The sequence below is a fragment of the Gouania willdenowi genome, chromosome 21 (assembly GCF_900634775.1).
Source record: "Gouania willdenowi chromosome 21, fGouWil2.1, whole genome shotgun sequence".
Taxonomy (NCBI): domain Eukaryota; kingdom Metazoa; phylum Chordata; class Actinopteri; order Blenniiformes; family Gobiesocidae; genus Gouania; species Gouania willdenowi.
Window position 1 is genome coordinate 30,987,707 of NC_041064.1, and position 279,754 is coordinate 31,267,460.

At 38.3% G+C, this 279,754-nt stretch overlaps 2 protein-coding genes across 8 annotated transcripts; one reads left to right on the forward strand and one right to left on the reverse strand.

Moving 5' to 3' along the window:
* The first annotated feature begins 7,043 nt into the window (after positions 1-7,043).
* On the forward strand, positions 7,044-53,944 carry LOC114454681 (collagen alpha-2(V) chain-like). The gene is made up of 54 exons (XM_028435303.1): positions 7,044-7,313; positions 31,744-31,965; positions 32,640-32,659; positions 32,748-32,780; positions 32,869-32,901; positions 33,024-33,077; positions 35,591-35,683; positions 35,854-35,925; positions 37,867-37,911; positions 38,008-38,061; positions 38,228-38,281; positions 39,111-39,164; positions 39,255-39,308; positions 40,193-40,246; positions 40,635-40,679; positions 40,858-40,911; positions 41,868-41,912; positions 42,038-42,091; positions 42,177-42,275; positions 42,405-42,449; positions 42,539-42,637; positions 42,717-42,770; positions 42,853-42,960; positions 43,155-43,208; positions 43,298-43,396; positions 43,492-43,545; positions 43,641-43,739; positions 43,833-43,886; positions 44,023-44,076; positions 44,158-44,211; positions 44,291-44,344; positions 44,559-44,603; positions 45,172-45,270; positions 45,371-45,478; positions 45,583-45,636; positions 45,870-45,923; positions 46,012-46,065; positions 46,156-46,209; positions 46,419-46,526; positions 46,599-46,652; positions 46,775-46,828; positions 47,075-47,236; positions 47,331-47,438; positions 47,555-47,662; positions 47,741-47,794; positions 47,873-47,980; positions 48,137-48,190; positions 48,323-48,430; positions 48,591-48,644; positions 48,782-48,889; positions 49,063-49,372; positions 49,453-49,634; positions 49,721-49,963; positions 52,935-53,944. The coding sequence occupies exons 1-54, from the start codon at positions 7,193-7,195 to the stop codon at positions 53,079-53,081; spliced, it is 4,518 nt and encodes a 1,505-aa protein (XP_028291104.1). The 5' UTR covers positions 7,044-7,192; the 3' UTR covers positions 53,082-53,944.
* A 10,449-nt stretch (positions 53,945-64,393) lies between these two features.
* Positions 64,394-242,795, reverse strand: LOC114455628 (PTB domain-containing engulfment adapter protein 1). Of its 7 annotated transcripts, XM_028436978.1 has the most exons (14): positions 242,636-242,795; positions 178,583-178,662; positions 138,490-138,575; positions 113,221-113,282; positions 90,523-90,594; positions 79,026-79,124; positions 78,810-78,947; positions 78,606-78,722; positions 76,047-76,133; positions 74,110-74,340; positions 73,826-73,964; positions 67,415-67,509; positions 65,500-65,510; positions 64,394-65,074 (listed from the first exon to the last, which is right to left on the reverse strand). In XM_028436978.1, the coding sequence occupies exons 3-14, from the start codon at positions 138,515-138,517 to the stop codon at positions 65,053-65,055; spliced, it is 1,101 nt and encodes a 366-aa protein (XP_028292779.1). In that variant the 5' UTR covers positions 138,518-138,575; positions 178,583-178,662; positions 242,636-242,795; the 3' UTR covers positions 64,394-65,052. The 7 variants fall into 7 exon arrangements, with proteins under 7 accessions (XP_028292779.1, XP_028292781.1, XP_028292774.1 ...); XM_028436980.1 differs by lacking the exon at positions 74,110-74,340; XM_028436973.1 differs by lacking the exon at positions 65,500-65,510.
* Between the last annotated feature and the right edge of the window lie 36,959 nt (positions 242,796-279,754).

Genomic DNA, 279,754 nt, shown 5'->3' on the forward strand with positions numbered 1-279,754 from the left:
ATGGACACCGGTCTGTTCACCCATTCAACCATGGAGAAGAAGCTGTGTGTGACCATCTGGAGCTGTATGACACGGCCTTTGTAACCGGGACTGGACTAGGAAGGATTTGACGTGGAGGAGAATTCGCGAGGAGGTGGTAGTAGCAGGTAAAAGTTCTCTCTGTAGCGCTGAGCTAGGATAGCATTAGCTGCTTATCACACCGGCTTTTTTCACTGGTGGATTATGTTTGTGGGAGGAGAAAAAGGAGCACAGCTCATCGCTTCAGCAGACAGTGAAACTCACCGAGTTGGATGTGTCGCTAGTGGGCGGTGCTTTGCTTCAAACGCACATATGAAGAAAATGGGGACATTTTTTGATCCTGCGACACATGTGGAACGCTTTGTGCGGCAGATGCGTCCGGTGTCGCAGAAGAAGCATTTGGTGTGAACGCAGCATTAGACAATCAGGACACAGAACAAAATGCGCTTTCAAACGCTGTAAAAAAAAAATGCATGCAAAATCGCACTGTAAAAAAAACACAGAGGCCGTGAAAGGTGAACCGCAATATAGTGAGGGACAACTATAATTAGCTAATACTGAAAATGAAAAGTGAGGCTGGTTCAGTGTGTGTTGCTCACATTAGGAAAAAATCACTTGGGGTTATAAAGCTGACTTCATGTTCGGACAGTGTTAAATTTGACAGCAAATTTTGATTGAGTTTTAGTTATAGTCTTTGGACTAAAATACAACTCAGCTTTAGTAAATGTTGGTCATCAGGACTATTTCAGTTGTAGTCTAGTTTTAGTCAACTAAATGACATTAAGATTTTAGAAGACCACATGATCATCTAAGTTCTGATTGGATTTTGTCCCATGTGATGAAATTATAATTTGGTTTTTATGAAAATATAAATGTAGTAAAAAATTGTAGTCTACAAAAACCATGAATTTTAGCCTTTTTATGACTTTTGATTTTTAGTCAACAAATGAACACGAGTTTCAGGAAATGCCTAAAAACCTAAAGTGGATGTTACTTGTTCGTATTTCCAAGTCTTGACATTAACACAATTCCAATGCTGAAACATGCAGCTATACTGCAACTCATGATAAATAATAAAAATAAAGAGCTGAATAAAGTTTTATGCTTGCATATTCTCAAACTTTATTTATGTTTTGTCTCTTAACATAGTTGAGAAGTAACTTTAATAAGAAGAATAGTTTCATTAATTCCAATGTGACCTTTAAAAATCCAATGCAGAAGCAATGTTAGTCTAAGATTACAGAGAGCTTTCTTTTGTCTCAGGAATGGCGAGAGGTCTAAATCCTGTTTATTGCAATATTCAGCCAATGGTGACCTTGGAAATTCTGAAACTATGCACTAATTATTTTTAATTCCAACTTTAGTCCAAACTAAACTATCAAAGAATGCAGCACCCTGACACAGAGGACTCACACAGACACTTTAGAATACCACCTAACATACAGTACTTCTGTTCTATGTCACTTCTTCTTTAAAACTATTTTTCATTAATACATGTCATTTTTCTAAAATCTGACATAAGTGATTAATTTAATTACCATTGGTTGGTGTGTGTTTAACCTACATTCTGTTCTATAGTATTAGAAAGTTCATCCAAGAGAAATATGTTGGTCTCACTAGTGAGAAATTAAAAGGGTTTTGGATTACAGTCTAATCCATCCCTGCACCCAACCTTCCATGTGTCCATCTATCATACCATCCATTCATGCATCCATCCATCAGATCCATCTATCTATACATGCATGCATCCATCCATCCCTGCACCCAACCATCCATGCATCCATGCATGCATACGTCCATCTATCCTTCCATCAAGCCAACAATCTAGTGATCCATCCATCCCTGCAACTACCCATCCATGGGTCCATTCATCATTCCATCCATCCATCTATCCATGCAAGCATGCATCCATCCATCAAGACAACAATCTAGTATTCTATCTATCCCTACACCCACCCATCCATGCGTTCATCCATCATTCCATCCAACCATCCATCTATCCATGCATGCATGCATGCATCCATCCATCCAGCTAGTATGCCATCCATCCAAGCATCCAACCATACATCTATCCATGCATGCATGCATCCATCCATCCATCCTTCCATCAAGCCAACAATCTAGTATTCCATCCATCCTTGCACCCACCCATCCATATGTCTATCCATCCATCCATCCATCCATCATCCATCTAGTATTCCATCCATCCCTGTGTCCATCCATCCATGCATCTATCCATGCATCCATCTATCCATCCATCTATGCATGCATCCAACCATCCTTCTATCCATCCATCCAGCCATTGGCACTTTCTCTAATCTACAGTCATCATATTTTAAGGGTATTTTCCGTACCCTTAAAATAGCTAAAATCTATGAAATAATTCATATTGACAAAAAATGTATTCAATTTAATTGAATTTTTAACCTTTATTGTTGAATTGTATTATTTGTATAGCAATATGGCTCATATATTGTCTCTTATTTATTTATTTACTGTCTTTTATTTACTTATTCATTTGTTGTCTTTGAAATAATAACTATATAAGAATTGGGCCTCGTCTCGTGCAATGACTACAGAACATTGGTTTTCTTCAGAACAGTAATTCTGTCCGCTCAGTCGTACATGAAGCAATGGGAGGCCGACCAACATTTCCATAAACTGATTCCCAGATTACCTTCACTCCCTTTGGCTATACAGCACATTCCATGTAATGACAGAAACTTTGGAAAACAGGCAGAGACTTGCAGTCTTCCACTACCTTGATGCTTCCTTTATTTCTGGATTTACACAAAAAAGTGCCAAAGTCCAATGAATGCTGAAGCTCTAAAGGAGGGGGTTGGCCAACACTGTTTGGTGGGCAGGGTCAACAAGAAAACAGCTGTCCTCCTCATTAGCCCAACCCCTCCTCATCCCCAACCCTTTCTGTGTTATAGCTCACTCACTCCCATTCTGATGGAAATAAGTAGTGCAAAAATAAGCTTTTTTTTCAATCTATTTATTTTATTTAATTTCTGGATCTGTTTATTTGACAATCTTCCAAATTCCAGATAAATACAAGTATTTCTCATGTTAATGTTTTGGTATCTCTGAACTTAGGGGCGGATTCACTAAGATTTGAAATAAAGGGTGGTAAACCAGTTGCGTCCCTAAATCCTTTGGTGACAGTTTCCTCATCTACTGCGAGGAATTCACAAAGATTTAAGCATGAGCTTAAATGAGCGTTTTGCTTGTTCAATGTGGAGATGTCAGTGCACAGAAGCACACGATGACATTTGAGAAAGTTAAATTGGAAACAGATGAACTTCTCTGTCTGCTGCACAAATATTTAATAATGTAGAAAGCTAATGTAGAAAACTATTTTTTTTTAAACAAAAAAACAATAACTTTAAAACCTAATTTAATGTGGGTGCTCCGTCAGATCCTCTAACTTTGCTCTGATCAGTCCATGAAAAATAGGTAGATTTAGACAGAAACCGTCCTATTGATCTGTTTGTCTGCACCATTTGAAGATGATCTACTGACCATTATTCAGAAGGTCTGACCTCCTGAGTAGCGCTGTGTCACCCCACTCTCATATGTGAACATTGTGCCATCATTGCGTAAATTATGCATCTATTCAGCTGATTCTGGCCTGATGCTCCTTCCATCAATGCAACATCAGAGTTTGACGGTCAAAACATCACTGAAGCGTTGCGTCCATAGCGCACACAGCATCCTCTCTCCACTGCAGCATCACCATACTCTACACACGCACCTCAGTTGGTGTGAAGACTGTTTTCTTCCTCACACACACTTTACTCACGGTTTATTTTCTCATTCAGTGGCTGTTAATATTGACTATGGTTTTATTTTAATCATTTTTTATTCTTATACTAGAAAGGTTAATTGGAGCCTTGTTTTCCATCTCCTCTGTGTTTTGTGTAAACATTTACTGCAGTGGATCTCTGCGTGTGTGTTTGCAACTGCTTGTCAGTGGTACTATTTTCCTGTGCTAAAACAATCACCGCAAACATTTCCAGATTTGATGAATTGCATTGCGCCCACTGCATTAATTTATGTGCATGTCCTCCTCCCATTTTTTTGCTCCCCTTGTGAGCCCCGCCTACTATACATATTCATCAAAGGGAAACACGCTCAATGGATTGAGGGCGCATTGCGACGTGCAGCAGCCGTGCACTCCTGATTCCCTCAGGTTTGTACGACTTATTAGCGCGTGGAGTGACGTTTGCACACGTTTTAATACCCCTAAATCTTTAGTGAATCCAGCCCTGAGTGCCATCTGTTACTAAAACTCACTGTAGTCTAAAGAGAAAATAACATATTATATTTCTATTTATGAAATGGACCATTTAAATGGGTTAAAGCACCATTTAATGCTAATGATGACCAAGGTCTATTAATCACTCTTCTAAAGAAAAGTTCCCAAGATCTTTCTTTTAGACTTGGCTCCCCTGATTGGGTTTGTTGAGTCATCTGTGTGAAATCTTGGCATGTTGACGAATAACAATTTTAAACTGGACAAACAGAGTTATCTTCTTTCATTTAAAGATTTTATTAAAAGTCAAGTCATTTCAACTGTTTGGTAACTTTAAAAGAGTTTTACATGAAGGTTACACCATCCTGGCCACTCTTCACTGTCTCCCCACTCTTACTCTCTGACATTAAATTCATTCTAAAGGCTTGATTTACTATGATCTTAAATAAAAAGCACAACATAGCTTGTGTGCCTAAAAATGCATTTCCTCACCTGCTACAGCTCATTTACCAAGATTGCAGTGCAGATCAGTGTAGACACCCACAAACTTGAACTATATGGCAAAGAAACTGCTGAAAAAGAAGAAATATATAAAGGCTTAAAAATGAATATAAAAGAAAGTGCTGTTACTTGAGGCCACTGTCGCACTCCTCAAATGGCCAGCTGCAAAGTGTATGAGCGCTCCAGCTGGACACTTGGACCCTCGCTGTGCACATCTGGCTGCTGATCAGCACTGATTCTGTGTTGACACTTGCCATCAATGCTCTGGCAAGAGAGGCTGACTTTACTCTAAACCTCATATGTGCAGCTGGGACATGGAGAGGATGGGCAAAGTGCAGGAGAAGGCTACTGGGCAACAGGTGCACAGTGCAGCCTCAGATAAAGGGAAATAACCATTACTAAATGTCACTTAAAGAAAGGGGTAGAGCCACACAGGCTACTTAATTTTTCATTATACCTCACATGCAACTTATGGTTGTTGATTGGTTTTGTTTGTTGGTTAACATCCATCCATCCATTCATCTTCTTTGGCTTGTTGAGTTGGCAGCATCCTAACCAGGGAAGCTCAGACATCCCTCTCCTCAGCTACTTTTTCCAGCTCTTCAGCGTGTCCTGGATCTTCCTCGGGGTCTCCTGCCAGAGGGACTTGCCCTGAACACCTCACCAAGGAGGCATCCGGGAGGCGTCCTAATCAGGTGCCCGAGCCAAGTCATCTGGCTCTTCTCAATGCAGAGGGGCATTTTGGCCGCTTGTACTCGCAATCCTCTTCTTTCAGTCATGACCCAAAGCTAATGACCATAGGTTAGGTAAGGAACGTAGATTGACCGGTAAATTGAGAGCTTTGTCTTTTGGCTCAGCTCCATCTTCACCATGACGGATCGGCGCAGACTCCATCACTGCAGATGCCTTAAAATCCACCTGTTAATCCCATGCTTCATCCTTCTCTCACTCATGAACAAGACCCCAAGGTACTTCAACTCCTCCACTTGCCCAGTATTTCATCCCCAACCCGCAGAACGCACTCCACCCTTTTACGGTTGTGGATCGCTGACACTGATTGGAGGTGCTGGTTCTCTGTGTGCATGTGACAGCTAAAGGTCACGGTCTGATGGAGCCAACAGTACCGCATCATCTGCAAAAAGCAGTGACCCAATCCTGAAGTCATCAAACTGGACCCCCTCAACGCCCTAGCTGCACTTAGAAATTCTGAACAGAATCGGTGACAAAGGGCAAGGCCAGCCTGCATTGGAAATGAGTCAGACTTACTGCCGGCATTGCGGACCTCTGACACCTGTCGTGCAGGGAATTGACGGCCCATATCAGGGTGTCCAATGCTCCATACTCCCGGAAAAACCCTGGCAGGAATCCCCAAAGGACATGGTTCAATGCCTTCTCCAAGTCCACAAAGCACACGTAGACTGGTTGGGTAAATTCCCATCAACCCTCAAGGACCCTCCCAAGGGTCCTTGCACGGCTCAAAGCTGCCAGGCTGAATCAAAGCCAAAAGAGTCACTTAGGTGTATGTCTTTTTTTTTTTTAACCATCTTAGATTTCTAATGCATTTTTTATATATTTGGTAGCATTAAAAGCTTTTTGAGGCGTTTTACCGCAATTGGCTGACTGGGATGTAAACACCACCCCCATCCCCCCACCTACCCTTCATTGACTCCCACAACCCTGAAAAGGATGAATGAATGAATGTGCCATTCCTTTTTGAGAATATTATATCCCAACTGCAGTTAAATTTGATGTTCCCAAATCTAAAGTTCTCTAAATTTGTACTATGACCTAACTTCATGACGACCACATTGACGATCACACTTATCCGACGCATTCATTTTTTGCTCAGAATAATCTAACTAAAGATGCCAAGCATCATCTGAATTGTAATCAAATAAAGCTTTTGATTTTGATTTTTAACTGCAGGTTCTTTTTCCAAACAATAGCTATAAAGTATTTTTACTGTTAACTGCCCTATAAAAAGGGATTTTTGTGCTCTCTTTAACGCTTGTTTGTGCCCCAAAGACTGCTATAAAACACTTCTTTATGATGTTGTGTAGCAACCACTTTTAAAGACAGCATTGAAAAAATCCAAATCCTGTCTCCTTATCTTTAGTCTGGCATCTCCTACTATGTGTCTGAAGACAATTACTTTAGAGACAGAAAGGATCAGTGGAAAATTTGACTTGTGAACATGGGTGTAGTTCTCCCACAAGCACAAAAGCCTGTGAGAGGATGGCTATAGGAGAGGGCTGACAAAAGGGGGAGGAAAATTAGGCTGGCCAGCATTCTTCACACAGTCTGGGCTGGGTCTGCTTGCTGCTCACAGGGACGGCCTCTCTTGTATTCATGGTGGGGCAGTGATAACCAGTGCCTTTTTTTTCCTTTTCATCCCTTTTCCCCTTTTCTTTGCACATGAGGAAGGCTCATGTCTGTCTGAAAGACATGATGGGCTTTGTGCATTTAAGGACTTTCCTTTTTTTGGTGGTCTCCGTGGCTCAAGTTTTGATTGTTACAAGTCAAGACGCGACGAGCGGTAAGTAAGGACTTTTTATTTTACCGTCTAATTGCTTGTGGCTGTGACATGTGATGGTGGTTGACCTTCAAACATCAATGCGGGCCTTTAAGTTCTGAGAAAGTACTCGTACAGTTGTAGCAAGTCACATTGCCAAAATTAGTAAAACATGTAGAGAAAGAGAATAAAAGATGCATCTTCAGAGGTTGACGTTTAGATAAATTAATGGAACTTATTGGCTGATTGTTGGTTAGTTACGTTTTGGATGGACTTTATTTCAAAGAGTCTTCATGAAAAAAGGTCAACACAGTTACTCTTATCTGCAAATGAAACAAAGGTTCTGGATGTTGAAATAGTCCAATAGACATGTGCAAGTAATTGCCAGTGATGTCATGTCAAGGTGCTTAAAATAAACACATTTGACCACCTGTGTGGTTTGTGTTCGAAGTTTTCCACCACCTTGCCAGCTTGGAACATTAATTTGGAGACACCTCCGATACTTACACCCCCCCGAGGACTGCGTTGTACATCTGTAAAAAGAATTTGAGCACCACAGCGTGCGTCCCCAGAGAGAACACGGGCTGCTTGTTAATTCGCGGCAGATGTGAGGACACATGAGAAGTGGAGGGGCTGCAGATGTGTTCAGCTGGCTCTGGCTGACACCTGAGATGCTCTTGTTTTTGGGCTTCCACCTCTCGGCTTTTTTTCAGAAATTGATGTCTGGCATCATCACCTGGACCACTTTGTTTCTCTGTGTTATGTCACTGGCCGCACTGAAAAGTTAGCAATATTGTCTCATAACAGAGTGTGGGAAAAAAATACAGCAGTCTAGGCTGTTTTGGTTCAATATACCTTTCCTTAAAGACAATGCCAGATTTTTACACTATGATACTTTCCATACCCAATATAATTTAGATTGTGTTACACAAAAGCTAAGCTAAATATAGGCTAATGGCGTAATACTGGTTAGAGCTCCACCTAGTGGTCTGGTAGACATTAACTGCCTAATTTGGACACAGCTTGCTTAGTTGAAAATATGACTTCAAATCCCTTGGGGTGTTGGTTTTTCAGTGCATCATGGGTTTACTCCCACAGTTCAAAAACATTATGTTAGGGTAATCAGATGTTCTGAAATGACCGTGGGAATAAAGTGAGTGTAACGGGAATAATGGGAAACAGGCAAAAAGAAAAAGAAATGGTGGAATGAATTAAGTGGAAAAATTTCTAGTTTAAACTGTATTAACACTGGACATGTCAACACATTTTGTCACATTGCACAAAGCTGTGATTGTGTTACTGATTAAGGGTAGAATGAGGTAAAATGTTCTTGACCTCTACCTGGAGAAAATGGCTTCTTGTGTCTGAGTTTTAAAATAGTTTGGATGCAACATTAATGTTTGCATGAATTCCAAATAGATTAATGTCCAACTGTAGTAGAATTTGACTGCATTCAAAAGATTAAAAAAAAACCTGTCCCATATTAAAGTTGTCTGACGTGGCCCAGTCAGAGATGAAGCATATGCTAATGCTATGTAGCATCGCTACACCATGTAATCTGATACTTACATACTGTACATAAGTAATTTGTTGGTTTTTCTTGCCTTTTTTTTTGGGCTAAATACTCAAATTCATTAACTTTAATTAATTTAATATACATCTTTTTTAGCGTAAAAGAATAAATTCTAGGTTTTTAAGGACTTGGTTTTCAGAATTTCAGAAAGTCACAATGTGTTTTTTAAAGGATAACAACTGTTTAATCCACTTTTTAAAATTTCTAGTGAATCCATCATAATACTTTTGATGAAAAGCACATGCCCCCAAATATTTAGAGAGATTTCTCGCTGGAAAATAGAAGTTGACAAGTGAGATCAAAGAGTCAACTTTACAGTCACAGTTAGAGATGGATCGACCCATAGTAGGACACCCTTCTTACTAAAGCAACAGAGAGTTTTAACAGTATTTGGAGCAGCGTTGAACAATGTGAACATGGAAAAATAGCATTAGGCTTGTGATTCCAAAAACAGAAAACCTCAGCCTGTGCCTAGAGTTTCAGACAGACAGAGGAGTCATACGTGTGTTTTTGAACTTCTCCCTCACACTTACATGGTTGTAAAACATCTATAAAGATGCTTTTTTGCACAACACATCAATGACTGTTAAATACACAGTAACAGACTCTCACCTTTTTTTTTTACGTAACGTTTTTTTAATCTCAGCAAACATTTTTCGCTCTTTGGGGGAAAATCAACAACGTTCACAAATCAACATACCAACATGAGGTCACCCCATCCCAAATGAATCCCAGTTGTTCATTGCTGACATTGCAACAAATGTGCTGCTTACTACCAACGTAGAAACGTCCAAACCTGTGACTACAAGCAGGTCCACGGATGGCTTCGATTAAAACCACATGCTGCATTTTCAAGCTATGACTTAATTACATGCCTCCTTTCTTCCACAGTTATGAGGATTGATTGTTCACTGTGGTGAGGTGCAGGTTGGACCGAGGTTTATCGGTTGTGTGACTTAAATGTGTGGTCATGAACCCATGATGTTCCAAAGCAGCAGAGTGTGGAGATGATAGATTTTAAATAAAGCTTGAGTCTGTGAGTATCACTCCTTAGGAACTATGTACAAACCCAACTGTTGCAGTCAGCAAATGGAGGACTGGGGTGAGAGATGATTTCCAGATGTGAGAGGGGGGGGAAAACTTTTTTGGCAGTGTTTGAAAAAATAGAAAAAAAGAAACGCTTTAGACTTTTCTGGAAGGGAAAGGATGGTAAATGGCCAATGTAAAACCCAAAGTGTCAATATTACCTTTCGCAAAGACAAATGACAAACTAACGAGCTTTTGGTTTCCATAAAAGTCTAATGAGGTGCCTTATCTTTTGTATCTTTACAGGTTTAGGTTGAAGCCACTGTTTGTTCAAAGCATGTGCAATTATGCCTCCCCCTGACATGTTTCCTGGTGCTTGATTGGTACTTAGACCGCCATCTGCTCTGTGATCCTCTCAGCTGTTTGTGTGGGACGATGACAGACAACACACTAAAAACAGAACAGGAGGAGTTTTTTAAGGCGCTGTAATTGTCTTAATCTCATTATAATTAACAATGTGCCACCTTAGCCCACTGTATAACCACTAAAAAAAGAACAGGGATGCAAAACCCAGATGTGACACAACATAAATGAGAGTCTTGAGTCTATTTAGAACTGAGGAGTCAGGAGGGAGGATTCACAAGTAATTGGATATTGGCATTTTAGTCAAAAGACTAAACTAGACTGAATAAAAATCTAATCTCTTAAACATCTTGTATACAAAATGTTTATTATTGAACATCAAGGTGTTTTAACAAAGAAAATAAAGCTTATACAGTTGAGTCTTTCTCCAAGATTTATTTTCTGTGAACAATTGAAAAGCAAACGAAACATTGAACTCCAGCTAAACACATGTATAAGTGACTGGAGTGTCAGAGTGGCAATGCAGTGACTTCATGGATATACATTTGTCACACTAAGTCACAATAAATTGCAACTTTCTTGTTCAGTAATGAAATGTTGCTAAAAACCTTAAGAGTTATAGCAGTGGATAATTGGATTTGCCAATCTGACCACAATCTGATGGGTGTGACTAATTCAGGTGAGAGTGTTTTAACAGGAACAATGAGCCAACAATCGGTAAATCTTGCAATTTTCTTCACATTTGTTGAGGTTTGAAGAGGTTTGTTCCATTGTAAGACTTGAAATGTTGCATTTAAATTTACTTCTTATCTTTATGTAGAAAATATTTTCGCAACATGAGCATTAAATAGCTCAATCTTCAGCATCAATTAAATCTGAGTCACTTAAATCGTATTAACTCTGACTAACTCTTTGGTAGATATGTGCCAAACCAACAGTTCTCTTTAGTTGGTCTTTCTTAAGTGTCCTCTTGAGAGTTCTGCTGTACCTCTTTACAGAAATAGGGACTGTTAGCGTTTAGGCTAAAGTTATCTCTACTGACAATTAAAAACTAACACAGGCCATCCTAAAACCAACATAACCTCAGTGTTGATGCTTTTACAAAGGGCAGCAATTGGCATCTCTTCCAGTGCCATTACCCTGATGTATGATTGTTGACACAGCTGGTTACAGTTTTTTTAATAAGATCTTGAGGCCTTGTTTTCCTGGTATCGAAGGTCTGTAGGTGCAATGTAGTACTTTTGCTCAGAATATTCTTCCCGTTCCCCCCATGATTTCTTCAAAGGCTGCTGTGAGCATTTTCTGTAATTACAAGTAAAATGTGTGTCTCATGAGGGAGTTGTTTTTGCTCTGTAGTGTTATGGAGAAAAATTGGGACTCAGCACAATCTGATATTAGCTGCTGTTGCTAATTAGTTAGCATATACAGTTCATTTGTAAACTGAAGTGACCCCAAAGCCCCTCGGTGCTCGATACTTAGAATCAACTACGGTAGTTGATTTTGACCTAAAAGTGGAAAAGTTGTTCAATGACAGCAATGTCTATAATATTCACAAGTATTTCGCTCACTTGTTTCAATGCCGCAAAACATTGACCGTCGGCCATAATTGCAGGTTGTGGGTCAACCTAAATTCTAAGTTGTAGCTGAGTTTGTGCACATTACATGTGCTGAGGGTGAACAAGTGGAGCTTAGAAGGGTTTTGGTGGGTGACAAAGGGGTTAGCGATGTGGTTCAAGTTATGTTTAGGCTTCTAACAACTTGTTGGACAGCTGATTGACTTTATGGGCAAATTCCTCATATATGTTCATATGTTCTTTGCAATCCAGGTGGTCCTTCAGGGGCTGTGCAGCAGATTCCTTCATGAGGGTTAACTGTCAAAATGTGAAAATACTGCTTTGCATAAGACTAGCCTCCAAGGAACTACAGGTCATAGCAAAGAATGTACAGTTGACATCATGAGGTCAAGTGAGGGGATTCTCTGAGTAGTTTATGAGCTGAAGGAAAAAGGAAAAAGTGTAGAACAGTTGCAACAAACGTTCTATTGTTGGGTTTTTTGCTAGTGTTTCAGCACTAAATCAGCAGAAGCCATATTAACCATTGTGGTGTATGTGGAGGAATTTATGGCTTTATGGTTTTATGTAAAACTCTGAAAACACATCTAATAGGAAAGAAAGACAGTCAGTGAAAAGAAGAAGCTATTCTTCTTATACAATTTGAGTCTGTACTGGCCGTTGGCGGCTGGCGGTCCAGTCATCGTTCCCCACCACAAGCGTCTCTCTTTAAGCCAGACCCATGACATGTGGAAATGTCTGCTTGAGAGCTGGTGACTCACATCCGGCCTTTAACCTCTAGGCTGCTGCGAAGAAGTGCAAAAGAGTTAGCGCTTACAAACGTGGCCTAAATTAGAGAAAAAAACATAGGTTGGAGGAAAACAACGTTCACACAGCAGCCACTCTGGCCTCCAGCTGTTTACGACACCAGGAAAAAATGATGTGTATACAGCAACAGCTCTGATTACCAGCTATGGTTATTGCCAGTCGGCTAGATTTAGAATTTTAGACATATGGGTGACATTAAACCAGCATTTTGTGCTTTAGTCAAGAATCTAAATCAGTGTTTCTCAAATGGGGGTATGTGTACCATTAAAGATTACGCAATGGCACTACAGGGGGAACTTGAGAGAGAGATAGTGGAAAATGAACAAATAAAGTGTCAGTCTTGGTCCCGCCCCAGGCGTAAGATGACCAGAAATGATAAAAACTCTAAAAATAAGTCTTTCAGGAGCCACTAAATCAGTGTTTTTCAACTTTGAGGTCGCCTGAAATTTCTGAAAAATTTAAAATGATTTCTATACTTTCACTTTGTGAAACATAAATCGAGTTAAACTAAAATGCAGAAATAGAAGGAAAAAAAAATTAATTAATAAAAATCTGAGCTCAAACATGACCAAAAACTAATTCTAGAAAAAAATGTCTTTGGATTTTAAAAATTCTTGATATCAAAATTGGATCACGATGCAAAAAAAGTTGAGAAACACTGCACTAAATACTGTTTCATTCCACTTATTTACAAAATGAGAATCTTTAAATTACTGTATCACTCATTCATTCCAGTGGGTGTGCACTGTAGCTGTTCTTACTCAACGTTCTTGAAGCCAAAAGCTTGGGGAGCTTCCATCTTGCAAATTTGACGTCATTTGGAGCCAAAGTCTGCGCAGTAGGGTCCGGCGGGAGGAGCCCTGGTACCATGCCCCGCCCATTTAGCGTACTGCCCTGATGACTTCCGCAGCCCAGCTATACCAAGAACACGAGTATATTTCCCGCTGGAAATTCTACCAAAAGCTTAGAACAGTTTAGTGCAGAACAACTCATTTTGACAATTAAAAAAAGATGAAAAAAACTGAATGGGAAAGTGAAATTGCCTCTCGGCTTTCCTTCACGACGTAACTGTTATTCACAAAGAGAGCTACGCAAGATCTGCGGCTGTCAATCATTGTCATATATGACACAAAATCCTGTTCTTCAACCTCAAATAACGTATTTAAAATAAACTTCACAGAAAAATGAGTCACAGCAGAGTTTATGTTTGGAAAAATATGATGTGACAGGTTTTTTTAACTTTACAGTTTGACCCACCTGTTATCAATGAGGAGGTGGGGTTTATGACCTATACTACAGCCAGTCAGCAGGGGGAGCTCTAAAAATAAAAGCTTCACTCCACCGTGGAGCTTGTCCCGTCCCTTCTTTTTACAGTCCGTGGTTCATTCCATTATTATGCTCTATAGTTGATTTTAAATACTTTTCTAAGCAAAATAAAAAATGATAAAAGTAAAAAATAATGTATCCCTTATCCTGATCCTCTATCTATCCTTTATTTATCCCTTATCCTTTATACCTATCATTATTATTACTGTTGCTGGCTTGCGTTTTGTTTTGTTTTTGTTCTGCACACCGACTACCGAGTCAAATTCCCTGTGCTGTTTTTTAAAACTGTACTTGGCAAAATAAACTTTTCTGATTCTGAAAATGTTGTAGTCGGACACAGATTCAGAAATAAGAGAAAGGGGTTACTTTTAAAAGGTTTGACACCCACTGAAAGGATATTTTCTTCAATCCTTCCTCCATTAAGTCCATCAATTCATTGTTCAAACCTTATAGAATCAACAAGTCAAAGACTCACCATAACAAATCTGTTAAGTTTACACAATCCAAACAACGTTGCACCTCACGTCAGTCTTTAGACCTTTGTTTACCTTTACAAAGTAAGGCCTCTATGGTTTCTGAGATAAAGCACAGTAAACTTTTAATCCTTTCATCATAATGTGGGAAGAGCATAGAGTAGAAAACACTACGCACCCAGCTGTTGGCCAGAGGGAGCAAAAAAAAACTCTAGGCAGAGAAAGAGAAATTGGATCAAGGGGCGATCCTGAAAAGTTAGATCTTCAGAATGAAAAACAGGCCAGCGAGTTTCCTGAGAAAAGATTAAGGACAGGTTTTCACTTCTTTTCTTTTCTTAATGTCTTTCGTCTTCTGAGAACTCTATGTACATTTTAACAAAGTTGGTCTCACTCCAACTGAGGAAGTCAGGAATTTCCTTTCTCTCATTGAGATACACATTTGACATCTAACAACAACTTTAATTAAACATTGGGATTTAAAACGGCATCACATCAGTCTGATCCTGTCTTAAAAAAATAATTAATAATGCAGGCTAGTCTATTGATAATACAGGTGCTTTTTTTGTTTTGTCATCATGTAGCAAAGAATGCTCTGTAAATATGTATTTATATTGTTCTCAAGAAGGAGCTTATTGTAAATGGTAAAGGGGATTTGAGTATAATTTGCATATTATTTATTCAATTCCTTTTACTTCTATGTAAATGGCTTAAAATGTTTAAATATAGCCAAATACATATGGTAAACTTTGAATTTTACGTTTATATATCATATTTAGAACCATATTTACTGGTATATAAGTTGACAGCATTATTTTTTATTAAATGGTGAAAGTGACTTGTGGACTGCATGTGTGTACAGATTGCTTTCTCACTTAGTTTTAAGTGGAGCTTAAATAAAAATGAAAAGCCATTTTTGGATGAAATATCTAAAAAAAAAAAAAAAAAATACAAGAAAAGGACAGTTTTGTATGCATGCACCAGTATACTAAAAATAATAACTAACACAATATAGGAAATGCGTTGATGTCTAATAGAGTAACTGTCTCTGACCAGGACTAAGAACCACTTTCTACCCAGTAAAGATGATGGACAGATAGTGGAGCTGAAGCCCAAATACAGTTATTTAAACAAAAAGTAGATGAATACAATAAATAGATAAATACCGTAGATTCTAAAACACAACATCAACTTATAAATGAATAAGCACGAGCCACCAGACACACTCTGATTGGCTAAATTGTTGGATAGGCATCTTCTCTAACCAATAGCATCCAATAGGGTATCTCATAAGAAAAGAATGCAAACCAAACAGTTTAATGCATCTTAAGAACTGGGCATGAAACTTGTAGCCCAGAGTGACTTAACTCTGGATTTGTTTTCACAAAATTGATACATTTCATAGATAAATACTGTATTATTGTTTCTGTAACTGTTCACTAATAATCTCACCTACTTTTCAATTTGACATTAGTGTGTTTCACATACTTCCTTCTGCTCAGTCTTGTGACTAAACATATTGTGCTTAATTTAAAATGATCTTCTCAACATAGTTTATGCCAAATGAAAATACAGCTCATTAATATGGATGATCGCTTAGTTGTAAGCCACTGATCACCACTTAAATCAACAACTTGTTTCTGATAGAATTGAATTATGTATTTTCTACTTTGCGGACATGTCATCCTCTGGTTCTGTTGTTAAACCTCTTTGTAACATTACTTTATATTGAATAGAATTTTAAGATTCATAGTTTTCTAAGTGTGACCCTGACAAAATGTCAGTCTTCTTTCTAAACTCTTGTGTTACATTTCATGTGACATTTCTTGGTGTGGAATTCTACAGTTTGCTTTTAAATGATGTATTGTAACCTTCAGTCAGTCTTTGATTGTTGTAACTAATAATCCTGTTATTCTGCCCTCACTGAACGGCCCCAGGGCACTGTCCTAACCTCATGGCCTCTCTTTGTCTCAGTACGTCTCCACTGTTTACCAGAAAAAATGGAGGGACTGCAGTAAACTTCAAGGGTTTCAATTACCAATGAAGAGAAAGTGATAAATCGTCCCTTCAGGGGCTTCGACAAAGATGACGTAACCACCTCGGCCCTGACCTTCCTCCTTTCACACATAACTCTCCACTCATCACTTATTTCTCCATCACCTCTGACAACCTGAGCCAAAGTGGTATTTCCTCCGTTTAGCACAGGTCTGATGCTGTTTAGTGTGAGTAACAGGGAAATGTGGAGTTCACCATAAAAACCAATTTCAAATGTTGCAACATTAATCAATGAATGACTATGGCTGAATCTAAAGCTACATTTCTGTTCCTTTTCACATTCATTCTTTTCTTTTTGCCTCTTTGTTGGATTTAGTGTTTTCTTTTCATATATTGTGCTTTGATGCTCCACATTGTCTTCCTCCATGACACACAACTGAACTTTTCTCCAACTTTTGTAATACGGTTTAATTTTTTTCCTGTTTCGCCAAATTAGTGCAATAATTTCTGATGCTTGAACTAAGAGGACAGAACCAATTGTTTTTAACCCTTTAGCACTTACCGTGTCGCCGGCGACACATCCTGGTATGCGCACATTAAAATTACCTTAACAAAAATGAAGGTAATCACGTTCTCCCCTCAGTAGAAAAGCCCACGAAGAAGTAGAGTGTAATAGTTGCCATAAAATGACCTGATTTTGCACATTTAGAAACAAGGAAACATTTATTTTTTTTACATTCTAAATTGTGTACAAAAATTTGTTATTCATTTGAGCTTTTATTGTTTTCTTCCTACTAAATCTCAAAAAATCTATTTTGTTTTTGTGTTTTTCTTCATTTTAAACTGATATTACACTGGCAGAACATGTAATGAATTGTAAAAAACTGTAAAAAAGTGTTATGGAGAAAAGAGTCAAATCACTTCCTCATATGACATTTACTGACCATTTTATCTCAAGATAAGCAAAAGAAAAACCAGGCGGAGATGTTGATATTACAGGTGTTAAAGGGTTAACACAGTTTTATCTATAAAGGAGAAAGTATGAAAATGAATGAGGGATAATTATTTAACCTAACTAACTTTATGTGCGTGTAATTCTCTGTACAGTCTCACTCCCTCTTTAACTCTTAATTTGTATGTTGTCTTTAAACATGAGGCGTGATGTCCCCAAGACAAGTATCTGTCAAACCTTTGACTCTTTCTGTAATCTTTGTTTTTTCAGTTCATTTCAGTTTGTTTTCCGTGTTTTGTGTTGTTTAAATGATCACCAGATTGTGAAAGTTGTCTTTGCAGTCAGCTCTAAAATGTAAATATTTGTGGGAAGGCGTTCGAGGCCAAGTTGGATTTGACATTTTAAGTCAAGTTAATGCCAGAAGCAGCTGCGTGTCTCCAAAAGCTTGTAGAGCAACAAAATGGAGACGCACTGGAATGGAAAACAGAGAATTTTGACAGAAAACAGGAGCGTGCAGAAGAAGCCTATTTGGACACAGTGTGCTTTGATAGGGATAGGGAGAAAGTCGAGGAGATTGGACCTAGGCTCGAATAGGATATGAGAGAAAACAGGCTAAGGCAGGAGAAAAATCAGGGATTTGAAAGAGAAAATGTTGCCTCTGGCAGCCATTTGGTCTGAGAAGAGGAAACGGATTCTAAAACGACTGCTGGAGAGCTGAGGTCAGACGATATGTGGAGGCAATAAATCTCTCCTGCTTTGTGGTTGTTTATTGGTTACTGTACAGTGTACTCTTATCCAAACTCTACTGAATAATGATATTGTTTCTGAACAGGGACAATTCTTGGCATGAACTCTTCTCTGATGTCCTCGTATGCTTGTTTCTTCTGATTTTTTATAATGCAAAGACAAGGCAGAGTAAGGAAGGTCATTTTGGATCACGGTCTGCAAAATGAAACCACACCACATGTTGAGCAGACATCGTGTTTTAGACTTAACTGTAAGGAAAAAACTTCTGCTTAAACAGTGAATCACATTTGGAAATCTGCAACTTGCTTTTTTTTGTCAATAAAGTACCCAGGTGTTTACTTGTTTAAAATTTATAATAGTCAATAGTGCTTTAATGTTACTTAAGATTTGGATTAAATCTATAATTTGTTCATTCTGAAGTGTAAGAAATGTTCAGATATGCTCTATATGAGCATTATCATAGTTTGATGTTATTGTTGTTCCATGTCTTTTATTCCCCATTGATTGAGAAAATTATGATTAGCTGTATGAATTTTATTCCAAGTCATGCAAATATTCTGAATGCATTGAAAGTGTTATTTAAAGTCTCCTTTGCCCTTCACATTAGCATTGTTTATCTCGCTGTTTTTGGCTGTGAGCTATTCTCCCCCAGTCCAATACAGAATTGATTTGAAAAAAGACACTCATGTTCTCTTTGGTGTTTAACCAGTGGTGAAGGTGACTTTTACTGTTCCAATTGTACTCTGTGATGCCACTGTACCGTTGTATTTATAATTGTATTTTTATTGCCCTATTGTACAGCACTTTGGTCAACTGAGTAGTTTTTAATAGTGCTTTATACATAAATTGGACTGGATTGTATTTAAATCCTTCATCCCAGTTACACACTTTGGGTGGAGTAGCCCTGAAATGTGGGCGTTCCCATTCAAATCTGGTCTTGCACGTATTGTCCCGTCTGCTTAAATTCTTTTCCTTTTACGTGCTTCTGAACCTGGAATAAGTGCAGCGCCCTGATATGGTGAAACATTATATTGCACTCAAAATATGGACTTAGTTATAATTGAAGCCACACTGACTCATAATATTGCAGCAGAGACTCCCAGAAAGAATGTATTTCAACCTGACCCTATCACTGTGGTGACATCACACAAGCACGCCAAAGAATTGATCACCAGCTTTTCTAATACGTTCACATTTATCAGTTCTAAATGGGACAAAATGTCTTACATTTCATTATATTTTATCCGTGCTGTTCACTCCTTGTCCTGGAAGGGGGTGACAGCAGTGTCGCGGAGCTGATCAGCTGTGTGCTGCGGTGCGCGCGTCAGCTGCTGCAGCTTGGTAAATGAAATTTTTTCACACTGTGTATAACGTAAAGCCACAGTTTGCTCACAGTACAGAGTAAATAAGAGAAACATTGATGATGATGATGATGATGCGAGCTGATCATTTCTGAATGCAGGAATGTAAGAAGTCAATAAAATCAGGCTTTCCACACAAACAAACGTTAATCTGGCGTTAATATGAGGTCAAAAAGAGAGATTTTAACTGTGGCCCAGACAGAAAATTGAGTCCGATCTTCACCCTACAGTAATCTGGTCAAATCAACCTGTTACATTGTTTATCAACGAAGGCGTTTCAAATGAAAAGTGCACTTTATCATTTACAAGCATTAGGAAAACGCCATGTTCCGTGATTTCTAGACAGCCCCAAAAAAATGACATCATGAGCCAATCTGCCTCCTTTACTTCAGACCGCCTTGATTATCAGACTACGGGCTTTTGTTTGATTTAGGTGTGGTGGGCGTGTCGCGAACCTGGACTGGAGAATACGTGCAGGAGAGAAGCGTTTTTACTGCAGGCGTGTAAAATCCAGATGGTAGAATAGAGGCCATAGTAACTGGTGAAACTAAGGGTTCACAATAAGCAAGGCTCCAAAGTGTTTTTAGTCATAATTATGCAATATAATCAACATGCATATTGGTCACAAATTTAAATTAAAATGAAAACAAATTTAAAACAAAAATAAAGTGTTGTAAAAGTGAACTATTATAAATTACTTGGTGTGCACACAAATAAATATAATGGAAAATATCTAAAAAACGATAATCCATGTTGAAACTACCATTGATTTATTTTATTATATATATATATATATCCTCTCCCCTAAATATTTGTCTATTATTAACTTGTCGTTGTCTCCTCTCCTCATCCATAGCACAATACCATTATTATAATTATTATATCACACGCGCGCGCGTGCGTGCACACACACACACACACACACACACACACACACACACACACACACACACACACACACACACACACACACACACACACACACACACACACACACACACACACACACACACACAGTATTATAATGTATATGATTTGTAAAAACAGTCTATGATCAATAGCCTTTTTTTCTGTCAAAAAAAATTATCGAGTGTTGTTGTTCTAAGTATAGTACATTTAATGAATTAATATATGATAAGTTAGTTTTTTGTGTTCATTAAAAAGTCCTGTGTAGCCCATAATGTAAACGATTTAAACAATTGTTGACTTTTTGTCTTATCTGTTCCACTCACTAACAGATGCTGTGGTCAAGAAACTATTTGTTTCAATTGTCTCAAATTTATGGCAGATTTTCAAAGCAACAAACAACTGTCAAGCTATCAGATAATGTGGTTGTGGTTTGGTAATGGAGAATGAAAGTTTCTGACATTTCTACATTTTTATAACCTGCACTAATAATTCAACCAAGAATTGCAAAAACATGGGAGATTTAAAGTTTATTGAAGCCAAACACAAAAGTAAAGAACAGGGTAGAACAGAAACATCCAAAGCTACCAGTACTCACGTTATTTATTTTATTTTATTTTTTTATACTGATTTTCTAGTGTTTGTTTTGTAAAGGGGACAGGTCTCCAAGCTATGACATATCTTTCATCAATAGTGTCCCCAAAGGAAGCAATAAAGCCGAATACCAGCTCTTGTTGATACAAGCAAGCACGTTACTGGTCCATATGATTCAGCTCAGCAAAGGCTTTACCAGGTGGTTCAACTCATTGCTGGACTTTCTGTTTGCAGTTTGACAAGGTGTTTAGGTCACGTGATCAATGTGCATCTGGAATCATCCTCAGGGCATTTAGAAATCCTGTATTTGACATGAGTTTGGGTCAGATTTGTGTTTACACTACGAAGCAACAATTTAAGTGCTTAGGTGCCAATGAGCACTGTCGTGTCGTCGTTTTAATTTGCAGGATTGAGTTCAAGTAATCAATCTCTTTATTTTTTTTGTTTAACTTTTAATTCATTTGTTCAAAATGGAAGAAACGACTAAAGACCGATGGGTCTTGAAGGTGAATCAGCTCTTAAGTTCTTAGTGTTTGACTAACTGTAAATGATATGTTATGCCCTAAACATCCAAGAAGTGAGTAAAGTGTATCATCAACGAGTGAGTGGCAGCGTAGTCCATCACCGTAGTCATCAGTGCAGGAACTTATAGATGAAGTTGAGAAGATAATAGAAAAGTTGGACCGCCCTTGTTTTGAACTTTGGCCTGACCTCAGGACCTTAGGTATGGTCAAAGATTTTGCCAGTTTCCAGAGAGTAAGGCTACATTCACACTGCAGGTCTTAATGCACAATTCAGATTTTTTTTTTAAAATCTGATTTATTTTATTTTTTTTGTGTGTGTGTGATTGTTCATATTCCATATTAAATGCACCTTCAATCAGTTGGGAGTATGAAGGTAATGCGACCCTGAAGTAACCCGTATGCACAGACAAGGTCCTAATGTGACACATGACTTCACAGGCACGAACGATGTTTGCGGAAATAAATATAGAGACGTCCAGCGTAGGACTGTGTGTCATGCTGAGAAAGCTTCTTTCCAACAGAAGTCAGAACTCATACCTTTAAAGACCATGTAAAGCTAATTCAGCCATTTTCTTCTAAACACATTAAATGGGTCATAAATGTTTTCCTTAAAACATGTACAAAGCCATTCAAGCATTTATAATTTAACTGTAGAGCGAGATATCAAAAACTTTCCAATTTCTGTGTTCAGGATTTAATGGGCGGGTCAAAAACCATGGCCGCGTTACGTAACTGAGCCATCATTAGCATAAACCCGACCCTGCTGCTGAAGCACACCAAATTTCCGCGGCCTCCAGCGGGCGCAATTCGGCCCCTAGCCGAAAACAAACAAGCCACAAATTCAGACTCGGTGTATAAAACATTTTCCGCTGGTGCCACATTTTCCATGACACATTTTTTGCACAGCGATTGTGTGTTTTGCCTCTAGCGGGCGCATTTCTGACTCTACCTGGGAGACAGACACATATTCTGAGCACTTTTGGAAGCACTATCAACGCTGTCTATGGGAGACAATGCTCTCTCCCATAAACACAGTACACAAAGGCTGTGACCTCCCCGCGCGCAGACGTGGTTCCAGCGCCTCTAACTGACACACCCCCAGCATTTCAGAGCAGAGAGAAGAACTTGTTTTTTCATAATTTTGAGACCTATTTTTATATGCTTCATCTTACAAACTTGGCTCAATGACACGTTTCTGTGGCGTGACAAACACAACAATTTCTGCTTTACATGGACTTTAAGGAGGGTGAAAAATAAGAGAGCCAGGTTCACTGTTGCCGTTTGCTGCTACATCTTTACAACGGACTGTTTGGATGGCGATGACGTAGGAGTCGGATAGAAAGCGGCTAGGCCGTCCAGACTACAATCGCATTGAAAAAAACCTGATATGTATCAGATTTAGGACCACATATGAAAGTGACTTGGGTCGGATTGGAAAAAATCATATTTGTGCTTTTCAGACTGTCTTTAACGGATTGGATACAAGTCGCATATGGGCAAAAAGATTGGATTTGGTCCCATTTGCCTGCAGTGTGAACACAGCCTAATTTATTTAATAGCTACATTAAACTTGTCCATTTAGGATTACTATCTCTAAAGCCAGATTATGAATTTCTCATCAATACATCTTATTTGTTTAAATGGTAATACATAGTATTCCAGGAAATACTGAGAGGAAAGTAGCTTGTAGCTAAAAGTCCAGTGAAACTACTCTAGAAGCAGAGGCCTCTCCGTAAAGACACTACGGGAGGAGGGGAGAGAGTGGAAGAGCGTGACCACAGTCCTCTATGGATCGAACATGGAACAGGAACAGATCATAACTGCGGTTGCATTGCTCAGTAAAGGATATGTTGGGGGTGGGGGTTTGTTTAGGGAAAAGCCTAGACCTGTAATCAGTACGGCACTTACTCATTTCAACTTTCCTGGCACGAGCATCTTTACCCCTCCCCTCGGCTCTTAGTGCTTTGTTGGTGCTCAGGAAGAGAGCATGTTCAAACTAGATCATTCATTTTGGGTTCAAGCCTCGTCGACGTCGCGCCACTGCTCCGCTCAACTCCTCCCAATCTGTGTGTGTGTGTGTGTGTGTGTGTGTGTGTGTGTGTGTGTGTGTGTGCAAATGAATAAAGGTCCTGCTGCAAGTTTTTATTAAACGCAGATAGGATGAGGTTTGATCTCATTGAGGTTACATTTGTCCTGACGTGGTGTGTTGACGGGTGGAAGATCTGGTATTTGATTCGGTAGAATAGGGAAAAAAATGAAAAAGTTCAAGGTTTCATGCTTTCCAGCTGAGGTTGGGGGTGGGGTTTGATGTCCACAGCACAGGGGGTTGGACGCAGAAATCTAGCCCCACTGCAGCTGTAATTCATCTGGCTCCAGACAAAGATCAGCCCATTCTCCACTGGGTATTAACAGAGCGTTTCTGTTTATACCAGTTTGATTCCATATACTATTGGATTTCTGCTAACGATGAATGTTTGACATGGACAGCTCTGCACTTTCATTGGATTAAACAATTAGTGATGCAATGACAGTAAAGATGATATTATCTTGTGTTAGCCTAACGGTTGGGTTTCTTACTTTAGGATGAGATGACAGACTTTCTATCAGTTAGGGGCATACTTTATATTATAGAGTGACTCATGGTTTCCATGAGGTCATTTTCTAACCTTTTGCCTTTTGTGCTGCTCCAACTGCACAGCCGAAAGAACTCTTGAAACCATCCATATCTTTCTTTTTTTTATTTTTTTTTGGGGGGGGGGGGGGGGGGGTGGCTAACCACAGCTGCCAGGTCCATTTCCCAAGATCTCCCTCCTCCCGGTTTTTTTTTTTTTTTTTTTGCTTTTCCCACAGATGTGCGCCATGAGTTTAGAGAAAAGATGTTGAGTTCTCTCTCAGGTGAGCAAACAGCGTAACACGATACCTGCACAGTTTGACACATGAGTCATGTTGAAGAGCCCCAGACTCCATGTTTAAAAACCAGAAGAGGAAACTGTTGTCGCCTCTGAGCCGACTGTTGGAAAAATCGACATCAGTGGGCAGGAAAGGGAGCGTGCCTTTCCAGGATCGTCATGATCAAACTTTTACAGCCGAAAAAAAAGAAAAAAGGCTGCATCGAATTAGCTGAGAGGAGGGGAAAAAAGTCCCCCTCCTCCTTCTCCTCCTCCTCTTCATCCACTCACTCCAGGCTTGTGGTAGGCTTTATGACGACTTCAAAAACCATGTCTTTCTTCCATTTCGTTTCGACGTCTACTGACACACACTGTTTAAAATCTTGCAAACCTCAAGTGGAAAACTGTTCTCCAGACCTTAGACCATACTGTCCTGCTGGGAATCTGAGTACTGATGGATGACACACACAGACACATGAACAGTCTATCCCTAAGCTAAACACCGTAAATTGTACCAAAAAAAGACCTAATAATGCAGTCCTTTTGGTAAAATGACAAAAAAAATTGAGTCTGAAGTTTTTCCTTTCTGATAAGTTGGCTCCCGTTACATAAAACGTTTCACGGTAATAAAAACCTGGTATTATTTCATATTATATGTAAAGATTCCGAGCTCTGCTTTTTTCCAAGAAAAAGAAATGTGCACCCATTCGCTGAAGGCTGTTGCTTTTCCTCTTAATAGGCCATAAATGAGAGTGCGAAGGGCTGCGCTTCAAAATACTTTCTGGTTAATGGAACGAGTGCTGAGAAAACATAACTTCAGGTTGGATATGCGATGGCAGTGTTGATTCTGAGAAGCACACACAGCTGGATGATTTAAAACATCAGGACAAAAGGTTCAGAGTGAGGCTGGTTTGCGGGGTCTTAGTTTCAGCTGTAGTGTTTAGAAGACATTTCAGCTGTCCTCTGATTTAGACCCACAACAGTTGTCGTGCATTGATGAGGTCCACGCTGAGACTGGAATATATAAAAAAAAACATATTCAATAAAGAAAAGAACAAAGGATAAATACAGTGACCCTCCTCCGCAGGAAGTGACGCGCTGAACCCTGAAAGAGTAAAGCAATATATTTTATAGCATGATGAAGAGGAGGGGGGGGGGGGGGGGGGGTTGGGGGGGGGGGTGAAGGGAGGAATGGTTATGATGGAAAATTACTGCTTCTTCAGAGCTCTGCTTATCAGAGCTTTGTTGAGACCTTGAGTAGAGACTGGTTTTTGCTGACACTGTGAATACAGCACAATCTGTCTGTATTGCGAGTAATCTAATCAAACATGACTCAGCAAACAAATAATGCAGTCATCGTGTACAAACTCATGAAAAATTGTACACATGAACACACATTTGATGATATGATGATAAATATAACAATGGCCGTAACAACAGACTTAGTCTTAAAACAAAAACTGCATTCTCGTCCCACATGTCCTGATTCCATTTTTTTCTTTTGTAGGGTCAACTGATTTTCCCCAATTCCATTTCAGGGTAAATCCACTAACGTTACACTTTCATCATCTTTTCCTGTTTCATTAACTTACTGGCTATTAAACTTCCTGAAATCTTACCAAACATGCTAAATAGGGTTAATAGAGTCAACTAAGTTTACATATATGCTTCACAAGATTTACAAAAACACTGAAATAATGCAAGATTACGTCACAAAAACGATGTTAGCCACACTGCTAGACCCGCACCACAAGTTTAATGGGAAAATTACCATGGAAGTGAGTGAAATGCTCACAAAACATTATTTGTGAAACCTTTAACTTAAACTAACACCCTTGTGTTTAGCTATATGCTTCTTCTATGATGTGTTATCAGGTAAAATGGCCTGTCTTTGTACCAGAGCCTTCAGAACAAATAATAAATGGACTTGATTTTTAAAGTGCTCTGATCACCAAATAGTTCCAAAGTGCTTTACAATATCAACTCATTCTTGCACCAATAGGACAGAGCCTCCATGCAAGGCGCTAGTTAACCAGTTTAGGGTTCAAGGACAATTTGACACGGATATATTGAACCTACAACCTCTCAATCAGGAGACGACGCCTCGACCACCTGAGCCAAGGTCGCCCACGGCTTATGCTGCCTGGCCCCCTAATAATCTGAACCACTTGTTCATCTCAACACATTAAAAACAATCACAGGATAACATGGTCACTAGATGAAGCATTACACGTAGCGGAATTGGACATACTGTATTTGTCTGTTTATCATACTTTCTAAACATTCACCTGTTTTTCAGTGAAAAATAGCATTTAAATGTGTGATATTGTCCAAAAACATGCATGTTAAGCATTTCCATGTCATGTTGGGGACTAATTTTAAATAAAACCAAGGAAAGGAAAAAACACGTCAATTGATTTTTCTGTTTCAGACTGTTTTTTATATCATGGGCTCTACTTTAGTGATTTTCCTCTACATGTAGTTAATATTGTTTTTCTATATTAATTAAGCAAAAATCCATCATAGTGTCATACTTTAGAGTCCTGGCTTTGTGCTTTTCAATGATATGAGGAGGTACATTTACTGCTATGTACGCTTGAAAAATGAGCTGTAATCCATCCTAACAGTCTGATTACAAACTCTACAAGCATAAACTCAGCCTCCAATTTTCCCAACATAGGATGACTTTCCACATTCCCACTACAATCCTGTTGGGGCAAGTTAGCATACAATACAACCTGAGTGTTCTCAGTGTTTCTGTGCGTGAGGATATTTGATCTACTCATGAGTCTCAATACCTTACGTACCATCACCTTAAAAGTCAGTAGAGATGAAATCAGGTTATTTTGTGGATCACTTTACCTGCTCAGAGTGCACAATCATAACTGCACAAATACCTAGAATTACCCAGAACAGGGATGGTGTTAAACCCATAATCAAAGGGTCACGTGGCATATTTGTGAGTAGACTAGTTTATAAAAAATAAAACAACCTTGCAGTCACTTTGCACTACCACTACTTACATTAATGAGCTTCCCCTTTAAGAATTGTAATTAAAATTCAATTGACGTGCATAATTTTCAATCACAAATATTAGAGACTTAAAGCTGCAGTATGCATTTTTTTTTTTTTGTAATTTAGTCTAAAAGCCTCATTAACTTTTGAGCATATTGTAATTCAGAGTGTTCTGAGAAGACACTGGACCTCCTTTTATTGGCTCTGTATTCAAGCTTTCAAGCTTCAGCCAATCAGAGATCTTTTTATAAAACATTGGCAAAAGTCAATGCGTGTCAAAGTCCTATCAGTAGTGAAAGTGCAATGGCATATGGGGCACTGATTGTAAAGTTGCGCATGCTAAAATAAACAGCAACTTTTTGCAACATTCAGCAACAAACCACGTTTAAAAAACGTAGGCTTATGTCAATTGCTACTTTTGACCAGACTTACAGCAATATTTGTGAAATTTGAGGTGTTTTTTTCTCATAAAAATATGTAAAATATTAAATCTAAATGTTATATATAAATCTAAATGTTAAATATTAAATCTAAATGTTAAATCTAAATTCAAATAGGCCTATGTCATGTTTTGTGTTACTTTTGACCAGATTTGTAAAATTTGTGATGTTTTTTCTTGTAAAAATATAATGCTAAATATTAAATCTAAATGTTAAATTTAAATGTCAAATCTAAATTTTAAATGTTAAATATTTAGCTAACATGCAAATTCAACATTTAGATTTCGTATTTAAGATAAAGATTACATTTTATACACACTTATTTAATGAGCCGAATGAATACAAATTTTAGCTTGTATTTTTAGTAGTGGCCAAAGAGGCTTAATCAATTTAGCATTAGCATTCTTTACACAGTTCAAGCCACACCTGCATCAGTTAAACTTGAGCATGATATATTATAAGTTGTGTATTATCAATTCTAATTATTTGTATTATTAGCTCTAATAGACAGAAGTGCACATATCCTTTTTGATCTGGTGCCCGGGGGAGCACCTCGGGTTGTGTGTGTGTGTGTGTGTGTGTGTGTGTGTGTTGTTATACTCATTATAGTCACGTGACTTATCTATTAGTAATGGGAAAGCCAGAGTGGCTCTTACATTAATTAATTCTAAATGATCTGAAAATAAAACTATTAAAATACTATTAGTATTTATATTATTTATTTTGTTTTATTTGTATACTTCACTTACTGTCACTCACTGCTGTAACAGTCACTTTTGAGTGTATAACGCCACAAGGTGGCGCCTCTTTTATTATGTATGGTTAATAGGTCACTCTTTTTCACTTACTTCCTCTTTTACTTTTATGTCGTGGACATCGGCCGTGTGTACTTGCACTGATGTGCTATCTAATTGTTACGAGTGGTGAAGCCGGCATATTTTTGTTATATACTAAATAAGACTGTGTAGAAATCTATGAATCTTGCTCATTTCGCTCTCTCGCGGCACACGTCCATGGCAAGATACATCACCGCCAACACCACCACACGTGACACTGCTCGCATGTGTCTGAAGGTTGTTGTAGAGCCTGTGTGATACAAAATGGTTGATTTTTTTTTTGGAACAGATATTACTAAATGGAATTGTAAGTATAATGTATAATGTTTAGTTTGTCACTTGAACTGTTCATGACATAAAGTGTACACACCCATTTTCTTTCACTAGTTTCCCTCACCCTCACTGTGTAGTCCTTGTGTGAACATCTGACAGACAGAATCACACACACAAATATTAAGTATGGAAATGTACATTTCAACATTTGACCTGGTGCACATTGTATAGTTTGGTTGCACAAGCGCACGTACACGACCACTAGTGTTCACCCCTGCTAATGGATCATACATTTTATAGAATCCATATCAGCAGAAGAGAACATATTTAGGAACAATAATTAATATTAATTAATATTTGGTTTGGTTGAAGGTATTTAGTGTTGTCTAGCATTGAAAGTGTGTGTGAGACTGTGTGTGTGTGTGTGTGTGTGTGTGTGTGTGTGTGTGTACCGTACTGCTCTGTTGTTGTTGTTGTTGTTTTTAATATGAAAATGTTACAATGTTTTTAGTAATACAGAGCATTTCTGCTTTTGCATGCAGCATAGTTGTGTTGCTAGTAATCATGTAATTCTGGGAGCATTGAAGGAATGCATGTTAACCTGCATTTACCTGTTGTTTGAGGCTCCGAGCTGCCACCTGCTGTTTACTTTAGGAACAGGTGAAGATATGAAAGCTACAGTGGAAGGGGTCAGAGGTCACACAAAGAGACCTGCATGTATAAGAACAACAATTAAAAACCAAACTATAGAGTAGTAATAGAGCAACTTCATGGTGCATGACTGGAGCAATAAGACACACAAACAAAGAAAATAATAATAATAAATTAAGAATTATTTAAATATATAGTCAGAATACTTAAAAACACACATGGCTCTTTCAAAGCCTTATGTTTTATGTCTAATTTGTTGCGGCTGGTGCGTCTGATGTCTCACGTCATGCCTAACGTCTCAGCTTTCTCAGCATCAGCAGCTCACAGTTTCCAGACATTTCTCACTCCCACAGTCAGAGCAGGAGGTGATGGAAACTCTTATTTAATGCTAATTAGCATTAGCATTCGTGTGTGTTTGTGTGTGCGTGCTTGCTTGCTTGTGTGTGTGCATGCATGCATGCGTGTGTCGGTTGGGTGCAATAATAACACCTGACTTTTAAGTTATGGGGAGTCAATGATTGTGCGCTGTAGGGGTTCTCAACTTATGGTTCTTAACCCAGAAATTGGTTGTGAAAAATACTTTATTTTGAACAGGATTTGTGTTGGGTGTCAAATGTCAACTATCCCACTTTTATCAAAAGGTATTAGTAATGTGTTCATTTTTCACATTTCATGTAAAGTAAGTTTAGTTTGTCTGAAAAAAAAAAAAATCTGGTGGAAAAAAGACATTTTTTTTGTTGTTTTTTTTAAACAAACATCAGTCTATCACTGCTATATGTGAAAAAAACAAAAAAAACAACAGTACATGTATTGGTAATTATCATTTTTTTCACAAACTACGTCCAGTTTAAGAATGTTTTACCTGAGTTAGGTCGCTGCTTGTGTTAGAGGAGTACTGGTGGGTCCTGAAGCCAGACCAGTTGAGAACCACTGGTTGAGTGAAGGGGCGGGGCTTCAAGCTGTGGAGGCATGTCGGTAAAAGGTCAAGAACAACTGAACTGTCTTTTGAAAAAAAGAGTTTGATTTACTACACAACACAAAAAGAATGTTAACAAAAAAAAAAACTGGATTTGAATGAAAGTTAACTTCCAAAAAATAAACAAATAATTAGCCTGAATCAATTAAAAACCACATGTTCACTTCACCAGAAACCATGGGAACTACATACCCGAATACGTGTTATGGTGCACTTCATACCATGTTGTGATCATTGTGTTTTAGGACAGTGGTAATTTGAGTTTTGAAGGCACAGATTGTTGGGTTTGAATGATTCTTTGACCTTTGAGTCAAGTTCCGTGAAGTTTTGCGGTTAATGCGTTTGATCAAATGATTCTATTTTGGTAAAATACATTTTGAGTTTGTACTTGTTTGTTCATGTGCAAAACTCAAAGCCTGTAGATATTCTGGATTTATCTGAGTCAGTTTGTGTTAAACTAAAACATGCTTTAGCTCTGTGACCAAGGACAGGAAAACAGCTTTAACCAGGCTTCACCGTACTGTGCACATGCTTTTAACTTTTATTAAAACTGGTTTGAAAATCTCACTTTTGGAACATGGATTTTCTAATTCAGGGATGTTAAACTCATTTTAGTTCAGGGGCCAATTACAGAGCAGTTTTATCTCAAGTAAGCCAAAGATTTTATGCAGGAACATTGACTAACTTCAACATTATTGTGCCCTAGTTTACACTTCTACGTATACATAAAATACTAAATATGTAAGAAACCGACCATAGTAAAGCAATAAGTGACAAATATCAGTTCCAACAGATTCTTCACTTTACATTTCCTAGATTTTGTGACCAATTTCTATTTAATTTAAGAAAATATTATGTCATAATTTGAGGAAAAATGTGTAAGAATTTTTTTTCGGCTGTTTAACTTTAAAAATGACTGCAATCATGGGATATAAGCACCGGGAAAACTGTGACCCTGTGAAATTATTGTTGAGTTTCATTTACACAATGATTATTGTTTTCTCTGTCAGTTTTATTTTGTTCTTTGGGCCAAATTGGAGGCTCCTAAGGGCCGGATTTGGCCCCTGGGCCATGAGTTTGACACTATTGCTTTAATTCAAAGTTTTAAGCAATTCAGTGGTAACTGAGAGTGTGTGTGCGTGCGTGTGTGTGTGTGACAGGGGATGAAAAGAGCTGCACAGCAGACGGTCAGGTGTACACAAACAGGGACATCTGGAAGCCTGAACCATGTCGGATCTGCGTGTGTGACAATGGACTGGTGCTCTGTGATGAGATCCAGTGTGATGAGCTGACCAACTGTGAAAAGATGGTGGTCCCAGATGGAGAATGCTGCCCTGTGTGTCAGGGAGACACTCCCAGCAGTGGGGGCACTGGGAGCTTTGGTAAGGACATAAGACCATTGAGCAACTTATTCCCTTTAGTGTATGGACATGTCAATAAAAATAGATTCATTTTAAAGACTCTTTAATACTTTTTCTATTTGGTTCTATTTATCTATTTTTTTATTTTTTTGCTTTAAGGAGGTAAAATAATGTTCCAGCCAGTTATTTATTTATTTGACAAATATATTTATTGAGTTTTATATATTTGAACAGAAGCAACACAAGTACAGATCAAAATCAAACAATCAATCAAAAGTTAAATTGTCAAATATACAGAAAAGAGGACAGAAATTTAAATAATAATTTAATAATGAATAATTGTATTCAAATTAATATGTATTTATTTATATTTGCTTTATATATGTCATCAAAGTGAATTTACATTTTTTTGTTTTGTATATAGAACCATCTCACTAACATTAGTTTAAGTATACTTTTCAAATATCCTGCACTTAAACTAAACTAATTAAAACATAGATTTAATCAACATCAGAAGACTTTTATAAATGAATGTCATCACATAAATGGTGTGTTGCCTTCATTCAGATCGTTAAAAATAGAGTCAAGGAATATTTCTGTACGCCTTTGGTTTCATCAGCTTTATATTTTTATAATTTTCTTAAATAATTTGTTTTTGACTGATTTACATTTTGTTTTTTCACATTCTTTCACAGGTGGGGGCAGGATCTATAAGGTAGGGGGTTGTTTTGTGTTGTAGCTTGTTAGTGAACACTTATCTCCCAGTAAATGGGTCTAAATGGTGTTTCTGTTGGTTTGTACAGGGTCAAAAAGGAGAACCTGGAGATGTTCCACTGGTGTGTATTTCCTCTGCCACACACTAACCTCTAACTGTAAAACAGTGCACGATTTAACTGGTGCATGTGTCGGATGCTTCTTCTACAGGTGACTGGCATCCGAGGGCGTCCTGGTCCTATGGTGAGTAATATAGGCTATCTTACTGGTAATATACCATCAGTTTGACACTAGATGGCACAATGAGACAGGTTGTCCACAACATCTGTCTGATTTATGATTAACTCTATTATTCCTCCCCACAGGGACCCCCAGGCTCAGCCGGTGATCGAGGTTTACGTGGAAACAAAGGACGACCTGTACGTATTGATGCTCTATTGGTGGTTAATGTGGTTGTGCACAGAGGCAGTTAAAAATCACATGATGTGGTAGATAAGAGGGTTCTAGAGGTCATTCAAACCTGATACTTTTTGCATTAAAGGCCTTTGAAGGTAATTTACAGATGCATAGAAACCAAAAATAGTTGCAAGGGAAGATGGCGTAACTGTATGAATCAATATTAAAAGACATGAAAACAAAATAAAGTAATAATACTTGGAACTAACAGGCATAAATTTGAACAATGTATCATGCGTTTCCACTGGCAGTATCTGCCCAGCTCTACTCTCTCTTTGCGCGTTTCCACTGGGTTTCAGTACCTCGTCCGTGGTACCTGGTGCTGCTTTTTGTAGTACTTCCTCTGTTGAGGTTCCAAAAAAGCAGCCCTGGTCTGAAAATGTGACGTAGGCACAAAGCAGACACTGATTGGTTCTGAGGATCATCACAGCATAGAGCCATCAACTCACGCACAGAGAGGAAGCATTTGGCCACCATTTTGTTGGTGATCTTGTGACGATGGCAGCAAAAAAGTGCAATCCACGGAGTCTGGCCGTTTCATGTTCACGCTCCGGAAAAATAGTGTCGGAGCCGCGTAGAGCCGATACCGCCAGTTATGCATATTCAAAGGGCTGGGTAGACGTTTGAATAAAATGTGTGAGGCCCTGATTCTAATGAACGGACAATTCGAGCTGTCCTCAAATACTCTGGATGTTTGGAGCCCAGATGTTTAAAACTGCTTCAGCTGTCTTGGGTCAGATCCTGGAACGCATTGCAAACCTCTTCCAGATGACCGGAGGGATCTAGTCACGGCTTCCATCTCAATCAGAAACGTATTTAGGCCAGATATTATTTAGGCTCTCAGACTCTAGTAGTGGGACACACAGGGACCAAGCTTAGTGATTCAAGTACTGCTTTCCCTATGGAGATGGTTAAAAAGGTAGAGGATCAACTCAAAGCCTGTGCTGGACTTGACTCAACTTCTGAGTAAAAGTTAATGACTGCATTAATTGATGAAGATCATCATTTAAAGGTCCCGTGTCATGCTCTTTTTCACCCATCTCCATTTGTTCTACAAACCCCAAAAACATAGTATTTGACTTTGAGATTTATTTTCCCAAACTCGCCTGTTTTCCAGAGTTTTAGCCTCTGAAAAGTCACTTTCTGATCAACTCTACACAAACGAGCGGATTTGCGGCCTACTTATGCATATTCATGAGTGGGCGTGTCTATATATGGGACACTGACTTCCTCCTCCCCGCACGGTGACGTAGGGCCAGAGGACGGCCCGCCCTCCTCCCACCCACTCCGTAGCCGAGCTCATGCTGCTTTATAAACACAAGCTAGAGCTTGGAGGCGGGGCGTTCACGGGTACAGACATAGACTGTAGAAAATACACACATAGCACTGCGTGAAGGACGCTGAAATCCTCACCTTCGTGGGCGTGTCTGTTTACATGTCAATCATTGCAGAGAGCTTCCTGGAGGCACGGCTTCTCCAGCTCAGTGCTGCGTCAAATTCGTCATCAAAGTGAGAAAGCGTCATCAAATTGGAGCGAGGTGTTTGGGCTCACCCTGCAGTAAGAAAGGAGCAAATCACCCTCTAACTAATGATTGAGGGGATCAATGAAAAAAAATACTTTGGGCATGTGTATGAAGCACATATAGTACTTTATGATGTTTAAAGCACAGAAAAGTAAATTTAGCGTAACATGGGCCCTTTAAGATATTGGGTTAAATATGATAAAACATTACCAAAAACCATCAGCAACTTGACAATAGTTGTATTAAATTGATGGAAAAGTAGATTTTGGTTACACAATTATCATCAAAAACACCCAATATTGAATAGAGTTCCAAAAACATATTGCTCCTGGAGCATTGATTAACTAGACTTCTGGAGCAGATAACTTCTGTTCACTGCTAAAAACTCATAAACAATAAAATGTGTAAAGCAGACATAAAGGGCAGGTCACGTCTCTTCAGCCAGGACAGAGATCTCCAAAGTCTGCTGTTGGTGTTTGTGTTGCGTTCATACGTTACTCAAACTTCAGTGGAAGTACGACAATGTGAGTTTAAAAGCAGACCAAAGTCTTTTTGTTTTGTATCGTATCAAGGCGGTACTAGGAATAAAAGAGATTCATTAATAATGCATGTTTAAATACATGTCGACAAATGTATTTAAACAGAACAAACTACATTTCCAGCGTAAAATTAACACTCAAAACTAAAACAAATTAAAAAAAATCGAGAGAAAAGTTGCCTAATTTTGTTTTTGTTTTTTTCACCACTCCCTCTTGTATCATTGTTGCTATTTGGCAGTGATGACTAATATCACTGATGGTGGTTCATAACCATCTGGTTGGTTAGAAAATGAGCTAATGTGGTTTTATTCATAATTGATGATGTATTCCTTCTACTATCAGGGTAGAAGAGTTATTTTGCATTTCTGTCATTTTCTATTTCCAATATTGTTATTTTTTTTGCAAACCTTTTAGGGAATGCGAGGCCCACCGGGTTATGATGGAGAACCAGGTATTCCAGGCCAACCTGGTGAGCCAGGACCTCCAGGACATCCTACGCACCCAGGAGTGAGTCGTGTCACCACTGTTTTTATCACAAAAAGAAATCATATTACAGAAATAGTTTGAACACAACACAAATAAAGGGCATAAAAACTGTTCACATTTCATTCCAATCCTTCTCATTGTTTGCTTAATATAAAAATGCTGTATCACTGATGTACTTTTTCTACCTGCAGGGCCTTGGTACGCAGATGGCTCAGGGTTTTGATGGAAAAATGGGACCTCAGGCCATGTTAAACACTGCAAGGGTAAGAGCCACTCAGCCAAATCCTCTAGCTTGGTCTTTTTATGATACTACGGGCCTCATACAACATCAAACTTTTAGCTGTGAGCAAAATCATAATGCAAACTTCTAGTTTTCTTTATATGTATTTGCTTCAGTTCCAGAATAAACACATTCATGAACAACAGTCATTTTAAATATTTAGATTCATTGAGTCTTTAGCACAAGCGAGCAAGGTCAGGGTTCAGACATTGGCATCAGTCTATCCTCTTTACATGGAATTTACATAAGTCAATGATCTATAACATCTCAAATATTCAGAGGACTATCATCTAATTCAGTGTTTCTCAAATGGGGGTATGTACCCCTAGGGGTATGCAATGGCACTACAGGGGGTACTTGAGAGAGTGAGAGAGTGAGTGGAGAATGAACAAATAGTGTCAGCCTTGGTCCCACCCCAGACAACTATAGAAATAAATCTATTGAGGAGCCACTAAATCAGTGTTTTTTAACCTTGGGGTCACCTGAAATTTCAGAAAAATTAAAAAAGATTTTCGAAATTCGAAAAACACACAATCTTAAAGAACTGTATTTCTATGCTTTCACTTTGTGAAATATAGGCAAGTCAAGGCAAGGCAATTTAATTTGTATAGTGCATTTCATACACAAGGCAACTCACCGTGCTTTACATGATCAAAAAGTGCAACAAAAAATATTCAACAGCTTAAAAATCAATAAGAACATTGAAATCAGCAGTCAATCATACGCAATCATGCCTTTAACTTTGATTTCATTCACAGATTTATACACCAGCAGCAGAACTTTAAAGCCTATTCTAAGGCTGACTAGGAGTCAGTGTAAATACTTTAAAACTGAACTAATTGTTCTGGTTAAGCCTGAGCTGCAGCGTTCTGAACCAGCTGTAGATGTTTAATGCTCTTTTGGGGGATTCCAGTCAGAAGACCATTACAATAGTCCAGTCTGCTGGAGATAAAAGCATGGACCAGTTTCTCCTGATCTTTCTGAGTCATTAAACCTTTCACTCTGGAGATGTTCTTTAGGTGGTAGAAGATGTTTTAGTGATAGATTTGATCTGACTGCTGAATGTAAGATCTGAGTCAATCAGAACGCCAAGGTTTTTGACTTGGTCTTTAGCTTTTAAAGATCAATATCAATATAAATGCAGTAAAACATTCTGAGCTCAGACTTGATCAAGAGCTAATCCTAGTAAAAAAAAAATGTCTTGGGGTCGCCAGAATTCTTGATATCATAATGGGGTCACGATCCAAAAAAGGTTGGGAACCATTGCACTAAATACTGTTTCTTTCCACTTATTTACAAAATGAGATTCTTTAAAATGTGTGTTATCACTCATTAATTCCATCATTATGGTCTATGGTTGTTTTTAAATAGTTTTCAAAGCAAAACGTTGTCCTCAGACAAAGGGGGAACTTGGATTCAGAAACAAGAGACGGGGGGTACTTGAGCCAAAAAAGTTGAGAACCACTGAACCAATCTCTCAAACAAGAGTAAAGACTCTTATTCTTGTGTGTACTCAGTTTGAAGATGTTGAAGTAGGACCAAGGTAACCAACGTAAAAGGGAATCACAACAGTTTATTCATCGTTGTCCATTAGCCTTCAACTAAATTATTTGAGTTGTTTTTGTCATTAGTTTAGTATGAATGGTTTATTCATCTAAATTTCTTAGAAGTGACTACCGGTATGTATGAGCCCATGATCTGGTACCTTACAATGGACGATATCGGCTTTATGCTTCAATTATACAGGAATACACTCTAGTATGTAGCAATACTAAGAAAGGTCTAGAAGACTGATGGGTTCTCCATTTAAACAGAGTTATCCCTGGGCTGAATAGCGAAAAAGAAGGAACCAGTGATCAACGAATTCAGAGCTTTTCAGTTTTTGAGACTTTTGAGTTTTAAAACGATATCGTTCTTGTTTCAGGGGGAGGCGGGTGGTCGTGGACCTCCTGGACCCTCAGGTTCACCTGTAAGTCTTCACCTCTTTACTGCAATGTACGTAGCCAAAAAAGTTTTAGCGTCAGTTCCCAGGTTTACTTTGAGTTGCTTTATTTCATCTTTATAGGGTCAAGCTGGACCACAAGGATCACATGGAGATGTTGGTGACCCAGGCCATATGGTATGACATTGTTCTTTTTTTTTTTTGCATGTCCAACAATATCTAATCAGATTTTATTTCTTTTGGCATGCTACACCTACTATTTTTACAATCTAGGACTGATGTGAATAAAAAAGACATTTAAGAATGATGAGAATTTGCTGCATTTCTAAAATGTGTTTTTCAGGGGTCTCCAGGGACAAGGGGACCGGAGGGCCCTGCAGGAAAACCGGGAGAAGATGTGAGTTTAACAAACTGTGTATTATTCATATAACTTTTACTCTGATATTTTGTACAAATACTGGTAATAACAGTGTATTATTTGTCATATAATAAAAACCCTTAAAAAACTGATTATGTTCTGATCAGATTTTGATATTGGTCCGTTATTAGCAATATTAGTATGGGATCATATCGGCCTGCATCTATATTCTCGGATACAAACACTCCAATACAATCTGTCCATTTCAGACTTTGCTCTGACACTTCTATCCAGCACAGCCCAAGTCCAACATGCAAAACCCACGTGATCAAGACAACAGCATGTGCTAAGTTGCTAACAAAGTAGCAAAGAATAGGATTGATGTTGGTCATGTGACAGTTTTTTAATTAAAACCCCAAAAAATACATTGCAGCTGAGTCTATTCATTTGTAGTTTATGGTTATGTTTAAGAAGTTAAACTATTGGTTATTTTGCACTTTAAGAATATCTATCTTTTAGTTTTTGTGAATTTACCGAGGTTATTTTTCAATCTAATTGCTTTTTTAGCAGTAGATGAGTTTTTCCTCATCTACTGCCTGCTGCTGACTATTGTTGAGTAATATTACTTGGTGAAGGCTTTTTTAAATGTTTCACACTACAAAAAAAACAACTAATTCAAGTATGTATGATTTGTGTGGATATCGTATCGGCCAATATTGAAGGCTGGTATTGTATCAGATGTAAAGTAATGTGATGTCATTTGTTGTTGTGTTAAAACGTTTCTAAAGGCCATGAAGTCATTGTCACAGCTAAGTTAGCTGTTAGCTGAGCTAACTAATAATATGTGATATTTGTAAATGTTTCCCAGGGAGAGTCGGGCACACCAGGAAACGCAGGAGAAGTCGGATTCCCGGGATCATCAGTAAACCTCCTTTAAATCTATACATGATAAACATAGACTCTCCACCTTCAGCTGACCCATTATAACTATGTCCCATGTCACTCATTTTAGGGTCCGAGAGGGTTTCCTGGTACACCGGGGCCACCTGGCCTCAAGGGTCATAGAGTACGTACAGATCCTATTTAAATAATTGATTTAAATGAACATCCTGTCTGTCTGCTCCCATGTTAATCCCCTTTTGTGTTTTAACTTCCTTTTTAAAGGCTCAGTATTGTACTTTATTCCACCCTGGTCATTGACAGAAATGTGATAAAGCCATTGTTCAATGTTTAATTTTAAAATTTCTGCAATCCTCACTTTTGCAATGACAAACTTTTAATGACAAAGATAAAACACGTTTCTAAAATCGATGTGTTATCAGTTAATTTCTGGTTTATTTATTTTGAATAAATGTATAAAAAATGGAAATAAATAATCAAATCTCAACGAAAATCTCTATGAAATTTAAAAAACTCAATTTCAATATAATACATTTGATTTGTTTGACAAGAGATGTCCTACCCCCATTCTTCACCACTAACAACTGCAAAATCAATGAAATAAACTAAATTGACAATACAAATAAATAGTCTAATTGAGCTCAGAACAAAAACAGAAGAAAAACAAACAAAATGCACAGATGCCATCATCTTTACAGATTTACATTCTCATTCTTCATTTCTGTACTTTTCAAAGATATGTTTTTTTTTAAAAAAAACTGCAATATGTTCATACTTATTTTAATTGTTTCATCAAGATCATTCCACTAAACCACTCCACAAATGACAATACACATACTTTTTAAATTAGTCTGAGCATACTGTTGTTTCAAGTTACATGTACCTGTTTATTTTTTACTTTATACATTATTTGCGTAGTCCTAAATTGCACCAGATCCCCAAACTTTAAAGTGTGTGATTTTAAAAATCTGTATATGGGTGTGTTCATATTATCCTACATTATGTATTAAATCATGAGTAAGCAACCGCTTTTGCTTTTCTTGGTGTCAGGGTCACAGTGGACCTCCAGGCCAGAAAGGAGAAACAGGATCAGTGGGATCAAAGGTTGGTACAAGAAAGTACAGTGACATCTGTACAACGTAATTTACCCAAAGCGATGTACAACTCCAGAAGTTAAGGGTTAAGGAATTTGCTCAACAACCAAGAGTGATGACCCAGTTTGGATTTGAACTAGTGACCCTCCTATTACAAGCTTTTCTCCTTAACTTCCTTTACATCATTATCAATATCATTATTAACACCAAGTTAGGTCTAATTATTAATATATACTGTGAAAATAATATGAAGTACACATTCATTATTCTCTGCCTATTTTATTTTGATTCTCAAATGGTTCAAGTACTGTAAAAAAACAACTTTATAATAATGTAATTGTAATTTTGCTATCATGTATTACATAAAAGCATTGAATGTGTTTTTTTTTTTTTTCCAGGGTGCTAATGGGCCCCGTGGTGTGATGGGAGCACCCGGTCCTATGGTAAGTTAAACACTGCTTTAAACACCACAAAGCCATGGCATGAGCATATTATACTGTAAACTTCCTGCTTTTATCTTCAACAAGCAAAGCCTGGGGCATAGAAAATAACTCTCAGATCTTCATAACTTACCCATTCATTGAAAGGCAGCAGGAACTTACCCTGGTCTTTGGTTTACAGGGTCCTGCTGGAATGGTAGGAGAGAGAGGACGCGTTGGACCAGGTGGTGTGGCGGTAAGTACTGGAACAGTAGAGCAAAAGCTACCAGCCTGTTTGATCTTTAAAAAAATGTTGAATGCATTAAATTATTGTGTTTACTATACCAGGGGTCTGCAACCTTGACTTTCAAAAGAACCATTTTCCCTCATCTCACCTGGATTAAAGTCCTCCCAGAGCCAAAAAATACCTTCTCAATAAAGACAATACAGTATATTCAATTCGATACAGTTAGAATTATATAAAATAATGTTTAATTTAATTTGATTTTGATTAATTATGTAAATGGCAACTTAAAAACATTTAAAAATAAAATCAAATAAATTGACATCAATAAATAAAACACTATCTTGCATCTTCAAATTCTTATGCATCTCAGTTTACATGAACACAATGTTATATAATTTATTTATTTTTTTTTTTTAGTTAGTGTATTTGAAAGGCTGCAAAAAGTCATTTGAATTTGATAACACATGATCATGTGGTCAACACATGCTAATTGCTAATTTCTTGCCACACATAATGCATGCATATTGAACTGGCACATTGGTGGTTAAATGAATCTGTTCCCACACATTTAAAATCTCTATTTTCTTCCAGAATAGTGTTTTTGTTGGTTTAATTATCTTACTCGGGATTTAAAACTTAAGGTTAGCCACAGGTGCAGGAAAGTTGATGGTCTGTAGATGTTGCAGGAGGTGAAGTAGGAAGGTGCTGAGTCATTGCATTGATTTATTTTTAGGTTAACAAATTGTTATATCTTAATTTTATTTGTCATTAATCATTAATAGCTTCTGTAAAAAAAAAAAAAAAAAAAACAATTTATTTCAATAGTTTTTTTTAAAGCTATAGGGAGCCATTGCATAAGAGTCAAAGAGCCACATCAGGCTCCAGAGCTGCAGGTTGCAGACCCCTGTATTATACTAACACTGTTTAAATATTGAAGTGATCTGTTTTTTTCATGCAACTAACAGGGAAAACGTGGTCCACCTGGTAACCTTGGGAAACCTGGTCCGATGGTAAGTCACCAATCCCTCAGTTTGAGCACACACTTCTGGTAGAACTATGATGTGATGCTACCTTTAGTGTTTGTAAATGTTGTCTATGGAGATACCAAAGTAACATCTGAGCTATTGGTTTACAGGGACCTTTGGGTCTCAGCGGCCCACCTGGATACCCAGGAACCCCAGGAATGAAGGTGAGTACATCACCTGACATGTGAATATTGGTATCTGAACCAAAGGGTACATTTCTTGAGATGTTTTAATAATTCTGTTCCACAGGGTCAGCCTGGCCCCACTGGTGTCAGGGGTCCAGAGGGACCACAGGGTCAGAGAGGAGAGACCGGTCATCAGGGTAGAGCTGGACCAGTTGGCATTGGGGTGATTTTCTTTTGTTACCTCTAAATGTACAATATTTTTTAGGGCATGCCGATTTAATTACATTTCTTTCCTAAAATATTATCATACAACTACATACAATGAACTAACAAGATTTTTATTTAATCAAAGGGACCCCCAGGTACAGATGGAGGACCGGGACCTAAAGGACCAGTGGTATGAACATGATTGATCAAAGCTTCTTAAAGCTATGACAATATTGTTACACTGAAGTCACACAACATACTGTATCTATGTTTTTACAGGGTAATCTTGGTCCACAAGGTCCCGGAGGTCATCTAGGACCATCTGGCCCTCCAGGACCTCAGGGAAGCACCGGTCCACCTGGTATCAAAGGACAATTGGTGAGCAAGCTGAACACTTTAAATTGTGTGCATTATTGTTCATTATGTGAAAACTTACATTTTTATTTTTCTCCTAAAGGGAGACGTTGGTGTTCCAGGATTTAAAGGAGAAGCTGGGCCTAAGGGAGAACTTGTAAGATCTCAATAGCATTAGCTCTCTGTGGAGTACTGTGGAGAAAAAGGTAAAGATCTGTGGCTTTTCATTGATTTTGTAGGGTCCACCAGGGTCCCAGGGTGTGATCGGACCCCAGGGTGAGGAGGGAAAGCGAGGACAACGTGGAGACCCTGGTTCTGTTGGCCCACCTGGTCCCGTTGGTGAGAGAGTAAGTTAGCATTCTGCCTTTTTTTTGTAAGAATTTCACTGTTAAAAGAGAGAATAACCATTATGACAAATTATTGCAAGAGTTTTTTTTGACTCCGCTGGTGTCCTTAAACCGTCTTTACTACGATGATGTTGATTTGTGTATTTCTATAAAATTAGTGGTGATGCAAGGTAGAATAATAATTTGCTTCTCAGGGAGCTCCTGGAAACAGAGGATTCCCTGGAGCTGATGGACTTCCAGGTCCTAAGGTAAATATGATACAACTAACATTTGTAAAATTGAATCTGTACCATAAAGAATGATTAGTCAGTAACATGCTTTATTTTTGTTTGGATAGGGTGCTCAAGGAGATCGTGGAATATCTGGTCCACCAGGACCAAAAGGCTCCCTGGGAGACCTAGGGCGGACCGGAGAACCTGGTCTACCAGGTGCAAGGGTAACACAGAACACTGAGTTTTTTCTGTTAAGTTTTAATAAATGTGGATGTGCAAGTTTGATCTTTGTATCTTTCCATGACCTACTTTTTCACAGGGACTGACTGGCACCCCTGGAGTCCAAGGGGCAGAAGGCAAGCCAGGTCCTTTGGTAGGTTCAGTGCTCTACAACACCATCTCAAGGCTTAATTTACCTAAAAAACAAGTCAGTAAATTAACACAATGAATGGTTTGCTTTCTATGAAGGGTGCCCCAGGAGAAGATGGACGCCCTGGCCCTGCAGGGTCCATTGGAAACAGAGGACCTGCAGGAACCATGGGGGTACCTGGCCCCAAGGGCTTTAATGTAAGTCTATAGTCACATATTGTGCTTATTTTAGACATGTTAATTATTTTCCTTTGAAAAAAATGTAATATCTGAAAAAAACATTCCTTACAGGGTGACCCAGGAAAGACTGGAGAACTAGGATCCCCAGGAGTAGCAGGTCAAAGAGTGAGTGTTGTCACCATATTGCTTGTTCAATGAGTTATCATTTCATAAAAATACAACAAAACATTTTAAGGATTGACTAGGTGCCCCAAGCAATTACAGTATGTAACTATTTTAATTTATTTCCCATTCTTTTTAGGGTCCTCCAGGAAAAGATGGTGAAGTTGGTCCTGCAGGGCCTCCTGGCCCCGCTGTAAGTGTTGGAGATTTATTGCATGGTTGACCATTGGAAAACAGTGCCAAAATTTACACTGAAATACATTTCTTCTCAAAGGGTGTTGCAGGGGACAGAGGAGAACAAGGGCCTCCTGGTGTTAATGGATTTCAGGTGCGTAAATCAATGAATGGCAGTAACTGTTGTTTATTTCAGATTTTAATGTTGTTTCATGATTCTGTTGGGTTTGTAGGGTTTGCCAGGAAACCAAGGACCCCCTGGAGAGTCTGGGAAACCTGGTGACCTTGTAAGTTTACCTCAAACTACGAATGCAGTGCTATCTCCTACCTTAAAGCAAACAATATTGAGGCTTGCAGGCCAAATATGAGTAGTAAAAGCACAGTTCAGCCCACTTTTGATCAAAGGATGTTCTATATGGTACCCAAACTATAAAGCAACACTGCTATAGGCTTCCATGTGCTCCTGTAACACATCTATCTGTTGTTTTTTTTTTTTCTCAGGGTATTCCTGGAGAACTCGGTGCTGTGGGTCAGATAGGACCAAGGGTAAGTGACTGCAATTGAGTGTCCGAGTTGGAAAATTAAATGACAGACTAAATTAAAAGCAGAGGTGGCAACAAAAATGTGCTTTCAGAAAAGTCTCAGTATTGACTCAAATACTAAAAAATGCACTTTTGACATAAATTGAATGATTTAACTGGTTTGATGATTATTACTGATAAAACTCAGCTTTCAGGAAATCTCCTATTTAGGACTTTTGATATAAAACAAACTTCCTTATAAGGAATCATTTTATTGTAAACCTTGCCAACAATTATATTCCCTTTCGATAATCCTCAAAAGTGGCTTATTTGCTTTAAACTGAGGCATGTATGATGATAAAAAGTACAACTAACATGTAATGGTTATATATCTATTATATATATGTTATATATATATGTCGTTTTCATTTAGTTACAGTCACGCCTTCATAGAGTTTAAGAAACCCCTCATAATTTTTTATACAGATATTGAATAAGTTAAAATAAATAAGTGGAGTAAGTTGCAAAAGATTAAAGTAGAGATACCTTGAGAGATATTTCAGTACATTAAGGAGAGATTTTGTACTTTGTAGGGAGAACGTGGAATTCCAGGAGAGAGAGGAGAACTGGGTCCAAATGGTCTCCAGGGTCCTAAAGGAATACCTGGTGCGCCCGGGCCAGATGGGCCGAAGGTATTATTTCAGTGATTCAGTTTTAATAATTACAAAACAATAAACAATTCAAGAAATAGGCTGTACTTGAGCTATTTAATACTATGTTTTGTCACTGAAGGGTAGCCCTGGTCCTCCTGGAGCTCTTGGTGATGTAGGTCCTCCTGGTCTCCAAGGAATGCCAGGAGAGAGAGGCATCTCTGGAGCCCCAGGGCCCAAAGGTGACAGGGTGAGTGTGTCACTGGAAATGAACAACAATTAAAGTCTGGAAGCCGATCTTTGCAGTTTTGTGGAAGTTAAAGAGAATTGTCCTTTTTTGGTTTGATTTTAAAGGGAGCGGTTGGTGAGAAAGGATCCGAGGGAACACCTGGAAATGACGGTGCAAGAGTGAGTCAATACTTCCCACTTTTTTGGACTTAATCAGGGCTTCAGCATGTTTAAAAACTCCACATTTACTCCAGTGGGACAAACATGAACTCCACCTGATGATGTATTCATGCAAACATTAGACATGCAAGAGCTTGTCCTAAAAATGTCTTTGAAGATGTAGCTGCACAGGCTGATCCATGAGCAGGATGATGAGTGGATATCCCAAAAACTCATTTTTCTGTTGTCAACAGGGAGCTCCTGGTCCCGTTGGCCCTCTAGGACCTGCTGGACCCAGTGGTGAAAAGGTACACCCTATTCATGTCTTAACAAAGGTGTGAAGTTTTAAGTTGCTGATTCATAGCTGTCCAACTGTAAATCTCTCTATTGTCTCAGGGAGAACCTGGACCCAAAGGACCACATGGACCTCCAGGATCCAGAGGGACACCTGTATGTTAAACTAGTTTTCAGTTTGTGCATTGATCTATTTCTGTTTTCCTTTAAAACTATATTCTAACAAATGACTGCTATGTATTCTAGGGAGCCAGAGGTGACCCAGGTCCTATTGGTTCTGTTGGCTTTGCTGGACCTCCTGTAAGTGGAACAGAAAACCACATTTTCTAGACATACCTTTGTGTGAGAATGGAGGGAAATAACGTTTTGGGGTTTGTTAGTTACCATTCTCAATATTTGTGTTAATGAAAATACCACGAGACTTGTTAGAGCTTGTTATCATGCAGTTTGATCCATCAATTCTGAATTGTCACTGGATAATATTTTCTCATGCTGCCTACACTTTACAGGGTATTGATGGCCAACCAGGTGTCAAGGGAGAGCCTGGAGAGCAAGGTCAGAAAGGAGATGCAGGCTCTCCGGGACCTCAGGGATTGGCTGGTGCTCACGGACCTCCTGTGAGTTACAGGATGTGATGAAACACAAATAGTGTACAAGTGTGCCTCTGATGCAGTTCGTTTTTGTTCCAGGGGCCGATTGGTGTTGCTGGACTAAAAGGAGGAAGAGGAACACAGGGAGCCCCAGTAAGACCTTTGCAGTACTAGAAACTAGAGAACGCTAAATACATAAAGATTTGCTCCATTTTGCCTACCTTAATGAACACAAAAATATATATATCTTATAATGACAACTTTTTTGTTTCAAGGGTCCCACTGGGTTCCCTGGATCAGCTGGAAGAGTAGGACCACCAGGCCCAACTGTGAGTACTGCCTGGATATAAATGCATGTGTCTTTGGATTCACAGAAAAGGGTTGATTAAAGGGCGACTCAGAGAATAGCAGCATTGTCTCTCTGCAAAGTTTTGAATTCAGGCCAAGAATACAGTAGTATCTCATCAAATACATTTTCATTATTCTCATGTTAAAGCGTATCCAGCACAGTCTCCATGAAGTAACTCAGTTTAAAAAACCTGTTGTGAAAATACTTTGCAACTGTAATCCAACAGGGTCCACTGGGAGAAGCCGGACCGCTTGGACCCCCAGGAAAAGAAGGTCCTCGTGGGCTTCGTGGGGATCATGGAGCCCCTGGAAGGATAGGAGAGCGAGGCCCTGCAGGACCACCAGGCAGTCCTGGAGACAAAGGGGACTCAGGAGAGGATGGCCCGACTGTGAGCAAACATTTTAATTCAACAGATTTTGACTTGAATGTAGCCACATATTTGTTGCATTGTAATTAATTGCGGGGGTGGGGGTTTGGTGCAGGGTCCCGATGGCCCTCCTGGTCCAGCTGGAACTACCGGACAAAGAGGCATTGTGGGTCTTCCTGGACAGAGAGGAGAGCGGGGAATGCCGGGACTTCCAGGACCAGGGGTGTGTATCACAACACAATATTTCACAACAGTGTAGCTGGGAGTTCTAAGTCATGTAGAACAATGTTAAAAGCTGACATTGGTGTTAACGTGTAGTAATATTTGTGTTCCCTCTAGGGTCCACCCGGAAAACAAGGATCCCCAGGCCAAGGTGGAGATAAAGGTCCACCAGGCCCTGTTGGTGTCCCTGGTGCTAATGGACCTCGTGGTGACCCTGGTCCTGATGTAGGTGTACTGTTTACCATGCTATTGTTCCAAGACTTTTTCTTAGCATTTTTTAAATGAGAAATACATCTTTCCCAGGGTCCTGCAGGATCTGATGGTCCACCGGGAAAGGATGGTATGCTTGGACAAAGGGTGAGACACAAAGTCACTCATAATAAGTCCATGTGCTTCTACATCTTTTTCATTTGACTGACAGCATCTTAATCTTAGGGAGCCAGAGGAGATCCAGGCTCAGAGGGCTTGGTTGGTCCTCAAGGACTACCTGGGCCCCCCGGTCCAGTTGGTTCACCAGGTGATGCCGGAAGGAGAGGAGAGCCTGTGAGTGACTTTTTGCTCTGATAATGGTTTCTGTCTAATTTGGTCCATCTTCCTGTCATGTCACATTTTCATATACATGGACTGAGTGCTCAGCATGATTTAAGGTCATATTAAAAAATCAAAGGAGGTTTTAAGATGACTGGTGTCTATTTACAGGGTTCCAGAGGACCTCAAGGTCCCCCTGGATCAGCCGGGAAGAGAGGATTAGTGGTAAGTCTCCATCCTAATGTTAAAATACCTCGAAAGCAGTTTGAATTCTAGAGTGAATAAATGTGTCATAACTGTGGATGTAAAACTTATTTTCCTTCATCAGCATGATTCAGTGTTTTATTTCTTTCTCAGGGACCTCAAGGACCAAGAGGAGATAAAGGCGACTTGGGTGATCATGGAGAGAGAGGACAGAAGGGACACAGAGGCTTTACTGGGTTGCAGGGTCTTCCTGGACCTCCAGTAGGTTCCAGTTCATTTCAGAAATTATCTCATTGTTGAGTTTTCTACCTTTGAGTACAGTCACTTGCAGTTACTTCAATTGGTTTTCAACTTGACATATACTGAATTAGCCGGCGTCATTAGTGAATCGAAATCAGTTATAAATATGTTGTGCTTTCAGGGTACAACTGGTGAGCAGGGAGCGCCAGGAATTGTTGGCCCCAGTGGTCCAAGGGTAAAACATAATTTCCTGTTTTTAAAAACCTATTCACATGAAACACACGATAAAACCTATTCGTATGTCTGGTAAAGCTTTCATACTCGATATACTTAACTTGTAGTCCAACAGCTCTTTATTTGAATTTTATTTAGGGACCACCTGGACCCATCGGCCCACAAGGAAAGGAAGGATACATGGGACAGCCCGGGCCAATGGGACCCCCAGGAACTCGAGGACTCAGTGGTGAAATAGGACCTGAGGTATTACATCTCGTCTTTTTGACACTGTGTGGAACTATTTATGAACTTTGATGAAAAAGTTTGAAATTGGGTCAACATTAAAGATTTCAACAGGGAAAGATGGAAAAAAAGTTGTATTTTGTTGTTAGGAAAACAAAACAAAGAAAAAACATACCACTTTTCCTCAACCCCAGGGTCCTCCGGGAGAAAGTGGACCTCCAGGTCCTCCAGGCCCTCCAGGTCCACCCATGGCAGCTATGGACGACCTTTTCGGCAGCCCTCAGGATTACGATTCTGGGCCTCCACCTCCTCCTGAGTTCAGTGAGGATGAGGCAATGCCCAACAGCAACTCCTCCACCATAGTACCCATCGACCCCGGAGTCCATGCCACCCTCAAGGCCCTCAGCAGCCAGATCGACAGCATGAAGAGTCCAGACGGCAGCAGGAAACATCCTGCCAGGACCTGTGCGGACCTGAAGACGTGCTACCCTATGAAGAAAAGTGGTGCGTGACCCTTAAAATGACCTAATACTGTTGCTGATGCTTCTGCTCTTTAACCAAATTGTTAACTTCATATTTTCCAGACGAGTACTGGGTAGATCCAAACCAAGGCAGTGCTGAGGACGCCATCAAGGTGCACTGCAATATGGACACCGGAGAGACATGCATCTCTGCCAACCCTTCCAGCATCCCTCGTAAAGTTTGGTGGAGCTCGGCCAGGAACAAACCTGTGTGGTTTGGAGCGGACATCAACAGTGGAACACATGTGAGCATATGGCTGTAGATGTGTCACTTTATTATAAATCTAAGGACAGTCAGAGCACGTTCTATTCATTCTATATCTGTTTTTAGTTCACCTATGGAAACAAAGATCAGTCGGCAAACTCTGTGACGGTGCAGATGACCTTCATCCGTCTGCTGTCCAAAGAAGCTTCCCAGTCCATCACTTACCACTGCAAGAACTCAGTGGGCTACAAGGACGGGAAGACAGGAAACCTGAAGAAAGCTGTGATCCTCAAAGGCTCCAATGACCTGGAGCTCAAAGCCGAGGGAAACAACCGCTTCAGATACACAGTGGTGGAGGACTCCTGCTCAGTAAGTTCAAAAAAGAGACAGTGACCTATTCTTGAACTCTTTTATTTCACTCATCATAACTTAATCTGCCAGGTAGGCTTAAACATAATTGTTTGACTTGTTCATCAGTATCCTTTATTAACTTAAAAATAGCAGTTGAACTCAATTCATATAATTAAATTAGATATAATTTTATGGTTTATTCACATAAGAAACTACCAAAACATAATATCAAGTATCTGTGTCTCATTATCTTAGATGTCTTGCCCTTTTAGCTTAATGTTAAAGAAAACAAAAACATAGATTAGGGGTGTGCATTGCCATTAATCTGACGATACGATACGGTTCATGATTGGGATGTCACATTATGATGTATTCCGATACTAAACAACACGATATACATCGCACTGTATCGCGAAATACTGTAGATAATTACAAATTTCACCTTTGCAAGTACAAAACGGCATGAAATACAATTTATTTTATTTATTTTTTACTTGCGAGAACAAGTAGTATCATTAAACATGTCACGTGATGTTAAACTGTCCTTTGTGCCAAAAGATGATTGTAACATGAGGTTTACCATTTGAGAGTTGCATGGGAGCTGTGTCTCATTATCAGCAGTGTTCCTTTGAATCAAAGGGTGTTTCGGCCTTTAGAACAAAATACATCCTCATCAAAGGTAGCCAGCTATAGGGTGATCAGCCTGAGCTTTAAGTTAAATAACATGATTTAAACAATCCATTTGGACATTTTCTGAATCAATACAATAATTTTGCGGTGAAATATTGCAGTGTATCGCAGAATCATTTTTTTCTTACACCTTAGTTCAGACCTGACAGTTAAAATTCTGTAAATGGTGATCATGAATAGCATTCATTGGTAGTTACTTACCAAGATTAAACATGTTAAATGTATAAATCATATTAAGCATATGAATCTCCGTCACTGACCACGATTCAATATACTGTCAGCGATACGATACATTAGCGATACATTGAATGCCTTGGATACGATTCACCCATGTTCCCGATTCGATGTGATCTGATATTGATTTGATGGCAATTTAACTCTACACAATGCGATTTTGTGCAATACGATGTGATTCAACATGATGCAAGGAAATTATACCAACATTTTTAATAGAAAATAAGAAGCTGCAATTCAGTATAGTACTAAAGACAGATCATTTTTTGTATTCCTTATAGGCCCTTTGATTGTTTGTAAACATTGTGACGTATTTTGTTGGGCGGGACTTAGCATGGAGGCAAAGCCACAATTGCCTTAATTTTTCTGAGTACGAGTGTCTGCTGGAATCCTATAAAACTTAAATTTGCATCCACTAACGTTATTCCTCTTATTCTGGCACCCAAACACACAACAATACGACATTCTCGAGCTGTAACATTATTAGCCTCCACAGTTTTTAGCCAGTGGCGTTTCCTGTTTTTGCCTCCAGCCACGTCACTCATGACATGGGCCATTAAGGGGTCTATAAGCAGCAAATTTCACAAAAAAGTGCACATTTAGCTAATAATCTCTACTAGAACTATCCATCACTTTATGCAATTTCTTTTTAGCCACTTAAAAAGCACAACAAAACAGGCCTTTTCACCAGTTGGGATTTGGAACCAGATGCAACATAAGGAACAGGAATGGGTTCCTTACATTTGGAACCTGTTTATCACACTGTCACAACTTTATCAGTAAACAGTGACTTAAAGTGACACTTTCAGTAGGACAATGTCCATATTCTTGTCAGCCACACAGATACTAATATGAACTCTTCAGCAGGTATTAGACGAATACTAATACTATTAATAGTAAGGAGCAGAAATCATTAACATTTATAATATGAATAAAACAAATAATAACCTTTCACAATTAGGTCTTTCACAACTGCGTGTGCAAATAAAAATGCAAACTATTACTAGGCACTAGTAACAGCTGCTGTAAACTTACTGAGTCATATTTATTGTCCATAAGATCAACAAAAGAATAAAATAAAATGAGACAAAAATACATTTTTGAAAACAGGTCTGGCGTCAGTTCTGGCTTTAGCACGGGTAGAGGGAGCTACTAACTCAAAGTTATTTGAGGTACTTTTCTCACCAAAAAAATCGATGCAACCATGGATTTTACCGATGAAGGCACGCAGTGATGATGCATCACAATTTCACCCGTTAATTCTATCGATGCACACTGAATGAATCAATACACTCGCATAGCGCATGTTTGTATCTAGATACCAATTCATATCGATTCATCTCCTCATGCTCACTATACATCAGAGGTTCTCAAACTCTTTTAGCTAAAGTACCCCCTTTCTCTTATTTCTGAATCCAAGTCCCCCCCTTTGTCCGACCAACATTTTGCTTAGAAAATTATTTAAAAACAACCATAGAGCAAAATGATGGAATTAACTAGTGACATTTTAAAGAATCTAATTTTGTAAATAAGTTGAATAAAACAGTATTTAGTGCAGTTGTACCCAATATTTTTGGGATCGTGACCCTATTTTGATATCAAGACCCCAAATAGATGTTTTTCTCTAGAATTAGTTTTTGATCTTTTTTTTTCTTTAACTGCATTTTAGTTGAACTACATTTATATTTTACAAAGTTAAAGTAAGTATAGATATACAATACAGTTGTTTAAGATTCTGTGTTGATTTAATTGAAAAAAAAAAAAAAGAAAGAAATAATAATTAAAACATTTCCAAAAACTATTTGGTTTTGCAGCAATTTCAGGAGACCCCACATCGGGTCCTGACCCCAAGGTTCAAAAACACTGAATAGATTTATTTCTATAATTTCCTAGACCTAGACTGATAATTCATTTGTACATTTTCCACTCTCTCAAGTCGTAGTGCCACAGCGTACCCCTATTTGAGAAACACTGCTTTAGTATACATGATCACAGACGTCTAAATCGGGTACCTGATTTGTGCTGATCTGTGTTATAACAACCTCCTTTTGTCCCTTTTCCACAGCATGCCAATGGAAACTGGGGCAAGACAGTGTTTGAGTACAGGACACAGAAAACAGCGCGACTCCCCATTGTAGATTTAGCTCCTGTGGACATTGGTGGCCCGGACCAAGAGTTTGGTGTGGAGATCGGGCCTGTGTGCTTCTTGTAACGAGCTCATCCACCCTGAGACTTTTTTTTGAACTGACAGCTGACGCGATCAGCCGCCTTGTACATACGAGTACTGAGGACTTTTCTGGCCCTGTGGCAAGATATTTATTGTGCCTTTCAACCCACTTCAATAAATCCAACATTTCTATTTTACTTTCAATGTTTATGGAGGGCTAAAAAAAAAAAAAAAAAAACAATTGGCAAAAAGTCTAAATCATTTCTTTGTTGTCTATGTTTCACAATCACTTTTAGGTCCAAAGACCAAACTGTTGAGTTTGACCAATTTAAGAAATGTTATACTGTAGATGCTGTTTATTGGCCAAAATCTAATTCTATGGAAGCTACACTAATCGTCTCATGTTTTGACACCTTTGTGTATCAGAAGTCTTGGTGGTGCTATGGAGGAACAGCCGCTCTGGTGTTGTGCTGAACTAATGACTCAGCATCGATGACACGTCACTTTCTCAGTGTTAGCTACCTCGTCACCTGGAACTGAGAGTGCACTACACTACATGCAAGTGTTCTTCAAAGGTGCTGTTCTGTAACATAGTGCACGTGTGTGTGTGTGTGTTTGTGCGCGTGTCAGAGCTGGGTTTGGAGATGCTAATAAAGACTTTTCTGTCAACAATGGAGGCATGAGTGACTTGTCGCGTGAGTGAGGATTTGTAACCGTTTACTTCTGAAAAAGAAGTAAAAGCAAGAAAAAAAAGCACACAATAGTCACGTTTTATGCATGTCGGGTTCCTTTCTGCAGTATCTTAGATTTCTGTGCTGGTGAAAGTTCTTTAGAATAACACGGCTTGAGGAGCCTGTTTGCTTTGTATTTCCTGCTTTGCAACCAATTAAACTAAATGCTTGTTTCTACCCACAACTCCTGTCAAATTAATTAAGGTATAATTCGTATTTTGAAGGAGTTATTTGCAGACAAACTTTTTTTTTTTTTTTTTTTAAATAGATGTTTTAAGGAAATAATTTAAATTGATCTTATGTTTTGTAGAGGCTTTCTTTGAAAACGTATTTCAGGATATCATTGTATTTTATTTTAGTTTTTTTGTGGCTTCAGTTTGCAGATATTTTCTTTTTTAGATTTGTAATATTTAAGGAGGCCTAACAACAAATTCAAGACAGAGATGATGAGGAGGAGGAAAAGTAAGTTATTTTGAAAAATAAAGATTGATAATATTTGTCTCTGCCTGCTGTTGTCCACTGTAGTCCTGTCACTTTCTGGGCAGTAACCCAGACGCGCGGCCATGTTGGAGGTACGCGGATGTTGACACTACATGCTGGAGTCTCACAAAGGTGCACTCTACGATGGATAAATCACAGAAACGCTCCTCAAAATGCATTATAGATGCAAAGGCACACAGGGAAGGGCTTGGTCCGCAGGAAAGGGCACGATATTTGGAAAAAATACGGTTTATTGGTGGTGCAGATCCATACGAGTCGGCTCCCTCGTCTTGGATCAATGACGACCCGGAGAGTCTTCCGCCTATTATGTATCCTGATATTGTCAACTACCTGGATTTCACCAAGCCCATACACAGCGGAAGACCTTAAATCTTATAGAAGTTTGGAGGTCGGTTGCGGCTGCAGAGGCTCACGTGAACAACAAATATACTGTATATCGGCAGATAACTCAGTCAGTTCTAGTAATTTCACAGTGAACTTGCAGCGTAGTTACTCTAAAATAGTATACGACCACCAGGCAATCTTAGATTTAGGTAAATCAAACAGTTATAGTCCGTTAGATGCAACTACACTGGACCTCGAGCCTCGGATTGCTATGCCGGCTACATCCAGCGACCTGCGGAGCCTCGTGCCAGAGGAGGTGACATAAGCGTGTGATCAGAAGCAGGAGTGGGGCTAGCAACCAAGCTAAAAGCTAATCCTGAGAGAACGCAGCTTTCTTCCATCCTGCATTCTAATGTCTGCTCCCTGGAAAACAAACTGGACTACCTGAAGCTGGATTTAAATTTAAGACAGGAGATGAGAGTGGCGTGTTTGCATATACACCAATAACAACGGTGAGCTAGTCTCATTTCACTGCTCTCCTGATGTAGAACTACTGACTATAAAATACAGACATTGTTCTTCTCTGATCTGTTATAACTTTTGGCAGTCTTTAAAACTCCACGTTTTTCACGTTCTGACCGATTAGTACAGCTAAACACCGCAATAGTTCATTTCTTCTCAAAATTTGGGATTTGCTCGTTTGTGTGCTGTTTGTAAACCTACTGCGACTTCCAGGTTAATGACGCGCCGTGAAAACCCGCCATGACTTCACCCATAAATATACAAAATAAGATGAAAGCTGCTGCCTATCAGCCAATGCAGAGCAGCGGGAGAACATCCTAATGTATAAGAACTGCAAGACAAAAAAATGAAGAAATACATTCTAGTCCAACCCCTTTTTAATGAGCAGCTTTTGAAAGTAACACATCAGCACAAGTTAGATTATTGGGTATTGATGAGAACAAAGATGATCATTTTAAAAGAGTGAAACAACAAAATTAGGGACAAAATATGTCGACCTGAGACGACCCTTTAAAGGAAATAATAATAATTCATTTGTCTGTATTTGACCTCATTGTTTTATTTAAATGTTGAGTGCCTCATTAGATCCTGATATGTAACAAGACCCAAATTGTTATACATCAAAAACTTTGTAAAACCCAGAATGTAATAACTGATCAATAATGTAACAAAAGTGCTGAACCCAAAATGTAATTAAAAAAATGTAATATGGGTATTATAAAAAAATAAAAACAAAAAATAACCAATAGGGTTTTGTTACATTTAGGGTCATTGTTACGTATCAAGCTCTAACAAGCCTTTGAAAGGAAAATATATTTTGAGAGGAAATTGTGTATTGGAACATAAATCTGTGTAATTTATTTCATTGGGACAAATAACTGTTACATTATTGATGCTATTTCATGTATTATTAAACTTCAGACCCTTTTAAATTGAGTTGAACATGGAGGTGGGAGCACCATGCTAGAAAAACTCAATTGAATAGAAAACCTGAAGAAATAAAAAAATAATTACACTACACAGTGAAGGTCACGTTCTGAGATCCAATAGAAGCCATGGTGTAGAGAGACATCACCTCTGGAGGAGCGCGGGACAATTTATTTATTTTATATTTTATAACAGTAGAGTTTAAAAGGCAGTTTTTATTAATAGCATTATTTTCATGGATGTGTAAAATGAAAATCTGGCCTCAAGAGGGCACCAAAGGCCAGGACATAACAGTCCTTTGTCTTTATTGAGGATGTGTCCAGGTTTGATCTTCCAGAAATCATAATGTAAACCACAATCAGAACCTTGCTTGGCTGAAATATCAAAGACGTACATTTTTTGCACATCGTGTAGGAAAAAAGGTTAGTGACGCCACAAGGTTTGAATGTAAATCAAAGGAAAAGAGGCTACCAGGCTTCGAGGAACAGAAATGAATCTAAATGAATGTCACATTGAGAATGGTTGCTCACAGAAATAAAAATGAATCCAAAATAAGTATGATTATATCAAATTGTTACATGAATGCTAGATATAGGCCTACATAACGTCGTAGGCATGCACATGTATAACCACACAAAGCATTCCTGGGTGAGTGAAATATGTTGAATAAACCATAATGTGGATAAAAATGTCTCAGATTCCTTTTTCGTGAACGACAGAGTGCTCAGTTTGATGTCAATTATAATTTGATAATTGCTGATAGTTGCTCAGACTTAAACAGGCTGCACACAAATAAATAACGAATGCTAACTGAGACTAGGCAGCACAAAAAGTATGTTTGTTTCATTACATCTTAGAATCAGCTTTATTTGTCATTGCACACGTTACAGAGCATTTAATCCCGTCCAAGAAAAACATGAAAAGACAATCACATATATAACACTTATAACGTGGGGAGACAGGAGCGGGAGAACTGAGTTGCTGCAAGAGCGCCGCCCCATATTTAAATGAAAAAGGGGTAACAACAGAAGGATAGGTGAGGCTGGTTTTAAACTGAATCCCCTATTGTGAAGGTCAGTGTAAAGCTTGGAAAAAAAACTAAAAACTTCATAGTTCGGATATGGGTTTTAGATTATTCATAGTTGTTGAAGGCATAATATTGCATTGAAACTTACATGATCTGCATCCCTTTTCAGTCACTGTGAGTTTCCGTGAACGCTCGGATGAGCGGGTCCCTTTAAGGCAAAGCAACACAGATGCATTTGTGATGGGGATTGAACGTGCTTTAGATGAAAAAAAATAAATTATGAAGTCACCCTCTCAGTCTTTTTATCTGGATTTTGAAATGTTCCTATTGGATGCTGACTTCAGCAGTTCAACACCATACTTCAAAAGTAGAAATATCACATTTATTTCACATCTTTCCATCTTGAAACAATCCACATACAGAATAATACAAATAAAGTGCAAAAATCTTGGCTTTGAATTCAAATTGATGACAGATATTTAGCAAAAATATCTCAGCAACTCTAAACGCAATTCTGTGTCATATTATAACAAACTGAGCATATTTGTGAGCAGACGACCGACCAAATGCAGCAATATTTGATTATGTAGGAGGTCATGTCTGACAGATTCCACAGCACACTTCTTGACCATTTGGTCAGGAAGAGTTTCCCACTTTTCCGCCTTACAAACAGAGACAAAGAGCTGAGAACAGGAATGTACGACGTTTGTCCTTCTCCCTGCTGTGAGCACATGGGAGAATCTTTGCTTTGTGCTATACTGTTCTCCAAGAATTAACAATGAAACATTCCAAAAGCGGACACAAATTTCTGATAAAAGTTTGGAATGTGTTTTTCGACACTGTCAATAACTGTTTTATTCACAGGAAGTCAAGGACAACCTTAGAAAAAGATCATATAATTGTTTTACAGTAAAAGTGTTCCTAAGGAATATCTCTCATTAACGTTGCATAAAGTATACCATGTTTGGTGCCACAATAACCAGGAAAATATGATCTCTGCTTTTATCTCGTTTGGAAAGTTATAATCTAACTGGTTTCTGAGTTATATTCATATTTCTTGTTCCAAAGGATTTCTCATGCATTCATTCCTTATCACACTTTCATGATTGCCACAACCCACAGAACATCCAAAGCAATCTAATTGGCTCCCGAAAACACGTCGACCAATAGAATCGTTTAGACCGCGACAAAACCAAAGTGCAAAATTCAAATCAATGGATTTTGGTGCTGGCCGCTAAGATGCCCACTGCATTTTTATGTACGTCTTCTTTAATCTTTTATTTTCTTTGTAACAAAGTGTTTTCTTTCATTAGACCTTTTAAACAAGCTTGCGCGTCCAGAGATAAAACCTCCTGTTCCAACTGAAGATGCTAAACCAAGAACCTAGCCTGAAGGAGCTGAACCAACACAAGAACCACGTCTGAAAGAGCTGAAAACTGAACAACAAGAACAAAGCCTGCACACACTGAACAAAGGCCAGACAGGCCTAACACAGGTCAGAACCAGTAGAAACCTGCTGACTGAACGAGCTGTGAAACGTGCTAAACAAGGAACAGAACCGACCAGCCTAACACAGGCCAGAACCAGGTCCAGGAAAGGACCCTTTTGAACACACTCCAGCGGTTCAGAGCCACGCTTTGCTGCTTTAGACTCCTCTCACCAGTCCACTCTGCCACAAGAGAAGGATCACCGACCACGGACCCATCAGAACCGAGGTACTCTGGATCTCAAATTCTAATCGGGCCTAAAATAATTGCCGCCACATTATTCTATACTGATCTTATTATAGCTCTCACACACACAAACACACACACACACACAAATAGAGTCAAGAGATAAATTTAGTATTAGCTATTACATAAGTTACATTCACAGTATAGTTACTCTATGTATCGTCCCTATTTAAATGAATTATATACCAACTCTTACCACGTTTATTGGGGAGGAGGTGAAGATTCACTCACATGTAGCAGGAAAACTTAATATGAAATATATTTTAATTGTTAACTACATATGTATTAGACATAGTAATTGTAATTGACATAAAACTGGGGAACCATGTTACAGCTCTAAGTCAATTATTAGAACTCAATTACAATTCAATAAAGATCACAACGGTCACAGAATTTAGCAATTACGTTATGTCATAATTGTAATTAATTATCAATAATGCATACTTATATTATCAATTATGCAATTACAATTATAAGTGAGCCTAACCCTGAAGAGAATATTACTGTTGCATGCCTAGTATTAACACACAGGCATAAAAGACAAGGAACATAAACAAATTATTAATTTAAAAAGTCTGACTCATTAATTCAGATTAAACGTAATGCATCAAATCATACCAATCAGATTAAACGTAATGTATCACATCAAAACCAACCAATCAGATTAAATGTAATGCATCACATCATAGCCAACCAATCAGATTAAATGTAATGCATCATATCATAGCCGATCAATCAGATTAAACGTAATGCATCACATCACAGCCGATCAATCAGATTAAATGTAATGCATCACATCACAGCCGATCAATCAGATTAAATGTAATGCATCGCATCATAGCCGATCAATCAGATTAAACGTAATGCATCACATCATAGCCGATCAATCAGAAAAAACGTCATGCATGACATCATAGCCGATCAATCAGATTAAACGTAATGCATCCCATCATAGCCGATCAATCAGATTAAACGTAATTCATCACATCATAGCCGATAAATCAGATTAAACGTAATGCATCACATCATAGCCGATCAATCATCTTAAACGTAATGCATCACATCATAGACAATCAATCAGATTAAACGTAATGCATCACATCATCGATGATCAATCAGATTAAACGTCATGCATGACATCATAGCCGACCAATCAAATTAACAAGGAAGCACATCAGTCTAGTGATTTTGATTTGTTTTTGAAGTAACACTCATGTTAATACAATCTTACCTGAAGCAGTTTTTTTTAACCCTTCTATTCCCACAGTTTTGGGATTTACACGGATTAATAACACATACAATTTGGTCAGAGAATGATTTCTATGTAACAATCGACACAAAACCTTCAAATCTACATTTAAAATGTGTACAGTTTTAATTTACTATATGATGAACCTCTACTAAATAAGACTAACCATGCCATCCTTTTTTAATGGACACACAAATACAATAATAACTCAAACGATATTTTTATATTTCCCAGGGTAAACTGTTTAACCGTTATTATAAAAACGCACTTGATTACAACTGTTATTACAATCTACTGGTATCAAAATTAACCCTTGCGACTAATTTCTATGGCATAACATAATAGAAAGCTTTAAAATTGTACCTATTTTAAAGAAAAATAGCCCACGCTAACTCAGCCTCATTTTATTAGCTTAACTGAATAGCATCCTGAGTAACAACACTACCAGTGTTGGGCGGTAACGCGTTACTGCCCCAACATCACTACTGACAGTAACTAGTACTGTAACGCAATATTTTTCTAAAGAAATAACGCCGTTACCGTTACAATATGGTGCGTTTGTTCGTTACTTTGCGAGCAGCAGTGTACTTCCTGTTTACAGTGGCGCTACATATTTGTGCGGGATGCCGTGCCAAACACAGTAAAACAGTAGAAGAAGAAGCATTGTCAGTGTGTTTCTGTTTACATCATGGCGAGTCAATGCGAGAGCAGGACAAGCTTCTCAGAGTGGAAATACGCGCATCATTTTTGTCTCCAAAAGATGTATCAGTGAAGCTAAGCTAACGCTGCGGCTGGATTTTAACGGACTATGACTGTTATCCAGGAACTGGTCAGCCAAACTATTGCACGGTATGTTGTTGTAAATATGCAGCCTGTCGCTACTGCTGAGTCACTGCTAACAGCAGCTCATTAGCCTATGTTTTGTTTTTCTTCTTTTTTTTTCTTTTCTTTTTTCTTTTTTCCTAATATGTTTAGCATTGTGTAGCTGAGAAAAATTCTGTGAATTAGTTTTTCCACATTTATTTTTATAAGCATTTTCAACAGCAGAATGTGCACCTGGAATATGCACAGCTTACTTTACATTACTGTGCTAAGGCTGAAAAATTACTGTTTTAATTTTGGAGCAGCTGTTTTGTGCTTTATATGCACATCATTTATGGTTGTTTTATAGCAGTTGATCAACAGTGGATTATTATATTATTACAGCACTGATATGAAGCTGTATGGACACAAATTACCCAAAATAAATAATACATTCTTTAATTCTAAGTAACTCAAAAGTTACTTTTTCCAGTAACGCATTACTTTTTTGTGTAAGTAATCAAAATAGTAACTGAGTTACTTTGTGAATGACGTAACTAGTAACGGTAACTAGTTACTTTTTTTCAGTAACTAGCACAACACTGAACACTACACACTGACCACTATGAATTACTGCTCAAACATGAACCATCCTAACACTACGTTACACGTGCATAAAGAAACATGCTTTTAACTAGACATGATGAATGTAGAACTGACATACTGAGTCAGGTGCTCTATCATTAACACACATACCGCAAGTTTTTTCTGTTTGACATGAATAAATAGAATGGTACGGTCCTCCTGAATCTCTTCTTTTATCCCCCTGTTCATGTGGAACATTTGGAACATTCTGTACTTTGAGTAATAAGAGTTCTAAAATATCAGAGCCTGCTCAGTGTGACTTTGATAATCGTTCTCAGAGACAGTCATTACAAGTTAAACTGCATTGAGTTTATATAAGCACATTGAGTGTATTTAGCGGAAAGGGAGAGATTCTTGTGGAAGGACACAGCAGCACACATTGAGTGTGTATTGAATTTTCTACTTGACTGCACGAAGGACTGCTAGAAGTCTTCTTAGAGAGGAAAGCTTGGAGAGTAGATCAGGATCATGGATGACGTGGTTGGAGATGGAGTTGGATGGCAGAGGGTCTACAGTCAGAGTGAAAAGAGGAACAACAGGTCTAGCGCCTCACTGAGAGAAATTCAATGTGAGTTCAACAGCATCTTGAATGATACTGTGTCTCAGATGAGAGCGTGGGAGAAAAAGATGAGCACTGAGCTCGTGAGAAAGGATGAGGAGATCGTCTCTTTAAAGAAAGCTGTCCAACAGGCAGAAAGTGGAGTGGAGAACATGGAGCATGAAGTGCATAGGCTCAACTGCCACCATCAGGACACTGTGTCTCAGATGGAAGCTGAATGGGAGAAGAAGATGAGCATTGAATTGGGGAAGAAAGATAAGGAGATCCTCTCTTTTAAGAAAGCTGTCCAACAGGCCGACAGTGGAATGGAACAGATAGAGATTACACTGTGTGAGGTCCAAATCATCTTGGATGCTGTTGTGTCTCAGATGAGTGTAGAATGGCAGAAGAAGATGACGAGCACTGAGCTGGAGAAGAAAATAGACGATCTCCAACAGGCCAAGAGTGAAGTGGAGAACATGAAGAGTGAAGTGTGTAGGCTCAACCAACATCTCACTCTGATTGAGGAAAAGGAGAAAGAAACACAAGAAATGGAGCTTCTGGTGAAGGAGAACGCTGAAATGAAGGTGCTCACTGCCACAAGCGGAAGGAGAAGAAACAGAAGGAGGAGGACAAAGAAGAAAGAGACATCAAGCACTGAGCTGGATAAGAAAGATGAGGAGACCCTCTCTTTAATGGACGATCTCCAACAGGCCAAGAGTGAAGTGGAGAACATGAAGAGCGAAGTGTGTGAGTTAAAAAGCGTCCGTGAAGATATGGTGTGTCGGATGGAAGCAGAATGGGAGAAGAAGACGAGAACTGTGCTTGAGAAGAAAGATGAGGAGATCGTCACTTTAAAGAAAGCTGTCCAACAGGCAGAAAGTGGAGTGAAGAACATGGAGCATGAAGTGCATAGGCTCAACTGCCACTATCAGGACACTGTGTCTCAGATGGAAGCTGAATGGGAGAAGAAGATGAGGATTGAATTGGGGAAGAAAGATGAGGAGACCCTCTCTTTAATGAACGATCTCCAACAGGCCAAGAGTGAAGTGGAGAACATGAAGAGCGAAGTGTGTGAGTTAAAAAGCATCCGTGATGAAATGGTATGTCAGATGGAAGCAGAATGGGAGAGGAAGACGAGAACTGAGCTTGAGAAGAAAGATGAGGCGATCGTCTCTTTAAAGAAAGCTGTCCAACAGGCAGAAAGTGGAGTGGAGAACATGGAGCATGAAGTGCATAGGCTCAACTGCCACCATCAGGACACTGTGTCTCAGATGGAAGCTGAATGGGAGAAGAAGATGAGCATTGAATTGGGGAAGAAAGATAAGGAGATCCTCTCTTTTAAGAAAGCTGTCCAACAGGCCGACAGTGGAATGGAACAGATAGAGATTACACTGTGTGAGGTCCAAATCATCTTGGATGCTGTTGTGTCTCAGATGAGCGTAGAATGGCAGAAGAAGATGACGAGCACTGAGCTGGAGAAGAAAATAGACGATCTCCAACAGGCCAAGAGTGAAGTGGAGAACATGAAGAGTGAAGTGTGTAGGCTCAACCAACATCTCACTCTGATTGAGGAAAAGGAGAAAGAAACAAGAAATTGAGCTTCTGGTGAAGGAGAACGCTGAAATGAAGGTGCTCGCCACCACAAGCGGAAGGAGAAGAAACAGAAGGAGGAGGACAACGAAAAAGAAGATGACGACATCAAGCACTGAGCTGGATAAGACAGATGAGGAGATCTTCTCTTTAATGGACGATCTTCAACAGGCCAAGAGTGAAGTGGAGAACATGAAGAGTAAAATAAAACTTTGTCCTTAAATGTTGTCGCCGCAAGGAATTGTGGGTCAGCGTTATTTGGTCTTCTTTGGTAAAGGACGCATCAGTGTTTCCTAGGCTAAAGGAGGTTATAAAGGAAGCATTGAGCCTCCTTTCCTTAGCTTAAAGAGAATTTGAACCCTCTTTTTAATGGCCGCCAATTAAACACTTCTGTGGGTGAAGGAACAGTGGATAGGAAAAGAGATATATAAAAGAGAATAGTCCCTCCTTTGTCTTTATTAAGGATGTGACCAGGAATGATCATAACGTAAATGCCACAATCAGAACCTTGCTCGGCTAAAATATCAAATATATAAATGTTTTGCACATCATGTAGGAAAAAATGACAAACAAACAAACTACAGTAATTACTTTAGTCTGGTTAAGTCTTGTCTCTTCAAAATGAGGGACATTCATTGACTGATTCGTGTTAAAAATCTACTATTGAAATCAATGAGGACACCAATTTAGGAAAACAGTTTTTAATAATTGCAACAGTGAAACAAAGATTACAGCAAAGCTGGACAAATAAGAACGTATGAGGAGGGAAGGTTTACAATGAGGACGAGGGTTAAGTTAAAAAAGGACAAATACAGAAGTAAAAATCTCAATTGTTTAATAAAAAGATCAGATAAAAAATAAAAGTATGAAACTAAACCATTGATCTACAGAAGTGTAAAAAAAGTCACATGGAACAAACAAACAATATTAGTGGAAGCTTTGTTTAAAGATACAGATTATCTTCTATTGTCTTTGTTGTCAGCTTAAAAACAGGAATGTGTCCACGATGCATGATTCAAACGGTGAAACACACACTGAAGAACATCTGCAAAGCGACTTTACCGCTGGACAAAATCCACTATTTACATCTGCTCTCCTGTGCAAGCGAAAAATACTGACAAGTCGACCGGCCTCTCCGGAGACTTCTCCGCCCTTTATTTCTCATCTTTTTTTTTTCCTTTTCTTACAAAAATACTTCTTTCATAGAACTGATCTGAATTTACCTTCAAATATCCAAACCCTATTTAAATGCAAATGCCTATAATAAACCCCTTCGCATGAAAAGTGTGACATCTTGACTGGACCGTGGAGTGGATCTGGGCACTTCTTCTTTCATCGCATTAAAAGTCCATCTCAGCGCACGGTGGTGGCGTCATCAGCAGCGGCTGTCTAATGGGTCCAGAGAGAAGACGGTGCCCTCTAAGGTTAGTCCCATTTTGAACCCCTCCTATGGAAGACAAGCCACATGTTCAGAGCGGGAGATTTAAGGGCCTCCATCAGGGTCAAGATTGCTGAGTCATGGAAAAAACAGGCCAGCTGGAAGCGTTGTGAGGAGTGATGCCATGGCCTGTAGATCACAAACTACAACGCATGCATCCCGAAGAGGGGGAAGCTGATGAAAAACGGTCTTTATAAGAGAAAATGTGCTCCACCAACGTCCATGATTTCATATAATGCCGAGTCAGCAAAATTATAATCAAACTGTGACTGTTAGGAGCAGAAAAATAATGTTTTCATACACAATGAAAAGCAACAAAAAACAAAATCAGATGATATATGCGGTGCTGAAAGATGAAGATGTGTTTGTCGCCAACATGCAGCACACAGAGTGGAGCGTGCACACGTCACAGAAGGAGAGAAAACACTACAAACCATCTCTGACGCTGCAAGTGAAAACAGACGGAGCCGTTAGTAAAAGCAGGAGGAAAAGTGTTAATAAGTTCAACAGAGCGACAGCACCTCCTGGTGGCTAAATGGTTAGTTGAAGAGATAGTTGCAATGGTTAATTTAAATATAATTCGTGACTCATTTAAAAAAAATAAATAAATCAAGGCAAGTTTATTTGTATAGCACATTTCATACACAAGGCAATTCACTGTGCTTTACATAATTAAAAAGTGCAACAGGAAACATTTAACAGCTTAAAAATCAATAAAGAAAAAATTAAAATCAGCAGTAAAAACATTAAATTAACAATAAAGTGATTAAAATTCTTCCTCTCCGTCATACGCAGTAGATAAAAAGAGAGCCTTCACACTGGATGCTGACTTCAGCTCTGCTGCAGTTTGTTCCGCTTCATCCACCAGCAGCAGAACTTTAAAGTCTATTCTGAGGCTGACTGGGAGCCAGTGTAAATACTTTATAACTGGAGAAATGTGTTCTGACCTCTTTGTTCTGGTTCAGACCTGAGCTGCAGCGTTCTGAACCAGCTGTAGATGTTTGATGCTCTTTTGGGGGATTCCTGTCAGAAGACCATTACAATAGTCCAGTCTGCTGGAGATAAAAGCATGGACCAGTTTCTCCTGATCTTTCTGAGTCATTAAACCTTTCACTCTGGAGAAATACAGAGTGAAAGGTTTTTGTGATTGATTTAATCTGACTACAGAGTTGAAACAGTTGTTATAAATGAGAGTAAAAGGCAACCAGAGGAAACTGTATTTATTAGTGTTTACTTACTGAAATATCTTGATAATCATAAACACCATAAACAGGTTCAGCTTTCACACAGAAGTGTGAAATACAGGACCACCAGACTTCCCTCTGCCATCAGACTCCTCAACAGCAAATAAAACTGTATATAATTCACTATGCACAATACACTTTATATTTGACTTTTCTATACTTTCTACCTTGTACATATATATCTTTATTACTTTTAAAATTATTATAATTATTGTTATTATACTTTATCTTTATTTGTTTGTGTTTTTTTTTGTTTTTGTGGCATTCAGTGTGGTGAGCAAAGCAGAAATTTAATTGTGCAGAGAAACATGATTTTTTTTCTGTGCAAATGACAATAACACTTTGAATCCTGAATCTTGAACAATGGACAGAGTGAATATTAATGTGGAACTCTCAGATCAAACGTACAGATGTGTTTTCATTTATTCTTGAGGAGAGTTTCAGAATATTAGGATTAAGTCTGCAGAATGGGATTTCATTCAAACTACATCAAATACTGAAACATTATGCTTGTTGTTATTCAGTTCCAGTTCTAAGGAAAGGCATTATATGTGCCTTCATAGATCATCTGTTATCAGTAAGCATTAATGTATCTGTAGAAATGTAAAATCCTGTTGACATTAGACAGATTTGCCTGAAGGATCATTTTAGGTTGAGTGAATTATGTGTTAAGGAAGAAAACTTTGGATGTTTTTACTGATAAAGGGTACAAAGCTACTACAGAATAATGCTTGTATTTCCCAAAGGAGAAACAAAGAGTGGACGCTCCTAATGGAACACAGTGATGACACTGAAGGTTTGGCCATTTCTGATGTCACATGTTTATAAGCAGTGGTGTGTAGTAGTGACCACTGGACCGGTGGGTATACCCTCAATTTTTGTCCTCACAGGAGGACTGCATTAATGAGTCAGTGGACGACTCCTTTTATAGTATATAAAACAATATTCTAGAGGCAATTAGAATATTTCATCGTGATATGCTTGCAAAGGTCACGCTGAAGGTTAAGGTCCTAAAGGAGATTTATTTATGTGTGGCTGAGCTGACGCGTCCCTCATGAGCCACAAAGCCTGTGTTGACGGGGATCAGCCATCGCCACCAGCTCACCTGCATCTCATCCAGCTTGGACTGAATGTCTGGAGGAAATTCTGCAGCTCCGCAGGTGAACGGGTCAAAGGGGTCTGCGCCAAACACGTCCTTCCCTGCAAAAACACCGGAGAAAAAAACAACTAAACAATAATGTGCAGACCGCGGAAGAATAATACATCAACTGCAATTACATTTTCTCTGCCAATAACATACTATTCATGGAACAACAAAACCTTATTCAGAAGCATTTCAGGGATTCCCTTAAATGAAACTTCATGATGCACTTTGCAATAGGCAACAGGTGGATGGCATTGAAAAAGTAGAGCATCACTGGTTTTTTAACCCTAAGACGTTTTTGCTGTTTTTTCATTGTGTTTGATTTTACCTTTATATTTCATATAAGGAAATCCATAAACCTTGCATGTTTGGTGGTATTTTTTTCAGGAGAACCTCCCAAATATGACTGTGAAGTATTTTCTTTAATATGGCATACTGTATTAACACAGTGGATCTAAAACCACTATGAAAACTAAAATTCGAGTGGGAAAAAGTTTTTTTTACTATAAAAGTCACAAACATTTTTAACGAATCATTTTTTTTTGCTTGTAAAGCAAATATACACTATATATTTAAAAAACCTATATACAGATGAATAAAACAGTTAAATATAGATATTTACAGTGAAATGCAAGCAATGTCTCAGGTGATTTTGTTCAACTATTTACAAAAAAGTATGAATCACAAATACAGGGAAAGGCAAATTATTTCTGCCTCATTGTGTTGATATAAAACAATAAACTAATATATTAGACACTACACTACACTCTAATCTCACTCACTACACACTAACTAAACAGTCAAATCACAGTAATAATCACTATTATCTCAAATCTCTCAACTCACCCTCTCTTTCTCCGTCTCTGTTTACCTGTCGCTTGAAAACAAAATTCCCGCTATATGTGGACAATATGATTGGACAATGGCCTTCTTCTTCTCAACCAATAGGAAACAGCTATAATGGGAGGTTTCAGCATGTTCTTTCTTGCTGCACAACACTTTTGCTTTCGTTTTAGATGCGCTCTGCAGCGTCTTCCTGCACGGATAGCTCAAGAATATGTCACATAAAAACACACGCACATTTTCCCTCATAACTGGTTTGTAGTTTGACATCCGCACTTTTGACACGGGTTGAAAAGGAAAAGGACGCTGCACTTTTGGCTCTTTAATACGATCATGTGATCAGGACGCGGCGGCGCGTCCGTCGGCCCCAGAGGGTTAATCAGAAGAGCGGAAACATGGACACCAACAAGTCTATGAGACAACATGTTCCTCAACTGGAATGACCAATCCTCCTTTTGAGGATGATTAAGTCTCAAAAGCCCAAACTTCTATCTGAATAATGTTTTCACACTTTCCTAATCCTAACTTTGAACCACACAATAGAATCACACGGTGCTTTCACACCAGTTTTGTCCTGGACGAGGTTAGCAGATCATTTTATAACGTTGGTTTAGCTCAGTTCATGTTCAGAGCGCAACTTCTGATCTGCTACAAACGGCCTCTGGTTCGGTTACATGAGCTGACCAGTTGAGGAGTAGTAGAGTCTTCTCTAGGCAGAAAAACAGAAACCTGAAGAAGAGGCTCTGATCTATGGGTCAAAGCGAGCGTTTAAGAGTGCTCAGAAACTTCAACTTTCTCCATTTGTTCTTTCACAACATTCAACAATGGAGCAAAGTTCTTCTACTTCTACTACTAATCGCTCTAGGCTGCGACTGGAAATGCTCTGAGACTGGCAGAAACAATTGCTCTAGAATTTGCCTGTTTAATCCGCTCTAGACTTTGTTTGCGTGTTAAACGCTCTAGGATCCATTGGTGTGAATGCACCCACAGTGTAGCAAGCTATCATGACCCCTAGCTAGCTCGGCATGGCAAGGCAAAAGAAAATTTACTTATTTGTAGCTCAACCAAAGCCTGGCCGCTGGGCCTGGTTCAATGGTTTAAAACCCATAATGTCCCTAAATCAAGTTTGAGGGGTATTTCATCAAAGTGTTCTCAGTAGAGCCAGGCTTATGGTTTAAACCTGGTTTAGCTAAGCCGTCTGTGACCATGCTGGCTTTTCCTATTTCATCAAACTCTTCTCAGCTTGAAGCTCCCCAGTTGAGCCGAGCCAGCTGACAGTGTTTAGCTTATGTGCTCGTCTTCATAAGACCCACAAGATCGATCACTGATGTAATGATTAGAGAGTGACAGCACATGCACTGCAGCTTTTACGATGAATGAGAAGCCAGTGCGGAGACCAACGGGATGTGACGTCATCTGTTACTGAGCAGTGAAAATAAATGATGGACACGTTAAAAAAAAAAGGACCTAATGTGGTTTGAACATTTTAAAAGTAGTAAAGGGTTAAATAAGGTGTTATTTAGTCAATTTATCATAGCAAACAACTGAAACGTGATCACACACTGATCGTATGCATTTGATAAGTTTTCAACACCTGTCAGCGTTTAATAAAAGAGATGATGTAACTCACTATTAAATAATATGTATTTTATGAGATTTGTGAGTGTTTGATGAATAGTTTGTTGAAGCACTAAATGAACAGTGGGAGCAGCAGTGGTGCTGTTGGATGTCACATCCAACACTGTGGATGTCGCAGGTGCAGGTGAGCTGTGCATGGGAGGTGCGTGCAATGCGCGCACCTCCCGAAAAGCGATTTTTGTCTTTGGGAGACTTAGTGCTCTGCCCTGTGACTGTCCCTGAAGCCCCTCCCCCTCTGTATATCCACAGCTTTCTCATTATCAATCTCTGATCAATGAATGGACACATTTATGTCGTGCGGTAAACGGAGGCGATGGATACACATGTATCCTTATATATTATTACTAATGGTTTAAACACATAGAGACTGTGATATTTCATTAAAAATACAGTACACACTAAACATGTAATAAAACAATGATTCCATCGTCATTTGTATGGATTTAAAATCATATTAAAACATGTACCATGATATTCTGTTTAATTTCCTTTTAAAATACCGTATTTAAGCGATATTTAAAATAAAAAAAAAAGTATAACAGAAACCTTTTTGACTCATTTTGTAGATCTTTATTGAGTGTTTTAAAGCATCACTAAATGACTTCTTTAATAATGATGACGTGGTTTCATGAGTGCGTCTGCAGCTTAAGCCAAGCCTGCTGCTTAAACCTGGTCAGGAGCAGGTTTGACCCACGGACTGTGTTACTATGGTAACCACAGTGTTTTCTCGTTAATGAAACCGCCATTCCAGTTAGAACTCTCAGGTTAAACCTGGACTTAACCTTGAGCTGGGTTTGATGAAATACCCTTCAGGTCTGTAATGCTGTGCTCGTTTACGTTACACATTAAATGCGACTTCTATCAGTTCAGATTCTGAACGGAATGCGATCCTTGAAGTGACCCGCAGGCACAAAGGACATCCTGAGGCAATACGTGACCACACAGGCATGCACTGTGTTTACTGAAGTAAATATGGAGGCATCTTGTGTCGGTGTGTGGGTTACACTGAGAGTTTCTTTACATCCAAAGTCAGACCCAAAAGAGTCTGCTAGCTTGGCTGTTCAGACAGCAGATGCATGTTAAAATATTTGATACATATAAGATTTAGGACTAAATATGAAAGTGATATGGGTTTAAACAAATCTGATTTGTGCTGTTCAAACTGTCTATAACAGATCGGATTCAGGACGCACATGGGCAAAATTATGTGATTTGGGACGCATTTGCCTGCCTGTCATAGGACATCAGATGTGCCACAATAAACCATCTAACTTAACTTGATTGGTCTAAAGATGTTTTATTCTAAGTATATTTGCAGTTGCTTTGCTAAGCAAAGCCTACACTAAATAAATATTCCTTCATGCTAGTAGGTGGCAGTAGGTTGCACAATAGACCTGCAATGGGTGGTTGTTGTTTCTTTGTGAGACTTGGGCTGTGTTGCAAATTCCATACTAATGTACTTCTCATACCAAGACTGACATCAAAATTAGTATATAGAGCAGGGGTCCCCAATCCTGGTCCTCAAGGGCCACTATCCAGCATGTTTTAGATGTTTCCCTCTTCCAACACACCTGATTGAAATGACCAGGATTGTTATCAGGCTTCTGCAGAGCTTGTTGATGAGTTAATCATTTGAATCAGGTGTGTTGGAAGAGGGAAACATCTAAAACATGCTGGATAGTGGCCCTTGATTGGGGACCCCTGATGTAGAGCGTTCCAATTAGATAGTATGAAAAGATTGAGTATGCGAGAAATACCATGATGTAAACTATATTGGGACATTTTCACAAGTATCCATGGTGGGCACGCTAATCATACTCAACCGCCCCATGATGCATTGTGAGTGGAAGGTAAAATTGTCCTGGGACCGGCTTCAAGCTAAAAATCAAACATCCCTTTTTCAAAATCAAAGCATCTCTCCTTGTCTTCCATTAGTTTTTGAAAGGTTTTGTGTATAGGGCTCTTATTTTGAAGTTTACCGGAAGTAGCACAATGGAGGTTCTCGAAAAATCTCTGAAAGGTCGGCATTAAATGAGTTTCTGTGAGTTTTATGGATCAAATGAGCACATGTTGATATTCTACTTGGTCACTTTCTCACTTAAAATGTTTTCAGAACTTTCAAAGAGATATTTAACCTCAGTGTGATTCAGGTTTTTGTCGTTGCATCTTGGGAAACTTGGAAGTATATTTCATTGGGAACAGTCACCATACCAATCATACTTTTCGTCTATAGTACACAGTACATACTCATTAAGGGTGTAGTGTATAATATGTTACTATGCGATTTCAAACACAGCCTTGATCCAAGATGATTGTTTTCAGACAGATCTGTCTTCATGTTGTTAAATCAACAACCAACATGTTACTAAGTACGCTACAGACTCAAGAAAAACAAGTTCCCTGAGGACACTTAACACAAAAAGCACCAAGACATTACGATCCAAGCTGAACTTGTCTTTTGAAAAGCACTGGTTCAAACAAATAAATGACAGACCAGTACATTTGAACAATGCTCAGAAAGCTTTCCTGGGTTTAGGAAAATGTCAGAATCAACAGTAGTTTTTAGTGGCTGACAATGAGCTCAATGTGAAACTAGTGACAGCAGCTTCCAGCTGTCAGAGGGACTGATCCCCTCTTATACATCAGTATCAGTGCCAGAGTCACTTTAATAAATGAGGCTCAGAGAACCTCCTGTGTAGTTCTACTACTAACTAATGAAGCCCTTTGAATAAACAAATCTATAAGAAAACACTAAAAAATAACACTAAAACCATACATATGCACATAAAACCTGATGTAAAGTGTGTAACTACTACATAAAAATTCTACGAGGGACATACAGTAAATCTAGACATTAGATGCATAGGCAGAGTTTGAGATTCTTGCCAGGGGGGGCAAAAGAAAAAAAAAAATAGAATTAAATATATAGACCGTCTCGAGATTTGCTGCAACTACAATGTGTGTAACATATACAATAATGCAAAAATGATTAGTAACATAATGTTGAGTCGATGCGTCGTTTAATGTTGTAACTTCATGATAAAATCGACCACTTTCTGCTTCATTTTTGCTGCAGTACCATACATAAACTGCTGGGTGCAGTGTCGCTTCATGGTTTGCATTGTGAAGAAGAATTGCGCAACAGAAGAAGAACCAACCTAAAGTCTCAAAAGTTTGAGACCATTTCACTGAAAATGTATATTACATACCTGACGTATAACTAACATCTGACATGAAACTAACAGTAATATGTTGGAATCAAAGCAGCAGAAAAATGATTTTATATATAAAAAACTGTCAAACTCCCCTTATGATTAGACGGCCAATGAGCTGTCCCGGTTTTCAGAGTTCCGAGTCCCAATGGTTTTTCCACAAAACCATTGATGTGTCTCGGTTTTTCACAAGCTCAGTCCTGTTTGTCCCATTTATTAAGAAACAAACGTCTGTTGCCGCTGACAGAAAGAAAAGACCCTGAAAGCAGCAGTGCATTTCACTAAACTCTGTGGAATGTGAGTTGTCAATCACAGCAGTTGCCATAGTAATGCTTGCAATATAAACCAATTGAAAAGCTAAAATGTTTTTGACGCGTTTGCAACTTGACGGTGATTGGTCAATGGCATTGACAATATCTATTGTTCACTTCCCCTCATGCTTTCTCCTTCAAACATTATTTTATGTTAACTTAAAATGATGTTTTTTTTGACTGATGGCCACTTTAAATTTGGTTCAGCCGTTGCAAAAATAATTATAATAATTAATTTATGTGACCTTTTTTCATTACAAATAAAAGCAAATGCAAATTGAAAATCTGTCATCCTCTTTGGTTAAAACACTGTCTGACATTGAGTTTTAACAATCTGGCCCCCTATGTTGAGAGAATCATGAACTCACTTATATCTGGTGGCAGTGTGGTTGGAGGTGGTGGGGGGCAGCCGTTGTTGGCCTGTAGGGGCACCAGCGGCGTCGCAGGAGAGAAGGGAACCATGTCAAACACATCTGTGGACTGTGGCTTTAGGGAGATACTCCCCACCTGGTGGAAGAACGTGGGAACCAGTTAGAGACGTGTCCCTTCAACGACTACTAATGCAGCAGAAAAAAAGAGGAAGAGAAGCCAGAAAGAAGGTAATAATGAGACTTCAGGGAAAGCAGAGAGAGAGGAAGCAGGAGGTAGTTACGCGAGGCCGAGGGATGCTGCAGCCCTCGGCAGGCTTAGAAGGAGTCAGAGCAGGTTTGGCAGGAGGAGGAGTTAGTAGCCCCGCAGACAAGTTGGACTCTGGCGAGCTCATGGGAGTGAGTGTGACAGAGGAGATTTCCAGACAGGAGAGCGACTGGAGGCTGTGACACCAGAAGAGAGAGGAGGGCCTCTGCAGCATGTAGGCTTCGTTATCTGCATCTATGTGCAGCAGCTGAGGGAAAGATCGCACACGGACACAGTGAGGAGGAGGAGATGGAAATTCACTTTTACTGTGGAGCTCATCACATTTTAATCAGACCAATCAGGTGTGGAATTACTGAGCTTGGACACAGATTCACCTCCCCATCATCAGGGAATACAAAACCTGTGTGTGTGTGTGTGTGTCACAAAATGTGATTATCTGATGGGACAACATTCATTTTGTGGTTGTTTTGTTAATGTTTGCTACAGTTTTGTGTTTTTCTAATTATTTTGTATGTTTTTTGGAGTATATTTGTATATTTTGGGGTTTTGTTTTGGTGCATTTTCCTGAGTCTTTTTTTTTGTATTTTTGTTTCAGTTCCAAATGTTTTTGTTGGCATTTTGTAAATTTCTATGCTATTTTTGTAGTAGGCTTGTGTATCTTTGGATTAAATTTAGCATTTTTGTTTACATTTTGTGTATTTTGTGTCATTTTTGTATTTGTATTGCAGTTTTGTGTTTTTCTAATAATTTTGTATGTTTTTTGGAGTAATTTTGTATATTTTTGTGTTTTTTTGGCATATTTTCCTGTATTTTTGTTTTTTGGAGTCCTTTTTTGTATTTTTGTTGCAGTTCCAAATCTATTGCTGTCGTTTTGTAGATTTCTATGCTATTTTTCTAGTCGTCTTGTCTGTCTTTAGAATAATTTTGTACATTTTTGTTTACATTTTGTGTATTTTTCTATAATTTTGTGTTATTTGGTGTTTTTTGTATTTTTGTTGCAGTTTTGTGTTTTTCTAATTATTTTATGTTTTATAAAGTCATTTTGTATATTTTGGGGTTTTGTTTTGGTGTATTTTCCTGTATTTTTGTATGTTTTTTGAAGTCCTTTTTTGTATTTTTGTTGCAGTTCCAAATGTTTTTGTTGTCGTTTTGTAGATTTCTGTTATTTTTATAGTCGTCTTGTCTTTCTTTGGATTACATTTGGACATTTTTCTTTCTTTAATTTTGAGAGTTATTTGGTGTCATTTTTTTGTATGTTCGCTGCAGATTTGAGTCATTTTAATTATTTTGCATGGTTTGTGGAGTAATTTTGTATATATTTGGGGGGGGGGTTTGAGTATTTTAGTTTTTGGGAGTCCTTTTTTTTATTTTTGTTGCAGTTTTGTGTGTTTTTGTTGTCGTTTTGTAGATTTCTGTTATTTTTGTAGTCGTCTTATGTGTCATTGTTCACATTTTGTGTATTTTTCAAATATTTTGTAATTGGCGTCCTTTTTTGTATTTTTGTTGCAGTTTTGTGTGCTTTTGTTGTCGTTTTTAGAATTTTGTGTTGTTCTCGTGTTATATTTGTGTATTTCTGTAGTCATCTTGTGTCTTTTTAGTAATTTTGTGCATTTTAGTTGACAGTTTGTGTATTTTCCTGTAATGTTGTGTGATTCTGAGGACATATGTGTATTTGCTTTGGGGCTGCACAAAATTAGACAGAGGGCCGCGTGTGACCCCTGGGCCACCAACTTCTTATCACTACTTTATGTGTTATTGTTTTAGTAAAGAGAATATAACCTTGATGACGTCAGTGCAAACTGCCACATTAGTCCATATATTGTTTATTTAAAAACGTTTTTTTTTTATATCCGTCCCAAAGTGCTGGTACAGTAAATGTGACTACAGACTCCATCAGGCTTCTCCCTGTTTGTTCAGTAGTTTTATGAGCATAAAGTAAAGTTTGTTCCTTACTGGTGGGACGTGAGACATCATCATCTGTTCTTCAAGTACTTGAAGTTGTCTCTTTAGCTCAGAGTTTTCTGTTTCCAGTTCCTGAATCTACAAACACAAGAATGTGATGTTTAGGGAAAAGATTGAGTCTGAATGAGCATTTAATGCATTTATTGACACTCGTACACTACTTGATGGGGTCAAACAGATAGTGTACCGGCAGTTTTCCAGATTAGAACTACACCTTGATTCCTTTTGAAATGTTTTGTGATGTGTCTCTTAGTTTTACAGCTTTGAGGGAGAAAGTGTGCATTAGTCGGAACTTCAAACACTGGAGAGCTGATCTGGCAGCTCTGGAAGTCACCACGTCCATGAATGTGCTACCATGTAGAGACGGAATATACATCTAGTGATGTAACTCGGGTCTATTGAATTTGGACCATCAAAGGATAATATTACCTACTTAGAGTTAACAAATATCATCAAATAAATTGTTTACAACCATAATAAATGCAGTACTGTGGGAAAAAAAAATGCTTGCAGAGGGACTAAACGTGTATTCAATTAAAGAGTAACTAATCCTTGAGGTTTTAGCTGACATGGGCAAGGCAAAAAAATCAAAAAAGGTCTTGATTATGGGCGGGGCACTTGAAGCAGTTAAGACACGCCCAGTCTGTCTGATAAACTCTCCAAATAACAATCTATGCGATGCTAACTACCAACTCAATACTCTATAGCTCTCTATTCACAATTCTCTCAATCCAACCTACTCACCACAGAGTGTAGAGTCAACAGATGCTAGTTTTTATAAAAGGGGCGGGGCCAACATTGGTAGCTCATGATGTAAGAAGCCACCATTATGTCACAAACCACCATTCTCAGCCAATAGCAACAATTGATTGTAATAGCAGGGTTTCAACCCATAGAGGGCAGTCACTCTTACATTTTTACAACAAAATAAAACAAACTGAAATACTTTCACTGAAACATCAATGTTGGTCTAGGATCATCAACAGCATTACATGATACTCAAATAAACTTAGAAAATAACTTATTAAAGTAGAAATTAGAGATTTAGTCACTCTCTAACATGGTGTGTGACGGACCCCCTAGTGGGGAATGGAGACATGACGGGTGGGGCGTGACAAACAGGAGGAAATCTTCTTAAATGCCTTTCGTCATTGACAATAAAGATCAATAACACTAAACAAAATGCCTACACACACAAATAAAGTAGTAATGAGAAACTTAAAAATGTAGCAGAAATTAAAAGAGCATTCAATTATTAGACTTCATAACAAATGGAACGGGAACAAAATGTAATTTGGAACTGTAGTGCAAATATGATGATTTACATCGGCATGTACTTTACATGGAGCATAACAATTAACTAAATATCCATACACAAAATAACTCCAGAATTACACTACAGTGGCAACAAAAAACAATAATTACACAAAAAAAGCACAAAAAGAAAACAGAAAGATACAAAAAAACACACGCTATTTTATTTTGCACCCGCAAATAAACCCCTTTATAACAATACAGAGTACAGAATATGTACACCTCTTTGTACATCCAACCTTCAAACACATACTCATTTGGCCATAATTAACTGTACTGAAGCCCCCACTATATGAATACACAATTCCGATGGGCACTGTACTAGTTAACTAAATTAAAAAATGTTTTCCTTTTTTGTTTTGTTAAGCTTTTTGACACAGGTTGCAAACAATATTTCGTTATTATGTCCTGTATCTTTGACTACTGCACTTTTACATTTGTTTTCTATGCAGGTGATTAGTTTAATTTTGTCTTTGATTGGTACTTTTGAAAACGTGTTATTTGTCAGGATTATTTGGGGGGAAATGGGTGCAGGTGGGTACTGAAAGTTGACCTTCGTTTAAAGTAGGGAATACTCAACAAAGTTTGTGAACGACTGCAGTAGGTAAACAACATACAGTAGAAGTCCAAACCAAATCATCATATAGAGAGATACTCCAGTGTGTGTTTACAGGCTTTAAATAAAGCTGTTTTAAATTCACACAGAATTGCTGTAAAAAAATATATATATATATTATTTGTCTTATTCACATTATGTATCGTTACCAGCAGCGGTCCAATTAACAGCAGGGGGCAGAAGCATTGATTACACTGGGAAAGCTGTGAGTTACCAATACACTGCTTTGTTCCACACAGTCATTCAGGAACTGTAGTAAATAAAATACAGTAGAATTCCTGCAGTGTGGTCTGTATACAACATTAAATAACCAGATTGATTTATTTATTTTTTTTTACTTTAAATGGGATTCTTAGTAAGAATGTGCAGTCAGAATGAAAAACATAATCTAAACACAAACAGTTCATTACGACATGGATTTAAACAATTCATTGGTTTAAACAACACAATGTTTGTTTCCAAAGCTGATCTGTAATTGAATCATAATACAGTGGTACACTATTTACAAATGTCTTTATCTATTCTGGATTATTTTCCTGCTCTGCATTATTTATCCTCAGGCTTGTTTAAATTAAAGTTGGACACTTTCGATGGGAGTGAGGAATCTGAACCAAACTTACTCTTTTCTGTAAACTTCCGATTTGTTTCCTGGTTTCCACATCTTTTCCCCCAGACTCTAAAAACTTCTTGTAGGCCAAGTCAAAGGCCTGCCCGATGGTCAGAGTGATTTCTTCTGCCTGAGGCGAGAGAGAAGCACAAACATGCTTAGCCATCTGTGCGTTGATGTTGCAGAGAATCCATCCAACCTGGAGGACAAAACGTACACATTTTTCACTGTCAAACACAAAACACAGGTGCTTGTTGGATTCAGAGTCTTTGCAGATGAAGGTGAATATCCTTTTATCAGTCTTATCATCTGCACAGAAGGAGATCCTGTGTAACTGACAGTTATGCTGCACATCCTGGAAAAACAAACACAATAAAATCATGGTGTATTACTAACACAAAGAGATAATTAAATCCTTAGAGTGTGGACTCACTTTTGTTTTGGGATCTAAGATCTTGACACCGTAGATGGAGATCTGCAGTTCCACTTTGGGGATTTTCTGTCCTTCTGACTTCTTGATGTGCCTTTGGAACTGCCATTTGGAGAAAAATATGGATGAAAGACCTGTTCAGCAGGTTTTTCAATTGCAATTACATTTTCAATTATCCATGTTCAATTACAATTCAATTATGATTACAGTGACTAGCATTTTTTCCAATTACAATTATTTTTTTTATCATCAGAAAGTCAGTAACAATTCCATTCTCAATTTCAATTACAATGAATCACAATTACTGAACCTGAAATAAATAACCAAATAAAAGTTAACATTCCTCTTATGATAGCTTTCTGTTAGCATCTCTTATGATAACAAGTCCTAAATCAACTGTAAAATACACTAAAAACTAATATCTATCATCTAATTTATTTCCTGTCTATTGGTTACCTTGTTAGGCTTCTCAATCAATGAAAATATAGGTTTAAATATTTGTAGTGTGGGCGTCCGAGCCTTTTTTGTGTCCGTATACCCCTCCATTTCATATTGTTAACTACTTATGTGTAGAACTGTACATAGAACTGTAACATGGATTCCCAGATTTGCGTTAAATTATAATTGACAATCTATCTAAACTGAATTCAAATGGATTTATGATCACGAAAGCAGCAGATTTTTTAAAATTACAATTACAATTACATCATGTTTGTCATTAATTAATACCCAACCCTGCTGTTTAGTGTACTATGTGAGTAAGAAGTGGTTGTCCACCATTCGTTGATGCAACTGCAAGTTATTAATGAATTTTCTGAAAAATTATTTACATTTTGAACCTTTGAAGGGAAAAGACCTTTGAGAGCCTCTGAGCTGGAGCATACTGTACCTCTCAAAGTCACAGAACGCCCATGGAAGTGTAATCATTAACACCACGTTTTACAGAGAAATCTTAAAGTGTGATCCATTAAGTGAGCGTTTTTTGAACTTGGCCCAAAGCTATTTAGATCCATCACAGTTTTGTTGCCAAGTGGCCCAAGTGTTAGAAGAACTTGGCAATGTGTTCAGGTCAAAAGTCTCTGTATTTGAAGAAGAAAGTGAAAGAACACTGTGAGGAGGACATCTCCATGTTTTAGAAATCACTGAGAAACATTAGATTTGGTGACGTGACACTAAATCATTCTGTACGTCAGATTGAATCACTTTCCTCAAAGAACATTGAGTCTCCCAAAGAGACTGAACAACCAGGGACCTCATGTACAAAAATGCTCAAAAATGTCCATATGCCAAATTCTGATGTTCAGAAACTAGAGTGGCAGTGGAAATGTGAGGTCTTTCACATCACGTTCACATCACGTACGTACGTTTCTACATAGTTGATGCTTTAGATTCTAAGGATTTATGAGGGACACTACCAAAATAATCAATACTTTCACACATGAACCTCTGAACTGCTGTTGACCAGTATCATTTACACATTTTTTGTGAGTGACAGTTTTTTATTTTTTTTTAATCTGTCTAATGTGAGTCAGACACATGTTGTTCACTACGTCAAAGCTCTGTGAGCTGGATCTACTAGAACTGATCAGACGTCCTCTGAGTAACACACACTTACGTCTGAACACTTTAACGCTTTCAGTCCACACACACACACACACACACACACACACTCCAGACTGATTACCGCGACCAACTGGTGCAGTGTGTGCGTGTGTTTGTGTCGCGTTCGGGTCGTATCAGGCAGAGGAGGGAGGCCGTGGGGTTGGTGATTGACGTACTGGTAAACTAACCTCACTTTCATTGATTGCTTTAAAGGTGCAGTCTGCAACTCTTATAAAAGTGACTTTTTGTCATATTTGCTAAAGCTGTCACTATGTAAGGACAGCTTTACATCAAACTAGTAGTTTGTGTGAAAAAAACAGACTCATTGAGTCCCGCCCCCTGCTGCTCCTGCAACCTTTGGCAGATTGCCAGAATGCACCGCGACCGAGCAAAAAGAACCAATCAGAGACAGGATTGTGTTTGATGGGATGTCTGACAGCTGTTGCTCACAGTCCCCGCCCCTTTCCCGGAGCTAGAGCACTGTCTTTTATTACAGTGTATGATCTGGAGGAGTAGAAGATGGAATTGGTGACTTTTCTGCTTGAAAGGTAATTACTGCTGTTTGATTTACATTATGTTTGATTTGTAATTGTTACACTAGAACTCTGTGGTGCATGTGTTGTTCATGTGCGCGCAGCAGCCTCCATGTGGCTGCTGTTAGTGACACTGTGTTGTTGCTGCTGCTGAGGTGTGTGCACATTGAGAGAGAGAGAAGCACTGCAGTAATATGCTTTTAACAGAGCATGTTATATTACTGTGATGTTGCTGTCGGACTAACGTTAGCTTGTTAGCTCCTCTGAGGGAGGGACTTTGGAAAGTTTGGAGGCAGGGCAAGAGAGCAGTGGGGAGGGAGGGGGAGAGAGGGATCTGAAAGTCGCAGACTGCACCTTTAATACCAAAGCGTTTTACACTGAGTCAAATTCATCTGTTACACATCCACAGCCTGTTTGATGCCCGGGAGATAAAGACACACATTAAGCCTGATGTGCGCAATCAGAACGTTCTTAATTTGTGATTACTATTATTATTATTATTATTAGTAGTAGTAGTAGTAGTAGTATTAGTATAGCATTTTACATGTCTTCCTTAATCCGCAATCCACTTCTTAACACACACAGAGTCAAGCATTCAGCAAACTGTGTGTGTCTATATTAATGTTCATAATAATTCCAGTATTTTCACTGTTGATTCATCTTCGTCTCACATGTTGCTGTTGATCTAAAATGTTTTAAAATCTCTTCCTTCTTGTGTTACCGGTGGTAAGAAGCACAGCTATTTCTGATGACACTGAGGGGAATCCCAGCGCCAATCTCATTTCAATATAATTTACTGAATGTGGGCGTGGATAGGGAGGGGACAAATGTGTGCTCACATTGAAACTGATTCAGATGTTCAAATGATAGGTGCGTGGATCCAGTCCTAAGCAAAGATTTAAACATCTGAATTTTTACAAGTGTACACCTGTCTCTGGATTGAGACGTACGCTTTTTTCACACCATTTTATACACTTTGTACATGAGGCCCCAGGGCTTTGCCCGTTTTACATTGGTAAGTTAAAGTTTTGGCGTGGCAAGTTATCATGACACCTAGCTAGCCTGGCATGGCAAGGCCAAAGAAAACTAACTTATTCAAAGCTTAACCAGAGCGTAGCCACTGGGTGTGGTTTAACCGAGCCATTGTTTCCTGATCCCTGGTTCTGAGGATGGGTTTTTGGACCGAGGAGTCTGCAGCAGTAGCTGTGTGGGAGGAGGTGCTTGTTTTTATTCTTCATGATTTTTGAATTTTATTTTATTTTCAAACAAACACCATACATTCCATTAGCACAGACAAATAAATAAAATAAATAATAGAATGAAAAATAATTACAAAATAATATTAATAATAGCTTTGAGATGCCTTTTATATTAAAACTTTGCACAGCATAAATCCAACAATACAAATACATTCAAACTCATAAGACATATACTTGAGTGGGAAACTTAATTAAATGCAGGTATAATAAATAAGGTGACCAATCACTATTGGTCACAGTGCAGTGAGGATGGGGGCGGGTCTTAATGCTTCATCTATGGCTATTGTTGTCTTTAAATGTGAATTGAACTGAATGAAATTTATAACCATTGTTGGTATTTTGCTTTGCATTCTTTTATATCTTAGTTACTGATTATTAGTCAGTTTTTGTATTTTCTCCTATTCTGTTTAGTATATTGTATATTTCTAGAAGCAATATGACAAAACTTTGTGATTAAGAAAAGGGGGTGGGGGATTATTATAAATAAATGTGTACATGGAACCTTGCACACAATCTGTCTTTTTGGTCTTTTTGGTCTTTTTGTTTTCTTATCCCTGCTCAAAAAAAAATTAAAAAAAATGAAAAAATGAATGAAATCCTTTTTTTTTATTTAACAACCTGTAGGATAGTCCTTCTAATGCTGCAAGTTGACTAAGAGAGGTTTGTCATTGAATAACAGAAGGGGCTGAAGGGGATTTCCATTCACTACCCAGTCATTTTCTCCCTACATAACAGCCGTTAGTGCACACTGTGAAAGAGACGAGGGTAAAATATTCAGCATCGAGAGATCCCAGAGAATGTAAAGCCTACTACAGAAAGGGACGTCAAAACCAACAACCTTCTCTACCACTGCATAGACAAATAACCAGAAATCTTGCGCTTTTCAGCATTTCCAGAGCATGTGAAGAAGTGTGCCAATGTTCTACTGGAGGAGCTTGTTTTACTGACTCGGCCAGTGAAGCCGTGTGGGAATCCAAAGAGCACCTGCATACTTGTAGAGTAAAACAATGACCTGATGTGGCACAGACCACTTTTATACCGCTCCCTTTTTGCTCGCAGACCGACGGAAGGATCTGAGTCGGTCAGGGCAAAGCGACGTAGATGCTGTAGCGGTGCCCCTCCCCTCCACAATACACCTGTGATTGATTAAACTTCCTACAGGTCATGTTTTTCTGTGTTTGGCAGGTGCATGGCCTGCTACAATATTGTCCAATAACTGACACTGATCCGGGCCCAGAGGTGGCGGATCCCGCACTCAGGCAGTTTGTTTTGTTTGATTTTGATCAATAAGTACAGTGATGATCTGCCTGCTGAATCATTTCTATGAATAACATAGATGACACAAACATAATAAATGGGTAAAAGGCATTATTTCTACAGCTCTTTGTTCTCAGATAGTAATATATTATACAGTATATCACTATCTATACAATTTACTAAATATATATATATATTTCAATTTCTTTCATTTTCATATATACTGTATATCTTGTCATTTCTCATAAAGATGATTTTTAGAATAGCATGATATCAAATTTGAAATTGGGGTACAAATTAGAATTTTGATTGAATCTTAGAAGTGAAACATAATGAATTATCTTTAGAAAAAAATCCTTGTGAAATTACCGTGTCATCACCTTCTTTATGTCATAAGCCAAAATATAAGGAAAAATGTTAATTCCTAGTCAATTTAGTGGACATCAGAATCATTTATAAAATAAATTTCCTTCATATTTAATGAACATATCAGGACAGTTGAGTTGAAATGAGTAAAGCATGAAATTAATAAAAGTAAATATTTGAATACTTTGGTAACTTTTGATGGTAAAACTTCCTCTTTAACAGAAACACAGACATGTGTTATGAACTTACTGATAACTGAATGGTTCACTATTTCCATCAGTAATCAGAACTCTTAACTTGTCATGTGGCCACTAGATTGGATGCTTACATACTCTACATCAGGGGTTCTCAACTGGTCTCACCCAGAGACCCACATCATTAAATCGCGACCCACTTTTTTTTTTTTTTTAGAATTTGACCAACCAAATTTAGTTTTTCAAAAATAGATGTTGGACACACATATACAGTACAATCTTTTAAAACATAAACCTATATATTTTCCTGTGCAACATGCATTTCACAGCATGCCTGTCAAAAGAAAAGTTTCTTTCAAAATAAAAGACAAGTCCAACATGAGAGACATTACGTATTTATTTGTTTTTGACCAGCTGTCCGTGACCCACCCATTACAGGTCTGCGACCCACTTTTGGGTCCCGATCCACCAGTTGAGAATCGCTCTACATGACCACCTATATTGGTTACTTTGTTGTTTGTTCTGCTTTTGAAGGAAGACAAAATAATGAGCCCATCTATTCTGTGGATATACTGTGTATATATATATATATTAAAAACATTCTGACATTCTGTCAGAAAGTTCTTCTATTCTAGTGCTTTTCAGATGAACCTGGTGTTCAGTGGACGTCTTCAGCAGCCATTAAAATAAAAAACAGCTTCTAACACTGTAGCAGTCGATTGATTTATTAAGTCAGGCCCTTGAAAGGACTCGAGTTCAGCGGGCGTAAAAATACAACTACAAAAACTCAGAGCCTGCACACACAGAGATAAGCAGCAGCAGATAGATAGGGATAAGTGTGTATTTAAATATATTTGACTTAGCTAAAGGAGAAAAAGACACATCACACACAGCTTTAGTCCTTCCCGCCCATGCTTCTGGGAAAGTAACCGTGGAGGCTTGGTCAAATGTAATGTAACAATGGAGGTAGGGGTTTGGGAAAACAAGCGTCCCCTTACTGAGGCCCCACAGTCTGAGCTGTTGGCAGGAGAAGAATGATGAGGCAGCATTCAGTGAGCAGCTACATTACCAAAGCCTGTGAGAAAGCAGGGCCTTAGTGCTGTAGCTGCTCCCAAAACCCCAGCTAAAGGTTATTTAAAGGTTGCGTTAAATGTCAATGCTGTGAGTAGGGAGGTCTTAGAAGGGAAAGATCTAACAGGAGCACCAAAAACATGTCAAGATCTCACGCAGTTGATTTCAATGAAACAACTTCTGCTGTTTAGAAATAAAGATTTAGAAAAGGTTAATGACGGGATTCTCAAATTTCCTGTCCAACAAAACATTTCCTTCAGTTAAAAAAGGTTTAAATGCATAGAAACATACCACATAAGTAGTACCTCTCCTATATTTATGCATTCAAAATTAATTTTCAAAAAAATATTACTTAACTGTAATTTTTCTGTTAGTTAAAGAGTAACTAAAGCCCAAAACCATTTTTTTCCCTGCTGAAAACAAATGTATATGGGTATGAAGTAGTGCTGTTGATTGATCCTGGTCCAACTCTCAACATTTTAGTCAAAGTATTTCATTCTTTGGTATTTTGTTGTAAAAGGTCAGAGTGACTGCCCTCTATGTGTTAAAACCTGGCTCTTACAATAGGATTTTGCTAATGGCTGAAAACAAGATTCTGTGACGTCATTGGACCATAATGCAACACAAACAAGCACTGTTGGCTCCGCCCCTCCTATAAGAACTAGCACCTGTGGACTCTGTAATCTGTGGTGAGTAGATTGGACTGAGAGAATTGTGAATAGAGAGCTATACTGAGTATTGAGTAGCTAGTTAGAATAGCATAGATTGTTCTTTGGATATGTTATAGCATAGACTGGGCATGTCTTAACCCCGCCCATAATTAAGGCATTTTCATAAATTCCCCGAAGTGGAAGGTCAGCCAACACCAGGGGCTTAGTTACTCTTTAAACATGTCATGTGGTGCGACAGCATTTTTATTTATTGCCATCTATCTATAAAGTCTGTCTGTCTGTCTGTCTGTCTGTGTTCCTCAAATATCTCTGCAGATCAGGCTCAGATTGACCTGAAACTTTCAACATGGCTGCTGCTTGGTTCAAGGGTGTCAAGATTTGTTTGGACTGCAATGATACCGTTAATACATTATTTCATAAACTGACCACCGGGGTGGAGCTACCACAGTCACGTCATCAGTCCTACCTCGACAGTGATGATGTCATCAGTCCTACCTCTCTACAGTGATGATGTCATCAGTCTTACCTCTATAAAAGCAAGGAATCTGTGTGTGTGTGTGTGGGTGTGTGTGTGTGTGTGTGTGTGTGTGTGTGCGCGTGTGCGTGTGCGCATGTGTGTTTGTCAAATATCTCTGCTGATCAGGATCAGATTGAGAGTTTCAACATGGCTGCTGCTTGGTTCAATGGTGTGCGACATCCGATTTGTTTGGACTGCAATGATACTGTTAATAAACTGTTTCATAAATGCTTTACAAATAATGTGTGGATCTAAATTGACTGTTGTGGATTAATGACACAAACCAAGTCTGGACCGAGTCTGTTCCGTCTGAGGAGATCTGGATCCGCGAGGACCAAAAACTTGAAATGGAATAGATGGGGTTCAACTCCCTACAGTGTCCTTGCTAAAAACCAAAATATATGAAAACACTATAGTTATCTCTCTACACGTGGTTATGGACTTCAACAACTATTTTGTAAATGTTGGACTGAATCTGGCAGTTAAAAATAATAATCCCGGTGCAGATGATGGGTGGAAAGACACATTAATTAATAGGAATCCAAACTCAATGTTTCTCACTACAGTGGAGGAGAGAGAAATAATAGATATTGTAAATAAATGTAAAAAAAAAAAACGTCACATGACTGTGATGGTATAGATATGATAATAGTCAAAAAGGTTATTGAATAAATTGTTCATCCTCTAACATACATATGAAATGTCATTTTAATCTGGTAAATTCCCAAAAGAAATGAAAACTGTGAAAGTCATCCCACTTAATAAAACAGGAGACAGACACCAAATCAATAACTACAGGCCTGTTTCTCTATGCCACAATTTTCCAAAATCCTAGAGAAGCTTTTCACTCATAGATTGGACAAATTTATTGATAAACACTAACCACTGTATGAAAGCCAAAATGGATTCAGATCACAAAGATCCACCTCAATAACATTAATCAAATCAATAGAAGATATCACCAGCTGCATAGACAAAAAGAACACAATATGTCATGAAATTTGAATCAATAAACTGGAGCGTTATGGTATCAGGGGTGTTGTTTGATAGCGGATGAAAAGTTATCTAAGCAACAGACAGCAGTTTGTGAATATGGAGGTTTTTCAGTCTTCATGCTTGGACATTGTTTGTGGTGTCCCCCAGGGGTCTGTGTTGGGACCTAAACTATTTATTCTCATTTTGTTTTGTTTTGCTGATGACACAAACATTTCTGTACAGGGGAGAACTTAAAACAGCTCAGCAATGAAAACACATCAGAATTAAACAAATTTAAAAAAGTGGTTTGACATGTATAAGCTATCGCTAAATGTACAGTAAATAAAACCAAATGTATAGTGTTTGGTAAGTACAAGGGGAAGACTGACATAAAAGTTATGATAAAGGGTATAAAAGTTGTAAGGGTTACAGAAATTAAGTTTCTGGGTGTGATTTGATGAAAACATCTGTTGGAAACCTCATATTAAACATATTCAAACTAAATTGTCCAAAAGTGTTTCAGTCCTCAGCAAAGCAAAATACTTCTTAAACAACAAAGCACTACATACAGTATTTCATACTGCTCACTAATACTGCCTTATTTGAATTACAGTGTGGAAGTGTGGGGGGCAACACCTATAAATCCTCACTCCAACCATCAGACTGATTCATAAGGCAGGATTCCTGGACCACACTAATGCCTTATTTATTCATTCAGGCTCCCACATCTGGTAGAATTCAAAACAGCTAAATTAATGCACAAAGCTAGAAACAGGCAACTACCAGACAACATAGAGAAACATTTTACTGATAGAGAGGGGGGTTATAACTACAGGGGGATTCTGGATTTCAGAACTAAGAGTGTTGGAACAACAATGAGGAGGATGTGCACCTCAGTTAGTGGAGCGGGGATTTGGAACAAACTCAGCCAAGACCTGAAACAATGTCCAAGCATGAGACTGTTTAAAAAAAGGCTCAAACTTAAAATATTAACCAAATACAAATATGAAGTCAGGATTATACACGGGTGATTGTAGATATCATTACATATATAGGTTTAGGGTGTTTACAGTCATATTGGAAAAGGGAGCACTGTGTGAATGAATGTATATGAATGCAAACTTGACATTTTGTGTTTATATATATCTGATATATATGTATATATAAGTCATCTATACTAGATAACAGTCTTACTGTTACATTTACATATATAATACTATTTTTAATAAAGAAAAAACTATTATAATATATAACTATTAAAAATGAAAGAAGGGGTAAGATTTGATAAATGTACTTCTTCCTACCCCTTTTCAGGCATGCTAATCAGATATGAGATATGTATGTATGTATGTTAATAAGTATGTGAGGGTCTAATTAAACATATATCTGATATGTATGTGATTGCACAAAATGTATTAAATGTCACTTGCCTGAAATAAATAAATAAATACAGAAATAATAAATAAATAAAATGTCCCTGACGTCCCACCTTCAAACACAACCTCATTTGTACATCCATGAAAAAGCTACTTAACCTCACACATTTCTATAGCAATACATACTTCCTACGGGCACTGCACTAGTTATTATAATAACAACTTTATTAAATATGATGCGGTGAAAACTAGTGATGGACCAAAAATTTGGCCAGTGAAATATTTTGCCGGAAAATAAATTAGAAATGCATTGTCGGTTTTTGTCCGAAAACACTGTTCTCACCAAAACAGGATGTTGTAAAGAGGCAAGAAAACACCGTAGTCAGTGCGAACGCTTTTCTGGAAACGGACCAACTTGTCTGCGGACTCACCGTATTTCAATATATCTGAGCACTAAAGCGTCCTCTAAGCAGTGTTTGAGACAAACAGTAAGTGTGATTTATGTTTCTGTGTCACGTCAACACTGTAGTTACGTGTAGCCCTCCGTCTACACGGACCGCTACACCACGACGTGTGGCTGCAAACCAGAAGCATGAATCCGGTTTTAGAGTCGGTCAGCTCACGCTATAAAGATCATTGTTTGGATGGGATTAAACCAGCGCACACAAGAAATGATGCACGCTGCAATGAAAGCAGAGGACCTGCTTGGAGACATGTACGCCGTGCATAGCAGAAAAAGAGAAGCTATATAGGCCTGTACAATATTATCTAATGTATGAGCGTTGTCACATTAAACGTTCTATTCTATTTTATACTGTGCATTAATATTAATTATATGACTGCAATTTTTTATTTTACCCATAAGTGCAATGATGCTAATGATTTGAATAATTAATTTATTTTGGTGTTTTGGTTTTCGGCCTTGGTATTTTCGGTTTCTGCTAAGAATTTTACTTTCGGTGCACCGCTATTAAAAATCCTTGGGCCAAAAACAAACAGACTTCTGGCTATTCATTATCAATAAAAGTCACTGCATTTTATTTCATTTGTAATGTGCTGCTGTTTCTTCCACTTGATGACAGGAACGCTATCATAGCTCTAACTGACTGCTCTCTCGAAAATTTGAAATTTCTCTAGATCAAATAAAAACATTTTCTGCCCTATGTGTTTTGTAGTTCTATATACAATTTCAAAGCAGTTGTTTTTTATTTCCTTTGTTATAATAACTTTTTCATGAAATATCATGTGGTGAAAACTAGTGATGCACCAAAAATTCGGCCACTGAATAACTGAATATCTGCTCTACATTACACAGGTGTAACAGTACCAGCAATGCAATGATTTAGAATTAAAATTCTAATCTTTGCACTATTTTTTTACACTGAAATTAATGGTGAAACACACACACACACACACACATATACAGTATATATACTGTATATATATATGTAACTCAGAGATTAATACATTGTTTACAAACTGATGTTTGATGTCTGTTGATATAGTCATCTACTATTTAGTGCTGGCAAACTCCAAGGGCACCTTACTGCTAATAAACGACAAAGGGGAGCAGAGCATTCATCACTCTCTCCTAGCACTAAGTCCCCGTCCAATCCAGTCACTCCATAATAATGTGCACGCCTTCAGGCTAAAGAAAATTCTCAAGACAGATTTTTTACCTTCAGCTTTCTGACGGCATCCTTCACGACTTCTGTCCCTTTCGGGGCTTCAACCTCTGTGTTTCCAAGGAACTGCAAAGAAGACAAAGGAGAGAACATTTAATGATGTGACAGGCTATTGCAAGCTGTCAAGGACATTCAGTTGGATCGTCAGGTAAAAGAGGAATATAGATGTATGCTTATCAACTGCTTGGTGGTATAGCTAATGTGTTGAGCTAAAAACAGATAAAGATTCAGACCTGAAGGTATAACAGTGATGTATGATCTATATAAATGCCTGCAGGAAACAGGCAACTGCTACAAATACTGTTGAACAGCACCAACATTACACATTTTACTTCTGCTTCAGATTATTACCCATCACACATATAAATACTGGTGTAGTTTCATGGATTTTCATATTTTATGACCATTTATTATTGGTTGGGTGATAGACAAAGATAATTCTAGGATACGATAATGGACTCACAATAACGATAAAATATTTTGGAAACGGAAAAAGAACAAAAAACTGCTGTTGGAAAAATGGAAAGGTCCATCCATCTGTCCATACAATACATCAGGCATAGGAAACATGCAGTTCACGGTCTAATCTTGTGCAGCCCCCAAAACAAAATTGGAAGTTACATGAAGCCCAACATAACACACAAAACTCCAGAAACACAGAAAACAACAGCAAAATGTACAGAATGTCAACAAAAGTACGCAACATGATAACAAAGACACACTAAACAGCCACTTAAAGGGACAGTATTATGAAAAATTCACTTTATAATGGTTTTGCTACAGTGATATACATCCCTTTAGCCTCATTCAGAGGGTCAAAGTTGAAAAAGTTCTGTTTCCTCCCTCCCTTGTTATTTCATAGTAACAACAGGAACAATGACTGCAGACGAGAACACATCACATAAAAAAGGACAAAAAAAAAAAAAAAAAAAAAAGGGAAGAAACGAGGTTGGATGTAAAATTATCTGTGTTCAAATCAGGGGACGGATCTGGATAAGCATAATGCTTTTTTCCCTCGCCCTTTCCGGAATGCAAAAGGACAAAAAAAAAAAAACAATGATGTGTTTTGCTCTGAATGTCAAATGAATTTCTGTGAATGCAACTATGTCGGAAATGAACTGAATAAATAAATAAATAAATAAATATTTTGTAAAAATCAGCTCCAAATGGGCAAGTTTTTCTTGCGTTGTGACTTCACAAAGCGGAAACTCCTCCTGCTGATAATCCTGGCTCCTCCTACCTGATAAGAATGTGAGAATGTGAGCGCCTCCCTCTCAGACTACCCCACAGGTAAAACAAACACTGCGGTTTAATATAGAATATATTATATTTTATTGTCATATTTGTAAATCTACAAACACAACATTAGTTTTCTGCATTTAACCCCTCACTGAGGAGCAGTGCAGCTGCAATGTAGCACCCGGAGGACAGGGGCGGGTCTAGGACATTTTTGTTAGGAGGCACTGTAGGGGCGCAAACTCGGATTAAGGTGGCAAAGTGAGATTCAAATAATAAAACAACCACTTAAAATTACAGTGAATAATTCTGTTTACCCTAAATGATATAGGGGTCTATTCTCTCATGCACGCAAGTCAAAAAATCAGTGCAGCAGCACTGTCTTTGGCTGCGCACTATGCTCCCCCTGTACTTAAGTCAGTCGCTGCGCACCTTCATTTCAGTTATGCACTATGGGCTGAGCGGCCCCGAAATGTGGGCGTTCCCATTCAAATCTGGTTTTACACGCATTCTCCCATCTGCTTAAGTTCTTTTCCTCTTACGCGATTCTGCATCTGGATCAGGTGCAGTGCCCCGATAAGGTGAAATATTATATTACACAAGAAGTATGGACTTAGTTACACTTGAAGCCACACAAACTCATAATATTGCAGAAGAAACAGTGGGAGGAGCTTAAGTAGAGTTGTCAATTATGGTCAGATGAGTATGTGTTTGAAGGTTGGATGTACAAAGATGTGTATATACTCTGTACTCTGTAGTGTTATAAAGGGGTATATTTGCGGGTGCAAAGTAAAATAGTGTGTGCAATTTCCCTGGTTTAATTCTATGGGACATGAACATGATAAATGTGTTTTTTTTTACATTTTTATATTTTTTTGTATGTTTTTTGGCAATATAAGTTTATTTTTGTATCTCTCTGTTGTCTTTTTTTGCTTTTTTGTATAATCAGTGTTTTTTGTTGCCATTGTCGTGTGATTCTGGAATCATTTTGTGTAGTTTTGTGTTTTTTGTCATTTTGATAATTTTGTTTTTTTGTTTGGTGTATTTTTCTGTAAAGTATGTTTTTTGTAATTATTTTGTGTGTTTTTAGAGCCTTTTTGTGTATATTTACAGTTATTTTGTCAGTTTTTGTTGTCATTTTGTGGGTTTCTGGAGTCATTTTGTATATTTTTGTGCATTTCTGTTGTTGTTTTGTGTACTTCCTGTATAAATATTGTTTAGTTTTTTTAAAATTTATTTAACTCATTTAATATATTTTTTTTAGAATTACCTTATACTGTATGTGGTGAGGGCGTGTTTTGAGATGTGTGTGTGTGTCTTTCTGAAGCGCCATGCGCATTTACCCTCGTGTGTGTGTGTTTGACAGATGTCAGGCTGATGTCCAATGTTTTTAACACTGTACAACGTAAAGCCACAGTTTGATCCACTACAAAGTAAATAACAAGTGAAACATTCATGACAGATGATGATGACAACGATTAATGTGAAGGCAGGAATTGAAGAAGTTAATAAAATCAGGCTTTCCACACACACACAAAATTTTTTTTTATCTGGCGTTAATATGAGGGGAAAAAGAGAGATTTTAACTGTGTCTGATCTTCACACCGCAGCAATCTAATCATAAACAATGTTTATCAACTAAGCGTTTCAAATTAAAAGTGCCCTTTATCATTTTCACGGATTTCAGTGACATTTACAAGCGTTGTGAAAACTCCATGCTCTGTGATTTCCCGACAATCCCAAAAAAACGACATCATGGCCCAGTCCGCCTCCTTTGATTCATTTATTTTTTCATTTCCGATAGCCTACAGTACCTATAAGTTTAAAAGTGTCAGCATTTTGTGCTTTTCATAGCCCAAATGACTAAACATCACTGGTACGGCAGAGACGCTGCACAGTCTCCCTCTGCTGTAAGGCAGGAGGAGGCCACACCCCCTCCCAAAAGCACGTTGCTGCTATGTTTCCATAGCCTGTTTTTATGCATTTGCGCATGCACAGTCAGTTCCCCAATATGAAAACCATTTATGTAAACAGACAGCTCTCCACACTGCCTTAGGACGTAACCGCACTATGCTAAATGATATCCGTACTTTCAGAGTGCATTAGTGAATTGATACAACGTGGCTGCTGCTGCTACGTTCTCTAGCTAGAAGCAGGATAAATGTTAACGTAACAGAGACAATAAAGAAAGTTTCTTTTGAGGAAAAACGACAGCTTTTAAAAGATGGGAGACCAACACCTGAGCTACCAGACCTTCAGCAAAGTGAATAGTAGGATTGACTTTGTGGATGCTCCTCACTGAAGCTGTTCTGAGTTGTTGTTGTTCAAACAATGGATGTGCTGCCGTGTCATGAGATATATCTTGTTGAGAGAGTATGGAGGATGCTATTGAACCATTGTTTATGTTTCTTTAATGGTGTTTTAGATTGTTGATTTTGTTAGATGGCTAAATGCTTGTTCATCTGAATCTTGTTGGGGTTTTTTTTCTTTTTTATTATGAGTTTTATATTTTGATAAGAGCATTGGGATGATTGTTGTAAATTGCGTTATACAAATTGAATTGTCAGCAGAAACATATGGAATTGTCATTGGTGGTCTCAATTTGCAACGCCCTGCCTACCCAACCCTAGTGCTCAGGGCTCGTCACTGATATTATTGCCTCATATCGCCTTTGACATGATCTGACGTGTTTGTGACACAATGCGACGCAGCGGTTGGTCAAAACAAATGATCGTAATCTTAAATGCACTATTCCTGTGGTTAGGAGAGACGAGGAGGAGAAAAAAGTGACTTAGCAGCTTAACACTCCGGTGAGTGTTTGAAACAGCTGACTGACTCTGCTACTGCTGATGTGATAAACACACCCCGAAGCAGCACTGAGACAGACTCACAATCACAATAGCTGCTTAAATAGCCATGTGTTTTACTGTAATCTGCAGTTTTTTGGCTGAAAACAATAACAAGTGTGTGCATAGCAAAAGATAATCACTATTGTGATCACCTATCACCCTCACAAGAGTGAGGCATGAAGTCTAGAGACACGCCCACTCATCCATATGCATGAAGGCCCCAAAACAGCCTGTTTATAGAAGCGTCATGACAGTGACTTCTCAGAGAATTAAAACGGCAGAAAACAGGCGAATTTGGGAAAAAAAATCCTTAAATACTATGTTGTTGGGATTCTTAGAACAAATGGAGATGAGTAAAAAATAGCATAAAACTAGACCTATAAGCATACACTGACTACAAAAACATATACAAAAAAATTGCTCAAAATGACAGGAAAATACACAAAATGACAAAAATAACATAAGAAATGCAACAAAAACACACATATTGACTGAAAAACCACACAAAAAGGCAACACAAATTTGCCATATTGATAAGACAAAATAAATTCAAAAACATGTGCTCACATGAATATTCATGTGGCCCTCGGATCAGAAAATCACATTTTTGTGGCCCCCGCTCTGCTGTATATGTTGACACTTTCACTAGAAGATTGTTGAGTTTATGTCTGTTTTAATGAACATGCATTTGAGATTATCATTATTATTATTTTTTAAATGGGACGCATTAGCAAAACATTTTCAGGTAAATATATGAGATTGTGGCCAGGGGGGTGATTTCATCTCCTGTCCCATTACCAGGTTGGTGTTTAAAAATCATCACTAATGGAATAAAACACAGAGCATAATAAAAAGACAGGTAACATACAGAAACCGTGAACAATCTACATGACATATACAGTGGTATGCAAAAGTTTGGGCACCCTTGTAAATGTTCATGATTTTCCTTAATAAATAATTGGTTGTTTGGATAACAAATTCCAGTTAAATTTATCATATAGGAGACAAACACAGTGATATTTGAGAAGTGAAATAAAGTTTATTCGATTTACAGAAAGTGTGCTAGAATTATTTAAACAGAATTAGGCATGTGCATAAGTTTAGGCACCCTTGCATCTTATTGATTTTAATACTCTTAGCACTAATTATTGGAACTCAAAATTGTTTTGGTAACCTCAGTGATCCTTGATCTCCATACACAGGTGAATCCAATCATGAGTCAGGGTATTTAAGTAGGAAAATTCTAGGTGTTTCCTCTTTGCATCTTCTCTGATTAGTGGCAACATGGGAGCCTCAAAACACCTCTCAAATGACCTGAAAACAAAGATAATTCAACATCATGGTTTAGGGGAGGGATACAAAAAGCTATCCCAGCGATTTAAGCTTTCAGTTTCAACTGTGAGGAACATTGTGAGGAATTGGAAGACCACAGGCACAGTTCTAGTTAAGGCCCGAAGTGGAAGACCAAGAAAGATCTCCGAAAGGCAGCGGCGCAGGATGGTGAGAACAGTCACAGTCAACCCGCAGACCAGCTCCAAAGACCTACAACATCAGCTTGCTGCAGATGGTGTCACTGTGCATCGTTCCACTATTCAGCGCACTTTACACAAGGAGATGCTGTATGGAAGAGTAATGCGGAAAAAGCCTTTTCTCTGCACACGCCACAAACGGGGTCGCTTGAGGTATGCTAAAGCACATTTGGACAAGCCAGCTTCATTTTGGAACAAGGTGCTGTGGACTGATGAAACTAAAATAGAGTTATTTGGGCATAACCAGGGGCGTTATGCATGGCGGAAAAAGAACACAGCATTCCAAGAAAAGCACTTGCTACCTACAGTAAAGTTTGGTGGTGGTTCCATCATGCTGTGGGGCTGTGTGTCCAGTGCAGGCACTGGGAATCTTGTTAAGTTGAGGGGCGCATGGATTCCTCTCAATATCAGCAGATTCTGGAGAACAATGTCCAGGAATCAGTGACAAAGTTGAAGTTGCGCCGGGGCTGGATCTTTCAACAAGACAATGATCCTAAACACTGCTCAAAATCTACTAAGGCATTCATGCAGAGGAACAAGTACAACATCCTGGAATGGCCGTCTCAGTCCCCAGACCTGAATATTATTGAAAATGTATGGTGTGCTTTAAAACGGGCGGTCCATGCTCGGAAACCATCAAACCTGACTGAACTAGAGATGATCTGCAGAGAAGAATGGTCCAAAATACCTCCCACCAGAATCCAGACCCTAAGATCAAGGATCACTGAGGTTACCAAAACAATTTTGAGTTCCAATAATTAGTGCTAAGAGTATTAGAATCAATAAGATGCAAGGGTGCCTAAACTTATGCACATGCCTAATTCTGTTTAAATAATTCTAGCACACTTTCTGTAAATCGAATAAACTTTATTTCACTTCTCAAATATCACTGTGTTTGTCTCCTATATGATAAATTTAACTGGAATTTGTTATCCAAACAACCAATTATTTATTAAGGAAAATCATGAACATTTACAAGGGTGCCCAAACTTTTGCATACCACTGTAGATAAACCTAGACATTTGGGGACCATGACGATTATACACCGTGGATTGTAAAGTGCTAGAGTGCTAATTAAAGTGCCATAATGCAAAAGTGCTAAAGTGCATGGTGCTAGCTGCCTGGAGGCTCAGGTCCTCATTATATTGCACATTGCCAGATTATTATACAGGAATACAAAGAGTAGTATATTACATTACACACTACCATACTTTCTTGATTTTTAAGTTGCAGTAATTTTTTATGTTAAACTGTTGAAAAAAACCCCAAATTCTTACAAAATCCAAATTATGACAATATTTCCCTTAATTAAATAGAAATTGGTCAAAATCTAGGAAATTTAAAATGAAGTCCTGTTGGGACTGATATCTGTCACTTATTGCTTGGATATTGTTGGTTTCTTATATATTTTGTATTTTATGTATACATACAAGTGTAAAATAGGGCAGAATAATGTTGAAATTACTCGTTTTCCTGGATAAAATCTTTTACCAACTTGAGATCAAACTGCTCCGTATTCGGCCCTTGAACTAAAATAAGTTTGACACCCCTGCAATAGACAAACCCTAATGTTGTTAACTGTCACTAGGCTTGACAGAAAAGATTGCACCCGTAGATCTTTGCAGGTTAATTTAAGTAAGAAATTATATAGTAAATGTGATGACTGCACATTTACAAAATGTTGCATTTCAGGCAAACGTCAAGAAAAGCTTCAGCTCTTTTTCAACAGATGGAGCCATTAACCTTGATGCCTAAACATGGAGCTCAGCATCTGGCAGCCTGAGGACTGATGGTTCCAGTCACAGATACTGATTCAATGGCAACCAGACCTAATGTATGGGGCCTGTTATGACTTCAAACTTCACGCTGATGTCAGCTTCTTCAAAGTTAAGAGAAAAAGTTCAAAGAAGTTGATTTTGACACAATTAAGTTAATACCTTGGTGATGGTGGAAGGAAAAACAAACCAAAATAGCACCTAGGTACGTGTGCCCCTAGAGGTACACAAATTGTCGGGTACATAAAAAAAAAAGCATGACAACATTGGGGATGCATGCTAAATTTCTGGTTACTACATCTGCCTCACAGCAAGAAGGTCATAGGTTCAAGCCCTGGGGTGGACACTTGGGCCCTTTCTGTATAGAGCTTGCATGTTCTCCCTGTGTTGCGTGGGTTTCCTCCGGGTACTCCGGCTTCCTCCCACAATCCAAAAACATGACTGTTAGGCTGATTGGAGTCTCTAAATTGCCCGTAAGAGTGTATATGAGTGTGAGTGGTTGTGTGTCTCTCTGTGTGTTGCCCTGCGATGGACTGGCACCCTGTCCAGGGTGTACCACAGCCCATTGAGAGCTGGACATAGGCACCAATAGACCCCAGTGAGTATAAAGCAGCAGTCAGGAGCCTCCATGCATTGCAAATTAGACATTGGTCTCTACCATATAGTGGGGACAGAAAAAGAAAAAGAAAGCACAAATATGAGCTACACTGCTTTGCACTAGCCAAACATGCTTGATGCCCTTTGCCACCACATATTTGTGTGAATGCGGATTTTCCATTTTGACAAACTTGGCAGACTCAGTAAAATTCATCCAAACATTGCAGAGTTCTGTGTATCCTCTCAACCTCACCCTTCTCATTAAGTTGTAGTGAGTTGTATTTCATAGTTTCAGGGTGATGAATATGTTTTATTACTGCTATATGTTCCATCAACAAATGTTTTGTAGATTTATTTTTCCAAAATGAAAGAGATGATTTCTCACTGAAAATGCCAGTAGGCGAATTAAAGCTGCAGTTTGTAGAATTGTGAGACACTCACCGCTCCCCTCTCCCCTCCTGAACAAAACTTACTGGTTTTCTTGTGAACGCTTACGCGAACGCACACACTGTGTTTCGGTATGTGGGGCAGATTGCGCACAGACTGAAGCGGATCCGCCGCATACCGAGTCAGAGGAACCTCCATGAGTCTGTTCTTCCTGAACACGTTTGTGCCTTTAAACTGTTGCTTCTCCACCTTGGTCTTCCTTTTTCCTCTGGCTTTGCCATGTAACCGCTGTGCCAAAAACAGCGTTAGAGACTTCTGCTGGAACATCTGACATTACTGTACATACTCTCCCTATTCTCAGATCGTGAACGTGCATAGACTTTTGACGAGAAGCTCGAGCAGCCAAGTCAATACAGCTTAAACAGCTCATGGATCGCCCTGTTGGTAGAAAGATCGCTGATTGGCTGAAGTCAGCGTCATGCTCCTGTATTTCTAAAGCTACTTTACAGAACCAGGAGAATACATTAATTGTCCACTCAGAACACTTTGGATTACAATATGCTCAAAGATAATTATGGACTTTTTGAACAACTGACGCCAAAAAAAAAAAACATACTGGAGCTTTAATGAAATAAATCGAGCAATAATTCTGAAGAAGACGTTTTATTGTGTGCTTACAGATTATTATAATTTTCTTATTACATATTATTCCTCAATATGAAATTCAGAGACAAATTCCAATGTAGGGCAGGGGTGCACTTCCATGTATACATGATAAAAAAATTATAAAGTATGAGATTTCCCTGATTTTGGGAATTTGGGGAATTGTCGTGGAATAGTTTGAGAAAAATTTGCCAGATTTTGAAAAAATTGAGAGTTCTTTCAACAATTTCAGATTAAAATAAATGCCATCATGTGATATAAGAATCGGTAAACTGAGCTCTGAGAGAGAGAGAGAGAGAGAGAGAGAGAGAGAGAGAGAGAGAGAGAGAGAGTTAACAAATGAAAGCATTAAAATTTTGGGGTTCAGTAATGTTTATTTTGTAGTTAAAAATGATAATCACACTGAATATTACCAGCATCTCACAAAACACAAAATAAGAGAAAAATACACTGAATAATAAAAAGAACAGAAAAACAACAACAAAATACAAAAAATGACACTAAGAGAGAAAAATACTTACTATTACCAGCAACACACAAAACGACAACAAAGACACACTAAGTGAGAAAAAAATACACAAGATTACAACAAAATACACAAAAAAAAAACAGAGAAACAATCAAACGACACCAAAAACACACACACTGGCCACGGTTACAAGATGTTTTTAATTTGGAATTAGTTATTCCACATGAAGTCATTCAGAATTAAAGTGTTCTGCTTCATGTTTACATGGTAATAGTCATTCCCGAACTGAGGTTTACATGAAAAACCGGTTTATTCGGCTTTAGTTTATTCCGCTTTAGGTCTCGGGGTTGGGAAGGCTCTGATTGGACAGGGGGTGAACATGACTTATCGCGTCTAACGGGAAAAACGCACAACTAACCTTTTATTGTTGGCTGTAACACAGAAAACAACACAAGAAATGTTTTCACCGTTATTTTGATTGTAGTTTTGAAGCAACACCTAAACAATAACACACTTTGGTGTACGGAGCAGAAGGGAGATAGGAACTCATCACTGGTAAATAAAGCCCAGTAAAACTCCAGAAAACAATAATTAAGAATAAATAGTTGTTCCCTGGTAAAGATAGTAGCTCTAACAATCATTACAATGATAAACTTGGTGATATTTCAGCCTGTGCAGCAGTACAGGGACACATTTACTCCGTCTCCGGGTGAAGAGGCCTCACCCGTCCGATGAAGCCTGTCCCGTTTGCTAATGTCCATGTGTGTGATAAGTCCATGTGTCCGTGTTAACGTCTGCATGTTTATGCCTCCATCATCCCCTTTTTTCACTATATCCATCTATTTTAAGGCTGTTATTAAATAGTTTCGGCTCTATTCCGGGCTACCATGTTAAATGATGTCGTCAATCAGCGCGTCAACGCCGCAAGTTGCACACGTGCAAAACGACTGGAATTAACTAAAAGCAGAATTAAGAGTTGTTAACTGTTAAATTATTTAATTCAGAATTAAAAATGGATTAACCCAGCCACCTAATTTGGACTTAAGTTTAATTCAGAATTAAAAAAGCATGAGGAATTAAATGTTTACAAGGTCAGGATAAATAGGAATTAACTTTTGTTCTGCTTCAAAGAGGAATTAAAGCTCCCATGTAAACGTGGCCATTGAGATAAAACAATTTAAATAATACCTACAACAAAAAATATACTGAATAAAAAAAAGAACAGACAAACAACAAAATACACAAAATGACACTTAAACACATAAAATGATGTTGGTTAGAACATGAACTGAAAATACAAGGATTAGTGTTGATCCGACACAAGGCTGGAAATGAACAGAAATGATAAAAACTCTAGAAATAAACCTATTCAGGAGGCAGTAAATCAGTGTTTTTCAACCTTGGGGTCATGACCCCAAGTAGGGTGGCCTGGAATATAAATAGGGTCACCTGAAATGTCTGGTAATTGATAAAAAATAATTACTGCTTAAAAATATATCCATTAAATTCAAAATAGCACACAATATTAACTTATACTTTCTCAAATATAAATCAATTTAAAATAAATATATCTGAGCTGGCACAACTTGTCACTAATCCTCTGTAACATTGTAACAACAAACAGTCAGGTTCTGTTTAGTTTTGTTGTTTTTTAGCCCATGTGGTGTCTTTGTTTATTCTGTTTGAGTCTGGCCTCCTGTGTTTAACTCTCGTCTTTGTGTTTCAGGTATTCCTGCTTGTGGCCCCACCCCCCAGTGATGTCTGTGTGTTTGGTTTGTGACTGCTTAGCTCTCTCATGTTTCCACCCAGGTGTGGCCCGTTCCCAATCAGGCCTCCTCCACTATTTAAATGATTGCTTTAACACCAAATGTTTGCTGGATCATTGTTAATGTTACGTGTGCTGCTGTGTGTTTTGTTCCCTGGTTTCTTCGTGCTGCCTGTTTTGTTTTGTTTTTTTAAATTTGGAATAAACATGAACTGGTTCCAAGGACGCTATGCATGCATTCTGCCACCATCTCTCTCTGCGTTTGGGTCCACACCTACATTTAACTGTGATTAGACTAGATTTTTTTATTTTTTTATATTGAAATTGCGTCATGATCCAAAAAAGGTTGGGAACGTTGTAGTTGTTTCATTCCACTTATTTACAAAATGATATTAAAAAATGTTATAATTTATTCATTCCATCATGACGCTATCATTGATTTTTCATAATATCCTGATCAAAATGTTGCAGTCAGACAAAAGGGGGTACTTGAGTCAAAAAAGTTTGAGGACCGCTGTACTAAGCTCTAGTCACAAATGTAATGTTTCCATATCTTTCGATCTCTACCATGAAGCTGTCAGAGAACAACAACACTAATCCGTTGTGTACAAAAAAGCTGGGAAATAAAAACGGCCTGTCAGCATTCTGCCACAGCATGACTCGACTAAACCAGCGGTCACGTCTGAGAGAGTTGCTGAGCGATGCTCGCGATAGAACGGAGACTCACTTGTTCCTGACCAGTGAATTCTGAGCAGCAGCTGGGGAGGTTTTAGCCTCATCTATCAAACGGTGCACGTGGGTGAAAAAACAAACCACCCGTTGGCCTCATAAACACACAGCGGAGAATTCAACCTTGTATCAGGTTTGAAAAGTTCATTGAGATGACATGACAAAGCACAAAACACACAGCACACACACTGCACTGGACAAAATAGATTGATCTCATGTTTAATTCTGGTGAATGTCAGTGGAGCGTTTTCAGGCATGCTGTTTCTAAGAAATGTCGGCAAAAGTCAAGAAGATGCCAACAACTGGGACATTGTTCTTTCAAGTGAACATGTGAACCTCAAGATAATAAAATACCAAGTATGACATGGCCCATGGGCCTGGCATGCTGTTGTGACCAATGAGAAGAAGAAAGTCTGATGTGTAGCCCGTCCATAAATATAGGAGCCTCAGAAATAATGACCGTGCTGCTTAGCTAGTGGGTAATAACCTTCAATAAATGGTTTCTGAATAAGGAGTGAAATAATATAATATATACTGCAATGTAATATATTACAATAAAATGGTAAATTAACAGACTGAGAAGAGACAAATATTTGATCATTAAATGTGTGCCAGACACAACTAAGCAAAGCATTATTTTTTTTTTTTAATTTTGCGAGTTAAAAAAAATTGCCAACTTATTCTAATGCTAATATATATATATATATATATATATATATTAGCTAATAACCAGAGGCTTACGTTATGTTACATTATGTTATGGTCAGTCATATACCAAAATCCAGAGGTGTAAAGATTACTGTTATATCCCACTCTAGTAGAAGTAGTTAACTGATTAAAATAGTCTTACATAAAATACTCAAGTACAAGTAAAAAGTACCTCAATTAAATAGTACTCAAAGTAAAAGTTACTAGTTACTTTCACCCACCACATTTATTTTTGGTAATGTAGCCCACCTTTACCCACTATACTAGGTAAGGGCCTCCTCAGTTCTTTCTATAGCAATAAAGATTAATAAAGATAAACCACTTTATTTTACTCTTTAAAGTGCTATATTAACTCTTTATCACACTCAATGATCAAATCACAGTCACACACACACACACACACACACACACCTGTAAATATGACCAAACTGTAAATTAAGAGTGAATTTATACTTTACTAAACATATTAACAAACAATATACACATCTCAGCAACAAGATCACCTCTGTCTGTAAGATTATGTACTATAATAGGTGTTGTGCGAGGGGCCCACTCACCAATCACACACACACACTCACACTAGCCGGCTTATTTAGCAAATAAAGCCTAGTAGTTGCAGGCCTGAGTGATGCTTGGGAGCGGTGAGGCCCAAAACTTAATGGCCGCTTCACTCTGTGAGCAAAACAAATAAAAAGAGTACCTGTTTCAGTAGTTCAGTGCGTGGCTCACATTCAGGTGTAAGTGAGAAGAAACTCTGCCCTAAGATGGCGGCGGAGGCAAACTCTCCTCCAAGATGGCGGCGGTATCCCCCGTCTGCTGGTCCAGGCCTAGTCTTCTGTGAGTGATGTCCGTAGAAAAGATAGACCCAAAGACACTCTTCTGGCAGTCTTTAAACACTTCAGTTATGACTAATCTTCACATCCAGGCCGGAATGATGAAAAGTAGTCCTCGTAGCAAGCTGAGTTAGCTAAACTACTGCTCGTGTGCAGCATCCACCTTGCCAGTGAATGCTAAAGTCCGTGCGCTTTCAAAGTCTCAGAAATACCTTACTGCAGGACGAATCTCGGGCTGACAAAGTCCATAGGTAATCCTCCAAGAAGCATGAAACAAGTGTCCATCACCGACCATTGGGTTTACGGTCCAGAAACTCAAGTATTCTTTCAAACAGCGGCACACATCTCAACTTTTTTCCTCTGGTACTCGCAGCCAAGCTAGTGCAACTCATTTGCATATAATTTCCAGTTTTTACTCACGTAAAGCTAATACAACAAATGACTGGCAGCAGTTGTATACACAGCACTTCCTTCTAGCTCTTCACAATAAAACAAAAATAAAATACACCAGAATCAGAAGAATCAGAATCAGAAGAGCTTTATTGACCAGGTACAGTTTAGAACAACACAAGGCATTTGACTTGGTAGTTGCAGTGAATGAAGACACATCAACACACCGGAGCAGCCATTTGCGGCGCCCACATATTTAGGTGAAAAAGGGATCAACAACAGGAGGAGAGGAGGGGTGAGGGGAAAAAAAAAACTGCCAGTTTGAAACTGATTTCCCTAAACAGAGAAAGGAGTGTGAAACCAGGAAAAAAAAAAACACCTCAGCAAACATAAATGTAAGCATGACACAGTCAAACAACTCGAGACAAGGCATGTGGGAAGGGTTGGGTGGGAGGTTGGCTGGAGGAGGGGGTCAGGTGGGAAGAACAGCAGCATTCCAGCCGTTTGGGGACATGGGCATGCTGCCAATGGGCGCCGCAACCACGCCTCCATGCAGCTGCGGATGGGAGGTGGGGAAAGATGGCCGACGAGGCATTTGAAGTTGAAGAACTTCTTTTCGTTCTTTTCGTCAAAAAAATCTGATCGATAGCACTGAGAGACCAACTAATTAGTTCCATTATTCCAGTTTTGGATGAGTTGCAGAGAGAGGCTCTTGTTAGGCTCACAAGACCAGACAAAGCAGCAGCAGGGAGAGAGATAAGAAAGGAAGGGAGGGAGAAACAGAGAGTGCAACTGTCCTCGTCGAGAGAAGCAAAAGCATCTTATACTTTATACGTTTTTAACTTATACTTGGGTACTTTTAATAGTTATGAAATATTTTTAAACATAAATGAAACACTATTTTTACCCATATTTACATAATATATCTAACTTATTTATTTTTATATATATATTTTAACAAACCTTATGAACTGTATCAATGCATTACATATTTCTCTGGGGTTACAGTAATAAATCTTCACACGGTTCCCTTGCATACAGTAAACATCTAATGTTTAACCTTAAAAAGAGATTAAATCTTGCACGATTAGAACTTAAATTATTTTGCACAAAGGCATCTGTATAAAATAAAAAGTTTGTCAAAATGTACAATTGTTTTTTTTTTAAATAATAAATCAAAAAAAATATTAGGTTCTAAGTATACATAAATGTATGAACTCTAAAACAGTGCCATGCCAAATGTGCCATGTGGTTAAAAACATAATAGGTAGAAACACAACCTGAACCATAGAAAGTGGCTGGGAGTTGATCAGAAATTATTTGATTATTGTCTGGTCATTTCATTTTTTTTGTCATTTCACAACGTCCGTTTGATCATTTTAAAACAAAATAATAATAATTTACTCAGTAACGGTTGGTTGTAGACATGTAACAAATTACTTCTTTTAAAACGTACTTGCGTACAATTAAAATGACTGATTTAGAAATGTACTCGAAAAAGCACAAATACCCATAAAAGCAACTCAATTACAGTATGGTGCAGTGGCGGCTGGTGCATTTTTTTACAACTCCAAAATAGACATACACCAAAAACAGGGAAAATTGCAGAACAAATGTAGTACCGGTATATACAATGGAGTGAGTGAACGTGTGTGAGGATTATTGTAGTCCAAATGACACCTCTGCCACCAGTGTGAGGTGGGCAATATGATACAAGATCATTCTGTGTGTGAGATTAAAACATCAAGCTCTCGTCCTAGGTTCCACGCAAATATCCAAATATCACACAAACAGAACAAGATTTATTTTAAAACAGAAAAACGCTGCTTGTTTATTTTTTGTTATTTCTGTTTTGGTTTTAAGTCAGAAAAACAAAATAACCACACTGTTTATTTGTTATTTTGATTTGGTTTTAAAACGGAAAAACCAAAGAACAAAGGGTACACGTATTAGGATTATCTATATAATATGTATTCTGATTATCTAAATATAGATATAAATTTGTTTTGTAGTATTTTTAATTATTTATTATCATTATTTTTAATGTCTTCCTCAAAGTAACGAGGTGAGTTGGTGGGGCGGCGCCCTAGAGCCCTCTATTGGTCAGCCGCCACTGGTAAGGTGAGTACTTGTAATACATTACTTTCACCTCTGCCAATAACTGATGTGAAGCTGTGAGCTCTATAAAGCAAACTATGTATCAAAGGCTTCTCCTTATTTTAGATGTTCAAATCCAACAACCCTCTTCAGAGCAGAAGGAGACACTCAGTTTTAGATATTCTGCAAAGTGCAGGCATAAAGACAGCATAAGCACAGCATAAGCGAAGTGCATAAAAAATGCAGTTGTTTAGAAGCAATGAGATGTCCAACATGTTTTACAGGGACATTACAGGAGCTGAGTGCAACATCCTTATTCTAATTCTCCTTTATCCATCACAGTTGGCTCAGGGCACAAAGAAAATACAGCCCTGGATTAGTCAGCAAAACAAACATAAACTATATTCTAAATCACATATTCATTCACATTAATCTAACTAGATTTTACTGGACTTATTTCGAGGAAGCCAAACTACCTGAAGAAATGTTGTGCACACAGGGGAGCACAACTCCTGTACCTCTGCAAAGACACAAACCTTCATCTAACCTCTGCATCTTTTAAATCAATCTTTCAAATTGATAAAATGGTTCAAAGGAACCTTTTACGCTCTAACTAGCCCTAAGTGTAGACTGTGAATTAGAGCAGGGGTTCTCAACTGGTCTCACTCTGGGACCCACAATTGCCTCAGTCATTAAATCGCAACCCACTTATTTTTTTTTAGAATTCAACCAACCAAATTTCATTTTTCATAAACAGCTGTTGAAAACACACATATATAATCTTTTTTAAAACATAATTCTATTTTACTGTGCAACATGCATTTCACAGCATGCCTGCCAAAAGAAAAGTTTCTTTCAAAATAAAAGACAAGTCCACCAAGTATTTATTTTTGACCAGCTGTCCATGACCCACCAAGTACAGGTCTGCAACCCACTTTTAGGTCCCGAACCACCAGTTGAGAATAACTGAATTAGAGCTCGACTGATTAATCTGTGCGGCTGAATAATCAGGTAGATTTTAGCTATCTCCAAATAGTCATCATCGGTCAATGGACTTTAATCATTACCCTGCCATATTACTGCCTTTTATTCTGCTGATTAATCAGTCAGGCTATAATTCTATAATATGTACAGTAACTGATGGATTCACTTTTTTGTTGGGAGGAAATTATGTGGCTCTGTGCTGTGCTTTTTGCATTATGAGCTTTGACTTTTAAATCAGCAGTAATGAATACAAAATGACAGTTTACCCTTATGTACTGTTTGCAATTTGAGCAACTTTATTTAGAAAGAAGTACAGTTTGAACAAGTTGCTTTACAGTTACGTTGACAGTGTTACAGAAAGTTACTCATTTTATTTTAAATGTATTAGTATCAACATTGGACCTAATAATCCCATATCGGTCGGGCTCTACTATGAATAGTAGGGGTGTGCATTGCCATGAGCCTGATGCTACGATACAATTCACGATTTACATGTCACAATACGACATATTCCAATAACTCCTAATATTAAGCATTACGATATACATTGTAAGTAAACTTTATTTATACAAGTACAATTTATTTATATAAGTAAACTTTATTTATATAGCGCTTTTCACAGACAGAGGTCACAAAGTGCTTTACAGTGAACACAATGAAGTTCAAAACAATAAAAAACCCAATCATAAAAGCAGCTCTATTGGCTCTGGAACGCCTGTTTAAAGTATTTAGCTGCTTTTTAAAAGTCTCCACAGAGTCAAGGGAGCGCAAGGACAGAAGAAGTTCATTCCAGAGTCGGGGTGTAACGGCTTTAAAAGACCTGTCTCCCCGGGTCTTGTGACAGGTTTGAGGAACCACTAGCAGGTTTTGGCCTGAAGACCTCAGACTCTGAGCTGAAGTGTAGGACTGGATTAGATCAATGATGTAAACTGTAGCCTGTTCGTGAAGATCCCTGAAAGTCAGGACCAGTATTTAAAAGTTTACATTGAAGGCAACAGGAAGCCAATAGAGAGACTTCAGGTGTAATATGATCACTCCTGTTGGTGCGGGTCAGGAGCCTTACTGCAGAGTTTTGTACATACTGTAGACGGGCAGCTCCTTCTTATTTAGGCAGATAAGACACATCACTGAACCTCTGAATTATCTGTCCAAGAGGAAGAAGGTACAATAAAAACAAAAGTGGGCCAAGGACTGAGCCCTGCGGAACACCCCAGGATAGTTCAGCTGACCTCGACATGATGTGATTGACTGACACACTGAAGCTCCTACCTGTCAGGTATGAGGTAAACCACTTTAGTACAGGACCTGACATTCTCAAGAGATCCTGCAGCCAATTTACCATGATGCTGTGGTCAACTGTGTCAAAGGCTGAGGACAGGTCTAGCAGAACCAGTACGGTACACCTTCCTGATTCAGCGGACATCAGGATGTCGCTGGACCCTTTCAGCAGGGCTTTTTCAGTGGAATGGTGCTTCCAAAACCCTGACAGAAATATGTCGTAGATGTTGTGATGTTAGTTGTTTTGCTACCACCATTTCCAGAGTTTTTGCCAAAATGGGAGCTTTGATATTGGCTGAAAGTTTGTGATATCAATAATTACAAATTTCACTTTACAAGTCCAAATTGGTATGAAATACAATTTCATTTTTTATAAACTTGTGAGAACAAGTAAATGATAACTAACTGTATTTCCAGTCTACAACAGATTCTTATTCTGTGTATATGTAAAAAAAAAAGTAACCACACAAATATTTCTATAAAAGTGCCCAGTATGTTGTATGAAAATAAAGTGTGTTGAGGAGTGAGGTAGTTTAACAAGATCTGTTGTGGTTCTCACACCTAGTGACTGGGCATTTACACGCTATGTATATGTTAGCACAATGACATGGTTTTTTGTTAAAGGGATCCTCCACTGTTTTACAAATGTGGCCTAAAAACCTGAGAAATGTACTTAGTAGAAGATCTATGACTAACTATATGGGACTACTTTACTGTTTTAAAACTTGTATTCCGCCATCTTGAAATCACACACACACACACCCGTTTGCCTATAAACATCCCATTGTTTTCTATTAGAGTGAAGCATTCAGCCTCTTTTTAGATCATTTAGCAGCTTTTTCAGTCAAAATGACAGTTTGTGCTGCTTTCGGGTGCTCTAAATAATCAGGAAAAGTTTAAGATGCTGATGTAACCCTTTTTTGTTTACCAAAAGAGGATAAAAACAGTTGTGACCTGAAAAAAAATCTATGACCACAAGGGGAGACAGTTCCAACTCTGCAGTTTGGTAGTAGACAATGAAGCAGAGAAGAAGAGCTCAGTGTGCAGCTGACACGCTCTGGTGGCTGATGTTAGCGAGTAAATCACGGAGTGTTGAAGATGCACAAACCGTGAGGATAGAAGACCTTTTGGGTGTGAGTCCTTCAACAGTCCCTGATTCACTCGCAAACTAACAAACCGCAGAGTTTAAACTGTCGCCCCTTGCAGTCATAGATTATTTTTTGGGAAATATCACGATTTTTCTTACACCCTTTAATGAAAAGTAAAGTTATTCATCAACAACTAATAATATGGTCCATGTCGCAGTACTCTCAGCTCTGAATGTCCATCTCATTGTAAACCCTTCAGTTATAAGTCGGTTCCTCAGATCTCAGCACATTTATCCATCCAACAACTCATCAGTAGCTGTGTTTAAAAAATAAAAGCAGTATTTCTAAATGTCGACAAAGCATAATTGCGCATTGAACATTGTAACATCATAAACTTCGCTGCTTAAGATGGATAGTCAGAACCTCCTTATAACACTGTGTATTCCTTTGTTGTTTCACGTCTAATGTGGCAGTAATAAGTATAATGCTAAGAAATGTCCTGGTTACACGTACCACGCCATGTTTTCTCTGAGAGAAGTGGTCACGTGACCACTTCTCACGTCATGTGACCATGTACATCACGTTCTGTGACGTGTATTTTCAGTAAGTGTTTCCATAGCGCATTTGCGACACATTTCAATATCAAAACGCCTGAAATTCCAAATCACGAAAGCGTAAAAACCTTTTAGCAATATTTGAGTGTATTTTTTATTTTTTTATTCAGGTGTTTCCATTACCAGTTTTTATTGAACTATTTAGATTTTGTGCATTTCCAAGGGAAATGGAAACACAGCTAGTGAAAGCTGACAATCCAAACAAAACTTAACAACTAATAATGAGTTCCTGTAGCTTCCCAGTACAGAAAAGCAGGTAAAGAAGCATGTGGAGGTTGGAGGACTTTTCAGACTTAACTTTTGCACACAACACAGTATGATTCCCTCACAGGAGAGCAACTCTTTGCTGTAATAAAGCAGAAACGCAGAGTGACGGGGAAATACACCCAAAGAGAGACACTCCTTAAAGACATGTTTGCTCCATGGATTCATGATTCAAGTCGAATCTAAAGAAACCATTTTTCAAGTCGAGTTATTCATGCACCACCATCAGCATCAAGAGGGAATTTTACATACATTAAATCAAGAGGCAGTTTACATACAGCCTCAAAAATAACCTAATCAAGACGTCTAAAAGACAGTTACTTTCAAATAGAATTTGTACCAGGACATCAGCGAAAAGCAGCTGCGCCGGAAGATAAACGAGAATATTCATGTTCTCAGTTAATTTAAGGTGATCTGATAAAAAATAAACTCAGACAAAAACAAACATTAGACATCATATATAATTTTCTATGTTCATGCCATTTCTTTACAATGGTAAATATGCGTTTTACCACCATTCTCACATTTCTGTCATATATCTGCCATTGAAGGTAAACATCGTGTATCTGGATCAACCTGAGGGCCGAGGTGTTCACTTCAAATAGGAAACAGTGTGACTGGGCAGAGCTGTCAGATCAAAGGACATCCCAGCAGGGTTAAAGAAACGAATCCTTCATTGAATTGACATTTCAGCCACGAGCGATTTTCTATCAAGTCAAAATAAAAAAAAAAACAACAAATAAATAAATAAAATGAAATACTGCATTTTAATGTGAAACAGTCACTGCTTAAAACCACTGCTAACATAGTCATTACATGTGATTAGGTCAGGATGAGATGTGTGAAGGGAAATAAACAACTTAGAGGGTGATTACATTGATGGTATAGCCCAGGGGCTCTGTCTTTGCTTTTTTACTACATTACTCCCATTTCCAAATTGTAATTCTTTTTCTGCACATTTTTATCACTTTCAAGACATTTTTGGTAATGAAAAACCCTTTCCACCTAATGTGGCATATGTTGACCCATTATTGTCACTTTTAACCTCTTTTCATCATATGTCATGCATATTTTTGCCAATTTAACCACATTCACGAGGTCATTATTTACCAGTTTAAACTACTTGTTCCTATTTTTTAAATATCACCCCCCCACCCACATACAACCTTATTTCTGTGATTTTCTGTACGTTTTCGGCCACTCTAATTTAAGTTTTAACCAATGTCTATGGTTTTTAAAATGCCGTTTCACCACCTTTACCACCATTTTTGGTCACTTTTAACCCATTTTAATTCTGATTTAAACAAGAATTTACATCTTAAAGATGACTATACACTATGGTGCAAATAATAGTAAACTTCCTGGATAACAGTAGATATTATTCAGATTAATAAATAAATGTGGTTATCACAGATTCATAGAACAATGGACCATCATTTACTGACTTTATGGATGGATCCCAGAAATCTCTCCCTTTTATTCCCCCTTATAGATGGTCCTGTCTCCACATGACTGTTCTTCAATGTTCATGTCTGTGTTCAACCACCTTCAGCTACAGTGGGGGCTCCCCAGTCTCTGGAACCTTCATTTTGGGGGTCATGGGCTGAAAAAGATCCACTGGTAGCTTATACCAGTGATTCTCAATTGGGGGTACTCAATGGCACTGCAGGATGTAGTCGAGAGTGTAAAATTAACATAATAGGGGGTTTTATAATATTTTTAGTAAAAATGATAATCATAATAAAGATGATGGAAATGATCTTGATTAAAACATCAATTGAAAATACAAAGGTCAGTCTTCATCCCACACTAGGTGGGAAATGACCAGAAATGATAAAAAAAAAAAAAAGTCCAGAAATCAATTTTAATCAAGAGGCACTAAATACTGTTTCAATACAAAGTCATATTTTTTAAAATGTGAGTTATTACTAATTCATTCCATCATTACGCTCTACAGCTGTATTTTTATAGTATTCTGCTCAAAATGGAGCTGGACAAAGGGGGTACTTGAGCCAAACAAGTTTGACAACCACTGGCCTATGCAATCAAACTTTATATTAATATTATTACTTCAATAAATGGTCAAAAAATTGAGGCGTGTTTTTTTTTTAATTTTAATTATGAAAGTGGCCCCACACTGTAACATTACTTTGTTTAAACACCATAAATCACATCATTTAATGTGCATTTGAGAATTGAGACTGTGCTGATTTTCTATGAAAACTGTCACTTAATACAATATTAGGGTGAAACAGTTACAATAGAGTTGCAATAGAATAGCACAAGGACATTACGCTCACTGAAGATCTCCATTCTAACTCTATTTGATAAAACACCTTTAACACCCTTTTCAGTCTATAATCTGGTCAGCCTTTTGTAGTTCTGACTTGAAAATCAAACTACTCAATCCATTTCTATTCCGTGGTGTAACACCTACCTTGGCATTGTACGGTATGTAGTGCTTGGCCAGAGCATCCGGTGTGTGCATCCAGGATTTATCTGAAGGCAAACAAACAGCAGTGTCAGTCCAACAAGTGTGATGGATGGTTTTAGTGAAACACAAAGGGCAGAAGGAGAGTGCTGAGCTGGTGATGAATGATATCAAAGTACAAGAAGCTTAAAATGTCCCAGGAAGAGCAAAAATAACAGGCTGAACTGGCTGCAGTGGTGTTCTATCAGTGGCGAGCCAGGAAACACACAATCTGCTCAGGACTAGTTAGCGTAGTTGCAGCAGCTCCATGGAAACAGGCTTTGGTTTAAGGTTCACTAATCATGACAATTTTTAAGAAGCTCATTTATCCTGCAGGTCCCTCCAACAGTCTGTGCTTTTTTTGTGTGAGTGAACCAAGAGGGAATTTAAACACATGGAGAACATTATGAAATGTAATATAACTGTTACAGTTTACATCAAATGTGGAAAAATAATGATTGATGTCATATTATTTACCAAAAAATACAAATAAAGCAGGTAATTCCAACATACACATACAGACCAACTATGTGCAGACCAATGTACAAATGTATGGGAGATGTTTAAGTGTTTTAGTTGAATTCAATCTTGTTTAATTCCATTACAACCAGACGCGGGCAAATGACGGTCCGGGGGCCATATGCGGCCCTCGGGCTAATTTTGTGAAGATCCCAAAATAAATTTCACAAATCGACACCAAAAACACACAAACGCCAACAAAAACAGACAAAATGAGAAAAAATTATACTAAATGACACTAAAAACACACAAAACAACAACAAAAACATGTAAAATAAGAGACAAATGTATCAAAAGATACCAGGGGGTATTACATCAAAGTGTTAATAGAGCCAGGGTTTAATGAAATACCCTCCAGCAACAGACAAAACCACAACCAAAATATAAAAGAAGACAACAAAAACAGAAAGAAATAGGAAAAAGTACAGAAAACAACATCAGAAACACACAAAATGAGAACAAAAAAAACTAAATAAAGCTCAGAACACACAAACAACAAAATAACACCAAAGACATACTCAAAATGAAAGCAAAAGCACACAAAACGAGAAGACAAAAATATACAAAAATCACAATAATACAGTTATATTGTAGATTCTGATGTGAATTCCTATAATCTTGGATCAGACAATCACTATTTTGTGGCCCCACTGTGCGCATCTCTGCATTAAACTATTTCAAATACTCACTTAGGGATTGTCACACTTCATATTTGTGAGCACTCACTTTTTTTTAGATGTGTAGGAGCTTCAAAAAATCATTATTATTATTATTTTTTTTTTTTATTTTTTTAACATCAAATCACCTACTTTACCCAAGTGTCACTTTAATAGCACAAACCGACACAGTTGGAAAAAGGAGGCAATGGCCTTAGTCTAAACGGTTATATTGCTATAAAAAAAAGTAAAATAAATCCCTCTATTGCTTGCTAAGACGGGCTTATTGCAGGAGTTGCCTGGGAGACGTGTTGTTTGAAGATTATGGAAAAAAAGACAAAGCAAGCCGTGGTGCAGGCATCATTGCAGGTCATTGACGACACAATGCTTAGAATCCCATTATATCGTTTTCCATTTCCTAAATATTGATTAGGAAACACGGAACTAAGGAGCAGCATGATTAAATGACCTTTTCATTCTTCATTTCCCATTCAGACACTTAGCTTAGCGTCTATACACTTAGCTTAGCACCTTGCTAATGAAAGTGGAGACGCAGGATAGTGACCTTGCAGTGTTCACCTGCTGTAGACTGTTTGTGATGATTAGGGTTTCACAAGGTGCAACAGATGTAAATCAACGTCAATGTGTCCTTCGCATATTTATTCTAATGACTGTGTTTTAATCAACGCTGCCAGCTGAGTGGCTTGATTAATTTAACGTCTGCTCTCATTAGCGTTCATTTTTCCCTACTTACTTAATTGTCATTGCCTATGGATGTGGATGTGTTCTTTTGTGATAGTGTTTTTCTCTATCTATTCTATCATTCTGACACTTACATTAAAGGTCCAGTATTATGTTATTTTTCACCCATCTCCATTTATTATAAGAACACCAAATACATTTAGTTTATTTTCACAAACTCACCTGTTTTTTTGGAGTTTTAGACTCTGAAAAGTCACTTTCATGACGCCTCTAAAAACAGGCTGTTTGGGGGCCTTTGAGCATATGCATGAGTGGGCGTGTCTGTAGACGCAGACTTCATGCCTCGCTCTAGGAGGCTGATCACCAGTGATTGTCTTTTGCTATCCACACACACTTGTTATTGTTTTCAGCCAAAAAACTGCATCTTACAGTAAAACACATGAACATTTAAGCAGCTATTGTGATTGTGAGTCTGCTTCAGGGTGTGTTTATCACATTAGCAACAGTGGAGTGAGTCAGCTGTTTCAGATGTTTCAAACACTCACCAGAGCTGCTACGTCGCTTTCTTGTCATCGGCACAAATTCTGACCACAGGTATAGACGATAGTCAACTGTTTAGTTCTACCGCTGCGTCGCATTGGGTCACAAACAAGTCAGATCATGTCAAAGGCGATACAAGGTGATATAACGGCTACTAAAAGTGGAACTGATTGTGAGCACTCACACTGCGCTTTGGATTATCTATATACTGAAAGTAAATATGATAACTGAGGCTAAAGGGACTCGTGGTCAAGGGAGCAAGCTTGTAATCGTAGACTCACTGGTTCTAATCTCCCTGGGGGGTATTTCATCAAACCCAGCTCAGGGTTAAGTCCAGGTTTAACCTGAGAGTCCGGCTCCGTTAAGCCGGGTTCTAACTGGAACAGCAGTTTCATCAACGAGAAAACACCTTTGTTACCATAGTAACACAGTCTGTGGGTCAAACCTGCTCCTGACCAGGTTTAAGCAGCAGGCTTGGCTTAAGCTACAGATGCACTCATGAAACCACGTCATCATTATTAAAGAAGTCATTTAGTGATGCTTTAAAACACTCAATAAAGATCTACAAAAGGAAAAATTCTAATTTTTTTTTAAATACCGCTTAAATACGGTATTTTAAAAGGAAATTAAACATAATATCATGGTAGATGTTTTAATATGACTTTAAAGCTATAAAAATTACGATAGAATCATTGCCTTATTACATGTTTAATGTGTATTGTATTTTTAACAAGATATCACAGTCTCCATGTCTATATAAAGATAGGTGCGAATCCATTGCCTCCAATAACCGCATGATATAAATGTCCATTCATTGATCAGAGATTAATAATGAGAACGCTATGGATATACAGAGAGGGAGGGGCTTCAGGGACAGTCACAGTAAGTAAGTAAGTAAGTAAGTAAGTAAGTAAGTAAGTAAAGTTTATTTATATAGCGCTTTTTTCAGACCAGGGTCACAAAGTGCTTCACAATTTACAGTTTAAAAAGGGCGCAATGCATATAAAAGTCCACTTCAATGATGCTACAATGTATAAAAGAGTCCATTCACAAACAGGAGTGTGTCAAGAAAGCCTCCATAAAAAAGTGAGTCTTTAGATGACTTTTAAAAACATCCACAGAGTCCAGCATCCGCAGAGTGTGTGGAAGAGCATTCCAGAGACGAGGAGCTACCGCCTTAAAAGAGTGATCACCTCGTGTTTTAAAGCGGGTGCGGGGGACCATCAGCAGGTTTTGAGAAGAAGACCTCAAGCTCCTGTTTGAAACATAGGGCTGGATCAGACCCTCAATGTATTCAGGCGCCTGGCCATGAAGGGCCCTGAAAGTCAGCACAAGGATTTTAAAATTCATCCTGTAGATGACAGGGAGCCAATGTAGAGTTTTTAAAATAGGAGTGATATGGGCTCTCCTACAGGTACGGGTCAGGGCAGAGCACTAAGGCTCCCAAGGCACCTGCAGCATCTACAGTGTTTGACCACTGTGCTGCTCCCTCCATTCATTTGAATTTAACGTTTAGTGCTGAGTTCAACAAACTATTCATCAAACACTTACAAGTCTCATAAGTTACATCATCTCTTTTATTAAACGCTGACAGGTGTTAAAAACTTATCAAACGCATACGATCAGTGTGTGATCACATGCTTAAGTTGTTTGCTATGATAAATTGTCGAAACAACAACTTATTTAAACCTTTACTACTTTTAAAATGTTCAAACCACAGTAGGTCCTTTGTTTTTAAACTAACGTGTCCGTCATTTATTTTCACTGCTCAGTAACAGATGACGTCATGTTCTGTTGGTCACAGCATTGGTTCCTATTGGCTTCTCATTCATCGTAAAAGCTGCAGCGCATGCGCGGTCAGTATCTAATCATTAAATCTGTGATCGATCTTGTGGGTCTTATGAGGACATGTATATTTAAGCTAAACACTGTCAGCTGGCTTGGCTCAGCTGGGGGCCTTCAAGCTGAGAAAAGTTTGATGAAATGGGAAAAGCCAGCATGGTCACAGACGGCTTAGCTGAACCAGGTTTAAACCGTAGGCCTGGCTCTATTAAGAACACTTTGATGAAATACCCCCAGGTCCATCACTGTGGGATGTTGATCAGTCCCTTATATAAACACTAATTGCTCCCTGGGTGCTACACCATGACTGCTCACTGCTCCTCAGGGAGGGGTTAAATGGAGATAACACATTTTGTTTATGTAGCTTTACTTATATAACAATAAAGTATAATGTATGTTCTATATTAAACCGCAGTGTTTGTTTTACCTGTAGGTAGTTTAAGACGGAGGAGCTCACATTCTTATATGGTAGGAGGAGCCAGGATTGTCCAAATCTCCCGTTTGTTGTTTTTCCACATTTTGTAAAAACTCCAGAGGGAGGAAACAAAGCATTCTGAACGTTGGTCCTCTGAATGAGGCTACTAAAGGAATGTATATCACTATTTATCACCATTATGATGTGATTTTTTTCATAATATTGCCCCTTTAAAAATGCTTTTGCGAAGAAAACACTTTTCTGGTTCAATGTCTGTTGAACTTTTCATGCATTGAAGCAACATTGATCTAATTTAAAAGTTGGCCTAATTTAACAGCTGTGCAAAAAAGATTAAACCCACTTGAACTTTACACCTGCTTCTAAAGAGCAATCAATTTCCAAGTGGCTGTCTTGAATCAGAATTGATGAAGGGAGGATTCCGCTGCCACTTTCTATTTGCTGCCACGGAGGTTAAAAAAACGTAAATTCCAAAGCGAGACAATGTGATGCGATGGAAGAATGTAGTGTGGGCTGACACAGCAACAAGGCAGGTTGGGTGACATTTTATTAAAGCGTCAGCACGCGGTTCAGATTAAATTAGGGACGAAGGGAGGTATATTTCCTCTCTCCGAAGAGCAGCATAAAATGTCAAGTATGAGACTAGTAGCAGTGTTGCAGAAGTGATAATAACCAGGTTATCTAAATGGGACGCTGACCACTGAGGCATTAAGGAAAGTCGTGGCATCTGAAGGTCATCCTGTGTGTTTGGCCTGTCACATGCTTTAAATGAAGATGACAGAAAACTAAGAACATGACAGAAACACAGTGGAGTGGGGTGGGGGCGCTTTACTTTGGAGACGCTGAAGACATGTAGCAGTGTAAAGGTCAAGAATACTTCCTGCATACTAAAGTACAAACTTTATAAAAACTATCGGTGGTCCTGCTGGGCTGTGGCCGGGTCCTGGGCGGGGGTGGGGGGTGCGTCCCGGGGGGCTTGGCCCGGGGACTTGCCCTTGGGGGGTCCTGGTCCCGGGGGGTGCTCCTGGGGCCCGGGGTGATTGGCTGGCTGGCCGGGCCGGTCCTGGCGGGGGTCTTTCGGGGCGGGTGCCGCGTGCCGCGCCCTTGCATACCTAATGGTACGGCCCCTGCTTGGGCAGTGCCCCGTGAGGCAGGGTGCTGGGGATGCACAAGGCGGTCTGGCTTGGCCCTTGGAGGGGGCCCTGGCTTTTAAAAAAATAAAATAAATAAATAAATAAAAAAACTAAAGCCCGTGGCGCGGGCGACATCAACAATAGGTGATTTGGGGCGCCATGGGGGGCTAGGTTGGGGTGCCTGGGGGCCGACGGGGAGACTCCCGGCGGCCCCCTGGTGCCTTATGCGGCTTGGGGTGTGGTCGTCCTCCCTGGGCGGGCTGCTCCTGGTGCTGCGTTCATTCCGGGTCCCTCTGGCCTGGGGTCGGGTCCCTGCTGGCTCTGGGCCCGGCGGCGGGTGCCCGCCGGCTGCCCGTTCGGCGTGGCTCTGGTCGTCTGCTGGGCGTGGGCTTTGGCTCCTCCGCTGGGGTCTCGGGCGGGGAGCTCTCTGGGCCCTCCCCTCGGGGGGTTGGGCGCGGGGGTGTGGGGGGGGTGGGGGGGGATGGGGTGGGGGGTCTGGGGGTTGGGGGTTGGATTGGTGGCGTGGTGCGCTGGGTCCTTGGCTCCTTGGGGCTTTCTCGGGTGTGTATGGGGGGGGCGATGGTTGCCTCTCGGTTTGGGATCTTGGGGGCGTTCGGGGGGCTGCTTGGCCGTGTGGTGGTCGCCGGGGGCCCCCGGGTTGCCCGCTCTTGCTGCTGGCCTGGCTGCTTCCGGGGCCCGGGGGCGGCTCGTGGGTTTTGCAGTGGCGGTTCTTGGAAATACATTTGTCATGGATGCACTGGCCTTGGGCTGTGGGATAACACTCATACTGGGCTCAACCACAGACACGTTGTTCCCAAATACCTGTTCTATGGAATTTCCACTCACTTCTTCCTCTGCTCACAGCCACCACCATTATTCCTAAGCCGCACACTGGTCACCAAACTGGCTTGATAACTCAACAATAAGCACAATATACACAACCACAATTTCACATCGCATCACTTGAAATCTATCGACTACTCCCCACCCATTCCATTTCCTATCTTGTATTCCTCTTCCCTGTTAACTTCCCCACCCCTCTCCAACCCCTCACCTTGGTGTAACACTGCCCTCTCTTTTTTTACATCCTCCCTTTAATAAAGTATTTCTTACCCTTCCCTAGGGAGGGCTGGTGATGGTCACAATTATGCAATGAAATAAATAAATTTATTTAATTGCAATAACAAAATATGCATTGCTGTTAAAAGATTGCACTTCTTGTAGTGTTAACCTTCGACAGAATGTGCAGACAAGAGAAAAAAAAAAAAAAAAAAAAAAAAAAAAAAAAAAAAACTATCGGTGTGACAATTAAAGACCATCAGTTGCTTTTTTCCATTAATATCACCAGAGGGGCAAGTCATTGAGTTGCTTTTATAGGTAAAAAACTAAAAAGTTTTACATTTCATTTTAATTTATTATTTTTTTTCTAATTAATGTCCGTCCCACAGTTATATATTTGCACTATTATCCGACGTTGGTATTTATTTTTGTTCTTAATGTTTACTTTTGCTATTCTATGGTATTGCGGCAACGTGTGAATTTCCCTTATGGGGATCAATAGGTTAATTCTATTATATTCTACTTTCGTGAGTATATTTCTAAATCAGTAATTTTACTTGTACTTCAGCATGTTTTAAAAGTAGTGAAGTAATTTGTTATTTCTATTTACATTTCTACACACAACCATTACTAAGTAAATTGTTATTTTTTGCTTTAAAATGATCAACAGATATTGTGAAACTACAAAAAATTAAATGACCAGACAACACTTGCATCACATCATAGCCGACCAATCAGATTAAATGGCCCAGAGACGAAATCTTTCCTGTGCGGCGATGCGGTGTGGTCCAATCCGCACGTCAAGAGCGTTCACCGTGCAAGCGTGCTCCAGATTTTTATATTTTTCATATTCGCAAGAGTTGAAAATATTGAAGTCCTGCGACTGTTTCGCATGATGAAAGCCAATCAGAATCTTTGTTGACGATGACGTCAGGCCGTCAACACGGACACCAGTCTGTTCACCCATTCAGCCATGGAGTAGAAGCTGTGTGTGACCACCTGGAGCTGTATGACACGGCCTTTATAACCGGGACCGGACTAGGAAGGATTGGGCGCGGAGGAGAATCAGCGAGAAGGTGGTAGTCTGTAGCACTGAGCTAACATAGCATTAGCTGCTAATCACACCGGCTTTTTTCAGTGGTGGTTTATGTTTATGAGAGGAGAAAAAGGGGCACAGCTCCTTGTTTCACCAGGAGTAGAGAAACTTCCAGGTTTCAGCTTTTGTCCATCTAAGTATAAACAAGTAGTGCAGCAATTACTTTAATACTCATGCACATACCCACACACAAAGGTACACTAACTTAATAAAATCAAATTAAGCATTAAGTAACACTAAGCATAAAACAAGGGTCTGGGTGCAGTAGCCAACCCCCCAAACCACTGCCAGCTCTGTCCCACATTTCCCTGGCCAGTTTACCCATGACACCCCTGATCTATTTCCGATTTAAATCAAACATCCCCAAAAAATGTATGCACACCTAATTACTGTAATTATTTAAGGTTTGAACTAAATGATTCTATTAGTGAGATCTACCAGTGATGGAGGTCATTGGTGCTGCAGAGAAACAAATAAACAAACCAAACATGATCATTTTTACTGTAAGTCTTCAAAATGTTCTTTTGTTCCTTTCTAAAACTCATAATGTAGAAATAATTAAACTGATGTGTTGGCAAGTCTGTGTGGAAGTGCCTATTAAAGTGCACTCATTACCACAGAAAATTAAACAGGGGAGACGGATGTACTGTAAATGCTTACCGTGTAATGGTTTTTATTCTGAGGACTAAAAGATAGTTTACTTCCAAATAAAGAATTGAAGAGGAATAGTATTTGGACTCACTCTATAATTTACATCACACAAGCAACCTGAAGCACAAAAATTGGTGAGCAATAATTTTCACACACCCAATAAAAAAAAAATAGAACCCAAAAGAGAAGGAAAATGATCCCTGCATGGGGATACAGTAAGTAGAGCACACAATAAGGGCCAAAAGGGGGGATCTCAACATTGGGGTCAGGACCCCATTTAGGGTTGCGAGACACTGGGAGGAGGTCACCAGATGCCTTCAGGAAATAAAAATATTTTTCTGAACAATTTAGGCCCATTTTTTTTACCATTTTTCTGCAACGACACCAAACTTGTCATATTTCAACCTTTTTTCCTCATTTTTTCTTCACCAGTTTAAACTAATTGTTCCTACTTTTTAAATTACATCAGCCCCACGATGGGGATAATGTCTATGTTTCCTTACATACCAAGTCCTCCATGATACGCTAACATGGTTTATTGAATAGACTTGTTGAATTCACACGTTACATTTAAAACAGATGATCGTTATGAGTGTGTGTTATTACTGTGAAGTGTAATGTCACCATCAGCACCTATAGACATATTTACAATAGTTCACCTTATTCTTCTCAATGATGGCTGCATTCCCACACTTAAAAAAACTAATTTAATGTGGAAGTAATCCAAGTAATCAGATTGCAATACTCAGATTCATTTTGATTGAGTAATGTATGAGATTATGTTACAAATTACATTTTTGGGTATGTACTCTGTAATCTGTAACTGATTCCATTTTCTAATATTGTCCCTGCCCCCTCCCCTTTTTCTGCAAGACAGTATTGACACTTTGAACCCTTTTTACCACTTTTTCTGTTTTGGTGACTGTAATTTGCAAATTTTAACCAATTTCTGTGGTTTATAAAATCACATTTCACCATCTTTTCGACCATTTTTGGTCACTATTAACACATTTTATTTCTGATTAAAACAAGGATTTACATCTTTAAGATGACTATATACTATGGCGTAAATAATAATAAACTTCCTGGATAACATATTCAGATGAATAAATAAATGTGGTTATCACAAATTCATAGAACAATGGACCATCATTTTGATGATTTTATGGATGGACTCCCTCTTTATTTTATCTGTTCAAAGGTTATCCAAACAATCTCTTCTTATCTGTTCCACTGAAAACGTCTCCTCATCCTTTTATACTTCAAGACCCGGGAGTGATAAAGATCTTCAAGATATTAACTACAGTTTTAGCCTTCATCACTATAACGCTCTTCATCAAACCAAAAACCATCATTTCAGTTCCAGGGCATCAAAGCTGCAGCCTGGCACAGAGACAATGGAGTTTCCCTCATAATCGAATCTTACTTCAGGTTCACTTGGGAAATTGCTTTCTCTGTGGTTATTTCAAGCCTTTACATCAGTGAACAAGTTGGATGAGTGCTAATATAATTGTTGCTCATATACACAGCAGCAGTAATATCAGCGCCGCTTCTAACCAACATCATCTCAAGATATTTTATCAAGTGCCCTCGTCGCAGAAGAAAAACCAAAAAAAAAAACAGAACAGTATTTTCAGTATTCTCTTGGGGCACTGCTCACCTTTTCCAGCGTAATTGCATATCTCTAAGAGAACATTTTTTCTACAGGGCCACATGTGGACCAGCAATAGGCTAATTTACCGCAGCACTCAATCAATGGCACAAGATGAATGTGCAGGGTTTGCACAGTTCTCCATCAAGCAGAAGACACTTTCCAATGGTGTCAAGCAGATACTGTATCTGTTAACCAGCAGGATAGTCTCACTTCTATATATATATAAAAACATATCCAGCACATATACATGGATACGCTAAATAAGATATGACATTTTCTGGTCTGCATTTAATAGGAGATACTTGAGAGAAAACTACATGGGGTTTTTTGTCTGTGGTTTTCAGAGAAAAAGCTCTGAAATGTAACACGCTGCTGCAATTTCATCCATCCAGCTTTTAGAAGTAATGATTGGAGAACTTCACACAGCTTATCATTGCAGTAAAAGACATTTTTATACTGAAAACAAATCAACAATGTGTAATGATTTGGTATATTCATGTGACACCACAAAATAATGCTACAAAAAAGTATTTTATTAAATATTACATGTGTTTTTAAAATGAAAACAAGTGATTCAAAGTTCACACGATTTATACTGAAAAACAAACTATGTGTAGAGCACGTGTCGAACTTAAGACCCGGGGGCCAAATCCGGCCCTTCAAAGCATTCAGCGTGGCCCGCAGGTGAATAGTAAAAATGACAGAGAAAACAGGACTCATTGTGTAAATTACCAATTAAGCCCCTCCAAATATAATTTTTAAACTGAAATTGTCTTAATATTTCTAAACTCCTGCAATTTTCCACAAATTACTTCACAAAATTTCCGAAATCATTTAGAAATTGGTCACAAAATAAGGGAAATTTGAGTGAAGATTCTGCAGGGACTGATACCTGTCACTTATTGTTTGGATATTGTCAAGGTCTTACATACATTACACATTATTTATATGTGTAAGTGCAAACTAGAAATTTCACGTTTTTCCGCCAAAAATCTACGGCCCACTTGAGATAAAACTGAACTAAAATGAGTTTGACCCCTCTGGAGTAGAGAGTATGTGCAGGTTTTTATTTTATAAATGAGGTCTATCCTTCACTGTCAGAATACACAATAAAGCAGTTCAGGCATTTCATATCAGTGCAGGAATCATTTGATCATATAAGTGACTCACCTACCAGTGAACTTGACAAGTTAATCACAACAGGAGATTTGTAGAACATAATACAAACACATTTCTATCCTTTTCTTGGTTCTTAAAGACATTTGCTCTAGGCCAGGTCAAGCTATTTTCCACCCAGGAATCAGTATGACTTAATTTTTTAAATAACAAATAAAAAACAAAAATAATCTGAACATTGTGACATCACAGTTCCAGTAGTATATAACAATGTTTTAATATAGATGGATATAGTTTTATAATATCATATACAAGGTCCTTAGTAGGAAACATTGAACAGTCAGCATTGTTCAACTGCTCAATAACACGAGCGTCTTATTAGCCAAAGACAATAAATAACTCAACTGCCTGTGTGTGTGTGTGTGTGTGACAATAAATTACTGAATGTTTTTTGGTTAATTAAAGCATTTTGGAAGTGGACGAGTAGTGAATGACCTGCTATATAGATTAAGTCCATCCACAGTTCAGACCTTATACTTATGAACAACGTTTAGTTGTAACTAGGGCTGGGAATTTATCGCGTTAATTAGAGAAAAATACAGCAGTAAAAATATCAAACTACAATTTTAATAATATAAACACCATTTTGTTGTTTAAAGCTGCGATCCGGAGTTTCTGAGAAACGTCTCGATGTCCCGCCCTAAACACTAAACCACTTCCTCCCACTGCCTCTGCAATCTGCCAGAAGCCACGCCTCTACTTTTCTGCACGCGCATCGCGGACCATAACATCTTGTGACGCGTGGTCTTATTTCCGTGCACAGTTCCGAATTTACTTTGATTGACAGTCTCAAAAACAGGAAGTCAAAGCTTGGGCGTACTCAGCGATTGCTTCCATTTGTATAGGGGTCTATAGGACGAAGGAGGGACTTATATACATGAATGTATATGAATGACCACCGACAGTAGACCATAGTAAAACACTAGTTAGGTAGGGTTAGGGTTCTCAGATTTAAGCTCATTTATTGTTTTCATTGAGTCAGTCATAAACCAAAATCCATCCAAATTGGAAAAAAACATTGATTATTGTGTTAAATATTTGTATTTAATTAATTTAGATTAATTAATTACAAAGTTTATAATTAATTAGATAAATGTGTTTAATCGAATCCCACCTGTAGTTTAACTAGAGCTGTTAATAGCAAAGCAGTATTTGTATTTATAAAAGGAATACACACAGATTCAAACTAAATGTTACTTTATTTAATCATCTATTATAGAGGTAGTCTCATTTAGACAAGGCCCTGTTTTCATCAATGAATGAACAATTTTAAACAATTAAAAGTTACAGACAAGTGCAGCAAAAATGTATACAAACTAAAGTCAAGTGCTTTTGATTTGACGACAAGTCATCACTTTAAGGCTGAGGAGAACTGTGCAAACTCTTAAATATGTTGGGGAAATTCTTTTTTTCTTTCTTTTTTACATGTGTCAGCAGTTTCTAGGTTTCAACTGACTCAGCGATATAAAATGAATTAAAACTCTACACTTGTTACAATGTAACTATTTTTAACCAGCTTTTTTGATGCCAGGCTAAAAATTAATTCCCTTTAACAGACAACAATTTCAGAAAAAAACTAAACAAAGCACATTATGAGACTGTAAACTTCTCTGCATTATTTGTGGCACTGTTTATCTAAGAAAAAAAAAAAAACACCTTCACCAGTCCTCAAATCACCTGCCTGGTGTCAAAGAGTCCAACTCCTCAGTGTAAGTGACATCAGGGCCACAGGGCAGTAAACATGGGAGATAAAAATGATCAATATCCCATTCAGGCCATACCTTCTGGCTGTGATCAAACTCACAAAACATGGCCAGACATGTAGATAATGGAGCAGGTAAATCATTGGTGTTGACCTCCTGTCCCTATCAGCTCCCCCATAGTCCCCCACAGTCTCCCATCACATGTTAAGAACAAACAAGTTAAAACACATGAAGATGCTGGATTTTATTATTTTCAATAAAAGCTACCTGTATTTATCACGCTCAGAACAGAAAACAATGTTTATGTATTACCAATAAACAAATGGTATGCACATCTTTCTATCGATCTATAAAGCAAGGAATCTCTGTCTGTGTGTGTGTGTAATTCAGAATTAAATTTACATTAGGAATGAAGTGCTTACAAGGTCAGTTTATCGAGAATTTAACTCTTATTTTGAATTAAAGAGGAATTAAAGGTGCAGTCCGCAACTCTCAGATCCCTCTCTCCCCCTCCCTCCCTCCCTGCTGCTCTCTCACCCTGCCTCCAAACTTTCCAAAGTCCCTCCCTCAGAGGAGCTAACAAGCTAACGTTAGTCCGACAGCAACATCACAGTAATATAACATGCGGCATCAAGGAAAGGCAATCTGGCGCGCTCTGGGGTGCCTGGTCGGTGCGCCTAAAATAAATCAATGTATTTTATTGCAATAACAAAATATGCATTGCTGTCTCATAATGATTGCACTTCCTGTGGTGTTGACCTTTGACAGCATGTGCAGACAAGTAAAAAAAACAAAAAAAAAGTATTATAACATGCTCTGTTAAAAGCATTTTACAGCAGCGCTTCTCTCTCTCAATGTGCACACACCTCAGCAGCAGCAGCAACAACTAGGTGTCTCTTACAGCAGCCACATGGAAGTTGCTGCTTGCACATGAACACATGCACTACAAAGTTCTAGTGTAACAATTACAAATCAAACATAATGTAAATCAAGCAGCAGTAATTACTTTTCAAGCAGAAAAGTCACCATTTCCATGTTCTAATCCTCCAGACCACACACTGTAAAAAAGACGGTGCTCTAGCTCTGAGTAGGGGGCGGGGCCTGTGAGCAACAGCTGTCAGACAGTCCATCAAACACAATCCTGGCTCTGATTGGTTCTTTTTGCTCAGTCGCGGTGCATTCTGGCAATCTGCCAAAGGTTGCAGGAGCAGCAGGGGGCGGGACTCAATGAGTCAGTTTTTTTCACACAAACTACTAGTTTGATGTAAAGCTGTCCTTACATAGTGACAGCTTTAGCAAATATGACAAAAAGTTACTTTTCTAAGAGTTGCAGACTGCACCTTTAAAGCTCCCATGTAAATGTGAGCGTCTCAAAGTGTTTCTCCAGACTTAACTTCATGGTGGTGCGTTGCTTTTTCCCAATTTTGCCAAACTCTTTTCTAGAGTTTTAGCCCTCTGAAAAGTCACTTTCAAACCGCTCCTGTCCTGTCTTGTACTGTCCTGCTAAGTTCAGAGAGTGTTTAAGAAGTGCAGTTTACAGGTTTCATGCCACGTGAAGTTAGTTAGATATGTTGAAGAGGTAAAGCCACAGATTTCTTTGCTTTATTGTTGTAATGTGTGCTTTAAAATTTACATATTATATTCATTTAAAGTTTAAATATATCTGAAATTGTTTATTGCTTGTGTTCAGTGAAAAATACATGGCAAGAGACCCTTGAAAATATAATCGCATATTAATACGAGTTACAGTTGCTCCTGCTCTTTTATACTTTTTTCAACTTTGTACTCCTTCTAAATTGTGTTTTTTCTTCAGTTACCTTCTTATTATGATTTTTTTTCCTACCTTTTCTAATAGTTTTTGTTATGCCGAGCACAACAACATGCTCACATTGTTTACAACAGAGATAAGCTTTTGAGGCAGATCGGAGAATATCCCCAAAGAGATCTGGAGAAGGACTCATAGAGGCTGCAGGGGAAGTAAAAAGCAGCCAACTAAGGAAGCCATGTTGAAACAGCGGAGGCTCAGGGCCAAAATAGTTTTAAATCGAGTATCCTCTCGGTTACCATGGGAAATGTGAGGTCGCTGGCAAAAAAGATGGAGGAGCTGTCGGCGCTAACACGGAGTCAAAGGGAGTACCGGGAGTGCAGTTTAATGTGCTTTACGTAGTCAGGGCTGCACCAGGATATTACGGACGCCAACAATTCCATCGAGGGCTTTCAGAAGGTGCGGGTGGACAGAGAGTGCTCCAAGAGCGGTAAGAAGAAAGGGGGGGGGAGTCCTGGCTGTGCTTGTAAACAACCAGTGTTATAAGCCAGCGCACATCACCATCAAAGAGAGCATCTGTTGCCATGACATTGAACTGCTGGCAGTTGGGCTCCGACCACAATATCTACTACGTGAGTTTTCTCATGTTTATATTCCTCCTGCTGCAAACCCAACATCAGCCTGTGAAATCATTCACTCAGCACCCGAGTGCTTTTATTGTTATATCGGGGGTATCATTTGAAACAATTTCTCACTGGGATAAATAACGCGTTTCTGATTCTGATATAACGGCTACTAAAAATGAAACTGATTGTGAGCGCTCACACTGTACTTCGGATTATCTATATACTGAATGTAAATATATTAACTGTGATATTAACTGTAATATCAACCTGCCTTCACTATGTTTGTTTTACCTATGAGCTAGTTTGAGAGGGATGAGCTCACATTTGTATAGGGTAGGAGGAGCCAGGATTGTCAGGAGGAGGAGTTTCCACCTTATGACTCATGAGGCAAGAAAAATCCAACTCACCTGTTTGGAGCTGACTTTTTACAAAATGTGGAATAAAAAGGGAGGGAGGAAACATAACTTTTTCGACTTTGGTCCTCTGAATGAGACTAAAGGAATGTATATTACTGTAGCAAAACCATTATAAAGTTTTCCATAATACTGCCCCTTTAAGATGTAACACCGCATTATGTCGTAAGCAACAACTTGTAATTATGTGTAAAGCAGCATTTTGCAACAACATGCTAAAATGTAATAGTTATAACTGGGCAGCTTTAATAATAAAAAGCCCATGCTAAATTATTCCTACAGGTGCAACTCAAATAAAAACATATTAATTAGAGAATTTGTCATTAATTAATCAACAACTGGGCTTTTGTTTTCCATCAGGTGTTAATATAAACTAAAATTAACAGCAACAAAACACAGCAACTGTTCCTTGTGTTGTGGTCTGTGCATCCCTATATTGGGTATACCGGAAACTCGTGCAATGAGAAAAGTTCCACGCTGTTTGGTGTGAAAAAATAAATAAATAAATAAAAATAACAATTAACTGCATTATTTTTTTTTTTATGCATAATTTTTCTAATGTGTTATTTTTCCATAATTAATTAATCGCAATTAACGCAATAAAGTCAGAGCACTAATTATTACAAATTGCAGGGGTTATTACAGAGAGAAACAACAAAATGACGACAACAAAAAAACACATTTTATAACATTTTCCATATATTGAAATAATAATGAATAAATAAATAAAAATTCAAACTTTAATAAAAAAATTACATACAGAATTTTTCTTCCAAAAGACACAACCTATCAACCATAATTGTCATTACGTAGTAGTGTGGTGAAGCAATCCCCACATCCATCGTTATAACCTGATAAAACTGTTCAGAATCACATGAGCTCATTAGTTTGATGGAGCAATCGTAACCTGTGGTCTTCTGAGAGTGAAAGTGTTCCTTTTTCCTTTTCCTATCATATAATTTATCATAACGACCAAAAAAAGCCTAATAACGATGTAATCCTCTTGGGTCGAGTCGTTATTCCTTTACATAAAAAAATGCGACACAAAAAAAAAGTTAATCATCAAAGATAAAAAGATGTTTCCTATTTCTTAGAGGGGAACGCCTTTATTGCGCTGTCGGTCACAAACCTATCAGAGCCTTTTCCCACACTCGACTAGAACAAGTGCGGCAGAAAATAAATTGAGGGAGACGCCTGAGGGTCAGGCGTGTTCACGCATCGATATGACACATGACACAGCCTGCGTGGAGATCAGAAGACTGCTGTCCTCCTCTAGTGAACAGAGTTTTTAAGTGTTGCTGTGACTGATGTTTCCATGCATGCGCTGCTTCCTGCTCCCAGCAGTCACAGAACTAATGGGCAGTGAGAGGCATTCTGTCTGTCTGTACGTCTCCACGAACACACTTTGCTATTTCACGGACACTCAGCAAGCGTTCCCACTGCTATTTAATGAATCAAGCTTCACATCTCACAACAAAACAAACATTAGCATAAAAGAAGACGACTGATGGATGAACAACCTTCTGTCTTACCTTCCTCAGCTTCAAACAAAGAAACACTCAAAGGACAAAAACTGATTAAAAGTTCATATTATAAATAGTGGTGGGACTCAATTAAAAAATACATCTAATTAATTAAAGACTTTGTAATGAATTAATCTGTTAATTTAAATTAAACGCCTAACAATATTTGAAACGAGAAGCAACGTTTTTTACTTTAAATGGATTTTGGCAGAGGTGAAAGTAACAGATTACAAGTACTCACGTTACTGTAATTGAGTTGCTTTCATGGTTACTTGTACTTCTTTGAGTATGTTTCTGAATCACTCATTTTACTTTAGTTTAAAAATAAGTAAAGTAATTCATTACATTTCTAAACCAAACTGTTAGTGAGTCATGTCTTATTTTTTTTATTTTAAAATGATCAACAGACATTGTGAAAGTACAAAAAATGAAATGAACAGACAGCAATCCAATGCATCACATTATAGCCGACCAACCCGATTAAACATAACGCACAGCACCAAAACAGTATTTAATGCTGGTTATTTTCTCAGTTTTGGAATTAATACATGAATTATACAAAGAGCCTGAGCATTTTTTTTTATTATTATGAATTGAATTCATTGATATTATTTTATCTAAAAAGAAATTGTACATTTTGACAAACCTTTTTTTTTATACAGATGCCTTTGTGGAAAACAAGTTCAGTTCCAATTGTGCAAGATTTCATCTCTTCCTTTCTAAGTTTATACATGAGATGTTTACTGTATTTACCAAAAAGCAGTGGGTGGGGGGGGCAGGGTATTATTATGATTGCATTGTTCACAAAGCACAAACTTAAATTTAATTAAGCCAAAACTTAAGCTTAAACTAAAAATACCAGCCACAGTGTTTTTCTTAATATCTCCTCCGTTTGGCATAGTTCATCAACTACTTCAATTTCCTGAGAGAAAAGTATCACAAACATAATCAAGAAACAGTTTCTTTATGAAAGAAGATTATTTTCTCAAGAGGATGACAACTAAACCAAAAACTGAGTACAAATTTGATTGTCGACATAATCACTATAAGAAGTGAAGAAAAAAGTAATTTAAACTTCAAAAGCCTTTTATGCATGGAGATATTTTAGTCCCCAAAGAACAAAAACATGTGAATAAAACCATTAACTGATGCCATGCACCCAGTGCACTGAGAAGCATTGTATCATTAGCTGTCACTGTTAAAGCTGATCTTTTATCTCATACTTCCTCTTTATTACAGCCCTTCAGTTGAATCTAACAACGTCAAAGTCTGGAACGTTCAGCCTGAGAAAACACAAACACCTTCAACTTTTTAAAGCAGTCTGAAGTTTGAATGTCACTGCCACAGTAGTTATTACTGTCTGTGCGAATGCAATGGCAGGAAATTGAGATTTTCTTTTGTTGTGTTTCCACCTGTCTGCCCCCACAATTTGAACTTTACAAAACTTAAAATGTCAAGCTTTTTTTTTTTACAATGCTCAAATGGATTTCTAATAACTTCCTTAAAAATAGTTTTTTTTTTTTGCCATATAAAATATTAGAAAGACACCTAAAATTCCCTTTCCTCCCAATAAAAGTTAAGAGCCTGATTTACTAAGTTCCCCAAAAATGGCACTAAATTGCCGTGTTTTTTGTTCACCTATAGCAAAATTACAAAATGCCAAAGTGGAGACGACCACCCTATGCAAACAAGAGTTTTGAGCTCAGGTGGGAAAACAGAGTGCCAAATGAAACTTTGGAGGTTTTAGAGGAAGAATAAATATATTTTTGAATTACAGCAAACACATTAGAATATAATGAGCAGAAACACTCTATGGGAGGCTATCTGTGAGAAATGTAAGCTGTTGGAAAAACAAGAAGAATAGAAGATTTTGCAACAGAAAGCTTAATAACCTTTATGAGTAAGATATAGAGAAAAAGCACTTAAAACACACGCTTATCGAGGTAAACATGTTTAGACAAAGTGTGACGTAGTGATGAAACATGAAATGCAAACAAACACTGAGTGGCTCAGATCTTCAAAAATGGTGATGCCCACATTTAAAGGGATACTACGCATATTTGTCTCCAAAGCCATTTCCGGCACAAATTAGCCACAAGGTTTTATTATTTAGCTTTAGACCGATCACCTACAGTTAATTCATGTGATGGGTTGCATATCTAAATAACATTGCGTGTGCAAAGTCAATCTCTTTACATCTCCATCGCCCAATATTTTGTGCGTTCTGGCAGAGACTGATTACATATTCATTAGACATGCTAAACAGATTGCTAGTGACTTTGCTTGTTTGACACACGCAATCCATGTTGCACCCAGTTAAGGTAGACATACACTGTGCAATTTTTGGGCCATTTTGAGTTGATTTTTCACCTGTGCTTTTATTTTTGGGATCGGGCCAATTCTTGGCTCAATCATCTGTTGTGCATTGTGTAGTATACATAGTGTAGTAAACATGGTGTACTATACCACAAATTGCATTTCCGGAAACAAGATCTCGACGTGTCGTGTAAGGACGTTCAGTGTGAGCAGTCAGGTGTCGGTCCGTATATTGTGAGAACATGAATCATGAGTTGCAAACATTCGGACTCTGTAATTGAGTCTCACAGTTTGAGCTTGATCTGAGTATAACAGTGTATACCTGCCTTTAGTAGACCAACTGCAACATGTATTTGCATGTGCTATCGAATTAGCATGCAAAACTAATGCTATTTAAGTTTTTGGGAGTGAATATTGGTTGTAAACTACAGAAAAATGCTATACTGCTCATAAATAAATAAATAAATGAAGAGAACACTCAGAGTCAGTGACACTTCTGAGCAATCAACCTGTCTAGTCACTCGACAACATTTATTGTGAATCAATTTCACCTGCTGATCTTCAAATGGAGCAGTCGACAGGTGGAAATGAGAGGGATTAACAAGACGACTCCATAAAGGAAATGGTTCTGCAGGTAGTAACCACAGACTGTTTCTCTGTCCTCATCTGTTCTTGCTGTTTCTTGGTCACGTTTGCATTTTGCCAGTGTCCTCGCCACCGCTAAAGTAGCATGAGGCGAGGTCTACAACCCATAGAAGTTGTTCTGGTAGTGCAGCTCATCAATGCATGTTGTGGTAAGAAGGTTTGCTGTCTGTCAGCACGTAGTGTCAAGAACCTTGAGGGGATACCAGTAGAGTAGACGGCACACCAGTAGATGTGGAGGAGGTCGTAGGTGGACAGCAACCCAGCAGCTGGATCTGCTCCTTTGTGCAATTTTGTTCTCGATGCATTCCGATATGTAGTATAGGTTTTCAACTGGAATATTTAATTCATTAAAGGGCCCATGTTACGCTAATTTGACTTTTCTGTGCTTTAAACATTATAAAGTGCTATTAGGGCTTCATACACATGCCTAAAGTGTTTTTTTCAGTGATCCCCTCAATCGTTAGTTAGAGGGTGATTTGCTCCTTTCTTACTGCAGGGTGAGCCCAAACACCTCGCTCCAATTTGATGATGCGTTCCCACTTTGATGACGAATTTGACGCAGCACTGAGCTGGGGAAGCCACGCCTCCAGGAAGCTCTCTAACATGATTGACATGTAAACAGACACGCCCACAAAGGTGAGCATTTCAGCGTCCTTCACGCAGTGCTATATATGTATTTTCTACAGTCTATGTATGTACCAGTGAACGCCCCGCCCCCACGAACTGTCTCATGTTTATAAAGCAGCATGAGCTTGGCTACGGAGTGGGAGGGAGGAGGGCGGGCCATCCTCTGGTCCTACGTCACCGTGCGGGGAGGAGGAAGTCAGTGTCCTATCTATAGACACGCCCACTCATGAATATGCATAAGTAGGCCACGAGTTTGGGAAAACAAACCTCAAATACTATGTTTTTGGGGTTCTTAGAACAGCTGGAGATGGGGGAAAAATAGCATGACATGGGACCTTTAAGACAGCGTTTTTCAATCACTGTGTGTGCCACAGCACAGTGGTTCGTCAGACGTGCCGTGGGAAATTATTTCATTTCACCAAATTGTTCGGTTGATGGTGTGCCTTGGGATTTTTTCCGATGAAAAGATGCACCTTGGCTAAAAAAAGGTTGAAAAACACTACATTAAGTTATAGGAGGTGTTATTTAAGTGTTCCCTTTATTTTTTAGCAGTTTTTTTAGCAACTTTGGCAAAAGTTTAGCATTTGTGAACAATTGTCTAAATTGTTTACTAATGCATGGGTTAATTTAGGTTTAGACATGAATGAATGAATGAATAGATCTTATACCATTTCCAATTTCTTTGAAGAGTTTTTATTGGATGATTCTGCTCTGATAAACAAACATCTAACCAGACAAGATGAGAAAACAAAAAACAAAAAAAACAAATTACAAGCCTTATTTTTGCCCAGTACACTAATATATAGTTGTGAACATGACTGAAATGCATTACAGCCTGACCAGCTGCTAGCACCTTTTTTCCAGATACTGGTGTTTCTTGATCTAATGGTGTGAATCCCCCCACCACAGTCTTTTTTCTCTCCCCCTGCTCTGGTGTGTTTGCCTCAGCAATCGTTCCATGTCAGAAATCTTTAACCTTGCTCAGGATGGTTGACGGTTACTTTGCTTCAACGAATCTGTGTGGTTATCGTCCGTTGACAAAAGGGAGTTGACAGTTGCCTTGACCTTCAAACTCTGACAATCTGATACAAACACAAACCAAATGAGTTTTCCACAGAATTTCTTAACCTTTGAGGTCTACAGCATTAACGTCTATCATCTAATAAATTAGTCACAATCAGTATTATGACAGAGAGCGAGTCATTTGGTTGACCTGATCGTCCAGGTGCCCACTATCAGGTGTAGAAATATATTTGCTCCCATGAAAGGTGCTAGTCAACCATTTGGAGCAACTTAGAGTTCAGTCGACGACACACAGACATGTAACAACATGGACTTTCAGGAAGAATAATAAATCATTTTAAAAGTGATATCCGGAGTTTCTGAGAAATCTATGTTTATGTATCATTCTTTTGAAATGCGAAAAACACACCTAACTAGTGTTTTACTATGGTCTACTGCCGGTGGTCTTTCATATACATTAATGTATATAAGTCCCGCCTTCGCCGATAGACCCCTATACAAATGCAAGAAAGCGCCGACTTTGCCCAGCCAATAGGCTTCGACTTCCTGAAGCAGGCCACTGTCAATCAAAGTGAATGTGCGTGCAGCGTCACAACAGCAAACAAACATCACTGAGCTGCAGTGCCATGGAGGAGCGCTCTGAAACTCCAGTTACCCATTCCACGATTGCAAACATATAAAGCTTCCAATAAAAGACAAAAGAAAAGTCCAGATACAAAGTTTGTGGATAAACGTCTTCGTGACCGCAACAGGATTTATCTCAGAACTGCTTTTCAAAAGGGGAGGGACTTGCTGCTTTTAAAAGGATTCCAAACGGACCAGGATTTGGCGACATTTCTCATGAACAGGTAATAAACATGTTTTATTCCAAACTTATTGCACTCTAACAATAAATGTGTAGTTTTTGTAGTTATGCGACTTTGTTGTGTTTTGCAAAGCGCATGCAGAAACATAGAGGCGTAGCTTCTGGTAGATTGGCAGAGGCAGGGGAGGAACTAGAGCTGTTGAGGGCGGGACATCGAGACGTTCTCTCAGAAACTCTGCATAGCAGCTTTAATGAAGCTTGAATTAAATTCAAACGTTTGGTTGTTTGTGTGTTTAGGTGCTGCTGCAATAACTTGTTGCTATTTGTACAGTTTCAGTTGATTACCAAATATGTTTCTTGTTGTTGCCTCCAAATTGTTGCATTCCATTACCAGGTTCCTGCTTTAGCAGTAAACCTTATTGACTTTTTTGATGAATTAGTTGCACTTGGTGATTCTTTGCACATGGGAAGTATGAAACAGAAGACAAGCTTGCAGGATAACAATAATTTCTAAGGCTGCAACGATTTGTCAACAAAATTGATGACAAAGTTAATCATAGACAAATGTGATTGTCGACAAAAGACTTCCTGCATTGTGTAAAAGCTGACATCACCTCACCACTGGAGCATGTTAAACATACGTGAGCATTTTGAGAGAAAGCTTGTTGGACTGCTGGACGCTGTAGACTTATCATTAGCTACCATTAGCATCTGGGCTACTTATTCTGACCATATAAGGGTGTTAAAGTCATTACACAGTACAACGTATTTATGCTGCTTAACCACAGAGTGTTTAGCACCCAGTCAAGACGTAAAGTTGGATACTTTGGTTAAAATAGTAGTTTAGTTATTTTATTATCTAACGTTTTTGAAGTAGTAGTAACAGTTTTCTTTGTTTGCTAGAAGGAGAAAAAAAATCCCTTTATAAATGAAGTTTTTTGTCTCTATTGTCGACTAATTGTTTCATTACCTGATGACTTGTCGACAAACAAAACGGTCGTTACTTGAAGCCCTAACGGTTGTGGACGATGTCACTGTTTACAATCTGCTCTCTAGCATGTCGGACGTAAATTTCCTCCTGGGAATCACTAGATTATTCTCTCTGTCTCCTTGGCCAGAACACCCAGTCTCTCTCATGCTGTTTCTGTCCTTACAGCGTGATCCATAGTGATCAATACAAATAATAATATAGAAATCGTGGAGAAAAGCACTACAAAAATGTCATGAAAAGGAATACAAAGAAAAAAGATGGGAGCTAGTGCAAAATACTGCCCCAGAATCAACACCTCTATGTCACATCGTTTTTTTGTTTTTTTTATTTAATAAATGTGCACATATTTTTATTTATTTTTTTAAATACATCTCACACAATAGACGTAAACATGACTAGTACGGATACATTTTAGGCGACAGCGTCTCTTTGACGGCCTAAAAGTACCTCAAAATGAATGAACTGCCGATTTTTCCAGAAAATTCAAAGCAGAAGCAAAATGTCCTTTTTCATAATAGATGAGCAGTGAGGACTAAATCCCATTATTGGAGAGAAGTTTGCCTCACAACAACCTTCTCCGATAGGTCTGTGGTTAGCAAAACAGTCTCTTAGAAAGACATGGGTTCAACGTTGTTCCTAAACAAGAAATACAGTGTAGAAACACAATATGGAAGGGTCTTTATTTAGTTCTAATGGCCAACAATACAATAGCACACTAAGTAGGACATGTGTCAAACACAAGGCCCAGGGGCCAAATTAAGAGCACCAAATCCGCTCGAAAATGTGAAGATGATAAAGAAAAACATGAAACATTTTGTAAATAACTAATTCAGCTGTAGATATACCCTCCAAATACTAATTATTATTAAAATACACAATATTTGCAGAGCTCATTCTTAACCTCAAAATGTTGAAAGAACTGTCAATTTTTTCAAAAATCTGGCAGATTTTCCTCAAATGATTCCACGAAACTCCCCTAATTCCCAAAATTAGGGAAATGTAAGTGAAGATCCTGCAGGGACTGATATACTCACATACTTTATCATTTATATATACAATAATTTATACATGGAAGTGCAAACCAGGGCACATTAATGTTGAATATGCCCTTTCTCTCACCTAAGATCTGTGGCTTAGTGAAGGTCAAACTGGTCCGTATTTGGCCCTAAACTAAAATGAGGATGTTCATGGTCGGATAGGACCTTTATTTTATGGTTAATTCTGATGTCTGTTATTCAATGCACCTTATTGCTTGTGTTTTTGGGATGTGGTAGCTCAGCAAAAAAAGAAAAAAAAATGCTTTGAAAACAACCATTTGTTTTTGTTATGTCTACTCACCTTTTTTCCTATTGAATGCGCGGTTCATAGTGGAAAATGTGCGTCTCCAGAGTCTCACCTAAGCAGAGCACTTGCCAATATTCCACCTGGAAAAGATGGCAGAGAGAAAAGCAAGTTTAAAAACAACTTTCAGCTCAAGTCTTAAGAACAAACAGGAAGTAGTTTTCTCTGAATGAGGCGAGCTTTTAGCTGTCAGAGGATTTACCATTCAACTCCTGATGCTTTAGCAAGGCTCGAGACTGTGACCAAATTGGTCGCATATGCGAGTATGTTTTCAGTGTGTGTGAGTGGAAATTTCAGCTGGTTGAATCTGTGCGTAAGTAGGGTGACCTTATTTTGAAAATCCAAAGGGAGGAAACGGGGACTTAAGCGCTGAGGTGTCCGAACATGCGTAGCAACAGAGCGCATGGGGGGCGCGCCTAGCGGACGTGGGGCGAGGGGGGCAGGGTAGACGCACTTATTGCACCTGGGACAGGGGGCGGGGAAGAACGCGGAAGCAAAAGCAAAGTAATAGAGCGTACACGCACAGCACATACACGATTCCACACCAAAGCGGACAAACTTCAGAAAAACAAGCGTTTCGTTATTTTAAAATGAAGTGGTCCATCACCGATATTTTAAAAGACAAAATGAGGAGAGAGAGGAGGCTGGTGGTTTGGGAGAGTCAGCAACGTAGAGCTGCTTCCTGTAGGACAGAGAGAGAGAGAGGAGGCAGTAAAACTACAAACGAGAGTCAAAGTACACATACACACAGAGAGAGAGAGAAAGAGGAAGTGAAGGAGGAGGAAGAGCAGAGATGATGTAAATCAGGGGTTCTCTAATGGTCTCACCCTGGGACTGATATTTTTTAGAATTCAACCAACCGAATTCAGTTTTTCAAAAATAGCTGTTAAAAACACACAGATATAAAACATTAAAACATTTTGCAAACATCATATCTCGAGTCACTGTCAATCTGTAAATCAACTATTCATCAGCATGCATGGCTGATGAATATGGCTGTACCTTCACTTTTTGTTCGAGAATGCTGATTTGTATGAAAACAAATTTTCATGCTGATTTGTATGAAAACAACAATGCTGCATAGTAAAAACCCAACATGGTTTAGTGTGATCCTCTTATAGTCGGTGCCAATAATGTTCTAATCTTCTAAGCCGAACTGGGCCAAATATTTCAATCCAATGCTGAAGCTTCACATACAGAGCACAAAATACACAACGGATATGAAAGCAAGGGATAACCGTGGTAAAAATGAAGATGAAATGTGGAAAAAACCTGTTTTATTTCTTGTAGAAACACAAGAAATACCTGATTCCTTTTGAATGGGGGCAGTTGTGGTATGCAAGCAACACTATAGCTCTTTAGCGATTTAAAAAACAAATATCACTCATATCTAGCAATTTCCATCAATTTCCTAAAAGTGCAGTGCAATCTTAAGAGAAGCAAGGACACACTGTCCAGCAGTGGGTGGCTGTCAGCAGCAGTCAACAATCAATATAACTGACTTCTAAGACGATACGCAAGCCCTGCTGCATAGCAACGGCTTTAATCTGTGCCTTTGAAATCCCTCTCAGGTCATTTAGAAAATGAAGTTTTCCACTGTTGCTGTTTTACTATTCAGTTCATTATGTGACATCTGTATTAGTGTATGGTAGTAATAATGAAAAGGCAGAAATGCCTTTACGTAAACACAGAAATAAAGGAAACTATTTTTAAGTTTTAATTATCCAACAGGTTTTGATAGAGTTCCATTCAGCAACCTTCATTTTTACGGATAAATATTTCTCTATTAAGTTTCCTCCAAAATTCTCAGACCTCAAAAACACAAACCTACAGAAACCAACAGCCAACAGAAAGAAAGAAAAGCTCATTCACAAGAGGCTTCTTAGCTAGAATACGCTGCTGAGCTCTGATTGGAACTAAAGTTGATGCAGAAGATTAAAGAGATCCTCCACTGTTTTTACAAGTTTGGCCTAAAACCTTTAAAATATACTTATTAACAACAGACATTATTATGTGTTTTATTAACCTTTAAATATGGGACTACTTTACAGTTTAAGGGGCATATTCACTAATATCTGAAATAAAGGATGGTAAACCAGTTGCTTGTCTAATCCTTTGGTGACGCTGTTTCTCACCTTTTGCGAGGAATTCATTATGGGCTCTATTGTCCCATGTGCGTAAGTCCAAAAATCCAAGCAGCGATGCCGTTTCTGGCTGTGAGCTATTCTCCCCCTGTACTTAAATCAGTCGCTGCATGCCTTAATCCCAGTTACGCACTGTGGGTGGAGCAGCAGTGAAATGTGGGTGTTGCTATTCAAATCTGCCCTTGCGCGTGTTCTTCTTTTCCTCATTAAGCGATTCTAACCCTGGAATAAGTGTAGCGCCCCGATAAGGAGAAACATTATATTGCACTAGAAATATGGACTTAGTTACATTTGAAGCCACGCGGACTCGTGCGTTGTGCAGCAGCAGCTGTGATGACTCAGCTGCTGCTGAGTGAATAATTAAAACTCTGCCCACGTTGATCACAGTGATATAACTATTTTCATACTATGTCCAACATAAAGTCACAGTTTGATCCAATACAGAGTGAAACAAGCTGTCATATGTGGATGAGAATGGACCACAAACTGTTCCCACACATATTTTAATGAGGCTCAGCTCAGATCACTTTAAACTATTTATACAGAATATAAAACTGTGTATTATAGAAGCCATTAGTTCTGTTTCACTGCAAACATCCCTCTTTATTAAAGCAGGACGCTCTGTGGCCGTGTTATTTCCTCATCTCCAGCTCATCTAACTCGGTCACGCTTTACAGCGATGATGATGATGATCATGATAATCAAGGAGAGAGATTTTAACTCTGACTCAGTCACACTACAATAATCAATGATCAATGATCTGATCAAATAAACCTGTTACATTATTTATCAACAAAGACGTTTCAAATTAAAAGTGAAATTTATCATTTTCACGGATTTCAATGACATTTACAAGCGTTGGGAAAACTCCATGTTCCGCGATTTCTAGACAGCCCAAAAAATTACATCACCGCCTCCTTTCTTTCAACCCGCCTTCATTCACACATACGTGCTTTTTGGCTCCTTAGCGCGGTGGGCTTGTCAGCAGCCTGGACCAGAGAATACGCGTACGAGAGAAGTGCGTAACTGCAGACGCGCAAAAAGCACTTAAGTCCAGACGTGAGAATAGACCCCTAAGATTGCAGCAATAATTAGTGCACGTGCAGAAATGGGGCAGACCGCCCTATAGCCTCATCTCCGTTTCAAGGCTTTGACATTTTTTGCCCGTTGTTTTCCCTTATTATAGCTTTACCTCCGTCTCAAGGCGTTAGAAACATTTTTGCCCGTTTTTATGCCTTACGCATTTACCTCTGTTTCGAGGCGTTTGAAACTTTTTTGCCCGTTTTGATGCCTTACTATTGTCTTACCTCCGTTTTAAAGCTTTTGAAAATGTATCACCCTTATTCATGCCGTGTTATGGCCAATAGTGGTTAAAGAAGTGGGCTTGTCGTCGGAGGGTCACTGGTTTAAATCTCACCCTAGTCATCACTGTTGGACAGTAAGTACCTGTATATTCCTTTTTAAGTTTTTTTGCCCTTTTTTATGCCTTGCTATAGCCTTAACTCCATTTCAAGGCGTTTGAAATTTTTTCGGCAAGGCATTAAAAATACAGCAGCCTAAAGTTTTCCTTAGTGCGTTAAAAACACAGTTAAAAGTTAGTCAAAGTATTTTCAAGAATTTTCGAGCAAAACAATTTTTCTGGGTACTGCGGTTTCGTCCCACCATCCAAGAAAATAAAAATAAAAAAGTGTATTTTGTAGAATGGATAAATCCATAAATAAAAAATAGTGGAGAGATTATTCATAAAATGCTGACTTACAATGGATATATTTTGAAGATAATTCATTTCGTAATTAATTTAAGCTAAATTAAGACAGTACTATACTACAATCATCCAAATGATGGATAAGAACTGGCAATATTTAAATAAATGTTACTTTTTTTTTTTTTTGAGGCAACACATTTTTTTTTAAAACCATTATTTAACCAGAAAGTCCAGTAGAAATTACCAATCTTTTTTCCAGAGGAGACCTAGGGAGGCCTAGATTGGCTGCAGCAAACACACAAGCATACAAACAATTATTTACAATAATGTACATATTACTATACACCACCGCTGTGTTTTTTTTACAATAAAAACAGCAATAATGTCACTTATATCAACAAGCATATGTTGTTTAACTAAAGACAAACACAAGATGAGGGTTAATAATCACTGTATATGTTAAAATTGTGGATTTATTAAGTACAACGTTCAATAAAATGTGTTTTTTGTCTTTTACTAAATCAGCAATACTATCAGTAAACAACATTCTTTAACATTAAACAAACTCAATATCAGGGTTAATATCCATGGGTGTTGTTAAAACAGTGTAATTATTAAATAAAATGTGCAATAAACTAGGATTCTTATGCTTAAAGGCAGCAACATCACCACTTATGTAAGTAAGAACATTCTGTAACATTAAAAAAACACAATGGATTTATAATGACTAAATGTTAAAAAAAAAAGTGCATTTATTCAGTACATGTTCCAATAAACTGTTATTTTTTAGACCTGAGGACAGCAATAATGTTGGAAAAAAACCAACATTTTAAAGTCAGTTATAATTTGTTAAGAGGGAGACTGTGAGACAGGAATTGAAATTCCATCACCATGGTGATGCTAAACAACAGTATGCTTGGCTTTCAAGTCAAGATGAAAGTTATTCAGTCACTGACTGTGATAGAGCATCATTTTGACTTTCATCTCTACAAACCTTGAGACATTTGAGCTCCTTATTGCTCAAAAGTGCAGATTTTTTACTTCATTGGATATCATGGATCTCCAAGCTGAGCAGATTTTAAGACGCGTACAGGCCATGATCACAGAGGAGAACCACAAGGGTTCCATCCAACGGATCCTCACCTGTCACCTCGCAGTGATTGTTACAGAGCGAGTTGGACCAAGTGGAGACCACCCTAAAATAGGTCCCCCCAGAGAGAAACATAGGAGCCATCCTGAGGCTAAGACCACCTATCAACCATTGGAGTGGCTCTCCCTGCACCAGGACTCCACTGACTACTATATGGCCAGGATCCCACAGAGCGAAGCCACAGCAGAGGAAATGCTGGTTCAAACACCAACTAGCAAGAAAAGGAAGGCTGAAGAAGAGCTGAAGGATACAACCCCAAGCAAGAAATGCTGCTTGGACAACCATGAAGTTCAAGAGAGGAAACCAAGAATTATTCTCAAATCTCGAAGAAGGTCTTCACCTGAAGTACAAAAAGAGAAGATCAGAACAGATTGTTCTGTGAGTTCTGCTGTGAGCAGCACTGACAGCAGCAGCACTTCACCCAAAGTACAAAAAGAGAAGATCAGAACAGATTCTGAGGTTAAATTGATCAGCGACTCTTTACTTTTAAATGATTTTGGGCTCACTCCCCAATCCACAAATGAACCCACGAATTCAGCCGCAGCAGACAAAGCAGCCCACATTTTTTTGGCAAATCCAGCCATGAGCCCCAAATCTTGGTCTCCCAATGCTCCCGTTGATTTTCTTTCACCATTCTTGTCTGAAATGAAAACTAAACCGGTAGACAACCTAGTCATGGTCAACAGAAGCAGAGAGGACTTCCAAGCAAAATATGTAGAATTTGGTGAGCTCGGTGAAGGTGGTTTTGGATCAGTCTTTGCTGGAACACGCATAGCTGACGAGAAAGATGTTGCCATTAAGCATATTGCTCGAGACAAAGTCAACTACATGATGGTGAAATTCCAGGATCAATATTCGTTGGAGATTTCCGAGGTGGTCCTCATGGCACAGGCGGCCGGTCACCTCAACCAGGGCAGTGTGTCAAACCCTGGCGTCATCGGCTTGGTGGACGTGTTTGAACTTGAGAATGAGGTGTTAATTATTACGGAGCTATCCTGGTGCGAAATGGACATGAATCATTTTTATGGATTCAAAAATGAACAGATCTCAGAGCACGAGGCAAAAATCATCTTTAAACAACTGATAGATGTGAGCGTGCGAATGCATAAAAACGGGGTCTTTCACAGCGATATTAAGGGAGGAAACATCCTGGTGTCTGTGGACAGAGAAGACCCCTCAGTGAAGATCATAGACTTTGGCTGTGGAGATTGGGTCACAGAAAAGCCCTATGAGACATATTTTGGTCCTATACCCAACGCACCACCAGAGTTCTTCCTTCAGTACAACTACCAGGCAGAGCAGGCCACAGTGTGGCAAATAGGGCTGGTCCTGTGGAGCTATTACTGTGAAGGAGTGTTCAAGCTCACAGACTACATTAAAAACCCAAACCTCCCTGTTAACCATTTGTCTCATGATGGCAAAGACTTTTTGAAACGGTGCCTAACCATCGATCCCAATCAGCGATCAAGATTGGAAGACCTTAAGCTTCATCCTTGGCTGAACTAAAAGTCTCCCAAGCTTGACAGTCATATTTGGTGGAGACAAAACCACGGACAAGCCGCCAGGGGGCGTAACCGTAACTGCTCGTGTTTTACATCGCTTTGGATGAAAGCGTCTGACAATTTAAAAATGTAATTGTAATAAATGATTGTTTTACTTATTTCTTTTCGTTCATCATGTCTGATTTTGTAACAAACAATGACCGTTTTGTACGTGTTATGTTGAACATGGAGCGTGAAGGATAGCTGAGTATGTGGAAGCAAAAAAAATATTTTGAAGCATCAGAATTGGAGGTGTTAGTAGAGGAAGTTAATAAAAAAAAAGATAGATAGATAGATAGATAGAACGATCAATCAATATTTTTTTCATCACGCAGTGGGGAAATTAGTGTGGATGTGAGTGATGGGGGTGCATGCGCGTGGCTAATGCATGAGTGTGTGTGTGAGGGAGATGTATGTGCACTGCGTGCCTATGGGTAGAGTCAGACATCCGACCGGGACAGGTAGCAAGCTTATGTTTATAGTGCAGCTCAACAACAACAAAATGGCCTGTTCTTCCTACGCGCAACCATTTTTAACAAGCGTACGGGAGTGATCACAAGAAGAGAAGTGGCCTCTGGCCATGGAGAGTGCCGAACTCAACAGGGTCCCCATAGCCACAGTGGAGAGACAAAATAGGAAAGGTTTTAACACATTCTTAAAATTGTGAATTCATTCATACGAAAAAACAGAGGCAGCAATAAAGTCTAGGTTTGATAAATTGCATTGCGTCCCCTGCATTCATTTATTTGCATGTCCTCCTCTAATTTTTTGCTCACCTTGTGAGCTCCGCCTACTATACATATGCATCAGAGGAAAACACGGTAAATGGAGTGAGGGTGCATTGCGACGTGCAGCAGCAGCGCACTCCTGATTTCCTAGGGTGTGTACGGCTTATTGGCGTGCGGAGAGACGTTTGCACACGTTTTAATACCCCTAAACCTTTAGCGAATCCACCCCTGAGAGCCTGTGTCCCACCATCTTGAAATCACTTGATTGATGACATCACACAGCCCCACTGCCTGTAAACAACTCATTGTTTTCTATTGGAGTGAAGTGTCAGCCAGCTTTTTAGATAATTTTACAGCTTTTTCTGTCAAAATGACAACTTATGATGCTTTTTGTTACTTTAAATAATCAGGAAAAGTTAAAAATAAGATGCCGATGTAAACCTCTTTTGTTTACCGAAAAAGAATGAAAACAGTTGTGAGCCGAAAATAGATCTGTGACCTCAGGGGGCGACAGTTTCAACTCTGTGGTTTTGTAGTATACAATGAAGCACAGAAGAGCTCTCCTAAGGGACCTATACTATCCCTTAAACATTGCGCGGTTAGCGAGTAAATCATGGACTGTTTTTAATGTTCTTTCTCTAAACAAAAGAGGTTTACATCTGCATCTTTAACTTTTCCTGATTATTTAGAGCAACTAAAAGCAGCCCACATTGGCATTTTGACGGAAAAAGCTGCAAGATGATCTAAAAAGCAGGCTGAATGCTTCACTCCAATAGCAAACAATGGGACGTTTACAGGAAGTGGGGCCGTGTGACATCATCAATCACATGATTTCAAGATGGTGGAACACACACTAAAACTGTAAAGTAGTCCAATTTTAAAAGTTTATATAATATATAATAAGTTAATAAAACAAATATAGTGCAAAATAATGTGTTGTGCTAGGCATAGATCTTCTAACAATAACGTTTCAAAACACACATTTGTGAAAACAGAGGAGGATCCCCTCAATGCCTGGTTTATGGCAGAAAAAGTGAACCCTTTGTCTTTAGCTCAAACTACTCCACAAAAATGTAGTAAAACAAATGATAATTTGGACAGAGATTGCACACTAGTGTTTGTGGTGGTACTCAGCCTTTCATTCTTTCTTTCTGTGATTGGTCTCTTAATCTTACTACTCCAGACCCTGCCTTCTCTGAACTCACCGGAACAATTGAAAAGACCAAAAAAAGAAGGGAACAAAAGCTGGAGTCAGCCATTGGAGCAGTGTGTGGCCTTTGTGTTCGGTGGACGTTAAAAGCATTGCTTTCCTTTATAGTTTGTGCAATTCTTCTTGCATTTAAGCTGTTGGCTATTGATTTTTTTTTTTTTAACAAAAACATTTTACCTTTTTTTTTTTTTGCTGAAATCATTACTTGATAATACCAGGGCTATTTCACTATACAGCCCTGGTATACATCAATTTTCAGAAAATGAATAGCCAGAAGGCCAGACATCCTGGGGTCGTCAATACCAAAATCTTTTAATAATAAAGGTTGATTAATCATCAAATTTTGAAATCTGAATGAATTTTCATGACTGAGATTTTTTCTTTGGATTATAAATTACTTTAAATCTATGACAGAATTTAGGTAAAGTTTAAAGATGAGCACTATCTTTATTATAATAATCTATTCATCGGAACTTTTGGTTCAGAAACAATACAATTATTTTTCGCAGCACAATGTCAGCTCTGAATTTCTTTATTTAATAAGCAAAGCACAAAAACTAACAAAGGGAGATTTTTCTCTATTTTCTCCGTTTCTGTAGCTCTAGGTACAACATCAAAACACAAGAGAAGCGAAGGGAGCAAAGTTTGCTTGCTCTGCACTATGATGGGAGCGACACACTCACACAGATGGATACCCCAGCAGCAGTGCATACAGCAGAGAAACTCATACTAATATTGTTTCTTTTTTTTATACCAACCACACATTTGCCCTGAAACATTTTTCTCATTCTCATTTTTCTCTAACTGATACAAAATTCTACCTTTTAGTGCAAAAAAGAAGATGTAAACACAAGCAGCTTCTGGTTAAAAACATGGGACATGTACAACCATTAAAACAAAAATCTGAAATGCATATTCAACAATTTTTAAATTAAAAGTTGAAGTGCGCAGTGGCTGAATTTACATAACCTTGCCTGCAAGACGATTGCTGTTCCCGCCTTTGCCTTTCAAAGCCGAACCGAACCGATGATGCAGTGTTGTGCTTTAGGGCGGGAACAAAAGCAGAAGCGCCAAAGCAAAACTGGTGCATGTGCAGTTGCGGGGAGAGGAACTAGCTGGGCTACCGCTATTAGCATAGCTCCGAATCAAAATAGAAAGATGTCGACGCAAGAGGATGGTTAACGTGCTCTTAACTCACGTACTCGTGTTGCAAAAATGGCAAAAGTCAATCAACGATATAATGACCGCAGCATTACTATCCCAAAAGAAAGTTATTACCAACGGAGCCTTGTTGTTGTTGTAGCAGCGTTTCTGTGGCGCATGCTGATGACGACATCATAATTTGTTACTGTGATGAAAACAAATCATGGTGGACAGGCGCTTCGCCCAATCAGCTTCAAGCATTCTGTTCATGTCCCTTCCTGGTTACGAAAGGATTTGCCTGACACAGACCCAGATTGATGTGGAGAACTAGAGTTAGAGGGAGGGGCTACACATCAACCTGGCTCTTGTCAGGTTAGAATTTACCTTCTGAAAAGGAAAATTCAATTCAACCTTTTTTTTTTAATTATCTCCCTGTATTTTAAATTGGGAACCAACATGACACGGAAATGCCTCACATGCATGTTTTGGACAGTATCACACATTGGTGATTACGTTTCTAGAAAGTGAGACAAACAGATAAATATGAACAATTACCAATAATCCCGATTAAAATATCTTGCTACGTATCTGGTGCTATGGCATCAGAAGCAAATTAATATGCAGAAATGCTTCTGTTCCGGGTCCTTCTGGCCTGGGGTCTGGTCCCTGCTGGCTCTGGGCCAGCTGGCAGGTGCCCGCCGGCTGCCCGTTTGGCCCAGCTCTGGCCGTCTGCTGGGCGTAGGCCTTGGCCCCTCTGCTGGGGTCTCGGGCGGGGTGCTCTCTGGGCCCTCCCCTTGGGGGATTGGGTGCGGGGGTGGGGGGATGGATGTCGGTGAGGGGCCTTGGGGTCGGTGGTGGGGTGCGCTGGGTCCTCGGCACCTTGGTGCTTTCTCGGGTGTGTATGTGGGGGGCAGTGGCTGTCTCTCGGCTTGGTGTCTTGGGGGCGTCTGGAGGGCTGCTCGGCCGTGGGGGGGTTGCCTGGGCTCCCTGGCCCCCGCTCTTTCTGCTAGCCTGGCTGCGTCTTCAGGTCCGGGGCAGTGCTTGGGTTTGCAGTGGCGGTTCTTGCACATACATCAGTCTACGATGCACTGGCATGCCTTGGACTGTGGGATAAAACTTGTAGTGGGCTTAACTTTAGACACGTTGATCCCAAATACCTGTTTTAGGTAATACCACTCACTCCTTCCCTCTGCCCACAGCCACCACCATTATACCGAAGCCTCACGCCTACAACTTCACATCTCACTCTCACTTTACAATAATCAACTTTTCCCCACCCTTCCATTTTTCCACCTTGAATCGCTCCTCCCTGCTCCCTTCCCCCTTCACCCACCCACTCCCACCCCCTCACCTAAGTGTAATACTGCCCTCTCTTTTTATATTCTCCCTTTAATAAAGTGTTTCTTACCCTTTCTTAGGGAGGGCTGGTGATGGTCACAATTATGCAATAAAATAAATTCATTTATTTAATTGCAATAACAAAACATGCATTGCTGTCTAAAAAAGATTCCACTTCTTGTAGTGTTGACCTTTGACAGCATGTGCAGACAAGAGAAAAGAGAGAAAAAAAAGAAGCTACTGATGGAAATTAGCCTCTGGCTATAATCTGATATATTTACATTTTTTTTTTTTTTTTTTTTTTTAATATTCATTGATATGTACTATCCCTACTTAAATAAAAAGAATAAATAAATAAATCACAATCATTTAATCTCCATTATACAACATACTTCTACTGTGAGAGCAAGTCTGACACAAAAACAAAGTAGTTATTCCATTCTGATAGGAATACAAGCACAAAGCCAACCCTAAGCTAAGGAGAGGTTAAACTTTCAAAATTATTTTTTGTTTGTCTTGAATGCATTTTGACTGCTTTGATCATTGGCTCATGTAAAAAAACAGAAATAAAAAAAAAAAGGATTCCATTCATGAATCACTCCTGCCTGATAATGACATCATCAAGCCTTGGAGCTGACAAAACAGAACCTGAAGTGTTCAAAAACAGTTATTGTGAATATTCCTGATTTGTTCTCTTAAAATTCAAAGCAGACAATTGTTCAGGTTCATCACTGATGAAGAGAGCTGGTAAATAATCAGATAGAGTTAACACTAAGCACATAGGAAAGAAAAAGCCACATTTCTAGGAAAACTAGCAGTAGCCATTCATACATGGCATAGAATGAAGGGGAACACCAGTGCATATCCTCACTGTATGAAGGTCTACAACAGAGGCCTTAGAGGGGCTGTAGACATGTTAAATGGAACAAGCTTTAGGGTGGGGACTGGGACATTCCTCAGTCTACCAAAACAGAATATCTGTGAGTTTCAGGAAGTTTGAGGCTTGTGTAACTCTCCTATTGGCCCAACACGGTGCTGTAAGAACCAACCCCACTGTCTGCTGTCTGTGCTCCGCTAAACAACTCACTCCATCAAACTATCAGATTTACCACATTTAGCTGTGGCTTTCAAAATAATATCGATTTATAGTATTCATAATTATTCTTTAAACAAATTAAATGAAATTAAATGAATAGCTTTTATTTTCATCAAGTACATCAGGGGCGTCAAACTCATTATAGTTCAGGGGCCAAATACGGAGCAGTTTGATCTAAAGTGGGCCACAGGGAAAATAAGTAATTTTAACATTATAGTTTGTACTTGTACGTATACATAGAATACTAAATATGTAAGAAACCCGACAATATACAAGCAATAAGTGACAGATATTAGTCCCTACACTTTAATTTTCCTAAATTATGTGACCAATTTCTATTTAAAAAAAGGGAAATATCATGTAATAATTTGAGGAAAATTAAAGGATTTTTTTTCCAAAAATTTTGATGTATTTTCAACAGTTTAACATTAAAAATGACTGCAATCATGCAATAATAAGCACCGGGAAAACTGAACACCTGCTAATATTGTCGCGTTTCATTTACACAGTGATTCATGTTGTCTGTCATTTCTAATTTCTCCTCCGGGCCGAAGTGAATGCCCCACAGGGTCGGATTTGGGCCCCTGGGCCTTGAGTTTGAAACCTGAATTACATTGAAAACACATTTTTAACACAAACTTGCTCTTTGGAGGTGTAGAAAAGGAGATAAATGAATGTTTACTACAGCTAAGAGCAACAAAAAGCGCTAAATTCCACCTTTGAAAGGAGCAAAATGAAGCTTTTTGACTATTAGTAGTTGAATCATTTGGTGATGTGTAATAAAAATCAATAAATAAATAATAAAGACAAAAATGGAAATGTGGAATGTGTACAAAGTAAGGCTGGGATGGCCCGTTTTTGTCCCGATTCATCACAATACTTGGGTGCTGATTCGATATATATTGTGATGTAAATTTAGTCACAATTATTCCATTTTGATTTTTTTTTTTTTTATTTAGCTTATCAAAAACAAAAGTTGAATCATACACTTCATAGTTCCATAGGACAGTTAGCATTATAAGTCAGTCATTCACTCTGACATGTATTTACACTGCACATGAAAGTAACCTACACTACATGTAGAGTTAACCTATTACCACATATGCAGATATGGTAAAAAACAAACAAAAAACCAAGTATATTAAAAACATATTTTTAACACAAACTCGCTCTTTCAAGTAGAAATGTTGATGAATAAATGTTTAATAGAGCTGATAACAACAAAAAAGTCCTACATTTCATCTTTAAAAGGAGCACAATGATGCTTTTTGACAACTTTAATGTTTTAGTGATGTGTATTAAATAAATAAATAATAAATACAAAGATAGAAAAGTGGAATATGTACAAAGTAGTAGAGGTGTCCCGATATGATATTGATATCGAATATCGGTCCGATATCCGCCAGGAAACGAATATTGAATTTTATCGGACTGCATCTAAATTCTCCGATATAATATATATTGTATTTTTGGATTTATTTTTCCAATATCTTCCATTTTATTTTTTTTATTTTATTCATTATATGTAATCCATTGGTTTATAATAAATGGGTCTGTTTTTTTTTTTTTTTTTTTTTAAATAATCAAGCCTTTTCTAACATTCCACACTAAAAAAACAAGTAATAAAAGTATGTATGATTCATGCTGTTATTGTATCGGATCAATATCGGTATCGGCCAATTCTCAAGGCTGCAATATTGGTATTGTATCGGAAGTGAAAAAGTTGTATCCCTACAAAGTAGAGCTGGGATGAAACACCTTTGTCTTGATTTATCACTATGTTTGGGTCCTGATTTGATATTTATTGCAATTCCACAGTCACAATTATTCTGATTTAATCTCCATTTTAGATTATCAAAAACAAAAGTTAAATCACACACTTCAAGAAACAATATGGGGGTCATAGTTCCATAGGACAATGTGCAACACAAGTCAGTCATTGACTCTGACATTTATTTACACTGCACATGAACGTTTTCTACACTACACGTAGAGTTCACCTATTACCACATATGCAGACATGATAGTTGATGACTGAATGTTTAATAGAGCTGAAAACAACAAAAACAAACTCTTAATTTCACCTTTAAAAGGAGCACAATGAATCTTTTTGTCGTGATGTGTATTAAAAAAAATAAGTTAATAAATAATAAAGACAAAAATAGAATTGTGGAATAAACAAAACAACACAGTAGAGCTGGGACAATACGCTTTTGTCCAGATTTATCACAATGCTGATTCGATATGTATTGCGATCCAAATTTCTTGCGATTCCATATTATGATTATTTAGTTTTAATTTCTATATTTAGCTTATCAAAAACAACATTTGAATCATACACTTCTTAGTTCCATAAGACAATTAGCATTATAAGTCACTCATGAAACTAGACTACATGTAGAGTTATTACCACATATGGTAAAAAAAAAAAAAAAAATTCCAGAGAGAAATATTGATAATTTTTCCCACCACCATTACAAAAGTTCTGCATTTAAAACTAAATTATTTACCTTTGAAGCTCTGCAGTGATTGGTCAGCGGACTAAGTCTGGCCACCTTTTTTATTTGTCTGTATCATATTTGAATGTAATGCAATGCTTCTCTTGAAACTTGGCTGTTATGTCGCTCATTTTGATTGACAGCTGGAGCTTTAATAGCTTCCTGTCTGCTGATTCAACATCACCCTCTTGGGATAACTTTTGTCTCTGAGATACACACCAAACTCCCGCTGCGCACACAAAAAGAAAGAGAGAGAGAGAGAGAGAGCGAGAGAGAGAGGTAGACTTAACACCAAGCTGTGAACGTCTTCAGTCTGGCTTCAGCCTTTACCAGCTTCAATAAAAGGCACACAGTAAAGCTCTCACCAAATATTCCTCTAAGTTCCTTAAATAACATCCACAGTTTACTCTCTTAAGTGATATTTACACTGCATTTACAAAGAAAAAGACAATAAAGAGAAGTCTAGTAAATTAAACTGGTGTACATATGGTAATGAACTGGGATTAAATCCGTCCATGTGTAAAACAAGAGACAGCTAGGAGAATGATTGAGAACAGTGTTTCTCAAATGGGGGTACACGATGGCACAGAGAGAGAGAGAGTGTGGAAAATTAACAAATGTAAGCATTAAAAATATGGGCTTTTAAAAAGTTTATTTTTAGTTAAAAATTATAATCATACTAAATATTACCAACAACTCAAAAACTACAACAAAAACACACAAAATAAGAGAAAGAATACAGTGAATAATAAAAAGGAACGGACAAAAAACAACAAAACACACAAAATAACACCAAAAACACACACATTAAGAAAGAAAATATACTTCCTATTACCAGCAACACACAAAATGACAACAAATAACAGAAAAATACACAAGATCACTACAAAATAGACACCAAAAAACAGAGAAACATACAAAAAGACATAAGAAACAACCAAACACTGCCAAAAACACACACAGATAATAAATTAAATAATATCAACAACAAGCAAAAATGACAAAATAAAAGAAAAAAATATACCTATTAAAAAATACAAAGTTACACCAAAAACACACACACAAAGGGGGTATGCTACGAAGCGAGATTACCTCTTATCGCGCTAACTTCCGGGATTTAATCAGTGTGTGTTGTTCCACAGAGCTTGCTAACGTCTTTTGGAGCTAAATCACCATGGTAACTTAGCCTGAAGGACTGGTCGGAACATGGTTTTGTTCTGACCAGGATCTTAGCGAGTGCTAAAGCCCCGCCTCCTGACCAATTAGTTCTCTTGGAAAACAACCTGCCAATTGTTAGAAGATCCTGGTTGGTGCAGATCTGAAAACTAAGTTTAGGAAAAAGAAAGATTACTAATGAATAAATGCATTTACCGATGACATTAATCAGGAAAGATATAGATTTCTATCTGATGGACTGATCTACAGTCAGCTGATGAAGCCTGTGTCTCTGTATACATGGACGGGTGAAATCATGAATGAATTAATTCATACATTAGTGAGGCTGACCGCATCAGCAGTAACATACTACAGCTAAACAATGTGCTCTCATCCCAGTGCGTGTGATAAGTCTACTTGAATAGAAACACGTGTGTGCTGTAATAAAGTTTAAGTGCAGAGCGCTGTCCGTTTATCATCCAATGGATTAATATCATAAATAATCTCACGCTTTTACAGTGTCAGCAGCTTCCTGTCTGGGTTCTTTCATTCCTGCCTTTTTTGTAAAAACAATGTTGATTTTGGTCTGAATTACGAATTTTAATTATTCATCATTTTCAACTTAAAGGTCCCATATATTGCTATTTTTCACCTATCTCTATTTGTTCTAAGAAACCAAAAAACATAGTATTTCAGTTTTATTTTCCCAAACTCACCTGTTTTCCAGAGTTTTAGCCTCTGAAAAGTCACTTTCTGAGCAACTCTACACAAACGGGCTGATTTGCGTCCTATTTATGCATATTCATGAGTGGGCGTGTCTATAGACAAGACACTGACTTCCTCCTCCCCGCACAGTGACGTAGGGCCAGAGGATGGCCCGCCCTCCTCCCACCCACTCCGAAGCCGAGCTCATGCTGCTTTATAAACACGAGACAGAGCGTGGGGGCGGGGCGTATCAAAGTGGGAATGCGTCATCAAATTGGAGCGAGGTGTTTGGGCACGCCCTACAGTAAGAAAGGAGCAAATCACCCTCTAACTAACAAATGAGGGAATCAATGAAAAACACTTTGGGCATGTGAATGAAGCCCGAATAGCACTTTAGCATGTTTAAAGCACAGAAAAGTTGATTTAGCTTAACATGGGCCCTTTAAGAAACACCTAATCTGGTCGGGACAAGGTTATGAAGTGGATCAGATCTGAGCGAGTATAAAAGCTCCGCCTCCTGGTGCGCGCAGCACTAACAGTGTTGCTCTTCGCTGTCATTATGGATTTAAATTCATGATATTTGTTTAAGATGATAAGCTGTTCCTCCTGTGAAGACGGTCGCTCTGCCAGTTTTCTCCATTGTAATGATTGGTCAGATGCAGTAACCTCCACCCCTTTTATGGGAGGGCGCACATACCGAGGCTGAAAACACTTGGCTTAAATTAGCGTGTTGTTATCGACCTCCGTAGGACAGCTTCCCACTGACAGGGAATGTTTGGTTAGGTGTAATCCAGGATATAATTATCTAGCTTCGTAGCATAAGCCCTAAGAGAGACAAATGCTCACTATTACTAGCAACACACAAAACAAGAACAAATGAGAGAAAAATACAAAAAATAATACTCAAAAAATAACATACAAAACGACCTAAGAAACAACAAAACAACACCAAAAACACACAAAAAACGACAACAAAAACACACAAAAAGGGGGAAAAATATACTTAATAATAAAAAGAACAGACAAAAAAACAACAAAATACACAAAATGACACCAAAAACACACAAAATGATGATAGAAAAGGTTTTTTTTAATTAGAATATGAACTAAAAATACAAGAGTCAGTCTTGGTTCCACACCATTACAGAAAGGGGGTCTAGTACCCCCTTTCTGTAACTTTAGTACCCCCTAGTACCCCCTTTCTGCCACTTAATTTAGAATGTAGATTTAAACCCGCAGCAAACAGCAGACTCACCTTCAGTGACTCAAAGATCAGGAATTTCAGCTCAGAGAAGAAAATAAGTCTTTGTGGACTTGAGCACAACCTCTTTTGATCTCTATAACTCTCAAAGGAACACGAGAAAACTTCTAAATACAAATGTTTATCAGGTGTTAATGTTTGAAATAGTTGTGAAAGACAATGAATAGCAAACAAAGTTAATGTCCTTATTAAGAATGCCTCTTGGTAAGTCACTAATCTGACCCATATGTGCCAGAATGCAGCAGGATTTACTGAGTGATGGAAGGACACAACGTAATGCTTCAGAGAAATATAAAGAAAAAAAACATTCCATTTTTTAGCTTTCAAATGTGTCACAGAGGAAAACAGTTATTATCTGTTTATGAATACAGACCCAGAGTTCCTGAGCAGTATCTAGCGCTGTATCTAACAGCCAATCACAGGCAGACACTTCAACTCTGAAGCCTAGAATGCTCAATCAAGGAAAGTTCACTGATCTTCTAAAGAGTAAAGAGACAAAACATGAAGGAGAAAAACATGCAGAAGTGAGATAAAAAAAAAAAGCTCCGTACTTGCCTTGAGAACGGGAAGAACTGGTGGAAAAGGAAGTGTGAGCAGATCTATCTTAATGGTTTTCAGCTGTGGACCAGATGTTGCTCCACTGAGGAGGAGGAAGAAGAGGAGGAGGAGGAGGATGGCAGCGAGGAGAACTGACGGGGATTCACAAACTCACTCAAAGAGAAGTGTGTGCGTGGACACAAGAGATTCAAACTAAACTTCCTCCGCCCACACTTTGTCCAAAAGGAGGTTTGCATGTTAAAAAAAAAAGCCACAACTGTTTCCCCACTACTCACTGTGGCATGACCGAGAAGAGCCAATCACGCGACAAGCTGCACTGAGTGATTCATTATCACACTATGTGCTCTGAAATGACTCTTAACAGTGGTTTGGTCAAAACATTATGAAGCAGAGGTCACAACACTTCCCTTAATCATTACAGTGAGAATAAGGTCAAATAATAGCACACTTTTCTTTACTCTTAGAGCCAGTAAAGGTTCAGACATGATGGTATACCACCTTCAAATCTGACACTCAATTGTCACTTTTACCACATATATTGAACAGGGTTGTCAGAATGCTGATTTAGCTGTGTCGCTAAAAGAATGATGTCCTGTACATTCATACCAAATACTTCTGATAATAAGAAAACAGATGGAATCAATACCCTGACATGCGTGTTTTAGGACAATATCACACATTTCAAAGTAAACGGGTGGGCAAAGAGACAAAATTGTAAATTCTCACGCAAAATATAACATAAGCTAATGCAAAATGACAGACTTCAACTCGTGGAATGGAAATAAAAATATGGCACAGAATCAACCCTCATGGACATATTTACACACATTTACATGCAATTTTCCTCTGTAAACCAGGTGGTCTAATGTGTCGTAACTTTAGCAAAAAGCAGACGTCAAATCCCATGAAATTCCAGTGCGTGCATTTGGTGCAAATACAGCAAAGAAATATGAAATCTTATTACGTCATGGTCTGAGTTTACCTCGTACTGAGATTGATGAGCATATATGCACATGCGCACTACCGAAAAATTAATTTTTTCCAAAAAAAAAAAAAAAAATCAGTTTTGTTTATTTTTGTTTTCAAAGTGAACGGAAACGTATTTTATTAGTTTATTGGATTCGGTTAGGGTTATGGTTACATGCGCATATATGCTCATAATCGATTCCAGTACGAGGTAAACTCAGACCGTCACAGCGGAAACAAAACAACGCATAATCACGGATCAGATCCCGCCCATTTCTGTTGAAATCACAGAGATGCCTATTCGCATTGGATAAGTATTATCACAGGACCTCAGAGTTCAGCAAAATATAGTAGGTAATTTGCGGGGGAATTTTTACTTTACAAATGGCCGATTCACACGGGATTGACATCACAGACATTCTTCGCAATTATTACAAATCGCATGTGGTCCCTAGGTAAAACTAATCCCTTAGGCATCACGCCATGTAAATACAGTAGTCCCTCGTTTATCGCAGGGGATACGTTCTAAGAATAACCCGTAATAAGCAAAATCCATGAAGTAGTCAGCTTTGTTTTTTACAATTATTATACATGTTTTAAGACTGTAAAACCCCTCAGTATACACTTTTCTCAGACAGGAAATAACATTTCTCTCTTGTTTAAACACTGTCAAAGTTCAAACCTTCGTAGATTTTACAACATAAAGCTGTTTTCAAACATACAGCACTTCAGAATCACACTGCTGGCGGTCAGACATTGATGCCGAACGCATCCAGAGTCTTTGTTGACGATGACATCAGGCCGTCAACACGGACACCGGTCTGTTCACCCATTCAACCATGGAATAGAAGCTGTGTGTGACCACCTGGAGCTGTATGACACAGCCTTTACAACCGGGACTGGACTAGGAAGGTTTTGGCGTGGAGGAGAATCAGTGAGCAGGTGGTAGCAGCAGGTAAAAGTTCTCTCTGTAGCGCTGAGCTAGCATAGCATGAGCCGCTAAATTTTTTCACTGGTGGTTTATGTTTATGAGAGGAGAAAAAGGCGAGCAGCTCCTCGCTTCAGTGACTTTTCACCGAGTTGGATGTGTCGCTTGGTGGGTGAACGCAGCATTAGCCAATCAGGACGCTGAACACAATTTCATAAGCAGTAAAAAAATGCATCCAAAATTGCACTGTAAAAAAATCAGCAAAACACAAGAGGCAGCGAAAGGTGAACCGCGATATAGCAAGGGACTACTGTACAACAACAACAACATCACCACATTTACTTTTCACAAAAATTTTGATTTTTGTGGAAAAATGCAGAGTTAAGTCGCTCTGGGCTTTAGGTCATACTGTATGTTTAATGTTTAGGATGCTGCTCAGCTTTACTTTTCCATGTTGAAATCAGAGGTTATTTTCAGGTTTCACTATTTGGTTGACATCTTATATTTTAAACCTTAATGTTTTTTGTTTTTTTAATTAAACAGTAAATGCATACAAGGCTCCGAGGCTGAAGGGAGGGGAATCCTCCAGCTTAAATGCAATGTGGGGAAATTATTCTGTAAACAATCTTTAACTGGTTTCTGCCCATTCCCAGTTAAAGTATTCAGTGAGAAGCCACTCTGCATTTACAGACATACAAATTAATTTTTTAAATTATTTAATGGTGCAACCGGCTGAAATATCGATAGATAAGTAGCAAATTATAAAATGAAAAATGTGTACTAAATAAATACTTAATAAATCTGTTGCATATTTGAACAACTCAAACACAATTTACCAAACAGTGACTTTGATAAATATTTGCAATTGAGACATTATCTCCAGAAACATAAGGTGTGGGAAAAATATGTAAAGAACCAACCAATGTAGAGGAATTATTAATGTCGAATACAGAGGATACATGCAAAAAGGGGCTGATTTCAAATATTTATAAAGAACTACAAAAAGAATTGTCCAAAAACAATAGTGACGTCAAAGAAAATGGGAACTTGAAGCGAACATCATAATAACGGACGAGGATTGGGATTACACTATAGCTTCAGGACATAAACTAACAAATAGTTCATTATGGAGGGAGTTCGACTGAAAGGTTAAGATGTGCTTTTTTCTTATTCCAGCGGTAACAGCAAAATATACAACACATCTAATCTACAGTATGTTGGAGTGGTGGGGAATTTTACTCGTATTTTGGAATCGCCCCAAGATAGTAGAGTTCTGGAGAGGTATAGAAAAAGAGTTAGAGAAACTAGTAGGTGTCAAACCTCTTTTCGTTCCAGCTCTTTATGTGTGTTTAGACGTTCTACCAGAGAATGTGTGTGATACCTAGCTGAGAGTGATGCTCTTAGTAGCAAAAAAGTCACAATCACAGACAACCCCCCAGTATAATACAATGGAGACACATAATCACAAACTTATGCACCACGGAAAATATTACAGAAAGACTACAATTGAAGTTAGGAAAATTTGAGAAAATTTGGGAACCAATTTTGATAAAACTAAATGGGTCCTAGACTCCTCCTCTATTTAGATAAGTTTGTTGTTTAGTTTTGTAATTATCTTTGTTTGTTGTATGAATGACTTTTTTTTGTGGTTTTTTTTTATTTTTATTTTTTCAATTATTGTTATTTCCCAGATAGCACACACACATCTCGCCGATGTCGGCACAATGCATAAAGTTGCATCGGCGAGACATATAGAAAGCGTATGCTCATTGGGCAGACGTCGCAGACATATCAGCGTTTTACCGATGTTTGGACAATGTATTAAAGATGCTCAATGCGACCTCTCTTCAGCTTATATTCACCTTTATTTAGCTTGGATCATTCAATTAGTATAAATATCTCCATATCCATAGTCGAGTATTTACTTAAATCTGATAGGAATATGGTAATATCACAACGACAACAAAAAAACAATATACCACCACTAAATAGCTTATTATGTGTGGACAAAATAAAGAGAGACACAGTTCAGAATCATAAATGTATTTTCAGCAGCATAGCCAAAAGAGCTCCAGCACAAAAACAGCTTCATGGAAGTGACATTTTACAGTTCAACAATTTCATAAGTGGTATCACCGATTTGGGGGGAAAAAACACACAAAATGGCGCATTAGGAGTAGCATGCCGACACACGATCTGAGGCCGAGACGTATGCGAGCTATTTGGATTCATTACTCTGTATCTGTCCTTGTCTTATGTGCAGTAGATCTCACTGTTCTGTGTTGAATGAAAAATGTTCTGAATAAATAAAAATTAAAAAAAAAGATTTAGAAAAAAAAATATATATATATATATACTGTGTATATGTTGCATAATAGTGCAAAAAATTTTATATTGCAAACTGAATCAAATAATCCTAACTAATCATGATAGTTTTTCAATAAATGCATTAATATGACTGGATAGTTTTCCTAAACACATCAGGTTCACGCTCCAGCGGCAGTAAAAGGAAAAATAGAATATGGAGATTAGTAACTGTTTGAAAAGCTTTTTCAACAATAAATATAATAGTTTAAAGTAAATAAATAAATAAATAAAAAAAACTTATACAAGAAAACTTTTTAAATTGTCACAAAAACAGATTTCCAGAACGGAGCGAGACGTCTTTCCTCTTTATTATTCTACCACAATCAGCACGTCTAAAATGAATACTCACTGTATTAGCATGAGACATCACTTTAAAAGCCACTCTAAATCCAAGATTATTTCACTTGTAAAATAAAGAGGTAATAGTAGAATTCACAAGTTGCACTTTGTTATGCATAATTTGCACGCCGCTGCAATTTCATGAAAAACTTTTCATAATCAAGGTTAACTCACAGACGTGTTTACTTCTATCGTTCAATGATGACAAAATGTGAATTACAATCAATTTTCATGACTTAATTTGGAGTTTCTAATCAGAATTTACTCATATAATGGACACTAGTCCATAGTTAGAATTAAGAAGTCATAATGATTTCAAATTGTTTGGTTACAACGTCATTAATATATGCATTTATGGACATTTTGTGAGAGGTCAAATGCTTGGGAATGCTTCAATACAGTGTATTATCTGCTAGTACTACAATAACGACATTCATTCAAATACAATGTGCATTCTTTCAATGTAGATGAATTCATTTCAGTGGCATGACTAACTGGAATAAATAAGCTTCTCAGCATTGAGCCGGAGCCACAAAGCTTTGCTGTAAAACTATGTCTGTGAAGCGAAGCGTCCCTTTAAAGTGAGAATGGTCGCGTACATCCTTTGTAGAGATTTGTAGGACATTCTTCCTTAAGTACAAAATATACACAATTTGAGGGTCCTCTTTAAAGTGTTTGTTTTTCTCCAATCTTTTCCTTGGGTTTCTGGTTCAGGATTCAACTCGGGCATGAGTGTGTTTTTTCTGGCCGTGACAATTTTGGTTTCTGCATGCATGAGCGTTTTAAACAGGGAGGGTCTCTGGATTTGGACTTTTCTTAGCTCTGCCCTGCATCATTTCATGTTCCTTGTATGAACAGCTGGTGTGGGATAAGGGAAGGGGTTAGCTCAGACAGAGGGGCATTTGTTATACTCAGTAGGGTCTTTTCTTTTTGATTGTCCCTGATTACAGAAAATAAACATATATACAGTATATAAACAAGTTGTCACTATGATAGATATGAATACCTGTGCTCTCTGTTCTATTGAAACCAAGGCTTTACAGAAGAGTTGTCTGATATTTTTTCACTGTTATTTTTCATGTGATGCATAAAAAATTATATTAATCATTTAAATTGTAATAATTGTTGATTAATAGAATCATAGCACCCTGAATCAAAATCGAATCGTGAGGTCCCTTAGATGGCACACCCCTAAAAGTAATGCAGTAAAAAAGATTAAAAAAAAACAACTTTAGCTTTACTTCACTAATTTTAAATAAACAGCTCAGTTTATAGTAAAAACTACGAGTTCCAGCATTAAACCTCACATTCCACCAGTTATGTTAAATGGACTTGAGTTCGTATAGTTCTTCAATAACCAATGAAGTTGCCCAAAGCACTTCACAATAAGCCTTTTCACACTCTGGAACTGTGCATGCAGGGGGTCATAGGTCGAGAGGTATAAAAACGTAAACAAGCTCGTTCACTCTGTTGATATTTTCAACCTTGTAAATTCCAGAGATCGTTAGTGTTTTAATAGCGTTCATATTATTAATATTACACATATTCAGACTCAAGGAGGTGTCCAGGGTTTTCCATTGATGTCACTTACGGCCGATCCGAGCACTTTTAAAAACCAATGGGAGCAGCTCAGCAGCAGAATGGAAGCAAGGGCAGTCCCATTGCTTCCACACAGGTGACCTAAGGTTGACAAAAACACCGATTACCTGGGAATGATGCTCATATCTGAGCACTTTTTTCTAACATCGATGGGAGAAGCAGTATTAAAACAACAGACCTCCTCTGCTTTCTACTGCTTAATTTTCTCTATTTACTTTTATTGTTGGTAGTTTGACTTTTGTAGTTGTTTTAACAACTTTAAAGTGTTTTTGAGTTTTTGAAAAGTGCTTATAAATAAAATGTATTGATATTATTGATGGTAAAACAAGATTTCCGAGTGTGAAAAGGACAGTATGAGTTCACTTTGAAAAGGTACATTTACGTGGTCCATCATTCACTAACCAGGTCCATGATTATTTTTATTAAGCTATTATATTACTAAACTGAAGGAAGTGCACAAGATGGATAGGCTGATAAGTGAAACAGCACTGTTTAGTTGACTGATCACTGTTGAAAAGCTAGAAAACAAATTACTTTTCAGCTTGTGTGCAGCATTAGCTTTAGCAGCTAACTCGCCTTTTTTCCGCAATTTTTTTTCTTTAAAGAATCAATGCTCCAACATATGTGGTAATCTACCACCAGTGACATGCAGTCAGGGTAGGCAAGGTAGGCAGTGCCTACCCAAGGGTGAATTGATATTTTGATTATTTCTTTTAATTATAATATAATTATAAATGATTTATTTTTCCATTTCCAATAGCCTACAGTACCTATAAGTTTAAAAATGTCAACATTTTGTGCTTTTCATAGCTCAAATGACTAAACATCACTATTTCCTGGTACGGCAGAGACGCTGCACAGTCTCACTCCGCTGTAAGGCAGGAGGAGGCCACACCCTCTCCCAAAAGCACGTTTCTGCTCTGCCTCTGTTTCCATAGCGTGTTTTTACATGTTGCTATACGTAAGTTCACAGTGCATTAGTGAATTGATCCAACGTGGCCGCTGCTACTTTCTCTAGCTAGTGGGCGGGATAACACTACAGGCAGGATGACAGCGCGAGAGACGTTAAAGAAACTTTCTTTTGAGGAAAAATGACAACTTTTAAAAAATGGGAGACCAACACCTGAGCTACCAGACCTTCAGCAAAGGTAAGGTCAGAAAATGTTTCATACTTTCCACAGTGAATAGTACAAAAGGAAGCATTGACTTTGTGGATGCTCCTCACTGAGGCTGTTCTGAGTTATTGTTGTTGTTAATTTCTCCGTGTTTCCAACACAAACAACAGATGTGCTGCTGTGTCATGAAATATATCTTGTTGGGAGAGTATGGAGGCTATATTGAATACTTGTTTGTTTCTTTAATGGTGTTTTACGACATTGATTTTGTTTAACACTTGCCAGCAGAAACATATGAAATTGTCATTGGTGGTCTCAATTTGCAACGTGCCTACCCAACCCTAGTGGTCACGGCACGTCACTGTCTACCACTGACACCGATGTTCTACCAAAAGTGTCCTGAAACACAACTTTCTCACTTCTGATATGATTCCTATATGTGATGGAGCTGTAGTTACATATAGTAGTTATACATATATATATATATATATATATATATATATATATATACACAGTTGAAACCAGTAGTTTACGTACACTGTGCAAAAAGTAATAAAAATGATCTAAGAAATTCTCTCTCTCATTATTGTGGCATTTATTAAAATGAAATATTTTTGGTAATCCTAGCTGACTTAAAACAGGAGAGGTTTAGTCTGATTTAACTTCAGACAGTGAGAAAAAAAATGTTGTGTGTCTTTTTGCAAAGTATATGTAAACTTCTGGCTTCATATATATATATATATATATATATATATATATATATATATATATATATATATATATATATATATATATATATATATAATGACCTTACAGATTCATTGTTTGTTTGAAATAAGTTTATCGATGGGTTTTATTTGTGATTCTTGATTTCTATTTCTTTGAGGCCTTTGGCACTTGCATGGAAGTGCAAGTCAGGTGGGTATCAATAATACTGTATATAAGTGGAAATGCTAATGATAAATAAACAAATATCTACTTTTGTAAATGTTTTTCTTGAATCTGTAAATATTTATTGTGAGTGTTGAAATGGGCTAAATGTGGAACTCGCCCACTGTAAATATGGGATTTTTCCTGTTGTTTGTGAAGGGGTCACCACTGTTTATCCTGTGTGGTGTGGAGAAGTAAATGTCCAGTGCTGTGACATCTGCTGGCTTCATCAGTTTTCTTTATTTTTCACTCAGGCACCTCGGCTCCTCCCTGTAAGAGAACATCTAAATCTAGATGTCTAAATCTGTATACAGTACTAGAGTCTTGCGTATTGGATACGCTATCAGCCTGAATCATACATACTTGTAATTAATAATTTGTAGTATGGAATGCTAGAAAAAACGTGATCAATAGAAACAGTAGAAATGCAGGCCGATAAACCTGATATAAGTTTTTTTGCTGATATCGGACTAATATCAAATATCAATATCGGATCAGGACACCCTCAGTTTTAACACATGGACAGGGAAACCCTTGGGATTGAACCTCCAACCTTTTTATCCAAATATGATCTTTATTCAGTTCAATTCAACGTTATTTATATAGCGCATATTACAAAAATAGTCATCTTGAAGCGCTACCAAAATATAAAACTAGAAAAAAATATAGATACCAGTTAAACCAATACACCAGACTCAAACTACTACTTTTGTGACAGCTCTTCTATTTTCACAGCATCACACCAGAGAACAATTACCTCAGCGGTTTTGAGCACATTGTTTTACTCCATCAGCAGAAACTGTCCTCTGTTGTTATTGTTCCCTTACCTCAAAGCTCAGATAGTGGGCGTGTAGGTGTGTCAGCTAAACTAAGGTGTTCTGCACCTTAATACTGGACCAAAGTTACTTTGTCCTTGTCTTTTCCACATTGACAACATTCATTCTTTGTTCTTGTAAAATATACTGCAAGCTTTAGTCTTTCCTAAACCTTTGCACAACCAAACATACAGTAACTATATGCAGTAATAAGAAATAGAAAAAAGTCACAATTAAGGAATCATAATGCAATTTCAGGTACATAAACCTGGTATTTCAGCAAAAACCTCTAATATGAATGTTCCATACTAAGCTGTTTCTGCAGCAGTACATGGAGGTTAGGGGAGAAAGGTGAGCTGAATTATGGATGATTTTCCAAAGCTTAACAGTATTTTTTAAAAGTAAGCAGCAAGAAATCACCGAGAAACAACTGCAAGTCATCCAAGTCTGTAAATAAAAAAGTTGACATGAAAAGTAAGTAATTTTAAAACTTTTAAGAACATTTTTGTTTATTTCTATTAGTGCACCTTCAGCAGGTTATATATAAATCAGCAAAAAATGGGACGTGTAGATATCATGCAGTGGGTGTTTTTCATGCTCTCATTACTTGAGTTTTGCCCATGAACAGTGTTGGTTGTTTAGTGTCAGTGAGCTCATGGTGGATCAACAGAAATGTCTATTTTAGAAACATTTCCCTGGATTTACACTCAGGTTTGCAGCATCTCTTGTTTACAGACCGAGCAGTTCATGTGTGATGAGAGATTGTTTGGACATTCTTGCACATCACTGACAGTCAACCAAGAGCTGATGTGTACAATTTACTTCCACTCTCCCTTTCTACAGGATATTGAACTAAGATTTTATATTGAGATTTCCCTCTTGAAGGTTTGACTCCAAAGATGGAAACAGGGTGATAATATGTTTTGCAGCCACAATACATTTAAAGGTCCAACGTCATGCTATTTGTCACCATCTCCATTTGTTCTAAGAACCCCAAAAACATAGTATTTGAGGTTTATTTTCTCAAACTTGCCTGTTTTCCAGAGTTTTATCCTCCGAAAAGTCACTTTTTGAGCAACTCCACACAAACAGGCTGATTTGTGGCCTACTTATGCACATTCATGAGTGGGCGTGTCTATAGACGGGACACCGACTTCCTCCTCCCCGCACGGTGACGTAAGGCCAGAGATCGGCCCGTCCTCCTCCCACCCACTCCGTAGCCAAGCTCATGCTGCTTTATAAACACGGTACATACATAGACTGTAGAAAATACATACAATCACACTACGCGACGGACGCTATAATGCTCACCTTCGTGGGCGTGACTGTTTAGATGTCAATCACGGCAGAGAGCTTCCTGGAGGCGCGGCTTCTCCACCTCAGTGCCACGTCAAATTCGTCATCAAAGTGGGAACGCGTCATCAAATTGGAGCGAGGTGTTTGGGCTCACCCTGCAGTAAGAAAGGAGCAAATCACCCTCCAACGATTGAGGGAATCACTGAAAAAAACACTTTGGACATGTGTGTGAAGCCCTATTAGCACTTTTATCATGTTTAAAGCACAGAAAAGTTGATTTAGCATAACATGTGCCCTTTAAGTTTCACTTATATAATGTCATGGGCTAAAGACATCAAGGTTCTCACCAGGGATCCTTCGCAGCATAGGGGGATCATGTGGCGTGCAAGCAAGCGCCACTAGCGCTAGTGGTTTAGGGGTCCAGAGGCTTTCCTCCCCCAGAAACTCTCTGAGGGCCAAAGCTAAAGCTGTTTTTTTTTTTGTTGTTGTGTTTTTTTTTTTCATTTTTATCTTTGTTACTGCCTTTACTTTAAAGCCAAAAGCTATTTGTTGAATTGGTGAAAGGTCATGATGAATGTAGTTGAGAGTAACTCATACTTGGTATATTTCCTCCACTAATAAGGACTCATAGACACTGGAATAAAATGTCATTTCTTATCTATACAAAGAGTGATTCGAGAACGCGCTTTTCAAATTTCAATGAGGTATATATGTGGGACGCCCAGTTATATTGGGACTGTTATAAAACTCATTCATTTCATATCTTTCTATTGGTTTATTGAGTTGATTGTTTTTGTTTAGATTATGAAGCACACTGTTTATAATGGACAGTGATTATGGGCTACAAACCAGAGGATGCACACAGTAGAGCTTTAATCAGGCCAAAAGAGAGTCCCAGAACACGGCCTGAACCTGTCTGACCCAAATGAAGCCGATGTCTCTTTAAGCCCAAACATGTTTTAACACGACACGTGCGCGCATGTAGAATGATCCGTTGTGAGTTGTAAACATGACGGGCAGCTTCATGTGTCGCTACATGCTATGTCCGGTTGAAGCACACTATTTATATTGGACAGTGATTATGGGTTACAAAGGGGATGATAAACACAGGCTGCAGGGGTCCTCGGGGTCCTCAGGTGAAGACAGGAGCATCCGAACAAATTGCCTGTATTAAATAGACAATACGGCTGATGTACAGTATGTGTTTCTCGGCTGCGCAGATTAAAAAGAGTTAAATTAACCCATGCACGCCTGGAAGTCCGTGTGCAACAAATATTAAGACGGTACCAATTAAAAAGAAAAAAACAACAGAAACAGTGTAGGGGGCAACATCACACCGTAGGGAGCCCTTCCCTGGACATGTAGTGGTGAAGCAGCTTCTACTTTTGCAATGAAGCCCCATTGAGTTTGCTTTGTTTACAATAATAAACAGGATGAAAAATGAACATAATGTGTGAGATTCTTCCTCACCAGATGGAACCAAAGTATTTGTCAGACGAAGGAAAAACACGAAGTGAAGCAGAGGAGGAAGAAAGTGATTCACGACCGCCATATGTACAAGAAGTGGTGCATCTATCCATCTATCAATGACTTTATCAACAATCCCATTATCAGTCACCAAAGCCTTTATCTAATTTAACCTCCATATGTATGGAAATTAGTGATTTAAACACATCCAGGAAGTTTAAAAGTAAACTAAAGCAAGATTGTTGGAGTTGATGTGGTTATTTTCTGTGCGCAGCAGAGGCAGAGAATGTGTTCATTCGATTTGATTGATTTCTATAGATCCGCCTTCAAGCACCTTCCAATTATTTGAACATATTTTTCATAATGGTGTTTTGTCACCAATGCCCTTTTTAACACTCATCACTGTGATCTATGCTCTCTTGTTCTCTTTACATCACTCCACATTGGACGAAACATTTTACTGGTATAAATTAATGTCTCGGTGGCCAAACCTCCTCCATATCTATGTTCACTACGTACCATCTCTATCAGTAAATTCAGTCCACGCTCTACTAAAATATTCACACTCTATCCCCAAAGCCCACCCCTCCTCCTGCTGTCAATCTTTCTAATTTACTGCCCTTCATCACAGAAAAAAGGTAAAAAAACAAGAAAAAAGAAATGGGAAAGTTTTACTTCACCCTCTATTTTTAAAGATAAGGCAAAGGAAATACTTTCTAGCCAGTTTACTTGTTTTTGACATCCTTGCTCATAAACTATTTTTGCTCTTATCCATGTATAAGTTGTTGTCTTTTATGAAAATACATGTCTTTGTAATTTTATTTATTTGCTCTGTATTTTCTTGGGGTGTGCATTGCCACGAATCTGATGATACGATTCACGATTTGCATGTTAGGATACAATATATCCTAATACTAAACAATACGCTATACATCGCGATATCAATAATTACAAATTTCACCTTTACAAGTAGAAAATGGTATGAAATACAATTTATTTCATTTTGTGGCTAGAACACTTACCTGGGAACTAACTGTAATTAAAGTACCAATGTCCAAAACACGTGGTATGATTATTAAACTATTATTCAAAAAAGTTTAACAACAGATTCTGATTCTGTTAAGTTCTTAAATTCTCAAAAAGTGACCACATACATCTAGAAAAGTGTCCAGTATGCTTTATGAAAATAAAGTGCAATCAACTTTCAGCTAAAATGCATTGAGGAGGGAGATAGTTTAACAAGGTCTGATGTGGTTCACTGACACTTAGTGACCGGGCGTTTACGTGCTATGCAATTAAATGTTTTTTTCCTTTAAAAAACATGATTAAAAAGAATCGATTTGGACATTTTTAGGATCGATACAATAACTGCACGGTTAAATATTGCAATATATTACACCCTTAGTATTTAGCCTTTGTTATTATATTCTATTGCTCTATTACATATCGTCTGCCACTTGGCCAGGTCGCCATTGCCTATTAGAATCGGTTTTCAATGATTAACCACCTGTTTAAACAAATGAGAGGGTAAAAAATTCTGTAGCGTAAAATCTGACATTTCTGTCCATTTCATCACATTCAACAACCCATTTTATGGGGAGAAAATATAGTGATAGTCACTCAAAACATACAGCTGAAGCTATTATAATTCCATTCCAACTTTTAAAACATACCAAAAGGGTATTATTAACAAGAGTTAATTCAGTTAATCCCTATCAGGCATTACTGGCATGATTTTGTAAAGACTAGTACACCAGTAGTGACAAAAAATTCTAGAAAGACAAGAAGGAATCTGGTTTGGAGAAAATTCCCAATGAAAATTGAAGGCTTTATTTATGCCTTTTCTGTTTTGAGATAAAGAAAAACCTCTGAAATCTGGTTGTCTTAAAAGTAAAAAAAAAAAAAAAAAAAAAAAACTATTTATATACAGTAAATATAGTGAGCAAAAAAAAACCTTTATTGTTTTACCATAGTTGTATATTTATACTTAAATGCATATACCTGTTATTGCAAACATCTCACTAATTCAATAGTGACCCCCAATAGTAACATCATCATTGGTTGGTGACAAAACTACAAAACACCAGTAATTGTTAAGCTTTAAATATTCAGCTTAGATAGGGCTTCAGTGTTTTCTCATTATAAACCCTTTTTTTCTCTAAACTGTACAAATTGTTAGTGGACTTTTCATATTTTAAAGAAGATCACAGAAAACCTCAACAGGTTCTGAACCGGCCCCTTTTGTTGATTCCACACTAGAAGCTATAAAATAAACAAGTTATGCAATATTAGGAATTAAAAGGTGAAGCACTAGTGTGTTCTCTGCTAATAGTCCTCTTGTTCTAGTTCTAACACTTTCTCCAAAGGCTACAATGTGGGTGGGCTTTTATGATGTATTATTAAAATGTTTCAATGACCCTTTCCCCCATTCTTTTTGTTCTCTAATTTCTAACCTTGCTGACCTCGACATTTACTAAGTTAAGGACTTGTTTGGAGTATATTGACAGTACATATGTTCAATGTATCTCCACAATAAACACAGTACAATGGATCCACTTCCACCGTGTCCCAGATTCACAGAACACGACTTCTGATCTCCAAGAACTTTATTAAACTGTTTTGTTGCAAAAGAGCAGACGTCACTGTTGCATGCAAATGCTTTCAGTTCACCTTAAAGGACTCCAAGCCATTTATTGCTTGTGATATTGAGCAGCTTAGTGCTTCGACCCCGTTGCCTTGTGCATCTTAAACAGTGACGAGGAGGAGACTTGTTCCCAGTGGAGAAACAGAAAATAATTGACTCAGTATTTATCAGGTCAGTGATTACACCTCTTCTGGCAAGGTCATCGCATTTTCAAAAAATGAGACCTTAAAGGAATACTCAACCCAAATTATGAAGACAGCTCAACTAAAAAGACTGTTGTATAACCTTTCCTAGTAGAAATGAGAGGCAATTTAGAAGAACATTTTAAACACACACTTGTGGAGGACGACATGTTTGACAGTTTTTGACGTAATGATCACTTAAGATAAGTGAGTTATACATTTGCAATGCTGTGCAGACCAGCATGTTCAATTTCTGATTTCTCCTTCCGTGTTAAGTGCAGCGTCCAAATATGTCCACAGTAATGTTCCTGCTCTCATGAGCAATAACTGGATGAAAACCTATTTAAGCACTAAAATATTGGATTGAAATGCTATTTCACCATCGAGCTGAACAAGACCCGACAACCCAGTAATGCCACAATAACTATTAAATCATTTGAATTGTGTTCTTGTGTATTGAGCCTCGTTGTTTTTGTGCATATCTGTGTTTTTATTTGTAGTTCATAGGCTATATTTTACATAGTACAGCTCTACTATTGCTCATAAATTCTCTAGAAGCACATTATTTATTTTAACATGAACCTTTGACAACTTCCTGCTGCTTTAGAACAAAAAAATTGGGCAAAAATAAATAAATAAATAAAAAAATAAAAAATTAAATTGTATGAAAAAAGCGTGTCTATGTGCGCCCCTCGATATATGCATGAACTTTAGAGTGACTCACTGCATAATTTTCAATCTCTCTGCCAGCCTAGTGATGAAAGCAACACATGATGTGATAGGCACCAGCTCTCTGCACGATATACAGTATTCGCCTATTCTTCCTCTTGGTCAGATCATCAGAAGACATTGTCTGAAATGTTTAGTCGTTCAGGCCAAAGGTCTCTAACTCTCAACCTTGCAAAATAAGAATTTAGGAAGGGAACTGTGACCTATTTAGGGAGACTGATGAGTCAGGGCCAGGTACGCCCGTTAGCAACCAAAATACAGGCCGTGGTTGAGTTCCCTGTTCCACCTTTGTTGCACCTTTGAGTGCCATTTCAAGGCACTTTATTATTTTTTTTCATGCGCTGCCGTGTCATGAGATGTATCTTGTTGGGAGAGTATGGAGGCTATGTTAAATAATTGTTAATGTTTTGTAATGGTGTTTTACTATGTTGATTTCGTTTGATTAACACTTGCCAGCAGAAACTGAACAGAAAAATATGAAATTGTCATTGGTGGTCTCGATTTGCAACGTGCCTACCCAACCCTAGTGGTCACGGCACGTCACTGCTTTTGAGCATATTGTAATTTAAAGTGTTCTGTGGTTGTTTCTATACAAGTCTTACATTTATACGTACTGCAGCTTTAATCAGTGACTGCACGTCACTGGTGTAAGTCTTACAACACAGAAAAAAATTTATCCGTTTCAAATTTTTGGAGTTCGTGACATCACAAGCAAAGAAGATACCCACCCCTCTGCTGGGATCTCCACCCCCAGTACCAGTTCCATTGCCTCGTATCGCTGATCTGATGTGTTTGTGACACAATCGACACAGAGGTTGAACAAAAAAAATGATTATCACCTTAAATGAACGCACTACTCATGTACTGAGAAGAGCAGAGGAGGAGGAGAAAGAGAGTGTACGAAGCTGGGTGACAGGAGAGAGAGAGAGAGAGAGAGAGAGAGAGAGAGAGAGCTAATCACTTCTCCCAACACTTATCATTAACAGCGCCACTTTCACAGTGTAAATGATCAATTCTTAGAATTACTAACAGATGATTTCACTCAGAATGTAAGCTTATTCAAGAAGTTTGTCCCAGTTTGTTGCAGTTTCAGCCATGTCAGTGTAGCGGGAGTGGTAGAGAGGCTGCTGCTGACTCGGCTCTACACGGTACACACACGACGGGGCAGGGAAGGGGTTAGGTTTATGCAAGTAGTATTAAACCTCTTCTGTTGCTTAATTCATGTTCTGTATTGACGAAACACCAGCACAGATATGTCATTTAGACCACAGGGAACTGTATTGAAAGGTGAACATTTTTCATAATATGTCCCCTATACAGTAAGTGTTTGTGTTCTTACCTGTCTTATGTGAACCTAAGCCTGTAGAAACTACTCGCTTTGTAAATAAATCACTACCTACATATAGGATCATGTCAGTGAGTATCTGCTTGAGACCAGGAAAGGTTGGCTTTTCATGTTACGTTCCAGTAAAGATGGGGGGGAAACAATTTGTTATTTGATACTTTTTGAGGTTGAACGGACATAGCAACAAACATTACATTACTACAGCTAAAAAATGTTTATTGGGTTTTCCTTTTTAAGTAAAATTTTACCACAGATTGGATTTAAATACACTGTTTAGTAAAACACTATAGTTGTGTCGCTCATTAGGCCTTTATCGTTTATTATTATTGTACGTTTGTGCAATAACAAGTGCTAAAAAATGAAGAAGTGCAATCTCTCGTATGATTAACTGATTGATTGGTTAAATAACTGATAAATTAAGCATTTGCTAAAATAATAGTTTACTGCAGCCCTAAAGTATATGAAAACTTTGTGAGAAAAGTGGTGCAGAAGTCGAGGGATTTAAATTGGAGTGCCATGCAAATTAGTGGATCATGATTATCTAATTATCATTGTGCAGATACAAAGTAGGAACAGATGCTTTACAAACTCTAATGGGCCACATCATATTGTTTTGACAGAAGGAAGTAACTCATTTTAGAGAAAATGAGCAGTAAACACATACACAATTAACGCAAATAGGCTTTTAGCAGGTAGACCTTATAAGCGGATTGTGCAATATCACCAGGAAATGTAACCGTTTATTATATTGATTACGGGATAGGCGTATATAAGCTTTTGGCTTCAGCCTATTCCCTTTTTGAGCTACTGTAACAGAATAATGTGAATGTGAATGTTGTAGGAATGTAAAATGTAAATTGCTCAAAAATAAATAAAAATCAAATCAAATCAAGACCTAAAGAGTCAGCACACACTACATGTTTTATGATAAAAGAAGGGTTTTTAGCTCTGCTGTACCAGTCGATCAGTGGCATTAGTTAAGAAAAGTTAGGTTAAAAGTTGTGCTCATAATTTTCATGATGATTACTTAGACCAGTGGTTCTCAACCTTTTCAGCCCACAACCCCTAAAATAAAGGTGCCAGAGACCGGGGACCCCCACTGTAGCTGAAGGTGGTTGAACACAGACATGAACATTGAAGAACAGTCATGTGGAGACAGGGTTTTTTGACAGATTTTTGGGGTCCATCCATAAAGTCAGTAAATGATGGTCCATTGTTCTCTAAATCTGTGATAACCACATTTATTTATTTATCTGAAAAATAGCCACTGTTATTCAGGAAGTGTATTATTATTTGTGCCATAGCATATAGTCACTTTAAAGATGCAAGTCCTTGTTTTAATCAGAAATAAAATGGGTTAAAAGTGGCTGAAAATGGTGGAAAAGGTGGTGAAATGGGATTTTAAAAGCCAAAATGGACAAAAAAAGTGATAAAAATGGTTCAAAGTGTCAATATGAGAACAATTAGTAGGAACAATTAGTTTAAACTGGCAAATAATGGGCACGTAAAATCGTGAATGTGGTTAAATTGGCAATACTATAAGCATGAAATATGGTGAAAAGAGGTTAAAAGTGAAAATATTGGGTCAACATATGTGACATTAGGTGGAAAAGTGGTGGAAAAGGTTTATAAGTGCCGTTAATAGGTTGAAAGTGGAAAACTTTGCAGAAAAGGCATTGAAATTTGAATGAGAAGTAGCAGAAATAGAAGAAATATAGCAGAAGAAATATGGCAAGAAAAAGTGATGAAAATAGGTTCAATGATGGCAAGTTTGGTGTAGTTGCAGAAAAAGGGTAAAAATAAGCAGAAATTGGCTCAAATTATTCAAAACATAGTCTAAGGTTAAGAACCCATTAGACAACAGTAAGACATTTTACCAATATCACAGTCACTCCCACTATCCATTTTCAATGTACTGTATGTAATTCGTGTTCGATCAATTTAAGACAATATCGCATACCCATTTAACACCATCAGTTACATTTCACATAAAGCTAGAAAATACAGTAAATATCAAGCAATGTTGATTTTTGACAATTCCATTGCTGAAAAATTATAGATATTTAAATGAAAACCATTATTTTTAACAAAAAGTAAAGTACCCGTGTCATGGTTATTTGACAATGTTGATTGATGATTTGAGTTTCCAATGATTTGATTAGATCGTTGCTACACCAATCGATATATCGATCTAGATGAATCATTACATCCCAAGCTATTATTTCAGAAAGGATAAACTCCATCTAATTATTCAATCGATATCAGTTTCCACAACATCGTTCTGTTGTCTTCCTAAGTTTTGCATATTTATCCATGTTTGAAAGGGATAAGGAAAATATTTTAATCTACAAACATTTCTTTCTGTTCTATTTACTCCTTTAGCACCTCTCGGAATAAACTGATAGTTGGCTTTTTAGGCTCCAGATTATAGATTATACACTTAATTTAACTAGAAGAGATATTCTAAGGCACTGTGCAGTGCTCAGAGTTTTAAACCTTCCCTTTTCAAGAAAAAAATTAAATAAAAAAAATTTAAATTAATGCATGAAATTTGAAAGACAGCATTAGGACTAGTGATAGTAAGCCTGGACTGAAAGCTGTCCAGTGCCATGGCTGAACAGCGTTGGATGATATGAGTCAGGATGCTTTCAGGATAATGCATTCCTGCAACTACAGCCTGAACAATGAGTGACTATTAGATCACATTATGTCTGTGAAATACGTCAAACCCATAAAGTCATTTGGCTTAATGGCATTTGATGAAAATACATGCTGGACATCAGGGTTTCACATCCAGACTATCATCTCTGATCACATCATGTGCATCCTTTTATAGATCTAATTAACATTGCATGTAACTCTGGAAATCTGTTTGATCAGGCTTGAGCTCTCTTTGACATGGAAATAATTTAAAACCATACATATGGTTAAGGTCAGCTTATCTGGAAATGAATGGCCATGCATCCCCCACAGGCCGAGCACATTGCTCTAATCAGGTGTCACAAAAAAATTGTTGTGGTCCTCCAAATAATGCAGATTTGGTGTTTTTAACTGGTGACCAAAGATCTCAGAGCATTTGAATCAGACCATAAGCAAAATAGTGAACCTGGTGCTGAGTGTACAATAATTAAGTGTTTTATTTCATTAATATTGTATTATATTTTGATTGCTTGATTTTTTTTTTAACCCTGTCTGCATTTTCCTCATTTGGCCCCATGTGCTGGCTGTTTATTTTAAGATTTGAAAATTTCATATACCGCAATACTGGTGAGTGTTGCTTACTCACAACATTGGGAAAGTGGAGCGGCAGAAGGTAGAGCTGTCTGAGAAGGTAAAAAATGTGACAAACCTTCGTTTAAACTTATAAAAGTAACGGTAACACTTTACCTGAAGTTAACGCTGTAATTACACTGTCATTATTATGTCATGGCACCTGTCATTAGCATGAATAAGGTGTCATGAAGGGTCGTTTGTTACCCTAACCCTTCATTACCTTAAACCCTAACCACAAATCCTAACCTTAACCCTAAACCTAACCCCACTAGATCCCTCCAACTAAACCAAAAAATGCCAACATAGCTCCAAAGGTGTCATAATATAGTGAACAACACTTAATGACAGATAATGACAATAATAATGATAATATCTGCCTTATGTATAAAACTTCAAATAAAGTGATAAAATGTGAAATCCCAGTAGAAGAGAAAAACGTGTTTTCCAGCCTGGCAAATACACGCAGAACTACTTTGATTCCCTACCCTGTTTCTGTGGGGTTGGAAGTCTCTCAGAGAGGGTTTTTGGGCCAAACATTTTTTTGGACTTTGGCTATATTTTTAGAATATAAAATCTGTCTTTAATAACACTTTTTAAAATGTTTAAAATAGGGGGTACTTGAGAGAGAGAGAGAGAGAGAGAGAAGAAAGGAAAATTAACAAGTGAATGCATTAACAATATGGGGTTATATTGCTTATTTTTAGTTCAAATGATAATACTAAATATTAGCAGCAATTGACAAAATGACAACAAAAACACCAAATAAGAGAAAATATATACTGAATAATAAAAAGAACAGACAACCAACAACAAAATATGCGAAATAACACCAAAAACACACACTTAGAGTTAAAATGATACCAACCACACACAAAAACAAAATACACAAAATTACACTAGAAACATACAAATTGACACAAAAAAACACATAAAGTGATGAAACAAGGATCATTCTCCTGGTCCCGCATCAGGAGGGAGATGACCTTCAATGATAAAAACTATTGAAAATAATATTTTCATGAAACACTAAATAGTTTCTTTCCACTTATTTATCAAATGAAATTCTTTAAAATGTGTGTTATAACTCATTCATTATAATCTGTAGTTTTATTTTCCACAGTATTCTGAGCAAAATGTGGTAATTGGACATAAGGGGGTACTTAGATTCAGAAATGAGTGAAAGGCGGTGCATGAGTCAAAAAAAAATGTATAACCACTGGTATATACTACATTTGTTCTTGCTTGTTTATGGGTTCTGTGGAAATAAATGTGGTTAGTTTAAAAGCAGTTCTTTACTTATTTGTTCAAAGATACACAAATCCTGTTTTTGGTGTAGGCCCTATGTCTATTTTGGAGTTGTAGCCCCCCTGGAGAAAAATGCACCAGCCGCCACTGGATACCAGCGATGTGTGCGAGTGTGCATGTGCACAACCATCTAATGGCTTAACAAAAAAGCTGAACATCTGATAATTGGTGCAGTGACAAAAACATCAAAGCACATTTATTACTCTGATGTTTTCCAAGAATTTGTGAAAGGTTGGCTTTAAAAATAAAAAGTAATCCTACTAGGAAAAACAAAAACAAAAACGCACGTTTAAAGAAGGTAAACAGCACCGCATCGTTCATGTCTGCTTTTATCACACAGGAAAGAAAGCCTGATGCCAACAGCTGAATAAAGTATCAGAGCTGTATTTGGGATCGCTAGCATACGCCACCTGCTGCCATTCACTCCCACAGTCGCAGTAATACTTTCAACTGAAAACAAGAAGCATGTGCATTACCAGAATCCTGGCAGAGAAAGAGACGACTGGGACCTAAACTCTGGTGCACGCAGCTGTGCGAAAGGCGGAAAAGGGTTCTTACCTTCCAGAGGGAGAGTTGATGTTCAGGTGCTGTTGCTCACTCATGGAAGGGCTGAAGGCTACTAATTAAAGCTGCATCTTCTGTGGGCAGACACAGAAAGGAGAAATGAACTAGGAATGAAGCTTTGGTCAAGGTGTGATCATGCAAGTGATTTAATCAGGCCAGGAGAAAAACAGTATCGTGATTTATTCGTCAATGTGGTAATTACTGGTTTCCTCAGGGTAGAAAAAAACTCATTGTATGATAATGTGTTACATTTGTCCTACTACACAAAAAAATGCCTAAAAGGCAACAAATAAATGTTTTACCTGTAGATTATTTCAAATATAATTATATCCTCACTCATATTTGCTGTTTTACTGATACTGAAAGTCCCAAAATAACACTGTGCTAAACATTACAACACACACTCAGGAACACAGTTTAAATACCAACAGGTACAGTCAATACCAGCAATTATCTCTGCCTAATGGTATCTGTTAGTAAAGCACACTGCGTGCAAGGTCAGGTGTAAATGGTAAATGGACTTGATTTACTGTATATAGCGCTTTATAACAACTCTGAGGCATATCAACTCATTCACCCAATCACTCTCACATTCACACACCAGTGGGACAGGACTGCCATGCAAGGCGCTAGTCGACCACTGGGAGCAACTTAGGGTTCAGTGTCTTGCCCAACATTGCACTCCGTTATTCTTGCTTCTCACACACATAGGCCCGAATCACACACATGCACAAACAGGACCTGTGGACATGCATTAATGGAGAGATGTCAGAGTGGGGCTGCTTTTACAATGAAGGAAGCACACCAGAGCAGTATTGGGGTTTGGTGCCTTGCTCAGGGGCACCTCGACAGTGCTCGAGAAGTGCCCTGGCCCCTCTCCAGCTACCAGAACAACTTCCGTATTTTTGGTAACTAACGATTGAGGGAATCAATGAAAAACACACTTTGGGCATGTGTATGAAGCACACAAAGCCCTTTTATCATGTTTAAAGCACAGAAAAGACATGGAAAATATTTTCTTTACTGCCCTCACAAAAGCTGTGCAATAATTTTTGTAAACGTCTCTAATGATAACTTCTTTCTCGATTGTTTGCCTTGGAACAACAACACAGTTGAAAGTCAGTCACCAGTTTATCTGGATACTACTTGGACCGCAACACCTCAAAAGAAACTCTAACTGAGCATGCTTTGCACGAGCTGAAACAACCACAGACTGCATGAAAACAGGAGCAGAAAACAGAAAAATGCTGCTAGAAATCACATGATATCCCACTGAAATAAGTCCAAAACAGTCCTATCATCTCCAGGTGCAAAAGGACGTTTTTTTTCTCCCCACTGTAGCTAATGCTTGTTCTTGTGGAATTGGTGGGGTTTTTTTTAATAGTTGAATAATATGGTAAGTGCTACGTGATGACTATTGTTGTAATTGGCGCTATATAAACAAAGTTGAATGACATTGTGCCGCAACCTGGTCCAAGGCCTGAGGAGGGAAAAGGGCCTGTAGCAGACTTCAAAGATATTTGGTCATGTCCAGCTCTGTGTGGTGTGCTTAGGTTGATATACTCGGTGTTCATGAGTCACAAGGAGGTAAAACATCAACTGTGCAACTTGTGAGGATAGTTTGACAAGGTTAGAGTAATTGAATACTCCTTCAGGTCAGTAGGTGGCAATAGAAAGCACTAAAAGCTATATTGTGGTTTAAATTGTTTCATTTTTGCCTTTGCTCTTTAATACACATTAGATTGGATTGTGAAACTGATTAAAGCTGCAGTATGTATAAATGTGAGACTTGTATAGAAACAAACACAGAACACTTTGAATTACAATATGCTCAAAAGCAGTGACGTGCTGTGACCACTAGGGTTGGGTAAGAACGTTGCAAATCGAGACCACCAATGACAATTTCATATGTTTCTGCTGTCAAGTGTTAATTCAATTCAAATCAATTTTCTTTGTATAAAGCAATTTCCAACAAAGTCATCTCAATGTGTTTATCAAAATATAAAATTCATAAGAAAGAAAAAACCCAACAAGATCCACATGAACAAGCATTTAACCATCTAACAAAATCAACATCATAAAACATAAACAATTATTTAATATAGCCTCCATACTCTCCCAAAAAGATATATCTCATGACATGACAGCACATCCATTGTTTGTGTTGGAAACACAGCAACACGGAGAAAATGACAACAACAACTTAGAACAGCCTCAGTGAGGAGCATCCACAAAGTCAATCCTTCCTTTTGTTCCATTCACTGTGAAAAGTATAAAACATATTCTGACCTTACCTTTGCTGAAGCTCTGGTAACTCAGGTGTTGGTCTCCCATCTTTTAAAAGCTGTCGTTTTTCCTCAAAACAAAGTTTCTCTATCATCTCTAACGCTGTCATCATGACTGTTGTGTTATCCCGCCCACTAGCTAGAGAACGTAGCAGCAGTGGTCACATGACATCAATTCACTAATGTACTGTGAACTTACGTATAGCATTTAGCATAGCGCGGTTACGTCCAAAGGCAGCTCTCTACGCTGCCTTTGGACGTAAATGGTTGACATCTTGGGGACCTGACTGCGCATGCGCAAACACGTAAAAATACGCAATGGGAATGGAGGCAGAAGAGCAACGTGCCTTTGGGAGGCGTGGCCTCCCTCTGCCTTACAGCGGAGTGAAAAAAAAAAAAAGACTGCAGCTGTTCCAGGAAATAGCGCTGTTTAGTAATTTGGGCTATGAAATGCACACAATGCGGACACTTTCAAACTTATAGGTACTGTAGGCTATTGGAAATGGAAAAATAAATAATTTATGATTATATGATAATAATAATAAAAAAAAAAATAATAATAATTAAAACAAATAATCAAAATATCAATTCACCCTTGGGTAGGCAATGCCTACCTTGCCTACCCGTCACTGCTCAAAAGTGATTATGTATTTTGACCACATGGAGCAAAAAAAAAAAACATACATACTGCAGCTTTAAGGATTGGCATTGAAACGAAAAAAAAAAAACATTATTTAACACATCTTACAAAATTAAACACGATTTTAAATGTTTCAAACTTAAAGGGTAATTCTAGCCATTCTGCTGCTTCTCGCACAGTAGTGTAGTGTTTTTGTGTAGACATTAAACGTCCTCTACCTCCTGCTGATTAATGAACAGCTTTCTAACAGGTCAAAAGGCTACTGTGGCTGTGGAAAATGGCATCAGAGGGTTGTTTATTAGTAATCTGCAGTTTGATGGTTATTTGGTTAACCAATCAAATACATTAGACATTCTTAAAGTGATTTGGCTGCAGCATGCTAGAGTCTAGTGCCCACAAGGGGCGATTAATCAGGCTGATCATAGCTATCACTGATTAATCAACATCAGTCAATAGCTATCGACCGATGAGATTCTTTAGCTCTGTGCTGAGCTCTGCATTATAAGCTGCCACTTCTGATTTAGCAGTTTTGATGACAAAATGACAACATTGGGTGGGAGGAGTGCACTAGTACACTGTTTTTGATTTATCCTTGTTTGAGATTGAATATTTATTCATGTTGTATTATACTGTATATACATTATATTTTAAATACAGTTTACACAAGTTTGCCTTTTCTTATTTATTAGTGTTACTAATTAAAGTTGTGTATTTTAATTTAGTAGAATCATACTTTGAGTATTAACAGTCTGTGTTCATGGACAGTACATACAGTTGTGCTCATACGTTTACATACCCAGGCAGAATTTGAGATTTTTTTTCTTCTCATTTTTCAGTAAATGGTAATGATAAGATTTCCCCACACATGGTTAGTGGTTAGCTGAAGCCATTTATTACCTCCACAGAGAAGAAGGTCTGCGCTCTCCGAGTGCTCTAGTTATCAACTGTTTACTCTTTTGAACTCATAATGACAAGTGAAACTACCCACATGACACTGGTGAAATGTTTACATACCCTAGAGATTTTGGCCTAATAACATGCAAACAAGTTGACACAAACAGGTTTGAATGGCTACTAAAGGTAACCATCCTCACCTGTGGTCTGTTTGCTTGTAGTGTGCGTGTGTGTGCGTGTGCGTGTGTGAAAAAGGTCAGTGAGTTCCTGGGCTGCTGACAGACACTTGCATCTTTCATCCAGTACTGCATTTCTGGATTCTGAGTCATGGGGAGAGCAAAAGAATTGTCAAAGGATCTGCGGGAAAAAGTAATTAAACTGTGGAAAACAGGAAAGGGATATGAAATGATATCCAAGGATTGGAGAATGCTAATCAGCAGTGTTCAAACTCTAATAAATGGAGTGGAAAACAAGGGTTTCTGTTGAAACCAAACCACGGTCAGGTAGACCAACAAAAGTTTCAGCCACAACCAGGAAAATAATGATGATGAGGCTGTTAAAAGATGCACAATAGGGAGACACTTTAAAAAAAAAAGGGCTCCATGATGAGTCGCCAGAAGAAAGTAATTACTCCGCAAATGCCACAAAGCATCCTGCATACAATACGCCAAACAGCACAGAGATAAACCCTAAAACTTCATTTTGGAGTAATGAGACCAAAATTACATCTGGAGAGGAGTCAACAAGGTTTATGTCTATGATGAAAGGAGCACTATTCCTACTGGTAAACACGAAGGTGAATCGCTGATGTTTTAGGAATGTTTGAGCTGCAAAGGCACATGAAATATGGTCAAAATTGATGGCAAAATTAATGCAGCATGTTATCATAAAATACTGGAGGAAAATGTGTACTCATCAACCCAGATGTGCTTAGGGGCGGATTCATTAAGATCTGAAATAAAGGATAGTAAACCAGGTACTGTAAAATTCACTAACATTGTGGCGCAAATAGGTGCGCATGACGTGGTTGAGACCGCCCTATTTAAATGAACATTTTGCTCGTTCAACGTGGAGAGGTGCGTGCACAGAAGCACAAAGAAAATAATTACTTAATTCAATATTTTCGAAAGCTATAGGGAGCCATTGCAAAAGAGTCAAAGAGCCACATGATGCTCCAGAGCCGCAGGTTGTAGATCCCTGCACTACAGAGTGAAACAAGCTGTCATATGTGGATGAGAATGGACTAGAAACTGTTCCCACACATATTTTAATGAGGGTCAGCTCAGGTCGCTTTAAACTATTTATATTTAAAACTGTATTATGGAAGCCAATAGTTCTGTTTCACTGCAAACATCCCTCTGTATGTACGCTCTGCGGCCGCGTTATTTCCTCATATCTCCAGCTCATCTAACTCGGTCACGCATTACAGCGATGATGGATGGATGGATGGATGGAGATGATGATGATGATGATGATGGAGAGAGAGTTTAACTGTGACTAGGACAGAAGAATCCTCAGTTACACTGCAATAATCTGATCAATGATCTGATCAAATCAACCTGTTATATTGTTTATTAATGAAGGCGTTTCAAATAAAAAGTGAACTTTACCATTTTCACAGATTTCAATGACATTTACAAGCGTTGGGAAAACTCCATGTTCCGTGATTTCGAGACAACCCAAAAAATGACATCACCGCCTCCTTTCCTTCAGCCTGCCTTCATTCACAGACTACGCGGTTTTGCTCTACTTGAGCACGGTGGGCGTGTCAGAAGCCTGAACCGGAGAATACGCGTAGTAGAGAAGTGCGTAACTCCAGGCACGTAAAAAAATCGCTTAAGTCCAGACGGGAGAATAGAGCCCTTGGTGAATCTTCCCTTTAGACGTTTGAACATGACAACGATCTAAAACCCAAGGCCAAGTCGATCTGCCATTGACTACAGCAGAAAAAAGTGAAGCTTCTGAGTGGCCATCTCAGTCTTCTGACCTGAATATCGTTAAGCCACTATGGGGAGATCTGAAACGTGCCAAAAAGGCATCTGTGAAAATAAAGAGCCTCATCCTCAACTACCACAAAATACTTCAAGCTGTCATTGATGTTAAATGGGGCAATACACAGTATTAAGAACTGGGGTCTGTAAAATCTAGATCAGGGTCATTTGGGTAGTTTCAGTTATTACGATTCAAAAGAAGTACACAGTTGTTTTGATAATAAATAGCTTCACTTAACCACTAACCATGAGTGAAAGAAACATTTTTTTTGTTATTATTCACATCACAAAATCATCTGCCAGGGTATATAAATGTATGAGACACTTAACTGTATATTCTGTCTATGTTTCATATATTAGCCGATATATGGGTTATTGGCCGATACAGTGAATATCTGCTTTTTAAAACCCAAATACTTCAGCATACTAGACAAATACATTTCTCTTTGTGTGTTATGCTGTATAATTGGATTGCTAACATTAGAACTCTGGAAACAACCTGTAGGTGACAGATGCAGGGAAAGGGAGTGGAACTCTTCAAATATCATGATACAACCAAGCAATTAATTTTACACTCAACGTAATGCCTCTGCCCTGGAAAATGGCATGCAGTTGCCATGGTTACTTGATTATAGCTTGTAGTTATTAGGTACCCATTATGTCAGAGTTAAGAAAGCTTGTTGGTTTAATTGATTTAATCGATAATGGCTTTAGTCATTCTGAGGGATTGTGAAACAAGGTTCAAACCTGTTTTAAACTTAAAGGCTAATTCTGTCCATTTTGCTGCTTCTCGCACAGTTCTATTTATTTAATGACACTATTTATTTATTTATTTATTGAGTTGTGCTAAAGTCAAAATAACAACATTGAATATTCTCTTAAATGTGAAAGACTTTATGAAATTTTATCTATTATTAAATCCAAATCATCCATTCTTCATAGTGTCACTTTCATCTCTGTAAAAAAAAAAAAAAAAAAAAGATACAGCATGATGAAATTTCCTCTGCCTCTTTCTGAGCAATAACACAAATGAGTTTTTATCAAGTGTTGTTCTCATACAGTAAAGTAGGAGCTTTGGTGCTTCCCACACTGGATATTACCCTGAATAATGGAAACAAGCTTGGAAATAAACAACTGTCACTACTTCTCCCTGAAGCAATGAGCCTTTGCATCAGGAATGTATTTTTAGCACCAAATGAGATTATGGGGAGGCAAGCGTTTAGGTGGAAACATACATTTGTGACAGAATGGTATTCATTTCATGGCTGTTAGCAGCTCCATCATCCACATGGTTAGGTTTACATTACCTGACAACAGGGTTGGAGTCAATTACATTTTTCAATTACGATTACAATGACCAACATTTTTCCCAATCACAATTACCACCTGAAAGTCAATTACAATTATGTTCTCAATTACTAAAGTTTAATTACAATTAATCACAAGTACTGAGCCTGAAATAAATAAGCCAAAAAAACATAATCTTCATCTTGTGTTAGCTTTCTGTTAGCATCTCCAATGATAACGGGTCAGTTTGACTCATGTTCTAAATCAGATGTAAAATACACTAAAACATATAATCTATCATCTAATTTGTTTCTCATCTTGGTTCCGTTGTTAGGCGTCCTTGTTAATGGAAGAAGAATTTAAAATGTACCAAAGGCTACGTCTCTGTTCTCCCATGCGCTTAAGTCCAAAAAGCCGCGCAGCTATTCTCCCCCTGTACTTGATTCAGACGCTGCGCGCCTTCATCCCAGTTACGCACTGTGGGTGGAGCAGCCCTGAAATGTGGGCGTTCCCATTCAAATCTGGCATTCTCCCGTCTGCTTGTTATTTTCCTCTTACGCTCTTCTGAACCTGGAATAAGTGCAGCACCCCAATAATGTGAAACATTATATTGCACAAGAAGAATGGAGTTACATTTTAAGCCACACGGACTCATAATATTGCAGAAGAGACTCCCAGAAAAAAATCGATCCAAAGTGACACGGTCACGCTGTCACAGTGGTGGAGGGAGTCACACAAGCACGCCAAAGGATTGACCACCAGCGTCACTAATATGTTCACATTTACCAATTCTAGACAGGACAAAATGTGTTGCATTTTATCTTATTTTACCCATGCGTCGGCGCTTATCAGCTGTGTGTGTGTGTGTGTGTGTGTGTGTGTGTGTGTGTGTGCGTGTGTGTGTGTGTGTGTGTGTGTGTGTGTGTGTGTGTAATTAAACTATTTTAACACTGTGTACAATGTAAAACCACAGTTTGCTCACACTACAGAGTAAATAAGTGCAATAATCTTATCAATGACCTGATCAAATCAACCTGTTATATTGTTTATTAATGAAGGTGTTTCAAAAAGTAACTTAATCATTTTCACGGATTTCAATGACATTTACGAGCGTTGCCAAAACTCCATGTTACGTGATTTCTAGACAGCCCAAAAAAATGACATCATCGCCTCCTTTCCAGACTGTGCTTTTTGGCTCCTTAGAGCCCTAAATGAATAAATACACTATTACTGAGGGCAGAATCCATATTTTAAGTGTAAATATTGCCAACGATCTGGTTAGTTTAATCGTGGCAATCAAAATTGTGATCACAATTACAATTTGATTAATTGTGCAGCCCTACCATACCCCTTGAATTGATTATTATTTAAAAGGTAAAATGATCCCGAAGAGAAGTGACATGTAGAAAATAATGTTGATATGAAACATGTTTTAATAATTGTTAAACTACGTAAGTCATAGAACTGTAACATGATCCCTAGATTTGCTTTTAATTAAATTGTAAATTAAAGTCAATAACCTGAACTCAATTATTATTATTAATATTTTTCTTCTTTGCACATGCTGTCTAAGGTAAACACCACAAGTGCAATTTTTTATAGACAGCAATGCATGTTTTGTTATTGCAATTAAATAAATTAATTTATTTTATTGCATAATTGTGACCATCACCAGCCCTCCATAAGGAAGGATAAGAATAACGCTATTATAGGGAGGATATAAAAAGGAGGGCAGTGTTACACCTAGGTGAGGGGGAAGGGAACAGGGAAGATGGAGTCAGGGTAGGAAATGGAAAAGGTGGGGAAGAAGTGACTACTTTAAAATTTGAGTGAGATGTGTATATTGTGCTTTTTGTGTTGTGAAATTCATTCAGCCAGTCTGGTGACAAGTGTGGAGCTCAAGTGTAATGGTGGTGGCCATGACAAGAGGGAAGGAGTGAGGGCTTATACCTAAAACTGGTATTTGGGATCAACGTGCCTAAGGTTAAGCCCAGTACAAGTTCATCCCACAGTACAAGACATGCCAGTGCGTCCATGACCAAAGTTTGTGCAAGATCCACTTCTGTAAACACAGGCGCTACCCCGGGCCCAAAGAGGCCACCAGGTCAGCGGGGGCCAAAGAGCCCCAGGCCACCCCTCCACAACCAAGCACCCCCTCAGTCACCCCCTCAGAGAAAACCCCAAGGGACTGAGGGCCCAGAGCACCTCAAGCCCTGTGAAATTCCACTGACAGCGCTAAAGCTAAATACTAAAATACCTTAGAAGTAATTCAATAACCACACAGTCAAATAGGTTGGAGTTGTGAAGACAAATGGGAGAGGTACTAGGTACAAGGCAGAAAGTTAACCCAACATCAAACTTTAAAAAAATATGTCCTAATGAAGAATTCCAAGTCAAGTCACGGTTATTTGTATGAGCAGTAATTCAACACGACTTCAAGAGGCAAGCCAGAAAAAAAATATGAACTATGGAGTTGGAAACTTTAATCGTAAAGTTTATCTCTCTGGGGCCGACTCTACGCAAGAGGGGGCAGTGCCCCCTCAAATAAATGTCTTGCCCCATCAAATCAAAGATTATGATTCCTCATTTCATGCTCATATTTCAATAGAGACGCATCTATTACACTCTGTTCCTCTGTTTTTACACGTGTATTAGCAAGCAAGCCTGCCTGTAGAAGCTCCTTTTAAGAACCAAAACGTTGCGTTACCAGCTTGTTTTTTCTTCCTTTTGGCTGTTTTACTCCTATTATGGATAGACGAGGATATGAGGGCGGGTGGACGGTGGTCTCCTACTGTCAGGACCATGACAAACACCGTCGCAACGCACCACAGACAAGACCCCACATGTTTTTGTGGCTGAAAGCGCCGTGGCTGCTGCTCAATGAGGCACCAAGCATTGCACACTTGTTTCCTGTTTTTAGCCATCTCATCACTGGAAGTGCTACAGTAGAATTGAATGTGTTGCCAACTTTTGTAAAAGCTGCATGAGTTGAATCACCTTTGCTGGAAGAGTAAGAATAAGGTTAATTCTGCAAGCTGTAGTTAACTAACATCTTCAAACTAAATTATAACAAACTTGATAGAATTTAATGATGAATACAAATTCCATCGTGTGATTTTGTGTGAAATGCACATTTATTTGAATAATCTTCCATTAAAATTCTGCTGTTGTTGACTAAACTGAGAACATAATTGAGTTTTATCAGTGTGTAAGACACTAAGAGTAAATGGATATGATTTATATAGTGCTTTATACATATCAGCTCATTCACCCATTCACACTCACATTCACACACCAATGGGACAGAGCTGCCATGTAGCGCTAGTCAACTACTGGGAGCAACTTAGGGGTCAGTGTCTTGCCCAAGGACACTTCGACATAGACAGGTATAGACTGGGACCGAACCCCCAACCTCTCGCTCAGAAGACGACCCCTCTAAATTAAGAAAACAATGAGGGTGCAGTGCAAATGCGCTCTTGAGGCGCTATGAATATAACGTTCTTCCATGGTCAAATATGAACCTCACCACACGTCTCAGCACTACACGGTGGCCATGGAGGCTGAGTTTGAAGCCATCCTGGGCATGCCCACAGCAGACTGGCGAGACCTCTTGCAGAAGATGTGTAGAAGATGGGAACGAACAAGAGGAGGAGGTGAGAGAGGACAGAGAGAGAGGGGGAGACAGAGTCTCATCACCACCAGAGAGCTGGTTTTTTACACTCTGTTATTTTAGGGACATGCTTCTCACACACATAGGCCCAAATCACACACACAAATGGACCTGTAGATATGCATTAATGGAGAGATGTCAGAGTGGGGCTGCTTTTACGATGAAGGGAGCGCACTTTTAAGAGTGCTTTTGGTTCCTGGACTCGGTCTGAAGGGGCAGAGGACAGGTGATCATTTTATCTCCTTGGTTTGGCTCAGTTTGTGTTCAGAGCTCCAAAAAGCCACTGGTGCAGTTACATGAGCTGGAGTAGGGTTAGGGTTACTACACTACTGGAGTAGAGACTTCTTTAAGCAGAATAACAGAAACTTGAAGAAAAGGCTCCCGACATTGGGTCAAAGAGAGTGCTTAAAGGTGCAGCCTGCAACCCTAATAAAAGTGACTTTTTGTCATATTTGTTAAAGCTGTCACTATGTAAGGACAGCTTTACATGAAACTAGTTGTTTGTGTGAAAAAACAGCCTCATTGAGACCAATCAGAGTCAGGAACCAATCAGAGCCAGGATTGTGTTTGATGGACTGTCTGACAGCTGTTGCTCATAGGCCCCTCCCCTTTCCCGGGGCTGTAGCGTCTTCTTTTTTCAGTGTATGGTCTGGAGGAGTACAAGATGAAATTGGTGACTTTTCTGCTTGAAAGGTAATTAATGCTGTTTGATTTACATTATGTTTGATTTGTAATTGTTACACTAGAACTCTGTGATGCATGTGGCTGCTGTAAGTGACACTGTGTGCTAGGTTGGTGTACTGTGTGCACATTGAGAAAGAGAAGCACTGTAGTAATATGCTTTTAACAGAGCATGTTATATTACTGTGATGTTGCTGTCGGGCTAACATTAGCTTGTTAGCTCCTCTGAGGGAGGGACTTTGGAAAGTTTGGAGGCAGGACAAGAGAGCAGTGGGGAGGTAGGGGGAGAGAGGGATGTGAAAGTCATGGACTGCACCTTTAAAGTCTGTGTAAAGCTAAATCAGCCATTTTCTCCTAAATAGGTCATAAATGTATTTTCTTAAAACATGTACAAAGTCATACAAACATTTATAATTGAATTGTGGAGAAAGGCTTCACAATTCAAGGATTTAATGGGCGGGTCAGAAATCATAGCAGCGTTACGTAACGGAGCCATCATTAGCATAAACCCGACCCTGCTGCTGAAGCACACCAAACTAGCTGAATGCAGAACCAGTGACTTTCCAGATTTGAATGCAGTCATAACAAAATATCAATGTTAATCATTGGTGAATCAGCAGTAAGATGAGCAGGGTTCTCACTGGGAACTTTTCAGTGTTGTAGGGGGGTCCGGGGCATGCCCCCCAGAAAAATGTGAAATTATTAACCCTCTGAAACAGTATTTCCTGCATTTTGAGGGCAACATTTTGAGAAGTAAAGCATAAGTTTATTTTTTTTCGGTTTTGTTTTCAATCTAATCTAATATTTGAATTGGTTAAGCATCACGATGAATGCTTGGTATAGGTATTCGACAAATAATTAATATCACTCAGAGACACTGTTGTATAGACAAGAAATAACGTTTTATTCAGTAATAATCTGACTGTTTTGGCTCAAGCTCTTATATTCATGACTGACTGATTGTATTGTATTTTTGTACTTTAAGCTACGTGAATAATGTTTGTTTTGTGACCTGCCAAGGGACATCAAATGCAAATTACCATTTTTACTAACTCTGACACATTTACAATATGTATTTTTTTTACATTTGTTCATCAACGTGCACTGTCCATTTCAATTAAAAAAAAAAAGAAAGGAAAGAAAACATACTAGAATAGACATCCTGCACAGAGTCTGCCAGGCCAATTAAGTGCAAACCTCCACTGTGTCAAACAAAACACTGCTCAGCATGTATTATTCACATCGACCAGCATTAAATGTAAAAGCAAACTGCATTTGACCCGCCTGGTGAAGCAGAGCAGGAGAGATGAAGATGAGAGACTGGAAGACAGAATACAAGCTCAAGTAGAGTTGTCAATTATGGCCAAACGAGTATGTGTTTGAAGATTGGATGTACAAAGAGGTGTACATACTCTGTGCTCTGTAGTATTATAAACGGGTTTATTTGTGGGTGCAAAGTAAAATAACGTGTGTGATCTCCCTGGTTTAATTTCATGGGACATGCGCATGATAAATGTGTTTGTTTTTTTTTTTTTACTAATTTTTATATTTTTGTCATTTGGTGTATTTTTCTGTAATGTATGTTTATTGGAGTCATCATGTGTATTTTTGTATCTTTCTGTTGTGTTTTTGTGCATTTTTTGTATAATATTTTGTGTTGCCATTGTCGTGTGATTCTGTTGTCATTTTGCGTATTTTTCGTATAAATATTTAGTTTTGTGGATTTTGAGTCATTTTCATATTTTGTTGTTGTTTGGTGTATTTTTTTATATTGACCTTATTTTTTCACTACCTCACTCAATACCGAGAGGGAGCCGTGATCTTAAAATTAAAATGAACGTTTTGAACGTTATGCAACACCAAAATAACGGATGCACACACTTGTGGTATTTGGAAGCCGTTGACAAAGTTTCAGGTCAAACAAGACACCGCGTCGGGGAGATATTCGCTCCACAAACACACACACACACACACGCATACAGAACTTTCTTGCTTTTATAACAAGATGTCCAAAGGTCTACATGAAAGCACTAAGGATTGTGAGAAATGTAGGATTTTATTGGAAACTACTATGCAGCATTGTGCTCCGGGTCCGCTCGAGTATGTTTGACCCTTTATGAAGCACACTGTTTATATTGGACGGTGATTATGGGTTACAAAGTGGAGGATGCACATAGGAGGTGAAGACGGAGGCATGAAAGCAGATCGCCTGTAAAAAGACGGTGCGGCTGATGTATACGTTTCTCGGGTATGCAGATTAAAAAGAGAGTTTAAACAACCCATGCACGCCTGGAAGTACCTTGTGCACCAATTATTATGACGATACCGTCAAGAAAAGTAAAAAAAAAACTTGAGAAAAATGCCCCTACGCTGGATGAAACACAGTTTGGAAGACCAAGAGCACAGAGTACTGGGCCCCTGTGCGCAACAGCACTGGCGAGAACCCTAATGAGATTAAGATCTATTTTTGGAACCAACCAATTTAAAACCAATCATTGCACTTTGGATCTAAAAGTGTTTTCTATTACAAAACAACATAGATGGTATCTTTTTGGCACAAGCAGCTTTGGAAAGTATTGTCCAACAAATGTGAGCATTTCTCCTTTTTCTTAGGCCAATAGTAGTGGTAAGAACACACGATGTGGGCAATGGCACAGAGTCAGTTCATAATACCAATCTGAGAGAGGCTGATAAGAAGGGGGAGATAAAGAAATTTCATCGGACTGGCTTTGGCCTATTTTACATCCTAACAGGCAAAATGCAGTGCAGATGTAACATGGTGACCTCAGACGTCCATGCTGGCCGGTCTTTGACATGAGCACAGTGGACAGAGAGAAGATGTGCATATTTTAAAATGTTTAAATGAGCTGCAGTGAAGTAAGATGATTGTGGACTCCAAGCCTTTTTGCTACAGTACATTAGCTTACACAGCAATGAATGGAAGTGAAAGAGCTTAAATGGGGAGTATAAATAGCACCACTCACATACAGTATGTGAATTTCATCATATGTCACGCATGTGGAATTTACAGCAACCATATCAAAATGATCACAAGTTAGACCACAGCAATATTACAGATAAGAGCCTCTATATGAAAATTTGCTCTGCAAATATTTTTACAAAACCCATGCAAATATGATATGACATGATATTATATTAGTGTTGTTCTCACATCACAACCTTACTCACAAAAACATATTTAGTATGAGTTTCAGCCACACACGTAGAACTCTTAATTTATGTGTAAACACGGTGTTCAAACTCACTAAGGCTGACGATATACATGCAGAGTAACACTGTATTCACTTATTGTATCCCTGATGCTTGTGCATTTCTGTGTAATATGAACTTTTAGTTCATCTGTACTTTGGTTATTTAAAAAAGGGTGGACTGTATTTAAATGTCATATTTCATACTAAAGCACACAAAATACGGTACAATAACATTTGTTAAAGCTACAGTGACTTTAAATATAATTTATTAAAATAAACCATATAAACCAATAAAATTATTTACCAAGGACATTCACATTGTCAAGAATTAGCTAAAGCCAACAGCTATTGCATCCAAATCCACTATCATAATGTAAATGATTAGCAATATCGATCAACAGTTAGCTCAATAATGGGTAAAATTATCGTTGGTAATACTATGTTTCCTGAGAGACATGTAATTTCATTATCAAAAAGCTATTGAAATATCTTTATTATTAACATAAATAAAGTGCAAAATGTAACATTTTGAGTTAAGATATTTACACAGATTCTGAAATTGTGGTTTCCAATGATGTCACACACATTGAACCCGAATAATATTTGAACAAGTTGTGGCCATTTGAATGTTGGCAGTCTCCATGGTCAATAATGAAGAAATCAAAGATTCTTAAAGGGTTCATATGAAATATCTACTTTTGCAGTTTTTTTTGATCATATATGAGGTAACTTGAGTGTCCAACGGCACACAAAATGTAAAGTAAAACCATCCAGTTGTTTGTTTGTGGTCTGTGTAAGTCTTATAACACAGAGAAAATTGCTACCCTTCAAAGTTTGTGACATCACAAGCTAAATCGGGAAAGAAAATACCCTCCCCTCCGCTGATAACGCCACCCATGGACTCCACCCCAACCTGATTTTGGTCAATCCATTGATCCAGTGAACAGTGTGTGTGTGCGTGTGTGTGCGTGTGTGTGTGTGTGTGTGTGTGTGTGTGTGTGTGTGTGTGTGTGTGTGTGTGTGTGTGTGTGTGTGTGTGTGTGTGTGTGTGTGTGTGTGTGTGTGTGTGTGTGTGTGTGTGTGTGAAGCCAGGTAACAGGGGAGAGAGTGGGCTGATCACTACATCTTCAGTACTTACTGTATCATTAACAGCGCCGCGTTTACGGTTTAAATGATGAACTTACAAAGTTACTAAAGGATGAGTTCACTCAGAACGTAGGTAAGAAGTTAACCGCTTTAATTTTGCCCTGGTAAATTGAGAAAAATTGAGAAAGCCTTCCGCTTATACGGTAGTTGCACAATACCCACGGTACTCCGCGGTACCAAATTGTGACGGTTCCTACTATACCAGAAATTCTACACAACGGTACTACTGTGGATTACGATACTACTGGTACCACTTTCCCCTACATAGCGGCTGCCTCTACTTTCCTCCTGGCTTCTCACTGCACAGTCTAAGCTCACTGCACTGTCCTCACTTGAAAACAATCCAACATGGCAATCAAACTCCACAGCTGCTGAATGATTGGCTATTTGCCTGTTAGTGGTGACGTCCGGAGATATGATTGGCTGTTTCTGCACACTGGGTCCGCCCGTCTGTAGCTGGGGAAAGGGGAACATCCAGCTGCTTCACCGGAGGAGAAGAGAGCGGTCAGGCCGTTTCTCTTCTTTCTTCTTAGCCTGTGTGCGCTGAGTGGGCTGTGCCAGCGCAGCTGCAGCCAAGGCCGAAGGCTTTCCGGGCCAGCCGGACGGACCGTGTTGAAGCGGCGAGCCGGGCCAAGGAGCGGACGGTCTCCGCATTCTGAATTGCTGGCCCTGAGGAGCAGTTTGCGGGAACGCCTTACGTCGCACGGGTGGAGGTGGGGCCAGGGAATTCTGAGGAAGACATAGTCGGAGGGTCTCGTCGTCCTTCTTTTTAGCCTCATATCATCGCTGTATGGAGGACAGTGCAGAGCAAAAGATCCCCTCCGGGACTATGGGCATGTCCAGTATGTCGCTTCTTTCCCCGTCGAAAAGATTAGCAAGGTCGAGCCACTGCGTTTGGTTTTTGAAATTGACTTTTTAACTCAAACAAGAAATGAAGAATCACAGCACACAAATCATAGAAACGGGAAATATGTGTCCATCCGTTGACGATGTGTACACAATTAACTAAGCTGTCTGAAGATTAAGTGGAAGAACCACACCAAGCCAGAGGTCTTGTACTTTATGGTCTATATCTAACCTTTGTGTTGGAAGATTTTAGGTCATATCTGTTTGGAGGACTTTATTCTTCAAGGCTGAGGGCTTCTAGTGTGTTCCACAAATCTACTGTGGAAGAGACTCCCTGCTGTTAAAGGTGGTCTAAATGGACTTAGTCAGTGCTTATCATGCTTCTATTACTACTGCCTTCATTCTGCAGACCTTCTCAAGCTCCTTTTTCAGTCCTCGTTTCTCAAGCCTATTGTGCTCTGGTCACCGAAAACTTTCTTTAGAATATTTTAGTGTCATAGTGGTATATTGGCCCCCTGGATGTAAGTTGTGTCCAAAACAGGGATCCTCGTCAACATTTCGTTCTCCCCTGGTCCAAAAGCATACTCTGACCCACTTTAGCCATTAACTGATATACCATGACAGTCTCAGTCCAGCTACAATGAACTACCTTTCTACCAGAGCAAAGACAATTTGATTTGTTTCTCTCTCAGTGCGCATGCCTCCAGACTTTTAGCTGACAGACACATGGGACACACAGATTGTATTTATTGATAAAATGCAACCAGGCAAACCTTCTGCATTTAGAATAAATATAGAAAAACTCCACACAGCACATAGCAGGCTCTGCTGTCCCTGACTAACCAACCACAAGAAAAAGCCTCTACCTGACCATACAGTATTGTGTTTTAGTTTGCATTTGTTTGAAATGGTTAAAAATCTATCTGTAAAAATACCACGTTCTATGTCACAGTGTCGTCGGGCTGCACAATTAATCAAATTTTAATTGTGATAAAGATTTTGGCTACCACGAATAAATCAGCCTGATTGTTGGGGATTTTTACTTCTAAAAATGTGGCCTCTGCAGCATATCTAATCGTCAACTGCGGTAGTCAGCCAACCACCAAGGGCCGAACACATGATTAAGGCTTCATTACACTATTTCAATGAAAAGTGAGCAAAACCTTGGATCACTCAGAATTGTGCGAGTCACGTTGCTTGACGTTGCATCATTTACCAGGGATGTGAATCTTTGGTATCTCACTATTCGATTCCAATTCTTAGGGTCACGATTCGATTCAAAATCGATCCTCGTTTTAACTGATTCTCGATTCAAACGATTCTCCATTTAAAAATGGATACAATGCATAATGTGTTAAGAGAAATTATGGCATCAAAACAATACAGTTTGTATTAGATAATTTTAAATAAACTCATTCCAATGATATAATCACACAAAGGCAAACTTAAGACAAAAGGTAACATTTATTCATGTTAAACAAAAAAAAACACACACACACACACACACACACACAGCTGATGGCTGGCTACACAACTCGGGACCTACTTCAGTCATGTAGACCGGTACCAGCTTGCTCCTCTATGAGCCCACCTCATCATATTGAGTGGGACCAAGACCAGACATTAAATATAATTGATGACTTTTTTTATATCGCACTACAATATATATTGGTATATCGCACCGCATTAGGATGAGCGTGTTAACCTGCTACTTCCATGCTGGGGATTTGTGTATTTTAGGGAAATCATCCATGATTGACTTTCAATGCATACGCTTTATTGGTTTGTCAGGATTTTTTTGGGTGATTTCCATTTTAAAAAATATTAACACAATACGCTTTTGGAATAACTATTTTTTAGGGCTCCATATTAGCACTTGAAAGTGGCACAGAAACGCAGAACTTCTTCTTAAGATTGGCTGAGAGTCTTCATAACCACACAAGAAGAAAAATAAATGAAAAGGTGTGTTAGCTGCTTTCATGCAAATACACTATTACCTGCTGGCTCTCACACTCTTGAATTCAAGAGTCCAAATGTGTTTTTCCCTTCACATCTCCTGGGTCTTTGTTGCCAATCGTCATCTGTAGGCCGTTTCATTTAAACGGTCGGAGGAACAGCGTAGAGCTGAGGCCACGACCAAAGTGTATTTATTCATTGTTTCAAAAGTAGAAAAGTATTTACAAGAAAATAGGCAAAAAAAAACAGGGTTAAAACATGTGCAGAGCTCCAAACAAAGCTCAGTTCATGACGGATGATTAAGCCCAGCTTATTCTGAAGCACATGCAAATTCTTAAAAACAACTATTTTATTCTTTAAAACTACGCATTACAAATCTAACAATGTAAACACATTTCACAACATCTACAAAATATATCTGTTTTATTAAGTTAACTGTGTCTATACTAAAATAAACATCTAATTTAGCACAACATTTAACACCCCTCCTGCTCCTCACACAATGGGCCCTCCCAGAACCTTCTTATGGTGCTCCGGCTCCCCGAGGAAACATTTAGCCGGACAATAAGCCGCAACTTTTTTTTCACGCTTTGGCCCTGTGGCTTAAACGATGATGCGGCTAAAGTGTGGAGCCACATGCAGCCACAAAATTGAGCTCCGTCACATTAGACCAGGCGAAACGATGAAATTGTTAACAATAATTGTTGTTGCTCGCACTGAATTATTCTGATCACTCATTATGTCATGATGCACACTGCCTCGTCATAGCAGAAATGTTGTCAAAGAGAGAGAGAGAGAGAGAGAGAGAGAGAGGTTTGTTCAGGACTGATCGGTGCTCTGGACTCTGAGGCTGATGGAGACGCTTCCATAAGGCGGACGGACAGACGGAGCTGAGCTCTCTTTCATTCAAATAAACTATTACCTGCTGGCTCTCACACTCTTGAATTCAAAGTAGTAGATTCAGGGTGTTTTTTTCCAAATCTGTTTTTCCTTTCACATCTCCTGGGTCTCTGTTGCCAGTCCAACAGCTCCAGGTTCTGATGTAGCCATGCCTTTATCTTAGCTGTGTGCCAAGGTACCTTAAAGGTATTTTCACCTCAACTTAACTGGGAGGGTTATACCATAAACAATCCTCCTGTAAACACTGGTCCCAGACACTCAAATGTATTTTCAACAGATTATTTAATTGTTTCTGGAATCTTCATTAAGATTGCACAGCTTTATTAAAAGTTGAAGCATTTGCTTTTAAAAGATATTTCCAAGCGTCTATATTCAAACTGATTCCGAACAAAGCTCTGCAAGGATAAGGTGGGTTTGGGTCTTGTGGCCGTAATTATACTCCACAGCGGCGTCTGAGAATTCTTGCTTCAAGCACTGAGTTTAATGGAATGCAGTCAAGTGAAGGAGATTTGAGTGCTAAAATTAAAGTGACAATTTTCCCAAGTAAAATTATCAGAACATACTTAAAAATCGAACAAATTTTCGATGACGTAATTTTTTTTCCACCTACCATCAAATGGTCAACGGTCCGGTACCGGCCCACGTTGCAGTGGTTGGGGACCATTGAAATAGACCAGTGGTCCCCAATCTTTCACTCACCACAATTTCAAGCCTACTGCGTAGGACTTTTGTATCCAGTTTCCTAAAACAAAAGAGCAATGCACTGGCAACAGTTTGCTACGCACCACTAATACCACTGTAGGCAAAACACTCAAGAATTTGTATACTTTTCACAACATATGAGATGTACTAAAAATGTTTTTTAACAACTTGCAGAGACAGAGGAAAGTCTCAGCACCATTCTAGGGATGTAAAGATTAATCACGAGGCAGTTAAAAATCGAATCAAATGTGTCACGGTTCACATCGATACTCTGAAATTGAATCGCAGTACTTTTATTTTTATTTATTTAATTGCTTTACAGCAAAGGGCGCTATCTATTTAGAATTTGAAATTCAGGATGCACTACCATGTTTTAAATCAGAAGTGTGGAAGCATTTTGGCTTCCCCAAGACAAAATGAAAGAGGTGAGAAAGAAAGAACATGTGAAATCTAAGATAAGAGGAGAACAGAGAGGAAAGGAAGAAACAAGAGAGAGAATGAACGCCAAAGTTTGTTTATTCATATTATTTATTTGATATGAGATTTGTTTTAATGTCCAATTGTTATTATGCAGTTTTGCATAGTTTACTGTAGAGCCAGAATTTAAATGAATAGGCTTCTTCTTCAATTGTACTATTTCCTTCTTTATTTCCTTCAGGATTTATTTTAATTAAATTGCATTGTTTTGCATAGTTTATAAAGGGATTCTTTTGACAATGAAAGATAAAAGAAAATAGTACAGTATTTTTTTATTTTTTTCAGTCATCATTTGTCTACAGTCTTATTTTGTAAAATAAATCGAGAGAGAATCGTACCGTGAACCCAGTATCATGAAACAAATCGTATCGGGAGTTGAGTGAATCATTACATCCCTACACCATTCTATAGTTACCAGTGTTAATGTTAATTGCTAACTGACAATGAAGAGCAAAATATTGGCTCCAAACAGAGCATTCGCTACATGTTTTTCATTCTAAGCTGAATATCAAGGGTGTGGCTGGATATTTGTAACTAATGGAAGCAGAGAGAAATTTTTCAGGTCACAGACTTTGGCACAACGCCGGCTTCGGTGAAGGAAGCCGAAGCTACCGTAAAAACTGCCCAAACAAAGTCTAAACGTCTAAATTTTTGGATTTTCAAAATAAGGTCACTCTACACACTTGCACAGATGCGACCAGATCAAATTTTTACTCGCACACACTGAAAAAATACTTGCATATGCGAGCAATTTAGTCGCAGTCTGGAACCCTGTATTAACCCTAAATTTGCTAATGTGGTATCGGAATAGCATTTCCATGGGACTATAGTACCTTGTACCAAGTGCTAGGTACATTGTTAGTACTTGCTCATCTGCTTTTCCATAAAGGGCCAAGGAGATACCAAATTGTGACATTTGTAGTGCACAGTTTGATACTATCTGTGGATCATTACATACTGTAACATTGTCTATGGAGTCAACTTGGTTAATGTGTTTTGTATCAAAGTGGTGCAAAGCAAAACATTAAAAAATACAGTCTAATGTGGCCAAATACTTTAAATGAACTGGCTATTACTCTGGTGTTTTCTTCTCACACAAAAGAGCATAGATCTCATGCAAGCAAAGAAGTCCAATTATGTATGGGCTACTGGCCAAAACAATCTTCCAAGGGGCTATCCTTGCCTGTCAGTACACAGAGCAGCTGTGACAGGCGCTGGCCTTAAGAGTAACTGAGCAAAAGAAAGCCCATCTTCAGAGGCTCACCAGCACATCTTGATTTAGTGGTTCAGAAGCTGGGTCAGGATTTCTCAGTTCTTACACGGAGCATGTGGATAAAAGCAAGATGAAGCCTTTTTGAAAGAATATAATGCAATGTGTGCATGTTAATAAGCTCTACAATTTATATTGTATCTCAAACAAGTCGGCATTAGTCCACTTTGATGAGGCCAATATGATTGAGGCTTTTACTACATGTTCTAACCATTAGTATGTGTGGCTTCATCACGCACTAGATAACTTTAAAGCAGCCTGTCAAAAGCAGTCATCAAGAAACCAATAATCAAGAAATAACTATGTGCCCTTGTAGATAACCTGACCCTCTTCATTGGGTGGTTCACATGATCAGCTACTGATTACGGTTATGATTTGAAAATCAGTGAACAAGAAGAAAAATCAGCAAGACAATCCATTTAAAAGTTTTAATCAATGCTGCATAATATCTTTAAAAAAATGAGTGTGAAAAGCACCTTCCTCCCTAATTAGAAAGACCACATTTATATTGATGAGGCCATCCAACTTATGTCTCATAGCTCTTGGTTAAATGATCAGATCTTACACACAGATTTCTGTAATTATAAATTATTATTCAGTAAATATGATAAAACCAACCAATATATAGAACTACAGAAATCTGTGAAACCTTAATACAAAATACAAAACTAATAGCAACTGGGTCATTCCACGTCATTTCAACAAACACACACTTTGGTGTCAAAAAATTCTGAATTTTTTTTTACCAATAAACAATAAATGATTATAAGACACAGAGGCACTCATATAAAGAATTTCCAATATTTGCGAGTGGTGAAATAGGGGTACAAAATAAAAATGAAGTTGCATGAAAAAAAATTGTTTTATATCCCAAGAAAGAGTACATTTTATACTATAAATTAAAATAGTAAAAAAAAAAATATAATTTGGATTTCAAGAGAGTGTCACCAAAGAACCAATACATATATGTGACTAATCATTAGTGATGTGAACAGTCTATGTTCATAGCTCTAAGCTGATCAAATTACAGAGAGCTGAGTTGTTACTGAAGGTCCAAACCTGTTGTAACCCCAAACCCAGACAAACATTATTTTTCAAATTTGAGGACCTGGCATGTCCACCAGATAGCAAGTATAGCAGATCTTTGTATATATTCTGAGAGAGTAGATGGAGCTGTATTACTGTACCAAATGTCAGTTTCCTATGTGATGTAATTCCTGAGATATTGGAAGCTGATGATGGAAGAAAAATAAGAACCTACAGAAATATACACATACCACACCTCTCACATAATTGACCATATCTTGAAACGTTGATTTGATCAAACTAAAAATGTACAGTGTGCCTATATTTTTAAACCAAAGTGCATGGGATGTCCTGAAAAAAATTAAACGAGTGACACTGTACAGTTACCAATCATTTACATGAACACCCAATGTGTCCACATAGCTATTTACTATGTATTAATTAGAAATTAGCCTAACAATATCCACAAACAACCTGAAACAAAGAGAAACTGTATTTGGAAACAAGTTGAGACCATACTCCTAAATAATTAATGAAGAAAGATTTTCTTATTGATCGAACCCAGCAGGACCGAACAATTACACGCTTTAACCATATCTTTCAATAGCTAACAAACCCCTCAAGCTTATCTCTAAAAATAACAAGAGATTAGCCGTCAAGGTTTTAATAATGTTAACTAAATAAGTTGACTTTGCTGAAAGCTTGATGTTATTTAAAAAAAACTTCCCTGTGAGCAATTTTCATCAGTATTGAACGACGTGAATAATGTCCTGACAAAAGAATTAGCCATCTCATTAATGAAAAATGCATTTGGAAAGTTCAAGTCAGGACTCCAGTGAAACGCTAATCAACTAACTGCACAATATTTTACAGATTTGCAAGACACAGTCTTTCACAAAGAAATTCATTCACAAGAGTGACCTTTTTAAATGTAAAACCTAGGCTCTTAATGCTGAAAGTGAACTACTTTAACTACTGTGACCAAAAGATTTATTGCGAGGGATTAGAATTCCAGATTTCTATATTTTATTTTTGGATGGTGATGTGAACACCATAAAGCAAAAAAAAACTCCTAAAAAACAACAGGAAATACACTTGGATAAAAAAGAATTGCTTATCAAAGGACCTGGTGCTGGGAGAGAAATCAATGGCAGATATTCAGCACTATGTTTCACTCTCAGGTTTTTCATTTCCTGCCTCCACTGCCCTCTCATCTGAGCAGGTCATCAGTTCATATCAATAAAGGTCAACTAAGCATTTCAGATCAGTGTAAACACTAACAAAATGATGATTTCAATGGAAAAGCCTTTCTTGATTTATTCCATATATCAATCAGGTATCAAGACCAAGACCAAGAAACATTCATTTACTATTCACAAGACTGAGCGAAAATATTATGCAAATGCCCTAACAGAACATATATAGTTAGTGGATTCTATACGTTTATGGAAATGGCTGCTCATTCTTTTTGGCTTTGTAGTAAGTAAGTAAGTACATTTTATTCATATAGTGCTTTTCACAGATAAAATCACAAAGTGCTGTACAAACTAGGGATGTCCCGATACAACTTTTTCACATCCGATATGATACCGATATTGCAGCCTTATGTATCGGCCAATACCGATATGATATCAGCACAAATCATACATACATTTATTACTTATTTTGCAGTGTGGAATGTTAGACAATTCTTGATTAAGTGATGTTACTCAAACAGAGAACAATAGTCAGCAGCAGTAGTTACTTTGTTGGAGTGTGAACTATAGTCACCTATGGATAGAAGTGTTGGAGCGGAACATTTTATTGGAGAGCTTATATCGGTGCTTTTAGATGCAGGCCGATAAAATCTGATATTCATTTTCTGGCGGATATCGAACCACTATCCGATGTCAATATCGGATCGGGACACCTCTAGTACAAACAAAACTGAAATTAAAACAACAATAGCAACATCCCAGGATAATAAAACACGAGAATTTAAAACAACAGGAGGAACATCATTAAAAAAAAAAAGATAATAAAAGTTAAAAGCAATTTAACCAAAAGCCTTTCTGAAAGGCATGGTCTTCAGATGCTTTTGAAGAGTCCACACAGTCAAGCTCACAGAGCCTATTCCAGAGTCTTGGTGCTACCGCCTGGAACGCCAGTCAAAATGTCCAGAATGAAGTCGAATTGTCAAGATTAAAATTAAAAATTGGAGAATAAAGTTGAAATATAATGGTGAGATTAAAATACAAAAGATTAATTTAAGTTAAAATTTAGAGAATAAATTTAAAATATAATATTGTGATAAAAGTCGAAGGTTTGCTCTTAAAGACAAATCTACAGAAACTGACGAGGGCTATTCACCATAAGACAACAAACAGCAGATTGTTGCCGTCTACAAAATGTCGTTTATCGATAAATGCGTAAACTATACTTCAAAGTTGGGTTGAATAGCAAAAAGATTCTCTCTCTTTTAGCTCATAAACACAACATTGTAATCTCTTTAAGGACTGAAGAGATATAGCCAAAAAGTTAATCTTTTCAGAATGATAAAACTAGTCAAGTTTGGAAGAGGTGGAGCATTCAGTCCGTCTGTGGCTATTGAGGAGCTACGGAAACAGATTAGGGACAGTTTTGATGGAGACTTTTTCGTACATGGCGAATTGGCCCTAGACAGTTTGCGTAGACTTGACTTTATTAGCAAACCTTCAACTTTTAACACAATATTTTGTTTTGAGTTTATTTTTAAAATTTTAACTTTAATGTTGCCTTTTCGACTCTAATCTCCACATTTTGACATTTCAATTTTATTCTTGATTTGCCCAAAATTATCTTCTCCATCAAAATTGACCCTAATCCACTTCCGTACATTCGTTCAAAACAAAAAGAAGGAAATGTTTTGACCTGGTAACAATGAATACAGTTGGATTGAGTGCTTCTGTAAGTGCATGCTTAAAATAATGTTCCACACAGTGTTGTCAGGTCAATACAAAAGGGTACAACCATTAGTCAATGTAATTGATCATAAAATGCTCTACTTCAAGTTTGTCATTCACAGGGAAGGGATTTATTTTTTTATTTTTTTATTTGAAATTGTGATGCTTTACACAAATGTGTTCCTCTTTTTTTTTAAAACAAAGATAATAATGCATTTGTAGCCAGGGGAGAGTATTGATATATAACCAGAGTTTTTTCATAAACCTTTTGTCACCACTGCTGTTTTTAGGGTTTCTGCCTTCAATTATTGATGTTTTCCTTCTTTATGGGTGAAAGTACCGGAAGCTTTGACCTTGTTATTTTGATTTCCACCTTCATTTGTTCTGCTGTTTTCCACAAATCTCTGGAACTGGGGGATTTGTAAGTCCTCTAGTAACCTTCAATCGTCTACAGATTTTTATCATCACACCTTATAGTTCGCTCTAGTCTCTTCAGTGAATTATTTGGCTGGACAGCAAAAGCATTTTCAAAAGATCTGTCAGTTTATTTTTTCTTCTTTAATATAATAATCTGTACTTTTTGTTACTTTGTACTTTTAAATCAGGCAACACTGACACGTTTATATGTAAATAAAGGTAAATAGTGCACAGAAAACAAGTCTGATCATAAATGTGCTTTCATACAACAGAAAAACATGTAGATGTAAATGTTTGTTGATCGGATAAAGAAAATTAAAAAAAAAAAACTGATCTTTTCACAAAATTCTCTTAGTATGCTTAAGCTTAAGGAAAGGAGAGGTGCAGAGTTTGGTGCATAAATAGGCCTGATGTTATAATAATGAGGTAAACAAGACGGTGTGAGGCCTGCAGTGGCCAGTAATGTATTCTGCAAACTATTAGAGCCAATACGATGTTGATACAGCTGTCAGAAAGCTGATAGCACGATGAAATGCAATGTTTGTCTGAGAATGTATAACAATTGTTCACCCCTAAAAGAAATCCAATGGTTTTCTTCAGCACTGCCTTAAATAAATACATCAATACAAAATCTAACAAAGAAATAACTATGGTATAGCTCCTGTTGTTAGAAAGTATTAGGACGCATAAAATGTAGCAGCAAAGTAAAGGATTCTTCCTCCAATATAATATCCACAGGGAGAAAAAGAGAAACTACATCCAAGTGAGTCAATATCTACTGCCTCAAAGGAACTGCTCTCAAACTGTTTTAGAAATAAATGATGGCATATTTAGACAGGTGCTGTTGTTTTTGAGCAAAAACAGCGATCTATTATTGTTTTGTTTTTATGTAGTTATTAATGCAAGAAAATAAAAAAAAATATTTGGTGAAAGGGACAGGTTAACAATGGTGACTGAAATTTCCATTCCTTAAATGTATTTATTTATTAATTTGTGCAACATGCAAGACAGAGTTGATATCTCCAAATGTACACAGTACAATACACAGTAAGTATTAGGCTTTACACCGATCTGGTCAGCTATATCGAATAGGCCGACATTTTACATTTTATGCTATTAATGTGATCAACTGTAATATCTTAATTCACATATCCGATCAATGACGTCATTGCCGTGATGAAACTTTCTATAGATGCTTCCATTGCATTGTTTTACCGTCTCATTTACACCGAAGTAGGGATGTAACGATTCACTCAACTCCCGATACGATTCGCTTCACGATACAATTCTCTCACAATTTATTTTACAAAATGGGACTGTAGACAAATGATAACTGAAAAATATTCGGGAAAAAACTAGAAAATACTGTACTATTTTCCTTTTATTTTTCACTTTCAAAATAATCCCTTGATAAACTATTCAAAACAATGCAATTTTACTAAAAATAAATCCTGATGGAAATAAATAAAGGAATAATACAAATGAAGAAAAAGCCTATTAATTTAAATTCTGGTTCTATAGTAAACAATGCAAAATTGCATAATAGTTATTTTTCTTTTTAAAAGTGCAACTGAAAATGTATTTTGTGCCTTAACAATTGGACTTTAAAAAACAGTCATTGTACTGTATTTACATCAGATATTTGTTTGGACCAGCAGAGTGCGCTGGTAACCCAGTGGTCGGTTGGCATGCAGCTATTCTTGCAGTGAAGAAGAGATGCTATGCTAGCAGACAGAGCGAATAGAAAAACGTGACTTTTACATACATTCATGTAATATTATAGATATTCTTTCGGTGCTAAAGGGGTAAGGAATCATTTATGAACATGTTTAAGAGTAGTAGGCGATTCCGCCCGCCGCCTAAGCTTCTGGACAAGAGAAGGATAAATAGATAGCACCCTCTGCTGTTTAAAAAAGTACTACAATTCAGAGCATCGATACGAACCGTGATACCTATGAATCAATTTTTAACTGCCTTACGATTAATCGTTACATCCCTACACCAAAGAGTTGTTTGCTTTACGTGACAGGGCTTTATTTCAAAGGTGAAAACCTATGAGCAAATGGCAAAAATGTCTCTCGGTTGGAGCGAAGCGGCTCAATGCCGGATTTCTCCCCCAGTCTACTGAATCTGAAAGCAGCAGACAGCATCAGCTGTTAGCGCCTGTGTGTGTTTGTGTGCGCGCGCTAGGGCTGCACAATTTTAACAAAAATCCTAATTTACAATTTTTAAAAATAGTTTATACATTTAATTGCATATGCGTTTTATTTTTTTCCAAATTCCATGTTTTGCACATTCATCTTTTTTTAATTCTGTTTTTTTAGAAATATTAATATTTTTTTTTCAGAAAATTTGTTTTTAACTCATGTGAGGAAACAAAATAAATACTAATAAAAAAAAACAAACATGATTAAACAAAAATGTATGTCAAAAATAAAAATGTCATTTTTTAATAATCTTTAATTATTCATGTCATATAAAGATGTATCAGAGAAGCATTAATGTCACCCAGTTTCTCCTCAGGGATCAATGGTTTACTGAATCTGAGCAGGTTTATTGATTAAGTTTTGATCAACTTAATTTAAATTAACCTAATTTAAATGATCCTGGTGACATAATTCCAGACCATAATGATTAAAGAAAAATAAATGAACTAAGTATCAAAAGTCATCATTAATCTACGTTGTTTCAGACTCTACAATCCTAGCATCGATGGTCTCGTCCAGAACAACAGAACAACTTTATCCACAGATCTTCTGTAGCTCTGATGAGATGCTGTTTAAACACTTAGCAGATGAAGCTGATTAAAGCTGATCATGTTCTCACGGAGCGCAGCAGTGCTACATGAAAAACAGACAGGTTAAAGTTAAGCGTGCACTGGTTGGCTCTGATTCAGGAGTCAGTGATGATTTGTGTAGTTTTTTGGCAGCTTAGACAGGGTTTAGTGCATGTTAGACTGTGTTTGAAGCTGCCAGGACGGGAGAGGGGAAGCTGGTGCACCTAATAAGCGGTCCCCGAAACATTTCCCCATAAAAAACTTCCTTTTCCTCACGGTGGTGGCGTTTCATCGGTAGATTCATTGGTCAATTCTGTTAACATGGATTTTATAGGGCCCTAGTGTACAGGGAGTTGTTGTAACGCACTCCACTGAGGGGTAACTGAGACTCGCTGCAACGCATACAAGATTGTGTCCTGTAACCATCTCTGATTGGCCAGTAGCCCAGGAAGACGGTTCTTCACGATTCAGATTGGTGAACATATTTATCATTCAAATGATGAAGATAGAAGAAAAAACCTCAGTGTCTGAGGTTACGTTATTGCAGTAGTGAAAACCATAATATCGATGCCATTAAGGTTAATCGTTCAGCCTTAGCGCGCACTTGTTTTGTTTATTCAGCCCGAGGACGTTAAAAGGGAGTGTCCTAGAGCGGAGCGATGCACTCCCATTTACTTTCGCTTTCATACTGGACACTGTCCATTTCAAGGTGATGGACACAGAAGCGTGCGTGTGTGAGCCCCACCTCCGCTGTGTACCTGTGAATACGGACTACAAGCAACAGCATATTTTACGATGCCACAGTCAGGAAATATGTCTTTGCTCTGCTAATGCTAAAGCTGATGGAGGCTTCATGTAGTTCCAGTGTGGTCTGCCTCCACAGCTTCATCTCCAACTCTCTTGTAGTCGACACAGCTGTTGTTCAGGGACTACATTAAATGGTTTAGCTCACATTTACACCTGCAAGTGCTCGGTCGACATTGCATATTAAAGGCGGAGCCATGACGCTCTTGTGCGTGCAGTGTTGTGTTCAGGTCCTGCACTGAACACAACACTGTCACAAGCATGCATTTAGGTCCTGAAACATGATACCGTTTGATTTTCCTACCAAACAAAACCAAACAAATTTGGTCATTACCTAAAAAAAACAAAAACAAAAAAACAACCTGAATTCATATGGTCAGATCGTTGATAGTTTTTTTTGTTCACATGTATACACTAAACTCTCTTGGTATATCCTACATATATACAGAAAGAGAGAGAGAGAGAGAGAGAGAGAGAGTGTGTGCGTGCGTGCGTGCGGGGATAGTAGGAGGGAAGCGATAAAGGCAAAACAAAAACAAAAATGTATTTAAGTAATAATAGCAGTAGTAGTTTTATGGTTTTTGGTAGATGGAAAAGGGATTCATAAATAACATAATAAAAAATAACTAAAAAGTGTATAGAAAAACATACCGTCTATCCAAAGAAATAATAACATTGGGTTTAGAAAAAAAAGGAATAAAGAGAAAATAACTACTGTATATATTCATTTTAAATACTATAATTTTATGTGGCTACAAAGTTTAAATATTCAGTAACATTAAAAAATAAAAACTATTTTTTACAACAAAAGAAAACAATAAAAAATAATTCTCATTTTATCAAAACCAAAAAAATAAATGTTGAGTTTTCTGTTCAAATATGTGAACATGAACACCCAATTATTAGCTTCAAAAGTAAACATGAGAACATTTTAAACTAAATATGAAAATAAAATGACATTTAACTACCCAAAACGTTTATCAGCAGATTCAAATATAAGTAATAAGTACATCTCAATTCTATGAGACTGCAAAAGTAAACAGAGTACTCCCTTTGGTAAAACACAGCACATTTGAGTGCATTTCAAATTTGTAACTAAATAAATAAATATCTGAGTACCCATTTCACAGCTTCAAAAGCTCCAGGTGACAGTGTGTGGGCTCAGACATTTGAAGTGTTTCTGGAGTACTTGCAAACTGCATATGTCATGTCTCTCACACATCATTGTTCCTACAGCTACGCACGCGTTGAATGGCCAGCTTTGTCTTTACGAAGACACATTCACTGGCCTGGTTTTATCTACAAGGCAATTATTGGTTTGCTGCCTCTATATCTTAGTAGTCATGTGACTCAGAAAGTCCACAGTCTAAAGACTTGTTTTTTCTCACGGTTTCGAGTGTCTGTACTGAACTGGGCAAAAAAGCCTTCATGTGTTCTGCTCCAAGTTCATGGAATGTTTTACAGAAAGACTTTGAACTCACAGAGTTGGTGTCACTGGGAGAGTTTAGGGCTCTTTTACAGCACCTTGTAACAGAAACTTCACCGTGTTCTTGTTTTAGCTCATTTTTTTTAACTATTTGGTGGCTTTTATAGTTTTATGTTTGATATGCTCTTACTCTATGACTGTGCTATTTATTTGTTTTAAGAACACTTGAGTATTTTTTTTGACACTGTAAACTTGTTTTATGTACTGCTGCCAGGACTAATTAAAGACTAATGAAAAAATGTCACGCTCCTTCTTACCAAAACTGTGCATCCAAACATTTGCCTTCAGAGAAGACGGGGCAGAGAGTATTTCTCTCTGTTCTGTGCAGAAACGCTACTGACATTTAGCTTGCTAGGAAACGTGCAAGCAAATTGGTAGTGCCGCAGAACCAAAACCACCCTCCCCTGAGATATCTTAATAAACATCTTTTAAAAAATAGATTTGTAAAATGTTTTAATCGATTCAATTAATTAATAAGTATTGCGGTTCCGGTACCCTTACTTCATATGGTGGTTAGCTCCCAGACCCCATTGGGGAGACTCGGACTAGGGGGGTCCACAATTTTACCTTAGGATAGCCAATATTTCTATTTTCCTGTAAGAATATCTGCACTTTGTACTAGCTTTGATTTGCACTCTCACATGTGCCTCAGTTTTGTACAACAGTGAAAGGAGTCATTGTTTTGAGTCATCCTTCTTTTATCTGAATGTTCTTGATTTATGTCCTTTATATTCTGATCTGGAGGGCGCAAATAATATTACATCACAATTTATTATTTCTACTGTAGTGCGTGTTCAAATTTTCTGGCTGATTGCCGATCACCAATTTTTTTAAAAGCCTGATCTGCCGATTCTGATTTTGGCCAATCCCCATATTTTCTCATAACGGCGCATACACCTTGAATGTACCAGTCTTATTTTATTGTAAAACATTGAACAATACCCATGAAACAATACAAACTTGTAGGGATGGGTACCGAAACCCAATGTCAAAAAGGCACTAGGGCCACGTGTGTCGGTACCCTTGGACCGCCAAGCTACATCCTTATCGGTCCTGTTAACGATATTTTTAAGGTTGCGTTAATCCTCAAGCATCAGACAAGCATTGATACTGCCATGCTGCCTGTCAGTCCTCCTTAAAAACCCATATGCTGAACTGACTGATGGGAGGGGCTACTGTAGACAGTGCTCGTCTGTTCGCCTCGCTTCTTGAGTAGGCCTGTCTGTAGGCGCTATCCACCAGTGACGTGCCGTGACCACTCGGGTTGGGTAGGCACGTTGCAAATCGAGACCACCAATGACAATTTCATATGTTTCTGCTGGCAAGTGTTAATTCAATTCAAATCAATTACAAAATATGAAATTCATAATAAGAAAAAAAACCCAACAAGATCCACATGAACAAGCATTTTAGTCATCTAACAAAATCAACATCATAAACACCATTAGAGAAACAAACAATTATTTTATATAGCTTCCATACTCTCCCAACAAGATATATCTCATGACACGGCAGCACATCTGTTGTTTGTGTTGGAAACACAGAGAAAATGACAAAAACAACTCAGAACAGCCTCAGTGAGGAGCATCCACAAAGCCAATCCTTCCTTTTGTTCAATTCACTGTAGAAAGTACCAACAATGTTCTGACCTTACCTTTGCTGAAGCTCTGGTAACTCAGGTGTTGGTCTCCCATCTTTTAAAAGCTGTTGTTTTTCCTCAAAAAAAAGTTTCTCTATCATCTGTGGCGCTGTCATCCTGACTGTTGTGTTATCCTGCCCACTAGCTAGAGAACGTAGCAGCAGTGGTCACGTGGCATCTATTCACTAATGTACTGTGAACTTACGTATAGAATTTAGCATAGCGTGGTTTCGTACAAAGGCAGCTCTCTACGCTGCCTTTGCACGTAAATGGTTGTCATCTTGGGGACTTGACTGCACATGCGCAAACACGTAAAAACACGCAATGGGAATGGAGGCAGAAGAGCAACGTGCCTTTGGGAGGGGGCGTGGCCTCCCTCTGCCTTACTGTGGAATGAAAATAGCGCTGTTTAGTAATTTGGGCTATGAAAAGCACAAACTTATAGGTACTGTAGACTATTGGAAATGGAAAAATAAATAATTTATAATTGTATTATAATTAAAACAAATAATCAAAATATCAATTCACCCTTGGGTAGGCACTGCCTACCTTGCCTACCCTGACTGCATGTCACTGCTATCCACACACAAATAATTGTTATTGTTTTCAGCCAAAAAACTGCACATTACAGTAAAACACATGGATATGTAGACGACTATTGTGATTTTGAGTCAGAAAAATGTGTGCCGCTGCAGAACCAGAGCAGCAGAAGCAGATGAGTTGTGTGTGTGTGTGCGCCGTGCAGGGTTCTCCACAGCTTAGCCTTTAGCCTAGCCGATAGTCCTCCGCGGCAGCCACGCTTCTGCCGTCTGTCGTGCCGCCTCCGTCTGCTCCAGTGGCGGCGAGTGCAGACAGGCAAACTCGCTGCTTCGTAGGCCACTCGGTCGTCTCGGCGTAGGTTTCCCCGCACATCGGCCGCTACTGTGCCTCGGCTGCTGGCAACTTGTGATTATATATAATCTTACAGCTAAAACGTTGCGAGTTAATATGAAAAAACAGGGGTACATCAACATAGTTAGCTATCTTGTCACGAGCCAGTGCAGCAACAGCCATCAGTGGTGCAGCTCACTAATTCTCCTTTTGCACAATTTTTCTTTGTTAAGTTATGTTTGTTGTGCTTGATTTCAATATTTGTATCGTTTAGATAGTTGGTTTAGTGTTTTTAGTGTTTTCTTAATATAAAAAAGTTTTTTATACTGTACTTTTTATTGTTTTATTTATACATTTATAATGTTTTATTTAGGACTATTTATTTTGTATTTTTCATTTATTTTGTGTCCCATATTGTTAAAAATGTTCAAAAATAAACAGATTGATGTTCATTATTTGGGTTTTTTGTTATTTGGTGTTTTTCCATTGGATAAAAAAAATTAAGATATCGATAAGGGTATCGATAAAGTACCGGACCGATAAGAAGTATCGATAAGAGTAGTTGTATGTATGTAAAGCAGTGCTGTTTTAACTGCACAAGGTAGTTATTTCAAATATAAATGAAACATTTAGAGCATTGCTGTCCAAAATGCTAAATTACATCAGTCCTTTAAGACCTTTGTGAAAGTAGAAAAGATCGGCCGATCACCGATCCACCAAAATAGGGGAAATCGGCATTCTTAGTTCATTTCTACAATAAATGCTTTGAAGGTGGCTTTCTACCAGCGCATCTTGCTGTATTATTTTCCAAGGTGACCAAAGAGCTTTTGCAATCCAACTTTTATAAAACGTGCTTCAACCATTCCCACTTAATCATGAAGAGAGCTTCTGTTGGAGATAACAGACACTGAACTGCACTGAAACCATGACTGTGTTCCCTCAGCGAGACAAGACTGTAACAAATCCTAATAAATCTAATTAGCTTTAATGTGAATGATCTTTATGGAGGATGTGTCTGGGCTGATTGTGTAGGAGAAAATAATGAATGAATTTGAGTGTTTACCACAGAGTGCAGCCTTGGCAAAACCCAAAGGCAACAGTCTGAACATAAATGAGCACTCGGGTCTGGGAGGACGAGATACGAGGTCGCACTCGGAGAAGAAACCAAGAAATTATCCTCCAACTACAGAACTCAATACCACAAACATTGTTAAGAAGAACGAAGCCGATTTATTGTATCATTTAAACAGCTCCTTGTAGTAAACAGAAACTTGAATTGTTTAAAACTTTCCACACTTTTAAACCAATTGCCGAGCTACTGATATGTGCACATGCGCAGTGTTCAAACAAGAGTGTGGAAAAAATGTAAGATTGGCAGCAAACACGCCTGATTGGCTGATGAATCTGTCAATCACTTTTATCAGCCAATGGTGACATTCGTTGACCCGTGACGTCAGGGCAGTCTCAAAATTCACCACACAGATTCCTCTCACAAATGTGCAGAGGTTTTACAGCACAGAAGCAGTTTGTAAATGTGCATTCAGTAATATGCATTATATGTGGAATTTATGTTACAAGTTTGCATAAAATATATATTTGCGAAACAGATCGTGTGCATTTGTGAATCAGAAATACAACTGTGAAACAAAGCATACACACACTTTAGAGACAACAAATAACGTTTTATTCAAAAGACGTGACTTTCGGGTGGTGTTTAGCTCAGTGGGTAGAGCGCCCGCCCCATGTACAGAGGCTATAGTTCCTCACCTGCAGCGGGTCCAGGTTCGATTCCCGGCCTGGGACCCTTTCCTGCGTGTCATTCCCTGCTCTCTCTGACCCCTTTCCTGTCAAGCAACTGTCATATAAAGGCCACTAGAGCCAAAAAAATCTTTGAAAAAAAAAAAAAAAAAAAAAAAAAAAAAAGACGTGACTTTCAAATTTAAAGGAAGTATTATGTGGGACCTGCAGTAATATTAGAACACACACACCGAGGACGCACGCACGCGCATAGAGGAGAGACTTGCAGACTAGCTACGACAATAGAAACACCTTTAAACACGTCCCAGGAGTAATTATGGTAACCAAGTGGAGGATGCACACAGGCAACATCGGGGGCAGCTAAGTGACTGCAGGGTTCCTCGAGGTCGTCAGGTGAAGACGGGAGCATCCGAGCAAATCGCCTGTTTTAAATAGACAGTGTGGCTGATGTATGTATGTAGATTAAAAAGAGAGTTAGAACAACCCATCCACGCCTGGAATTCAACAGCGCTGGCGAGAACCCTGTTAATAATCAACAAGTCTGCTCAAACCCCTATGGGGCTGCACTCTGCCATCCGTAGGCAAACGTAACTTTGATTGACAGGTCCACCTTTAAACAAAACTGACAGCCAATCAGGACGCAGCTGAAAACATCAAGCCTTAGCTGAGACATGTGCACACTAGCATAGAAAATGATTCCAAGAGTGATATCTTTTGGATATGTAGATTATACCGTGATTGATCATTGATTTGGAAAAATGATACCTCGTTGTTCAGACGTAAATTAAAGTTGAGGACTTTTGACTTGACTTGGGATTTAAGAAGCACTGACTTTTTCCCACTTGTGCTCTTAACAGTGCGAAATCTGAGGAATAACTGTTGACATTCAAACTATGGCAATTATTTAGATATGTATAGATGTGGCAATTTATTATTGCTCATCACTGCATTTTTTTTCCTTTGGGATGTTAACACCAAAATGGACATCTGTTATTTTCTCATTTTCAATGAATATTGTTTAACATTAGTGTGGAAACGCAGGTGATTGAAGGGAATGTGATTTGCACTGCAAAAGAGCTGAACATTTCTGGTAAATTTCTCAGGACATCTCAGGAATTTTGGGAATATTTAATAATATAAACTTTTCTCAGGGATTATCTATTGGAATTATCCAAAAATAGTAATTTTAAATAAATGATGCTGATATATATTTATTCAACTATGAATTCCTATGTTTTTCCCTTTAATTCCCATGGAAAGTTTCCAACTTTAAAAATTCTGAGAATTTTGCAACCTTGGTTATAATTTTACGTTTCTTTATTGTATTATGTTGCATGGATGCTAATATTTGTGTTTGGATATCATACAGTTATATAAAATGACTCCCAATTTTGGATTAATTCCAATGAATATTTCCCATGAAGAGTTTACATTTTTGAATACAGTATTCCCAAAACTCTCTAGCTTAAGTTCCCATGGAAAATGTACCAGAAATGTCCTGCCCCTTTGCAAACCTAAATGTGATCCATGAACACAGATTGTAACTGAAGTAGTGCATGTTGTTCCTAACCCCTATCCAGCAACTCTTCTGCAAATAATTGAACTACAAGATGACAATGCTACTAAAAAATGTGGTTCTTTCCCTTCCACTTTTATGTTTTGATCAGTGGGATTTCATATTTTCTCTACAAATGAATAAAAAAAGGAACTGCTGCCTTTGTGAATCGCAGCAGTGAAAGACAACTTTAAAGTAGAGCAGTTCCTTAGAAAGCTGAACATGGACAGCAGTGTATCGGCTGATTACCACAGTGTGTGGTAAAGACGCAACTTGATTAAGGGTAAAAGTTGCGTGTGTGTAAAAAAAGGCTACATACAGGCCAACGCCTCAGATGTGAGCTGTAAAGGCCTGCTGAGGAAATGACACCGGAATAACTTGTTTTATAAATCTTCTAAAAGAAAAAACAGCTCAAAATCAGTGGCAAAGGAAAATCAAATGTTGATGTTATCTACAAAAACAGCTGAATACAACAATTTAAAAATGTATTCAAGGGTCTGGAGCTCCCTTTAGTGATGCCCTTCCCCTTTAGACTAGTCTGGTCAAACAACATTATTCATTTTTAGGGGAAAATACCTCTTTGTTAAATGTTGTTGATATGAAGTGCCCAACATGCTGAATACTTTCCCAACTGTAGTCAAATAAACTGACTGTCACTGGATGTGTTTGAAATGGCACACACTGTACACTACAAACTCAATGAGTATATACTATCTACTATATACACCCAAGATGCATTTGGAACCTAAAACAACAAAACCTGAAGCACACTGAGGCTAAATATCTCAGTTTTTTCTCCACTTTTGAAAGTTCTGAAAGTATTTTAAATAAGACCAAGTAAAATATAAGACACACAGACACATTTCATTCCGACATTACAGAGATTTACAGAGACCCAGCATTGTGCTACCGACAAAAAGTCCAGTTAATTTCAAAACAAGAGCCCTTTTACAAAAAACTAATGGAAGTCAAGAAGAGATGCTTTTGTTTTGAAAAAAGGACGTTTGATTTTTAGCTTGAAGCCGGTCCCAGGACGATTTTACAATCCGCTCGCAATGCATCATGGGATGGTTGAGTATGGCTAGTGTGCCCACCGTGCATACTTAAAAAAATGTCCCGATATAGTATACATCGAGGTTTTTCTTGCGTACTCAATCTTTTCATACAATCTAATGTGAACATACTAATTTTGAAGTCAAACTTAGTATGAGTAGTACGTTAGTATGAGATTTCGAGGACGGCCACTGTCTTTCAAACATTAGCAATGTGCCTTTCATATGTTGAAGGAGCTATAGCATTATTATTGGGCTGAGCTAATATGTTTCCTTTCCTCAAAGAGCCACAGTGTTTATTCCAAAGAAGCAAACTCAAGTTTTACATACTAGGTTGATTGCCAAAGGTCAATGGGAACAACTGATGCTCCCATTTCTTTTCAGATAAATAAATGCAAGTATTGGTTCTCTGATGAAGTACCTTGTCACAATGATTGCTACTTGTGCTCTCAATCAGAGGCTACACAACTACTTTTGGTCTAGTCCGTCTAGTCAAGATAGATTGTCTTGTTTGACCAGGGAGGGTCATTTAAATTATTTTAATAAAAGTTAAACTGGTTATCTTTTAACAAAAAAGAACAAGTGCCAAATATCTTCTTTGCCAGATATTAACAGTTATCTGGATTGGAGATCCTGGTCATGATACCATGATCATTCACACTTTAAAGCCTTAGAAGAAATTTCTATCCCCATTAATAACCAAATAGTAAGTCCAAATGTATGGACACAGATCAGTCAATTACAAACCGATATGAGTTATTGAAATTTCGCCAATGATGAAAATTAGGAAATTTTTAATTCAGATTATCACTGAAATGTAATGGAATCTTACAGGGTTTAAGGTCTATCTTTGGTTAAAATGTTGTCAATATCTGTTCAGTATTTTTGACGTAATCCTAATAACATATAAACATTTCATTACCACCATGGTGGAGGTAATAAAATAAGATTTAAGTCTTGGGATTTCCATAACGACCATGTAATAGCACAAAGTTGAGTATTTACTACCAAAACAGGCTGATTGGTTTTCACATCAAATCAACTTTATTTATGTAGCGCAAATTACAAGAAAGTCATCTCAGTGCACTTGACAAAATATAAAATTCACAGTAAGAAAGAAAGAACCCAACAAGATCCACATGAACAAGCATTTAGCAACAGTGAGAAGAAACAACTCCTTTTTAACAGGAAGAAATCTCCAGCAAAACCAGGTTCAGAGGTGGCAGCCATCTGCTTCAACCATTCAGAATGCCCAAGGAATGTCTGTAACAAGTGTCCGTAAGCACCTGACCTGATGACATAACAAACCTGATTCGTCATTCAACCCACATGTCTGCGGTGTCTCTTTATAAGCAATTTCTGATAGCAATGAGTCTCACGCCATTAGCTTATCTCTTAGAATGGCAGAAAGCATATAAAGGCAAAACGCACATAAATCAGGAAATGACACAGAAAAGAGATTCCCATTAATCAAAGGTGTAAGCATTGTATTGCTTTAGCTTCGAAAAGCTTTTTGACATTCAGCCGTCTCTGACCTTAGTAGAGTTTCTAATTTTCCATTTTAATTTTCCCAATTCCATTTTGGAGTTTACCCATTACCGTGTCAAATTAGCGTCAGTTTACATATATCACATATATATACATATATATGCTTAATACTTAACCATGGTTATTAATTTAATATGTATCTGCTGTAGAAGTGTCCTGAAATCGTATGAGACAAGTCCATCTGTTTTTTGCTTTAGGCCACCCGTATTACAGTGAAAAATACCCTGGAAATGCTTGATATTGTCATGTCATAAACATGTGTGTGTCTAATCTGTGTCATATACTTATTTCCACTTCAGATGGTACATCTGTCATATCGCGACATTTTGAGAGTCAGTTTATGGTGAAAAATAATGTGTAAATGTTCAACATTGTCCCAATAACATGCATGTGAGGTTATATTTAATAATATTACAACTTCCGCTAGATTCTATTTTTTTTTTAAAAGAAAGATACAATCCCATAAAATCGGGGGCCCTACCTTAGGCTTACAGTAACAAAGAAAATATGGAAAAGATGTCAAAATATGTCTTTCAAAGACTTTAACCTGCGAAACCGTATTCTACCACACAGGTACCAAGTTTGTCAAAAACCTCTGCGAACACACATAGACCTAAAATTTGTGACCACACGAACAGAAGAAGACCATGTGGAATCAAATACACGCCTGCGATTGTCCTTGAATCAAAGAAAGTCTGGCTAGCATCAGTTTGAAAGCAATAATGGGGCTGATGGGAGCTCTTTTGTTCCGCTGGTCTCCGCCTGTTTTATTCTATCCATCAATGGCTTCCTTTGTGATTCTCTTGCTCAATCATCCTGACCTATATTAGACACAGTCAAAGGCATCTCTTCCAAATGTCAATGGATAACAGAAGGTTTAGAATACAGAATACACAGCCTTGCCCATCTCAGTCCATTTTCTAAGTAGCTAAAATGATGTTCCTACTCTCCCTTTGAAGATAAAAATCACACTGCTAGAAATGTATTATACAGGGACATGTTTGAAAAAATATTCAAAGACATTTTCTGTTTAGGGCTTTAATGTTAAAACTTGAAGCGATGATTCAATGAAGTGATGCTATCGCACAGAAATATTCAAATCATCTTAAAGCCTGTCACATGGATTCATGGATTATGATTTGTCCTCAAATCAGTGGTTCACAACAAGATTTTTCCTTTCCTGTGCACTCCACATACTTCGTATTTTATTAAAAGTTTCCATCAATATGTATGTATGCATTAGGTTTTGGCATCCAGAAGATGATTTAGGAAGACATTTGGAAGAAAAAAAGAGATGTTTTAGAAGTTGCACAAGCTGCTCAAAGCTTCCTGGAAATTGAAAAATGACACATACATTATACATAGAGAACATTATGGAAAATAAAGCTTCAGAGACTCCATTAAGGTGTTGTGATGCCCTTAATCTAGCAGATTATGAAGGGAAGCAGATCAGTGTTTTTGTCAACATCAACACAATGCATTTCTTTGAAACCCGTACTCCAAGTTGTCAAAGAGCACAGGAACATTTTTGTGCTGTCAACAAAACCACAGTGGTTGCTGGACCTTCTGGGCCTATACTACAAAGCTAGATAATTATATCCTGGATTTATCTCTGTTAGCAGGCTTCACCAAACCAAACATTCTCCGTCAGAGAGAAGCTATACTACAAATCTCGATTACAACTAGGTATATTAAGCGAGGTGATTTCAGCCTGGCTACGTGTGCGCTCTTGTGACAGAGGTGGAGATTGAAACGTCAGACCAGTCAAACACAGAGGAACTGTAGAGCAATTTACGTCACAATTGAGGAATAATTCTTTAAAAATATGAAGAAGTAAAATCCATAATTCAGACCAAAAACAACACTGTTGCTCCAGTAAAAGCAGCAAGTGATGAATGCAGGAATTGATGAGTGTTGGTACTTAAATTAGTGAGATTATAAATGGAGAATAAACAGACACTCATATGAGTTTTACTTTCACTTTTACCTTGTCTGCGGCTCTGATGCTGCTTTCATATAGCTCAGCCTACATCATAAGGTGGACAATATTCATATTTTATATTATCTTGCAGGACGGAAACTCCCTGCATCACCCCATAATACATGAATGAATGAATCAATTGGTCTAAAAGCATCCGATGCACGCAGGCTTTATCAGTTTACTAATGTAGGTCAGTCCATCAGATATAAATCTCTATATTTCCTATAGGTTGAAATCGGTAAATGAAAGAATTGGATCAATGTCTAAATATTTTCTGTTGTCAGCGTCAGATCAGATCCACACAGAGACATGTTCACACAACGATCCTCCTTATATTAGAAAGGTAGTTTTCAAAGAGAACTGATTGGTCAGGAGGTGGGACTTTCATATTTGAACAAAACCTGGTCCTGACCAAGTTAGGTGTTCAGCCTAAGTTACCATGGTGATTTAGCCTCCTTAGATGTTAACTAACTTCGTAATATAGCACACCGATTAAATGCGCGATAAGAGGAAATCTAGCTTTGTAGTAGTGCTGGGCGATATGGCCTCTTTTTAATATCTTATATTTTCAAGCTCTATCTCGATATACGATCTACATCTCGATATTTTGCCCTTGCCTTGAGATGATGCTTTGATGTATACAATCGAACCAGAATGGCAATACTCAATATACAGTCCCCTCCAAAAGTATTGGAATGGCAAGACATTTGGGTTTCAGATCAAAACATAAATATGAGACAAAAGTTCAGAAATCCAGCTGTTATTTCATGGTATTTACATCTAGATGTGTTAAACAACTCAGGACGGAGCACCTTTTCAAGTGAGTAAAAGTATTGGATCATGTGACTAATGTGTTTCTAGCTGCTCAGGTGTTGCCTTTTAATTGATTGCTTAAACATTAAGTAGTTGTTGTTTTTGGCTTTGGGTTTTACCTGTGAAAACTGCATTTGCTGTTAAGCAAACATGAAAACCAGAGAGCTGTCTATGGGAGAAAAGCAAACCATTTTGAAGCTGAGAGAAGAGGGAAAATCAGTCAGAGCTATTGCACAAACATTAGGCATAGCCAATACAACAATATGGAATGTCCTGAAAAAGAAAGAAACTACTGGTGTACTGAGCAACAGACATCGAACAAGTCGGCCAAGGGTAACAACAGCAGTTGATGACAAAAACATTGTGAGAGCTGTGAAGAAACACCCACAGACAACCGTCAGTAACATCACTGCCAACCTCCATGGGTCAGGGGTGAAGGTATCACAATCCACTGTTCGAAGAAGACTCTGAGAGAAGAAATATAGAGGCCATACCACAAGATGCAAACCACTCATCAGCAAAAAGATTTGGAAGGCCAGATTGGATTTTACTAAGAAGAACAGATATGAGCCACAAAACTTTTGGAACAAAGTTTTATGGACTGATGAGACCAAGATTAACCTCTTCCAAAGTGATGGAAAGGCCAAAGTAGGAAGAAAAAAAAGGATGTGCTTATGATCCAAAACACACAAGCTCATCTGTGAAGCATGGTGGAGGTAATGACATGGCTTGGGCTTGCATGGTTGCTTCTGGAATGGGCTCACTAGTCTTTAGTGATGATGTAACTCATGATGGCAGCAGCAGAATGAATTCTGAAGTCTACAAAAGCATTTTGTCTGGCAATTTACAGAAAAATGCATCAAAACTAATCGGGGGAAGCGTCATCATGCAACAAGACAATGACCCAAAACACACTGCCAACACAACAAAGGACACAACAACTGATAAACTGGTTAGTTGTAAGAGAGGCCATAGATACCATTGTCATGAGATTTGAGCGATTTACCTCCAAAGTTTCAGGGCAAGAACAGAATGAACTCGAGGGGATCTTTTTTTTTTTTTCTTCCATTTCTTATAAAACTGTCCAACGCAATTCCTTTTAAGTGGCTCAGAGGTATTGAAACTCCAGTGTCTAACAGGACGGACATCTCTGTAGTAGAAATCCATATCCGTTCCCATCATTTCCCATCAGCACTTTCACTCTGAGTTTTTATCTACAGACGGTTAGGTTGTGCAGTGCCAACTGTATCAAGTTAAAATCTCCTTTGTGGCTGCAGCAGTCAGAATTTAAAACAGCATCCTCAAACAAGCAGCGCTCACAGCGAGAATTGCAGCCAAAGATTAAAAGTTGGCTATTTTTAAATTCACATTTGTTTAATTTTCTGCATACTGCAGTTTGTGGCTGTTCAAGAGTAATGTAGAGCTGCAGTAAACAATTATTTTAGTAGCTGATTCATTTATACATTATTTAATGAATTAATCATGTCAGAGAAATCACGTTTTGAAATCTCTATGATTCTTGATCTTATTCCATATCTGATATACGCAACACAAAAATCATTTTGATATCTTTTTATTGCACAAAATTAAATTTAAAGATGTGTCGTAAGAAAAACAACCAGACTTTGAAGTAAAACACTTTTTTTTTCAACAATAGAAATAGAAATTAAAATTCAATTTCACCTCAAAAAAAGTAAAACAGAACTTAAACTTTAGATTTTTGGGCTGTGATAATGTGCAATGCTTGTGGCTGTGTCAACCTCAAAATAATGTACTGAAAAACACAGTTTCCTTTAAACATGAAGCAAAGTAACAGCACTTTATTTTTTAATGAATAACTGCTATCAATGTCTGAGTGTTTTATTCATATTTATACAATTGTGTTTAGACAAAAAACTAGCAAACCAGATACAGTGATGTCATTAAAGCATCACTATTTGTTGCGATGACCAGTTAAAGAAATACACCTTCAGGTAAGTGCTTCCAGTCTGTGGTTGTTCTTCGCTTCCGGTGTATAAACGCTTCTTTCGTGTTTTTCTTACGCACTGAGGAACATAAACTTAGTTCTTGAGAATTGTGTAGTGGTCCCACATCTAGACTAGAGCTGTAATCACTGTCTTTCTCTATATTGGTAAACTTCCTGCACAAGTTAGCTTGTGCACAGCAAACTGTTTCCTGTCTTTTTTGGGTAACCATGGCAACAGTTTAATAGCTTAAGAAAGGGCAGCTGTGTTTCATTACAATCGGTCCTGACACAGGACGGAACATCAAAAACTGAAAATGAGGGTGTTTTCACATCGGTTTAGTCTCGAACTCTGAGCTGATAATTTTATCACCTTGGTTTACGTTCAGAGCCGAACTCCTGATCTGCACAAAACAGCCTCTGGTGCAGTTGTATGAGCTAACCACTTAAGGGGTAGTAGAGGCTTCTCAAGGCAGAAAAACAAAAACCTGAAGAAGTGAGTCTTATCTATGAGTCAAAGCAAAAGCTTAAGAGTGTTCAACAAGTTGCCATGCTTTTGGTGGATTTATTGCCCTGTTTTGCGCCGTCGCTGGTTCTCCTAGCCACCTACAATGCTGTGCACTCCATGTAATCCCCAATACTTCTTGTTTTTCTTCCGTGCTGCGTTCACGGTTACCTAAAGGCTCTAGGCTTCTATTGAAAACACTCCAAGACCGGCAGTAACAATTGCTCTAGACTTCGTTTGCGTGCTCACGGACAACTCAGATTCTTTGTTCCTTTTTTCTCTTTTTTCTTGAAGTAGTTTTAAAAGGGTAACAAAAGGTTAATAACATTAGACAAACAGAAAAGAATACTCAGCATTTTATAAACAACCAACCTAGCAAAATGATCTTGTTAACAAGTTTCATACCTAACTAAACAATAGTGCAAACATTATTGCCACTGGCAGTGATGAAATAAACTAAGTAGTTTTTTTTAATTTTTTTCCAAATTTAAACAAAATGCATAAACAAAAGCATTTGTTGAACTCAACTTCAGATTTCTCCTGAAAGTCATTCACAATTGGATTCCTAGCAGTTGCGTCTTCATTCCAAATACGATCTGTGTTTGTGCCTTCTCAGTTGGTCAAAGGGCAAAATGAACAGCAGACAAACAGTTTGCGCTATGCTTTGGAGGAAGGTGCTCCTCAGATATGGTTTCTGAAGAAAATGCTGGTGGATGTTTTTTTAAGTTCCACTTCCAGGATTTGCTGTTGCCCTGTCAGCCCTGGAGTGCACTTTAAAATTGTTCATGGCATGTTTGTGCTCCAACTCAACAAGCATTTTACACGCTCTTGGAACTGCCTCAGATATCAATGTGTAAACGCACCTCGAATCATATGTGATTACAGAATCTCTCCTGTTCAGTTCTGGTCAAACTGCCCAGAACAGGCCAGATACCATCGTACACTGATAACATTTACCAAGGTCTCTTCTAGGAGGCTCTGTCATTGTTATGACTACCACTAACAGCAACATACAAAACCCTGAGTGCACAGAACAGTGGCAGATTCATTGAAACACACATTGAAACCTCTGAAACCCAGACCGGTCTGCTTCCAAAACCCATTGACCAAATAAACCCTGTGTCCGCATCTGACCAGCAACCTTAAAACTTGACTCCGTCTCATTTCATCCAAAACTGCCACAACATCAGGACTAGAGGAACGTCTTCATATTTCAATGAACTGGAACACAAACTAATGAATATATTTATCGCTGTTTTGGCTTTGTCATTACATGTTACTATAGTAATCTAACTTCCAAACTACAAATGTATAAATACACCCAAAATATTTATTCTACATAGTCTCAAAGTGCACTCCTTACCACAAAAGGAGAAAGTACCTACTGTCTGAACTCGGCTAGATGTATAATTTTCAGACTAAGAAAAAAATCCAATAACGAGCTATTAGTTACATTCATGTGTGTAAAATAAGTGAGACTACTTCAACAAGCAGTCCAGCGGCTCTCCAAGACCGGAGTTCGAGAACCCTGGTCTAAAATGTTGAAGAGTAATGACAACAGCTGAATAGAAGCAGGGAAGTCGTGCACAAAGATAGATACTGTAATTGTTCCAGGGAGAACACTAATGATGGCCGTTTGGCTCGTAACATAAAATGCTGATTATTCACCAGACCTCTTTTATTCATTAGCAATATAAAACATACATATAAAAAGTGTCACAGAGGTAAAATTCTCCAAACTTCAAATACATACATAAATATGTTATAGGTGGCTTGGGTTTTTCCCCTATGTAAGTATTAATACACCTCTGACTGACACATTGGACAGGCAACAAAAAAGACCCATTAGTGCTTGAAAAGCGCATCCATTAATGGAACAATAGCCAACTAGAGTGAGAAGAGTCCAGATTAAAGGAAAGCAGCAGGGGAAAAAGCTACACAGAGGGTTCACCAACGTGCCTCATTTGTAAAAATCCTGGATTTGTTAAGATGTGAAGACTGGCTCAAAGGACAAGATGGAGACAGATTTCTACACCTGTGCTGAACTATTCCATTTTCTTAATTAAGTTGCATTCTCACCACTAAGGAGTAAATAAAAACTGAGCCTGTAATGAGGAGCACTATAACTCTTCTCCTGAGATAACATATAAAAAATAAAAAGCTGTGTGATGTTTCAGATGGGAGCGACAGTGACTTCATCATTCCACTGGTCTGACAGCTGAAGGCAAGAGGGCTGGAGTGACGCCCCTCATTTAAAAGTTTGTAGATTTACATCAGGGTTGGGGTCAATTACATTTTTCAGTTACAAATACATTTTCAATTATTTATGTTCAAAGACAATACAATTACGATTACAATAAACAGCATGTTTTCAGACTACAATTAAATTACAATTATTTTTTATCCTGAGAAAGTCAACTACAATTACATTCTCAATTACTAAAGTTAAATTAAAATTATTCACAATTACTGAGCATGAAATAAATAACCTAATAAAAGTTAACCTTCCTCTTATGTTAGCATCTCTTATGATTATGGGTCCTAAATCAGCTGTAAAATACACTAAAAACAAATACCTATCATCTTATTTCTTTCCTATCTTTTGGTTACCTTGTTAGGCTTCCTAATCAATGAAAATATAGGTTAATATTTTAGGTTCGGGTGTCTCAGCCTTTTTTGTGTCAGTATACACCTCGATTTCAATTTTTTTGGAATGGTAAAATGTAAGAAAGCTTGCTATGAAACATATTTTATTAATTGTTAACTACATAAATGTAGAGAACTGTAACATGGTTCCCAAGTTTTTAAATTAAAATTGACAATGTTTAGAATTTTCAGGTCAATTACAAATGCAAAGTCAATTATATAAAGTCAATTACAATTCATTTACAATTACAACAGCAACAGATTTTTAAAACTACGCCATAACTGTAATTCACGACGTCAATTACAATTATAATTGACCCCAACCCTGGTTCACAGCTTGAGAAACCCAAACAAATGTCTCGTCTGATAGTAGGTCCCTCCGACCAACACTAACTCACACACACACTACATTCATACGAGGCAATGTGGGTGAAGTGTCTTGCCTAAGAACACAATGACAGATACCACAAGAGCAACTCTCACCCTACTCTGAAACCTGGAATTCTCAGTGGTCTCCCATACTACTACTAACAAGGACTGGCATTGCTTAACCTCCGAGATCTGATGAGATTTGGCGCAGGCAGGCAGGTATGGCTAATATAATGTTTACCTGACAGTTGTTTTGTTTTTTGCATAAAAATAATAGAATAATATAAAACATTAAGTTCAACAAAGATCTGTTCAGGTTAAATGAGCAATGGTTGAACCTGATACTTTTTGTTTTAACTTGATGGCAAAGCCTGAGGCTTTCTGCAGAGCTAATGCTAATGAGCTATCGCAGCCAGAAGGGCCTCGACACAGTGAACGACTCCTAGAAAATCTCTTTGCAAAAGCCAAAGAATTTCCAAACACTGTACTCCAAAGGTGGTACCATCAATTTATTTTTGTTTGTTGCCTGCTGGCCCATGGCAAGGACGTCACAGACAGCCAACAGAGTCAGCCTTAACGTCTTATATTAAAAGTGCTTTTAAAACACATCATATAAGGTCTGCCGTGTTATTTCCTTATACAGGGTACTTTTCCCTATGGTTTTTCAAAACTTTTTGAAAACATTTTACCAAATTTCCATGACTTAGTTCTGAACCCTTAAGATCTATTCTACCAAAAATCAGCGGGCATTTCCAGTGTACTAATGTAACAGAGGTCTGCGAGTGTGCTGTGGTTAGTAGTAAAAATGTAACACAGGGAATTAGGGCTGTAACGATTAATCGTAAGGCAGTTAAAAATTGATTCATAGGTATCACGGTTCACATCGATACTGTGAAAATTTAATCGCAGTACTTTTTTAAACATCAGAGGGTGCTGTAGATTATCCTTCTCTTGTCCAGAAGTGTTGGCGGCGGGCGGAATCTGCTGCTACTTTCTTTCGGGCCGCCTTCTACTCTTAAACATGTTCATAAATGATTCCCTACCTCTTTAGCACCGAAAGAATATCTGTAATAATATGTGAATATCTATAAAAGTCACGTTTTTCTATTAGCTCTGTCTGCTAGGGCATAGCATCTCTTCTTCACTGCAAGAATATCTGCATGCCAACTGACCACTGGGTTACCAGCGCCCTCTGCTAGTCCAAACAAATATCTGACGTTAAACATAATGCAATAACCGTTTTTTTTTTTTAAAGTCCAATTGTTAAGGCACAAAATACATTTTCAGTTGCACTTTTAAAAAGAAAAAGAACAATTATTCAGTTTTGCATTGTTTACTATAGAACCAGAATTGAAATGAATAGGCTTCTTCTTCATTTGTATTATTCCTTTATTTATTTCATTCAAGATTTGTTTTTAGTTAAATTGCATTGTTTTGAGTAGTTCATCAAGGGATTCTTTTGACAATGAAAAATAAAAGGAAAATAATACAGTATTTTCTATTTTTTTTCCCAAAAAAATTTGTCTACAGTTCCATTTTGTAAAATAAATTGTGAGAAAATCGTATCGTGAAACCAGTGTTGTGAATTGAATCGTATCCGGAGTTGAGTGAATTGTTACATCCCTACAGCGAATGCAAGTTGTGTCCATAACTTATCAATCATAGCATCGTACAATGGCGCAATTGATTTGGGTCTGGCAGAGAACGTGAATACTCACTACATGTAAAGGACAGAGCACCAACCAGAGTCTGGTTTTCTCTCCTGCATGTAAACTCAGACAAGACTTGAGCTTTTTAAACCATTTGGGAGCATTGCTCGATAGCTGTGTGCATGGAAATGTAGTGACTGGCTGTGAGAAAGACGAAGCACGGGTTGATAGTAATGATGTTATCAGTCACTGTTCAATCATAACCTGATAAATGAAAGTGCCTGCTGAACGCTCTGCAGCTAGGCAGAGGCTAGTAAACATCAATGCTGACAATGTCACTGAAGCATTATGCAGATTTCTCCAAACTACTTTAGAATGACAAACTGTTACACAGCAGTAAGACTATAGCAATACTGTACTTCATATATTACCTTTGCGTTTAATGAAAACCAAACAGTTACAATGAGATTTTTCACTGATTTCCTTTGTGCTAAATTCACAAATGCAAACTGAGGTTTAACATTGCTTATGACAGACTGTGTAGAGCTGCTGTATAACTCGTCATCCAGCGCCTACACTCTAAACAAAACATGTCAGATTATGCATCATCCAGCTCTGCAGGAGACAAATTACATTCGCTTTGTGTGCTAAACATTTCTATGTAAATATGCGGCTGCAGCAAATGTTAAAAGCTGTTTGACAACACTTATGTCAAAAATTATATTTATTTACACATTCAGCCATACATCATCACCAAGAATTTCACCACCCAAAGAATATGATTATTCAGTCCTTTCATTTCTAAAGCCCACATGTGCGTGTGGGGGGCAGTGGCTGCCTCTCGGCCTGGGATCTTGGGGGCGTCTGGGGGGTTGCTCGGCCGTGGGAGGGTGGCCTGGGGCTGCCTGGCCCCCACTCTTTCTGCTGGCCTGGCTGCATCTGCGGGCCCGGGGTAGTTCCTGGGTTTGCGGTAACGGTTTTTGCACATATACTGGTATATGATGCACTGGCACGCCTTGGGATGTGGGATAAAACTCATTCTAGGCTTAACTTTAGGCACGTTAATCCCAAATACCTGCTTCAGGTACTACCATTCACTCATTCCCCCTGTCCACAGCCACCACCATTATAGCTAAGCTTCACACTTGTCACTATACTGGCTTGATTACACAACATAATAAGCACAATATGTTCAATATGTACAACTTCACATCTCACCCTCACTGTAAAACAATCTATTCTTCCCCACCCTCCCCAGTCTCTCCTCCCTGCTCCCTTTCCCCTCCCCCTCTACTTAGGTGTAACACTGCTCTCCCTTTTTATATCCTCCCAATAATAAAAGATTTCTTACCCTTCCTTAGGGAGGGCTGGTGATGGTCACAACTAAGCAATAAAAAATAAATCAATTTATTTTATTGCAATAACAAAACCTGCATTGCTGTCTCATAATGATTGCACTTCTTGTAGTGTTGACCTTTGACAGCATGTGCAGACAAGTAAAAAAAAAAAAACACAGTTGGAAACAGAGAAAATGACAAAAACAACCATGTTCATATGGTTGGGCTTGAGCACAGTATCTCAAAAAGACAGTCACATATTTGAGATGGCTTTAGATTGAGACATGTATCATTAAAAATCACAGCACATTTTTAAAGGTGAGGAGAAGCTGCAGGCCAAATATGCAGACGTGGATCAGTGAGAAGGAGCAAGCCTTTATAGATACTGGAGGTGTGCCATCTAAGGAACCTCACGATTCAATTCTTTGTGGCCATTTCATACTTTAAAACCAAGTATGTGTGTCCAATAATTAAAGTAGATGTATTGCCAATATATTTATGTAAAATCACCAAATCCAACTCGTCACCATTATTGTCATCATGGTTAGAATTTCAAACTTTCAAGTTCATGTGTAGGAAATGGAGCTGGTCAAGCTGCTCCAAATTAAGTGTGCTCTGCTGTGTCCGTGTTTCTAGACGGGTCGGGTGGGTGGCCGACATTGCCGCCAACCCCTTGCGCCAACTGTTGTGGGCCGGTCCCCACCCTCGGGGCGCACTGAGGACAGTCCACTCTGGTCGACAGTCGCACCAGGGGCGAGGGGGCCCTGTCCTCACCATACAGCAAAGAGGGCGCAGCGAGGTAACCTAGCCCATTGCCCAGGGAAGCGCGAGTTGGGAGCAGGGAGCCGCTGTAAAGCTCGCGGCCAGAGAGCCACGAGCCACCTTCGCCACCGGGGCTTTCCAGGCTGACCCGGAGCCGTTCACGGCGCACCACCACAAAGGAAATACGCAGGAACCACGACCACGGTACCAGGAAAGCACAGACAGTTCTTGACCAACTTTGAAATCATAGAATACGACACTTGATTCTTTCAAATGCTAGATTTTAATCCGGATGAGTGAATCTCAGGCTCAGTAACAAGCCGAAGAGTTAGCTGCTGCTATCGCCTCCTTCACCCGTTCCGTTCATTCAGGTGTCTGGGTGGCATACATGACTTTAACTTTCGTTCCGCGAGCAGCGGACGAGTTCTTGTCATTTAGTTATTATTAAAAACAATACATTTTTAACATTTATGAATTGTTATCAAATCGTCACATGTTAAATCGCAATTCATCTAATAGTTGAAGTATTGTCACACATAAATATTCATTAGAATACAGCGAACCTCTGTTTAGCTCAAGGGACACATTCAACACAAAGCAGCCTAACGTACAGCCATGTGACTAAAAGCCCAATTAAAAATTGATTTTTCCTAAAAGTATATACAAATGTCTGGAAAGCAACCAATATGCCTGGGCAAGAAATATTCCTGGATAACATTCAAAACGAAACAGTAAAATGTTTTTGTGACATGATTAAAGTTTCAAATTTCTGGTAAATTTCCAATAAATTTCCACTGGAACTTCGGATCTGGAATTTTGGGAATATTCAAAAATAGAAACTTTTAGCATGGGAATTATATAATTGCGTTAACCAGAAACAGGGAGTGTTTTTTTGTAACATATCCAAACATAAACATTAGCATCTGCACAAATAATATAATTAAGACAACTTAACATTTCAACAGATTTATTTGTAAGCAGAACTTTACAATTATTTAAGTTTTGTTTGCATCATAATGAAATGTGATTTCAACTCAATAACTCAATAAAAACAGCTGCACTGACACCAATAACTGCTCTTCAAGCACAAACAGTGAAATGTTGGTTTTAAATTAAATGACTATTAAATGATTTCAGTTTGTTCACAATAAAAACATCAATGATAAGCAGTGTGCTATGTGCATGCGGTTGAGAAATGAAATCTGGTTGGTTAATAAATTCCCAGTGTATTCCCATAAATTCCTATGAAAGTTTTTAACTTTGAAAATTCCTGGAATTTTGGACCCTGAGACATAAATGAAATCTGCAGTAGTGTTTTACATCAGATCAGTCAGACATGTTAGAATAATTACTAAAGACCACTCATTAACGCCACCAGAAATGGCGTTACAGACCACAATATGCAAATCAACAGGCCTGCTTCAGAATGGGTAAAACCCAAAATACTCTTGACATTTAGAAAAATAAAATGTAATCCTTAAAGTCCATGGTTTAGTTTTAAAATAGTCACATCCACAAAGTTTTCGCTGGAAACAAAAAAAATAAATATATAATGATCTTATTAGTGATTCAACTAACACAGTGTGCAACAGGGATCTCATTAACTTGACAGAACAGAGTGAAAAAAATCTTCAGAAGCAGAATTGTAACTAAGACCAAAAAAAACATCAGCAGAAGTGGTCACCACAGTGAACAATTGCCCAGAAATACATACATATATAACATACGTTATATTTCCACTCATTTACATGAAAACAATGGGCACTCTCTGTAATCTTGGTCACACTGTTGTTGACCAATGACGCCACGTCATTAAATTGTACCTCAGCAGTTTATATAAGATGCAAATGATACACAGCTTATGAGGAAAATAGGATTGGTCCAATATTGACAATAGTATTTATAATTTGGTTTTAGGTGAATTAGTTTCTTTTAAATAGCTAAAACAAAACAAAAGCAGACACCAGAGAGTGTCACTTGATCTCAGATAAACACAAACCACAGGAAAGGCAGATTGTCAGTCAGTTTAGATAAATAATGAATTAGTGACTGCATCCAAATATACAAACAAAAAGAAGAACAAATGTGCCCAAGACAGCGGATGCAACTCAGACAGGAACTCTTGAAAATGAGTTTCACAAGGTGAAAGTTAAGTTGTCCATCATTTTTAGGTGCTTTAATACATGATCTTCATTTTGGGTGAAATATACTAGAATCCTCCTTCTTCCAGACCCTAAAGGAGTTAATTCTTTAGAAAGTGGCAATGTATGCATTTCTGCAATTATGTGTGACTAAAAACTCTTCATCTATGATAATCTGGCAAATAGATTATGATCGAGTTTTACTTTGATGTGTGGAATACTAGGGATGCACCGAATATTCGGCCACCGAATATATTTGGCCGAATATTGCGAAAAAGCAACATTTGGCCTTCAGTTTTGTGAGTTAAAAGCAAGGCCAAATAGTAGCGTGTGACGCATTTGCGCAATCAAACAACGTGCAGTGATTTTGAGTCGGAAAAGTGTGTGCGCGTTGCTGCAGAAGCACAGCAGCAGCAGCTCCTCCTTTCCACACACAAACACAGCAGACTTTTTCCTTACCGCTATCCGTCGTCTGTCACCGCGTAAAAGTTGGAAACCGTCCATTTCCACAACTGAGTCCGTTGTTAGCGCTGTCAGCCACTAATCCGTAAACATTCCCATCGTTTCCTCCTGACACTACACCGGATCTCGCTACATACATAATGTAGCATTAGCACGAATTGCTAACAGCTGATGTGTGTAAACAATGGGTCCGTGGCTCCAAGCATTGACAGAACTTTTTCAACTCTGTTCCTCTGAATGAGGGTAAATCACTGTACTGTATATCACTGTAGCAAAACCATTATGAAGTGATTTTTTCATCATACCTCCCCTTTAATGCACTTTAGCTTTTTCTTTGGAATGCATGTTTTGTTTTATTTGGAGGGCTAATATAAATGAAAAACTTTGTTGTGCTTTTTATGAAAAGCAAAGACTGCTGGAATATTTAAAAAATGTCATAATATTCAATAAACATTCACTTTCTAGCCTATTTATGCACTATTTAAAAAAATAGTGAAAAACTTTAACCGCATTCGCTATTCGGCCAAGCGTTTATATTTTATTGGGCTTCCGCCTCAAATTTTCATTTCGGTGCATCCCTATGGAATACAACAGCTTGTGCGCACCTCACTCCAAATTAGTGATGTAACGATTAATCGTAAGGCAGTTAAAAATCGATTCATAGGTATCACAGTTCACATCGATACTGTGAAAATTGAATCGCAGTACTTTTTTTAAACAGCAGAGGGTGCTGTAGATTATCCTTCTCTTGTCCAGAAGTGTTGGCGGCGGGCGGAATCTGCTACTACTTTCTTTCGGGCCGCCTTCTACTCTTAAACATGTTCATAAATGATTCCCTACCTCTTTAGCACCGAAAGAATATCTGTAATAATATGTGAATATCTATAAAAGTCACGTTTTTCTATTAGCTCTGTCTGCTAGAGCATAGCATGGACAGAAGAGAGGACCGAGACATTTCTTAGACTTAAAATTTATTAGTGCCATGATAGACAGCAAAAAACAAAGGAATGTAGAGTGTTCAGGTTTGGAAAGTCCATCTTCCTGCAGAGAAGTATCACAGGATGAGATTTCACGGGAGTTACGAGGCTCCAAAAGAACCTTCAAAGTGCAATTATACTTTGTCAACATTTAGAAATATAGCTTGTATTTGGCAAAAATCTGTAATGGAAAAGCAGATATTGATTCTATATTCACCAACTGATACGTATTAACAGGATGTATATATATCACCATATATACATAAATGACACATATAGTCTTATGTAGGGCTGGGACCGTATGCTTTTGTCCCGATTCTATGATCACCACACTTGGGTGTCGATCTGATATATATTGTGATTCTGATTAATTGCAATTCTATATTAACAATTACTGCAATTTTGATTTCCTTATTTTCCTTATCCATAAACAAAGCACTACATGTCCATTAATATGCATTTTATGCTGCTGCCCCTCAAACAAATGTATTTTTCATGGAAACATTGAAAATGACAATACATTTTATTTTTTATCTTGAAAAGTTGAATCAAACACTTCTACAAACAATATGTTTACACCTCTCATATGCCCTCTCCAGGCTGTGACTGTCTTAAAGGGGCCACGTACTGAATGGCTCAGTGCTCTAAAAACTTTTCACCAACTCAAACCTGCCCTGAAAGAAGCCTCATGCTCACATATTCCATCTATAATTAAGGAAAAAGCCAAAAGTGGCAAAAAATTTTTGATATTGTGCTGCTGGTGAGTGATCAAAGGGCCTTTGTGGGATTTTTTCCCAGTGACTTTGACCCAGTAATGTTTATATTTGTAAGGAGTAAGAAAATATTGAGTTTCTTCTATCACCATTTTGAGAAAAAATATCAAGATATGCATTTTGGTCCATATTGCCCAGCACTAGTGAGCCATAGTTCCAAAAAAATGCACATGAAAATGCAATCCATTGGTGTGTTAACAAGCAGTTGGAAAAACCCTCTAAAACCATTTATCATAAATGCATATTATAAGTATTGAGTCTGCTTTATTATATACAGAGACTGAAATGAGGTGATGATGAGACACAGCCAAGATGGTTAAGGTTTATAATAAACTGGACCAGTCATGCATATGATAATTACACTTACTTTTAACTGTGCACTTTACAGCATCCTAAATTTGCATGCGCAGAAACTGTTTCTCCTGTTTAAACTCAGCCACACGGTTAGTTCAACAAGAATCTCATATAAAAAAAAAGCTTTAAGTGCATCTGCATTGATTGTATTCTTGCCACAGGCAGCAGAGGACATTATCGCACTGCTATAAATATTTCAGCCAGAATTTTTAATACCATACTGTGAACAAAAAGCTGCTCCAACCCAGTAAATCACCAGGCTGGGACCACATCACACACAAACATGTTGCTAAGACTGAGCAAGAAAGTGTCATTAATTTTACAAGATCCTTATTTATCGGTCTTTGAAATGAGCTTGCCATAAATACTTTGTTCTGACTGTGGAAAAAAAAAGAAGAAAAAAACTGGAGGGAAAAAAACACAATTTGTAGGAGCCTTAAGGCTAATCCATGCTGATACTCACAACATACATAATGAGCCGATTAAACTAGAGCAATTCAATTACTGCTAGCGCCAGTTAGGGGGAAAAACCCACCCAGGTCTGATTCAGCCAGTGTTTGTCCATCAACTTGATAGGACCATCGAGGAAATGAAATTTGCGAAAACAATAGTTGTTGTATTCCCTAAATGTCTGTTTCACATCTGTATTGAACAGTGACTACTCAGCCGTGAAATGAGACCCTAGAACAGAAACCAGAAGTGTGGCAGAAACATTGACGACAAATGAATACATCCAAATAATAGTGTCATTATTGACCCTCAAAACAGAGTATTCTACTTTAAGCAATAACAGCAGCACTGATCTGTGGGCTTTATGTTCCACATAATTTACAGAGGTTACATAATGTAACATATCATGGAAGTGTCTACCAGAGCAAAAACTGCAGGTGGTAAAATGCAATGACTTTGTTGTGGGAAATTCTACAGCTACAATTGTAGAGAATCAGAATTTCCATGATCACAAAAAATGGATGGAAAAATGTAGAATTCACGTTCTCTATCTTTATTTAAAATCGGGACAGAATACGACACAGGAATACCTCACATCTATGTTTTGGAACAATATCACGCATACACACTTTTACCTTGAAAACAAGTCGCTGAATGCCTAGCAAGAAGTGTAGCAAACAGACAAATATGTCACATCACGCTCATAATCTCGCACTAAGGGATATATCTAGACAACATCAACTAAACCCTGTTTAGGACCATATCACACACGTCTACAGTATTTTTCCCATTAAACGTGAGGCTGAGTGTCTAGCAACTGCAGCAAACAGACACATTTCTCCCAACGTAATGTTGTGTGATTTTAACGTAACCCTTCCATTAGTCATCTAACGCATATACATGTAAAATAATAAGATTAACCCTAATGAGCATGTTTGGTAGGATTTTGGAATGTTCAATAACCAGTAAAGTCATCTAAACAGGGAAAGACGATAAAACAGAAACAAAATGTAAATGTGTAACCTGACGCTGAAACAGGTAATCTCCGAAATTTTGAAGAGGAAAACCAAAGTCCCTACAATCATTGGCTAATCACAAAAAACAGATCCAACACAGTTCCTGCACTGAAGTTTGAAAAACAATAATGTTTTTTCCCCCTCTTTAAAGAGGTCAAACCTACAGCATCACTGGACCTCCTTATATAGTGCACTGACCAGTATGTTTTATTGGCGTGGATGAAGGAGGGGTGTAGTCTCCATTAAAAACCAAACACTGTGGCAAAACAAAGATTGATTTTCATTAAACACTTGATGTTACGTCTTTAATTGGGAGGTAGCGGCCCCAGGAATAAGAAGGTATGTTTTTAACTACCAACACTACTTGTAATAGTACAGCCCATTAGTTGGTTCAGAAAAACCAAACGTGGCCCTGCCTGACCTCAGGCTCAGAGTTCCATGGTGTGATCCCCATGGGGCAGATCTTCTTGTCAAAGGTTCCCATTTTGATTTCAATTACTTTTCATAAAGCCAATTCCACTAATTAGTGAACTAATCTTTAATCCCAAAAAAGAGTAGTAAATATTTATTACATTTACACTCCTAAGGCCCATTTGTACCAACAACTACAAATAAGCAATGAAGGTGACATCAGTATGGTCTTCATCAGCTTCAGCTGCTCAGAGTATTTAGGCAACATCTCGTCAGTGCTACAGAAGATCAGTGGATAATGTTTTGTGTTGTTGTGGACGAGACCATCGATACCAGGGATTGTAGAGTCTGAAACATCGTAGGCAGTGACGTGCAGTCAGGGTAGGCAAGGTAGGCAGTGCCTACCCAAGGGTGAATTGATATTTTGATTATTTGTTTTAACTATAATACAATTATAATTTATTTATTGTTCCATTTCCGACAGTACAGTGTCAGCATTTTGTGCTTTTCATAGCCCAAATGACTAAACATCGCTATTTCTTGGTACAGCAGAGACGCTGCACAGTTTCACTCCCCTGTAAGGCAGGAGTCAGTCAGTTCCCCAAGATGAAAACCATTAAGTAAAAAGGCAGCTCTCTACGTTGCCTTTGGAAGTAACCGTGCTATGCTAAATACTATATGTACGTTCACAGTGCATTAGTGAATTCATTCAACGTGGCTGAAAACGAAGAAAAACAACTTTTAAAAGATGGGAGACCAACACTTGAGCTACCAGACCTAAGGCAAAGGTAAGAAAATAGTTTGTATCTTCTACAGTGAATGGAAGGCTTGGCTTTGTGGATGCACCTCACCGAGGCTGTTCTGAGTTGTTGTCATTTTCTCCGTGTTTCCAGCACAAACAACAGATGCCATGTGTCATGAGATATATCTTGTTGAGAGTGATATGGAGGCTGCTATTGAATAATTGTTTATGTTTCTTTAAAGGGAACATATCATGGTTTTAAATCCTTCCTTTTTACATATAAATCATACAGTTATGGTCTATATAAAGCGGAACTGCAATGCTTGGGTCTGAATTCCTCATTATTATAGCTCCATAGACCCCTTTTCTGATGTGCGTCTGAGAGCAACTCGTTTTGGTGCGGTCTCTTTAAATGCAAATGAGACACTCCATACCCCGCCCCCTCTTCAGGTGACACTCGGTTCAACTCCACCCTGCTCGGCCATTTTTGTAGTTTGATAGAAGAGATACGGCTATGTAGCGGCGCATAAACTTTTTATTCACACGTTATTTACAAAATGTCAACAACGGAAGACTTGTCCATCCAGCCTTACATGTTCCAGCCAGAGTCGGACCCGGCGGAGCGAGATGAAAATGAAGATGATGAACCTGCAGAACCCTAACAAGTGAGCTAACACAAGCACCGAGCTAACGCTAGCGCCAAGCTAACGTCACGAAATGCATTTTAATACAGTCTTTTCAAAGACAAAAACGGCAAAATGAAATGACTAATGAAAACGTGAGACTTAAATTAAATCACGTAGGCCATATCATCAAGGATCTAAAACGAGCACACAGCGCAAACATATAAAGTCTGAAGACGGGGCAACTGCTAATGCTAACAAAACAATGACAGGGACGTCTTATCATTACACTTTTTAGCGTTATTTACAGCTTACCGAAATGCTCTGTTCGTCGTCTCCAAAGATAGAAGGAATTGAACCCTCAATCAGACAAAGTCTTTCGGCAAATCCTTCTTTATGCTGGCGGAGGTTGCAGAAGCTGTCATCCTTGAAGTGCTTCACACACACAAAAATGACCTTACCCACAGATGTGGGTACATTTCCGTGAAAAATAAAACTCAACCAGGCACTTCGAAAAGGTTCTGATGCTGGGAGACGGTGTAATGAAGCGTGTGGGTTACTACATCCAGCAACCGAACATTTTGACTTAACCTCTCGTAACTTCAGCATCCTTGAGCTTGGACTACAAAATAAAAGCGAGAAATAAAAATGTCGGACCTGGAGTTGATGTACTAATTTGGCAGTTCCGCTGCAAATACTGTGATGTAATAGTTCAAAAAACGTAATAGAGAATAGAAAAATCGAAACAGATATATAAAGATATCTACGGAGCACCTGAAGAGACTAATTTGATTTTTTCTGTACTTCTAAGCACTCTAAATATACAACAAAATGCATTTAAGGGCTAAAAAAGTGGATTTAGCATTATATGTCCCCTTTAATGGAGTTTTACGATGTTGATTTTGTTACAGTAAATGGCTAAATGCTTGTTCATGTGTTGGGTTTTTTCTTTCTTATTATGAATTTTATATTTTGATAAGCACATTGAGATGACTGTGTTGTAAATTTCCCAATACAAATAAAGTTGAATTGAACTTAGAGATGCACCGAAATGAAAATTTGAGGCCAAAGCTGAATAAAATATAAACTTTTGGCTGAATATCGAATGCGGTTGTTAAGTTTTTCACTATTTTTTTAAATAGTGCATAAATAGCCTAGAATACATTTTTAGACATGTTTTTTAATGAAAGTAAATGTTTATTGAATATTCTGACATTTTTTTTAAATATTCCAGTAGCCTTTGCTTTTCATAAAAAGCGCAACAAAGTTTTTCATTTTAATTAGCCTTTCAAATAAAATAAAACATGCATTCCAAAAAAAAGCTAAAGTGCAATAACTCATTCAGTGCCATTGACGTACTTTTACGTCATTTCAAATTGCTTCACACTCACTAATAGGTTTTTTCATAAAAAGCCGTTTTCCTCAGCTTTTTGTCACAAAAACTGGCGATTTGTGTGAAACTTGCCTCTATTCAACTGTGGATTACAGAGGAACGAAACAAGTTAGAAACAAAATTATTTTTTCTGATGAAATTAGAGAATTCAGATTGTCATAATACAAAATATTCTGTGGGTCTTTAAAAATTAGTCAAAATGCTCTGAAACAGCTGGCACTGAGGGGGTAGAAACTCTGAAAATGGCTTGCACTGAATGAGTTAAAGGGGAGGTATGATGAAAAAAATCACTTTATAATGGTTTTGCTACAGTGATATACATCCCTTTAGCCTCATTCAGAGGGCCAAAGTTGAAAAAGTTCTGTTTCCTCCCTCCCTTGTTGTTGCACGTCGTCAGCTCCAAACGGACGGTTTGATTATGCCCACGTTGGCAGGTGACGTCACCTAACACACCTCTTAGAATGTGAGCTCTTCCCACTCCAACTATTTAACAGCTAATACATCACTGCGGTTTAATATAGAATATATATTATGCTTTATTGCCATATATGTAAATGCAAACTGCACTACTTCTTCTTCTGCTGATCGTGTTGGGAATCACTACTTGGAGCCACAAACCCATTGTTTACACACATCAGCAGTTAGCACTCCATGCTAATGCTACACCAGCCTATGCAGCAAGACCCGGTGTAGTGTAAGGAGGAAACGATGGGGATGTTTACGGATTCGCGGCTCACAGCGCTAACAATGCACTCGGTTGTGGAAATGGACGGTTTCCAACTTTTACGCAGTGACAGACGACGGAGAGCGGTAAGGAAAGAGTCTGGTTGTATTTGTGTGTGGAAAGGAGACGCTGCTGCTACTGCTGCTCTGGTTCTGCAGCAACACGCACACACTTTTCTGACTCTAAATCACTGCACGTTGTTTGATTGTGTCATTGCGTCACACGCTACTATTCGGCCTTGCATTTAACTCACAAAACCAAAGGCCGAAAGTTGCTTTTTTTGCAATATTCGGCCGAATATATTTAGTGGCCGAATATTCGGTGTATGCCTAATTGAATTTAATTAACACTTGCCAGCAGAAACTAAAAATTGACTAAATTGTCATTGGTGTTGACATTGGTGGTTTCGATTTGCAACGCCCTGCCTACCCAACCCTAGTGCTCACGGCACGTCACTGATCGTAGGTTAATGATAACTTCTAATACTCTACAATATTCTAGCCCCTAGGCATGAAAAAACTGATCCGTCCATTTATTTTTGTTTCATCATTACGGTCTGGAATGATGTCATCAGGATCATTTTAAATTAGGTTAATTTAAATGAAGTTGATCAAAACTTAATAAATAAACCTGCTCAGATTCAGTAAACCATTGATCCCTGAGGGGAAATTGGGTAGCATAATGTCACCCAATTTCCCCTCAGGGATCAATGATTAATGCTGCTCTCACACATCTTTATAGGACATATTATAAATAATTAAAATGGAGCTGTCAGAAAAAAAATCATGTCGGTACAACTTACATCTATCTACCTTTTAACTGTAGTTTACACCTGGTTTTAAATTTCACTTTTATTTAACAAACATTTTTGTTGAAAAAAAAAAAAAGTTAAAAACTAATATTTTCTCAAAAAAAAAAAAAAAAAAATTAAAACTGATTTTTTGGAAAATATGGAAAACATGTAATTTGGAGAAAATGAAATGAATTTCATTGGGCAGTTTATTTGAGCAATACATCCAGTGGACATCACGTTAAAAGTAGCCTTAACCTAATATTTCCAATGATAATTATACAGTATATAATGAACCTAGAATTAGGTCGGAGGGAGGTGGTCTGATCATACAGTAGATCGGTAATGGTTAGGTTCATTTCGGAAACCTGAAATGTTGTAATTAGTTGACAATATCGGCAAAAAGAAAAGAAAGAAATCCAACATCCATACAATAATACTTTAGTTGGCTGCACTACAGCACTGAAAATAGGTTTAGAACATCTTGTAATGCAATTCTTCAAATTGTCTTGTTCTGATGCTCACCTGCCAATCTCTGGAGCAGAATAGTAGTGTGTATGGTGAAACTACTGTACATAAAAGCAAATGTAACAGAGTGCGGCATCATTGTAATGACTGACCCTGTTGATGGTTCAATGGATCACTGTGATACAAACTGCCTGCTGCAGACTGGAAGAAAAACCACAGCTTTGGAGATTCTCTGATGTCAAACTGACTGATGAATTTAGAATATGGGGCTTTTTTCTGCCACTAAACCATCAAATCTGAGGGAAAAAAAACGTTCACTTTCCCATCATCACTGTAACCACAGCAGGTGCAATGATGCTCACAATATACAGGTTAGTCCCTTTACATGTCAGTGGTCATAATATTAAGGCAGCTCAGTAAAATCTATCATCCTAATCATTACAGTATAATTTGTTAATAAAAAAAAAATACAATAAACTGTTGAAAAAAAGACAAAGTCAAATGTAGCAGTGTGTGGAGCAACAGCAGCAACCTTACAATGAATGCAAATTAAGGCCTTATTTCACGTTTCCACGACGAAAACATAAGTCAAATATCAGCGTTAAAAGTCGTAAATGTTGAACATTTGTTCAGCTGAAAGTGAAAAGATGAAATATTACCGTGAGACTGAGCTCCATGAGTCCACCACCGCTGGCACGGACTTGCGCAACAAAGTTGTTTCCGTTATATTCAGACAAAGTTCAATTCCCAGCGTTAAAAACAAAGCTTCGAAAACCACACGTGAGCATTAGAACTTTCACACACAGATCAACAACTATGCACTACAGCAGTAACGTACTGCACAACCACAAAGAGCAGCGGAGAAAAGAAAAGAAAAGCAAACTCTCACCGGAGAGCAAAGATCCACAGAGGGACGCCGAGCCACGAGCTCCTCACGCCGAAAAACAGGCGAGTCGGACCGGTTCCGAAGCCCCGAAGCCCTCGGTGCTGTGCGGTGCTCCCAGTGTGAGCTGATCATCCAGCAGTGAGTGAAGCTGCCCCGCTCTCCTCCAGCCCTTGGCAGCCTGTGACGTCAGCATGGGGGAGGGAGGAGGGGGGCTTTCCTTTCAAAACAATGGACTCACTAATGTCATATATAGCTTCTATATAGCTAGCCTACATACATGATTTATTTATTTTTACTCTGCATTTCACCCATCCCTGAGCCATGGGCATCAACAGTGCAGCACACATGTATATTAGGGTCGGGCGGACAAATCAATTAAGGATATATTGCAATTTATGTGCTGATTTAAGTCATTTATATTTGTCCCCTGAATACTCTTTTTTTTATGAATAAAAATGTAGTGCACTTGCATATGGAGTTGAAACAACTGCAGACTGACTGAGTTGTATAAAGTGTATGATTCAACTTTTGTTTTGGGATTATAAAAAGAAGGAAATTAAAATTGCAATAATCACGTTATGATCTGACATTTATACTGTTGAAAAAATGTAACTGTAACTATAACTATACCTATATCGAGAAGTGTATGATTCGATTTTTGTTTTTGATAAGGAAAATAAGAAATGGGCGTGTCTTAACTACTCTTGGAGCCCCGCCCATAACATTAATGTGTCCTTAGATCCCAGCCCATACATTGGGATCCTCTGTTGTAATAGAAATATAAAATACAGTAGGTAAGTCAATACGTATTATCTGTAAGGTATGAAAAGTCAGTTTTTTTAGGCTGACATTGTTTGTCCAAATCCAGTGTTATTTGCTCTCTTTTGCCGTGTCACAGTTATCTCAAACGATATTTAATTTTTTTTCTTCTGAGTAAATAATAATTGTTTATTTTATTTGAGAAAAAAATTTGTAATTAAAATCTAAGTGCTGCATAAACAAAAACACAATTAAATCAGAGGTCCAAACAGGATTTAAAACAGTAAGATTTAAAATAAAATAGTCAAAAAAAAAAAAAGAAACAAAAAAAACCGCTCAATGTGGAGATATTTGTTTTCTGATTTGCACAAATGTGCGTTTATTGGCGAATCACAAGTGGTTTTATCTTTTCTAATGAATGAAAATAACATTTTCTCTTTTTCTGAAAAAATAATTTAATGCAGCTACTCTAAATATAGGCTCTGTTGTGACATTTAAAGGAATTTAGTTAAGCCTTTTGTTTTTAATGGTGCTAATAAAATTATTTTATCGATTGTGTCTATTGTGCAGCAGATTTGATCCAAAATATTTCTTTTACTTGTCCAAAATTCATCAAATAAAATTAATTACACATTTTCTTCATGATAGTGCCATTTTCTGTGTAATCAGCACCAATTATTTTAATGTTTTTGTATTATGTGCTATAACATGCAATAATTAAAGTTGAGTAAAAGATCATTATTTCAAAGTTTTCGGCATGTACAAAAAAAAAAAATTGTAAAAAAAAAAGTGAATGTAACCATGTTGGAAATAAACTGAATAAATAAATAAATAAAATAAATAAAGTGCAATAACAAAATATGTTGGGTTTTTTTCCCTATTATAAATAATGCACATAATAGATACTGTTTACATTTTTAACTATATGATGAAAAAAGAAAGAAAAACAAAAACAGAAATATAAAATCATTGTACCTTTTTTAAGAGATGAGCTCTCTCCTTGAACAAGTTTACAGAAAAATTAAGTTCATTTCATGGTCGCCTCAGACTGGCTCACATATTTCACAGAGGATTAAGGAGCCTGGTCCCCTGACATCAGGCACACAGTCAGCTTAAACGATTTGTAACTAAGGCGAGTAATAATACAAAATAATAATAAAATAAAAAATAGGCTTTCACTATACACACACGCTCACATAAGTATCATAGGAGAGTGACTGCAGGTCCTTTCTCAGGATTTATAGTCTGTCCTCCTGACTAACTGCACACAGTCAGCTGATGACTTTGCAGATACAGCCTGTGCTTTCCCCTTCAGCCTGAGAGGAACTCCTTTTCCCATTATGATTGATTAAAGTGCCCAAGACATAAATAAGGAGAATTTATACATAATTATCTTTTATGGTTAAGCGTTCTGTCTCCAGTCTGCCTGTGAGTCAGTAAATGTAGTTGTGCATTTGCATTTCCATCCATATTTACTCCTCACTGATGACTCAAACTTGAATCCGTCTTATAGGACCGTTCCTGAGACTGCGAGCCAAGGTCCTCTTTTGACATGTTGCCAAAGGGAAAGTCAAGCACAGACTCACACTACATAAATACTGTGGAAGGAAACCTCATGAGACACTGGTGTAGTATTTGATATGTCGGACCTCCATGGAGTCCGTTCCGCCTGACTATGTTTGTGCCTTTAGACTGTTCTTCACCACGTCAGTCTTCCTTTTCCTGCTTGCTTTACCGTGTAACCTTTGTGCCTAATGCCACAATGGGGACTTCTCCTGGTGGAATTTCCACAAATGCAATTTTACTACAGATAGGGTCATAAACGCGCATCGAGTCAGGCAGCCAATAGTAATGCTCCCAGACAGCCAATATGGCATCTGTTTGTAAAAAGATCGCTGATTGGCTGAAAATCAGCGTCATGCTCCTTGTTTTTTAATGCTTAAATACAGAGCCAAAAAAAGGAGCAGAGGTCCAGTGTCCTCTCAGAACACTTTGGATTATAATTAGGGCTGTCACTTTAACGCGTTAATTGCGATTAATTAATTGCAGGAAAAATGTATGCAGTGAAAAAATAATGCTGTTAATCACATTTTTTTAGTGCTACAAACAGTGCGTAACCTTTCTTGTTTTAAGAGTTCCAGGTATACTCATAACACTGATGGACAGTCTGCAGTACAAAACAGGAGCTTGCCGAGCTGCTCACTACCATCTCATTGTAGCGGCTAGCACAAACAACTAGCGCGAACAATGCTGCAAGCCGTGAGTGACACGGCTGGATAAACAAACTCACTGGATAAATATTACTATCTGAAGGAGAGAGAAACCTCATGAGACACTGGTGTAGTATTTGATATGTCTTTGAAAACATACATCTTCTAAAGCTAAACATTCCCCCTGCTGTTGCAAAAAGAGAAACTATAGCCTAATGACTTTAAAAATATAAATTTGACATGTAGGATATTGAGTCAACAGTGCTCATGTTATTTAAAGTATTTATTCACAACGCCATGATAAAAACATTAGCTATAGTTAATGTTAAAGAGTGCCCTGATCTGAAATTGCTATTGAAAATCTGTCCCATATCAATAAAAAAAAAACTAAAAAATATTGGATAATGTATACTGTTTTTATTTATGTTTTTCTGTATTTTATTGAAATGTAGAATATAATGTTTAAAGACAAAGTAACACTTTTACTTGAACTTTGAAGGAGAGAGTGCTGTATATTCTGTATAGTTCACTTGTGTTGCCATATTAGAAGTATGGGACAATACCTACAAAACCACCTTACAATCACTCAGCACACTACAGAAAAGAGCCATCTGTATAGTACACACAATATACTGTTTTTAAAATAACACACCTTAATGTTTAGGAATCCGGTACAATTTAGGACTGCACAGATAATGTGTCAAGCAAAAAATAAACTGCTACGCTACCTGTAAACATACAAAAACAGAAAGGGGGAGGGGGTTATAACTTTAGAGGTAAACAAAGTATGAATATAATGCAGTTCAAAAAAATTTACAAAAAATATATCTTTGAACAATGTAAATCTCACAGATGTTGATGGCGCCTGTGCATTTTGTTCTGTTTTTCTGAACAGCGTGACTGGAGTATTTATTTGTATTGTCAATTTTGTTTATTTCATTGGATTTTGCTGTTGTTAGTGGTGAAGAATGGGGGTTGAACATGACAAGCATAGGCTTCTTCCTATTCCTTGTCAAACCATTCAAATGTATTATGATTTGCTTATTCGTTTTCATTTTCATCCATTTTTTGTTTGTTCGAAATAAATAAATAAACTTGAAGTTTTATACATGAATAAACTGTCATGAAGGCTGTCATTAAGTGTTGTTCGCTATATTAGGACACTGTTCGCTAAATGACGACACCTTTGGAGCTATGTTGGCATTTATTGGGTTATGTGGAGGGATCTAGTGGGGTTAGGGTTAGTAATTAGGTAGGGTTAAGATTAGGGTTAGGTTAGGGGTTAGGGTAACGAATGACACTTAATGACAGCCTTCACAACACCTTATTCATAAGGTTAGTCATGTCGTAATAATGAGAGCGTAATGTCAGCCTCATGTGTAAAAGTTCAAATAAAGGGTGACCCATTGGTTCATAATAAATGGGTTAGTCTTTATCATTGTTGCTAACTATTGTCCTCTGAGTTACAGTATATCACTTGATTAAGGCTTTTCTACCATTCCATGCTCCAAAATGAGTAATAAAAGTATCTATGATTCATGTCTGTATCTTATTGGACCAACATCGTATCGGCTAACACACAAGACAGTGATATCAGTATCATATCGGAAGTGAAAAAGTTATTTTGTGACACCCTTAGCCCTTAGCTTTTACACATGTTAAAGATGCAGTATGTAGAATCGTGAGACTTGTATGGAATCAATCACGCTCCCCCCTCTCCTACCAGTTTCGAATTCACTGGTATCCTCGTGAACGCACACAACTGTGAAGCACTTAGCTACTTTTTTTTCCAATAGTGACTAATGACAAATGTGGGGACTTTATCTTGAGTTATTGGAGAGCTTCCTAATATTTTAGAGACTCTGACATGAAAGCATCTTAGGTTTAGGTTTACATGCAATTTATTCAGATGTGGAGTTTGCTGGGGGCAGGGGGAGCATTTTTTGCATTATTGTATATGTTACAGACGTTGTGGTTGGCGTGAATCTCAAGACGGTCTAAATATTTAATTTTATTTTTTCTTTTCCCCCGTGTCAAGAATTTCAAACTCCGCCTATGGATTTATTCAGTCTGTTTTCACTGTCTTTCTGCCACCAGTGTGTGGAGCAGACAGCGCACGGTCCCGGAGGTCCACTCTCAGTCCACGCGGACCTCCATGGAGTCCGTTCCGCCTGACTATGTTTGTGCCTTTAGACTGTTCTTCACCACGTCAGTCTTCCTTTTCCTGCTTGCTTTACGGTGTAACCTTTGTGCCTAATGCCACAATGGGGATTCTCCTGGTGGAATTTCCACAAATGCAATTTTACTACAGATAGGGTCATAAACGCGCATCGAGTGAGGCAGCCAATAGTAATGCTCCCAGACAGCTAATAGAGCATCTGTTTGTAAAAAGATCTCTGATTGGCTGAAAATCAGCATCATGCTCCTTGTTTTTTAATGCTTAAATACAGAGCCAAAAAAAGGAGCAGAGGTCCAGTGTCCTCTCAGAACACTTTGGATTATAATTAGGGCTGTCACTTTAACGCATTAATTGCGATTAATTAATTGCAGGAAAAATGTATGCAGTGAAAAAATAATGCCGTTAATCACATTTTTTTAGTGCTACAAACAGTGCGTAATCTTTCTTGTTTTAAGAGTTCCAGGTATACTCATAACACTGATGCACAGTCTGCAGTACAAAACAGGAGCTTGCCGAGCTGCTCACGACCATCTCATTGTAGCGGCTAGCACAAACAACTAGCGCGAACAATGCTGCAAGCCGTGAGTGACAAATGAACAAACTCACTGGATAAATATTACTATCTGAAGGAGAGAGAAAGCAACATGTATGGTGTCAGAAAAGTGTTCTTACTGTTTATGATGTGCTAACTTATAGCTCTACATATGTGTGTTTTATACTGTTTTTATGCTTTCATTTTTAAAGCCTAATAGAGAAGCCCTGTGTGGAAGATTTTGTTTTAATAAAACAGAATTATAAAACAGTGTAATATATTAACTCTCTCACTGCCATTGACTTGATAATTCGTCATTTGAAATCTACTAACACAGAACATGTGAGGACCTGAGTGGATTATTGATAATGTTGTGATTGTGAGATAAAACCATCAACAAACTGGGCCAAACGGATGATCTCTGCATGTTGGGAGGAAAAGGAAGTTACGTCTGTGTGATCAACGGAGGGGAGCAGATACAAAATACAGTAAGCCTGTGAGCCAGATAGCAAAATAACAGGTGACATGTAGGTGTCACCTGGATGAGAGATCACCCGTGATGGGCAGAGCTCAGAGGCAGAGAAAAGGAGTTTACGAGACAAAAAAATGACGCTACGAGAGTTGATGCTGAAGTTCACAGCAGCACACACTCGACCACAGCATGTGTGGAACTCGAATATTGGAGAGTGTGACGATGGTGAAAGAAAACAATCAAAAAACGGGGCAAGCGGTGACACTCGGCTTGTCCGGGAGGAGGAGGAAGTTGCGTGTGTGGAGAATGACAGGGGGAGACTCGGAGGAACGCCAAAATACAGTATAGGCACTGAGGGGGGTAGAAATTCTGAAAATGACTGGCACTGAATTAGTTAAAAACAGTATAATACAAAGAAGAGAAAAAATATGCAAGGAAGATGAAATTTGGGATGAGGATTTACAGAAAGTGGGCTGATTGAAAGAGATGGGTTTTGAGTCTGGATTTGAAGAGGGGTAAAGTGTCAATGTTTCTGATGTCCGGCGGGAGGGAGTTCCAGAGTTTGGGAGCAGAGCAACTGAAAGCTGATTTTGGGTTGTAGATGGCCTTGAAAGTGATTGATAAAAATCAGCTTTTTGGTTTTATTTATCATCCAAGCATGTTATTTAGATGTACGCACAGCTCTGTGTACATGTCTTTTGTGCGCTGGTTTACATTTAATCTAATAAAGAGATAATCTTTATAATGCGGACCATTTACAGTCGTGATAAAGTTCAGATGTGCACTGACAGCAGAGTTGTGGCACAAATATAATGCCATACATGCCTGGCTTCAGATTGTTGTGTAGGGGGCCCACGGTACTACATTGTTGACGTGACAGAACATAAAACACACTTACTGCTCCATCAACTCTGCTTAGAAAACTCTTCAGTAATCAAATGTGTTAAATCCAGCCGCTCTGAGTCCACATTGGTCCCTTTCCAGACAAGCACGCGGTGACCACACTGTTTGCGTCATCACAACATTGTCACATCTTGTTTTACGTGTTCATTTGTTGTGGTGAGCTGCCGTGAAGTTTCTGATGCACAGATGCATATTCTGCTTGCTTTTAAAATGTAATCCCCCGAAATAATCAGCACTTGCTGTGGGCGGGTCATTGATTTGACATTGCTTTACCGACAGCTTGAGTCATGAAGTACAAGCAATGTCAAAACGCAAATGGTAAAGACAAAGACAAAACAGAAAAAGCAATGACAAAATGCAAAAAGGAAAATCAAAATGGAAAAAGCAAAAGCAAAATCAAAATGGAAAATAGAATATACTACATGTGCATTTTTTTCATTATTGATTATCTTTATATTTCCACATTTTTATTATTGATTCTCTTTTTATTTACAAATTAGTATTATTGACTCGCTTTATAAATCCACATGCATTTCCTTTTAATTTTGGCACTCCTGTGATTCCAAATCAGAGGAGTAGAAGTGGGCGGAAAAGGTGTCAGGTGTTGAATGATGTTATTAAAAACAGAGAAAAGTGTCCTGAGACTGGAGTAATATTGAAATTTAGCATGAAAGATGGAATCCGTGTAATGAGATAAATGAGCGTATATAAGTCTTTGTGGATGGTGTGACTGGATTTCCTGTAAAGTGTTTCAAGCTGATTTTTGGATTTCAGGCTGCGTAATTTGGGAGTAAACCAAGGGAAGGAACGGGTGAAGAAAACAGAACATGATTTAACAAGGATAAGTGAGTTGAGAATGCAGGTGAGGCCATTATTGTACTGAGATACCAGTTCATCAGGGGAGGAAGAGAAGTCCGGAGTAAGGGTATTAATGCTGGAGCAGAGGGAGTACATGTTGATGTTTTAAATATTGCAAAAGGAGATGACACGAGGTGGCTTGGTGATTGAGAGGCGGAGGATGATGTTGAATGAGAAGAGGAAATTGTCCGTAATATGCAGTTCATCAGTCCCCTGGAGTCACCCCCACCAACTGCACGTTAGTGGGGGTGACTCCAGAGCAGCAGATTAAATCCAGGGTGTGGCTTTTTATGTGTGTTGGGAAATCAGAAGATTGGTGGAAGCCGAAACTGTCGAGGGATGATGAGAAGTCTTTGGTCAGAGGAAGAAAAGCATTGTACATGTGTATGTTAAAATCACCCAACAAAATTACATTAGGTGAGAGAGTGGAGAGGTGGGTGAGGAGGGGTAAAAATTCATTTGAAAAGTAACTGTGTGGCTTGAGGGGGGCAGTAAACAGTGGCAACGATTTTGAGTGTGGGACCAGATATTTGACAGGCAAGGCATTCTAGTGATGTCATAGGAGGTAACAATACTGGCGAGACCTTCCACTTCTCGCAGTTATGTATCGCGAGACCTCCTCCTCGACCAGACCCACGTGGTTTGGAAAGGTAAACAAACCCCGGAGGAGTCGCATCATTAAGCTGAGAGAAATCTCTGGGGATTTGCCAAGTGTCATTTAGACAGAGAAAGTCAAGCTTACGGTCAGCAATGATGTCCTGGATGAGATGTCCTTTCCCCGAGAAGGAGTGGATGTTCAGCAGACCAAAGGTGTTGTCGGAGCTGAACGGAGCAGCAGGTGTCCTAGCGAGCCTGGCTAATGCACCGGGGTTAACAGACCGACCGGTGCATCTGGGAGGGCGAGCGGAGGACCAGAAGGAAGTAATCCCTTTGGAGTTGCCGACGTGAAAACCCCAGAGAGATCCACGGGGGGACGTATCTCCGGCGAAGCAGGCGGGAGCTGTCAGGATCGAGGTGAAGCGCATCAAGTGGTTCATACAGCTAAGAGCAAAGCCTGAGAAGCTCCACTGCCGAGTACTGGAGGAGTCCTTCCACGGGTTATTGGAGGAACGACAGAGCGATCCAAGAGAGGATGGAGCATAGATGGATCCTGCTGACCACATGGCGAAGCTCAGCGAGGAGATGATGACATGGAGCTGGACGGTGAGCTGAGCAGGTTGGCTGACATTTGCAAGTACTTACATGAATCTTGAGCAGTGACAGCACAGATGGAGTGCAACAGCCAAAGACTGACAAGACTGACAGAAGTCCAGTTTAGTGATAAAAAAACAACGGTCAGTATGGTTAGGTAACCATAAAACCTTAAAAAAGTTACCGGTGAGCAGCAGCAGCCAGACGCGCCAGCGTTCACTCAACCGAAAGCAACACTGAAGTTATTCAGTTATAATCATACAGGTCTTTGCCAGGGCCTGTCAAGCAGAAGGATTGAGATGAGGCGCTCCCTTTGCTGTGTGTGCTTCATCACACGGCAGGTTTGACAGAATTCAACTTTCAGTTTGATGTCAGTAGAGATGCCAGGCCACTACACAGATGCATTAGCCCGCTCCCTGCATTTAGTCAGACCCTGATGTCCATCATGGATCCGATCCAGTATGTCAGCTCTCAAAGTGAGCGGATTCAGCATGCGACAGCCTCTTGTGACAATCCCATTGTACTCTGACAGTTCACTTTTGACTGGATAAAAGTCTCTGATGGCAATAGGAACATTTCCTACATATTCTGGCCAACTTGACATAATGTACTGCAGTATCATCTGCAAGCTACTGTCGGCTGCAGTGGCTAGCCTTATGGTCTCAAGTATTTGTGGTATGGCTGGTATACTGATTATGGCTGCAATGAAACACGGAGATAATCTTGCCTGGTGCATATTAAGTTGTAGGCTTGAACCACACAAGCCTCATCAAAAGTCTTTGGCCTTGTATCGGGACATTATCCAGATCCTTTTTATTCATCAGCGGCACCAAAGACTTGTGGTCCGTGACCAACTTGAAGTTCTCCAGTCCGACCAGATACTTCTCGAACCTCTTGCATGCCCAAATGCTTGCCAGACATTCTTTTATTTGGGCATATCTGGTTTTGACGTTGGACAAGCGGCAAGAACAATGGGCAACTAGTTTCTAGTCCCCATCGTGTTGTTGTAGCAGCACCCCTCTAATGCCATAGCTGCTAGCATCGGCTGATACAGCTGTAGGTTGCTTCATGTCATAGAACTTCAGAACAGGAGACGTAGACAGGATATCTTTGATACGCTAAAACACTCTCGTCTTAGATCTCAATAGTTTGTATAAAGGCTGGCCCACTGTTGACAGATGTGGAATATAATGTACTTTCCCAAGTACATGAACATGCCCAAAACACATTTCAGATCCTGGACAGACTGTGGTTCTGGTAGCTCTTTAATGGCTTTTATTTGTCAGGGATGGGTTTTACTCCTGACTTGTCATTCACCTGGCCCAGGAGGCAAAGTTGGTTCCATCTGAACACACACTTGTCTTTGTTCAACTTCAAGCCTGCCGACTCAATTATCTCCAATTTAGGCGCAGGTCATGCTGTTCTGCTGTGTCGCCATACACCAGTACATCGTCCATGTAGGTGGCCACTCGTCAAGATTACTCAGGGTCTTGGCCATCTTTCTCTGGAAGATTTCCGGAGTGCTTGTGATACCAAAAGGGAGACGTTTTAATGCTCATCTCCCGAAAGGTGTTTTGAATGTGGTCAACTTACTGCTTTCCAGGTAAAGAGGTATCTGCCAAAACCCTGAGGCCACATCCAGGGATGTAAACATGGTGGCGCCACTCAGTTTTGCAGTGATTTCCTCAGCAGTTGGGAGAAGTGTATCTCTCCCTCCTCACAGCCTCGTTTAACCTTTTCAGGTCTACACAGATGCGCACTTAGCTGGTTCGTCTTGGGACTGGTACCAGTCTGTCGGCTTAGTCGACACTTTTTCGATGACTCCGTTCTCCTCCATGCGCTGTATTTCCTCTTTTATTTTCTCTAAGAGAGGCAGGGGAACTCTTTGAGCTGTGTCTACTGCATATGGCTCTGTGTTCTCTTTTAGTCTTATTTTGACAGGCTCGGTCTTGAGAGTCCCGTGCTGACCAAATGCTTTGTGTACTTCCTCAATGCGTTCCAGTAATCCCATTGTGCATGCTGTGTCTTTGTCTAGCAAGTTATTAACTGTCTGGCTATGGATCACATACACTGGGAATGAGTAGTGCTTTTCCTTGCATTTTGCATTCGCCTGAAATTTCCCCATGCAATTCAGCTGACCACCGGGGCTGTTCATTAATAGAATGTTTGACTGCACCAGTTTTTGCTTAGGGACTACCATGTTGAATGTCTCTCTCTCTCCATAACGTTTAAATCTGCCCTTGTATTGATTTTAAATTTACCAGTGTTGCGCCAATCACAATTTCTGCTGTCCATTGATCGCTCTTATTGTTCTTTCTGTGACAGCCCCTAGGAAATATGGTGTCAGGGAAACAGTAGCTGTAACTGATTTGGTCCACTTTTTTTGCACGTTGATTTACTAGCTGGACATTTATCCACATCGTCCACATTTCAATTCTGTTTGTTCCCTATATTCTCTCTTTTTATTTTTCCGCTGCTATTTTCCTCTGTATGAAGATTTAGTATGTGTGACCTCCTGCACTTCTGCACATGCCTCTCCCTGCTGGTGCACCTGCCTGATCACCTCCTCGAACTGGCACACAGCCTGATAGTTTGGGTTGTAAGCTATGTGCCTCCAACTGCAGTTTATGAGACATTTCCCACCACTATACGGTCTCTAATGTGCTCCTCTTAATGCACCCCAAAGTCACAATGTTCCGATAGTTCATAAAGAGCTCTGATAAACATTTCAGCTTTCTCACCGGGCCGCTGCACTCTCTGGAGTAAACATGCACGCTCGTGATTAACATTCCTTTTGGGGTAGAAGTATTCATCATATTAAAAAACACAACGTCAAATGTCTTTTGATCAGCCTCCTCCGCAAAAGTGAAAGCTTTAAAGATCTTTTCAGCCTCCAGGCCCATGGCGTATGTTAATGAATTGACCTGGACCTTGTTGTCCTCCGTGTTCAGTTTTGTAGCCACGCGGAAACGCTGCTTCCAATCAGTTGGGTGGTCGAATGGGAAATGCCATTTTCCTGAAGCCGTATGTTCATCACCAGCTTCCGACACCATACATGAAAAGTAATCCCATGTTCGCACAAAGCTTCGTGGTAAGACAAAGGCTTTTACTTCTGCTCGGAACTAGCACAAACATGCAGGATAAAACAGGAACTACCCAGAATGCTTGCGGACGTTACCCCGGTGTTTAGGCCATCGCCGTATTTTTTTGTGTTTAGTTTGTGCTCCTCTTTTCTGCCTGGTTTATGTTTCTGTGACAGAGTGGGGCGTCCTCACCATGGAACAGCTTTGAGAGGCTTGGTTGTCAGCAGGAGGAGTGGTGGGCAGCCCGGATTGGCTGATGACGACGTCACCACATTCAAAAGACAGCAGTGCTGTCAGTCGATGTTCACCAAGCTTGGCAGCAGCTGCATTGATTTTGTCCGATTACAAAACTCTGTCCCCGAATCCGTTTGTGCATTTATGATCTCCGTTCATGAGTAGTAATTATTATTTTGGTTAAGCTTGTCACCTGTATATCAAGTGCACTTATACATAGTCTGATTTCCAGCGTTTTTGTGCAGTTTTCTGTTTCTTAGTATATCCTTGTTTATTGTAGTTTTGTTAATAATAAATGTGTTATTTATTGGAACCCGTTGACGGAGGTTTTTGGAGACCAAGTTTTATTTATATTATGTTTTATGTTGCATCCTGGAACTCCTAGACTGGGGCGTAACACCCGGTAACCAAGACCGTTATTTACGGCACAGAGACTACTGTCATAAAGTCCAGTACATCATATATGACAGAACCACTCGATAGTAATTGTTCCATGCGTCCTTGTGGCTTTACTGAATCTTCTGAAAAACTTGTTTTTAACAAAGATTTTCCTGTAAACGAAAACAGTGACTCCACCATGCAGTGTCAAAGTCTGCTGATCAACAGTCATCCAAACCCTGTCAGCTCTCTGCTCTTGTTAGGTGTAGGTTTATTGTTGCACCGGAGCTAAAAATACACCCTGCTATCTTATGTATGAGTTGAAAAAGAAATACATCTTTCCCTAAAAGTTGAAGGTCTTGCTTTTATCATCAACTTTCCTTTAGTTAAGTTCTCAACTTTAGTTTATTATTATTATTATTATATTTTTCTTTTTTAAATAAAAAGCTCATCAACATCAAACCGAATCCATTCACTCCCATCTGGTAAGAAAAAGCTGCACATTAAGAGCACAGAGACAGACAGATCTGAGTATCCATCATCATTATAGTTCCTCAGCACAGCCGTTAGACAAGATCACAAATGAAAAGATGAATGGAGAAGGTTTGCAAGCCAGAAAATCACTGTGACTCTCCTCCAGAACTCCATCGCTCATCTGTGTTTTCTTTGTGTAATTTGAAAGCTTCGTCTATACCAGTGATTCCCAATTGGGGGTATGTGTACCCCTAGGGGTACAGGAGCACAGTGCAGGGGGTACTAGGAAACAGTTCTCAATGAATTTCAGAATAATAAGATAACATTCCACATACTTTTTTGGACAAATTTACCACATCTATCTATAAAGCAAGGAACCTCTGTCTGTCTGTCTGTCTGTTCCTCAAATGTCTCTGCGAATCAGGCTGAGACTTTCAACATGGCTGCTGCTTGGTTCAAGGGTATGCAACGTCGGATTTGTTTGGACTGCAATGATACCGTTCATAAATTATTTCATAAAATTGTCTTAAATGCATCTTTGCAGAACAGCTCAATGTTGACAGGTAACCATGATAACTCAGGATAAGATAAAAGCTGAGTAGAATTTACAGGAGTGACTGCACAAAGACCCTTTAAAAACAACACCCCGTAAAAATTGACCAGCAACGTTTCTAACTAAGGTTCGCAGAAGTTGCGCTTGCACTAACTTTTGTGATAGTTGCACTGACATGCCTTGGGCTGTGGGATAAGCTCGCACTGGGCGACACATTGATACCAAATATCAGTTTTAGGTACAACCACTAACCCTAAAAGCTGATATTCGGAGTTTCTGAGAAATCTATGTTCATGTATGATTCTTTTGAAATGTGAAAAAATACATAACGAGTCTTTTACTATGGTCTACTGCCGGTGGTCATTCATATACATTAATGTATATAAGTCCCTCCTTCGTCCTATAGACCCCTATACAAATGGAAACGATCGCAGAGTGCGCCCAGCCAATAGGCTTCGACTTCCTGTTTTTGGGACTGTCAATCAAAGTGAATGCGGAACTGTGCACGGAAACAAGGCCACGCGTCACAAGAGTAAATAGGATTTTGTCTCTTACCTGACCAAATGCAATCCGATGCTACCTGGTTATGTTCTGCAATGCACGTGCAGAAAAGTAGAGGCGTGGCTTCGGGTAGTTTGGCAGGGGGAGGAAGTGAGGCTGTTTAAGGCGGGATATAGAGTTGTTTCTTTGACTACCAAGTCAAATTCCTTGTACTGTCCTAAAAACTGTACTTGGCCATTAAAACATTTCTGATTTTGATTCTGAAAATCCGGATAGCAGCTTTCAGCTGGGTGCTATGTCACCTGCTTCAATTTCTCCACACTTATCACCAGACTGGCTGAACTGAGTAAACAACACAAAAAACACAACACGGACGACTACAACATTACATTTCACTCTCACCTTAAAATAGTCAACTCTTCCTCACGCCTTCCATTGTCCTACCCTGACTCCCTTTACCTTTCCCCCTTCCCCCTCACCTAGGTGTAACACTGCCCTCTCTTTTTGTATTCTTCCTTTAATAAACTTTTTCTTACCCTTCCTTAGAAGGGTACATATAGTGTTGACTTTCGACAGCATGTGCAGACAAGGCAGAAAAACAAAAAAACAAAAACAAAAGGAGAACAAATGAAATAGCATATGAAATTATGGAGGGGGGTACACATGATTTGGCAAAAATTCAAAGGGGTACACGGGACAAAAAGTTGTGAACCACTGGTCTAGATTAGGTTACACAGTAGTGCAAGAAATTTCTAAAAATGATGCAACTTTTATCATCTGTCCTCAGCTCTGTTCAATTAAAAGATCCGGGAAGAAGGTAGAGAAAAACCTTACAGTAGTAAAGTCCAGTCAAGCTCAGCTATTTCCAATAGAGTCTGCATGACTATGTAAATGTACTTAAACCAAAACTGCAGGTGTGTAAACTATGTTTTATCCATCACAGAGTTTCTTAACTGGGCCTCTTTTCCATAAGCCCTCTGGAATTGCCTGCTCAAAAAAGTTTAAAACATTTTTTAGCTTATGTTGCCAGTAAATGTGTCTGTCTACGGCTCATGTGTTGGTTATCACCCACACAAGTGTTTTTCTGAGTCAGTGCTTTTGGTGGAAAGTCTGACCACAAGCTAATATCATCTTCACTGCCAAAGTTTCACTTCCAGCTTGTGTCCGGCCGATGTTGTGTCCCTGCTGAAGTGAAGATATAATCTGTCTGAAACAGTGAAACCTTGACATGAAGCTTTATGTATAGTCAGAAGGCCTTCCCATTTAACTTCAGTAACTGCTAGCACTGCTATAGCATTCCATCTTGCTAACAGTGACGCCAACCATCAGCTCAAAGTCACCCTTGTAAACTCAGTGATGCCATTACCGCCCACAATAATAAAACTCACCTACAAACCCCACTTCTACTCTTTTTGTGCTACAGTATCATCTGGAAATAATCTCTTCCAACAACTTCAATAAACTATGCACAACTGTTTAGTTTGAAGAAGAAGAACTTAAATATCAATCAGGTTATAACTTCTGTCAAATAAATAACATTTGTAGGAAGAACAACACTGTCAACCAACGACTATTCAATTATTAACCCGAAATGTATAAGGATATTTCCTTTTTTTATCACCTTGTCTGCACATGCTGTCGAAGGTCAACACTACAGAAGTGCAATCTTTTTGCGACAACAATGCATGTTTTGCTATTGCGATTAAATAAATGAATTAATTTTATTGCATACTTGTGACCATCACCAGCTCTCCCTCAGGAAGGGTAAGAAAAACTTTATTAAAGGGAGAGTATTAAAACAGAGGGCAGTGTTACACCTAGGTGAGAGGGAAGCGGAAAGGGAAGAGGGAGTCAGGGTTGGAAATGGAAGGGGTGAGGAAGAGTTGACTGTTTTAAGGTGAAAGTTATAGTGCATATTGTGCTTATTGTATTGTGTAATCAGTTTTGCCAGTCTGGTGACAGGTGTGGAGAATACCCGGATGTATACCATATAAGGACATTTCCTAAGTATGCATGGTGGGCACACTACTCAACCGTCCCATGATGCATTGCTAGTGGAACGTAAAACTATCTTGGCTCCAGGCTAAAAGTAAAACATTCCCTTTAAAAAAAACTAAGTTTTGTCAGTAGCACAATGGCGGGTCTCAAAAAATCTCCAAAATGTCAGCATGAAATATGTATACGTGAGTTTTATGGATAAACAAATGTCCACGTTGATATTCTACTTGGTCACTTTCTCACTTAAAATGTTTTCAGAACTTTCAAAGGTGGAGAATCAACAGAGATATTTAGCCTCAGTGTGCTTCAGGTTTTTGTCGTAGTTTCCAAATGCATCTTGGGAAACTTGAAAGTATACTTCAGTGGGATCATACTTATAGTAATTAGTAATAGTAAACAGTATATACTCAGTTTGCAGTGAGTAGAACAGAGTGTGCCATTTGGAACACAGCCTAACTTTAGAGTTGGATTACTCTCACATTAAGAAAAAATGTTGACAACTGATCCACTGGATGAGTAAGTCCAAATTCTTAATTTGGGATAATAAAAAAGAGATTTTTTGGGGGGATTTTTCAGATTTTCCTGATAATTGTCATGCATCCCTAAATATAATCTTAGATACACTTAATGGGGCAGCATTTAATGGATGTACAGTATTCGTGAAACTTCTTTTTCAAAGGCCATTTTTATTTCCCGCTGCCCTTTGATCTCAAGCTGAGATAACAGGGTTATCTCAATGCAGCAGCATTTTAAAGTGGGCATTCGGTTCTGTGTGTCTCATCTGGAGAGACAAAAGGAATATAGATGACATAAAGTAGTCACTTTTGTACGTTATCAAAAATGAGAGATTACAAGAAAAAACGAGAGATTTTTTTTTTTTTGCTAGATAATGAAGATCCAAGCAGAAAGTTAATGATGGGCACAGTTTGAATAATAATTACTGTGTTAAGATTGTGACAAAGCTAATTTAACATCTTGGCATCACTTTTTGCCAGAGAACACTACTTGTTGCAGATGAGAAGAATTAGAAATGTACAATGGGGAATAACATTTCCTTTCATAAGCCGAGCACTGAGCTACATGGCATGTCTACCACCAACACGACAGCTTCACTGGGTAAAGAAACAACCCCTCATGAATCATTCAAGAACGAGAAGCTATAAAGCAGTAGCAGGTGCAACATAGAGCCCAAGGAGAGGTAATAGCTCAAAAAGATGACTTTTCTCCCTCTACTTCAACCGTCCTCAGCATCTACAGCATCATGAAACACTAGTGTGAAGCAGAGGAAGTCCACTGTTACTCACACTCAGTTTTACTTCATGAATTTATATCATTGTGGCACAAAGTGGCGTGAGCTTCAAGCAATGCTCACCTCAGCTGCTTTCACTTCTGTTTTTGGAAATGTGCAGTTGAATGTCATTAAAAATAGTAAACTACCATGTTATGCTTGGGGTCAATTTCACCCCATTCAATTTTTATCATTAAAAAGTTACCAGTTGACATTGTTTTTTGCCTGCATACTTGATGACTTTTCCTAATTTGATGGGTACAATTGATTAAGCATAACATTATCATGATATTATTTCAATGTGCTGAACATATATTGCACGCATTGGTGTTACTCTGGGATCAATTTGACCCCAAGCTGTTTTAGCTGTGTTAAACAGCCCGTTATTCAAATAATTCCTCATTGTGCTCTGTATGTGTTGCAATCTGCTCTCTCGCTCTGAAAGTTTATGAGGTTATGGAACAGCTCTTTCACAGTTAAAGTGATGTAGAGGAGGATGTGCTGAAGACAGATGACTTTATAGTAAATAACCCCATATATGTTACAAAAATGGAGATAAGAATAAGTGAATAAATATGTTTATGAGAGGAAAGGGGGGTCACTAACATCAATCAATAAGGTTCATTGTGTGAGTTATGAATGTGTTCTTCAAAATAGAAATGATTTGGACAAAAGATTTTCAAGATACAGTACACTAAATCAAAAACTGAAAGTTTGACCTGATGGTGGCCAACAACCAATAGGGTTCATTCTCTTGTGGTCATTAATGTTGTCATCAAATTTGAGAAGATTTGGATGAAAACTATTTAAGATCAATTAATTCTAATTTAAAAGTTTGTCCTGATGGTGGTGCTAGAGAACAGATTAAGGTTTCATTATCAAGGGGTTATTTATGTATTCAACAAATAAATAGAGTGCCTGTCACAAAAACTTGAGCAACAAATTTCTGAAAATCATTTTCTGGGGTCAGATGTGGTTAATCAGATGAATGAAGATACTTGCAGCTAGGGGTTGGGCACCGAGAACCGGTTCCAAATAAGAACGGGTTCCCAACGTCCGGTTCCAGAACCATTACGAAGATGTTTACATTATGATTCTTTTTTTCGATTCCTAAATGCCCACACTAGTTTGTTTCCGCGGCTTGCTTTGTTTGTTTATGCAAGGTTTGTATAAGATGTGTTCAGAACGCAACTGTGTGTGTGTGTGTGCGCGAGCGCTACGGTTTCGGTTTAGACTGCAGAGCGAAAGGGAGATATGAACTAATCTAATGAACTGAAAGCCCAGTAAAACTCCGGAAAACAATCACCAGGAATAAACAGTTGCTCCCTTGTAAAGACAGTAGCTCTAACAACTGGTAAAATGATAAACTGGTGATATTACAGCCTGTACATGCAGTACGGGGATGCATTTACTCCGCCTCCGGGTCGTAGTGCCTGCCAGTTGATGAAGCCTGTTCCGTTTACCGAGGTCCCTGTGTTTTTAATAAGTCCGTGTGTGTACGTGTGAAAGTCTGCATGTTTATGACTATAACACAGACGACCACACATGAGAACTGTTTTCACCTTTATTTTGATTGTTGTTTTGAATCAGCAGCTCAACAATAACGCACGGTTTCAGTTTGGACCGTGGAGCGGAAGAGAGATAGGAACTAATCACCGGTAAAAAAGCCCAGTAAAACTCTGGAAAACAATCACCAGGAATAAATATTATCTCCCTGGTAAAGATAGTAGTTCTAACAACAGGTAAAATGATAAACTGGTGATATTACAGCCTGTGAATGCAGTACGGGGGACGCATTTATTCCGCCTCCGGGTCCTTGTGCCAGGCGTCCGGTGAAGCCTGTTCCATTTACCGTGTTCACCGACGTCCGTGTGTGTACTTGTGAAAGTCTGCATGTTTATGCCTCCGTCCATCCACTCTTTTCATTATATCCATGTCTTTTAAGGCTCTTTTTAAATAGTGTCGGCTGTAGTCCGGGCCGCCGCCATCTTGGATTATGTCGTCACCAGCGCGTCATCGCCGCACGTCGCAAAATCACCCAAATAACTGTAAAGAGGTCTTATATTAGTCTATTTTATTTTTAAAGTGGTGTTTTTTGTGGCTTTAGACTCCAATTACATTTATGTATATAATATGTTCCCTACAATATAAACAGGTTCACAATATAAATATTTTTTATAGTTTCTGTTTCCACTGTATCCAGAATAATAATAATCTTTCTCAACAAGAACTGTTGATTGATTTGTCACATGACTGTTCCAGGGTTTGAGTTTATTTTATTTAGTTTCACATCTACCTGTAGCTCTATGTTTTTTAGACTGCTGCCAACTTGTTTGTCATTTTATTTCAGCAAGTTTCACTTTTACAGTTATAGTTGGAGACCTTTGTAATTGAATACCCTAATTACAGTACAGCAACCAAATTACACTGTATCAACTAAGTGAATTAATAAAAATGGCCTGTGTAAAGGCTTTTTCCAATCAAAAAATTATCCTGTGAAATTTGTGACCTGTTGACCTGCACTACTCAAAGATTTGGAATCGAGAACTGTTTAGAACAGGAATCGAAATTGAGAATCGGAATCAGAATCGTTAAAATCCAAACGATGCCCAACCCTACTTGCGGCCTATCCTACTTTAAACCCACTTACCTACTTAAACTTTGTATTTGAGTTGTAAAAACTGCCTTTTTACCAGATCTAAGTGTCATAGATATATATGACGAAAAAAGTCAAACGGTTTCAAAATCGGTCATTTCAGTGAATAATTCTACTTTGAGCTTCTTGAGTGACTCTTATCATCATTGATCAACAAGCACTCCTGCAGTCTGCTCCCCACACTTAAGATGGTGGCGCTGAGCCACGCTTCTCCACGGGCAATAGGGCGTCTACATATATGAAGTCTATGGGTCAATCAAGAAAGCAACGCCAGTTATTTCATTGCTTATTTATATTGACGGAATGGCCGATGTCTGATGAATGATAACATGCTGATAAGTGCTGTAAGGTATCACAAGTAAATGTATTTGGTATCCTTACTGTTGCCACAAATAGTAACGCTAGGAATAACAGAAAAATGTTCCATTAGTTCCATTTGAAACCTGTCAGTCAAAGGTAGAGCTCCATTAGCATTACTGGGAATATACAACATTTATGATTTTGTTAACTGTATCTGTTTAAAATTTACCCTCCACCCAATTTTTGGGTGGTGCAGTCAAACTAGAGGGTTTGATTTGTTAGCTGGGCTTTCTCATGGGAAATCTGTATGTGCAGACGCTTTATAACCTCTACAATGACACCATTATTTTTGGTAAGTGTTTGATAAGTGGGTCGACCAGCAATTTTGATCTGTGATCTGTATGTGAGATGTGTCAGTGACCCTCAACTTGAATTGCATAACCCTATACATTTTAAGTGGATGTGAAATCTATGTTCTTTGCAGTTGACAAAGTAAATTAAGCTTTGTTCTAGAAGCTATAGATAGCTTTTGCTTTCTAACTCTAAGGCAACGCTGCACACAGAGCAAATTCTGTCGGAACGAACAGGACCAAAAACCCTGTGAAATCTGCTGTAGCCCTTCACCGAGAGGATAGGACTGTAGAGTTTGTTTCAGCAGGTATACCATGTGATTTCTACCAGCAGTTTTCTGGTATAGCTCTGTTTTCAGTCTGTGGTTGCCTCAGCTCCTAAAAAGTCTGCTCACTTAAGTTTTGTTTTGCGGTGTTGCGATCCAAGTAGTATCAGAGTAAACTAGTGGCGCAGGGCAAACAATAAATGTTAGAACATTTACAATGAGACACTTTTGGAAAAATAATTACACAGTCTTTGTTAGGGAAATAAATAAAAAACATTCCATGTTTTAAATCTAGCGTCACCAACGTGAGCCATCAACACACATGTGGAAGTTAATCACAAGAAACAAGGACACCAGTAGATACATAACACTGACTCTGGTTCTCTTAATCAGATATGAAGTGTTTGTTTTAATCTACACATTTTATTTAGATTTATTTATTAGATTATCCTGTTTCATTTAACCAGTACATCAGTCATGTGACTTTATGTGTTGCTCCTATTGGCCAGTGAGCTATTCTGCTTAAAGACTGATAACTAATCAACAAGAGGTATATTTAAAATCAATTTATATAATTTCCTCCCTTAATATTAGCTTTGGCTTGAATTTCCTCATATCCTTTACACTTCCCATCTGTGTAGTATTTAAAAGAGGGGCGTCCATCACACCTGGGGTGGGCATGTGTGCATGGTTCATTACTCTGTAGATGACAGATTGGGTCCACATCCATCAACCAGATCAATAAACCTTCCCATGCAAAGAGCCGTTAGTTTGAATTCACTGTCTTTTAGGACATTCTTAATTACTGGTAATTATCAGAGGCATGCTCCGCCAATCATTCCCTCATTGTAACACTGTTCTCCTTCAGACTATGATGATGATCTTGGGAATATCAGCCTGCATATGTAAATAAGAAACCCAAACAGCTGTTTATCTGTGAATACATGCTTTATGTTTGCTGTGATATCACAAGGGAGCTAATGTAAATCTACTGGGTTGATTTCAGGGGCTATTTACAATGTGTTTATTTGAAGCAATGAAAAGAATGACTGTACATGCACACTTTTCATCAACATCCTTAGCCCTTCCACAACATTTTAGCATTCTTTAGTAATTGGTTGTTTTTTTTTTTCTTTTGATACCTCAATATGCAGAGCAAAACATGCCCACTGTAGGAGAACAGACGACATATTTGATGAGGCATTGCATTGTGGGATGTGGAGTCCCGTAGATGGATGCATACAAGTGTTTTTTCTCTATGTCTTACCGTGATATCTTGAGTTTCTTCGCCAGACAAGGCGAGTAACTAAACCCCTGCATTACGGGCAGGGCTCCTGGAGCAGTTCAGACACGCCCAGTCAACACTATAAAAGTGCCAATGAACAATCTATGCTAGGCTAACTAGCTACTCAATATACTGTACCTCTATTCACTCTTCTCCCAATCCAACCTTCTCACCGCAGATTGTAGAGCCCACAGGTAGGGATGTCCTGATCAGGTTTTTTTGCCCCCGATATCGAGTCCCGATCCGATAAAAAAAAAAAAAAACAGATCCAGGATTTCCCTTATTTATTTTAGTCACCTTGATTTAACGTTCAACCCTAAACAGAGCACTTCTGTGATGTAACTTGATCAATCAAGCAATAAATTAAAAGAAAATTAATGTTAGACTTTAGTGCAAGATTAATAATATTAAATAAAAATGTCTAAGATAAAAATGAATTGTGCCTCATCTTAAAATACCCAACAGGCATGTAAACAAATAAGAAAATAAAAGTGCCACAGTGCTGTAAAGTAAGGCCAGTATTGTGCTTTTAGGAACTGCACTCTTAATGCTTACTCTCCTCATTTAGTTTCACAGATTGAAATGTATGTTTTTCTTGACAAAAAGTCTGACAACTACATTTTGTTGGCATTGCAGGTGCAGAGCATGTAAAGTATTAGCTGCTTACTAAATAAAGTGTGTGAGGTTGATGTAGAACACACCTGCACTTTCTGCTGTAGGCGCTTGATATAGGAATTACTGCCGTAGAATGACTTAGGATAGTCTATTTTTACACACAAACAAAAAGACATGCACACACGCAAATCACACAAACACTAGCTCGAGCGCGCGCGCACAAACACGCCCTCGAACATCTGTGCGCAGTGCACACACACACACTAGCATCAGGCTAGTTAGCAGAGAGGCTAACGATACGTTTGGTCTCTTCCAAACAGAACAAATTGAACTCTTTTATTCACAAACGTCTGAGAACTTGGGTCTAACTTTCCACCTCCGCTCTGCATCCAACTTGTTCTGCCGACCAAACAACAGACAGGGCTCCTCCTCTTTTTGACTTCTTCTGTGTCATCATGTTCTACTCGTTCTGCAGCTTCAGAGCTTTCTTGTCCATTTACACCGTAACCATGGGAACCAGAGCGCTACTGTTTATCTTCACAGTGCAATATTGAAAAGGCTCCGGTCTGACGCTGCGTAGCGTAGCGTTCCGAACGTTGTGTAATCAATATACCGGTATATTAAAAATGTATATCATAACAAAAATATATACTGGTATTTGGTATGAACCAGTATACTGCCCGCCCCTATAATGATAATAAATATACATATACAGTATATCAGAGTCCTGATCGGAAGATAACGTTCAATTCCGATCGAGTCTGAAACCACGTGATCGGGCTCAACTTCCGATCACGTGATTGGGACATCCTTACCCACAGGTGCTAGTTTTTATAAAAGGGGCGGGGCTAACAGTGGTTGTTTGTGATGCAAGATGGTCCCAAAACATCAAATGATCTTGTTCTCAGCCAATAGCAAAAATCAATTGTAATAGCCTGGTTTCAACCCATAGAGGGCAGTCACTCTGACTTTTTACAACAAATTGAAATACTTTGACTAAAATGTTGAGAGTTGAACCAGGATCAGTCAACAGCACTGCTTCATACCAAAATACATTTGTATTCAGCAGAAAAAAGTGGTTTTGGGGTTTAGTTCCTCTTTAACAACATTTTTGTTCTAGTTTCTTCGCAGTGATTGCACCTCACTCCGCGAGACATTCCATTTCAGCTGGATCCGGATCTTACCTTGTAAGTCCTAAAATAAACATCCGCCAATAGTTTGCAGAAACTTTCAGTCAGTGAATCCCACAATGAAATGCGCAAAACTTTTCCGACAATGTCAATAAGTGGGTATTTACATTGAAGATCAAAATAAACTTTCGAGCGACAAAAATCTCTTACTCTGAGTGACAGCTGTCAAATCTGCCATGTTTCACTGCTAATTTAGCTACAAAGGTGACAAAACTTTCAGAAGACAAAAACACAAATACAACATAAATACAGACTTTCAAAATCCTCTAATAAATCAGTAGCACATACGTGCTTACCTTTTATTTGTCAAAACAGTCATAGGTAACTTTGTATCCTCACAACTTTTTTACATATTTCACTGCCGAGGCCTGCCTTGTCTTTCATAAATCAAGATTAACAGCTCATCTTGGATTTGAATGAGCCTCTGTTCGTCTCCTTTTCTTCTGTCTGTCCCTGTGTCCTCCTCATGTCTGTTGGAAGCAGGTTCTCCTGCAATAGCATCATCGCTGCAGGTGCTGCTACTCTTTTCTGCGATTTCCACAGAAACAACCTCAGACTTCTTTACCTCAGGCTTAGCTTCACTTATTGGTTTAAAAAAGCTCTTTAAATCCAACTACTTTTTTTTTGCCATTTTCTACCATCTTCCAAGCTGACAGAAAAACTGTTTTTGCACAAAATCACACTTTAGAAGTAGCGTGGCCTGACTTTCCCCTCTCTTCCTCACTCGCGCTCAGTTTTTACATTCCATTTTGTGTGTACAATTACATTTCACCTCAAAGGACACAGCTGGGGTGCTGGATCCAATCAAATAAGTGTCGGTCAAAATCTGGGAGGTGCCAGATCTTGCTCCAGCGGGATCTAGCCCAAATTAAGCTCTGGTTCTGGTATTTATTCTCTTTCAATGAGTTTAGTAAGAACTGGATGAGTCCTGATGATGATGATTGCGATGGTTCTAAAAGATATAAACAACTTACAATCGTATTCAAACAAAGTAAAATAAAGTAAACTTATATATAACTGCGTTATATCATCATTCACTATATATCAAAAACATTCTCACCGGTAAGAATATGTAATCCCACATTAGAAACCATAAATGCCCATGTCGGAAAATAGCGAGGGCCACGGGCCATTTGTCCCTCAATTTAGCCAAGAATGCTTCTAAAAACCTTGTTCCAGGGGCCAAAATTGCCCACAAGTTTGCTGTCAACAACTTATTATTCTCTGGAGCGGATCGCTGTTCACGGCAGCTCCGCCGTGCAGCCTCCGCGGTGTGCGCCGCACCTCAGTCTTCACACACATAGACTGCGGTGCTCGTCACGGCTACCTGAAGCTGCCGTGCTGCGATACATCATGGACCGCTATTTGGTTAAGACCAGACAATCATCCAACAAAGTGAACCAATCCAAGTTCCTCCGTCAGATTCACCCAAAGTTTCCACAAACACGGGGACAGAGATGAACCTGTAGCAACGATTATGAACTGGAAACTCAACTAAAGTTAACTATGCTAAGCTAACACACCAACACATAAGAGACTTGACTATGAGCTAAAGCTAACCACTCCATACAAGGAATAGACCAAGTAAAAAGATTAAAAAAAGAACACGTCTTACTGTCATAAAGCCACAGAGAGCCACTGATTTGTTTATGGTCAGATTTAACACTTGTATGGAAGAATAAAAGCTACACATGTCACACATTGTGTGAAATAAATGTTAGCATAAATACTAATGTCACTATGCATCCGTCCCAACTTGTGAAACGCAGTATTTTTTAATTATATTTCACGTGTTCACAGACAAAGCTGGTCCCATTAGACTAATGTAACTATTGAGATTATTACACATAAATATACTGAATGATTAAATCAGCTTGATATGGTTTATCATAGGAAATCAGAGATTTATTTATTAACCATAACGTTATGTAACTCATTATAAGAAAAAATGAAACAAGATTCCACAGCAGTAAAAACACTAGTTAATTATTTTTGCTTTTCATGTGCTTTTTTTTTTTTTTAGAAAATATTTTCATTTTAAGTGAGGAAATACGTGAATTACATACAATAACAATAATAGTGATCCACATGCACTGATATATTCCATACAATATCAGCTCATGACAGTTTTTATTTATTGTGATGTTTATCATTATCGTGATAAATACCAGAAATTATTGGGATGTTTTTTTTTTTATTTTTAGTCTATATCACCCATCCCTAGTGTAAACATACATATAAATGTAAAATTGCAGTCAAAATGCATGTTATAAATGTAATGTAGATCATTCCAATAATGTTTAGTAAAGTCAAATTCACCAGATCAAACAACAAGAATCAACCATTAACTTAGCTTAATTAAAAATATATATAACTAATAAATGAAACTTTACTTAGAATGAAGTCATTCAAAAGACACATGACACACATCAACAAACATTTCCAGCTGCAGGTCTAGGGGAAGTCCCGCCCCTTCAGGGTGGAAGCAATGATTGGCTGATCCAAGGAAGACGTAGGGACTGTTGGATTTGAGCTGTTGTTCTACCATGTGGAGCAGACGGGAAATAAAGTTTGGTGTTTTTAATTACATTCCTTTAAACTTATTCCTGGTGGTGCTGCTTTATATTTACCATGTTTTATATATGAATACAGCTTCTTTGTGATAGAAATGAAGAAAATCAATAACAAATGTATTTTTCTAAAAATGCATCAATTAATTTATTTTATTTTTTAACTTTTTTTTTTTTTTTTGACACAAATTTTGTTGAATTTTGAATTGTAAAATGTTGATCAAGAGAAACTAAAGTTCATTACCGGTTTCTAACCAGGGTTGAGGTCAATTATAATTGTAATTGATAAATAATTGCAATTATGTCATAATTGTAATTGTAATTTAAAAAATCTGTTGCTGCCTATACTTTGTAATGGTAATTGCCATGAAAATTCTATAAAACTGTCAATTATAATTTAATGCAAAACTATTAATGTAAAATATGTTTCATATCAAGCTTTCCCACATTTTACCATTAAAAAGAAATTGAAATCGAGGGGTATATGACACAAAAAAGTATATTAAAACCTATTTTTTCATTGATTATGAAGCCTAACAAGGTAACCATTAGATAGGAATGAAATTAGACGATAGATATTTGTTTTTAGTGTATTTTACAGCTGATTTAGGACCCATTATTATCAGAGACGCTAACAGAAAGCTAACACAAGAGGAATGTTAACTTTTGTTAGGTCATTTACTTCAAGCTCAGTAATTGTGATTAATTGTATTTGAAATTTAGTAATTGAGCATGTAATTGTAATTGACTTTCTGAGGATAAAAACCATTTGTAATTTAATTGTAATTAGAAAAATGCTGGTCACTGTAATTGTAATCGAACGTGGGTAATTGAAAAAGTAATTGTAACTGAAAAATGTAATTGACCCCAACCCTGTTTTTAACCTTCCAATGCTCCTGGATGTAGTACCAGGGATAAGGGATCAAGATAGACAGAAACCTTAAATGTTGATATTAAAGGTTCATGATGTTAACTGCATCAGCAGTAAGAAAAACTGCATTTATCACAGATTTGACCTACATTGTGAAACTGAACAAATTCTCCCATTTGGGCCCTTTGCTGATGCCGATTCCTCAAGATTCCTCTCATATCCCAATGTAATTCTCCTGGATGCTGAGCCACACGTTCTGTCAAGCTGTGCGACTTGGCCAGCAGCAACCCGGTTTCCTTCAGTGGAGGTAGATTATAGCAGCAGATTAAAGGAAGTCGCTATCATCTTGGTTCAGTGCATGCATCACATTACCTTCTCTATCTCAGCTGAAGCAGTTGCAGCCCTCGCTGCCTCCCTACTTGGGACAATAAATACATTTCAAAGATTTTTAGTCAGATTTGTAAAAACAGTGGAGGATCCCTTTAAGTCAGGGGTGTCAAACTTAATTTAATTCAGGTGCCAAATATGGACCAGTTTGATCTCAAGTGTAGCACAGTTTTTAGGTTAGCGCTTGTTACGTACAGCTCACCTATCCTGCCAATAAATAGGCTGGCTGTCAGGTAACTTGCCCCTCTCCATCTTCAGATAGCCACTTAGCTGCAGTTTGTTCTGCTGCCGGTGACGGGCCTCATCTGTGGGCGTGTGCTCCCCTGTTCGGAGTTTGACAGCCGCGCCTTGACTGGCTGGACACTGCTGGATCCTTTGTTTTGGGTTTAAACCTGGCGGGATCGGTTGTACTGTTTTCATGTTTTCTTTGGGTGGGTTTAGACGGGGTTGGTTTTCATTTCTTAATTTGGGTGTGGCCTCAGCTCCGCGGACCCTGTACAGGGTAAACCTGGAACTGCACCTTTTTGTTCTATTTAGCTGACTCGTCAGGTCTAACTTTCAGTTATTACTTTGTAAATTGTTACCTTGTCTTTCCTCGTTTTTTTTGTTAGTTTTGGGACATGGGATTTGGGGCTTTGTTGATTGCTCCTTTTTTCTCAGGAAACAGCGGAAACTCAGCAATCCTGGCAATGCATAAATAAAAACATTAAAATTGTATACCCTGGTTTTCCCGCGTCCTTTATAAATATGTTCATTCCTTTCGGGTTGTAACGGCACTATACAAATTTGATGTATAATTATTATTTAGGTGGTAAAAAGAACAATTTTACTATAATCTGTTAAATCGCTTTTAATATCAGTCCCTGCCAGATATTCACTTAAAAAATTATTGAGTAACCAATTTTTGTGTAATTTAGAGAAATTATTTGGAATTGTTTGTGAGAAATTGCAAGATATGTGGAAAAATTTAGTTATTTCCACAATTTGCAATTAAAAATGACTGCAATCATGTAGTGTTTCATTAAATTGGTGAATTTGAGATATTTTACACAAAGATTCATGTTTTCTCTGTCAGTTTCACTGTCTCCTGTAGGCCAAAATGGATGCTCTAAAGGGATATGGCCCCCGGGTCTTGAGTTTGACACATGGGCTTGAAGTGAGACATTTTACTTCATGGATCACAGCTTTCAGGGTACCATCAGATAAAATGAAATATATAACTGTGTAGTTTTGTTTTGCTGTTCCCATCGTGACCTCAGGGATCATTTAAACTTGCTGCTTTGTTTTTTTGTGTAGACCACAGTACCTCTAATGTGCAGCTATACTTCTTTACACTTTGTCCAACTTACTTCACTGTGTTACTAAAATAGTATGGTTTCTATGAGGCAGGAAGGAGGATCTCCACCGAGATGACAGTAGAGATCATCATGGTTCACTTCCCTATGGCAGCCTCAGAGCACTGTTCAGTGTTCCTGGGCGTTTTCATTAGCTCCCTTTGTAAAGCTCACAGCTATTCCATCACTGCAGTGACCACGACTTTCTCAGTAAACTGAATTACCTCGTCTGTAATGGAGCAAAAGCATTTCTGCATGGCTTGATTCTCCTCTAACAAGGTCAAATGTGGAGTCCTGTTGTCACTTTGAGGCTGATTTACACGCTGGAGTCATACATTTATTTATCATTCAATGTTTTGCTGCTGCAGCTCGATTCAGGTCATGCATTTAAATGAAGGTATGGAAAGGATGCCGATGCACAGAACTTCTTGCTGATTTAGTATTTAAGCATGTGCACAAACTGTGGGTGGGGAAAAAGAAGATCAAGAGGAAAAACAGATGAGTGGACACTTCTGACAGATTTTTAGCTGGGGCAATAAAGTATGAATTGGAGCAACAGATGCTTATGCAAGCTATCTCTTTGCCCTTAAAGCTTATATCTGGAGTTTCTGAGAAATCTATGTTTATGTATGATTATTTTGAAATGCGAAAAAAATACCTAACTAGTCTTTTACTATGATCTACTGCCGGTGCTCATACATATACATTAATGTATATAAGTCCCTCCTTCCTCCTATAGACCCCTATACAAATGGAAACGAGTGCAAGCCAACAGGCTTTCACTTCCTGGAGCGAGGATTGTCAATCAAAGTGAATGAGCGTGCTGCGTAAACTGTGCACGAAAACGAGGCTGCGTGTCTCAAACAAGTATCACTAAGCAACAGAGCGTCATAGAGGAGCGCTCCGAAACTCCAAAGTTACTCATTCCATGATTGCCAACTTAAAAAGCTTCTACTAAAATACAAAAGAAAAGTCCGGATACAAAGCTTGTGGATAAACGTAACAGGATTTATCTCATAGCTGATTTTAAAAGGATTCAAAACGGACCAGGATTTGTCATGGACAGGTAATAAACATGCTTTAATCAAAAGTTATGGCATTCTAACAATAAATGTGTAGTTTTTGTTGTTATGCGACTTTGTTATGTTTTCCAATGAACGTGCACAAACGTAGAGGTGTAGCTTCTGGTAGATTGGCAGAGGAGGGGGAGGAACGAGAGCTGTTGAGGGCGGAACATCGAGACGTTCTCTCAGAAACTCCTGATAACAGCTTCAAAGACACTTTATGTGTGGAGTTTTGAACCTTTTGGGTTCAAGAGAAAGAAGCTAGCGCAGCTTGACTTGAACGAAAGAACTTTTTGTATTTTTACTTCATTGTGTCACTCGTGCACATCAAAAAAGCAGCTTCTCATTTCTTTGAACAAGTTGCAAATGCTTTACTACACCCATGCAAATGAATATGTACAATTATCTGCTGTATCATAAAGTATTACTTGCTTATGTGATGTTGATCAAGATGTATTATTTGTAATATTCAGTTAAATAGTCTCACCCCTCACGGCATTTAGGCATTCACTCCTAGGAGTGCATTCACACCGGTGGAAACGCTCTAGGATTCTTTTGCTCGCATAGTCCGCCTCGTTTGGACAGTGTGAACATGTCACGGATCAAACAGGTGAATTCTAGAGCGACTGCTTCTGCCTGGCTCGGAGCGTTTCTAATAAGCCTTTTCACACTCTGGAAGTGCACATGCGGTGGTGGTCATAAGTCAAGAGGGATATAAATGTAAATACAACGCTGTTTGTGCTATGCGCTGAGATCTTCAGCAGACTTTTTGAATGATAAAGGTAGGCCTATGCTATGTGACATTCCAATATATATGCAAGACTGCTGTCACTCACTTATACCAGCTTTCAACAAACAAGTTTCAATTAGTATTTTATTTATAATGGATGAGGAATCACAAAACTAAAAAAATAAAAAATGTGCCCGGCATTATCTATGGTTAGCTGAATGTGTGAATAAAATTGATAAATATAAATTATATTGATTAATATTATAAATTATAACTAAACATATATTAATGGTAGTGGTACTGAGATGGTGCGTTACTGAAAAAAGTAACTTTTACTTAAAATTAAAGAATGTTTTTTTTGGGGGATCATTTGTGTCCATACAGCTTCATATCAGTGCTGTAATATTATAATAATCCACTGTTGATCACCTGTGCCCCTGTATTAACATTGCTTTAGATAAAAGCCTCTGATAAATGAAATGTTATTGTATCCAACCCTACAGTTTCTAATCATTTACATTCACTGTACATTCAAGTATTCTTTCAATGCCAGTTTATTTACCTGAGACAAGCAGAAACTGAAAATGTTACAGGAATTGTGAAATAAATAACACAAAACAACCTGAATATTCCTCAAAATCAAAGATCAAATATTAAAGTGGCTTCAGCATCATAAAAAGGTTGTGTTTAGCCTTAGAATGTTCCCTTACAGCTTAAGTACAAAAACTAGCGATAATGTTCAAATAACGTCAAAGCCCAACACTGCGACTATATCCCTCTTGACCTTTGACCTAACACAGAAAGACTGAACCAGAGCGAGAGTGTAAAAAGGCTTATTGAAGTGATTAGGATTACTGTGAACACAGGAAGTATCAGTGATGACGTAGAGTGCATGAGCCAGCAACGAAGCAAAACAGGGCTTTAAAAGCATCAAAAGTACAGCAACTTGTTGCTGCTCCATTGGCCACGGTTACATTATGTTTTTTTTATAATTTCAGAATTAAAATGCATAATGTAGGTTTGCAGAGCCTGAAGCTTTCTTTGCAGGTTGGAGGACTAATCAGCATTAGCATGCTAATGTTAGCCTGACTAAAGCTTTTTGTTCTGTGCAGCCTGCACTTTAGGAAATGCTGAAGTAAAATACACTGTTCAATTGGTTAGTTGTTATTGTGAAATATTATTCCTCTATTTTCAGTTTCAAAACATTTGATATTAACTAAATCTAAATGTAACAACACAAGCTTTACATAAAAAACGAGACAATCTTAATACACATTAAACAACTCATATACATACCAAATAAATTAAATAAGCACACACATTAGACCCCTAAACGATAAATAATAACTGATCAATCAATAATATTGTACATCACTTGTAAATCAGCAGTAAATGTCATCTTTAACTAACTACTATAACTGATCATGTATTTACTAAATTTAAACTTATTCTAATTAAAGACTAATGTTAGTTATAAACATTTGAATTCCTCCTTAAATAATGTGTATATGTCTTTATTTCTTGATGAGCTAATATTTTGTTCTGACAATCACAAATGTCTTACGTATCATAAAAGAAAACACAATATGGTCCATGCCAGTGGGAGGAGGGACGAGATAACCATGACGGGATAAAATGCTGAGAGGAACCAGATTCTGGGCTGTATAAGCCGACCCTGGACCTGTTGGTTCAGACAAATGTCTTGACTCCAGACCACACATGTGTATTAGATGAGTGTCTGTTTTCTTATTGACATGATATTGTTGTTGATTCATTCTGTTTATTTAGGGCTAATACTACGAATCTTGGATTTATCGCTGTTAGCGGGCTTCACCAAACCAAACATTCTCCTTCAGCGAGAAGCTGTACTACGAATCTTGATTACAACTCACTAAGTTAAGCAAGTTGATTTCATCCTGTGTGCGCTCTTTAAGAGATTACAGCATTAAACCAATAACAATCACAGAGGAACTGTAGAGCAATTTAAATCACAATTGAGGAATAAGTCTTTAAAAATATGAATAATTCATAATTCAGACCAAAAACAACACTTTTGCTGCAGTAAAAGCAGCAAGTGATGAATACAGGAATTGAAGAGTGTTAGTACTTAAATGATCTGATCTGTTTCACTTTCACTTTTACCTTGTCCGTGGCTCTGACGCTGCATTCATACAGATCAGCCTATACATCATAAGGTGGAATACATTTATATTTTAAATTATCTTTCAAGACTGAGGCTCTTTGCATCACCCCAGAATACATGAATGAATGAATGAATGAATGAACGAATGAATGAATGAATAAATGAATGAATGAATGAATGAATGAATGAATGAATAAATAAATGAATGAATGAATGAATGAATGAATGAATGAATGAATGAATGAATGAATGAATGAATGAATGAAAGCGCCTGATGCACGCAGGCTTTATCAGCTAACTTATTTTACTTATTTTACTTTATCAGTCCATCAGATATAAATCTCTATGTTTCCTATAGGATGTCATCAGTAAATGAAAGGATTGCATTGATGACTAAATATTCTCTCTCTCCTGTCAGCATCAGATCAGATCCACACAGTGACATGTTCACACAATGATCCTCCCTTTATTGGATAGGTCATTTTCCAATTGGTCCCGACCAGGTTAGTCTTTCAGCCTAAGTTACCATGGCGATTTAGCTCCATAAGACGTTAGCCAGCTTCGTAGGACAGCACACACTGATTAAAGTTAGAGCAATAAAATAAAATCCAGCTTTGTACTGTAGGCCCTTAAAATCTGTTAATAAAATGATTGATTGATTCAGCGTAGCAAAATCTCTGACTCTGTTTCTCTGATGCTTCTCAGGTTTGAACAGAGTAACTTCACTCCATTCTAACAGTAGCTGTGTTAAATATTACCGTTAAGATGATGTTTAGGTTTTCAGCTGTAAAAATGCATTTTAATTTATTTGACGCTAATTTGTAATATAATTTACATCCATTCACTAAACTGTCTCTGTATAGTCTACAGCAAACTTTTTTGGCTCAAGTACCCCCTTTGTCCGACTACAACATTTTGCACAGAATTCTATGACAAAAAAAATAAAAAAATAATTTATATATAGAAAATTTATTTATTTATTTTAGTGCATCCTGAATTCATATATTTCTATAGTTTTTATCATTTCTGGTCATCTCAAGACTCACCTTTGTATTTTCAGTTCATGTTTTATTCAAGATCATTTTATCATCATTATTATGATTATCATTTTTAACTAAAAATAAACATTACAAAACCTCATATTTGTGTTTTATTTGTCTGTAAATTTTCCACTTTCTATCAAATACCCCCTGCATTTCTGATTTAACTGACTGATAGTCCAATACTTAAATTATATCAACATTTAACATCTGATATGATTGACTATCTTTTACAACCACTATTCTTTGCTCTTGCAACAAATAAAAAAAAGATTGCATTTATTATATTGCTTTTTAACTAAAAAAAACCCAATACAAAACCTCATATTTTAAAAGTTCACATTTGTTAATTTTCCACTTTCTCTCTCTCAAGTACCCCCATGTAGTACCACTGTGTACCACTAGGGCTACACATACCTCTATTTGTGCGTGCGTACAACTCTGCACACGGACACACATGGAGAAGGAAATCCTATTAAAACTACTACATCTGATAACAGGGATGAGCACACATCATGCTGAGTGATTCCTAATTTCATACCTCACCGTATTTCCTCTTGGTTTTGAAGGGCAGGCTAGTAAAACTGCAACTGTGTGAAAATAAATTATCAGGTGCTAAAGAGGTACCTAACTGAGCTTAGACAGTACATTTGGAATTAATAATGTCACTTTCCAACCACCTCGGATTGATCATTTACAACATTTGCATGTTGTTTGTGCTGAAAGAGTCACAGCTGATCAGTCCTAACCAAGATGGTTCCATCCGGCCGTGAATCACTCTACTGTAACCATGTGACTCGTATCTTGTGAGGAGCTGCATGTTGAATTATCCATGACCGGAAAATTGAGTATTCTTATCTGTTTTATTATTATTCTGCCACAGTTTGTCACATCACACAGCTCATGTGACCTATTTTCTGGATAGCACAGCCCTGCGTAGAGAATTAACTCCACTTACATACTGTTTGTTTTTAGCACTGCACACTGCTGGACTGAGGATTCAGATGTGGTTTCTGGAATCAGTTGAAGCTCCTTTGCGAGATTGGGGGTCAGTGCCTCGAATGCTCCTACGACCAGGGAGACAATGTGGACTTTGACCTCCTACATGCTCCAGTCGTTCAACATTGAATCTCCAATGTTCCCCTCTGATAGGTCAACTCCCTCAGTCCTGATCATCTTGCCTCTCTTGGATACATTTGTGGATCTTAGCTGTTACAGCTTGATGTCATCCATGTCGAGCAGGCGACGGATGAATTGATATCCACTGAGGGGGTGGAGGCGTATGCAGAGCAACAGTGCATCTCCTATTGGTCAGACATGAGCAATGAGCAGCCCCGGGCGCCACAGCTGAACCAAATGTTTAAAAATAATGCACAAAAAGACAGAAAGATATACAAAACAATAACAAAAACAACCAAAGGAACACAAAATAAACATAAATACACCAGAAACACACAAGGCATTGACAAAAATAAACAAAATGACAAAAAGGCATACAAAAATACTTCAAAAATATACAAAGTGACACTAAAAACATACAAAATAAACAAAATGATGGAAAATTATACAAAACAACAACAAAAATGTGCTATGAAGTTGGATAAGTATATCCTAATATCTCTCCGTTAGTGGGCCAAACATGCTCCGTCACTGAGCACCTGTACTATGAAGCAGGATATAAACAGGTTGACTTAACCCAGGTGATTTCAACCTGGCAACGTGCGCGTTCAAATGAACAGGGTAGAGATTGCAGCATCAGACCAATCACAAACAGAAAAACTTATGTAACAATTGAGGAATAATTCTTTAAGAATATGAAGAAATAAAATCAACAGCTCAGGCCAGCAGAAAAAGCAGGAAGGAATGAATGCAAGTAGATAATTGATAACTGTTAATGGTTAAATTAGTGAGATTATACAATATTAATTCATGGGAGAATAAACAGACACTGATCAGTTTCACTTTACCAAGGCAGTGATGCTTTGTTCATACAGCTCAGCCTACATCATAAGGTGGACAATATTTGTATTTTTTATAGGTCTGAAAGCGCCTGACGCACACCGGCTTTATCAGTTGACTAATGTAGGTCATTAACATCAGATAAAATCTATATATTTCCTATAGGATGTCACTGGGTAAATGAAAGGACTGCATCAATGTCTAAATATTCTCTCTCCTTGTAAGTGTCACATCAGATCCACACAGCAATGTGTTCACAGAATGAAAATGAAATGAATGAATGGAAACTTCCTCCCATAACATACACAAAAGAATTCATAATATGACAACAAAAGCTGCCATTAATGCCAAGAAAAACAATACAAAAATCAGACCAAACGCTGACATGAATGTTCATAATGTGACCCTCCGATCAGACACGTTTTTGTGGCCCCCCCCACTGTGATTAAAGTTTCCCATTTCTGAATTGAATGATGAGTTCAGGGAGAGAGAACCACAGTTTAAAAAAAAAACATTCAAGCAACAACAAGATGGAGAGTGCTGATAAAATATTGACACAGATTGCTGTTAGGCAGTACAGAACATTCAGTGGGTCGAGGATAACGTGGCGTCCCATCCACAAGGACAGTGAATGAATAAATGATTTATCTAAGCGTGCGCGGTACTTAATTATGTCACAATATACTCACTTTTAATATATACACACTCAATGATAATGGCATATAAGTGTGTCCTATAATTTATTCATA

What these genes read in the sequence shown, in the direction of transcription:
- LOC114455628 (XM_028436973.1), bottom strand. Translation starts at nt 138,517, where the DNA reads ATGAACCGCGCATTCAATAGGAAAAAAG. An exon ending in TCTTAGATCCCAAAACAAAA is followed by an intron (nt 78,948 to 79,025) that starts GTGAGTCCACAC and finishes TTGTTTTTCCAG; the next exon opens with GATGTGCAGCATAACTGTCA. An exon ending in CACACTGCCACCAGATATAA is followed by an intron (nt 67,510 to 73,825) that starts GTGAGTTCATGA and finishes GTGTTTTTGCAG; the next exon opens with GGAAGGACGTGTTTGGCGCA.
- LOC114454681 (XM_028435303.1), top strand. Translation starts at nt 7,193, where the DNA reads ATGAGGAAGGCTCATGTCTGTCTGAAAGACATGATGGGCTTTGTGCAT. An exon ending in GACATCCTACGCACCCAGGA is followed by an intron (nt 35,684 to 35,853) that starts GTGAGTCGTGTC and finishes TTCTACCTGCAG; the next exon opens with GGCCTTGGTACGCAGATGGC. An exon ending in GAGGAACACAGGGAGCCCCA is followed by an intron (nt 46,653 to 46,774) that starts GTAAGACCTTTG and finishes TTTTGTTTCAAG; the next exon opens with GGTCCCACTGGGTTCCCTGG.